At 45.2% G+C, this 208786-nt stretch overlaps 1 protein-coding gene and 1 non-coding gene across 2 annotated transcripts; one reads left to right on the top strand and one right to left on the bottom strand.

Moving 5' to 3' along the window:
* Positions 1-14240: 14240 nt before the first annotated feature.
* On the bottom strand, positions 14241-159908 carry BEGAIN (brain enriched guanylate kinase associated). The gene is made up of 7 exons (XM_060277359.1): positions 159806-159908; positions 96227-96316; positions 86077-86238; positions 82314-82380; positions 25867-25974; positions 21494-21577; positions 14241-16233 (listed from the first exon to the last, which is right to left on the bottom strand). The coding sequence occupies exons 1-7, from the start codon at positions 159817-159819 to the stop codon at positions 14860-14862; spliced, it is 1899 nt and encodes a 632-aa protein (XP_060133342.1). The 5' UTR covers positions 159820-159908; the 3' UTR covers positions 14241-14859.
* On the top strand, positions 125548-125617 carry TRNAI-GAU (transfer RNA isoleucine (anticodon GAU)). The gene has a single exon. It is a non-coding gene; the product is annotated as a tRNA-Ile (tRNA).
* Positions 159909-208786: the final 48878 nt, after the last annotated feature.

The raw sequence follows: 208786 nt of genomic DNA, 5'->3' as shown, positions 1-208786 counted from the left end.
AGGTGGAATCTTCTTTCTTTCTTCAGATGTCTTCTAAAAGTAAAATAGTTATTTATCTGTTTGACATCTGATGGGAGGGTGTTCCACAGGGTGGGCACCACTACTGAGAAGATCCTCTGCCGGATTCGCTGTAGCTTCACATCTCGCAGTGAGGGAACCACCAGAAGGCCCTCGGAGCAGGACCTCGGTATCTGGGCTGGACCTTGGAGGTGGAGATGCTCCTTCAAATATACAGGGCTGAAGCCATTTAGGGCTTTAAAGGTCAGCACCAACACTTTGAATTGTGCTCGGAAATGTACTATATGTGACAGCGGCCGCCCGGATATTGTTAGCCCAACATTGGAAAGAGGAAGAAGTCCCCACCAAAGGAGATTGGCAAACTAAGCCAATGGAGTATGCTGAAATGGCTAAATTAACTGGGAAACTTAGAAATCAAGATGACTACAAATATAAAAAAGAATGGGAAATGTTTATTGCACATTGACAAAAGCAATGTACACAAGTTAATACACCAGCAGGATTTTTTTTAATTAAAAAAACCCCTTGTAGTATTATAGACAGTGTACAAAAATTGGAAGTAATCAGAGATAAAGACTTTATTGACATGCATGAATGAAAAATATTATAAAGGAACCAGGGGAAGGGGTGGAGAGAAGTCAGGGGATTCAAGTACTCCCATACTGTGGATTCAATACTGATTTTGTATATAGTTGTTTTAAATGTTTTATTTTATGGTGTTTTTTAATGAAATGTTCTTGCTTTTGTGAAAATTAATAAAAATATTATACCAAAAAGAAATCATGTTTCCCAGGCAATACCATATTTACCATTGCAACATTCTTGGCAACATCGAGAGCCACAGAACCTGAAACTATTCACAACAGCTTAATGTTGGAAGGTTCAGAACAGACAAAAGGGAGTATATATTCACACAACATATAGTTAAACTGGAATCTGCTGCCACAGGAAGTGGCAAATGCAACTCACCTCCATGGCTTATCCTCCATGGCTACTGGCCATGATGGCTAAGCACTACCTCCAGTTCAGAGATGGCATGAATCTGAACACCAGTTGCTGGGATACGCAACTTGGGCAGATGTTGCCATGCTTATGTCTGCTTATGGGCTTTTCATGGGCTTCTGGTTGGCTACTGGGAAAGCAGGATGCTGCCCTAAATGAGCCTTGGGTTAGATACAGTAGACCAGGCATAGGCAAACTCGGCCCTCCAGACGTTTTGAGACTACAGTTCCCATCATCCCTGACCACTGGTCCTGTTAGCTAGGGATGATGGGAGTTGTAGTCCCAAAACATCTGGAGGGCTGAGTTTGCCTATGCCTGCAGTAGACCAGTGTTGTTTATCCAGACACCCCTGGACTGCAACTTTCATCTGCCCAAACCATGCTGGCTGGGGCTGATGGGAATTGTAGTCCCAGCAACATCTGGAAAGAACTACATTGACTTCTGCCTGATCTAACATCCTACCAGGAAGGGGCAGGACCAGCAATAAGGATTGGAGCCTCTCAGTTTGTCCTGAGCTCTTACTGAGATGAGCCTCTTTCCCCAGCTTCCTGGTCGTGTTTGGCAAGGCAGTTATTTCATCCAGCTACTGGCCCGGTCCAGATTCACAATGTTTGTTGGAAACCTAGAAATTTCAGTCACTCTCGTGTTGGAATGCAGTCTTGGTACTTAAGGAGGGCAGCAGAAGATCTCAGGATTATTAGTGAATGTTCATCTTCTTGCAAGATGTATTTTTGGAATCATCTGTTCAGGTTTTGGTAAACACTTGCTTTCTATTTGTAGTGCTTGCAGCCCTAGAAGTGTGCCTTGTTTACTGAAACAGCAGGTGTTAATGACACTATCACAGCAGCAGCAATACAGCTTTCCTTCTCTTCCGTTCACCCAGCCTCAAAGGCTTTCAAGATAGTAAGCGCTTTTGGGTTCCCCTTAATAAAAAGAGAGTCTCGTCAAGGACAAACAGGCATGAAAACAAACAGATTGACTAACCTGGCACCTAAAACAGATTGACTAACCTGGCACTTCTTCTTCTTCTTCTTCTTCTTCTTCTTCTTCTTCTTCTTCTTCTTCTTCTTCTTCTTCTTCTTCTTCTTCTTCTTCTTCTTCTTCTTCTTCTTCTTCTTCTTCTTCTTCCTTGTCTACATATCTGGTAAGGAAGCCAGCACAGGTGAGTAGTCCTAATTATTGAACTTTCACAGCACAGCCAAATGAATCCATCTCTCTGGGATATTTCCCTGTGTAAAAGTCATGGGCTACTCTTAGAAGTATACAAAGATAGATTTGATTAAAGTGACCCACTGTGCAACGTCAGCCAAGCCAATTGCTATGGCATGTCAGCTGGGTGGTCAGTCAGTGAATGTGTCCAGGAGTCCGAGTCTGTGTTATGTCTTGAATTGCTGGAGCAAGAGAAATACTGTGTTGTTGTTTTTTATATATACTAGGTTCAGCCTAGATCTGCTATTAGGATTTCAGATATACCATTACTCGTTAGATATTGTGTGGCAATACCCCGATCCCTCCCAGAATAAATAAAGACACAGGACACATTGCATAAGGTTAACACGCAGGAAGCAAGGCAGCCGGGGTGATGGTGTAAGCGCACGGCGGCAGTGGCGACGAGGGCACTGATCCCAAGGTGCGGCCGAAGGCGAGAAGCGCAGCTGGTGAAAAAAAAGGAGGCTGGGGGACAGGGAAGAAAGGCTGAACCCCTGGCCGCACGCGCGCTTAAATCGGCGAGACACGCCCCCTTGGAGCATCCGGATTGGACGCGCCAAGGGAGCGCCGCGTCCGGGAGCCAGCCAATGGGCTGGGAGGATGGCAACCATCCCCCCAGCACGTGCTCGGGCTCGTGGTGCCCACAATCTCCCCTCCTTCTACGGTGGAAGGGACTTTCTTTAAACATCCTCCATTCCTTCTGTGTTTTTTGTATGTATATATAAACATCCAGAACTGTGTTACTGAATGAAGCCTAATCATCTACAGCAGTCAACTATTTTGGACCTTTAAAAAAAGTCATAGGCTACAGTGCACAATCTGGAGTGGGAGAAGCTGCCCGTGAGCCATATCTTCAGTGTGTTTTGCTTACAATGTGAGTGACTTGGGCAGGGGGAAGACATCAGCAGCTGTTGCAACGCATGGTTTCATTTCAGATCATTACACTTCTTCACCTATGGCTTTGTCCCCCAGCAGAAAGCCATTTCTTCAGAGAGATATTCTTCCAATTAGCCCAGCTCAGTCTTGGGGCAATTTACTTTTCTAGTTCCAATGGCAAACCACGTCATTTTGATCAAAGGCAAATGCCGTCCTCAGAGAAGGCATTGTTCCATGATATTCCTACCCCTGCTCCCTCCATCCAGGTTTGTGCTCGCACAAAGAGACAAAGGCAAACTGGTGTTTGTGTTGCTAAAAGCTTTCTCTCCCAGAGACATGCCTTGAACACGATTTAAAGATCAGGGCAACATAATAAATGTTTTGACTCGAACGTCTTCTTACCGCGAGGCTGTGCTCCAGCTCCCATTATCAAGCCCTGGAACATGTCAGTGGGAAACGACAGACACCAAAAAAACCCTACATAATCAGGCAGGTTCGGAACAATAACTTGCAAGATCTTAGCTAAGGGAGCAATTATTTTTGGCCCCAAATGCACACTTCAAAACAGACCAAGTGGAGCATCTAAAGGGGGGAAGGGAAGAGGAATCTATGGCGTCCCATGATGAGGGATTAGGCTGGGATTGGAGCACAGTCTGCTAAAACTAAGGCTGGCACCTGGTTCCATATACAGTGGTACCTCGGTTTACAAACACAATTGGTTCCGGAAGTCTGTACTTAACCTGAAGCGTACTTAACCTGAAGCGAACTTTCCCATTGAAAGTAATGGAAAGTGGATTAATCCGTTCCAGACGGGTCCGCGGAGTACTTGAACTGAAAGTACTCAAACCGAGGCGTACTTAAACCGAGGTATGACTGTATATTGTGGTGAATTAATTTAGGGATTAAATCTGTGTAAATTTGCATACATCCCGTAGCTTTGATGAAGAAGATGCATAGCTGCTCTGAAGTACTCCTCACTGATTTTAGTGGTGCCCATTTATTCAGGGATACATTTCATTGTTCAACGATTGCCCAAATATTACTTGGTTTGGTTTGTCCAGCGATGGGAACCCCCTAGCCTTCCAGGTGTTGCCAGAATCTATCAGCTGCACCAGCACGGTCCACGATGATCTGAGTTGCTGTTCAACAACATCTGGTGAAAAGCACTGTTTCCCCATTCCTGGATTAGTTGATTAAACACTGCAGCCCTGGTTAAAGCAGTTTTAATACCAGCGATGATAGCTGTGCACCTTCTCCAGTACAGCATGCCTCTAATGAATATGAGTTGCTGGGAATGCTTATTGCACTCAGGTCCTGCTTGCGTGCTTCATATAGGCTTTTGGTTGACTGTTGCACGGACAAAATGCTGGGCTAGATTAGCTTTGGTCTGATGCAGCGAAGTCTTCATAAGAGAAATGATGATAATATAAGGGAAGGAATAGTACCACCGTATTCTGCTCTGGTCAGACCTCACCTGGAGTACTGTGTCTCTCCACCCCACTCACCTCACAGAGTGTTTGTTGTGGGAGAGGAAGGGAAAGGAGAATGTTAGCTGCTTTGAGACTCCTTAGGGTAGTGATAAAGCGGGATATCGAATCCAAACTCTTCTTCTTCTTCTTCTTCTTCTTCTTCTTCTTCTTCTTCTTCTTCTTCTTCTTCTTCTTCTTCTTCTTCTTCTTCTTCTTCTTCTTCTTCCTCCTCCTCCTCCTCCTCCTCCTCCTCCTCTTCTTCCTCACCCACTGCAGTTCTGACATCTTCCCCCTCCCAACTCTGGTATTGGTGTTTGTTTGTTTTTGCTAATTGGCTAGAGCTCAGGGCGGGGTCTCTCCCATCTGTGCCCGACAGAGAGTCTTTTGCCTTTGATGGGTTAATGACTGGCCATCATGTTCTTTTGTCCGCAGCTAGCGAGCTCTGCCAACCTGGCCTGGCTCGTTAGAATAAGTGGAGCTCAGGGATTTCCGTGTTTGACCCAGTTTAGTCAAACCTTGATGAATTATACCTCTCGCTGAATCCAAGCATTATGGGTGACTTGCAGCCACGTAATCTGGCACCCAGAACCTATGGCCTGGAAGCACTCCATATAGACTGGATGATCTCTGCTTTCAAATACAGGGAAGTGGCTTTTCAGCATTAGCCACATGACTGTGGGAGTCAGAAATCACAGGTACTGGTATCAGTTGTTTTTTTCAAATATTGATGTCTCAGCTTTGAAAGGGCTGTAGCTCAGTGGCAGAGCACCTGCTTTGCATGCAGAAGGTCCCAGGTTCAATCCCCAGCATCTCCAGGTAGGGCTGGGAAGGACTCTGTCTGAAATCCTGTAGAGCTGCTGCTAGTCACTTTGGACAATGCATGCACCAGTGGCATAAGACAGCTTCCTATATTGACTAGAATATATCAAACAATCCATTACTGTTATTATTATTTATTAAATTGGTATAGCACCTTTCCTCTGAAGATCTCAGACTACATAGAGACTAGGACTCTTCTTCCTTGGAGGTTTTTAAGCAAAGCTTGGATGGCCACCAGTCATGGATGCTTTAGTTGAGATTCTTGCACGGCAGGGGGTTGGACTAGAGGACGCTTGGGGACCCTTCCAGCTCTATGATTCTATGATTTTTTTGAGCTAGATGGACCAGTGGTCTGGCTGAATACATGGCAGCTTCCTAAGTTCCTAGGTTACTGTGAAATATCAGTCCCTTTGAGCCATGAACATAGGAACCTTCCTTATAGAGCAGGCATCCCCAAACTTTGGCCCTCCAGATGTTTTGGCCTACAACTCCCATGATCCCTAGCTAACAGCACCAGTGGTCGGGGAAGATGGGGATTGTAGCCCAAAACATCTGGAGGGCCAAAGTTTGGGGATGCCTGTTATAGAGAGTCGGATTTCTTTTTGTTGACTATCTCCCTTTCTCCAGCATCCTGGGAGAGATCTTCCCCAGCCCTGCAGCCTGTGATTAATTGGGGGTTACAAGCACCATCCCTCTGGGACTTTTAAACATGCAAAGCACACACTTTTCCACTGAGTTAGGGACCATGTCGCTCATTTCCATGCATTTATTCAGGGCTAAGGAATTTTCAAGTCTCCAAGTGTTCGCTCTTGAGCTTTTTTTTGGAAACCAACTAATTAAAAAAAATGCACCAGGTTTCAGACTGGTTTCAAACTGGCCAAGCAGCAACCCTTGGGTTTAATTATAGAGACCCTTGTCTCCTACCCTGCTTTGCTCACTGCTTTGGCTCCAGGTTGGTCCTGTTAAACTGATTCCATGCAAGTTTTAAATTCTAGCCATGCATGAGGTGTGAAACAGTTGCTCTGGGTTTTGGATCCGTGCGGAGTGCTCTCTGTGTTGCTATGAAACACCCTGTGGGGAAGATAAAACGATGCAGACAACTATTGATGCTGGAAACCGAGGAGAGTAATTAATGGAGGACCTGCTGCTGTTTCTATTTTTAGACCACAGAGCTGTTGCGAGCATTAAGCTAGGCTTTACTTGTGACAAGCGCACACACGCACACACACACATCCCGTCATCTTAGTTGCTAATTTACATCTGCTGTAGGTACAAATCAGAGGTGTGCAGTCAGCGGTCTAGGGGGACTAGGCTGTTCCCCTAAATGTTCCCTAGCACCTCTTTCCCAAAGCCCAGGAAGCTTTTGCCTGGCTTAGGGAGGGACGTGCGATGCTCCAATGCAGGGGTCAGCAAACTTTTTCAGCAGGGGGCCGGTCCACTGTCCCTCAGACATTGTGGGGGGCCGGACTATATTTTGAAAAAATAATAATAACGATTTCCTATGCCCTACAAATAACTCATAGATGCATTTTAAATAAAAGGACACATTCTACTTATGTAAAAACACACCGATTCCTGGACCGTCCGCGGGCTGGATTTAGAAGGCAATTGGGCTGGATCCAGCCGCCAGGCCTTAGTGTGCCTACTCATGCTCCCTGCTTTGGGAAGGAGTCAGGAGGGCTCCAGCATCCTTTCAGGGGCCTGGCGCCTCATTTCCAAAGCCCAGGAAGCTTCTACCCACGTTAGAGAGTGAGGCCCGATGTTCACCTGTGTGCATGAACTTGCTGCTAGAGAAAACAGCAGACGAAAGTGCATTGTTTTAGGGCACTTTGTTTACAAAAATGTGTACATTTGTAAAAAAAAAACCACATACAAAAATGTGGGCACATTTCAAAACTTCGGAGGGGTTGGGAACACCAGTCACAAAGTTGCTGCTATAGGAGGGTTGGCATAATGCAAAATGGCTGCCAGAGGAGTACAGCATAACACAAAGTTAGAATTAGACAGACTACCATTCTGACTGGACCCAGGTAGCGCTGTGGGTTAAACCATAGCTGCCAAGTTATCCCTTTTTTTAAGGGAAATTCCCTAATGCTGAATAGGCTTCCTCGCGAGAAAAGGGAAAACTTGGCAGCTATGGGTTAAACTACAGAGTCTAGGGCTTGCTGATCAGAAGGTCAGCGGTTCGAATCCCTGCAACGGGGTGAGCTCCCGTTGCTCGGTCCCAGCTCCTGCCCACCTAGCAGTTTGAAAGCACATGAAACTGCAAGTAGATAAATAGGGACCGCTCCGGCGGGAAGGTACAACGGCATTTCCGTGCGCTGCTCTGGTTTCCCAGAAGCAGCTTTGTCATGCTGGCCACATGACCCGGAAGCTGTCTGCGGACAAACGCCGGCTCCCTCGGCCTATAGAGTGAGATGAGCACCGCAACCCCAGAGTCGGACACGAATGGACCTGATGGTCAGGGGTCCCTTTACCTTTACCTTTACCATTCTGACATACTTATGTCTTGCAAGTTAGCTGAGTCCTGCTGCTCCTAATTGTGGTGATCGCACAATATTTTTACACACACACACACACACACACACACACACACACACACACACACGATGTCTAACAGCAACAGGGAGCATTCCTCAGTATCAGAAAAAATACACAAACTGGCCACACCAAACTCATCACAGAGATTGCTTAGTACCTGCACATTTTGCTCCAAAGCTTTCATTCTAGGAGGGCTAGAGACTTTTAATTTTTTTTTTAAAAGAAAGCTCAGAGTCTGGGACATAGTAATATCAAGGATTTCAGTTTGTTGCAGGTCCCTCAATAATATATTGATGGGAAATAGAAGCCCTTTAAAGGCATTTCGAAACAAACTCTGGCAGCGCTAGGCATCCTTCCATCGTGCAGAGACAGGCCACATTCTATATCACACTCCTTTAATTTTTCATGCTGCCTTCAACTTTCTAAAAGAAGGCCACTTCTTGTTGTCAATCCGTGTTGCCAAGCTGCCAAGCAAAACCTGTCACCCGCATGGATGCTTTCTGAGTAGAAACGAAGGAAGTAAATGGAGAAACCCACAAGGCATTCTGCCCGCACTAAGTGAGGAAATGATGGAAAGCCTACAGCGATCCATCCGTCCTACTCATCACCCCCCCCCCCGGCAGCAATGTACAAACGGTCATCATCTGAAGGCAGCCTGCAAAATGTACGTGGAAGTGCTTTTATCTTCCCAGGAATCAACACAGTTGTGACATTGACTGTTCCATTAAGCGATCATGCCCCAAACCCTAACTATCTTTTGTAAACTCATGCTAGTAAGTTGTTTCAGTACAAGTAATTACCATGCCTCACCTCCTTCCAGGGAGGGTTTTTGGGAAACCAGTTCTTATGAGGGTCAAATTCAGATGTGCTGGGTCCCTTCTTGACATACCTGCCAAGTTCCTGCCTGAAAAATAAGGGATCGGACCGGAAGTAGCAGACCGGAAGTAGCGCTGCCGCCATTTTGGAACTGGGCGGAGCATGCTCAGAAGTGACTTTTGATGCTGCTCTGCCCAGTTCCAAAATGGCTGCCGCACCAGAACTCACGCTGCAGCCATTTTGGAACTGGGCAGAGCAGCATCAAAAGTCGCTTCTGAGCATGCTCTGCCCAGTTCCAAAATGGCCGCCGCACCAGAATAAACCGGGGAAAAAACAAAAAAATCCGTTTTTCGGCTGGGAACAGCAGGAAAAACGGGGTTTCCCAGGGAATACGGGAGACTTGGCAGCTATGCTTCTTGACAGTCACTGCCATGCCCCTTTCTCAGATTTTATACTATCTAAGATTTCATAACAATAAGAATTAGGAGTGCATTGTATCAATGCAGTCCATCATGTGTTGCCTTTCAGCTTGATCTACTCTCTTCTATGCAAATTGAAACATAAAAGGTAAAGGTAAAGGGACCCCTGACCATTTGGTACAGTCGTAACTGACTCTGGGGTTGCGGCGCTCATCTCGCTTTATTGGCCGAGGGAGCCGGCGTACAGCTTCCAAGTCATGTGGCCAGCATGACAAAGCCGCTTCTGGAGAACCAGAGCAGTGCACGGAAACGCTGTTGACCTTCCTGCCAGAGCGGTACCTATTTATCTACTTGCACTTCGTGCTTTCAAACTGCTAGGTGGGTAGGAGCAGGGATCCGAACCGCTGACCTTGACACTGAGGGTCATCCAGTCCAACCCCTGCAATGCAGAAATTAAAGCATTCATGACAGATGGCCATCCATCCTCTGCTCCAAGGAAGGAGAGTCCACCACCTCCTAAGAGAGTTTGCTCAGCTCCTACTATCAGAAAGATAGGCAAATGACTTGGAGTGCTCTAATACCTTGTTTCAGAGTGATTTCCATGAAGTTCCAATGTACGTTACAGAACTTGTACATCATCCTCTTGAAAGAGAAGCATCTTGTGTTTTCACTGTTCCTAAATGCTTAGCTTTGGAGCATGCAGAACAAGTCCTCCTTGGAGGTCTTCCTGCATGGCCTCTCCAGAACGACCCTATGAGGCAACAACAACAACAACAACAACAACAACAACAACAACAACAACAACAACAATAACAACTCTGAGTTAGTGGAATACAACTCAATATATAATGCCAGGCGTAAAAGGAGAGCATGTCACATGCTATATTTGAATTAATTTGCTTGATAATGGGTCAGAAAATGTTCCTCTGCCCCAGACTCAAGGATCCTCCAAGTGTAATATTGTGTGCAATATGGATAGTTTTTTTGTGTGAGGATGGAGTCACTATGGAAGCTGCTGATCAGCTGGCCTAGGAGAATGGAGAGAAAACTAACCTTTTGGAGACCATGAAAAGTATATTGATCTCACAGAAGTGCATTTCCCCCCACCCACTTCCAATCAGATGCTTCTTAACTTCTTTGAAACTTGTTTTTTGGCAAGAAATAACTTACTGAGCTGAATGACTGCTCAAAGCCCGCAGATGGCTTGGGAATTGCAGCCAATCTGAAGATTTATTGATCTGGGAATAAAATATTGACCTAGACAAACTCAAAGTTACTTCTAATCTGTCAGGTTCTTTAAGCAGGAGGCTTTCAAAGGCAAAAGGGGCAGCTACAAACCGAATCGTGTGGAATATTGGATAAAATCCTTGGCTTGATGGAACCGCAAGTCTAGTCAAACTGCCCTCAAGAGGCTGTGCTTCTGGATTTGGCTGGTACAGGATTGATGCTGTAGGAGAAGCTGTACAGAATCTTCGGGGTGATGTGGACACATAACCAAAGTACATTTTAAGTTCAGAATGGCAAATTTTATATATCCTAAAGCTGTGCAAAATAGGGCCTCCCACATTGGTCCTTCCAGCATGAGACTGTGCATACGAGGTAGATGCTCACCTGCTTTCCGTTCTCTCTCCCCCTGTCCTTTTGGATTGTCCTGTCCATCTTGCACAATGAATTCTACATTCAATTTTGGTGGTGTCACTGTGAGCATAGCTGCCAAGTCTCCCGTGTTCCCCGGGAAACCCCCGTTTCCCCCCGGTTTACTTACCGGCTGGGGGAGGCTCCTTCTGCGCATGTCTGGAGTCTCTGGACATGCACAGAAGCGATTTCTGGCACGGCGGCCATTTTGGAACTGGGCGGAGCATGCTCAGAAGTGACTTTCGATGCTGCTCTGCGCAGTTCCAAAATGGCCGCAGCGCGACTTCCGGTGCGATGGCCATTTTGGAACTGGGCAGAGCAGCATCGAAAGTCACTTCTGAGCATGCTCTGCCCAGTTCCAAAATGGCGGCAGTGCTACTTCCAGCCTGCCAATCCCTTATTTTTCCGGCAGAAACTTGGCAGGTATGCACTGTGAGAAATGTTTAAACAGCTCACGCTGGCAGAGCGTAACATTTGCGTACCATGAACCCCAGTTTCAGTCCCTAGGCCTTCTTGTCCAAAAAGGATCTGGTGCTGGGAAAGACCTATGGTGCGGTGTAGTGGTTAAGGTGCTGGACTAGAACTTGGGAGACCTGGGTTCAAATCCCCTCTCACGCATGAAGCTCACTGAGTGGCCTTCAGCTAGTCGCTGTCTCTCAGCCTAACCTACCACATACAATGTTTTTGTGAGGATAAAATGGAGGAGGGGGAAGACACCTCGCATTCACAGCAGATCTGGGGAGATGGTTTGGCTTAGTAGAGTTCAACAGGGAGGGTTTGCACCCCGACTCCATATCCTTTGCACCCACTTGTGGAGTGGGGAGCATGGGAATTCCACTCGGACCGCATTTCCCTGGCCACTGCAGCGTGCTCTCTGCCCCTGGTGGCCGTTCTCAAGCCTTCTAGTGATGAATTAATTGTTTGTCTTTCACCTACTGTAATTTTCTAGTATTCTGAGACAAAGTCACTCTTCTTCTTCTTCTTCTTCTGAGACTTCTTTCACTCTTTCCATACTATCAGAGCTGGGTCCACCACTAGGCAGAGTAAGATGGATGTTTCAGGCAACAGAAGCTTATTATTATTATTATTATTATTATTATTATTATTATTATTATTATTAATATTTGTACCCCGCCCATCTGGCCGGGTCCCCCCCCCCGCCACGCTGGGCGGCTTCCAACACACATTAAAATACATTAAAATATCACAGATTAAAAACTTCCCTAAACAGGGCTGCCTTTAGGTATTTTCTAAATGTCAGGTAGTTGTTTCTAAATGTCAGGTCTCTCTGACCTCTGATGGGAGGGTGTTCCACAGGGCGGGCGCCACTCCCGAGAAGGCCCTCTGTCTGATTCCACAGGGCGGGTGCCACTACCGAGAAGGCCCTCTGTCTACGAGACTTGGCTTCTCATAGCGAGGGAACCGCCAGAAGGCCCTAGGCGCTGGATCTCAGTGTCCGGGCTGAACGATGCGGGTGGAGGCGCTCCTTCAGGTATACAGGACCGAGGCTGTTTAGGGCTTTAAAGGTCAGCACCAACACTTTGAATTGTGCTCGGAAACGTACTGGGAGCCAATGTAGATCACTAGTAGGGGCAGGGAGTGAGCAGAAGCGAGGTGTTGGAGGACAGGGTATTTTTGTCCCCCAAGCTACCTTCTCCTATGGTGGAGGATGGTATCTCCTCCACCATAGGTGGTGTTGAACAAAGATACAGCTGCCAGTCTGGTTAGTTTTGGTGCACTGAATTGGATGAGTGTGGGGAGGACGTTGTCTTTCACTTTAGGCAACAACATAGGTCACACTATCTCTCTTGCCCAGTATTGTCTGCTCTGATTTCCTCAGTTTTTTTGAACTCGTGAAGCCAGAGATTGAACCTAGGACTTTGTGCGTGCAAAACACGTGTTCTCTGGTGAAGCTTCGCGCCCTCCCTGAAGACCCGCCAAGCACAGAAAGTCTTGTTTCAAAGTGTGAAGTGCTTCTTCTTGAAACAGACTAAGAGACAGTGGTGCATAAAATATGCCATTGACCTAATTTATTTAGCTTATGATAACTTTATTGTGCTGGAGCCAGAACACATAGGCTGCCCTTGGATTGAGCAGGCCGTAAAGTGGTAGGTGGACCAGTGGTCAGATGTACTTCGGGAAGAGCAAATGTTTCAATTCAGATTTCTCATTTGTCCAACATTAAGATGAGGTCTCCAAATTTCCACATTGCTTTGCAATTTTTTTAAAACTCAAGCATTTAAGTGCAAATTTCTCTTATTCACTTTTGCTTTTTTTTTTTGCAAAGCAACTTTCCCATATATAATGCATTTTTGTATGCTGTTTTCATTAATACAGTCATACCTTGGAAGTCGAACGGAATCCATTCCTGAAGTCCATTCAACTTCCAAAACATTTGGGAACCAAGGCGTGGAATCTGATTGGCTGCAGGAAGCTCCTGCAGCCAACCAGAAGCCACGGAAGCCCTGTCGGACATTCGGCTTCCAAAAATAGTTCGCAAATCCGGAAATGTCACCTCCGGGTTTGCAGTGTTTGGGAGTCAAAACGTTTGAGAACTAAGCTGTTCGAAAACCAAAGTATGACTGTATATGAATTGCACACTTTACCATAGTACAGTATTTGCATTTTTCTACACATTACTTGGCTGGAGGACTGAAATACAAAATTCAGATACGTGCAAATTTCATGGGATGGCTGTGTTTCAGTTCACATCTTGTTCCAGAACTTGAATAAAATATTGGGGTGGGGGTGGGCAAGTAAGCCCCACCCTGCATAATTGATTGCTGGTGGGACACACCTAGACCACTTGAACAGCATTGCCCATCTACTTTGGAGGGGCCCACTTTTATGGGGTGGGGCGAAGGGACTTCAGCCCCAGGAGTTGGCTCCTATGTTCCGGAAAATGTGAATTAGGTCGGTTCACCTTTAAATGCAAATGGAATTGTCTCCCCCCGTACCTAGTTGTGACTCCCTCTTAATTGCTCATCTTGATTTGAATCTTTGGGCAGAACCAAAGGTAGAATGGGGGAGTCCATAGGGATAATGAATCAAATTCCTCCTCCATCGCTAGATGAAGTATTAGCAATTTCACGTGACTATAAACATTACATCGGTACCAAATTGACCCTGCTGAACACAATACTCATTAACCGCATTCTCTTAGAACATCTTTTAATAACCAAAAAAATAAAAAATCAAATAAAAAAAATCAAAACATTTCCACTGGTGTCTTTTATTAAGTAATGCAAAATACAGTACTAATTATGACACTCCATGCATTTGAGACAATATAAATGCAAGCCTACAGAAAAATAAGTGACAAAGAAACCCTCAATTAATTTTGAGGTAGTGTACAGGGCAGAAAAGTAGAAACACAATGGGACAGACCAACCAAAATATCTGTATCGTTTTGTGCATTTGTCCCCCCCCCCAATTGTTCATACTCCGAAATACATTTGTATTAAAGAACTTAGTGGGTCATTTTTGTTTCCATTGCATTTTAAAAAATATACTTCTTTATAACATCACCATTCTTGTACATCCTGCAACACACACAACCCAAACTTTTAAAGAATCATATAGAGATTTGATTTGTCCTCGTGATAAGGATTCTCTCTTTCTCTCGCCCCCCTCCCCCCTCTCTTTTTAAACCCTTCTCCTCCAAGAATTCAGGCACATGTGGCCTCATGCACAAAAAATAAATAAGAAACCTACTTGAAGGGGACAAAAAAGTGTCACTCAAAGCGCTTGAGAGTACTAAGGACAGTCTAATAAATACTGATTTGTTTATAAAAATATCTCAGGATATAAAAGTGGGCAAAGGGTTGGTATCCAAGATGGAAAAGTCATCGTGTGAAAAGTGCCGCGTAGTGTTTTTTTTCTCTTTTTAAATAATCAGATTTGGGTTTCCCCCATCCCTTTAAAACAGTACTATTGTGAATATGAATATATATTTCGTAATACTGTTGCTCAGAAGCCTACCGTATGCTAGAAGTATCAAATGTCACCTTTTGCCATTGCGATGTTTGTCTCCTTATTGCAACTTTGGAAGATGTTTAATTGAGGAGGGTTCCGTACAATTGTGCTTTCGTGAGGCTGTCCTTCCGACTCAAGCCTGTGCTTCCAGTCCGTTGAAACTGTTGCTGCTTGCTATGGAGGCTCGAATGGCTTCCTTGCTCGATGGAAGACTGGTGGATCTCTGAAGCCTCCATAGAACTCTGGTTGAGGGACTCGGCCGAGCTGTTCGGACTGACGTCAACGTATTCCCTTTTCAACACCGGGCTTCCGTCGATGCTTTTACTACTGCACACCTGGACTGTGATCCTTTCGTTCATTTTGTCCCTCGGCTCTTTCGTTTTGTAAGAGGAGGCCAGCTTGTCCTGTTTGCAGCTAGCGCTGATGTCGATGTTCAGGCCACTGTCTGTCCTCAGGAAGCAAGAATCCACAAGCCTGCCCTGGCAGATGTCGTCTCCCTCTGAGAAGCTATCGCCTTTGTAACTGGCGTAAATGGGACTCGACCGGCTGTCGGCTTTCTTGATGGGGCTTCTGTAGTACTGCTCCGAGAAGCTGCAGGGCGAAAGCCTGCCACTGTTCCTGTAAGGATACGCACCGATATCCTCAACGCTCAGCTGCCTCCAACGTCCCGGGAGGTCCTCTTCAGACAAGTTGGTGTTCCTGCACTCGCTGTGCATCTTCTGCGATGCTAAAGCTTGTTGGGTAGTTATGGCCGAGAAATGATAAGGCTCACTTGCATAAGGCGACATAGTCCTAGCGAAGGTCGGGGAGTTGTTGTCGTCAGCCAGCTCCATGTGCTGGATGGACTTGGACTTTGCAAACCTCGGGCTCCCCTGGTGGTCATAACCTGAAGATGGCTTCCTTTCAAACATCTCATCCCGGCTGCTCAGGTAGATTGCTTGCTGAGAGGCGGTCAGCGTGCTAGCCTGGGCATTTTCCTTCTCCTCGGACGTCACGCTGAAGCTGGAGTAGGAGCTAGAAGTTGGCAGAGAGGTAACATATTCTGGGAAAGCTTCGTGGGAGAAGCTGGAATGGAAGCCGTCTTCTTCGACGGTGCTGTCCGTGGAGTTCTGGGACCTCAGGAACCCAACATCTTTGACTTGCATGTCAACACTCTGCCTCCTCTCTCTGCGTCTTTCATCAGGGCAGTAAAGAGCTGTATCGCTGCAGTAGATGTCGGACTTGTACTGAGGCCTCTGGGCAAGCTTTCCGACGGAGTCCTGGAAGGCGAGATCTCTGTTCGATGAGCTTGACAAGTGCGAAGAAAGGCTGTTTGGGTCAGGCTTTTCCAGGACCTTAGCAATGACGCAAGTCGGTATGTTGTCTGCAAAGGATGTGTGACACAGAGGTACTGAGAGGCTGCACCCGTGCTTCTCCAGGTGGATGCTGACGCGTTCCTGAAATTCAGATGGCAGCTGTAATAAACAGGAGGTGGGAGGAGAAAGGTGGGTGAAAGGTGGTCAAATCAGGAGCTCACTAAGGCAGTGGTAGCCAGCATGGCGCTGTTCAGCTGTTGTGGAGTAAAATTCCCATCATCTCTGGGGCTAAATGGGAGTTGTAGTCCACAACATATAGAGGACACCAGGTTGGCGACTACCGTCTTAAGGCATAGTTTGTGACCCAGAAGTCCTAGCTACTGAAGGCCACAAATCTGACTTGTTTTTTTTAAAAGGAATGATGGAAACAATATAGTTGCATTCACCCGTGAAATATTAATTCAGGCACACAAACATGGTTAATTGCCCTGCCTAGTTAAGGATTCTATCTACTTATTGAATTATCAGTAATTTGCAATATTTCAATATTTCTGCCCTCCCTTGCTTCCCCTCTTCTGAACTCACACACTCTGCTGAGCCTTCACTGTTGAACACAGAAATGCACTTGCAAATTGCCAACCCAGAATCGCAAGCTTCTGTTTTCATTTGTTTTCATTGGGAATGTAAAGCTTGTAGCTCTCATGGCTTGGAACAACACCCCAAGGACACAATTGCACTCAATTTTTTATAAGTGTCGGACTCAGCAATGGCCCCCGACTACAGTGTGGGGAGGAAGGCAGGGAAGAGAAGCACTCACGTTGCTTGTGGGTTTATGGCGTTACAGTAGCGGATTTTGTGGCATCCCTGCACAACAAAATGCCGAAAGTAGCTTTCAGGAAAAGGGTCTGTTGCCATGACAAAACATTTGCAAGAGAGGAGCTGTCCATGGCAGCAAGATTTACTTTTTAAAAATGAAGTGTTTTGCAGGAGCAATGCACTGATCTTAATTTGAATTTTAGGAAAGCGCTCAGCTTGCCAGGAAGCCACTACTAGTGTTAAGGCACCAAATTCATTGCAGGGTGTGTGTTAAACTACACAAAATGCTTTTCTCTCTCTCTAGAAAAATAGGTGTCGGTATTCACCATGAAGTTGTTACAGTATGTGCCATACTTTTTATCAACAAAAAAGAGGTGCCAGTACCCTTGAGTGCTCCCTGGGAAAAAAGCACTGACTACACATTAGGTAAAGGTAAAGGGGCCCCTGACCATCAGGTCCAGTCGTATTCGACTCTGGGGTTGCGGCGCTCATCTCGCTCTATAGGCCGAGGAAGCTGGCGTTTGTCTGCAGACAGCTTCTGGGTCATGTGGCCAGCATGACAAAGCTGCTTCTGGCGAACCAGAGCAGCGCACAGAAACACCGTTTACCTTCCCGCCGGAGCGGTCCCTATTTATCTACTTGCACTTTGATGTGCTTTCGAACTGCTAGGTGGGCAGGAGCTGGGACCGAGCAACGGGAGCTCACCCCGTTGCAGGGATTCGAACCGCCAACCTTCTGATCGGCAAGCCCTAGGCTCTGTGGTTTAACCCACAGTGCCACCTGGGTCCCTTAACACTAATGTGTGTGTGCGTTTAATTACATAATTGTGCGGGTTGCCCTTGAGTGGAAAATCTTTCTTTCACAAACAGCCAGCGTGGGTCCCCAGTCCAGATCTTGGTACATGTGAGGTGATGTACCCCCATCTACCCAATACAATGGGGGGGGAAGAGAGAGAGAATCTGCCATGTGCATGGGGGACGAAGCTCTCAAGGGGTGCTTTGCTCCCTATGCAAAATGTGAGGTGCCTGATCCAGTTTCATACTGCAGCAGGAGACAAAGAGATAAAGCCACCATTAACACACACCTGCTGCCAGGGTCCTGAGCAATATATGCATGCACAATCCCATGCACTGAAGGGACGCGGGTGGCGCTGTGGTCTAAACCACAGAGCCTAGGGCTTGCCGATCAGAAGGTCAGCAGTTTGAATCCCCGTGACGGGGTAAGCTCCTGTTGCTCAGTCCCTGCTTCTGCCAACCTAGCAGTTCGAAAGCACAAAGTGCAAGTAGATAAATAGGTACCGCTCCGGCGGGAAGGTAAACGGCATTTCCGTGCGCTGCTCTGGTTTTCCAGAAGCAGCTTAGTCATGCTGGCCACACGACCCGGAAGCTGTACGCCGACTCCCTCGGCCAGTAAAGCGAGATGAGCGCAGCAACCTCAGAGTTGTCCGCGACTGGACCTAACGGTCAGGGGTCCCTTTACCTTTATCTGTAGGGTAGGACAGGTGCAATGGACCCCACCTATGAAGGTAGTGGTGGGCTTGTGGCTACAAGACTGCCCTAGCCTTCTGCTGCCTTCTCCTCTTGTTCAGCTCCTTCCTCTGGACCAGAGCTTTCCATACTTCCATGTTGGGGCCACACTTTTTAGACACGCATCATTTCGCGACACAGTGATTCAGTTTTACTAGCAAACAGGAGGTTAAACGAACCCCTTTTCAACCCTGGGAAGGTGCATGGGGAGAGTCTGCACGGCACACCTACACACCGCAGCTGATACACTCACGTGTTGCGACACACAGTTTGTGACCCAGAAGTCCTAGCTACTGAAGGCCACAAATCTGACTTGTTTTTTTAAAAGGAATGATGGAAACAATATAGTTGCATTCACCCGTGAAATATTAATTCAGGCACACAAACATGGTTAATTGCCCTGCCTAGTTAAGGATTCTATCTACTTATTGAATTATCAGTAATTTGCAATATTTCAATATTTCTGCCCTCCCTTGCTTCCCCTCTTCTGAACTCACACACTCTGCTGAGCCTTCACTGTTGAACACAGAAATGCACTTGCAAATTGCCAACCCAGAATCGCAAGCTTCTGTTTTCATTTGTTTTCATTGGGAATGTAAAGCTTGTAGCTCTCATGGCTTGGAACAACACCCCAAGGACACAATTGCACTCAATTTTTTATAAGTGTCGGACTCAGCAATGGCCCCCGACTACAGTGTGGGGAGGAAGGCAGGGAAGAGAAGCACTCACGTTGCTTGTGGGTTTATGGCGTTACAGTAGCGGATTTTGTGGCATCCCTGCACAACAAAATGCCGAAAGTAGCTTTCAGGAAAAGGGTCTGTTGCCATGACAAAACATTTGCAAGAGAGGAGCTGTCCATGGCAGCAAGATTTACTTTTTAAAAATGAAGTGTTTTGCAGGAGCAATGCACTGATCTTAATTTGAATTTTAGGAAAGCGCTCAGCTTGCCAGGAAGCCACTACTAGTGTTAAGGCACCAAATTCATTGCAGGGTGTGTGTTAAACTACACAAAATGCTTTTCTCTCTCTCTAGAAAAATAGGTGTCGGTATTCACCATGAAGTTGTTACAGTATGTGCCATACTTTTTATCAACAAAAAAGAGGTGCCAGTACCCTTGAGTGCTCCCTGGGAAAAAAGCACTGACTACACATTAGGTAAAGGTAAAGGGGCCCCTGACCATCAGGTCCAGTCGTATTCGACTCTGGGGTTGCGGCGCTCATCTCGCTCTATAGGCCGAGGAAGCTGGCGTTTGTCTGCAGACAGCTTCTGGGTCATGTGGCCAGCATGACAAAGCTGCTTCTGGCGAACCAGAGCAGCGCACAGAAACACCGTTTACCTTCCCGCCGGAGCGGTCCCTATTTATCTACTTGCACTTTGATGTGCTTTCGAACTGCTAGGTGGGCAGGAGCTGGGACCGAGCAACGGGAGCTCACCCCGTTGCAGGGATTCGAACCGCCAACCTTCTGATCGGCAAGCCCTAGGCTCTGTGGTTTAACCCACAGTGCCACCTGGGTCCCTTAACACTAATGTGTGTGTGCGTTTAATTACATAATTGTGCGGGTTGCCCTTGAGTGGAAAATCTTTCTTTCACAAACAGCCAGCGTGGGTCCCCAGTCCAGATCTTGGTACATGTGAGGTGATGTACCCCCATCTACCCAATACAATGGGGGGGGAAGAGAGAGAGAATCTGCCATGTGCATGGGGGACGAAGCTCTCAAGGGGTGCTTTGCTCCCTATGCAAAATGTGAGGTGCCTGATCCAGTTTCATACTGCAGCAGGAGACAAAGAGATAAAGCCACCATTAACACACACCTGCTGCCAGGGTCCTGAGCAATATATGCATGCACAATCCCATGCACTGAAGGGACGCGGGTGGCGCTGTGGTCTAAACCACAGAGCCTAGGGCTTGCCGATCAGAAGGTCAGCAGTTTGAATCCCCGTGACGGGGTAAGCTCCTGTTGCTCAGTCCCTGCTTCTGCCAACCTAGCAGTTCGAAAGCACAAAGTGCAAGTAGATAAATAGGTACCGCTCCGGCGGGAAGGTAAACGGCATTTCCGTGCGCTGCTCTGGTTTTCCAGAAGCAGCTTAGTCATGCTGGCCACACGACCCGGAAGCTGTACGCCGACTCCCTCGGCCAGTAAAGCGAGATGAGCGCAGCAACCTCAGAGTTGTCCGCGACTGGACCTAACAGTCAGGGGTCCCTTTACCTTTATCTGTAGGGTAGGACAGGTGCAATGGACCCCACCTATGAAGGTAGTGGTGGGCTTGTGGCTACAAGACTGCCCTAGCCTTCTGCTGCCTTCTCCTCTTGTTCAGCTCCTTCCTCTGGACCAGAGCTTTCCATACTTCCATGTTGGGGCCACACTTTTTAGACACGCATCATTTCGCGACACAGTGATTCAGTTTTACTAGCAAACAGGAGGTTAAACGAACCCCTTTTCAACCCTGGGAAGGTGCATGGGGAGAGTCTGCACGGCACACCTACACACCGCAGCTGATACACTCACGTGTTGCGACACACAGTTTGGAAAGCTCTGCTCTGGACCCTGAACTGACTCCTGGACCTGTGGTAGCTACTGAGCCTGTACCACTGCTAGCTCTGAAGTAAGTGCTGCTGTGTTCTGGGATGGGAGCCTGACAATAAGTACATTAGAACTGTTCATGCTACGTCAGACTAAAGGTCCATGGAATTCAGCCCTGTGTCTCTAAGCAGCCAACTAGACACCACCAGGAAGTTCACAAGAAAGATAATGATTACTTTGGCCATCCCATTCAGGGAGAGAATGTTGGGTGGGGTTGAACTTAATTTCTTTTGGTCCAACAAGCATCACTGGGCTGTTCAGTCTTCCAGTTTGGCCTTGCAGTCCTTGAGTTACGAAAATAGTTCCTTTACTTCCCCCCTATTCCTGCTGCCTTGCCACCCAATAATTCCAATCCCAGGAATCCTCTTCCCCTCTAGGACTTTTAATGAGTGGTACATAATACCCCATGGACTACAATGCACTCTTGAGGAGCAGAAGCAAGTCACAGCAGCAGCTGCTTGAGTGATTTTCAGAGATGCGTTGAGTTTACATTACCTCGGAAAGCTTATGCGCCCTGTCATAGTTCTTGCTACACTGGAGCAGCTGAGCAGCTAAATTGCAATCCTTCCTATAGAGCTCCTGTAAAAAAAATAAATAAAAATGATATGGAAACAGAAATACAGTATAGACATTGAACAGCCTGATTCCTACAGTCGGCAATGAAATGCATGTATCTATAGATGTCATGCCCCATGGGAAATACACTTATGGGTTTATAGTTCAATATAGTGTGCATGGAATGGTAGAAAACTATTTTCAGGAACCTCATGGTCTGAGGATGCATTAGAGAGCTTCACTGGACTGCTGTGTGTGCTTTTGGGCTTCCCCATTTTAACCTGGCAACTGACAGACACATCCTTCCTTGTCCATGTGGGCAGGAAGAAACAAGGATGACATCAAGGAGTTTATTGTGATCATGACCAAGTGCAATGGTTGCCATGGCTATCTAGTAGCCTTGTTTATTTTCGTGATTCGATGGAGTGTTGTAAAACATGCCAGCCGCCCACTGTTACCATGCACAGCAATTTCCATTTCCAAAACGAGAACGGCAAACAAAACACTGTGCATTACTTTGCTACAACAATACTCAACTTATTTGATTTTTTTAAAAAACACACACCACACAAAACAAAACAATTTGTTGTCTCCAGAGGCTCTTATTTTCCTCCTTTAATGCTTTGTTTGGGGAAAAATGAAAGCCACGCTGATTGAAGGACGCTTGGACGCACACAAGTCTGCTACCACAGAAAATAGGGGCAAACTGGGTTCATGACCAATTTCCTTTTCTACTTATTCTGGACCAGAAGAGGCTGGGGTGGTGTGGCAGTGCTACGGAATCCAGCGGCTTACAAAGATGGCACTGGTGCCCTAACCTCACTAACACCCTGCAGCAAAGCAGCAAGGATGCTGCTGTTGGGAGGGTGGTTCCATGGCACCGTCTCAACATGCTGGTGACTCCCCATATGGACAGCTCTCTCAAAATTATGAATAGGTGACAATATAGAAACGAGATAGGTTCCGATGGTAACAGGTAGTCTAAAGTCTCAGCATCTATTTGGCTGGCGTGACCACCCAAACCCCTATCTTGGGGGCAGCCAATGCGGTGGCCTCCACATGCTTTGGACTACAACTCCCACGTCAGTCCCAGCCAGCCAGCCAGCCAGCATGGCTAGTGGTCAGGAATGATGCTGTCGTCTCTTCTTTACTCTCCATTGCCCATCTGAATATTTTGTTAAAGTAAGTGATAAATTCCAGACACTGAATTCCAGGTCTTCAGGGGTTGGGGGTTGAAAGAATATGTGATGGAGGGAACAGAAAAATTCAGGGGTGATCAAGCTATCAATCAATTCTGGTCATGACTGTTGCATGCAAGTCTTGCTTGTGGGCTTCCCATGGCCACTGCGAGGGCAGGCTGATGGAGTAAATAGGCCTTTGGGCTGATCCAAAGCCAGTGAGGTGTAGTGTTAAGAGCAGTAGATTCATAATCTAGGGAACCGGGTTCGCCTCTCCGCTCCTCCACATGCAGCTGCTGGGTGACCTTGGGCTAGTCACACTTCTCTGAAGTCTCTCAGCCCCACTCACCTCACAGAGTGTTTGTTGTGGGGAAGGAAGGGAAAGGAGAATGTTAGCCGCTTTGAGACTCCTTAGGGTAGTGATAAAGCGGGATATCAAATCCAAACTCTTCTTCATCATCATTCAGTTGAGTTTTTCTTCTATATTTTGCTTTTCTGTTTTAGACTCCAGTTCCCACCCTCCCTGACCACTGGCCATGCTGGTTGGGGCTGATGGGAGTTTAAGTCCAACAACATCTGGAGGGCACAGGGTTGGGGAATGCTGTGTTAACTTCAGGAAGTTCGTGGCAGGGAAGTTTCCTATCTTGTCCTGTCCCAGGTGGTGGTGGTGGTGGTGATGCGGTGAAAGAGGGAAGAAGGGATGGGAGACTTTTCCTCTATTTTGTTCCTTAATCTAACTTACTTTTAGGATCCAGAGAGAAAACAGGAGAAGCCTCAAGGACTGAACATGTTCCACATGCCCCTCAAAGGGCAGAGCGATGCTGTTTACTTCAACCAGTATAGCTGCTGGGATTCTTTCTTGAGTAACAATGAGAACAATGATTTTGAATCGAACGAGCACATGCTTTGTGGCCTGAAGAACTGCTCTTCTATCACTTCCATCTTTCAGCTTGATTCACACATGTAATTAGCATTGTGATTGAAAATTCAGCTTGGGGACAATGGAGAGACTAGCCCCCCCCCTTGTTACTAAAAACCTACTCCTTGCATGGTATTCAACATGGCCAGGAGTGTTTTTGTTTCAATGAGGCTAACTGTGCCAGTTTGCATAAATTCAATTGCCATCCTTGTGTATCCTGGGTGTGTATGGGTGAGGCAAGCAGCTAACAATGGTGTGACCCAGGGGTGCCAATTTGAATAAAATATTGGGTGGGAGGGGGGGGCAGGCAAGCCCTGCCCTGCAATCACAAGATGCGGTGTACACACACCAGTTGAATGGCAATGCCCATGAACTTTGAGGAAGGACTGGCCCCCTCAAATATTTTATTGGGCCCCCCCAAAGGGACTTCGACCCCTAGGAGTTGGCTCCTATGGTGTGACCACCATGCTTCGACTGGAGAATGCAACAGGGTGTCCCTGCTGTGTGGTCAGTGATAGGACCACGAAGAAATATTGTACAGGGAGGGAACACACCCAGAAGAGATCAGATGCATTTCTGGGGTGGGTAAGGCTTGTCCCACATGTTATATTTCTGAAATAGAGATAACAGTACAGTACATTGATGGGCTGGGACGCGGGTGGCTCTGTGGGTTAAACCACAGAGCCAAGGGCTTGCCGATCAGAAGGTCGGCGGTTCAAATCCCCGTGACGGGGTGAGCTCCCTCCTGCTGCTTGGTCTCTGCTCCTGCCAACCTAGCAGTTCGAAAGCACGTCAAAGTACAAGTAGATAAATAGGTACCACTCTGGCGGAAAGGTAAACGTCGTTTCCGTGTGCTGCTCTGGTTCACCAGAAGTGGCTTAGTCATGCTGGCCACATGACCCAGAAGCTGTATGCCGGCTCCCTCGGCCAGTAAAGTGAGATGAGTGCCGCAACCCCAGAGTCGTCCGTGACTGGACCTAACGGTCAGGGGTCCCTTTACCTTTACCTTTTACATTGATGGGGGAGGGAGGGTATGTTTAGCTCCCATAGTAAAGATTTCCCCTGAAGCAAGTCCTCTTGATCCATCCTTAGGACTGCAGCTCAGCACTGTCTTATTTCAATTTCCAATATATAGCTCAGTTTATTATTTGCCTATGCAGAGTGACCACGAGGATAAAGAAAGAAAAAAGAGAGAGGTAGAGGATAGAGAGAGGTGAGTTATATCTTGGGGAGGGCCACCTCCTTCCTCTGGTGCTACCTATGTGTGTGGACTTTTCTCATGGATAAAAGATTTTTGGCAGCAGCCGACTGGGGGTGGGGTGGGTGGGGGAGAAGTAACACCAAAATTAGTCCTGGATTAGTTCTGGTGATTTTCACCACAGCATCACACACGCAACAAATAGAACAGGGAAGGGGGACATGCGGACCTCCCTATGTTGCTGTATTCCAGCTCCCAGAAGCTAGCATGGCCAATGGTTAGGGATTTAATTAATTAATTTATGAATCACTTTCCTGCGGAGCAATTTTCAAAGCAATTTTCACAATAGAGGATAAGGGCCATAAAAGCTTTGACAATGAAGCATATAATGTAAAATGATTTCATATATATATATATATATATATATATATATATATATATATATATATATGGTAAAGGTAAAGGGACCCCTTACCATTAGGTCCAGTCGTGATGGACTCTGGGGTTGCGGTGCTCATCTCGCTCTATAGGCCGAGGGAGCCAGCGTTTGTCCGCAGACAGCTTCCGGGTCATGTGGCCAGCATGACAAAGCCGCTTCTGGCAAACCAGAGCAGTGCACGGAAACACTGTTTACCTTCCCGCTATAGCGGCTCCTATTTATCTACTTGCATGTTGATGTGCTTTCGAACTGCTAGGTTGGCAGAAGCTGGGACCGAGCAACGGGAGCTCACCCTGTCACAGGGATTCGAACCGCCGACCTTCTGATCAGCAAGCCCTAGGCTCAGTGGTTTAGCCCACAGCGCCACCTGGGTCCCTATATATATGGATGAGATGAGGATGATGGAGTTTGGAGTCCAACAACATCTGGAGAGCCACATGTTATCCACCCCTGAACTAATAGAGAAAACCTCTTAAAGCAGCCACACTGATACAGGTAAGTATCCAGCAACCCACAATCTCAGATAACATGTATTTCCATACGTGATCGTGACAAATAGCCACTATTCAAAGTACTTACATTATCTTCTGACAATTTATCAATTGTCACCTTGGCTTCTATCAAATGGTTATTGAGGGCTATTATTTCGTGGCTTAAAGCTCTTTTTTCTTCTTCGTAATGTTGGCCCTGCGTACAAAGACAATTCAATCAACATCTTTCCCCTCACAACACGAGCTGTCAAATGCTGTTTCCCCAAGCTAAAGAGCAATTGTATGAAACGCCACCCCCCCTTCTGAATATTTCCTTTCCTATGCTGTGTTCTCTTCCTTACTAAACAGCATATGACGACAGAGAACTGAAAGCATACTCGTTTTGCTTTTTAAAAGACACGGGGCATTTTCACTCATCGGTTCAGTCTGATTCCAAAGCTAGACATGTGGAATTGGTCTGTAATTCATAGGTAGAAGCTTCATTGACAAGAAAGTATACAGGCGACGCTCAACTTATGCTAGGTTGCCTTTCTTGGGATAGTGCATAAAGCCAAAATCGTGTACAGGTATTGTGGGTTCAATGGTGGGTGGGCTTACCAAAATACTTTATCCTGGATGCCCGTCTCCTTTCTTTTCTTTTCTTTTAAAAAAACCCTCTTTTTTTTGCCAAGTGTGTAAAGCTAAATGCGTACAAGTTAAATGCATGTAAGTTGCAACTGTACCTAATTTCTCTCCCATTCATGGCAGACACATTACAAGCCATTATTTCAGCCTCTGATCCAAAGTGCAGTTTTACTTTCCTACTGGAAACTAATGTACTCTGTGGAAGCTCTTAAACCACCAGAGTCAAATGGCAGTTGACCTACACAGCTGGATTAAAAGTATCCCAAGACTCCTGAAACAAAGTTCTCAGTCTATGAAACAGGTGGAAGCTGAGCGACATGGCTGCTGAATAACATGAGACAGCTCTTGATTGGACTGTACCATTTCAGGCTGCAGGGTTCCAGACAAGCCTTCTCCTAACACCCTAATTTTCTATGTCTAGAATTAGATAGGAAAGGCAACAGATTGACTGCCAGCATTAGCCTGACCCAGTCAGCCATTGGCACTGTAAAAGGAGACTCCTTTGCTAAGCTGAAATTTTGATAGTATACAATAGATAACAAACTGGGAATTTAGTAAATAACACCTGGCTTGGTGACCACCTCTTATCAGTAGATGCCAGCGGACATGGAGCAATGGATTCAAGCTACAAGAAAGAAGATTCCACCTAAACATTAGGAAGAACTTCCTGACGGTAAGAGCTGTTCGGCAGTGGAATTTGCTGCCAAGGAGTGTGGTGGAGTCTCCTTCTTTGGAGGTCTTTAAGCGGAGGCTTGACAGCCATCTGTCAGGAATGCTTTGATGGTGTTTCCTGCTTGGAAGGGGGTTTGACTGGATGGCCCTTGTGGTCTCTTCCAACTCTATGATTCTATGATCCTCAGGATGAAGAACGTTTAAGCCCATTGCTTAAGGTTCCCGTTCGAATCAGTTGTTTCCCAGTCAACTAATTCATTTACACACTTTTCTTTTCTTTTTAAAAAGTGTGTAAGAGTTATTGTGAAAATAGGCTGGACTGGTTCTCTACAGTCAGCCATTTGCTAAGTCTGGGAGCCTGCAAAGACAAAATTAGGTTATCCATTCCGCACATTTGCTTTCAATATGGATGGCTTGTTTGCTGAAACGTGCTAATTCTGCAAAGCAGGGTATTCATCTGAAGTGTCCTGGGATCTGAAATATCTATTCTGTCTGCTGACACACACATCTATACACTCCATAATTCTCCAGAGGACGTTTTCGGATTTGGGGGTGGAAAAGAAAGAAATAGAAATTGAGGGAAGAGGCACATGCAAAATTCAGCAAGGTTATAGTCCGAATACAAAAAAAGAAGAAGGGTGTCTATTTAAGGCCATTTGCTGTGACTTTCTTTTGCATACATTACAATGTCTATATTAGCATTAGAAGCAAATAATCCACCCTTTCTTTCCCCACCCCATTCTCTTTATTGCTATCTTCATCACTCAATAGATGCACCAAGGATACCATCCCTAATGTAAAGCAAAAGAAATAAAAGGAACTATACATTAAAAAGATAAACACAGTAATGGAAACACAATTCACAGTCTGTTGAAACAGAAACTGGCTTGCAATGTTCACCCAATAATCCATGTGGATTTCTGTTCTCTCGTACTTTACTGCACTGGTACTGTAGCCAATTTTTCCAAGCGTCCCACCTGCTTTCTTTAAAGGAAAATGAATGGATGCTAGTGCAAGTCTAGATAGTACAATTACTCTTCAGCCTAGAAGTCCATTGAGGACAGGGGCTGAGGTCTCCATTCTACACTGCGTTTCACATTATGGAGGGTTTTTTTGAAAAGAAGAAGAAGAAGAAGCCTAAATCCTCTAGGTGAGGAAACACTTTTGTTATCTCACTAAAGAAGAATCCCCAATTGGAAGGCACACCATAATTGAAAGCCTGATTCCCCAAGGCAGCACTGTAGGCAGAGCATTTAATTATGTAGGGCAATTCTAACCTATCTATCTATGCCGCCCAAACTCAGAAAAAGACTTTCTCATTTCCATCTGCATGAGAGTGTCATTTTTTGCAGTTGTTTCTTTCCTGTCTCCCTTTTCCTTTTTTTTTAAGCCTCCCTCCCCCCTCCCACAACTCTTCACATGTACTTATATTCCTACGGGCGACAACTCTGGTCTCTTCAGGGAAACGTTCCTTAAACTTTGTGAGCTCTGTGGAATTTGTAGTAATATTTATTCTTGATTAAGTATATCGTGAGTTTTATCTGAAATTCACCAGTGTCCTTTCTCCCCTGCATCCATCTGAGATAAGCATGGCTGAAGATGTGGTTTTATGTAATTGATTTCTTCCATTTTTGTTGTGCCTTTCCTCCCTCCAAGGAGACCAAGGTAAGCACAAGCGTTCCCCTGAACCCTGCATTTTTATCCCAACAGCCCTGTGAGATAAGTTAGGCTGAGAGATAGTAACCAGCTCAAGAGCACCAAGTGAGCTTCATGACTGAGCAGGGACACAAACCTGGGTTTCCCCACTGCTGGTCCATCACTCAGACCACTGTACCATACTGCTTCTTTCCTACATGGCATAAAAGGAGAAGCCATGAATATACTGTGGGTGGTATTCATAGAATCATAGCATTGTAGAGCTGGAAGGGACCCCAAGGGTCATCTAGTCCAACCCCCTGCAATGCAGGAACCTCAGCTAAAGCATGCATGACAGATGGCCATCCAACCTCTGCTTAATAACCTCCAAGGAAGGAGAGCCCACCACCTCCCGAAGGAGTCCGTTTGACTGTCAAACTGCTCTTACCGTCAGAAAGTTTTTTTCTGATGTTTAGTCAGAATCTCCTTTCTTGTAACTTAAAGCCAGTGGTTCATGTTCTACCCTCCAGAGCAGGAGAAAAGAAGCTTGCTCCATCTTCCATGTGACAGCCCTTGAGATATTTGAAGATGGCTATCGTATCTCCTCTCAGTCTCCTCTTATTCAATGCCATTCTACTCAGTAACGCTGAAGTTACTGGACATGACTGAATTAGGTTCACTCATTTCAGTGGGCCTACTCTGAGTAGGGTTTAGTTGAATATACAACCCTCTGGTTAGAAGCCCTGGAGTCGAGGCGCTTCTATTTATTACATATCTATCCTGACATTCTTCCATGGGGATTATCTCCCATTTTATCTTCCCAGCAACCTAACATCTGCATTTAACCCAACAGGGTTGTTGAGAGGATTAAATGCTGGAGGGAGAACTATGTTTGCCACCTTGAGCATCCTTGGAGTAAAGTTAGGGCATGAATGTGATAAATAAATAAAACCATTGCCCTTTAGCAACCAACTGAGTTTGCCAAAAAAACCAATCGCCTCTTCAGCCTTCACTTGCGACACTAACATTTTCATTGCCGCATGCTGACTATTCCCATTCTTTCTTTGAAGAAGCTTTCTTGCTTCGAGAAGTTCAGGGCCCCACTCCCTCCAATATTTACTATTAAAATGAAACATGAAAGATTAGGTATGATAAGCAAACCAGAGTCTTCTCCCCAACGTCTTGCTTTGTATCAATATGACACAACCCTTCCATCATCACCTTCTGTATCACTGATAACTGACAGTGTGGGGGAATTATTTGTACTGTGGGCCCTGAACAAATATCAAGGTTAATTATCCGCGTGTGTGGAACACAGGGCTATGATATAAAGGAGATTATTAAAATCGGAAAGTGGCAAACTGCTCACACTAAGCAGCTCCTGGGTGATTTCAAAGCACGCCAGAGAGTGATTTCTGCTTCGTTCCCACCTACCCACCCACCCACAGATTGAATTAGCTTTGTCCTGATCAACAGAAGAGGGACAATTATGGCAATGACAGGTCATGTCGCTCCAAACAAATTCATAGTATATGGATCATAAAACCTGTGATGTTAGTTCGGCTTGATGTTTTCCACACACACACACAAAAAGGGAGGCCCGGCCTTGTTTCAAGCAGAGCAATTCCAAGGGGAGAAGGCAAAAGAATAGGAGTGTAATTGGCAGGTTATTAGCTCTGCAGACTGGCTCAGAATTCACTCTGCCTATAAAGAAGCCGTCTCAGAGTGAGCAAACAGTGGTTTCTAATGTTCCCCTGGATGTTAATTTTTGAGAGGTTATAAGATCCGGAAGCCACAAGTGAGTACTGTACATGCAACAGATATAAATGTGTACGTTAATGAGAGCCGAGGAACTGACCCAGATAAGAAGAAATTGGTTTTAGTGGCTTGTTCTTAGAACATAGGGGTAACTTGGACTTGGAGGAGAAATTCAGTCTGGCTCATGTATGCCTAATCTGTGCTTTCTGAAACAGTACATGAATTGATAAACAGCTAGACCTAGAAATCTGAACTTTTCTGAATTTTGTAATTTCATTATTATTATTTAGTTATTACCGTGTTTCTCATAAAATAAGACGTACCTATAAAATAAGCCATGGCAGGGTTTTCATGCATTGAAAAAATATAATACATACCCTGAAAATAAGCCGTAGTGCTAACGGTAGGTGCAGTTCTGGAGGGCGCCAAGGAAGAGGAAGAGGCCTGTTGGGTTGGGGCCCAGAACTGCTGCAGCCCCGCCAAAACACCCAGCAGTGCGTGCCGACAAAGCGCCCAGCAGCGCCGCGCAGAGCACCCCGAGCCGCAACAGGAGGAGGGGGATTCAAAGTGCTACAGAGCACTGCTGGGTCCCGCTGGCTTGGGGCTCCATGCGGTGCGTGCTGTGGGCCCCGCTGAAGTGCCCAGAAGCGCCATGCGGAGTGCCCCGAGCCAGCGGGACCCAGCAGTGCTCTGTAGCACTTTGAATCCCCCTCCTCCTGTTGCGGCTTGGGGCGCTCTGCACGGCGCTGCTGGGCGCTTTGTCGGCGCTTCAGCTGCAGCAGCAGCAACTTACCGGTAATTAAAAAAAATAAAATAAGACACCCCGCCCCAAAATAAGCCATAGGGTTATTTTCTTGAGTAGAATAAATATAAGATAGTGTCTTATGTTATGAGAAACACGGTACATCTAAAACCCACATTTCTCTCTCTAAGGTGGCATACATGGCTCTCCCCCTCCTTATTTAATCCTCACAGCAAATAACACGGCCGACTGGGGATTTGAACCCTGCACTCCCAGGTCCTGGTCCAACACTCTAACCAGTTGGCTCGAATTTAGTTCTCTGCAATGTAGCTCTCCAACCCAAATGTGCATGGCAATCCATATGTTACAGGAAAATATGTGTGGAAATGCCTTTACTGGTTTGAATGCAAACCTGCCAATTATTTGCAATCCCTGAAACAATAGGCAAACTGTAACACAGCTATCCTAAGAAATTCACACTTCTCTGAATTTTTGTAATTTAGTTCTCCAACCAAAAATATGCAGAAAAATCCACATAGTTGGGGAAAGTGTGTGTGAAAGTGCCTGCAGTGGTGAAAGTAGATACAAAAATGCATTATATTATAAATAATGTGCATATTAGGCAAAATGGGATTTTAAATGTAAACTTTAGTGTGCTGACAAATTTTTACAATTTTTTTTTGTTTTATTTTAAGCAAAGTGATGTGGAAATATGGCAAACTAGGGTTGACATAGTTCAAAAAGTGAAAATCTGGACACAAAAGTTGTTGAGCTATTTTTCAGGAAATTCGTCAAAAAAATCAATGCTTCCGATGTGGGCTGCCATACGCCTGGATGCCATTTCCGGTGGACGAATCCCAGCATACCTCTGGGGTGTATGGCGGCCCTAGGCAAACTGAACTTAAGATGGGAAAAATAAGAACCAGGAGAAATGAAAAATGAGAGATTTGCTCATTCCTGGTCAGAGCCCTCGTATGAGGATGACGGGTGCTGCGCCACTAGCACCACACTACCCAGGTACTTACCACGAGGAAAGGCCATAGCAGAAGGTCCCAGTCTCATTCCCTGGTATATTGAGGTATGGTCGGAAGAGACTCCTCGAGAGAGCCACTGCCAGAAAATACTGTGCTTGATGGACCAATGGTCTGACTCGGAAGAAGGCAGCTTCCTCTGCTGTTATGATATATATGAATCATAGAATTGCAGGGTTCTGATTGCATTCCCATCTATTTTGGATGCGTTACAGTGTGGAGAGTATTTGGTAGTTTGATAGGATGGATTGCATCAAGTTTGTTAAAATGCCCCTACAGTGGTAGATTGGCTGGCTAAACGAAGAGCTTGAACCTTGTGGAATAAAGATTTTGTTCCATTTGCTCATGTTGTTTAGAGACACCCTCATAAATATTTGCATAGCTTCTGTAAAATAATTGAAGATTGCTGAACAAATCCTAATCATGTTAATTTCTGTTAGCAAACAGAGCAAAGCAACAAAAGCAATGTTTTCACTTTGTAGCTCTGATCTGGAATTGCTAATGTTTAAGTGTCTATTAAGGTGGCAGAACAAGCTAAGATTTATGACACAGAATTATAAACCCAATCACTCATATTTCCGTTTTCATCCTCTCACCTCATCCACAAAGCTTACACAGGTAGTCTTAGGAACACAATTCTCTCTCTCTCTCTCTCTCTCTCTCTCTCTCTCTCTCTCTCTCTCTCTCTCTCTCTCTCTCTCTCTCTCTCTCTCTTACACACACACACACACACACACACACACACACACACACACACACACAGAGCTGCTGCTGCTGCAATCCTGTCTGTAATATGGGGGAAATAATAATGATATACTTTTCCAGATTTTTTGCAAGGATCGCAGAGAAAATGCATGGGAAGCTCTTAAATTGAATACCTACTATATAGCAAACCACATAGCCTCCTCTTTGGCAATCAGTATTGTACAATATCAGCAATTCAATGATGTCACTTCCAAGAACATCCTGATTTTGACTCTGGCAAAATTGGATTTTGAGGCTACTAAGTAAAAGCATTCTCTTTAAGCCAAAATCCCAGAGACATCTAAAACCATTCAGAGCTTTTGCCATTGCAGTTAGCTCAACACCAGTTGTAACTGGGAATCCTATGGAACTCAGACAGAACCTGCTTATTATAGCTGTACACTTAGTGACTTATGTCTACAGGTTTGGCTAAGAAAGGTACCGTAATATAATACAAGGCACTAACTTCTCTCTATTTTTTTTATATGCATTCCTTTAAAAGGCACATCCCACATGGCAGTTGAACCCTGTGTAATTTGTATTTCTCCTTTACCTAAACTTATGATTACCCAAGTGATTTAAGCATCCTCCGGGCTATTTGGATAAATGGGGTCATGGTGTTCTGGCCTTTTCTCTTTATGCTAATGGAAAGATACCATGAAAGACATTCTGAAGCTTGCAAATTGCTTCCACTGAAGCACTTAAGTGAGGAAGACTCATAACCTTCACAAGTCAGCTTCTTGATTGGAAGAAGACCGGAACCCTGGCACAGTCTCTGAAACCCGAAGAGTTGAGAAAGTTAAAAGTGTACAAAAGACAAAACACACAGTTTTGAAGGTCCATTCATCTCCTGCAATCACCTGGGTGGGGATGAATGAATGTAACAATTTCAGTTTCTTTCAGTCTTGCATTTCCCCAATTTTGAGTTCTGTTTGCCACATTTCCTTAATCAGCTTGCGATTTATTTATTTTTAAGTCCTCAAGAAAATTTGTCAGTATGCCAGAGTATCTTTCTCCTAACATACACATTTATGTATGGAATTTTGCCGAATATAAACAATTTGGGCAGGCTATTTCCTCTAATATAATTAATCTTTACTTGTCATTTTCAAAAAATATGTATATTTTAAAGCCTGCTTCACCCTATTACAAACATTTTGGGTTGGAAAACGTCCTGGAATGGAGATAGAAAACACGTAGTGTTTGGCAATAGCTAAACTAAATAAGTAAACTATCCATGTCATCCAAAATTACCCTAAATATGCAACTCAGAGCAAAAATGCATGATAGCTCACTTGGTAGAGCATGAGACTCGTAATCTGAGGGTTGTGGGTTTGAGCTCTGGGTTGAGCAAAAGATTCCTGTATTGCAGGGCATTGGACTAGATGACACTTGGGGTCCCTTCCAACTCTACAATTCTATGATTCTATGTACCTGTCATTGAGCGTTTGGGAGGCATTCAATTCAATGCTAAGAACACCAAGATTGCAGGTTCAGTCCCTATATGGTGTGGCTGCAAATTCATGCATTGCAAGGGGGTTGGACTAGATCAGTGGTGTCATAGAATCATAGAGTTGGAAGAGACCACAAGGGCCATCCAGTCCAACCCCCTGCCAAGCAGGAAACACCATCAAACCATTCTTAACATATGCCTGTCAAGCCTCTGCTTAAAGACCTCCAAAGAAGGAGACTCCACCACACTCCTTGGTAGCAAATTCCACTGCCGAACAGCAGTGTCCAAACTTTTTTCAAAGAGGACCAGATTTGATGAAGTGAAGGGCCAACCAAAGTTGTTGACCTTTTTTTTAAGGTTGAAGGATCTTTTTAGGATTTTACCCCAGGAAGTAAACTGCCACACGGGCCGGATTAAACCGAATTAGGCCCCCGAAACGGACTTTGGACATGCCTGGACTAGATGATTCGTTAAAGGTAAAGGTAAAGGACCCCTGACCATTAGGTCCAGTCATGGACGACTCTGGGGTTGTGGTGCTCATCTCGCTCTGTAGGCTGAGGGAGCCGGCATTTGTCCGCAGACAGCTTCTGGGTCATGTGGCCAGTGTAACTAAGCAGTGCACGGAAACACCGTTTACCTTCCTGCTGTAGCGGTACCTATTTATCTACTCGCATTGGTGTGCTTTCGAACTGCTAGGTTGGCAGGAGCTGGGACTGAGCAATGGGAGCTCACCCCGTCGCGGGGATTCAAACCGCCGACCTTCCAATCAGCAAGCCCTAGGCTCTGTGGTTTAGACCACAGTGCCACCCATGTGATGATCTAGAATTCTATGATTCAACCTTCATTTTACTCAGATCCCCAATCTGTTTTTATTGTGGATTATAGTAAATAAATCTTGATATTTAAACAGTGTGCATTCACTGCCACATTTATAGGGCAAGCCTGTCATGCCCATACAGATCTATGCCCCACTGTGTTCAAGGGGGCTTACTCCCAGGTAAATGGATATAAGATTGCAGCCTAAAAATCAGTCCAAACCTGTGTGAACCTGAAAGGCAATGTGGTGTAGTGGTTAGAGTGTTAGAGATTAGGACTTGGGAGACCAGCCTTCAAATCCCCAAGAAGCTCGTTGGGTGACTTTGGGGCCAGTCACTATCTCTTAGGGTTGCTGTGAAGACAAAAGACAAGAGAGGAAGAACTACGCATGTTACCTTGTGCTCCTTGCGTAGCTTGGCCCTTGTTGTTAAACTGTTTTGATTGTTGCGACCCACCCTGGGAAGGGTGGGCAAATAAATATATAAATAACTTGGAAGAAAGTCATAGGCTTGTCGAGCTGTAGAGTCCGAAGGGACACCCCCCCCCCCCGGGCACCTGGCTCAACCCCCCACAACACAAGTCCCATGGAGGGAGATGAGACTCACACTTGTATATCTTATTGGGGAAACAAAATAAAAAAATTCCTTCAGTAGCACCTTAAAGACCAACTAAGTTTTTATTTTGGTATGAGCTTTCGTGTGCATGCACACTTCTTCAGATACACTGAAACAGAAGAGCCACCTGGGATGAACAAAGACATAGGATTCTTATCTCATTATGCATGATCAAGCTTTCTTTAGCACCTCAGCCCTTGCTTTCCCCCCGCAGCACCTATTGCAGTCATCAGCAGTCGTTAACAGCCATCAACAGGTTTACCACTCGTACCAGCCCATCACCCATTCCCACCCCCACCACCCTCTGAATATACATAAGGGTCTGGCTCTTCTGTTTCAGCTACCTACCTGTAACTAGAATTATTGGGTAAAGTGTGTTGTGAGCTTAAACAACACAGAGATAGTTTGTAAATTAACAGTAGCTATAGACCTCATAAGCAGAAGTAGCGCTTTTACGCTTGGGAGGATAACACGAGCTCCTTCTCTAATCTGTTGTAGTCCGGTTGATTATAGCAGCTAAAATAGCCTCTTTGATGAATAGTGGTTATTTTTGTATTTTTAATTCTATAGAAAGAAGCTCTATTTTCAGTTTGACAAAATGATGGAGAGCCCTAGATTTGCTGCACGACTACTTTGCTGATTGCTCAAAGCTGGCAATTTTGTTGCAATCTCAGCTTTTAACGGTGATGGGTTAATAGAAAGCTGATAGCTCACAGGGAGATTGTAACAGCAATGTAAAAACAGTCAGGTCGCTTTTCTCTTCCCCTTTTGTAAAGCAAGAGGGCTCATCCCCTATTTTAAGGATTGCCCCGGATTTTAAGCCTTCTGCTGTTACAGAATAGCATCCCCATAGAACATTTTTTGCTTCCCTTCATTTCTACATGCTCATTGGCTTATTATATTCACCGTTCTTAGTTCTTTGGATGATTTATAAACTACCCTTTACACAAGCCATGGGGTGGTCAAATAAGATACAAAGAGCCCATCAAATAACACCATCCTTAAAATGCACAACAACTCGTAACAGCTCACTAAATACCAATTTACAAATAACAGCAGCTAATCCATTTATCAAAAAGAAGCCATCTCAACCATTTGCCTGAAACTATAAAGAGAAGAGGCCAGATGCATCATAAAGGTAAAGGGTAAAGGGACCCCTGACCATTAGGTCCAGTCGTGACCGACTCTGGGGTTGCGCGCTCATCTCGCATTATTGGCCGAGGGAGCCGGCGTATAGCTTCCAGGTCATGTGGCCAGCATGACAAAGCCGCTTCTGGCAAACCAGAGCAGCACATGGAAACACCGTTTACCTTCCCGCTGTAGCGGTTCCTATTTATCTACTTGCATTTTGACATGCTTTCGAACTGCTAGGTTGGCAGGAGCTGGGACCAAGCAACGGGAGCTCACCCCGTCACAGGGATTCGAACCGCCGACCTTCTGATCAGCAAGCCCTAGGCTCAGTGGTTTAACCACAGCACCACCTGGGTCCCTCATCCCCTATTTTAAGGATTGCCCCGGATTTTAAGCCTTCTGCTGTTACAGAATAGCATCCCCATAGAACATTTTTTGCTTCCCTTCATTTCTACATGCTCATTGGCTTATTATATTCACCGTTATTAGTTCTTTGGATGATTTATAAACTACCCTTTACACAAGCCATGGGGTGGTCAAATAAGATACAAAGAGCCCATCAAATAACACCATCCTTAAAATGCACAACAATTCGTAACAGCTCACTAAATACCAATTTACAAATAACAGCAGCTAATCCATTTATAAAAAAGAATCCATCTCAACCATTTGCCTGAAACTATAAAGAGAAGAGGCCAGATGCATCATAGCAGGTTTTAAATCAGAGGTTGGATGGCCATTTGTCATGGATGCTTTAGTTGAGATTCCTGTCTTGCAGTGGGTTGGACTAGATGGCCCTTGGGGTCCCTTAGAGAAGATTCTACGATTCTATGATCAGCCAGGGGACTCAAAGTTGCCATGGCCTTCAACATAAGCTTCACATTACCCCCAGAAACAGAAAATATCCATGCTGGCATTTTGCGTTTGGAAAAGGCAGAAATCCAAATATCAGCTGAAGATTCCTTGTCATCTTCAGTCATCTTTGCACAGCTATGATCTCAGCTGATCAAGAGATACCAGGAACCTGTGCTTCTTATTAGCATAACAATGCACATTCCTTGAGTATTGCACCGTTGCCCAACTCCGTCTATAAAAGATATGCATGTCTTGTGATTTTAAAATTACTTCTTTTTATATGAATTGATTGAAGGCTACTTTCTCTATCTAAGGAAGCCCTGACATGAGTTCTATAGATTGGAATCAAAGACCACTATGGGCCCAACTGCACCATATGTTAAGTGCATGGTTTATAGCTTTGCCTCCTAATTCTTTTTAACTTCTAAATACGTGAGGGGTGGCAGTTTGTTGCTGCTGCAGGAGTCACAGCATGCGGTAAGGGGACATAAGAAGATTGTTGTTGTTTAGTCGTTTAGTCGTGTCCGACTCTTTGTGACCCATGGACCAGAGCATGCCAGGCACTCCTGTCTTGCACTGCCTCCCGCAGTTTGGTCAGACTCATGTTGGTGGCTTCGAGAACACTGTCCAACCATCTCGTCCTCTGTTGTCCCCTTCTCCTTGTGCCCTCCATCTTTCCCAGCATCAGGGTCTTTTCCAGGGAGTCTTCTCTCTTCTGGAGAGCCAGTGTGGTGTAGTGGTTAAGAGCGGTAGACTCGTAATCTAGGGAACCGGGTTCGCGTCTCTGCTCCTCCACATGCAGCTGCTGGGTGACCTTGGGCTAGTCACACTTCTTTGAAGTCTCTCAGCCCCACCCACCTCACAGGGTGTCTGTTGTGGGGGAGGAGGGGAAAGGAGATTGTTAGCCGCTTTGAGACTCCTTTGGGTAGTGATAAAGCGGGATATCAAATCCAAACTCTTCTTCTCTTCTTCTCTTCCTATGAGGTGGCCAAAGTATTGGAGCCTCAGCTTCAGGATCTGTCCTTCCGGTGAGCAGTCAGGGCTGATTTCCTTCAGAATGGATAGGTTTGATCTTCTTGCAGTCCATGGGACTCTCAAGAGTCTCCTCCAGCACCACCATAATTCAAAAGCATCAATTCTTCGGCGATCGGCCTTCTTTATGGTCCAGCTCTCACTTCCATACATCACTACTGGGAAAACCATAGCTTTATCTATAACATGAGAAGAGCCAAAGGTCTAGTTCAGTGCTCTCTTCTCCCAATGGCCAGTCAGGTGCGTCTGGGAATTCCCACAAATTGGATCTGAGCACAATAACACCATCTCCACTTGTGAGTCTCAGCAACTGGGTTCCAAAGGCAGAATACTTCCAGCTGTGGAGGTTGTTGTTGTTTAGTCGTTTAGTCGTGTCCGACTCTTCATGACCCCATGGACCATAGAACACCAGGCACTCCTGTCTTGCACTGCCTCCCGCAGTTTGGTCAAACTAATGTTCGTAGCTTCGAGAACACTGTCCAACCATCTCGTCCTCTGTCGCCCCCTTCTCCTAGTGCCCTCAATCTTTCCCAACATCAGGGTCTTTTCCAGGGAGTCTTCTCTTCTCATGAGGTGGCCAAAGTATTGGAGCCTCAGCTTCACGATCTGTCCTTCCAGTGAGCACTCAGGGCTGATTTCCTTCAGAATGGATAGGTTTGATCTTCTTGCAGTCCATGGGACTGTGGAGCTGTGGAGGTAGCACATAGCAACTAGGTGTATTGATAACCTTGCCCTCCATAAATGTGATCAGTCTAATCCTTTTTAAGAATCTTCCAAGTTAGTCACCATAACTCTCGCTTGTGGAAACGAATTCCTGTAGACATGGAGGTAGGCGAATTTAATTTTCATTATATATTTTTGCATTTGACAATATTATTTAAGATCACATGAGAACTCTAAGACATTATCTGACAGGAAAAGCACTGTGCACCTCTGAACAAACCTTTATCTCCCCCTTTTATATTAGCACAAGAAAAAAGAAATGGTTTCTTGAAGTTTGATGCATGACAGGTTAGGTAACTTTGGGGAATTCTGCTGGGTAAGCTAAACTCTATCTGGAACCAAATATAGGAAACTCTCTTGTGATGTATTTATCATGGCCATCATTAGACCCTTAAAAGTTGTCTCTACCATTCCTATAAGAAGGAAGAACACAGAATTTCATCCCTAGCTAGCTCCCCCACCCCTGCTATATGCGATTTGCAGCCAGAAGAATATTAGTGTTTGAACCATTGTGGAGCGTATTATTCGGTGATCTGTCCAGCAGTTGTCAGTGCTTGTCATAGCTCTGGTAAGGAGCACATCACGGCGATCTTTAGCACGGACAATATCATAGTCTAAGAGGTGCCAGTGGTTTGACCAAGGATGCCTCCATGAAGTTTTAAATTTATTTTTCTGTCAAAAGAGTGTGTTGGTAATAACAGGGTTGTGTGCTGCACATATCGTCAAAAGTAAGATTCCGTTCTGGTTGCTGTTGCCAACTCCTTCTTTCCCAATAGTCCCAGGCCACAGATCTAAATCTCACCCAACTCTTGCATTAAAAGATCCAGAATTGGCCTCCACAGACACTTACAGACCCATTGTTAAAACCGTGTTTATGGAATCTTACTCGGATACGAGTGATCGCCGAGAAGAAGAAGAAGAAGAAGAAGAAGAAGAAGAAGAAGAAGAAGAAGAAGAAGTGTTTGAGCATTTTTCAGGATGTCTATATGTAGACATCTATTCACTGTGGGAGAATGACAGGGAAAAGTCATCAGACGACAACTTTTTTTTATTTTCATTGCCAGCTGTTATTGTAGACGAGCTCTTTGTACAGTTTCTAGAGGAGGAGAGAGCAGAATAGCACAAGGAAAAAGTAAATGCAACAGTCTCGAACTGCTGCTCACCAGTGGACCCAGAATGTCCTTTTAGGGGGGTAGCAGACCAATTAGAAAGTGTTTTTCTTGACAGCTCTTTAGAGCTGACAGAAGCTGAAACGTGCTGAAAAGGGCACCAGTATTATAAGTTTCATGCTTTTGTCAGTTACTTGCTTTTACAGCCCTTTCCCTGATTTTACAACCGAATGATTTGAGGTGCTGTGGGCACATTTGAAATTCTGAGAGAGTGCCACAGGTGCCAGCCACAAACTGGTTGCCATGGGGGCGGGCGGGGCATGGCATAACCCCAAACGGCTGCTATCGAGGTGTGGCACAACACAAAATGGTTGCCACATCTGGAATCATAGAATTGCAGAGTTGGAAGGGACACCAAGGGACATCTAGTCCAACCCCCGGCAATGCAGTAATCGCAGCTGAAGCGTAAAGCTTGTTCAGGGTAGGAGCTGCAGAGTCAACGCAAACAGGAATGGAGCAGGAAGAGCAAACTTGTGGATTTTTGAGGGGATATTTTACTGAGACCTTTTGTGGGTGCCACAGCAGGCACCAATGGGTGCTCAGGCACTTCTAGGCACTCCTGCCTTATAGGGTGACATGAGACGTATCATCAAGCGACAACTATGCTCCTTATCTCTCTGTTGTGGAGATCTTCCGAAGGGGCACCTCTGGTGGTTCCTTGTGCATTCAATGTTTGGTTCCTATTCACTAGGGACTGAGCCTTTAGGGTAGCAGGCCCTGCCCCACGGAATTCCCTCTGAGTAGAAGTTCAGCAGGAGCCAGAGGCTGCCTCTTGTAGCATTAAAGCATGTGCAGAGTTCAAAGAAAGAGACACACACAAGAGCCTTGACCAGCAAAAGCTGAGAGAGAGAGAGAAGAACAGAAGTGGAGTGAAGTTCCTCTCTCAATCCTCCCAGGGGTTTTTTTTTAATTACAGAAAAGAATTTGTGTCATATAATTCAAACAAGCCAATGAAATTTCTACAACACATCCCAGGACAAACCCACAAAGTTTCCACCCATCTTCCCCGTGGATGGTCAAGCATCAAGGAAGACTCTGAATTGCAATAAACAAACTCAAACCACTTCAGTACAGGAAACCCTGCTTACCTAGTTCTGGCCATCCCTTATCTACCAGAACACCTCAAAGCACTCTAAACAGGAAAACAGGTGTTATGTACTGAGCTGAATCATAGAACAATAGGATCCAGAAACAGCAGTCTGATTGGTCCGCAGGAGCCACCCAATCCAACTCCAGGTGGAAGTGAATGCGCAACCTGATTGGCCTGCAGGAGCAGCCAATCAGGCGGCTGGCAGAAGTGAATCCGCAACCTGATTGGCCTGCAGGAGCAGCCAATCAGGCTGCTGGCAGAAGTCAATCCACAAACTGATTGGCCCACAGGTGTAGCCCTGAAGTAGCCAATCACGCAAAGCCCATTGTGTAAATAATGTATATAAGCAGATGGTTTTGGGAAAAGGGCATTCTCCTTCTCTTCTTCTCCTTGATGACTACGAGCTGAATAAAGAGCATGAAATTCACTCTCGACTCCGAGTATATTTCAACAGGAGAGCAGGAAGAGAGAAGGAATTTACAGCTACCTAAATCCTGAGAGCAATCAAGGAAGGCAGGAAGAGAAAACAGGTCTATTTAGCATTTCTATGCTAGAGATAGAAATCAACTACAAAGGGACAAAAAGGCCCTTCTGGCAAAAGAGAGAAATGGGTCAAATGGTCAGAGAATCATTTCAGAGCCTCCACAAGCTTTCCATATCACAGTATGGCGAATGCAATGATATGAACATATCTTATACAGAACAATGGTATCCTAGGTCACTTAGAATCATAGAATCATAGAGTTGGAAGAGACCACAAGGGCCATCCAGTCCAACCCCCTGCCAAGAAGGAAACACCATCAACACCATCAAAGCATTCTGGACATATGGCTGTCAAGCCTCTGCTTAAAGACCTCCAAAGAAGGAGACTCCGCCACACTTTTTGACAGCAAATTCCACTGTCAAACAGCTCTTACTGCACAGAAAGTGCTACCCCACAATGCTCCACGGCCGCGGAGCATTGTGGGGCAGCACTTTCTGTGCTGTGCTTGCTGTGAGTGTGGGCTGAAGTTAGCCCAGGTCCAGGTCCAGGTTTTTTTCAACGGAGGCAGCTTCGCTGCTGCTGCTGTTTCGCTTCAGCCAAGCAGGCTGAGGCGGAGCACAGCAGGCAGTGTCCCTGCCTGTCGTCTCCAGCTGCCCTGCTTCTGGGGGGCAGCTGCCCCCCTGCCCCATGCTGGGTACACCCATGCAGGTGTCTACTCCAAATGGTATTGTTTGGACAGGCCTTTGCAATATTATTTTCTGTTTATAACAAAACTGCATTAATTGATGAGATTTTTTTATTTTAAAAAGCAGTGTTAATATGGATGTGCCTGATGATTTCATTATAACATTGTATGCTGTATACCACCTTGTTATACTTTTATGAAAAGCAAGAATGATAAGAGGCAAACAAACAATCTATAATACGGCACACAAAACAGGTCATCCTATTTTGTGGTCTCCGTTTTGCTTTTTCCGCATTCTCCCGCCGCAAAGGTCCTGAAGTTGTGCATCCCGTTTTCAGCATCTCTTCCTCATGCTAATTCCACCTTGGCTCTCAGGAAGACATTTAGGGATCTCATCAAGGGTAATTAGCAATGCATTCTATTTATTCTGTAGCATACCAGCTATTTGCTTAAAGAGCTTTCCTGTTTTGCTGTAACTGCCAGAGCCCAAGACATGTAGCCTGTGGAGACAATTTCTGGGCACAGAAGATGCTATGATACACACTTTTCTTTTTGCAAGGGTCAGGGAAAACAAGTTGTTGATCTGTATTCAATCTACCTCGGGGCATTTATCTATTATAGAAATCTGTTTCCTGACAGGAGCAAAAATCAGATGAAAAGGAAGCAGAGAGAAGCTCTTGGGCAGAGTTCCAAAACGGATTCTCTTCCTTAAACCCAAGTGAAGATATTAAAGCAGGAGCGGGGGATTTTTTTCCAGTCCATGGGCCCCAGTCTCTTCTGGACCACCTTCCGGGGGGGGGCATAGGTCAATTGTGGGCGGGACCACAGGCAAAAGTGGGCGGAGCAGTAGATGTGACTCAAATCTTTCTAAAGCAGGCTTTCTTCACATTGACACATCCTTCTCTATCCAGGGAAGCAGCAGGCATGATGAGATTTCAAAGACATAGTCTAGCCAGGCAAAAAAAGATTCAAGGATGGCCTGCTAGGGATATGGCCAAGGAAGAACACCAAGACCCAGATAGAGAGGTCAGGAGAGATGCATTTGGTCCCCATGAGCTTCTTCATTCCTGTGTTACAGAAATGTCATGCTACCAATCCACCACGGCTGCTATTTGCCAGGCTTTAAAGTAAAATGCCTATTGGTTCAGGAGCCACAGAAAATCCAGACACAAAAGTTGAGCTTTTTTTTTTTTTTGGAGCTGTTTTTAAGGAAGTTCATCAAAATCTAGACTTCCGACAGGGGTTGCCATACACCTGGATTTTCCTGGACTTTTCACTGATTTCCGCCAAGACACTGATTCAGACTGCTGTATTCTGGCTATGTTTTCTGCTGCTCCAGAGAAGCGGACATGGAGCAATGGATTCAAACTACAAGAAAAAAGATTCCACCTAAATATTAGGAAGAACTTCCTGACAGTAAGAGCAGTTCGACAGTGGAATTTGCTGCCAAGGAGTGTGGTGGAGTCTCCTTCTTTGGAGGTCTTTAAGCAGAGGCTTGACAGCCATCTGTCAGGAATGCTTTGATGGTGTTTCCTGCTTAGCAAGGGGTTGGACTGGATGACCCTTGTGGTCTCTTCCAACTCTATGATTCTATGATTCCCAATGTCGTCATGGATATACAGAACCCAATTTATCTGAGCTTTTACTGATCAAAGCATTTTTATACATGGTTAGTTTAGGGGCTGTATTGGGTAATCAGCCTATTGCAATTTTTGCCTGTGCAGCAAACTGAGCTTTTCTGTTGTTTTTATTATTCATAATTTCTGCAGAGCTTTCCTGTGGACTATTTCTGTATCTCATTAGTCCTCCTAATCAGGGGTGCCATTTCAGTAGGAAGAGGAGCAGCATTCAGCAATGTCCAAGGAGCAGCTTGTAGATGCATTCAAGGTTAAATTGTGAAAAACTGCAGCAATCTATTTTAGGAGCATCCGTTTCCCCCATACCTCATAGGAAATCAATAAAGAAGACAGAAATTTGGTTTAGAACAGATTGGCTTGCAATTGGATTCTGGGTGCATGAAGAGTCTTAGCGATTGTATCCAGGCTCTGGAACATTTTCCTCTGGGGAGAACTGCCTGGTGTCCTTGTTCTTTGGCTTCTCCAAACTCTTCTATTACTACATTCATACCTCAATTTCCCTCAAATTAGCTCAAGGTGGCAGACATGGTTCTTCTCCCTCTGCATTTGAACCTCACGATCGTTCCCAGGTTGGTTCAACAGTGAATCACAGAGAACTCTGGGAATTGTAGCTCTGTGAGGAGAACTAGGGCCTCCAAACAACTCTCTCAGCATCTCTTGTAAATGACAGCTCCCATAATTCTTGGGGGGGGGAGAGAGCCATGATTATTTAAAGGACTACAGCCTTGCTTTAGATATGTGGTGCAAATGCGGCTTAAATCAGGGATGGGAAATCTGCGCCCTTCTTGATGTTACTGAAGTACTACTCCTTCATGCTCTTAGAATCATAGAATCATAGAGTTGGAAGAGACCACACGGGCCATCCAGTCCAACCCCCTGCCGAACAGGAAACACCATCAAAGCATTCTTGACATATGCCTGTCAAGCCTCTGCTTAAAGAACTCTCCATCACTTTGAAGCCAAAATATGAGAAACCATCTTCCCAGACACAACGTTCCCATTTTTATTGCAATTTTATGCCATGGTTCCCACCAAAAAGCACTTTTATGGGGGCATGGTGCCCCAAAATTTGGGGGTGTTGCACGAGATCACAGACCGGGGGAAATGCTTTTTCGGAGGGAAACCGATCACAGCAACCAAGATGGCTGCTGTCCTCTCACCATAACAAATGGAATGTCCCTGTTTTTCCGGGACACCCATTGGATATAATCCCTGCATCCCTGAACCTTGACTATGCTGGCTAGGGCTCATGGAAGCTGGAGTTCAATAGCGTCAGGAAGGACATCTCTGCATTAAAACACATTATGAAGATTCATGACCATACCATGAAAGTTATTTGCTGTAAATAAGCATAACAAAATGTTTTTAGATTTGCACCCAGATTCACAGTTCACACCTGCTTCTGAACAGAATTGGAAGTGCATGCAAATTCTTCATGCAACGTCTTCATGTAAATTCCTCACCCCAAACAGCTTTTGGTATAAGGAGTGTCTGGAGTTCTGAAGTCTATCTTATATGTAAATCGGTCTCTGTGGTCTTATAAAAATAATAACAAAATCTCCATTATTCTTTTCAAAGAGCTTCAATCCAGATGATGATATTTAAGTTTTTAAGATTTAGGTGCCCCCGCCCCAATCATGTGGAGCTCTCTAGGATACAGAGAAAAATAACTTCATAAACATTTTTCACTACCCAAGAGAGAGAGAGAGAAATTCATTAATATAAATTGCTCCGTTCCGTTCTTCTCTCCCCAATCCTCTTAATTTGAATCGTGTTTTTAAAGCCAATGTGTCAAATAAATGAAACCTCTTTAACCCAAGCGTAATAACTATATTAAATAACTTATATTGAAAAAAATGTAAGTGTTAAAGCGGGGTTTGTGTGTGGAATTATGTAAATTGCAATCCTGGGAAAGGAAGGAAGAAACAGCTTTGGCTTCCGAAACCTCTTTAATATGTTACTCAAGTTCCTTTTGCCTCTGTTTGGTTTCCCCAGAGCAGCCTGTGATCCCAGCTGCTCGTAATAATTGTTCCATGATGCTCGTATTAATGGTTAGTTAACACACAGAAGAAGACCAATAATTCAGCTCCTTCAGAGGTGTGGACCGCAGAGTGATATACATCATTATATAAGACAGGAGACTGCCAACCTTTTGGGGGGGGGGCATAAGGACATTTGTAAACAGGGGGAACTATTGTGGGCACCTCTCCTCCTTTTCTGTTGGCTACAATGGGATGCTTCTTTCAAGCCAAATTTCAACAGGGACAGAGGTCCTAATGGGCACTAGGGAATGACTTGGTGGGCAGATGCGAAGACAGCACATTGGCAACTTCTGACGTAGGCCATGAAATTGCTACTGAGGAATCTCTGTGTGGCAAATCACTGAATTGAAGGACCTCCTAGACTGAGTCTGCCCACCCAGGCTGATCACTGGGTAGGTTGATGAATGTAAACTTCTGCACGAACCGGAATTCTGGAGAAGGTAGATCTTGGTTTGACCTTGTGAGGAAATTCATACACACCACCAGGGGCGTAGCACGGGAGGGGCGTTGGGGGTGCTCCGCCCCGGGCAGCGCATGATCCCGAGGGTGCCCCAGAAGGCGCGCCTCACCCCGCGGGTGACGTGCCCCGCTCCAAAACACACGCCTCGCCCCCAGAATGCGCGCCAGCCCCACCCCGCCTGCTCTCCGCCCCTGGTGGCAGAGCATGAAGCTACGCCAGTGCACACCACCAAGTCCTCTCAATTGACTTCACTGCCGCATATGCACCAACATTTCACAAAAAGGAATCAAGGCATTTCTTGCCCAATAATGCTGCCAATGCCAATGTTTGCCAGCTTGCACCCCACCCACAATCATGCTAACAATGCTTTCTGACTTGCACCCTCCCCACAACTATACCGTCTATGCTTACCTGCTCACACCCACAGCCACATACAACCACGCTATTGATGCCATCCCTTGCCCACCACCTTACCGGCTCGTGCATGTGTGTGCCCGCCAGTGTGCGCCACTCTGAACGGCCACTCACCCGCACACAACCAGCAGCCTCCCACTCGCTGCTACACATGAAGAGTTTGGATTTGATATCCCGCTTTATCACTACCCAAAGGAGTCTCAAAGCGGCTAACAATCTCCTTTCCCTTCCTCCCCCACAACAAACACTCTGTGAGGTGAGTGAAGCTAAGAGACTTCAAAGAAGTGTGACTGGCCCAAGGTCACCCAGCAGCTGCATGTGGAGGAGCGGAGACACGAACCCGGTTCACCAGATTACGAGTCTACCGCTCTTAACCATTACACCACACTGGCTCTCACATGCACGAGGAAGGCCACAGCGATGTACTTCTGGAAGCTGCACCCCTCCTTGTGCGTTTGTGGCAGGTGGTGACCAGCTGGACAGGAAGCAAAGAGTGTGTGGGACCAAGAGAGAGTGAAACCAAAACACATGTGTATTTCGGTTCAGTGCACTTTTGGTGCCCCTTAACTGAAATCCTGGGACATCCTGAGATGGAATCAGAAGCCGGTTCAGCTTCTGTAATTCCAGGATGTGCTGGTAAAAACAGGACAGTTGGAGGGGCTGTTGTCTTGCTAGTGGGCTTCCCAGAGGCATCTGGTTTGTCACTGTGGGAAATAGGTTATTGGACTAGATAGGCCTTTGGTTTGATCCAACTTGGCCCTTTGTATGTTCTTATGCCATGTCATCAGAAACTTGGGAAGCTTCTTCAGTTGGGTTATTGGTCCATCTAACACGGGTGGCGTTGTGGTCTAAACCACTGAGCCTAGGGCTTGCCGATCAGAAGGTCAGCGGTTCAAATCCCCACAACGGGGTAAGCTCCTATTGCTCGGTCCCAGCTCCTGCCCACCTAGCAGTTTGAAAGCACGTCAAAGTGCAAGTAGATAAATAGGTACCACTCCAGCGGGAAGGTAAACGGCGTTTCCGTGTGCTGCTCTGGTTCGCCAGAAGCAGCTCAGTCATGCTGGCCACATGACCCGGAAGCTGTACGCCGGATCCCTCAGCCAGTAAAGCGAGATGAGCGCCGCAACCCCAGAGTTGTCCGTGACTGGACCTAACAGTTAGGGGTCTCTTTACCTTTACCTTTAACCTTCTAGCACAGATGGAAAGCAGCTCTCCAGAATTTCAGACAGGATATCTTAGCCCTACATGGAGGTGCCAGGGATTGAACCTAAGACCTTCTGCATGCAAATCATGTGATCTGCCACTGAGCCACAGCCCCTTCCCTTCTCCTAAGACCATTCAACAGTCAAGGAACCAAGTAATTACAGAGTCGTGTACCTTCTCCATCTGCCTCACGCCATGCTAAATGAAATTGTTTTGGCTTGTTTTTAAGCCGGCATGAAGGCGGTTTCTAAGGACGGGTCTTGGCTTAGAAAGAACAAAGAGGCATTTGCCTGACAGCTGAGGCAAATGAGCTGCCCGCTTTTCATCTTTCTTTCAAGGCTGGTTCAATGTGCAGGTCGTGTTCATGCCTCATTAGCAAATGAGTGCAACTCGCAGAGGCCGTTTCAACTGTTTCTTTGTGCAGCTGTGATGGAGGAAGATGCTTTCAAACATTTCAGGGCAGGGGGAGAGGTTGGGGGCGGGACAGCGCAGGGGGAATGTAAAGCAACACAGAACAAATGAGGTTGAGAGACAAGAAAATGAGAACAAAATGAAGCAAGCTCTAATGAGCCTTGGTGGTGGAGAGACGTTGTCAATGAACTGTCCGTTTTTCTGAAAATGTATTGGAAGTTGTTGAATGAGGGAATGGGGATTTTGCCAGCCCCCAAATCTAGCATTTAGTGTGAACCAAACCACTTGAACTCACTTTAAAAATCCATCTAAAGGATTGCTAAGCTTTGTATCTTAATAAATTAAGGAAGGCCAAATCTATGTGCAGGAATCTGGAAACGAAGGCACTCTCATTGGGTAATAAGACCCTGATGCCTGCAAATTATTTATTTGATGCATTTATCCCTCAATTTATAAACTGCTTGTCAACTAAAAGTTACCAAAGCGATGCACACTAAAACCAAATAAGGTACAAAATGAGATACAAAGGCTCACAAGCTCAGTAAATCAAAGGTGACAAAACCATTTCTGCAGTTGTGTGATTGTGGTTCCATATGTATGTGAGACACCATATTCTCTTTCTCATCTACTGAATCATGGGGCAGAAGTTATAGGCAGATGTTTTAGAAGGTGCTTTGGGTCCCTATCTGATTAAATTCACTTGTTTTGAAACCACTAATGGTACAGGAACCATGTCCTCCTTTGCATCTGGTCACCCAACCAGACTGGTGTCCTTTGAACACCAATGGCAACAGGATGGGTGATTCTCTGTTTTATGAACCAGATCCTTCTACTATATTGTTACAGCTGCTGCTGGACCTTCCCTTTCTAAGGCAGATTGCTAGCTAATAAGTCCAGGTTGGTCAGCTGCTGCTACATCTATAGGAGCTAATGGTCAGGTGATGGTCTCCTGGTAGCCGAGGGCTTCTTTGTCTCTTGGAATAAGGGATCCATCACAGCTCGCAGAAGCTGACAACCCTCCAACCAGGGGGAGGTGACAGGTGTTTGTGCATTTGAGAAATAGTAGTTGGCAGTTTGGAAGAGGTAATGAGAGAGAAGCTCTGTCTGTTTCAAATTAGCTGGACCTTGGAGGTGCTGCTGGGGGTAAGTGCTGCCCATGTTGCCCTCTAAGGTATCTTCTGCCTTGTAGGAAAGCCTGCTTGCTTCCAATTATGTTCTGCTTATACGTTTGTAAACAAGACAGCGACTTAGCCTGTAACTAAGCCCTGAAGCACATGTAACTGAAATAGCTGTATGATGTTTCCTTGCTTGCCCCTTGCCATCAGTTCTCGCCATCCTTGGTGTCCTCTGTATCTATTTTTAGAATATAATCTCCTTGGCAGGAACATAAGGAACTGCCTTATACAGAGTCAAGCCATCGCTCCATCTCTTGCTTAGGACTGACGGCAACGTCAAGCAGTGGCTTTCCAAGGTTTCAGGCAAAGGTCTCGCCAACCCTTACCTGGAGATGCTGGAGAAGGATCCTGCGACCTTCAGCACACAAGGCAGATACTGTGCCACTGAGCTATTGTCCTTCTCCCTGATCCAAGAGTTTCAGATGTGTGGTCTTTCTCAGCTCAGCTGGAGTTGCCTGGGACAGAACTTAAGACTTTCTGCATACAACATGTGTGTATGTATGTTTGTACCCTGTAAAGCAGACTTCCTCAGACTCGGCCCTCCAGATGTTTTGAGTCTACAGTTCCCATCATTCCTGACCACTGGTCCTGCTAGCTAGGGATCATGAGAGTTGTAGGCCAAAAACATCTGGAGGGCCGAGTTTGAGGAAGCCTGCTGTAAAGTACTATGAATGCTGATGACATATTATTATGATATGCCTGGTGCCTTCATTATATATTTTTAGGTGCCAGGCAAACATTCGTCTTCAACCAGGCCTTTGGCTGATTAATATTCTATAGCCTTTTAAATGGGTCTGTGGGGTTATTGCTTTGTTGTTTTGTTTTTAATCATTTGCTTGTTTTTATGCTGTATTTTATTCTTTTTGCCCTGAGATCTTTTGATGGAGGGCGGTATATTAGTATAGAATCATAGAGTTGGAAGGTCCATCCAGTCCAACCCCCTGCCAAGCAGGAAACACCACCAAAGCATTCTTGACATATGGCTGTCAAGCCTCCGCTTAAAGACCTCCAAAGAAGGAGACTCCACCACACTCCTTGGTAGCAAATTCCACTGCCCAACAGCTCTTACTGTCAGGAAGTTCTTCCTAATATTTAGGTGGAATCTTCTTTCTTGTAATTTGAATCCATTGCTCCGTGTCTGCTTCTCTGGAGCAGCAGAAAACAACCTTTCTCCCTCCTCTATATGACATCCTTTTATATATTTGAACATGGCTATCATATCACCCCTTAACCTTCTCTTCTGCAGGCTAAACATACCCAGCTCCTTAAGCCGTTCCTCATAAGGCATCGTTTCCAGGCCTTTGACCATTTTGGTTGCCCTCCTCTGGACACGTTCCAGCTTGTCAATATCCTTCTTGAACTGTGGTGCCCAGAACTGGACACAGTACTCCAGGTGAGGTCTGACTAGAGCAGAATACAGTGGTACTATTACTTCCCTTGATCTAGATGCTATACTCCTATTGATGCAGCCCAGAATTGCATTGGCTTTTTTAGCTGCTGCATCATCACACTGTTGACTCATGTCAAGTTTGTGGTCTACCAAGACTCCTAGATCCTTTTCACATGTACTGCTCTCATGCCAGGTGTCACCCATCCTGTATTTGTGCCTTTCATTCCCCCACCCCCAAGTGTAGTACTTTACATTTCTCCCTGTTAAAATTCATCTTGTTTGCTTTGGCCCAGTTGTCTAATCTGTATTATTATTATTATTATTATTATTATTATTATTATTATTACAGTGGAACCTCAATTTTCGAACATAATCTGTTCTGGAAGGCCTTTCGACTTCCGAAATGTTCAAAAACCAAGGAGCAACGGGCAGTTGGCAAAATCCATTGAGAAAAAAAAGAAAAACATGCAGTGGAAGCCGTTCGACTTCCGAGGTGTGTTCGAAAACAGAAGCAATTACTTCCAGGTTTCCGGCATTTGGCTTCTGAAATGTTCAGCTTCCGAGATGCTTGAAAACCGAGGTTCCACTATATTATTATTATTATTATTATTATTATTATTATTATTATTATTATTCTGCCATAAGTGAACAACAACCACAACCACAACAACAACAACAACGTGTTAATAATTACTATTAGAAAGCTGCTTTAAGTGTCTACTCCATTTCATCCAAAGGAAATGATGAGTGCACCCCCCCAGCATGTCTACTCAGAAGTAAGACCCACTGACTCCAATGCTCCTGACTCCCAGGTAAGTATGTGTAGAGTATTGCATGGTTCAGCTGTCAATGGAAATTCTTACAGCATGGGAAGCATTTAACAATCCTGTCTATCCGATAGCAGTCTTTGAGCAGAGTATTTGCTCTCCTCCCTTCATATGGCTGCCCTTTGCCTTCCCGTGATTTAGGCACTGGCGTACACTATTATTATTTTTACTACTATGACTAACACTTTAACACATATACACTGTCAACAGCAATGCATTACCAAAATTGCGAGCCATTTGCCTCTGTTATTTCTTTGCTCCAAGACCTGATATTTAACACTTAGATTCCATCACTGCACCAAATAACAATGATAACAATAATTTAGACACCATTCCCTCCTTCACCCCAGCTATTCCCTCCCATTATTCTGGCAAATAGGGCCACACTCTTGCCAAGAATGGAACATTAACTCCAATACGAGGGTTGCTCTCAGAAAATAAGTAGAGCTGCTGCCCTTAAACACCAGAGGCAGCTTGGGATGTTTGCAAGCCTATCCATCCATCACAGGAAGCTGCCTTGCACTGAGTCAGACCGTTGGTCCATCTAGCTCAGTATTGTCTACACTGACTGGCAACATCTCTCCAGGGCTTCAAGGCATGAATCCTTCCCAGCCCTACCTGGAGATGCCAAGGACTGAACCTGGGACTTTCTGCTTAAATATTTGTGTGGCGATACCCCGATCCCTCCCGGGATAAATGAAGACACAGGACGTAAAAGGCCACAACTTTATTGATTAGGCATTGGCTCTAACCGTCTATATCCGACTCCAGCCCGCTCTGCTGGCAGTCTTTGAAGGGTTAACCACCATTGGGTGAGCCCTGCGATGCAGATCAACTAGGAACTCACCCTGGGGCCACCACTAGGGGGCGTGCCTTAGGGTTAGGGTTAGGCTGGGGGGTCCGGGAAAGAGAGGCAGACTCCCGGCTGCGCTCGCTTAAATCAGCGAGCCACGCCCCCCTGGAACGTCCGGATTGGATGCGCCAAGGGAGCGCCCGTCCGGGAGCTAGCCAATGGCCTGGGGGGGGGATGGCAACCATCCCCCCAGCACGTGAGGGCCTTGTAACGCCCACAAACCCCCCTTCTTCTATGGCGGAAGGGGCTTTATCTGCATCCAACCTGCTCCCCGTGGGTCTTTCCCTTTCCGATGGCTGCAATGGTTATGCTCTATCATTACAGTTGGAGGCAGAATACCCCCGAATACCAGTGGTGTAGTTTGTTGAGGGCCATAGGGGCAGTTGCCCCAGGTGCAAAATGGTTAGGGGTGCAAAATTGCAACAGCTGGCGCTGCCTCAAAACAGCTGCACACCATAGCTGCCAAGTTTTCCCTTTTCTCGCGAGGAAGCCTATTCAGCATAAGGGAAAATCCCTTTAAAAAAGGGATAACTTGGCAGCTATGCTGCACACTTCCATCACTCGGCCAATAACGCGAGATGAGCGCCACAACCCCAGAGTCGGTCACGACTGGACCTAATGGCCAGGGGTCCCTTTACCCTTTAGGTCTTCAAGTGAGCTGGAAAGCTCAAGTCACTAGAGCAGGAGACTCTTCATCTCATGGTTGTAAGTTTGAGCCTCACGTTGGGCAAAAGATTCCTGCATTGCAGGGGGTTGGACTACTAGATGATCCTCATGGCCCCTTCCAACTCTGTGATTCTGTAAAAGATGGAGCAACTTCTTGGAAGGTTCTTCACATCACATGTCAAGGAAATAAACAACTACCAGACTTTTAGAAGACATCTGAAGGCAGCCCTGTTTAGGGAAGTTTTTAATGTCTGGTGTTTTATTGTATTTTTAATATTTTGTTGGAATGAGGTATAAATAATAAATATATTATTATTATTATTATTATTATTATTATTATTATTACTACTACTACTACTACTACTACTACTGCAATTTAAGGTGAGGGGCTCCTAGCCAGCCAACCAGCTAGCAGACAATGGAACGGCTGCAATCTCCTGGGTGATGTGGATGCTGTTGGACAGTTGAATGCGCATGTGTAGTACTCTTATCTGTTTCCCTCCCTCTAGTCCGTTCTGCGTGGCCCTGGGTGCAGGCAACTCATGGTTTGCTGGGGATCACAGGTGGGGAGAGTGCTACGGTTTTTATTGAGGGCTTCCCATGGCATGGGGTTGGCCACTATGAGAACAGGACCTTGGACTAGATAGGACTTTGGCCATATGCAGCAGGACATTTCTTGTGTCCTCCATGCCATCTGGACCACAGCTGCCCCAAGGACTACTTTAAAAGGGGAGCAGAAACTTTCCTGGACAAAAAAAAGCTATCAATGGTTATGGAGATTAATGGCATAAGTGGCAAGATAAGCTGATTTCGTCTCCCCACCCCATCCCTCTGCCTTATCTCCTCAAGTACATGGGGACAGACAGATTTGCACTTTATAATGGGTTAATCCAGGGGCCAGCAAACTTTTTCAGCAGGGGGCCGGTCCACTGTCCCTCAGAGCTTGTGGGAGGCCGGACTATATATATATTTTTTTAAAAAAATATTCCCCACAAATAACCCAGAAATGCATTTTAAATAAAAGGACACATTCTACTCATGTAAAACATGCTGATTCCTGGACCGTCCGTGGGCCAGATTTAGAAGGTTGAAGGGTAGTGGTATACATTGGTTACATGTTAAGCAAATTCCCCTCCTTATTAGGGAACCAAAGATACAGGCAAGAGGTACACACTCTCTGAAAATATTTGAAAATTTTATTTCATCTTGGGACTCTGAAAATGGTCTCACCTCCATTTTAAATTGTATAATCCTAGACTCACAGTTCTCCCCATTTGAGAATTCATGAGTGGTCTGGGGAATGGACCTTGGAATGGAAATCAATCCCTCAAAATGGGCAAAAATTGGTCATCTAAATCCTTTACCTTGGAGTCTGCTAACGTGCATGAAAATTCATTAAAAGCACTTCATAGGCGGTTTCTGATTCTGGCCCATTTGAATAATATCTCAAAGTCCCCTCCTTTGGTGGCGGGGGTAAAATTCCAGAGGAACCTGCCATCATATGTGGTGGGACTGCACCCCTGTAAGTTCTGGGGTTTGATAATATCAGAAATTGGGACCATCACTGGACTGGATCAGTCTGGGGTGGAAGGATCCCATCATCATATCCTATGACAAACTGGCTCCATGAGGCTTTGTAAATTGCAACTTCTGGAAAAAGTCACTGGACTTTACAGCAAAGTGGTGGCTCTTTGTAACCAATTTGTCATAAGAAACACTTGGTCATCAGATCCCTTTAAAATGTGATTTTATCGGGAAATGCTTACGACTTGGATCTGTACAGGTTTTCCCTCTGCTTTATATTTTATGTTATGGATTCATGCACTACTCTTTCTTGCTGGTTAGCACAAGTGTTTATTTTCCGGCCCATCTTTTCTCAAGTCAACAAATAACTGAAAAACAAAACCCAGTTGCTCTCATTTTCTCCGATGAGAGAAGATATGCAAGGCTGTGTACAAGGAGGCAGTAATTGATCTCTAAATCTGAAATCAACCAGAATATGGAGTTTAGGTAATCAGCCCTGCCTCAAATCCCTGTTGCCTTTTGTTTACTGTGGAAATGAGCCTGGTAAGACCTTGATCCTCACTAAAGCCTATGTGCAAAAGCCAGCGCTGATGTGAAGGTTTTGCAGATAAGCTTCTGCTTGGGGAAGACTGCTTGTCGACGGCTATATAGTTAATCTCAGAACAAGCATGCATATTTAACTCTTCTTAATGTGAACTTGCCTTGATGCTAAATGATTATTTGGAACATTAAACCAAAAGGGGAACATTTGGAATAGCTCTGCAGCAATAATGCCCAAACCTGGCCATCAGTGATAGCTGATTCCAGCTGGAACCGGTAGGATGGAAGGCAGGGTGACCAAGACTAGATGGAGCCAAAGCTAATGACAAGCCAAGGCAAGCCAACTATAGGTAATTCCGGTTTTATCTCCATCCTCCTCTAATTCCCACAAAGGCAACAGTAAGGAAGAGGAAGCCAACTGCCCTGGACTGGCTATACAGTCATACCTCAGTTTAAGTACGCTTCGGTTTGAGTACTTTCAGTTTTAGTACTCCACGGACCCATCTGGAACGGATTAATCCACTTTCCATTACTTTCAATTGGAAAGTTCGCTTCAGGTTAAGTACGCTTCAGGTTAAGTACAGACTTCCGGAACCAATTACAGTCATACCTCGGGTTAAGTACACTTCAGGTTGAGTACTCTGCGGGCCCGCCTGGAACGGATTTATCCACTTTCCATTACTTTCAATGGGAAAATTCGCTTCGGGTTAAGTATGCTTCAAGTTAAGTACTCTGTGAACGTGTCTGGAACGGATTAATCCACTTTCCATTACTTTCAGTGGGAAAGTTCGCTTCAGGTTAAGTACACTTCAGGTTAAGTACAGACTTCCGGAACCAATTGTGTACTTAAACCGAGGTACCACTATATGTCAAAAGGTAGGCAAGTGGGGGCTAGCTGAGTCCAGTCTGAGGTTGGAGGGTCGGTGCCCCACTTGGCTGAATGGACCAGCTATCGTTACTGACCACCTTCAGCAAGCTGTAACACTGAAGGGAGGGCATATATAGTGTTCTTCCCACTTACTGTCATTGGTACACATGCTCCCTGCTTCTCTCTGGCGCTGCTTCCTCATAAGGAGCCAAGGAAATTGGCTTGTGCTGGCTCAGGTCATTAGGTCTAGCCCAGGATTGTCTCCTCTAACTGGGATCAGAGCTCCAATATCTCAGGGGGAGGTATTTGCAACCCTGACCCTGGAGACCTGCACCACGCAAAGCACCATGCCATTCCACTGCAGGCCTTTTCTCAGTGCTTTCTACCGAAGAGATGCTGGAGTGAGGTCAGGAAGCATCATTCCCTGCTCCTGGACAACTGGTGCTCAGTGGCCTGCTGCCTCTGAACTTAGAGCTTGCCAAGTTAGGTTTTGGATGTAGAACATCTCAAGCATCCCTAGTTGGAAGAGGTGGGAGACACTTGGGGGAACAGGATGTGAGCCTATTCATGATGGGGGAATCACAATCTAGTTTGAGTATTAATTTGGTCAGCAGAGAATACTCTGAGGCTGAGATTTTGGACATGAAGTTTCTCAGGGCACCTAATGAAGTTTCCAAGGCATTTGCCCCTGTAGCAGCATCTCGAGAATCAGGGAGGGAGAGAACGAGAGGAAGGTGGAACCCTTCCCTGCTCTCTCCATCACTGCTGCATCAGCTGCTGCAACAATGATGATAATGATGCAGGTGGACTTTGGAAGGGAGGAGGTGTTGGGAGGTTATGAGATTGGGGGAGGGATTCAGATCTGAGCATGCTCATTGACTTCCTGCATTTACAGCAAGGTTAGGGTGAACTGTAATATAATACCTGTGCACTGATGCCACCAGAAGCATGCTCAGAGGCGCCAACTTCTGGAAAAGATTGTGGGACCCTGATGCAATGTCTTGACTTCATGTGCATGATGTCACAAGAGCCAGTGTGGTGTAGTGGCTAAGAGCAGTAGACTCATAATCTGGGGAACGGGGTTCGCGTCTCCGCTCCTCCACATGCAGCTGCTGGGTGACCTTGGGCTAGTCACACTTCTTTGAAGTCTCTCAGCCCCAGTCACCTCACAGAGTGTTTGTTGTGGAGGAGGAAGGGAAAGGAGAATGTTAGCCGCTTTGAGACTCCTTAGGGCAGTGATAAAGCGGGATATCAATCCAAACTCTTCTTCTTCACAAGGATCCAGGGGATGGAGCTGAACATGGCAGCAACACAGGCCCAGCAACCGGTGGACCCCATTCCCCCTGTTATGCAAGGGAAAGACGGGAGAAGACACCCCTGGCCAAGGGCGACAGCATCAGCAGGAGAAGCCACTGGCCACCAAACCATGCTGAGCCCGGTTCCATGTTTGCTCCCCTCCACCCTGTGAAAAATGGAGGGCCCTAGCCCCTTCAAAGAAACATTGGGAGACCCCAAAGTGCCTCAGCTCTTAGGAGTTGGTGCCTATGAGCATGGGAGAGACTGAAGTAGACCTGAATTGAAATTAACTGAGCTCCTTTTCAAGTTTTGAGGGAGTGAGGAAGCTTGGGTTGCTGAGGCTAATTCTATACAAGGGGTGGCTGTTTAGGATTACAACTTCCCTCCTCCATAACCATTGACTGGCAAAATTTGCAGTTCAAAACATTTGGAAGGCACCAGATTGGGGGCGGCAGCCCTATACACTGACTTTTATGCAGTTAGGAATGAAGATGGTGGGGAGAGAGTTAAGGGAGGGCCTAAAAGATTAAAATGAGCAAGCTCACAACTTCCAGGTGTTCTTATTGCGCTGGTACACTATGAATCTCCCCTTTTTATCTCCTACAGAGCCTGCTTGGTAGGACATAATTTTTTTAATCAAAGGCAGCATTTACAAGTTCCTTTTCCTGGTGAATTTCAGCTAGATAGCCAGCGAAGAAAGCAGCTCTGCTAATGTTTGAAGCAAAGCTCTTAGATCCAGCATTAAAGGTGTCAAGACAAATGAGTTTACGTTGAAACCCAATGCAAGAGGGGAGAGAGCCGCTCCCGAAAACGAGAACTCATTGTTTCCTGTTTCTGCACCAGATGGAAGCAGGGAGGGGAAAAGAGACTGCACAACACCCAGGGGCCACATTGGGCTTCTGATTATAATGTGAGGCAGAAATCATTCCATCGCTGCAGCCGCCGAGCCCAGTCTAATTTTCAGCTTTTGGCGGGGAAGGGGGGGGGAGGAATGGCAAATGAAACCAACCAATAACAAGTGGATATCTTTGAAACCCTTTTTGTTTTTGGTTTCTCCATTATCTGTTCTATGTTTGGTCCATCTCCTTAGTGTTACCTAGGATGCTGGTTGTTAGTTTCAGGGATAGCAGGCATGTATCTGCCTGAAACAATAGCAACAGCAGCAGCAGCAAGTTACATTATTACTTGTACCCTGCCCATCTAATTCAGTTGCCCCAGCCACTCTGGGCAGCTATAGCATGTTGGTGGGGTAGGATCAGGTATGATTGGCAGGATTGGGAAAGTAAGAACTTAAGAAGAACCTGTGGTTTCTAGAAACTGGTATTCAGAAGCATTACTGCCTGGGACAGAGCAACAAGAGCTCACTCCATCGCAGGCATTCGAACCACCAACCTTCTGATCAGCAAGCCCACGAGGCTCAGTGGTGTCAGCTTTTTGCAACCACCCACAGATTTCCCGAACTGCAGCCCAGAGAATTCATGCATCGACACTGGTGATGTGTTATAAGGCTGCCTGCCACTGTTTCTCCCATTCCTTATTTCCTTTGCCACATCATAGGCTCTGCTGCATGGCAAACCAGGAGTCCTGTTCACGGGTCAGGGAAGAAAGAAAGAAGGAAAGGAGCATGGCAAGAGGCCATAGGCCAGAAGCAAAGCATATGCCTTGCATGCAGGGGGTCCCGAGTTCAATTCCAGGTATGCCCACTTGAAAGGAACCGAGAGAGCAAAATCTCTGCATTGACTGCTGTTCGTCAGAATTGACAACACTGGGGAATGTATGTGCTGGGCTGTGGGGAGTCATTTATATGCCAGGTCACCACCCAGAGATCTAAGACAGATTCTTTAGTATGCTTTCAGGCAATCCAAGTTATCCACAGCATTGGGCTTCCGTTGAGGGATCTATTTCCTCCTCCCTCCCCAGTACCTGCATTCTGTTCCATTCTGCTTTTGATATTCCACCCCTTTCCCATCTCGCTGTACTGTGCTACGTTAAAGCAGGGTGGGGAAGCCACCCAGGTTTATAGGCAATGCCACTGGAAGCAAATATTTATCATTAGCTCCGTCAACTAAGGAACGGTCTCTTTCATCCTGTTGGCAGGGAGAGAAAATATTGCCGCTCAGCTGATTTCACACATCTCTTAATTAGGCCACTTAATCAGAGTGCTTTTTGATCTGAGCATTATTGTTCCGCATTGCAATCTATGGGGGATTTGTTGGGTTAAGATTGAACCTATGGAAACCCAGCTGTATTTGCTTTGAGGCTAATAAAAAAGGGATGATCCTTAAAAAACAACAACCCACCCTACCTGTAGAAATTATTCCCATAGGTGCTGCCTCACAACTACAGTGGATCACATAATTCAGATCTATTCAAACTGTTTAACTCTTTGTTCACCGTGTTGGGAAATAGGCTTTTTTTTGTTTGTTCTACGTGTTGTTTGCTATCATGGTGAAACTAGATGTTTCTGAAAACACAGGGTCTGCTACCCAGACAGCACCCCCATGATAAATCCCCACACAGAGTAATGTTTCTCTTGTTCAGTTTCTGTTAATTGGTTCTCATGGGAAACTTACAGATTCTTGCTTCACACAATTAACTCAATGCAGTGTCAATTTACTCTTGGCAGGAAGCCAAGGTCTGCCTGGCCTGGAAACTGCTCTCTGATTGGTTATTGACCAGCACTGAACTCTGTTATCTAGGAATGCTAGCACAGTTGTTTCTTGTTGTGTGTTAGGAGTAGGAGTGCTGCGTGTGGTTGGAGAGAGACAGACAGAAATGATTTATTTTGCTTTGCTTTGTATGCAGAAACTCTGCTGCTTTTATTTTCTTTTAATAAATCCTGTAAATAGTTATTCTGCATCTAGCCGACTAGTCATTTCCACCTCAACTAGCTTCTGTGCTGTGCAGGAAAACTCTGCTACATTTGGGCTAAAGCCACTAGAGCTATGCCTGACACTTCAAAATTCTAAGATCTCTTTCTCTTCACTGGTTCTCCCAGCAGCCAATGTAGTGGTGAGAGATGGGGAAAGGCATTAATAATAATAATAATAATTAATAATAATAATTATTATTAATAATAATAATAATTATTATTTATACCCCGCCCATCTGGCTGGGTTTCCCCAGCCACTCTGGGCGGCTTCCAACAGAAATATTAAAATACAATAATTTATTAAACATTAAAAGCTTCCCTAAACAGGGCTGCCTTCAGATGTCAGTAATAACCAATGCAGTAATAAGCTAGAAACTCAAGTTAATTGAGCAAATATTTATGTTTCTTTCACTTAAGATGCTGAAATGTGCATGAATTGATGAGATGAGAATGCAACGACATTGAGTACAATTCTGGTCACCGCATCTTAAAATGGATATCGTAGAGCTAGAAAGTATAAAGAACAGGGCAACTAAAATGATCAGTTTCGGGGGCTAGAGAACCCCCACTACAGGGAACAGCGACAACAATAGGAGCTTCTCCTTTTTAGTTTTAAAAAAGCCAAGTAAGCAGGGGGACATGGCAGGGGCATATAAAATTATGCTCGGGGCAAAGGCAGTGGATGAATAATAAATAATAATAAATTTTATGTATACCCCGCCCTCCACAGCCAAGACCGGACTCAGGGCGGCTAACACCAAATATAAAACAATTAATTAAAATACAGCTTAAAAACAAGATTTAATACAACATTAAAATTAAAATGCAGCCTCATCAAAAAAAGGAAAAAGGGGGAGGGGATCAAGCTGATCCCAGGCCAAAGGCCAGGCAGAACAACTCTGTCTTACAGGCTCTGCGGAAAGAAATCAAATCCCGAGGGAATGCTTTTCCTCCCTTGCTGATCATTCTAAAGCAAGGTTTCCCAAACTTGGGTTTCCAGCTGTTACTGGACTACAATTCCCATCATCCCTGACCACAGGTCCTACTAGCTAGGGATGATGGGAGTTGTAGTCCAAAAACTGCTGGAGACCCAAGTTTGGGAAACCCTGTTCTAGAGCCTGCTGTCATCCAGTCAAACTGAAGACTTCAAGATTCAGACCAGACAAAAGGCTGTACTTCTTTGTACAGCACATAGCTAAACTACGAAATTCTTGAAAACAAGATGTAGCAATGGACACCAGTGTAGAACCCAGAAGGATATGGATCACCAAGGTTGGAGACAAACTATTGGGCTGAACAGGCATTTGAATAGACATTTGGTTTGATCCAGCAGGGTTTTATTTTTTTAAATTATATAAGCACTTCCAAAAAAGTTTACCCCTGCTGCAGGTGGCAGAGGAGCTACGGTGAGCAACCCATCTGTGACTTCTATAGAATGCCCAAAATGAGAATGGCAATACTCTAGGTAGTTTCAAAGGGCATTCTGGGGCAGCCTGAAATATGTAGCTCCGATTTTGGCCCAGCACTAATCAAGTCATGTCCTAAGATTATACTTTTAAATGGGTAGAGCTGTTTATATTGTTTGCAACAATGAATGCACTTTGCATTTTGTCTGTTATTAGCTCATTATGCATCCTGCCTGTGCCAAATCATAATTCCGATGCCTGTGATTAGTGGCTGTATTCTATGTTTTTTCTTGCATTGTCTGGTCTCTAGTTCATCAGGCTTCCCTCTTCTGTGTGTCACACTGAAAATCTTAGTCAGCAACTTCTCCGGCTTCTGAGATAACCAGCAGGCATGGAACACAGTGTTTCAAGGATATTTTGCCAGTAAATGGCTGTAAATGTTGCTGTCTTAAGAATGATATCAACCCTATTGAAATGGGACTTTATGCCCCTTGCCACACTTTTTTTTTATGTTTTCAGTACCTTGGAGAAACTGTGGCATACACACAATGAGGGATGGGGGAGAAAATTGATCCAGTGCGTATTTAAAGGCAAACCTACCCAATTCACTCTTCCTGAAGAACAGGTGAACGTAAACACAACCATCTTTCAAAAATTGCACTTCTCCGAATTTTGCAGTTGAATTATACAGAAAGGTGGTATGCTCAAACAAACAAACCTGGGTAAAACAAACAAATATAAATACTTGGCTAATAAAATGTGGGCATATAGTAGTTGTTGGAGGATGAGTAGCTTTGAGGCCTTAAGCAGACCTTAGTGAAACCATGGTAGATCCTTCAGGGCAAAACAGAAAAACACAACTCTCTCAATGCTAAAGTAAAGAATGGCATATTTTTGTGCAGTCCAATGAACCTTTTGTGTACTCTGAGATAAGCATCTCTTTGATCCAAGTTAAGCGCAAGGGAATGTGTGCAAGGTTTATCTGAGTTTTAGGCACATTAGTGGGGTCAATGCTGTGATGCACTTGGACCTTGGCGCATGGCAGTGAAGTCTACCAGCTAATCTTCTGCTCACCTAAGTGATATATCCCATTGGAATTCCGCCCCAGAACAGAAATCTGAAGAGAGGCTGCAAAACTATCACACCCCAATTAATTGGAATGAGCTTAATTAGGATCTCTGCTTTTCTGGCAAATCTCCCAGGGGACCCGGACTAATGAGAATGGATGCTGGCTGACTACTGATTAACTAGAAGAAGGTTAGTACTGTATGTGTTTAGCTTAATGAACCTGGATTGGCCAGCATCTCTGTTCTAATGTGCACCTTGGAAACCAGGGTGCCTGGCCCTAGTTTAACTGTTCTGCTGTGCAAGGCAGCCTCACTTATCTGAATAGTCTAGGAGACATTAAAACTGTCCAATAAAATGGGGAGACAGTAGTCAGTGGTGCTAAAGCACATACTTTGCAGATTAAACCAATCTACAGGCAACGTTTTCCTGACTACAATGACTTGGCTTCTGCTTCCATTTCTACTCCTGCACATCCATTTCCCTACCTACCCAGGTCTGGTCACTGCATTTGGGTCTACACAAGCAGGAAAATGAGGTGGTGGAATCAATTGTGCTATTTCAGGCTGCAGGCACGGAATGTTGTTTTGAATGTTCCTCATGTAAAACAAATCCCTGGAAGAACACCTGGCTTGAGAGCAGTACATGTGAAAAGGATCTAGGAGTCTTGGTAGACCACAAACTTGACATGAGTCAGCAGTGTGATGCAGCAGCTAAAAAAGCCAATGCAATTCTGGGCTGCATCAATAGGAGTATAGCATCTAGATCAAGGGAAGTAATAGTACCACTGTATTCTGCTCTGGTCAGACCTCACCTGGAGTACTGTGTCCAGTTCTGGGCACCACAGTTCAAGAAGGATACTGACAAGCTGGAACGTGTCCAGAAGAGGCCAACCAAAATGGTCAAAGGCCTGGAAACGATGCCTTATGAGGAACGGCTTAGGAAGCTGGGTATGTTTAGCCTGGAGAAGAGAAGGTTAAGGAGTGATATGATAGCCATGTTCAAATATATAAAAGGATGTCATATAGAGGAGGGAGAAAGGTTGTTTTCTGCTGCTCCAGAGAAGCGGACACGGAGCAATGGATTCAAACTACAAGAAAGAAGATTCCACCTAAACATTAGGAAGAACTTCCTGACAGTAAGAGCTGTTCGGCAGTGGAATTTGCTACCAAGGAGTGTGGTGGAGTCTCCTTCTTTGGAGGTCTTTAAGCAGAGGCTTGACAGGCACATGTCAAGAATGCTTTGATGGTGTTTCCTGTTCAGCAGGGGGTTGGACTGGATGGCCCTTGTGGTCTTTCCCAACTCTACGATTCTATGATTCTAAGAAAAACAAAGCCTTGTTTTTCTTAGAATCAAAACGAGATTCTTGCTTAGTATATTCCTCCCTGTGCTGGTTTTCTGCTTGCATGGAATTCACCTCCAGGAGCTGTCAAAAATGTGGGATCTGCTCCCCTGTTGCTCCCCTGTAATCCTACTTCACAAACACAGAAGCATATGTATGTTGCCTTGAGTTCTACAAGAGAAATGCAGACTATAAAGGCAATAACTAAAATAAAGTGCATCATTAAGATCCTTGATATTCTTTTAGACTTTCCATATTTGGAGTGCTGTAGATTTTTTTTAAAAAATAAAAAATATATCTTATGCTTTCCAGCAAACTTTTGTTTTTACAGGTACATAAGCAGGATCACTATAGGTTAGTGAAAGTGAACTCAAGACTCCAAATTCATCATCATAGCAATGAAGACGAGCCTGCAAAGGCTTCCATTTAAGTCTTTTCTCTTTAATTTGGCACATACTTAAAGATTGGTGCTGTTGCATTGTGACATGCCTTGCAATCCCTTGCATGAAAGCACAGTAACAATGTAGTCTGAATGATTGATGGCGGCTGTTAAAACACCAGTCCAATGTTACCGTTTGATTCCAAATGCTGGCATCATCTATAAAGTTGTCCAGCAGGCCTGCTTAGGATCATATAGAATAATCCTGGATTTTACAGTGCTATGACCAACCATGGTAATTAGGGGAATTAGAATAAGCTCTGCCTCTTCCCTTAGGAAGAGAGGGTTTCACTGGAATAGAAGAAGCTTCTTTGTACCGGGATAGAATAGCTGCTGGCAGCAACAGTGTGAGCCGTAGTGGGCAGCTGATAGCTGTCCAATGTTGTACAAGATACCTTGTACTGAGTAAGACCATTGGTCCCTCTAACTCAGTAATGTCTACACTAACTGGCAGAAGCTCTCTAAGGACTCAGACAGGGAGTCTTTTCCACCCGTACCTAGAAGAGAGTGCTATTCATGGAGGAAAAGGCTATCAATGGCTGCCAGCCATGCTAGTTATGCTCTGCTTCCACAGCTGGAGGCAGCAACGCTTCTGGATATCAGTTGCTGGAACCATACACTCATGGTATAACAGAATTGTAGAGTTGGAAGGGACCCCCAATGGTCATCTAGTCCAACCCCCTGCAATGCTGCAGTCTCAGCTGAAGTATCCATGGCAGGTGGCCACCCAACCTCTGCTTAGAAGCGCCCAAGGAAGGAGAGTCCACCACCTCCCGAGGGGCAGCTGTTCCACTGTGAGACAGCTTTTACTGTCAGAAAGTTTTTCCTGATGTTCAGTCGGAATCTCCTTTCTTGTGATTTGAATCCATTGCTTCGAGTCCTACCCGCCAGAGCAGGAGAAAACAGGCTTGCTCCATCTTCCTTGTTGACAGCCCTTGAGATATTTGAAGATGGCTGTCACATCTCCTCTCAATCTCCTCTTTTACTTCTCTTGATCTGGACACTATACTTCCGTTGACACAGCGTAGAAGAGCATTGATTTTTTTGCTGCTGCTGCTGCATCACACTGCTGACTCATGTTAAGCCTGTGGCCCACCAAGACCCCTAGATCCTTTTCACATGTTCTGCCAGTAAGCCAGTTGTTTCCCCATACTACCACAGGAAGGAGGAACCACAGGAGGGAGAGGCTTCTTGTGCTTGAATCCTGCTTGCTTGTTTCCCATAGGCATCTGGTTGGCCAATGTGAGAATAGGATGCTGCTCTATCTCGGCCATTGGCCTGATCCAGCAAAGGCTCTTGCAGCCTTCCGCATGCAAAGCAGATGGTCTGCTGCTGAGCTATGGCCTTTCACTATTGCTGACCATTGGTCCAGTCAGCTCAGTATTGTCTATGCTGCTTGGCAGGAGTTTCCCAGGGGCTCTGACAAGAAGTCTTTCCCAGTCCTACCTGGAGATGCCAGAATTGGACCTGGGACCCTCTGCATGCGGGTGCATTACTCACAACACCTCAGTGTAGCATTGCTCACCAATCTGATGCACTCCACATTTTAGGCTGCAGCTCTCTCCAGCCCTGAATATTGGCCATGCTGAATGGAAGTGATTGGGAGTTGTAGTGCAGAATATCTGGACGGCGCCAGCTTGAAGACTGATTCTAGGGCATTGTAGGCAATATGAAAGGGTGGCTTCCCAAATGCTTGCCTCTGCTGCCTGGATCAGCCTTCACTGGGTGGGAAGCAGCTCTGCATTCTGGTCAGACCTCACCTGGAGTACTGTGTCCAGTTCTGGGCACCACAGTTCAAGAAGGATATTGACAAGCTGGAATGAGGAGGGCAACCAAAATGGTCAAAGACCTGGAAACAATGCCTTATGAGGAATGCCTTAGGAAGCTTATGTTTAGCCTGGAGAAGAGAAGGTTAAGGGGTGATATGATTGTTGTTGTTTAGTCGTTTAGTCGTGTCCGACTCTTCGTGACTCCATGGACCATAGCACGCCAGGTGATATGATAGTCATGTTCAAATATATAAAAGGATGTCATATAGAGGAGGGAGAAAGGTTGTTTTCTGCTGCTCCAGAGAAGCGGACACGGAGCAATGGATTCAAGCTACAAGAAAGAAGATTCCACCTAAACATTAGGAAGAACTTCCTGACAGTAAGAGCTGCTCGACAGTGGAATTTGCTGCCAAGGAGTGTGGTGGAGTCTCCTTCTTTGGAGGTCTTTAAGTGGAGGCTTGACAGCCATCTGTCAGGAATGCTTTGATGGTGGTTTCCTGCTTGGCATGGGGTTGGACTGGACGGCCCTTGTGGTCTCTTCCAACTCTATGATTCTATGAGACTGCTCTCCACAATAGTTTTACTTTTCTGCACCAGCCAAGGTTTTACAAACAGGGCACTGATCCCAACACCATCAGTTCCATATTTATCTTGTATTTACAAAGAAAGGTCCCGGCCTGGTGGAACGCCCTGCCGCAGGAGATCAGGGCCCTGCGGGACATCTTTCCACAGGGCCTGCAAGACGGAGTTATTCCGCCAGGCCTTTGGTCAGGGCTCAGCCTGGCTCCTCTTCTCTTTTTCTATAAGAACTATTATGAAAGAGGCCTCCCAGCATTCTCACAGGCCCATATAAGAACAGCGTAAAGAGTTGGGTCTGATGAGCATCTACTGTTCCCAATTCTAATCCTGCGGAAAGCCCTCTAATTAGATTTTAATTTGATCGTGATTTGTTTTTAGGAGGTAATTTAATTATTGCTTGACTTTATATCAATGTTTCGGTTTCGGCCGGGATACAAATAAAAGTTGTTTATTATTATTGCTATTGCTATTGCTATTATTATTAGTAGTATCCATTTAGACACCGTCTCTCCAACATTTCACATTAGGAAATATTAGGATATTGGGATGTGGAGGTACAAGGATTTCGTGCCCTCAAACCTCCATTTTCTTTACTACAGTTCGTTGGTGTCACTTCAGCTAATATTCCCCCACCCCAGTTGAGAAATCTGTTCCCATTTTTAGCAATCCGCTCAGTTAAGTTCTGCCAAAGCTCTATGCAGTTTGAGTCAAGTCTGATCTCTCGTTTAATAATGCATCAAAAAATAAAATAAAAAAATCTTGCCATCACAGCCCAGAGCTAGCCAAAGAACACGGGGGATGAAAAAGAACTTGCAGATATAACCGGAAAGCGCTACACCAGGAGGAGGCAAAATATGGCTTTTTGTAGCATGCTATGTTCAAAAACAACTTTTCACACATCAGAGAGCCAGCAACATCTCAGCACTAAATTTTCCATGCCATATTTTCTGCTGGTCAGTGGGAACTCTTTTTATCTAAGGATATAATTCCCTTGGGACAAAGATATATATTTACAGATGGAGTATTCCTAAAAGTGAAAGTTATGGGCCAAGGTACCACCAGCAGACATCAATAGCACCTGCAATGGCTTCTGTAAATATATGCTCAAAAATGCAAAATGCACAAGAGTTTGCTTCTCTTGCTCAGTTCTTGTTTACACTAGCTTCTCCTACACTGAACACACACACACACACACACACACACCTTAAACTTGTTGGCCTTTTATTGGATGCCTGGACTGAACACCCAGCCTTACTTCCATTTCTGGACAGAGGAGAGCTGCAAAAGCGCTTCCCTGAGAGTGAATGCAGCAGTAGCTGTCTCCACTACTGATGGAGGAAAGCACATTTCTTTGAATACCAGCAAAACGACAGCAGGCATAACAAAGAGTCCTATGAGATCAAAGCAAAGTTCCATCTGGTTCCTCACATTGACAAGCCAGATGATTCCAGCAGGCTTAGAAACACGAATGCAACAGCATCGCCACACTGCTCCCCCCTGCAGCAACTGATATCCAACTGCACCCTACCTCTGCATCCCTTGTTCTTGTAAAACTCTTTTTTCATTTCCCCTCTCCTCCAGGATGGACAAACGAAGCCTTCAAAATGTCAGCAAATCTCAGCATCGTATTTTGTTTACAAAGTGCCTAAGGTGTATTACGAGCATGCATACAATTCTATCCCACGTAAGTAAGTAACCCACCATCTAGATGCATCTATTGTACCATTGTCACTTGCATGTGACAAAGAAGCAAAGTGGATTCATTGCTTTGAAAAAAAGATTCTTGCCCACAAGCTGGTGGGAGAAAAATGAATTGCTTGCCCCACCCTATGATTTGTCATTTTCATTCCCAGTACCCAAACATACTCACCCTGTCCCTGTCTTTTTCATTTTTTCACCAATCAGTCTGTCTGTCTGTCTGTCTGTCTGTCTGTCTGTCTGTCTGTCTATCTATCTATCTATCTATCTATCTATCTATCTATCTATCTATCTATCTATCTATCTATCTATCATCTACAGTGGAATCTCGGTTTATGAACACCTCGGTTTATGAATTTTCGGTTTACGAACGCTGTGGACCCATCTGGAATGGATTAATTCACTTTCCATTACTTTCAATGGGAAAGTTCGCTTCAGTTTATGAACGCTTCAGTTTATGAACAGACTTCTGGAAGCAATTACACCCATGCTTCGGGTTAAGTACGCTTCAGGTTGAGTGCTCCGCGGACCCGTCTGGAACAGATTAATCCACTTTCCATGACTTTCAATGGGAAAGTTCGCTTCAGTTTATGAACACTTCAGTTTATGAACAGACTTCTGGAACCAACTGTGTTCATAAACCGAGGTACCACTGTATCTATCATCTATCTATCTATCTATCTATCTATCTATCTATCTATCTATCTATCTATCTATCATCTATCTATCTATCTATCATCTATCTATCTAATCTATCTATCATCTATCTATCTATCCCCCCCCTCTCTCTCTCACACACACAATCAGATTCAGGGGAGATTGCTTGCTCGCTCAGTGACATAGTTTCATAATGGCATTGCTGCTGCCATACCCATTTCTTTGTCGGCACATCTCAGATTCATTCATGCAATCACGGTTCAACCTGCTTTTCCATCTGTGTAGAATTGCCTTTAGGGTGTGCTTCTGGCTTTCTAACATTTGGATTGACAGCAGACAGCAAGATCTCCCCCCCCCCCACATTTGCTAGCAAGATGGCCAGCAAGTTAGATAGTGGATAGCACCAGAACTGTCTGTTCAGCACCTCCAGTAGGGACAGCGTCCAGAATGATCGTCACAATCATCTAATGTACAGGTAGGTAGCCGTGTTGGTCTGGGTCGAAGTAAAATAAAAAAAATTCCTTCAGTAGCACCTTAAAGACCAACTAAGTATCTAATGTACAGTTTGGCTCTGGTCCAGCTAGACATTCATTGCATTGGAATTGTCAGTGGTGCTCAGTTATTTGAGGAGCTGGAGCTATCAGGTTTGGGGCTGTAAATAGGCAGGTGCCTGAATTCCATGCAATCTTATTGATAGAGATGTTTAAAGAGCATAATTTCCTCTCTTCGTTTTTGGAGACATTAAAGCCACGAGTAATTGAGTTTGAGACACTTCATTGAAGAGCTTGGCAATGGCTCAAATGCTCTTTGTTTCTGTTATAATGGTACTAAATCAGCACTAAACAGAGTTAATTATAGAAAATGTGTATGAGGATAAAATGTCACCAGCAGAAACAGCTGGTATATCTACCTCCCATTCTACTTTCTCATCGTGCTATAGCTCTTCTTTTCCTTCCTTTTCTGTGTTTAGATGTCTTGAATTTCATTCCTTCTGACAACATAGGGGGAATAATAATTTTAAAAACCTAAAGAAATTAAGGAGTGAAGACAAAGGTGGATGAAAGACAGCACGACTTGGGTTAAAATCTAATTTGAAGAACTAGCCAATGTTTTCACTGCCATAAAACAACAACGGAAAACCCCAACTTATGATAAACAATTAATCTTTTTTAATTGCTCAAGAAGACTGGGGAGGGTAGCAATGTCAATAATCCTGCCCTGGTAGGCTTGTTGCTCAGATCCAGCACACAAATCTTAAATTCAAGAATGAACTTGTTACTGATAGATAGACACACACACACACACACACACACACACACACACACACACACACATGTACGGTGCCTTAGCACCTCATTTTAAGCAGGACATGCGGGAATGTGTCCAGAGGATGGTAACCAGGATGGTGAAGGGTTTTGGAAATCCAATCCTGTGAGGCCCAGTTGAAAGAGCTGTGTATGTTTAGCATGGGGAAGAGAAGGTTAAGCCCAGATATGCTAGCAGTCTTCATGAAGAAGATTGAGCAGGCTTGTTCTCTATTGGTCCGAAGGATCCTAGATGCTGTTTCTGCAAGCTAGAAGCCAGGGAAATATAGTTTCCATGGTTCCTGACACCACGAGCATGCATGACAACAACCAGATTCAGGAACCATGGGGAAATATAATTCCTGTGGATCCTGATGTGCTCACAGAATCATATTCTAAGAACATGAACCACTTCACATAATTACTGACACCCGTCTATTCTGAGCATGGCTTCTTCAAGGATTAGTCCTGTTTACTGAGGCTACTTGGGCCTGAAAAGAGTATTGCTTTGACAGCAGAAATGGTACCTAGCTAACGCCCCCCCCCCCAAAAGGAAAGGTCACAGCATTTGTGACTTACTAGTTTAAAGAATGATAGAGGTGACACAGTAGAAGTTTATAAAATTATGCAAGACATAGAGAAAGTGAATTCTGAAAAGTCTTTCTCCTTCTCTCGCAGCAGCACTACAACTTGTGGAAATGCAATGAAACTGAACACTGGATGATTCAGCACAGTTTTTTGCTTTGTTTCAGCACTTCTCCATGCAGTGCATAGTTAAACTATGGAACCCAGTCCCACAGGAGACAATGACAGCCTCCGACTTTGGACAGATTTAAAATATGATTGGACAAATTCATGAGGATAATGCTGTCAATGGCTACGAGCCTCGATGGCCTGGCTTTGCTTCAGAAGGAATGTTTCTGAACACCCATTGCTGTAGACCACAGGAGGGGGAAAGGCATTTGTGACTGTGTAGCTGTTAGCTGGTTCCATAGCAAAGAGCCATATTTCTAAAATATGATGCCAATTTTATGCTGCTTTTGTTCTCAATGGTTATGTGCAGCTAAGGGGTTGTCTGTGCACCTGAATGTGAACACACGCACAAAGCCAGAACCCACCCCTCCAATCCCCTGAAGCTACATCTCTGGAACAGACAGACATAATTTAATAATGAGCAAGAAGAAAAAGAAAAAGAATTTTGAACAGCAGAGTTCCAACGAGTATTTTACAAATAGAGAATATTGAACCGTGTATCCAACACACAGGGAGACACCACAGACACCTGCAGCTCAACATAACCTGGGGCTATCTGCGTGTGTCAAGAGGTGGGTGGAGGGGATGAAAGAGAGGCAGACAGAAGTCTCTACAAAGAGCAGTACGGGGCTCTTTGCAAGAGGGCTTTCAAATAGCCCCTTATTGCACTTCGGCTTCATTTTCATGTTCCCTACAGGAACAGCCATGAGTATACAGCCAAAATGAGCAAGATTGAACCTTCTGCTCACTGAGGTGTCCTGGATTGAATCTGGGGGCATGCACTGCCTTAGCAGTTAGCACCCAAGCTTTGGGCTTGAGTCATCAGCACCCTGTTTTCCAGTTTATGGTGGTGAAAACGATGTGTTGTAGAAAACAGGAGGTCTATGCTTTCCTCCCATATCCCCACCCAGCCCATCTTCTCTTTACTCTCTTAGTTATGTGTGCACTGGAGCCATTCTGAAGTATTATCTCTATTTTAAAAAATTAAATGAATTGAGCAGGGTCTGATGAATTTATGGAGGCTGCTGCTGTGTTTATGCTTCTGGAGATTGGTAAATTAGCAAAGCCACGGTTACCTTTGCAAGACTCAGTCTGGTTTTAACACTGATGTGTACTTTCAAGGTGCTCATTTCAGAAGCATGTACAAGCACCTACTGATTAGCGGCTCCTTATTGTATTGTGTACTGATTAACTAGGCATAATAGAAATGAGATTTCCTGGCTGCAGAACAGCCAACCATTAGTTAAATGGCAAGTGATAAGGAGAAGACCTGCTGATTGGTACATATGAATGATGACTAACTTGGTGTTATTTAGCCTTAGTTTGCTAGATGTGGAACCTTCAAGTATTTCTCCCTCTCCCATAATACTATAATTTGCGGCTATCCAATGAAGCTGAATTTTGGAAGATTGAGGACTTTTTCACATGGTGCACAGTTCAACCATGGATTTTTGCTGCTGGCGGTCACCAACTTGGGTGGCTTAAAAGAGGATTAGACAGACTCAGGGAGGAGACGACTATCAATGGCTGCTAGCCACAATGGCTATGCTCAACCTCCACAGTTAGATACCAGTTGCTCCAGGCTGCAAGTGGTGATAGCACTGTTGCACCCAGGTTCTGCTTGTAGTTTTCCTACAGGCATGTGGTTGACTGCTCTGAAAACAGGGTGCTTTACTACATGGACCAATGCCTTGAGCCAGGAGTGGGCATACAGCTAAAGGTAAAGGTAAAGGTATGGGACACGAGTGGCACTGTGGTCTAAACCACTGAGCCTCTTGGGCTTGCCGATCAGAAGGTTGGCGGCTCAAATCCCTGCGACAGAGTGAGCTCCCATTGCCCTGTCCCAGCTCCTGCCAACCTAGCAGTTTGAAAGCACACAAGTGCAAGTAGATAAAGAGGTACCACTGTGGCCAGAAGGTAAACCATGTTTCTGTGCGCTCTGGCTCCCGTCACGGTGTTCTGTTGTGCCGGAAGCGATTTAGTCATGCTGGCCACATGACCCGGAAAGCTGTCTGTGGACAAATGCTGGCTCCCTCAGCCTGAAAGCGAGATGAGCGCCACAGCCCCATAGTCGCCTTTGAATGGACTTAACTGTCCAGGGGTTCTTTACCTATATAGTTAAAATATCAAAATTACAGCTCTCAGAAGAACCTAAATTTCCTGCATCTGATGGCTCAGCCCTAATGCAGCGATATGTAATTTTAGACTCTGGCCTTAATAGTCTTATTAGACTACTAATTGTCTAAAGAGGCACCCTGCTTTAAATGGGGAACACATATTACTTCTCCTATTTCTGCTCATTCTGCAGAGGGGAGTCTTCTGTCCCTAAGTCCTAACCTGACGGCACCATCCCTGCCGTTATATGAATGTGTTATCATGAGATTAGCCATATTTCCCATTCCACCCAAAGTCTAAGCCATGGCATGGTGAACGGGAAGGTGATCAAGCAATGGTACGTTCCAGCTGCATCATGCAGAGTCATGGATGTTTGTTCTCCGGGTGAAATTGTGCATCTATTGCACAGCATGCATGAATAACGTGGCACAGCACTGTAAAGCAGGAAATGGTCTATAACAATGCATTATACAAGATATTTCTAGCTGGAGGGAAGAGAGGGAACTAATTCACGGTTAATTCCCTTGAGTCCCTAATGTGATCTTCGGAGATGAGATTGCATTGACAGTAACTTGTACAAGGGAAAGGGCTGCTTCCCCCAAATGCAGCAAATAATTAAATCGATAAGTAACTAGAGGTGAACTAATAACACTGCTGACAGTAGATGTCATAACATTACGGATTCTATTTGCTCCAAATACTGTTGTAGGAGCGTGGAGAGCCCAATTATAAAAAATCCATATCCATGCAAGCCGTCTAGCCACACAAACAGCAATACTCATATCTTGATTAATGGCATGCCTTCCTCTAGGCCTCCCAAGCTCTAGACTGTCTTATCTAAGCAGGGAGATATCCCTCACCCACCTTTCTAGGCTGAGAAAACAAAAAAGATTTAAGGAAAGATTGGCAATGTCTTAGGAGCCAGAGACACATTGCATATGAATTGGTCCACAAGAGCTCTGATTCCTCTTGAGAGGGGGCTCATTTGAGTGAAAGTGTGGGGTGGGGAGGTGCTTAACTGTCCCTCTGCCAGGAAGAAGCATTTTGCCTGGTGGAAGCAGGAGCCGCCATGCTAGTTCCTCAGCAACAGCATTGCTGCACCTTAGTGGGAGCAAAAGGAGGAAGGGTGATGCTGTGAGGAGTTTGGCTCTATGTGGCGCAGGTGGTCCAAACCACTGAGCCTCTTGGCCTTGCTGATCAGAAGGTCAGCAGTTCGAATCCCCATAACGGGGTGCGCTCCCATTGCTCTGTCCCAGCTCCTGCCAACCTAGCAGTTCGAAAGCACATCGGAGTGCAAGTAGATAAATAGGTACCACTGCGGCGGGAAGGTAAACAGCGTTTCCGTGTGCTGCGGCAGTTTAGTCATGCTGGCCACATGACCCAGAAGCCGTACGCCGGCTCCCTCGGCCAATAATGCGAGATGAGCGCCTCAACCCCAGAGTCGGTCATGACTGGACCTAATGATTCGAACCGCCGACCCTCTGATCAGCAAACCCTAGGCTCTGTGGTTTAATCCACAGCGCCATAGACTCCTGATGCAGGCGCAGCTGCCCTGTTAAGCCTTGCTACTCCCTGGTGAGCATTCGGATCTCGAAGAACTGGTCCATGTTTGCTTCCCCAAGTGCCTTGGCATCTCTGCCCATGATCCTGTAGATTCCGATTGCACTTGAAATCTATGTCTTATCCCTGGGATTTTAGCAACAGTTTCACTCCTGGGAGGAGGAAAGTTGGCCAGACTTTTGCAGTGTCAAGTTGGCAGACCTCATGCATTTTTGTTCTTTTATAAAGGGCGACGACTTTGAAGATGACTTTGAGCAGTTGAAGTGATTTAAAGCATCTCGCTTACTATTTCTTTTCTGAGAACAGCTTTTTTTCTTTTTTTAGTATGCCCTGTGAAAGTTAAGCGTGGATGACCTAAATATAGGCTCTATAGAGGAGTTGCAACTCAAAAGACAATCAAAGTTTAGAGCCAGCCTGACAAGCTCATTTTTCTGGGCATTTGGTGATGATGGCCCTGAATTTTCTGATAACATCCAGAGTAAAGTCAATAATTTGAAGTGGGACTCTGGGATACTTTGCCCTTAGTGGATAATATTCTAGATTAAATTTCTCCCCATCCCAAAGCATTTTTTGAATAGCTTTTCTTCCGTGAAAGACTGGGGTTTCTTTTCTCTGATGGATGTAGATGATGACCACAATATGTGATTTCATATTTGAGTGGAAGTACACATTATAACAGGCTGGCATGGGGTCATTTTTTTTTACTTTCAGGAGAATTTTAAAAACATTCTGGTGTGCATAGGCATTGATAGATCTTGGGCATGGCAAATGTGAAATTAATAACTGTGGGGGATGTTTACATTTAAATGTTTTCAAATGTTCTTAGTACTTTTAGATGGTTTTAAAATGTTTTAAATGTTTTTACTTTATTTGAAATTGTAACATTAACCTTATAAGAACACAAGAAGGGCCTGCAGAATCATGCCAATGGCCCATCTAAATAAATAAATTGTTGTATGTCTTTGCTGAAACCTGCCCTCCAGTTTCTTGAAAGCCCCCCCCCCCCCGGTCCAATCCGGCTCCCGCCTTATTATCCATAGACCCAAAATCAAACGATAATCCCTTAAATGCAGAGATTAAGGTTTTTAGCTCCATTTCCAATATCCTTCTATTGGAAACAACTTGTTGAAATTCCCAATGAAATCTGATTAAATAATATTTGGAATGTGACTGTATTGGAACGCCTCAGTCGCCACAAGAGAGGAATTAAAGATACTTCAAGGAGGGATATTTTGGGTGAGATTAGCTCCTTTCTTTACCTTTATAAGTCGGATGGAAAACACTGCTATTCCACCCTCAACACAATAATCTTTAACAAGAGATAATTTGAAGTTATAAATGCGTAAATAAATCTATTGGTTGTGTGCTTTGTACTGAATATGAAACTTTATAAGAATGGCTACTCTTGAGTAACAACCCTCCACATCTGCTTGTCTTTCAGATGTTTTTATTGGTGCATATTACTTACAGTGCAAAGTGTCCATAAAACATGTCTGCCTCAGTCTGGGTCAGATTCTCGCAATGTTTGCTTTCTGTTTCGCGCCCAACATAACAGCCTGGGAACTGCGAAGCGCCTCCCCCTGCTCCGACGGGGAGCCGTTCGCCTCAATTCTGGCGTGGGGGGGAATGGCCTTCCGGCTGACTGTCTGCCGGTCCCTTCTTCCCCTGCTCTCTCTCCCTCCCCTTGGAGCAAGGGCTCTCTGATGCTGTCAGAGCCTTGGTTCTCCCTTTCTGTTTCCTGGCTCTTGTAATCTGATCCTGTGCTTGACTTACTGCTTGGCGAGGAACTCGACCTGATGAAGGGGGGGGGTTGTTCCCTATAAGCCTTCCCCCTTACAGATAACAATATGAAAGAGTAAAATTAAGATTGAATAGTTTAAGAACGACAGAATGTTTTGGTTCGAAACATACGAACGTTGTGTGAAATGCGGTGGAAGTCTTTGATCTTACAACGTCTTCTTTCTTGTTTCCTCTCTCTTTTTCTTCTCTTTTTCTTTTTTACTTTTTTGTTCTTTTCTTCTTTCCTTTCTTTTGTCTTTAGCATTATTTCAAAGATAACTGTAATGTGTTGATAAGAATGGAAAACAAAGCTTATAGGCACAGAGTTAATTTTTTTAACTTTTTTAATGGTGGTGTGCCTCGTGATTTTTTTCATGGAACAAGTGTGCCGTGGCCCAAAAAAGGTTGCGAAACACTGTTCTATGTTATATGTCTAGTTTTAAATTTGCTATATTTAATAAAGTATTTAACAAAAAAAGAATGTACTGCTGGACAAGTTACTGCTATTGTACACTGTTCTTGAATTTCAATGAAAAATAATAAAAAATTATTTGGGGGGGGGGGAAGAGAATTAACCCGAGTTAATTTGGGCTTTGGTAGAATACCGTGCACATCGCTAATAAAAAAGAACTCTGCACCCTGCTTATGAGAATTTCTCTGCCATTTTTCCTCCCCTTTGATAATTTTTGAATGCATTTCCCCCCTCTCATTAATTGATGGTGAATGGTTGGCAGGGAATGCCACTAGCATTTGATGATTCTTCATTGCAGCATGATTTGATCAGTCCCAGGACATTTGAGCTGAAGTATGTCTATTGATGAAGAGAGCTTAAAAACAAACTCATAAGAATAGTTTATGCCTGTTATATGTGGGTAAAGGTTGTGCCATAAAACATTGCATAATAGAACCCTCCAGGGATTTGTCACAAAGATAAACCTGTCACGCCCTTGGACAAGGTAATTCAAGATGCTGTTATTAAGCCTCAGAAACAGAATGCAGAACATGGAGAAAGTGAGTGATATATAAAATTCCTATGGCAGCCAGGATGTTTGACATTAATCTATAGGGGGGGGGGGAAACAATCCGCTCAACATCTAATACTAAGATGGTGGCTGAGCAGAACATTGGGAAGACAAATTCCTCAAAGGGCCAAAGCAACCTTTGTAAAACTTAAGAATTGTAACCAGCATGGCTTTGAAAATCTGCGGATTTTCAAATCATAATAATCATTGTTAGCACAATAAATCTCAAATATTTTAAAATGTGTTCCTGCATGGAAGTCACACAAGGAACATTCATTCACAGTTAGATCCAACCCTTATCATTAACATGACTGAACGCCCCATTCAAATACTGTATAGTGAGCCATCTAATAATAGACGTTCTCCTAATTGCTGTTGCTGCCACAGTTTCTTCCATGCCATGCAGAGGATGCCTTAAAAGCTCTCTTGCCCTGGGTTGCTGCTAGTTGTGTTAGCGATTAGATAGGGCAAGGGGCTTGGGAGGCCATTTTCTGCCTGAGTGCCACATTCCCTTTTAGGCAGCCTTCTGGAGGTTACACGCCTATGGTTGGGTGGGCCTTGAGGTGAAAGCGGGCAGAGAAACAGATGTTAATTTTCCCATTATACAGTGGTCATGTGTCAGGGACTGACTGGCTGGATGAGGAGGAGTGGTGGGAGTCTCTGCCTGGGAGCCCCTCTCCAGGAGAACAAGAAAGATGAGGACTTGTGGTGGTGGGGCACTGGGGAAGAGGCTGGGGAAGGGACGAGCTGTTAGGTTCTGGAAGCAGGAGGTTGGAGCAATCAGGGCGGGTCTGAAGAAGAAGACTTGCCTTCCAGAACAGTGGCTGGAGGCTGAACATCTCAGTGTGAGCGCAGACGCAGACAGGAAGAATCAGAGGGTACATCTGCCATCCCACGGCAAGACAGTCTCAGTCCTGCTGGCTCTTCTCTCACACCCTGCTCCAGGAGAGTCCTGCATGGTGCAGAGCAGAGGGCCAGCCGCCAGACAGGCCCAGAGGAGGAGCTCACCCCTATGTCACGGTATCTGTCTGTTGGAGAGGGCTCCAGAGTGAGAGGCCAGAGGAGAAAGGTGAAGCTGGAGGTCAGTTTCCAGCAAACTTCTCAAGCTGAAGGAGTCGAGCCAGGGAGACACTGCTGTGTTACTTTTTGGTGAATGAAAGTCAATTGCACGCCAAGCCTCTAGCTTTTTCCTGACCTGTAGAGAACCAGCATTTCCCTGCCAGCCTCATGACATCCTGTTTCTAGACCTACTCACAAATCCTTCTCTGTCCTCCTTCCAGGCAAGCAAGAAGCGCTCGCTGCCAGAGCTCAACGACAAGTTCCACTCAGGTAAAAACACTGAAGAAAGGTACAAAGCAGAGCTGGTGAGGGGTGTGGCTCAGGAGGGTGTGTCACCTGGGGAGAGTCTGAAGGACCAGTTAGAGTGGTCTACAGAGTCTTATTTGGCCCCCAGGCTTGAGGGCCTGCATCCCTGAGATATGGGTGTGGGCCTGACAGAGATACAGAGGGTCCTACTATGGCCCCACATTCACACTATACCTTTAAAACCTCTTTTAAACTTTAAGCAAGTTCAAACTCTTAAACTAAAAGGAAGAATTGCATGGTGTCCTCCTTAGATGGTCCCAATTAAGAGTTGTTTTGATAAAAATCTCAAGGTTCTCCTTCGCACCAGCTGGAGATCTCACACAATGGGGTGAAGGGTCTACTGTTTCGTATGATCCTGTTTGACGGCACAGCAGGGGACGCAGTTGTGTCAGGCATCTAAATCTGGCAATGGCTTGTGATAAATTAGCAAAAATAATTTCTCGTGGGGAGGGGAAGTTTCCATTAAACAGCAGCACTCTGAAGTCTCTTCCTTGCATTTTGAACCATTTTACAGGTGCCTTGTGCTTTATAAGTATATGCCTACGCAACAATCCTGCAGGATAAGTCACTGCGGTTCCCATGCAGAAGTGCAATGTCACCCTTGAGTAAAAGATAGCCCCTTGTTTAAGGGTATGCAGTGAATTTTATTGCAGAGCAAGGAGTCTGAACCTTGGGGTCTAAACCCTCACTCAGTGCTTCCCAGGTGTTGCTGGACTACAACTCCCATCTGGCCCTGCCAGCATGACCAATGGCCAGGGATGATGGGTATTATAGTTGCAAGCACTTGGAGGGCAACAGGTAGAGATGGGGAAGGGAAACCTGATTCTGTTCACATTGAAAGCCCCACCTACAGTCACACTTACTGAAACAATATAGGAACCGAAACACAGCCAATCCTTTGAATCCTTCAAAGTTCACACTTCCGCAAATTTCGGAGCTGGGCAAAAGTGTCAAGCCACCTGAGGTTCAGTTTGTTTCAAGATAGATATTGCGAGAGATGGGGGACCATGTGGATTGATTCGGCGTTTCAATGTGCGCTGGATTGATTTTTTGCATAATATGTCTGTTGTGATCCATTCCTGTGATGGTTCTAGGCCAAAGGACAATATATCAACCCCCCCCCTCCCATAAATAAAGAATAAAATAAAATAATAAAATAAAATAGCAGGTTGCAGCACTGGCAAAAAACAAAACAAAACAAAAGTTGAGTTGGGAGTTAGATGTACAGATTGAATGACTCTTGCCTCCTCAATCTGTAGCCCTGCAGTATTCCCAAAGCTTATTCTTCATTAAATCTGTAGCCTGAAAGGAAGGATATTGCTCTGTTGACTAGGTAAGGACAAGAAGCCCCAATGTTTATACCAGGTCTAGCCAAAGTTATACACCCCCTGATTATAATCGTTGAATTTTTCCCAATCTTTATCAACTTTGTGTTGAGATATCCCTTTGATTTCTCCTATTTTCCTTGCCATAGAGAAGAAGAAGAAGAAATTTTTGGAAAACGCCAACCTCTTAGCAGACAGGTGAAGGGTTCAAGCAATATAAATAATCAAGAGATAAAATATCCAAAAAGGTATACAAAAATTCTTTTGGGAAAACCAATGTCGAAATAGAGAATAGGCTGGAAGTCACACAGGGGGTGGGTGGGTGGGTGGGTGGGGGTGTAGGATGAAGGGTGAGAGGGAACTATTTATCTTGATTTGTTTGGTAGCTTTTTCTTTGTATTTGTTGTATTATTATTTGTATATTTATTATCAATGTTGTTTTGGAAGTATATTTTTTCTTTTTTTCTTTTTTTCTGTTGTATTATGAAGATTCAAAATAAAAAATTTAAAACAACAGCAACAAAGTTATACGCCCCCTTCCAGCTTGAAAAAGGCTTAATGATATAAAAAGACAAGCCAATGGCCCACAGAACCAATGCAGTTAAAATATATGAAGTCTTTGCCACCGCAACCTCTGCTATCCTCTACCATCTGAATGTCTCCTGCTCCCTAAAACGAAACCCAGGTCATTTCTTCTTTGCTGGCTCTTTCCCTTCCCTGGACACTTGAATGCCAAGGCTGCAGTCTAACATGTGGACCACAACTCTCACCGCAGGCTATCCATTCCGGTCCTACAGTGATACAGTTTGGATCAAAGCTTAAAGGCAAGTTTCCTCAGTGCCACCTCTCTGTCAATATGTTATATGCCTGAAGAATCATAAAGATATATAGAATAGTAATATAACAACCCCCTGTACTTACCATCCTGTACAATTTGTCTTCTAGGTCTTGATTAATTCTTTGTAAGGCTAGGTAATTGTTTTGTATCCTAAAACAAAGATGAAACCATATAATTAACAAACCTCTGCACATTCGGCACCACACTGTTTAACGTCAATTTTTGCAACTTACTTTCCCCACTAACGGTTCTTAGCTTATTTGATCCTTGCTTTCTTCCACTTAGCAAAGCCTTTTTGATTAACAGAAAGCTAAGATTTGCAGACTTCAAAATCCCACCCATTCTTTGTAACAAGGTGCTTCAAGGTTTCAATCCTGGCTCAGTGGTAGAGCACCCACTTTGCTCGCAGCCTGGGTTCAATCCCTGGCCTCTCCAGGCAGGGCTGGGAACATTCTCTGTCTGAAACCATGGAGAGCAGATGCTGGACAGTGTAGAAAATACTAAGCTAGACAGAGCAATTGTCTGTCTTAGTATAAGGCTGCTTCCTATGATTATGGGTCTATTTACACATAAATCATTCTGGAGGTTGTTTTTCGGGTGTGTGTGTGTGTAAAATGCAGAAGCCATTTCTCATATATTGATAAACTTACCACGGTGCCAACGCAAAAGGCTGCCATGGACAGCAAAAATGTACAATTATTCTGTACTGGTGAGTACTCTTACAATTTTTTAAAATAGGTATACACCTAATATATTTTCAGTTTACCCCTCTCATGCCAATGCAGAGACTGATGCAGAGCTAGTCCTGCCATTCGGCAAAGTGAGGCCACAGCTAATTATTAGTTATTTAATTAATTGCTATTGTATTTTTTACTTCCAGGGAGCAGAAGAGATTATTGTGGGATTTTCTGCTTCAGGTGCCACAATAATTTGGCTGGGTTTGGCTTTAGTTTGGGGTGCGTGTGGGGGTGGGTGGGGGGTATTTACTGCTTTGCTTCAGGCCCTGAGTGAATGTGCCATGTAGATGCTAGGAAATAGACATATTATAGGTATACATTGGTAAATGGGAGAGCCAGCTGGGGTATACTTAGACTAGTTAGCGTCTCTCAGCCCAACCTACCACATAGACATGTGGGGGGTAAAGGAAGTGAGAGAACTGTGTATTATGCCGAGAGTTCATTGGAGCAAAGGTGAGATAAAAATGGACTCCATAATATTTCACCCATCGGAGAGCTCAAATTGTGTGTAGCTACCCAGATTTGCTTTTTTAAATGAAATGTCCCTGAAGAAAAAAAAGTAGTACCCTGGTGCTCTGGCATTGGCAAAATCCACCTTTTTGAAGCATTTTCACATCATTTAGCTTCACCAAGTCAAAATTGTGTGCGGCGACCTTTTCTGAGAACAGTTTCAGCCCTCTGCAGAACCTGGCCCCTTTTTGTGGTGAGGTAACAATGTTCTCAGAGGGACCCAGGTGGCGCTGTGGGTTAAACCACTGAGCCTAGGGCTTGCTGATCAGAAGGTCGGCGGTTCGAATCCCTGCGATGGGGTGAGCTCCCGTTGTTTGGTTCCAGCTCCTGCCAACCTAGCAGTTCGAAAGCATGTCAAAATGCAAGTAGATAAATAGAAACCACTATAGCGGGAAGGTAAACGACATTTCCATGTGCTGCTCTGGTTCAGCAGAAGCGGCTTTGTCATGCTGGCCACATGACCTGGAAGCTGTATGCCGGCTCCCTCGGCCAATAATGCGAGATGAGCGTGCAACCCCAGAGTCGGTCACGACTGGACCTAATGGTCAGGGGTCCCTTTACCTTTTTAACAATGTTCTCAGCAGAGCTCCATGCTGACAACCTTTCAGAATGAGGATTGCCCAGTTGGCAATTACGAGAGGAAAACATCTTTCCAACATATGTCAAAGAAATTGTCCTAAGCCTAGACCCAGCATTCCACTGAAAAGATGCAGCACGGCAAATCTTATGATCAGTTCCCATTGCTCATCGCTGTGAAGTTCATTTTCTAGTAACATGGCAAAAATGGTCTCTTAGAAGACGGCAGGGGATTGTAAAATGTGTCCTCTCTTGATGTTCTGAGCCTCCAAAGGAGTCTTATTGAGGCGATGCAGAACTCAAGTAGAAGCATAAGAAATGTTGCCCATGGTGGAAGATATTGTGAGGGAAAAGAAAGTTTTGCAAGTGAAATCCCCTGAATGCCCATGTGAGACAGGGTTGGTGCTTGGTCTTTGCTCAGAACCGAGTTTTTTACTTCAGAGTTTCACTTCTATTCTGATTCTGAAGCAAAAAATAAATAAATAAAAATCAACCACACCCTTTGCTAGAGATCCTTGAGGGAATTCAATCCTTGCAAATCCCGCTACTGACAAGATCTGCGCCTCCCAGATGAATGTGCAGATCAGAACATGGCTAGCCGCATTGGATATTTCCACTTCCCCAACCAAATGTTGCAATGCAGTTCTAAATGCAGCAATAGATTTCAAGGCAAAATATGTTAAAAAATGTGCAATTGGGTGTCAATTTTTTTGTTAGGATCTCTTTAAAATTGCAGATTTCAAAGCAGAAACGAAACAGAATGAACAAATGCAAAAGTGACGTGGGCCAGAAAGAGACGGATCTGTCCATCTTATCCACTTTTGAAAATGGACAGAAGATCTGCCAAGGAAGGTGGAAACCATCTTCTGGGCAAAAGAGGCCTTGCTGCAGGGTCTTCTTGCTTGCTACTCCTGAGCTGTAGAATGCACACCCATGGGATGCATATTTAGCACATTTCCTTCCAGAATTCCACACGTCTTCTACTCTTTTACTACTCACTTTTTTGGTGTTCTATTGGATTGTTCTAAACTTGTTTTCCTGTCTGTCTGTATTCATTTGACAGTTAACTGCTTTTAAACTATTTGGGGGAGGTAGAATAAAAATATTGTGATACACTGAAACAGAAGTCATCAGACCCTTATGTATAGTCAGAGGGTGGGGGGTGGGGGGTATTACTCAGAAGGGTTGTGGGAATTACCACTCCTATCAGCTAATCACCCATTCCCACCACCCTTCTGAGCAATACCCCTCCCCACCCTCTGACTATACATAAGGGTCTGGTGACTTCTGTTTCAGTGTATCTGAAGAAGTGTGCATGCACACGAAAGCTCATACCTATGACAAACTTAGTTGGTCTCTAAGGTGCTGCTGGAAGGATTTTTTTATATATATATTTAAAGGGTTTAGCCACAGAACCTTTTCCACCACTGGTCTTGAGCGTTATTCACAACACAGTGACCTCTGAAAACATTACTGATAGTAGTTACTAATGATTTGGAGACTCAAGGTATGATTATGGGGATCCTCATAATAAGCCACTCTTGATGGGACAGAATATGCTACATGGAGGCTATTTTTCTTCCTGTCTTGGTAAATGTTGGTACTTACTGGTCAATGAGCAAAATTAAAGTGTGATATTTATTGGCGTGTCTTAAAATTAGCCAGTAGGGCTGCAGTGCTCTGTTAAGTAACTTGAGAATCAGCCACATGAAGTTGGATGGGGCTCATTTTTGAGCAGACATATGTATGATTGTGTTGTTAATTTCAAAAACGGGTCAAAGACTCACTTTTGGTCTTTGCACATGTTGCCATGTTGAAGGTCCAAAATAGGATTAAATATGGCCATTTACTGAAGGAAGTTGCATAGAAATTTGAAAGTGCTTGCTTAGAATTTTGCCAGTTAATGTTAGCATTTCCTGATGGCCTCCTTCAGCATTTCCAGCAGATGTCAACAGTTCCCAAATTCCCTAAAGTAAAATATGACATTTCTTTTGCGGAAATGTCAGCGAATTCAACAACTAACCGTCTCAGCTTTTCAGTCACTTTTTCAAGTTCTTCCTGAGCACGTCTGAGTTCTACTTCAAGATATTGGCGTGTAGAATCAAATTCTGTTTCAAGCATTTCCAGTTTGTGAGTTGTGTAGGAGAGACGCTTGCGAAGTTCCCCCTTCTGTTCCTGCAACGTGCTGGAAAGACAAAAGATTTGCATCTGATTAACAGCTTGACGGAGGTCCTAGTGACAGAAGTGGTCACAGTCTTCGTAAATTATACTACTTTAATGTAATATAATGAATCATAGTACTTAATTGTTCACATTCAGAACTGCTGTCATTATAGCTGTCCTGTGGATCAAGATTACAGGCTTGCTGCTATATGACATTTGGAAAATGTAAATCACCGCCAACGTTTGTTTTTTTTTGGAATTTTCTCAGGAACATACAAAACTGACTTATCCCAACTCAGAATGTTGGCCTAACCAGCTCAGAACTGTCTATTTTGGCTAGCAGTGGCTCTCCATTCTGTCAGCCACAATGATTTATCCATTTGTTTATTTATTCAATTCATTCCTCACCCCCCCCCCCGCTTCCTCCAAGAAGTAAAATGACCAAAACATTTAAAAACAATTCCTGTACATATGCAGATCGGTAAAGATCTTCACTTTAAAAGTATTGTTGAAAGATAAAGGTCTTCAGTAGAAATCAGAATGACAACAGAGATGGTGCCTGTCTAACATTGAACAGGAGGGAATTCAGAAGGGTAGGTGCCACAACACTATTCCTGTGCGGAGAGAAATTTCTGATAAAATGGTACCTGCAGGAGGCTCTTTTCGGCAGAATGCACTGATCACTTGGGTATATCCTGGATATAGGAGTCTTTTTCCAGTCTGGTTACTTGATAGCAAATGCCAGTGCATGGATCTGGGACATTTTGCACACAAAATGCATGGGGCTGGATAAAACGGAACCCTTCTTTTCATGGAAAGAGAGCTTCCATAAATGGGAAGCTCTTCGATGAAATGGAGACTCCCACCAACGGAAAGGGGTGTGTGATTTTTACAGATTCTCCCTCCCCACCTTGCTAACCGAGGCCCAAAGAATCCTCAACTTCAGCAAACTTTAGTGAACAGCAGCCATGAAGGACTAAAATGAATGAAAAGGATGGAAAAATAAATAAATCCTAGGTCCCTTTGTGCAGGCGGCTTCGAACTTTTTGCTAGCTCTCAGTTACGGTCAGATGAGACACTGGCTTCTTGAGTGATAAGTACGTGTATGATAAGGTTGAAAAAATAATTATACCCAATAACATGCTAAGGAAAGGGTGGGGCCAAACCAGGCCTCCCAGGACTCTCCATATGCCACACCCCTTCTCAGCCACACCCCTTCTCAGTCCTGTTTCATATCCTTCTCCAGTGTTTTCTCCTGACTGGAATGTTTTCTGGGTAGAGAGCAGTGTGGAAGTGTGTGTAGAAGCTGGCCAATGGCACAAAGGTAAAATTGATATTTTCTGCCCCGCCCACTATTGTCTCTAGCCCCGCCCAACCACCGCTAGCATGGCGCTCCCAGAAAGTTGCATAGCTGCCAACTCTCCCGTATTCCCTGGGAAACCCCCATTTTCCCAGCTGCCCCCAGCCGAAAAAACGGATTTTTTTGTTTTCCCCCGGTTTATTCTGGCGCAGTGGCCATTTTGGAACTGGGCGGAGCATGCTCAGAAGCGACTTTTGATGCTGCTTTGCCCAGTTCCAAAATGGCTGCAGCGCGACTTCTGATGCGGTGGCCATTTTGGAACTGGGCAGAGCAGCATCAAAAGTCGCTTCTGAGCATGCTCCGCCCAGTTCCAAAATGGCAGCAGCGCTACTTCCGGTCCAGTCCCTTATTTCTTAGGCCGGAACTTGGCAGGTATGAAGTTGCTCAGAAGGAACTGAGGCCATTGGTCTGAAATAAAAAGGTTCTCCACCCCTGTGATAAAAAGGATAACAACAACAACAGTGTCACAATGGAAGTGGGATTATAAAGACAATTGGATTTTTTTTGAAGAAAATACTGTACTCGAAGGTGCCAAAGAGACGATGACTTTAAGAAGGAAATGCCGGAAAAGCAATACTTTCCCTTGGTTAGATATGAACATCCACAATCTACAGCTTACATGAGCTACAGTTTAAATTTATATCCCACCATTGCTCCCAAAGAAGTCTAGGACGGCAAACACACAAGCAGTAAAAAACAGTTACCGTACTTATTGATATGCAGACTGGGAAAGATCCCTACTTTAAAAAACTTGTTGAAAGTGGAAGGCCTTCGGTACGATTAAAGATTGATGTTTTTATTATGTTTCTAGATATGTTGTAAGCTGCCCAGAGTGTCTGGGGAAACCCAGCCAGATGGGCGGGGTATAAATAATAAATTTATTATTATTATTATTATTATTATTATTATTATTATTATTAGGCAGCAAAAAGACAACAGGGATGGTACTTCTCTAATGTTTAATGGGAGGGAATTCTGATGTGTACTGTAGGTGCCACTACATGAAAATGGTTTCTTTTCTTCCACACAGTTCATTTGAACAAATGGTCCTTTCTCTCCCTCCCCTCCCCTGAGGAGGGTTTGGGCATATTAACATGGTGCAAAGAAAGCTGAACCTCAGGCACTGAGGGGCTTACCTTCCAAGTCCCGGACTGCAGAATCCGGGACCGGCAGCTGTGTGACACCGGAAGTTGCGTCGACGTAACTTCCGGTGTCGCTTTGCCCTTCTATGGGCACCAAAATGGCTGCCGGCGGCTTCGAAGGTCGCTTGTATGCATGTCAGGAAGTGCGTCGACGCAACTTCCGGTGTCGCTCCGCCCATCTATGGGCACCAAAAATGGCCGCCGCCGACACCGGAAGTCTCATCTATGCACTTCCAGACATGCGTAGATGCGACTTTTGAAGCCGGCGGTGGCCATTTTTGGTGCCCATAGAAGGGCGAATCGGAAAGAAAAAAAAAAGGTCGCCGGCAGGAGAAAATAACGGAGAAAAATGGGAGACGAAGTGATACGGGGGACCACCGGGAAAAGGTAAGTAAAAGTGGGGGGTTTCCCGGGGAAAATGGGGTACTTGGCAGCTATGCTGAGGGGTCATAGCGCAGTTGTATGTTCACTTGCAGTTGGCTTCTTGGTTGATGCTCTGCACCCCAGACATAGGATCGCAGAAAGCGAAAGAGCCCTGCCTAAGAGTCAGTGCCAGTCAGATAAGAACCTGGATCTGGCTGAAATCGGGCACTTATTCAAATGGGAGCAAAGAGGCATAGGACTGAAGGGGGACACAAATTACTTCCCCCACTCTGTATAGCTCCATATATGCACAACCATGTGGAAGAACTGTGGTGCAAACCGGACAGATACACAGTGACTCAATGAACAGGACAGCACTTTCACAATCGCATTTTTTTTTAAAAAAATATGAAATAATTTTCTCATATTTCCAATCTTAAGTTCAATACTACACATTTCCACATTAGGTTGCAAATCACCAGCAATTCTGGGAGAATTTCTTTTACACATTTTTGCATATATTCTTTCCCATTATGTACACATTTTGTAAAACAAGTTCCTATTATTATTATTATTATTATTATTATTATTATTATTATTGCAATTTATTACCCGCCCATCGCCCTAAGGTCTCAGGGCAGGTTACAACAATTGAAACACAACAATAATATTAAAATGCAATGTCATCAACAGTTTTAGACAACTTAAAATTACAGAGATATGGTGGGTCCCGGAAATATGCACCGAAAGTGTCAAAAGCCAGGGTAAAGAATTCACGAAAAGCTATATAAGGAAGGTGCAAGAATGCACCTCTGTGGGAAGTGTGCTTCACAACTTAGGAGCTGCCACAGGGGAGCTGATCCACCCTTCCTGAGCTTCTGGTGGCTCCCTCCACTGATCTTAGCTCTCAATAGGATGTGTAGGGAGGGAGAAGGGTCTTTCAGGTATTTGGGGACTGAGTCATATTGGGCTTTAAACACTAATGTGAGTGCCTTGAATTGAGCCTGGAAATGAACCAGTGAAGCCCCAAATGGCCTTGGCCCAGGATATCTGAACGAGCGTCTGGCAGTTCCCTCAATGCAAGAAGCGAAGTTACAGGGAACCAGGAAGAGGGCCTTCTCGGTAGTAGCACCCACCCTGTGGAATGCCCTCCCATCAGATGTCAAAGAAATAAACAACTATCTGCTGTTTAGGAGACATCTGAAGGCAGCCCTGTTTAGGGAAGTTTTTAAGGTCTGGTGTTTTAATGTATTTTTATTTTTTGTTGGAAGCCGCTCAGAGTGGCTGGGGAAACCCAGCCAGATGGGTGGGGTATAAATAAATAAATATAACACTAATAATGCACCATTGCATTATATTTCCCCTAATATATGCATTCAAACATACGTTTTACCCTGGTAGATTCATTTTTGTAGACCTCTCTTGACTGAAGAATAGCATTGCAAAATTTGGAGAACTGCAGATTTTGAAGGATGGCTGTGTTTCAGACAACAACAACAACAACAACAACAACAACAACAACAACAACAACAACAATTTATTATTTATACCCCGCCCATCTGGCCGGGTTCCCCTAGCCACTCTGGGCGGCTTCCAACAAAACACTAAAATACAGAAATCCATCAAACATTAAAAGCTTCCCTAAACAGGGCTATCACACATATCACACAGATCACACATATCGTTTAAAAAGGAGTGAATTAGATGAGATCTGAGATCTGGTGGCCTGAGTCAGTATGAGGCACCTTCCTGTGTTCCTATAGCAGGGAATGGGCAAAATGGTTCTCACTTCTTTGAGCAAAAAAAGGGACAGCATTTAGCTAAGGCTGCTAAGTTTCCAGCCAGCTCCCATAGCTGGGATTTTAATAGCAGCTTCTCCTGGAAACATTTGGAGGTGAAAATGCTTATCTCTGTGCCCGTTTCTGATTGGGGCAGACTTCCGCCAGGGTCAGGCTTCCTGCATGTAATTTAGCCGCAAGTCATAACTAACGAGAATAGCAGTTCGACCTCCTGGTTTCCTCAACTCCAGCTGCTATTTATGACACAAGAGCAGGTCACGGTGAGCTCTTCCACCCTGCTGCCCCCTGGCCAGCTGGCAATGCTACAGCCAGTTTGCTTCTAATAGGTAATTTCGTTAAGTAAAGCAGAGGTGAAATGTAGTCAAGTACATATATAAGAGTCGGACACGACTAAACGACTAAACAACAACAATTGTTGGCCTGTATTCACACATGTGCTTTTACATTTATTGATTCCTTTGCTGCTCTTTTTTTTTTTAAAAAAAAGGAGATTCAGAAAATGCATTTTAAAAATAACCTTAAAATGAATAGCAAATGGCACACAGCGAAAAGATTCCTCCTAAAAAGAATGCATAGCAACACAGTGAAAACAATCAAAGGTTGGCTTTCTGCAGGTAATGTTCCTCTTGAGCATAGAGGAGCTACAGCTTGGTCTCCGCTCACTTCACAAGAGACTTCTAAGGACATAAGTGCCTAAGAAGAGCCTGCTGGATCAGGTCAATGGCCATCTAGTTCACATAGCTGCCAACTCCCGGATTGAAGCGACTTCCGGTGCCGGGCTGCCTGTGTCTGCATGTCTGGGCACCAGAAATCACTTCTGCACATGTACAGACATGCACAGACAGCTGGGAGCCGGGACATGGATATAAATCCATTCGGGATAACAGCGGGAAATGGTAACAAAATATGGGGGTTTCCTGCAAAAAAACAGGAGACTTGGCAGCTATGTCTAGTCCAGCATCCTGTTCTCACAGTGGCCAACCAGTTGCCTGTGGGAAATGCAAAAGCAGGGCCTGAGCTCAAGAGCACTCTCCCCTCTTGTGCTTTCCAGCACCTTGTATTTCAGAAGCAACTGTGGAGGCAGAGCATGGCCATCTTGACTAGTAGCCATCGATAGCCTTGTCCTCCATGAATTTGTCCAATCCTCTGTTATGTATTCCAGTGGTCAGCATTTGCCTGAGCTTGAGTCTGGACTAAGGATTCTGAGCCCCTGTGTTCTGATTCAATACATGATATCCAATCACAGAACATTTCAGGATTTGGGCCACTGCCATTGGTCCTTAAACTCAGCGTTATGATTCGCAGCTTGGGAGTTCAGACAGCCAATCATGTTGAGAGTGGGAGTGGCCCAGGCCTTCCGAAATGTATATAAGCAGTTGCTTTGGCTCTGTTGTCCAGTTCTGTTAGTTCAAATAAAGGTTCTTGCTGTTATCACTGTGTATTGCTTCGTGAGAACACACTTACACTTCAAGAACCATCCCAGCTTTTGACCACCATTGCATCCTGTGGGAGTGACTTCCTTTTATCTGACCTAAATCTTCCAATATTCAGCTTCACCATATGTCCACGAGTTCTAGTGTTACGAGAGAGGGAGAAAAGCCTCTCTCCAGCCACATTTTCGATGCCATGCATAATTTTGTGTTCTATCATGTCACCTCTCGCTTGCAAACTTTCCTCACAGTGGAGCCACTCCATCCCCTTGGCTTCCCTTTTCTGAACCTAAAAATACTTCCCGGAGACATTAGGTTGGCCACTGAGAACAAGATTCTGGGCCTTTTGGCCTGACCCAGGAGTTTCTTGTGTGCCTTCATGGCATGGAAAGGAGTCATGTTCCCCCGGAAATAAAACATTGTGAGAAGAAAGCCTGGAGCGCTACAGGCTTCTAAACAGAGAGAACGCCATTGCTAACCTGACCTGGAGTCTTCATAATGCATTGCTAGTTTTTATTAACAAGATATCTGGTTTTGCTGAAGAGACAGTTCTGAGGGTAATATATCTGGGGGAGGTGAAGCTGCATGCTGGAGGAAGATAAATTACTCTGCTCAGACCAAGACATACAGGGGAGTTGCTGCCAAATTCAACAATGACTAAGGGAATCTAAAGTAGGCTGGACACGTAAGGAAGCTAGGGTTGTCAAACATCAGCCTTCTGAGCCTCTGTAGTGTGCATTTCAATTCAAATTATACTAGATGATGCAGGCTGCCTAATTCTGGTAATCTGATAGAAAAAGGAGGAGAGTGGCATCATCACCATCATTATTCTTTTTTTTAATTTTAAAATGACCTTTATTGAATTTAAAATAATTATAAAACAAAACAGTCAACTAAAATTCCAACAGAAAATACGCAACAACCAAAAAATATAGAAATAAACAATCATAAACATTCAAATAAAACTTATCCTATCTTCTGCCATATTTATCGGTCTAGCTTCTATATCTTCATTTCAATATCCCTATTCATGTCATCTTATCCCGATTGACTTCCCCTTCTCTTCCTCCCTGGCTTCAAAGTTTTTAACTTCCCCACTGCATCCATTTACTTTCCTCCTGGGAATTCTACAATATATTCGTTTTAAACCCAAGTTCTTTCAAATATATTCCGAATTTTTCCCAATTGTTATTAAACTTTTTATTTGAACCACCCCTTATCGAATTTGTCAATTTGGCAAGATCAATATAACTAATTAATTTCTCTTGCCAATCTCATCATCATTATTCTTATTTGGATTTCTTACTTGTCCTTCACCATAAGTTCCCAGGATGGGTAACAACAATACAATCTTACACCCAAATTATCCCCTTCCTCAGTAACTCCCTAACCTTTTTGCCCTGCTGGAGTATTGTATTTCTGAAAGACCAGTTTCAGTACATAAAAACAGAAATTCTCTTTCTCAGTGAAATGCTCAGGTGCCTTTGATGTGTGTATACAAACTTCCTTGCTCCCACCAAAAAAATAAATGTATGTCCATGTCTGAACCTAAGGAGAACAATAACAATAAAACACAACGTTAAAATCGGTTAAAGCATTTTACATTCAGAAGAATAAGGCATATCTCTTGCCATAGACATACAAAAGTAAGGCGCCATCATGCTCTGCGGTTTGTGAGTTCCGGGGGTAAGGTAGGGGGGTGGGTCAAGCAGTGCAAGAATAGGCAAAGGGTGCATGTGGTGTAAACGGAGGTAGGTTTGGTTGAATATGGGGGAAGGGCAAAGGGTGGCAACAGTCTCTCTCTCTCTCTCTCTCTCTCTCTCTCTCTCTCTCTCTCTCTCTCTCTCTCTCTCTCTCTCTCTCTCTCACACACTCACACATACACACGGGTAAAGATGTGCCTTCTCAGAATATGATGGGAGCTATACAGTGAAGAGGACCCAGGTGGCACTGTGGGTTAAACCACTGAGCCTAGGGCTTGCTGATCAGAAGGTCAGCGGTTCGAATCCCTGTGACGGGGTGAGCTCCCGTTGCTTGGTCCCAGCTCCTGCCAACCTAGCAGTTTGAAAGCACATCAAAATGCAAGTAGATAAATAGGAACCGCTACAGCGGAAAGGTAAACGGCATTTCCATGTGCTGCTCTGGTTTGCCAGAAGCGGCTTTGTCATGCTGGCCACATGACCTGGAAGCTGTACGCCGGCTCCCTCGGCCAATAACGCGAGATGAGCGCGCAACCCCAGAGTTGGTCACGACTGGACGTAATGGTCAGGGGTCCCTTTACCTTTATACAGTGAAGAGGTGCATGTTTAACTTTCCTCCATCCCATTTTCTGATTCTGAATTGTACCTCCAAAGCTTTTTACCAGAAAATGAAAACTAGATAGATAGATAGATAGACACATGTTAAACGGCCATAGCTTTCAACACTGATGACGAGCACCAGAAACAGGGAGTGTGTCATCATCCACCTCATCTGCCCAAGGAAACGAATTATTGCATAAGCTCCCTGAGAATGGAATCCTAGAAGGAACCAAGGAGCTATTCTGTTGCTACTTTTTCCACACGGGAGAAGCAAATTTCTGGGAGGTAAACACTAAAAAAAAAAAAAAGCAGACAGCAAAAAAGAATAAAGCAAGCCACCCAACCAACCAACCTCTGGCTATGAAGGGATGGCTTGAGTCCAACAGCAGTGATACTGAAAAGTGCTTATTTTCAATGCTACAGCCAAGAGTGGTTTAACAACCAATCCCTTTCCCCAGGAAACTCTGCGAGTTATTATTTATTATGACGTATTACCTTTATATCCCTTCCTTCCTCCGTGGGACTTGAGGTGCTATACATACTTCCCTTCCTCCCCATTTTATTCTCACGACAACCCTGTGAGGTAGGTTAGGGCTGAGAGGCAGTGACAGATCCAAGGTGATCCATTGAGCTTCACAGCTGAGCAGTAGGTCGATCCTCGGTCTCCCAGGTCACAGTCCAGCACTCTAACCACTAGGCCACAATGCCTGTCCCACAGAATTGCAACTGTGAAGGGAATGGGGCTTTCTCTAGGCACCCAGAATTCTTCGAGGGAAGCCATGACTAAAGTGCTACCGTAGTGTTTTAAATGTATGGTGTGAATGTGGCCCTAATCTCAATATTGCCCTGGTTGGAAGCAGGGAGGAAGACAAATGTAGAATAGTGGGTAAGAAGGATGAAGACACAGCTCTCAAAACAACCAGCTCTTTATTCTAGCTCTGAGTCCAGACTGAACAGTAGCTTAGCCAACTGGCTTATATAGTACTCAGTAACTTGCAACAGTAACAAACTTCCCCTAGCTACCCAATCCATGAACAGCAGTCTCAATCCTTCATTTGCATGTTGTGGACCTGAGTGAGAACTGCAGCCACAGTGGGCAGGGTAAGAACTGCAGCCACGGTGGCCAGAAGGAGTACTGCAGTTAACTTAATACATAACAACAAGGCTAGACTGAGCTGGCTTTGGCTGCCTCTACTGCTAGGCCTCCTGCTTCCATCATCCTACTAGACTCACTGAGCACCAGCCACAACTGCATGGAGGTCGTCTTTCGCAAGAGGAACCAAAACATGGAGCTGGAGGAGCTGTCCATTGTGATCTCGCAGATTAAAGAAGCTGCACTCCCCCCCCCCCAAGCAACATTCTTGCCAACACGTATTGTGTGCTGGTATTAATTACTGCAATGTTCTGCCATGAAATCTGTGGCACATACATTCAAGCGGAGCTGCTGTCAGGTCCCTAATTTCTAAAATGCTGCATCTTCTATCTGAGCGGCTGGCAAATGGCTGGCAGGGGAAGAGAGGGTTTTTCTTTTTTTAAAAAAACAACAACAACAACAAGCAACAGCAGAAAGTTATAAAAGAAAACATCAACTTGACAAAACATCTCTGTTTAATTACCTGTCCCAGAGGGTAGGTGAAGATTTTGCGAGCCTGCCCTGGAGAATTCTAGGTTGCCATAGGCAGGTTGGCACCCAGGAATTTCGTACCCTGCAGTATGAATAGAGGACAAACCATGGCTAGGAAATGGGTCAAAACAGACATCTGCGTGGTCAGCTAGCTAAAAGGCCTGCACATAAGCAGGCAGCAAGCGGGCGGTATCCATATATTTGGATATATCAGTATATAGGATTCGCTAGTATGACTTGGATTAGGGATGGGTGAATCTGTCAGTTTGGGTTTCTCATCCTTCTTATCTTAAGTTCAGTTCTCCACATTTCCTCATCATTTTGCGAAGTTTTATATTTTTAGAAGTCCTCACGAAAATTCACCAGCATTTTAATGCTGAATTTCTCCCGATATGCTCATTTTTGTATGCAGCTTTGCCTCATGCACACTTTTTTTCTTGCAAAGCAATGCATTTTCATTTTTTCATTTTTACTTATATATATGCATTTTCCTGCACACTTTACCCTAGTACACGAAGTTTCAGATACATCACTTAGAGAACTGCAATTCTGCGAATTTTCAAGGCTGGCTATGTTTTTGCTCACAAATTGCATCATTTAGGTAGGTTTGCGTTTAGGTTGAATTTCTCTCCCATCCCTAGTTTGGATACATACAAGATGCAAAATTAGCCAGTGATTTATTCAAGCATTTTAACTTCCAACAAGATCTGCTGTCTATATCACAAAGCAGAAGTCCACAGTGCAATCCAACGCAGGCCTTCTTTGATGCAAGATTCATTGAGTTCCCAGGCAAGTGAGTTTAGGATTGCAGCCTGAAGGCCTCATGCAGTTTGGAGAGCATCTCTCCTCCTCAGTCCTGTCTCTTTGCTCCCCAACCCCAGGCAGCAATTAGGCTAAGAAATAAGGTCTCATCTCAGAATACATACAGCATTTCTTCCCATTGATTTGAACAGACCATTTTCCACACCCACCCACAATTATGGGGTGGAGGAGTGTGGCTTTTGGAGCTGGTGGTGGTGGCAGATGGTGGATTGCACTGTATAGGACTGCAGTGTTAAGGTTAAGATAAGGGATGGGCTTATGCAACCTTTGAGCTTCTGGTGGACACCTTCCCCACCTCCCCCACCTGCCAATAATCAACCAGAGGGGTCGTAATGGACCACTGGGATACCTCTAGGTACAGCCTGGTTTGTTTTTTTGAAGTCATTTCACATGATCCACAAGAAAGGAGACTGGTTCTGTTACTTCAGGTCCTTGGTTGGTTAGCTGGGTCCTGAAATTCTCTTATTTCCAAAATTAGTACTTTGGGTTGGATTCAGACAATTGTTTTCTAGTACCTAATGTTTTGTCTTGCATGTTACTCATGGGAACCAAGTAAAACTACGATTCCGAATCTGTTCAATACACGATGGACAGTACAGATAATACAGTGGAACCTCGGTTTACGAACACCTCGGTTTATGAATTTTCGGTTTACGAATGCCGCGGAACCACCTGGAACAGATTAATTCACTTTCCATTACTTTCAATGGGAAAGTTCGCTTCAGTTTATGAACGCTTCAGTTTATGAACAGACTTCCGGAACCAATTGTGTTCATAAACCGAGGTACCACTGTAATGACTCTTTTTGCCTTTGGGTCGGATTCTTCCCAGGCCCTCATTTAAGCCCTTGAACGCCTTAATCTTAAATGTGCATATATGTAAACAAATGAATGTGTGAAACTGAGTGATGGCTGTATTTTATTTATATATACGGATTTTTCCTTCCTCACTGGAATGGTGTCAGGCCTGCCAAGAGAACATCAAGGCAAACACACTGATGTATTGCAGTCTTCACCAACCTGGTGCCCTCCAGGCATCAGCTGGGGCTGATGGGAGTTGTAGTCCAAAACATCTGGAGGGCACCAGGTTGGCAAAGGCTGGTGCACTGTGTCCACTGCTCCAAAGGTTTGGGGAAGGTAACCTCAAAACTTGGGAGAATCAAATTCTGCATATATCACCAACTGAGCACATCCAGCAGCGGCGGCAGAACAAGAGCTGTGAAATGTCTAAGCAGAGGAAAAAGAAGAAGAAAACGAAGGCACAATGGGGATCAAACCCGGAAGAAGCAAAATATCTATTAAGGCAGAGCTGAAGCAGGTTGGAAACGTAACAGAACAACAACAGGTAAGCGTACACGTAACAGGAGGTACTGTATGAAAATCACAGCGGCACAGCATCAATATCAGGCACTGGTCCTAGCGTTGAAGGCAGCTTAACAATCTCTCCTTGTATTTTCACTAAAACCCTTCTGCACAGAAGTGAGGAAAACAGATTCCCCCTTTTAAAGTTTTACATATAATCTCCACATTTTTCCCCCTTTATGGCTGACATTTGTATCCCATCTAACGGCTTTGCAAAAGCATACAAAAACAAACAAACAAAAATGAAACATAACCTGGGGTGGGTGGGGGTGTTTAAAGAATGGATACCGTTCTATTGCTAAAGGTTAAAGCAAAAACAACATCGTTATAATAAGGAAAACCCACAAGCATTTGGTGGATAGCACAACTGTATGTGTTAATCACTAGGTGGCACTAGACTTATGTAGTTGCATGGGGGAGGGGGACGGAGAGTCAAGAGTTTTCCTGTTCCTGTCCTGCTCATGTTGGAGAAAGGCAACAAACTTCCTGTATGGCTTCCTGACCCGTGTGCCCTCTAAGTCAGGGGTCAGCAAACTTTTTCAGCAGGGGGCTGGTCCACTGTCCCTCAGATCTTGGGGGGGGGGGGCAGACTATATATATTTTGGGGGGGGGGTGAATTCCAATGCCCCACAAATAACCCAGAGATGCATTTTAAATAAAAGCACACATTCTACTCATGTAGAAACACGCTGATTCCCAGATCATCCGTGGGCCGGATTTAGAAGGCGATTGAGCCGGATCCGGGACTTAGTTTGCCTACCCATGCTCTAAGCCTTCCATGATAGCCACCATGTTTCCCCATCAAAACACAGTGGATGGGATTCACCTGACAAACCCCATCAACACAACCTGTGCAACAGGAATTTCCTCCGCGTGCCCTCTGCACCCCTAAAATTGGCTCGAGGGAGGGTGTTGGGAGAACTCCCACTAAAGTGCATGGGAGGGGGAGAGGGGGATCATTCTGTCTGCCAAACTTATACATGCAATGGGAATGTTTCTAATGGTGTGATGTTGAATTCCGCCTTCTGAGACTGAAATAATATTTACATGACCAATAAACTAAACATCCATGCACTGGGGGGAAAAGTGACTTTCACTACTTTCCCAAAGATCACAATAGGGTGGGCCTGCTGAATTTCGCTGTGGGGTGGGGTGTTCCAACACTAAGGCACCATCACTGCGGAGAAGGTCCTGCGCCATAGGCCAGCCAACCTTGGTTCAGTATAGTGGCCAGGTGAAGAAGAGGACCAGTCTCCCGCACCTTTCATAGTTTTGTGGAAGAGGCAATGTGAACAAGTCTAGCTTGCCATGCCAATTGCATTGCAACCATGCTTAGCAATCTAGTTAGTTTGCATGTAAAGCAACACCTGCGGGCGTTTCCTCTTCTACGTAACTATGAAAGGTACAAGAGCCTGCTTTAATGTTTCACCTGGCTACCCTAAAATTCAGGTCATGCTGGTGCTTGGAGCACAATCCCACTGACGGCCTTTGCACATGGGGAAGCACTTATTAAAAGAAGCATTCCTTGAACTGCCATGTGGGAAGCGATCCAATCATGTGGAGTCCCACCTCAAGTCAAGGGCTGTTCCAAGACATTTTGCTGCCTGAGGCAGGCCAGCATATGCTGTCCAGAGAGTGCTCCTTCCTCCAGCCTCGATGTGCAGCCATTCTGCTCATCTAATGCCCTGAAAAAGGATCTGGGGGAAGGACTGAACCCTGCTGATCACTTTGCTGCTGCAGCAAATTCTGTTTAAATATTGTTTGCATCCACAGTGTAGCAGAGGTAGTACAGGTGCCCAAGTAAATCTCTGATGAAGGACCCTACGTCACGTTGTCCACAGGCCTCTGACAAGCCCACAAGCAATATCCCTCCCATGTGGTTGTTCCTCAGTAACTTCTATCCACTGAGCTTCTAGATATAAGAAAATAAGAAGAGGGTTGCTTAGTGAAGCCAAAGGACCATCTAGGCCAGTATCCTGTTCTTACAGTGGCTTGTGGGAAGCCTGCAAGCAGGACCTGGGTGCAACAGTGCTATCACAACTACAACCTGGAGCAAATGGTAACCGACAGTGGAGGTTGAGAATAGCCATAACAGTCATTGAGAGCCTTCTCCTCCCTTAATTTGCCTAATCCTCTTTTAAAGCCACCCAGGTAGGAGACCATCACCAGCGAATTCCATGGTTTAACTCTGTACTGTGTGGGAAAGTCCTTCCTTTTGTCTGTCCAGAATCTTCCAACAGTCAGCTTCACTGGATGGCCCCAAGTTCTAGGATTATGGGAGAGGAAGAAATACTTGAAGGTTCCACATCTAGCAAACTAGGGCTAAATAAGACCAAGTTGATCATTATTCATATTTAACAGTCAGCAGGTCTTCTCCTATCACTTGCCCTTTAGCGAATGCTTGGCTGTTCTGCAGCCAGGAAATCTTATTTCTATTATGCCTAGTTAATCAGTACGCAATACAATAAGGAGCCGCTAATCAGTAGGTGCTTGTACATGCTTCTGAAATGAGCACCTTGAAAGTACACATCAGTGTTAAAACCAGACTGAGTCTTGCAAAGGTAACCATGGCTTAGCTAATTTACCAGTTTCCAGAAGCATAAACACAGCTGCCGCCAATAAATTCATCAGACCCTGTTCAATTCATTAAAAAATTTAAAATAGAGATGATACTTCAGAATGGCTCCAGAGCACACATAAGCAGCACCGTAAAGAGAAGATGGGCTGGGTGGGGATATGGGAGGAAAGCATAGACCTCCTGTTTTCTACAACACATCGTTTTCACCACCATAAACTGGAAAACAGGGTGCTGATGATTCAAGCCCTAAAGCTTGGGTGCTAACTGCTAAGGCAGTGCATGCCCCCAAATCCAATCCAGGACACCCCTGTGAGCAGAAGGTTCAATCTTGCTCATTTTGGCTGTATACTCATGGCTGTTCCTGTAGGGAACATGAAAATGAAGCCGAAGTGCAACAAGGGGCTATTTGAAAGCCCTCTTGCAAAGAGTCCCGTACTGCTCTTTATAGAGGCTGCTGCCTGCTTCTCCTCCCCCCCTCCACCAGCCATCACCCTACCTTTTGACACACCCAGATTATGTTGAGCTGCAGGTGTCTGTGGTGTCTCTCTGTGTGGGAGGATACATGATTTAATATTCCCTATATGTAAAGTTGTCTTTGTCCATGGAGAAAAGCAATGACAAACCTAGACAGCATCTTAAAAAGCAGAGACATCACCTTACCGACAAAGGTCCGTATAGTTAAAGCTATGGTTTTTCCCAGTAGTGATGTATGGAAGTGAGAGCTGGACCATAAAGAAGGCTGATCGCCAAAGAATTGATGCTTTTGAATTATGGTGCTGGAGGAGACTCTTGAGAGTCCCATGGACTGCAAGAAGATCAAACCTATCCATTCTTAAGGAAATCAGCCCTGAGTGCCCACTGGAAAGACAGATCGTGAAGCTGAGGCTCCAATACTTTGGCCACCTCATGAGAAGAGAAGACTCCTTGTAAAATACCCTGATGTTGGGAAAGATTGAGGGCACTAGGAGAAGGGGACGATAGAGGGCGAGATGGTTGGACAGTGTTCTCGAAGCTACGAACATGAGTTTGACCAAACTGCGGGAGGCAGTGCAAGACAGGAGTGCCTGACGTGCTATGGTCCATGGGGTCACGAAGAGTCGGACACGACTAAACGACTAAACAACAACAACATATGTAAAGTACTTGTTGGAACTCTGCTGTTCAAAATTCTTTTTCTTTTTCCTCTTGCTCATTATTAAATTATGTCTGTCTATTCCAGAGATGTAGCTTCGGGGGATTTTTGGGGGTGGGTGGGGGGTTGTTCTGGCTTTGTGCATGTTTTCACATGCAGGTGCACAGACAACCCCTTAGCTGCACATAACCATTGAGAACAAAAGCAGCATAAAATGGGCATCATATTTTAGAAATACGGCTCTTTGCTATGGAACCCGCTAACAGCTACACAGTCCTAAATGACTGCAACTGTTAGCGGGTTCCATTGCAAAAAGGAGAAGAAGAAGAGACAATTGCCTAGAAAATGCCCAGAAAAGGCATTTAGTACAGACAAATTACTGAGTAGGTAAGCAATAATAATCTCGAAATATCTGCAGCTACCAAAGGCAAAATGTAACTTAATAACGGGGATGAATAAACAAAGCAATTTATTATAAAGCCAAGATCCTGTTCTCAGTCTGGCTTTAGAAGACAAGGCTGCAATTTCAAAGGCCTCGCACGGCATTCCGTGAGTGTGCCAGACAGTTTGACTCTTAATGGAAAGCGAATAGTGAGAGGCAACTTCAACAAATACTAAATATCTTATGTGAAACACTCACATGCAAGGGGTCTCTAATGTGTTGGGTTTGGGGGCTGGGTTTATCTGCTCAGTGCCCTCTTCTGTCTTGATTGTGTGTGTGTGTGTGTGTGTGTGTGCGCGCGCGCGCGCGCAGGACTGCAGGAGTGATCAACTGTAGCCCCTTCATATTACTATGAGTTCCATCAGGGATGAAGACCCTTTATTGCTGCCTGTTTGCTTCCTGGTTCATGCACAGAAACCAGATGAATCTTAGTTCAGCATCGAAAGCAGGGCTACAACCACCCTATAAATCACTTTAAACATTCATGGCGTCCCCCAAAGGATTATGGGAAGTGTATTTTGTTAAGGGTGCTGAGAGTTGTTAGGAGGCCTGTCTTCCCCTCACAGAGCTACAATTCTCTGAGGGGTCTAATTCACAATCCCTTTTCAGAACTCTTGAAATTATAGCTCTGGGAGGGGAATAACAGCTCTCAGCACTCAATGAGGGTGTGAAGCAGGAGCAGTGATAGTATTATTATTATTATTATTATTATTATTATTATTATTATTATTATTTTATACCCTGCCCATCTGGCTGGGTTTTCCCCGCCACTCTGGGCAGCTTCCAACAAATACAAAAATACATTAAAATATCACAGATTAAAAACTTCCCTAAACAGGGCTGCCTTTAGGTGTTTTCTAAATGTCAGGTAGTTGTTTATCTCCCTGACCTCCGATGGAAGGGCGTTCCACAGGGCGGGCGCCACTACCGAGAAGGCCCTCTGCCTGGTTCCCTGTAGCTTTGCTTCTCGCAGTGAGGGAACCGCCAGAAGGCCCTCAGCGCTGGACCTCAATGTCCGGCAGAATGATGGGGGTGGAGATGCTCCTTCAGGTATATAACCGAGGCTGTTTAGGGCTTTAAAGGTCTTGATAGAGTGTGGCCTAAGGAAAGTCTTCAGGGTGGACCTTAGAGGCTATGTTTGACCTCTGAGCCTGAGATTCCTGTCCCCTTTTCAAGCATTATGGCAACTCCAGATCCAAGTACGGGATGGGGAGCCTCCCACCCCTCATGGGGAAATTTGACGTGCAGCTTGACAGTCACTTGATATCACAATAACATCAGGGAATGGGCCGAGCTCCGTCAAGGAGTTGGTCATACAGCCATTCCAGGCATACCTGCACCGTACAATGTCAGGTGTGGGGGATTGGTAGGCATAGTCTGGGGCAGGCATCCCCAAACTGCGGCCCTCCAGATGTTTTGGCCTACAACTCCCATGATCCCTAGCTAACAGGACCAGTGGCTGGGGAAGATGGGAATTGTAGTCCAAAACATATGGAGGGCCGAAGTTTGGGGATGCCTGGTCTGGGGAAAACGGCCTTGCAAGCCAATTTGGGACCCAGATTTGGCTCATAGGCCAGTGGTTCCCAACCCCTGCTTTACAGATAACCCAAAGTTTATTTATGCCTCTCTTCTGCATCTCAGCGGTACTAGTGACATGCTTTGCTAAATGAGACTTTAAATAATTGCTCCTAAGTGAACCAATGCTGAGAGATGCACTGTGCTGTAATAAATGTGGCGTAATTTTTTTTAAATCCCAAAGGGATTAAATAACTTCCTGTCAGAGATAATCAGTGTCAGTTGTACCCACACTAATCCAATTCAAAAGTGTAAGGTTGAGAGATAATGAGCAATTATATGACTTATTTATTTGCCTGGCATATTAGAAATATGAAAATGAAGCTACCAACGTTGCAAAATTACACTGGAAATGGTTCCATCTCCAGCAAAAGTGGGTTTGGAGGGGGGGAAGAATCTGACACAATCCGGAATTAATTCTCATCTGGAAGAAGTTGTTTCCTTGAAAAGCCAACTGGGTGGGGGAATTGCACTTTGACGAGAACCCCGTTTAGAAATCAGCACCTGCTGAATCACTGTAGGCACCTATTTCTATATGAGCAATATTTTTATTTTGTCTTTAGTATGAAGCTGGTGAGATTTCCCGCAGGGAAAGGGCTTCCTTCTATAAATAGATCTGCCAAGTGCTGAATATACTGTATTTCAGATTAGAAATAAGGGAGCTTTTTTATTACACTGAGGCACGGTAATGCAATTTGTCTTCCCCCCTCCCTTCCTCAACCTCATTATTGATTCACTTTTAGTATTTTTCTATGCTGCGATGTGTGCTTGGGATTTTCTCAACCCACCCTGCTGGCAGATGAGATAACCAAGGGAAGTTCCAGAGTCAAGCGAGGCCTTGATCAATGCGATGGCTGTGTGACATTTTGCTGTGACATCCATAATAGGGTAGTTCATCATCTTTGGGGGTGTTCCTGGGCCACATGTGCGCAGCCCAGCCCCCGTGTGTGGTCATCAGGGCGGTCGCTTATGCATCGTCAGGAAGGGAAATTAGCTAGCATAAAACAAGGCGGAAATCTGCATCAAATTTACATCTGATTATTTGTATATATACATGTGCATTTAGAAATAATTCCTGGGGGAAAGGGCCTTAGCTTGGCGGTACAGCGTTTGCTTTGTATGCAGAAGGTATACATCTAGATCAAGGGAAGTAATAGTACCACTGTATTCTGCTCTGGTCAGACCTCACCTGGAGTACTGTGTCCAGTTCTGGGCACCACAGTTCAAGAAGGATACAGACAAGCTGGAACGTGTCCAGAGGAGGGCAACCAAAATGGTCAAAGGCCTGGAAACGATGCCTTATGAGGAACGGCTTAGGGAGCTGGGTATGTTTAGCCTGGAGAAGAGAAGGTTAAGGGGTGATATGATAGCCACGTTCAAATGTATTAAAGGATGTCATATAGAGGAGGGAGAAAGATTGTTTTCTGCTGCTCCAGAGAAGCGGACACGGAGCAATGGATTCAAACTACAAGAAAGAAGATTCCACCTAAACATTAGGAAGAACTTCCTGACAGTAAGAGCTGTTTGGCAGTGGAATTTGCTACCAAGGAGTGTGGTGGAGTCTCCTTCTTTGGAGGTCTTTAAGCAGAGGCTTGACAGCCATATGTCCAGAATGCTTTGATGGTGTTTCCTGCTTGGCAGGGGGTTGGACTGGATGGCCCTTGTGGTCTCTTCCAACTCTATCATTCTATGAGAAGGTCTCAGGTTCAATTCCTGGCACTTCCAAGTGAGGCTGGGAGAGAAGCTTAACCTTCTGAAGTGGCTCCACACTTGTGGAATGCTCTCCCCAGGGAGGCTCGCCTGGCACCTTCATTATGTATCTTTAGGAGCCAGGCAAAAACATTCCTCTTCTCCCAGGTCTTTGGCTAATTAAACCATCCATGGCCTTTTAAACTGTGGGCAGGAGGGGAAGATTATTGCCTTTGTTTGTGCTTTTATATTGTAAAAAGCCCTATGATCCTCCGATGAAGGGTGGTATAGAAATTTAATAAATCATCATAAATAAAAATGTAAATCCTATTAAGCCCATTGATCTCCAAGCGGGGCTGGCTGACAGTGTCCCCTGCTTGAGGCCCTGGACAGAAGTTACCAGTCAGTGTGGATAATATTGAGCAACATGGACCAAGGGTCTGAATCAGTGTAAGGTAGCCTCCTAGATTCCTATTTGAATAGAAATACCATATATCTCAACATATGTCATGGATTGGCTGAATGCAGAGGACTAGGGGGAGGCACCAGCTGGGTAAACCCCCCAGGACACCCGGTCTTCCTTCTGTAATGGCAACACTGAGGCCAAGGAAGAGTTTGGAGGTGGAAGGTGACAGCCAAGACCACCCCTTCAACTGGATGCAAGCAAGAAGGTTGACAGGTGAGGGTTCATAGAATTGTAAAGGGATCCTGAGGATTATCTAGTCCAGGCATCCCCAAACTCAGCCCTCCAGATGTTTTGAGACTGCAATTTCCATCACCCCTGACCACTGGTCCTGTTAGCTAGGGATGATGGGAGTTGTAGTCCCAAAACATCTGGAGGGCTGAGTTTGGGGATCCCTGATCTAGTCCAACTCCTGCAATGCAGGAGTATGCAGCTGTCCCATAGAGGGATCAAACCTGCAACCTTGGTGTTATCAGCACTACACTCTAACCAACGGAGCTATCCAGGCTGTTAGTGAAGGTCAGACTGAAGTTGGTGTCAAGCTAGCTGCCAAGGGGTTGTCAGGAAAATGCAGGTCATCTACAAGTCAGGAAAAGGGACTTGAGGAGGCGCTTCCTCTCTGGGCCTGTCTGGCTTTTTGCTCAGCAATGTGCAGGACTCTTCATGTTCTGGGGGTTAGTGGAGGAGGAGAGCTAGCTGGAATGGAACTGTCCAGTTGCTGAGCAATAAAAGCAGCTTCTGCCAGAATCTGAACCAGGCATCCCCAAACTTCGGCCCTCCAGATGTTTTGGACTACAATTCCCATCTTCCCAGACCACTGGTCCTGTTAGCTAGGGATCATGGGAATTGTAGGCCAAAACATCTGGAGGGCCACGGTTTGGGGATGCCTGATCTGTACTCACATTGAGACTCAGCATCCTGCCCTGTCCCGGAATGCCTCCCTTCTTCTGCCCACCGCCCATCCCTGTGTTCACTCAAACCTCCTGCTTCTAGCATCTCCCAGCTTGTCTTTTCTACAAACTGGTCCCCCGTATCACACCACCACTGTCCTGGGTCTAAGTCTTCTTCCTCTGTGTCATCCATGGGGTGGGCAGTGCCAACCACTCCTCCTTATCCAGCCAGTCCCTGACACTAGCCCTAACAGACCAGTCTCCACTGCAGTTAGGTGATTCTGGACTTAATAGTCTCATTCCAAACACACACACTGGTCTAACTCTGTATAAGACAGTTACTTATGTTCCTAGCGATTATAAATGCCAACTCAAGAGACTCTCCTAGAGCTGCCTTGGCACCCTTAAAGTTCAGTTGTTGCCTTGGAGTAAAGCCGAAAATCTGTGTTCAGTTAAACATGCAGAATGCATTCATTCCCACCCCCCTCCAGGGATTATATCTACCCACTTCCTCTGAGTACTGAATGTGGAAGTCGGCGGCTCCTTTTATGACTGGGATGGGTTCCTAGAGTTGCTTTTGTTGCGAGGGTGTATTTTTGGAATAATATTCAAAGGGGGAGTGGAAGCAATGTAAGAAGGAAAGACAAAGGAGAGGGAACAAATACCACCAGTGTGAACAACAAGCCCTGAATATGGGTAGAAGCCAAGGCAACTCAAGGCATTCAGTAACCAAGGCATTGGCTTGGCTGAGAGGTTTTTCCTCTACAGATGTGATTTCCTTTTTTTATTATTATTAAAAAAGTAACAAATAGTAATTAAGTATTACAGAGCTAAACAGAGAGAAAAAGAGCGTGGTGTTCAAGTATTTTCAGTAACAGTGCTTGACATGAGTATATCACTTTGGGTGGTCTCCAACTGACATGTTCCATCGTCACCAGGATTTATCCTCGGGCAACAGAATTTACCCCCTCCTGCCTCTGTGTTCCTTCTAAATCTGTTCTAGCGGTTCCTCCAACTTGCACCGTGAACATATATGGGGAGGGATCAGGGCGTGTGTGTGTGTGTTGTGTTTGTGAGAGGAGAGTTCCATTGCTTAAGTGTAAATCCTTACACCTGGGATAGCTCAGTTGGTAGAGAATGAGATTCTTAATCTCAGGGTTGTGGGTTCAAGCCCCACATTGGGCAAAAGATTCCTGCCTTGCAGGGGGGGGGGTTGGACTAGATCAGGCACCCCCAAACTTCGGCCCTTCAGATTTTTTGGACTACAATTCCCATCTTCCCCAACCATTGGTCCTGTTAGTTAGGGATCATGGGAGTTGTAGGCCAAAACATCTGGAGGGCCGCAGTTTGGGGATGCCTGGACTAGATGATCCTCGTCAAGGCTCCCCCCCCAACCAGTACTCCCTGGAACTAATTTATGGCACCTCTCAGGTGGGCACCATTGCCATTATAAGAGAACAAGGGAGGTGATCATGGTGAGTTCAGGCACCTCTTTTTCTATCACTGATTCTCGTGGTCTCTTCCAGCTCTACAATTCCATGAGGATATGATGGAATGCGTTAGTTGGATGCTGCCATTTGTAGTCAAAGTGCTTTCCGTGTTCAAAACGTGCCACATGTGTTACCTAGCTGCAGTCCTTATAATGATCCTGCAGGGAAGTCAGTGTTACTATTCTTCCTCACAGGCCCTTTAATCCCACTCCATCTCCTCAAAGCTCCTTCAACTCACCTGGTCCCCTCACCTGGCCTTCAACTCCGCATCCCTGTCCACCCACCCTACCACCCCATTCTCAAGTTCCTTGCCTACATTTTTGGGGCCCTTAAACTGCTATTGGGCCCCTTTGCATCCAGCAACGAGGTCTGGGTAACCACTGTTATCTTCTTCAATGGGATTGTTCCACAGCAGATCTTCACAGCTTTTCTACATCTGTGCTACTGACTCTCAGACTTTGGGATTGTTGAAATTTATACAAAATAATAATAATAATAATAATAATAATAATAATAATAATAATAATATTGTGTATTGTGACTAGACCCCCCAAATTAAAGCAATGTGGACTAAAGTAACTTCTGGGGCGCCTCCGGGATTAGTGGTCCTGAAACTTAAGCTTCATTAGTTTCATAGTAGATGTGCTCTGCCCTACAGTTGGTCCCAAACTCCCCCATTCCCCACTCCTATTCCCTCACAGCTTGTCCCAGTTCCAAGGTTCTGCTTCCGCTGCTGTTCTCAGATGAGAAAGGAATAAAAAGGGGAAAGTCTTTCCCCACTTTGCCTAATTTTCTACCGTCAACAAAAGAAAAAGCTTCTGTCATGTGAAGGGGGGAGATACTTTCTCCTCTTCATTCCCACCTACTCCTCAAGCATCCTTTTTTACATGTCTAAAGAGTTGGCCAAGTACTGATGTGCTGTCATAGGAACAACTGATCAGTGATGCCTCTAGAACAGGCACCCCCAAACTTCGGCCCTCCAGATGTTTTGGACTACAATTCCCATCATCCCCGACCACTGGTCCTGTTAGCTAGGGATCATGAGAGTTGTAGGCCAAAACATCTGGAGGGCCGCAGTTTGGGGATGCCTGCTCTAGAAGAAGGGGTAAGACTTTCTCCTCTCACCTGGCTGGAAGCCACATCATCCCAGAGGTAGGAGAACAATAGGCTAGTCTGCGTTAGTTGCTGAGATCTAGGAAAATACAGAGTCTGGACTTGCTCTCTGTGCTGAGTCCAAAGCCTGGAAACCCAGTGAAGGAGCAAGATCTGTTAATGCTGTGAACCCTGCTATCTTCTGCTCAGCTTGTATATACATGTGTGCATAAATAAAATCATTTATTAAAAAGATACCATGGTCTTCTGTGACCTGCATTCCAAGGAAACTGAACCTAAGGTCTCTCACTGTTCAGAGATTGGAGTGTGTGTAACAAATGTATTTTTTTTAGATTAGACTAGACTTAATTTGTCACATAACACAGAAAAATGCCCCTAGGTGACTTACAATTTAGAAATAATAATAATAATAATAATAATAATAATAATAATAATAATAATAGAGCTAAAAAACTTTTAAAACAGAGTAATGAGTATGTTTCCGAGCACAATTCAAAGTGTTGGTGCTGACCTTTAAAGCCCTAAATGGCCTTGGTCCAGTATACCTGAAGGAGCATCTCCATCTCCATCATTCTGCCCGGACACTGAGGTCCAGCACCGAGGGCCTTCTGGCGGTTCCCTCATTGTGAGAAGCCAAGTTTCAGGGAACTAGGCAGAGGGCCTTCTCAGTGGTGGCGCCTGCCCTGTGGAATGCCCTCCCAACAGATGTCAAAAAGGAAAACAACTACCAGACTTTTAGAAGACATCTGAAGGCAGCCCTGTTTAGGGAGGCTTTTGATGTTTAATAGATTATTGTGTTGTATTTTTCTGTTGGAAGCCACCCAGAGTGGCTAGGGAGACCTGGCCAGATGGGCGGGGTATAAATAAAATAATAATAATAATAATAATAATAATAATAATAATAATAATGACAAACTCTGAAATATTCAAGCTGTTTCCCCTGCAGTTACCATTGTCACTAAAACTTTTTGAAATCTAAAATGCCTTGGTGAGAATGAAAGCCTGAAAGCTGCACCACAAAATTCAAAGAAGTGTGTATTCTGAAAGCTATCCGCCTTCTGATCTTACGCAATAGTCCAGGTGGTACGAATTAGGCAGCTTCCTTTAAAAATGCAGATGGAACAAAATTCTCCTCCATCTGGGCCACCTGATAGATAGCAGGAGATGGAGAAGATGGTGGTTCACTTCATATTTTAACCTACCTAATTTGCACTTCCGAAGACAATTTGCGAACTGACGCACAGCCTTCCTTCAAAAGTCACGCTTCTCTGAATTTTACAATGCCAAAACAATGTGTAAAAAAATAAAGACTATGGAGCTGGAAAGGGTGAACAAAAATGCATGTATTCATGAAAGTAAAATCGCACAATAGTACCATATTCATTATACCTCTTACCCTCTGCAATGATCCGGAAATCCTGAGTTGTTCTAGAGTGTGTGTGTGGATGGGGGTGGGTGGGAATGATGGTCAACCTCAAGAAATATTTGGAGACAATTTTTGCAAAGTAGCCTTCCTCTTCTGCGTGTGTATGTGCGGTGGGGGTTGGGGAAGCAAAATCTCAGAAAGCTTTTCAGAGAAATGTTTTGGTTCGGCTTGGAAAGATCTGCTCTGTTGCTACTGCAGCAATTCTGTGCAGTTATCTAATGCAATACCATAGCTTTGCCAAGAAATTAATCAAACGAAAGTGCACTAGTCCATCAGAAATTCTGAAAACCTGTTCATTGCATGTCCTTGACATTTGTCAAAGGGTATAACATGCAAATACTCTTAGCGAACGTTAGTTATTCTTTTTAGATTTATTTTATTTTATTTTAAAAGATGACGTCTGAAAAAGAAAGAAAGTATCCCACCAGGTGTGAGCAATCACTGTACAATTAATTCCATTATGAACTAACCGAATTATCTTCCCTTCCATCCTTTAAGCCCACTGTTGTCGAACATGTCACATTTAATAATTAAAAACCCTGTAAATTCAGGTGAGGTTTAAAGCCACCTGGCTACGTCCTGTCAGCTGCTCCTTTGTGCTTTCTGCTCAAATTCAAAGGCGGCTTTGCAGCGAAAGAGAAGCATCAATCCCTTTCCTTTCTCATGCATATAAAATCTGGCGGGCGTGGAGGCTTTGATGTACATTATAAAATAAAATAAAAAACTTAAAACGACTATATTAGAGCAACATTTAAATTTAAATGTATTTAAATTTAATGCAATGACACACAGCCTTCCCACATTTGATAGAGAGCTTCTCGGAAAGTTCTGACTGGTTACAGAAAAGACGGAGCGGGTTAAAGGCAGAGTTTCTATTGTGGCATCTTGCTGATAGTTTTCACCAGGCATCCCCAAACTTCAGCCCTCCAGATGTTTTGGACTACAATTCCCATCTTCCCCAACCACTGGTCCTGTTAGCTAGGGATCATGGGAGTTGTAGGCCAAAACATCTGGAGGGCCGCAGTTTGGGGATGCCTGGCTTTCACCTACCTGCTGGTTTCAGGTAAAACAACTGTTTGTCTCAGTCCTGGGACCAAATGTGGCTCTCTAGGTCTTTTTCTTGGGAGTTTCCCTAGTTCACATCCCTTACTGTCCTTGCTCCACAATCCTGGCTGGGATGTCAAGCCCTGCTAGCTGCTTTAGGACTTTAGATGACTCGAAGCCGTTGCTGAGACAACGCCTCCCCAAATTCAGCTAGCAGGGTCCACTGAGAGCTCTCCAGGGTCCTGCTTTTTGACTGGTCTTGGACCTTATCTGACAGAGGCTCTGGTACTCAGTGGCCAGTTCCCCTGTGGTCTCCAAGCAACGGGAGAAAGAGGACAACTGATATCCCTGCTCTCCCTTCCCAACTGAATATGGACATACTCAGGCGGACACTGATGCAGTGAAGCCTTCTCTAGCAACTACTGGTGGCGTGTTCACTAGAAATGATTCAGAGTCCAAGAGAAGTTCAGCATATGCCCTTCTCTTCAAAACACGGGGTTGGAATCAGAGGTTGAATGAGACGGAGGATGCTCTTCCACCCAGATACCTCCTGCATCCCCTGAAAAACTTCTCTGGAGAGCTGCAGATCTTCTTGAATGGTGTGGAGTTAGTTACGGGGAATGTCTGGGAGAAGACCAATTGGCCAGAGTCAGGTAGAGGAACTTTGAGTGAGTTGTTTAGTCATTTAGTCGTGTCCGACTCCTCGTGACCCCATGGACCATAGCACACCAGGCACTCCTGTCTTGCACTGCCTCCCGCAGTTTGGTCAAACTCATGTTCGTAGCTTCGAGAACACTGTGCATCCATCTCGTCCTCTGTCGTCCCCTTCTCCTAGTGCCCTCAATCTTTTCCAATATCAGTCTCTTTTCCAAGGATTCTTCTCTTCTCATGAGGTGGCCAAAGTATTGGAGCCTCAGCTTCATGATCTGTCCTTCCAGTGAGCATTGAGGGCTGATTTCCTTCAGAATGGATAGGTTTGATCTTCTTGCAGTCCATGGGACTCTCAAGAGTCTCCTCCAGCACCATAATTCAAAAGCATCAATTCTCTGGCGATCAGCCTTCTTTATTGTCCAGCTCTCACTTCCATGCATCACTACTGGGAAAACCATAGCTTTAACTATACGGACCTTTGTAGGCAAGGTGATGTCTCTGCTTTTTAAGATGCTGTCTAGGTTTGCTAGGTTTGAGCGAGTAGGACTCCACTAATGCAATATTCCTCTGCCTGACTTTCATAGTTCCTCCATACCACTGCTATCTCTGACACAGCCCACACCATTCAGGAGGGGTGTGTGTGCAGGGAGTGCTTGGGGGGAGGGCTGTAAGTGGCCTACTGTTTCTGCAACCTTGGAATTCAGCCCTCCTCAAAACACTGCCAGAGACATGTTGGTGAAGAAGACAGAAAATCAAAATGGTGGTAAAAATAGAACAGCAAAACTAAGCAAGCAACAATTAGCTATACTGTAATGCACCCCCACACCCTGGGGTGTTATGGTACCCCCTATGATAGAGGGCAACATGTAGACCAGGTCTATGTGCATTGCAGTTCATACCGGCAGACTGGGGTGGGGTGGGGGGTTAACATATAGGTCTGAGCAGCTGATAGCCTCCAAAGTAGCTCTGTACTAACTACCCACACCCTTCAGCAATTCCCGGTTATTTTATGCTTTTTTTTCTCAATAGGAATATCTGAATTGTTTCCACAGATGTCACAGAACAGGGTATTTTGCTATCTTTCAAAGGGTGAAACAAAACAGAGGGCATTAATCCTGAGCAGTGCTTTGCACTCGTCTCAGAGAATCATCTGGTGGTAGATTTAGAGATGAGAGGGAGGAAATTGAAAGATTAAAAGTTGGGAGAATAAAATAACAATTAATAAAGTAACTGGCTGATTATAAGCTGCAGACATTTCTGGCTTAGAATGTGCATTTTAAAGATTTTAATAAATGTTATGTGTGTTACTGATAAAGCAATCTTCAACAGTTCAGATTTAATATATATTAATTCCCAAGGATTAAAATAGTGATAGAATTTATCCTTTCCATCCCTTTAATCTTCAATTTATTGTTTTCTTTCACATATATATATATATGGCTGCCATCTGCCAAGAAAGTTCTGCCTGAGTTGCTGTCAGCTTGGTTACTGTTAACTTAGCATATGCTTTCCTCTCAGAGAGCTGGGTGGTAATCTATGAAAGGAACTCATAGGCTGAAAAACCATCTGAGTTATTGCTGTGATTTTCTAAACTAAAGAGTTGATGATACTACCTCATTGGCAGTTTCACTGCATGGTCTCCGCTGGTCTCCTGTTCATTCTGACCTGACAAGTTAAATAAGAATGAAAACTGAAACCCAAATGTGTGGCAAATTGTAATCTTCCAGAGTTACGGAGTAAACCCTATAGAACCAGTGGTGTAGGGTGGAGTGCATGAAATGGTGCAGGGTGGAGTGGTCCTGATCAGTGTCCTAGTCAGATAGCCAACCATGCCCTCTTACAAAATCCTCCTTTCATTCCTCCACCTCTTCTGTACCCCTATCCAAAAAACACTCAAAACTGCATGGTCACCAAATCTCTCTTTGGACTGTTTTAGCTGTCCCTCACCCCTTACATCCCCCCTTCAATGTGCAAAACTGTTCTCTATCCAGAGCATAAAACTGATCAAATTCCATGTATGTTGAGTCCTCTTATAGTTCTTACTTAATGTTCCAGCTGTAGGATTGCTTTTGATTCAGTATTCTGGGGTCCCCAACCTGATTCAATATTCTTGGGTCCCCAATATTCTCAGTTCCGAGGAATATCTAGTTTTTAAATATGTACTGTACACGTGTTTTTCCCCCGAACAACCAGCCACTTGCTTTAGTATTTTCCATTAATTTCATGGAAACTCGGCTCTTGCCAGAAGTTCACGATTCAAATTATTGAGTTCCCTTACTTGAGAGCAGTCATGGAAACAAGCCCAGAAAGAGTGGGATCTCTTACAATGTTTATCCATAGATCATGAGGGAATTGTGGGAAAGTCAGTGCCTCTTGAATGGGCAACTATATTTACTGCAAAGAAACTTGGGAGTGAAGCATTAATATGAGTGAGAACTCACTGGTTTTAGAGACCCACGGCACTCCGCATGTTTGACCATGTTCACACTTTGCAAAGTGTGTGTGTGTGTTGGGGTAGGGAATTGGCACTGGGCCAACTCCGTGTTACACCAACTCTGTGTTACAAAGATGTTTACAAATCTGACAGTCCCTTGCAGATGACAGTCAGTCAACTTGTGCCTGACTGTGGCAGTGTAGCAGTGACCAGAGGAGGAATGACCGCTGGGAGGAACACAGAGAGAAGAAACGCCCTGTTGCATCTGCAGCAGCACAAATGGATGCCTCCGTCTGTCCCAGCTGCAACAAAACATGTCTCTCCTACACTTACCTTCCAAGTCCTGGACTGCAGAATCTGGGACCGGCAGCCGTGTGACACCGGAAGTTGCATCGACGTAACTTCCGGTGTCGCTTTGCCCTTCTATGGGCACCAAAATGGCTGCCGCCGGCTTCGAAAGTTGCTTGTATGCATGTCAGGAAGTGCGTCGACGCAACTTCTGGTGTCGCTCCGCCCATCTATGGGCACCAAAAATGGCCGCCACCGACACCGGAAGTTGCATCTATGCACTTCCGGACATGCGTAGATGCGACTTTTGAAGCCGCCGGCGGCCATTTTTTGTGCCCATAGAAGGGCAAATCGGAAAGAAAAAAATGGCCATTGGCAGGAGAAAATAACGGAGAAAAACGGGAGATGAAGTGATACGGGGGACCACCGGGAAAAGATAAGTATAAATGGGGGTTTCCCGGGGAAAACGGGGTACTTGGCAGCTATGCTCCTACATCGGTCTCTACAACCACAGCAAGCGCTGCAACCTCCCAACACTTTGACTTCACCCCCAAAAGCACATTCCTCCATTGTATTCAAAGACAGACGGATGCCATCTTGCTGGCTGGAGCTGTTGGAGTCCAACAACATTTGGGCGACCTCAAGCTCCCCATCCCTGATGCAAACCCTTTGTGAAACACATATAGTCCTCTCTTTTTAGCAGGCCTTGATGAACCCGCATGCTACTCTGTTAAGTTGTCTTGGAGAAAGGATGTCTCGTTGCCAACTGATGGAATCATGGCACTTTCATTGCTGCTAATAGCTGTTAGGCGCATGTAGTGCTTGAGAGGAATCAGCCTCTGTGTCTAACAAGACTGATATAGTACCTGTGCTCCCTTAATGTGCCCCTTAAGTGCATTAGGAGCATGTAAATGTTGGATAAACTAAATGAGCCAAGCTCAAATACCCATCGCAGAGAACGCACTATGAATGCAAGTGAGCTACTGACACTATGTCATCTGCCATCGTCCCAAGTTGAGGCTGTGAAACGCTGAATATTCAGAACCACGGGCTTCTTTCCTGTTTAAGAGACCCACACAGAGGCACACACCCCATTCCTCAACCATAGAAGCATCCAGTTATGGTTAGTTGCTTTAGAAGGGACACCTGTAGCTTCCAACAGCATCGAACCATGTTCGGAGCAGCATTGGCAGTAGCAGTTTGCTAAGTTAGTTAACAGAGCTCCCAAGATTCTACTTCTGCACATTGTAGAACATAGGAAGCTGCCTTAGGACAAGCTGAACTATGAGATCATCTGGCCCTGTATTGTCCAATCGGGCTTAGAATGGCTGTTCAGAGTCTTGGGCAGAGGTTCTTCCCATTACCTGCTCTCTACCCATAGCAAGGGTGCCATCTCACCCTCAGGATTGTGGGGGCCCATCACCATAACACAGACGTGTGACATCAAATGCACATGCCTGTACAGGTGATGTCACATCCACTATGTGCAGGCATGTGACGCCGCATGTCTGTGTTGTGGTGGCCAACAGCAGCTCCACTTCCTCCTCTTTCCCCCAGGGATTGAGGCACCCTTTCTGCTGGGAGGGGTTCGGACTCAAGACTCTGATTGCACATCCATACCCCCCCCCCTCCAGAAAAGGATGCCTTGCTCGCTGGTTGTGGAGGGCGGAGCTGAACTGCTTCTATCTCGGAGGCAGTGCTGTCACTGCCTGCTGGCTTTGCTCATTGACTTTGTGGGTGTCCGGCTCCCATGATTATATTATTGTGTGTGCCCAAGCACCCACGGCCCCCTGGAGTTGGCTCCTATGCCCCATAGTAACAGGAGATTTCAGGCAGCAAACTTGGGATCTGCTGCAGGCAAAAACATGTTCTCTCGTCTACATCAGCAGGAAGGAACAATGATTGCAATGTGAAGGGTACCTAGTTATCAAGTGTGACTTTTCTTTTGCTATAAACTATTGCAAAAAGTTTATCAGCCCTGAGTGCTCACTGGAAGGACAGGTGCTGAAGCTGAGGCTCCAATACTTTGGCCACCTCATGAGAAGAGAAGACTCCCTGGAAAAGACCCTGATGTTGGGAAAGATTGAGGGCACTAGGAGAAGGGGACGACAGAGGACGAGATGGTTGGACAGTGTTCTCGAAGCTATGAACATGAATTTGACCAAACTGCGGGAGGCAGTGCAAGACATGAGTGCCTGGCGTGCTATGGTCCATGGGGTCACGAAGAGTTGGACACGACTAAACGACTAAACAACAAATTGCAAAAATGGCTCATCTAGTCCAGCATCCTGGTCTCACAGTGGCTAACCAGATGCTTGTAGGAAACCCTCAAGTAGCAGCCGATCATGAGAGCACTCTCCTGTCCTGTGGTTTGCTGCAATTCAGTAGTGTAAGACCTCTGACTGTGTGTGGCCAGTAGCCTCTGATAGGCTTACCCTCCGTGAATTTCTCCAATCCCCTTTTAAAGCCATCCAAGTTGGTGGTCGCCACTACATCTTGCAAAGCGAATTCCATAGTTGTTGTATTCTGTGCTATGTGAAGAGGTACTTCCTCTTATGTCTCCTGAATAGCCCAGGACTTTTTTCTCTTGCTTTCATAGTGTTATGAAAGTGAAAGTGTAACATCTCTCAGTCTGCTCTCTCCATGTCAAGCTTAATTTTGATAACCCACTGCTGCCATGTTCACAGTCGTGCATGGAGATGTCAAGAACTCAACCCAAGACCTACTTAGGGTGTCCGTGCATCCTATTTTACAGAGGACAATCTCAGTGTGAAGATTTCTCAGAGGACAGATCTCTATTTGTAGGAGCCCTCTGTGTGAAAAGCTGTCTGATCTTGGTTGGGTTTAAAGATAAAGGACCACAAGGGAGAGCAGAAGCCTTGACCAGTAAGTAGTAGTTGAACAGCAGATAGAGCAGGCACACAACTCACTTACTCACAGTCTCTTCCATTATGGCAGAAGGCACTCCAGTTCTTTTTAAATGATAGTAATGATCTCCAAATTTCCACCTGTGCAAATACATTAGCATATGCAAATGATATGCAAATCTATGCCCCATATTTTGTTATCTATTGCTGGTAGTTACAGATGGGGGAGGAATTTGTTTCAGCTTGCATGTAAAGCCGAATCTATCCCATTTGCACTTTCCAGAACAACATGAAAAGCAAAATACCGCCATCCTTCAAAATTTGCACTTAACTGAGGTTTGCAATGCATGTCTCAGGGGAAAGTGTGCATATAAAAAATTAAGGAAAAGAACATACAAAAATGCATTATGTTAGGAGAAATTGTGTGTGTGTGTGTGCATGCCAAAACTGCATACGAAAATGTATGCAGGAGAAATTCACACTAAATTGCTTACGAATTTTCATAAAGATTAAAAACAACAACCACCCCCAAGTCCAACAAATTGCAGCAGAGATGCAGAGAACTGAATTTAGGATCAGGAAAAATAATGAGAAATTGAGATAACTGAATCTGACAGATCCATCCAGCCAGGCCTATTGGCAATTTCCTTTCATCATAATGTATGCAAGACCACCCTAAACCTTCTCCATGCAAAGGTCTGCACCACTGACCTTTCAAAAGGTGGGCTCTTTCAGTAAGAAGCTCCAGGGAAGGAAAGTTCACACGGAACTTGAAAGTTCACACCTATGCCTGTCTTTTACTCTACACCAACTTCTAGAAAGCTACTTTCTCCTTGGCATTATTTAACCTCCGCAATTACCATTTGGAAGGGGAGGGGGATTGTTCCCCTGCATTTCATGTGCAATTTCAACTTCTCTGTACCCAGGTCCAGCTTAAAATTGTGGAATTGCAGAGCTGGAAGGGGCCCTGAGTTTCATCTGCTCCAATCCCCTGTTGCTGTGTCTTTCGTTGCTTGCTAGAAATTCTCAGAGTTTGGTCGGAGGCTCTGTCCGCTATGGAGAGTGGCGAGGATTTGTCCTACATGGTTTCATTCATTGACCGCTTGTCTCGTGAACTGGAGAGACTTGCTGGTTGTTGACTGCCTTTTATTTTTAGACTGATCTTTGACCCTCAAGGGGACGGGGAGCATATTCTTGGCAGTGCACACATCTCACAGCAATTTTTAAACAGAGGTTGGTAGTAAAACTCCTGCAGTGCCAAGCTCTTGTTATTGACCTCACTCAGACAATAAGAACACCACAATTATGTTCCTTTGAGGCAATGTGCAAAAAAATACTTCTCATTGCTCAAGCAACAGGAGTTTTTGCAGAAAGAAATGGAACCGTTCAGACTCTGTGATGAAACAAAAGAGTAGAACAAGCATTTAGCATTTTAAACTGGTAGTTTCTGAAGCCACTGCATTTTAGATCTGCATATTTTTAGGGCTGCAGAATATTGTTCTGTACTGCTTTACTCTCTGATGATGACATCTTTATGTCAGTGAAGGTCCTGTGTGAGTGCCTGGAGGCAGTTGGAGGATGGATGGCAGCTAACAGATTGAGGCTGAATCCTGACAAGACAGAAGTACTGTTTGTGGGGGACAGGAGGAAGGCAGGTGTGGAGGACTCTCTGGTCCTGAATTGGGTAACTGTGCCCCTGACGGACCAGGTATGCAGCCTGGGAGTCATTTTGGACTCACAGCTGCCCATGGAGGTGCAGGTCAATTCTGTGTCCAGGGCAGCTGTCTATCAGCTCCATCTGGTACGCAGGCTGAGACCCTACCTGCCTGCAGACTGTCTCGCCAGAGTGGTGCATGCTCTAATTATCTCCTGCTTGGACTACTGCAATGTGCTCTACGTGGGGCTACCTTTGAAGGTGACCTGGAAACTACAACTAATCCAGAATGCGGCAGCTAGACTGGTGACTGTGAGCGGCCGCCGAGACCACATAACACAGGTCTTGAAAGATCTACATTGGCTCCCAGTACGTTTCTGAGCACAGTTCAAAGTGTTGGTGCTGAACCTTTAAAGCCCTAAACGGCCTCGGTCCTATATACCTGAAGGAGCGTCTCCACCCCCATCGTTCTGCCCGGACAATGAGGTCCAGTACCAAGGGCCTTCTGGCGGTTCCCTCATTGCAAGAAGCCAAGTTGCAGGGAACCAGGCGGAGGGCCTTCTCAGTGTTGGCGCCCGCCCTGTGGAACGCCCTCCCATCAGATGCCAAAGAGAAAAACAGCTACCAGATTTTTAGAAGACATCTGAAGGCAGCCCTGTTTAGGGTGGCTTTTATGTGTTTAATAGATTATTTTATTTCCTTTTTCTGTTGGAAGCCGCCCAGAGTGGCTGGGGAAACCCAGCCAGATGCGCGGGGTATAAATTATTATTATTATTATTATTATTATTATTATTATTATTATTATTATTATTATTATGCTGAAATCTGTACACTGATTTTATTGTTTTGTGGTTTATTGACTTTAATATTTCAATTGCTGTAAGTCCCCCAGAGCTTATGCTAATCAACATCACCATCATCGATGGTGGCTGACAAAGTCAATCTCAGAGTAGGCTGACTGAAAATCCTCAAAAATAAGTTAAGTCATGATTTAATAAATAAATAAATATAAACAACATCTCTGGTGTGTTGAAGATTAACATTGTATGTTTGGGGCACATCTCCTAAAAACAAATATGAGGACTGAAATTTCCGATTTGTTAGTTTTCAAATTAGTTCAGTTCCTAGCATTAGTCTGCATTGCTTCCTGTCCCTTTAAAGGCAATGAGGCCTTTTAAATTTATCTATATTTATATTTTTTTTGCAGAAGCGCATATGAGCATGTCCTTTTTTAAAAGGGAAAAAAAACACCTCAGAAAACTATTCTGGATAAGGAGAAAAATGGCACCCTTGTGCATGATTCTATATTTAAAACCAGCCTGCTATGCTCAACTGGTTCCCTATTGAACCCCTTAACTGGGTGCTTATCAGAAGATGTTATTAAAAGCACTGGAGGGATGCTATTGTGCAGAGTGAGGAGCTGGGGTTCGGTGGACCAAGCTTAATTTCGTAACACCAAGTGCAACGAGCCATTGCTTCCCCCCCCCTTTGTGTGTGTGGAAATCATCCAAAATTGCTTGGAACACATTGGTTTTCTTCACAGTACTTTTAGGTACACACCTACTGTAAGTGTTTATTATTATTATTAAAGGTGAAGGTACCCCTGACCATTAGGTCCAGTCGTGACTGACTCTGGGGTTGTGGCGCTCATCTCACGTTATTGGCCGAGGGAGCCGGCGTACAGCTTCCAGGTCATGTGGCCAGCATGACAAAGCCGCTTCTGGCAAACCAGAGCAGCACACGGAGACGCCATTTACCTTCCTGCTGTAGCTGTAACTATTTATCTACTTGCACTTTGATGTGCTTTCGAACTGCTAGGTTGGCAGGAGCTGGGACCGAGCAATGGGAGCTCACCCCATCGCGGGGATTCGAACCGCCGACCTTCTGATCAGCAAGCCCTAGGCCAGGCATCCCCAAACTGCGGCCCTCCAGATGTTTTGGCCTACAACTCCCATGATCCCTAGCTAACAGGACCAGTGGTTGGGGAGATGGGAATTGTAGTCCAAAACATCTGGAGGGCCGAAGTTTGGGGATGCCTGCCCTAGGCTCTGTGGTTTAACCCACAGCACCACCCATGTCCCGAATAATAATAATAATAATAATAATAATAATAATAATAATAATAATAATAATAATCCAAGAAGGTAGACACACATTTCTCGCTTATGCATCATAGAAGTATATTTTTCAGAAAGTCAGGTTTGGCTACAGCTCCCTTGTGATCATATACTCCACATGTACTGATGAACCTGAATGGCTTTAAAATGTGTTTCGACAAATTTAAGGGATAATAAAGCTATCAATGACTGCTGGTCCTTATGGCTATCTGGTATCAAAGCTGCTATACATCTGAGAAAGCCAGTGTGGTGCAACAGTAAGAGTGTTGGGCTCTGACCTGGAAGACCTGGGTTCGAATCCCCACTTAGCCACATGAAGTGCACTGGGCAACTTTGGGCCAGTCATTGTCTCTGAGACTAACCCACCCCACAGGGTTGTTGTGGGGATTAAAAGAGCAGAGGGAGAACCACGTACACCACCTTGAGCTCCTTTTAGGAAAAGGTGGAATTTAAATTCAACAAATAATGATAATAATAATCCAAACACCAGTGGCTGGGAAACACAAGTGGGGAAAGTGCTATTGCACCCAGGTCTTCTTTGTGGGCTTCTCGTAAGCACCTGGTTGGCCACTGTGAGAACAGAATGCTGGCCTAGATTCCCTGATCTAGCCGGGGTCTCTTACGTTGATACCTGTTTGCAGCCGTACATATGCGGCTTTCACTCCCATAGCAAAAGTTCATGAGTAGTCAATGCTTCCATATTAAAAACTAAAGCAAAACTGCAGTTATGTATTCTAGAACAGGAGTGGGAGACCTGCGTTGCTCAATGCACAGTTGGACTATAACTCCCAACACCCCTGGCTATTGTCTATGCTGGCTAGTGCAGATGGGAGTTGAAGTCCAACAGGATCTGAAGGCCTACAGCAGTGTTTCCCAACCTTGTGCCTCCAGATGTTTTGGGACTACAACTCCCATCATCCCTAGCTAGCAAGACCAGTGGTCAGGAATGATGGTAATTGTAGTCCGAAAACATCTGGAGGCACAAGGTTGGGAAACACTGGCCTACAGGTTTCCCATGCTTGTTCTATAGGATGGGATTCACCTAGCGAGCTCCATCAATGGAAGCCCTGCATAAGGACTGCATGCGCAATGCGGCTTCCCCCACCTGTTACTTCTGGGGAGGTTTGGGAGAATTGTGCACAGAGAAAAAAGATGGGAGATCATTCCATTTGTTGTCTTTCAGCTAGATCTACTATTTTCTGTGTAAAAAAATTCATTCAGTAGCACCTTAAAGACCAACTAAGTTTTTATTTTGGTATGAGCTTTCGTGTGCATGCACACTTCGTCAGATACACTGAAACAGAAGCCACCAGACCCTTATGTATATTCAGAGGGTGGGGGTGGGGGTGACGGGAATGGGTGATGGGCTGATAGGAGTGGTAAACCTGTTGATGACTGTTAACGACTGCAATTGGTCTTGCGGGGGGGGGGAGCAAGGGCTGAGGTGATAAGGAAAGCTTGATCATGTATAATGAGATAAGAATCCTATGTCTTTGTTCATTCCAGGTGGCTCCATGGTTTTAAGCTTGCTAATGAGTTGCAATTCAGCAACTTCTCTTTCCAGTCTGTTTCTGAAAATTTTCTGTAATAAAACAGCTGCTTTGAGATCTTGTATAGAATGTCCTGGGAGATTGAAGTGTTCTCCTACTGGTTTCTCTGTCTTGTGGTTCCTGATGTCAGATTTGTGTCCATTTATCCTTTGGCGTAGGGTTTGGCCTGTTTGTCCAATATAGAGAGCTGAAGGGCACTGTTGGCATTTGATGGCATACACAATGTTAGAAGATGAGCAATTAAATAGTCCTGAGATGGTATGTTGGATGTTGTTGGGGCCAGTAATGGTGTTGTCTGGGTGTATGTGGCAGCAAAGTTGGCATCTGGGTTTATTGCAGGCTCTGGTACCAGTGTCCATGTTAAGTCTGGTGGTTGTATTATTGTGGGTGAGGAGTTGTTTAAGATTGGGTGGCTGTCTGTAGGCAATGAAATGTCTTTTCTGTGTGTGTACATGGGCAAATGATTTGGAGCGCTCCAATATATTCTAACCACACACACCCCACGACCACAGACAACCACACCACCGATTCCTAGCACAAAGGTAAGCCATGCTCACTGAAGGACAAAACTAGTTTACAAGCCACTGAACTGGCTCACAGTTTTTGTCCCACAGGTTTGGGGTTTTATTTCTGCTAGGAAGATATGCAAAAGAATAATCACACAATGGAGCACACCAGCCCCTCATAAAATTGGTTCTTTTTGCAGGAGGTGGTGGAGGAAAGACTGGGTGAGTTATCATTAGGTGTAGACAGTTTTGACATTCTGGAAAGATGGATGACAGGTGCCTGAGTTTTGATTCCAGCTGCTCCACTGACATGTAGTTTTGAAACTATAGTGTCAGCTTCCTACAATGGAATAATTAACGCAGGCTTAATGCAACAAAGGCATTGCCCATTAAAGACACTGCTAGCAATTAACTTGGCAGTTTTACTCTAAGCACTCTTTTGCAAGAGCTCTTCTCATGTCCTCACCCTGAAGCCATTCAGCGATTATATGTCTGATTAAGATGGGTGGGGATGGAATTTGTAATAGCTGCTTGGGAGAACCCAACAGGAATAGCCTTGGACAGCATCAAAAGAGTTATCAAATAAGAAAACGTTCAGTCAATGCCAACATGGTGAAGACAGCATCAGGGCAAATAACAGAAGGCTGAGCTAATTGGGCGGAGAAACTTCAAGAGAGGAAGAAAGCAGGTGAAACTCGGAAAATTAGAATATTGTTGAAAAGTGCATTTATATCAGTAACACAACTTAAAAGGTGAAACCAATATATGAGATAGATGCATGACATGCAAAGCAAAGATATGTCAAGCCTATATTTGTTGTAATTGTAATTATTTGTCGTTAGGCAGGTCAATTATAAATGGAATGTAATTAATGAAATGTAACAGTGATGTTTATTTTTGTATTATTGTAACTATTTGTTTTACTACTGTGGAATTTCCAAAAGAAAGCATTTGTAAAAATTAAAATAAAAATTAAAAAATAAAAAGTTGCATTATTGAAATAAATGCACTTTTCGAAGATATTCTAATTTTCCAAGTTTCACCTGAAGAAAGGTATGACATTTGTCAGGTCCTTTAATCTAGATCTGTGCACGGTGCTGTATACATATAGGGAAGAGCCATAGCTCAGTGGTAGAGCAATTGCTTTGTATGCAGAAGGTCCCAGGTTCAATCCTTGGCATCTTAAGGTAGGACTGAGAATGGCCCCTGTCTGAAACCATAGTTTAGCTCAGTTGGTTAGAGTGTGGTGCTGATAATGCCAAGGTTGCAGGTTCAATCCCTGTATGGAACAACTGCATATTCCTGCATTACAGGGGGTTGGACTAGATGATCCTCAGGGTCCCTTCCAACTCTACAATCCTATGTTTATGCAATGTTCCATATACCAAGGGGTGTCTACACAAGTATGGTGCACTCCCCACTGCAGACATTCAGACCCCAATATATGGAGAGGAGTAGGGACAGACCGTAAGGTATGCTGGAGTATTTGGGGGCCAACAGACTTGTCCTCACTGCCCCCCTCATGGCAGTCCAGATTGTGTATAGGATTGTGTAACAGGGCTTAAGTTCCTTTCATATTTGTGCCAATGTCTCCCTATCAACAATTTCAGAGCCCCAGCTCCTTTGGAACATGGTTTGGATTGCCCTTCCTTGCCAAATGGTAGCAGTGGTTTGGTTATTAGGAACAGAAGAAGCTGCCTGATTCTGAATCAGTCCATTGACACACCCTCCAACATTCCTCAGAAAGTTAGGACATTCTATCGGTCCAACTTGTTTAGTATTGTCTACTCTCACCAGCAGGGACTTGCTAGTGTTTCGGGTAGGAGATTTCTGCAGCCCTACCTGGAGACACCATGGATTGAACCTTGGAGATCTGAAGGCAGCATTAGAAAGCTTCTAATGTCTTAGACAGGGACCCAGGTGGCGCTGTGGGTTAAACCACTGAGCCTAGGGCTTGCTGATCAGAAGGTCGGCGGTTCGAATCCCTGTGACAGGGTGAGCTCCCGTTGCTCGGTCCCAGCTCCTGCCAACCTAGCAGTTCGAAAGCACATCAAAGTGCAAGTAGATAAATAGGTACCACTCCGGCGGGAAGGTAAACGGCATTTCCGTGTGCTGCTCTGGTTTGCCAGAAGCGGCTTTGTCATGCTGGCCACATGACCTGGAAGCTATACGCCGGCTCCCTCGGCCAATAATGCGAGATGAGCGCGCAACCCCAGAGTCGATCACGACTGGACCTAATGGTCAGGGGTCCCTTTACCTTTACCTTAATGTCTTAGACATCGTGTGTTGGAAGCCGTTGTCTGGGGCAACCCAGTCAGATGGGCAGGGTACAAGCAATGAATTATTATTATTATTATTATTATTATTATTATTATTATTATTATTATTAATTAACCTTCTGCATGCAAGGCAGATGTGGTAAAGCTGAGCTATGGTTTTGAGCTATGCTCACTGAATTCGATTTGAATATAAATGTTAAAAACATGTTTTTATTTAAAGGAAGGACTTGAAAGGATGCACTTAACTCACTTGTGAAATAATGCGTATTCCAAGAGCTGAAGTAGCTGAAGTTAAAGTGGTGTTCAGAATGATGTGCTGCTGTGATTCCAGGGGTGTCATTATACCCCACAAAGCTTGTTGCATACACTTTCTTGTGTTCTGTCACTTTAAGCATCCTTACAGCTAAATCTTGTGGATTCAGAACACACCAGGACACAGAGCCACAGGGATTCCACTTCTCCTAGAAAGGTGCAGGCACAAATCCATTCATACTTAGTTCTTCGGAATCATGGTATGGCTTTTCCTAATTGACTGTGGCACAAAGTAATTGCTGTACAGTGGAACCTCGGTTTATGAACACCTTGGTTTATGAATTTTCGGTTTACGAACGCCACGGACCCATCTGGAACGGATTAATTCACTTTCCATTACTTTCAGTGGGAAAGTTCTCTTCAGTTTATGAACGCTTCAGTTTATGAACAGACTTCCGGAACCAATTACACCCATGCTTCGGGTTAAGTACGCTTCAGGTTGAGTGCTCCGCGGACCCGTCTGGAACGGATTAATCCACTTTCCATTACTTTCAATGGGAAAGTTCGCTTCAGTTTATGAATGCTTCAGTTTATGAACAGACTTCCAGAACCAATTGTGTTCATAAACCGAGGTACCACTGTATGCATCTCTATCATGTCCCAGCTTACTCTCTTTTGAATGATAAAACAACCCCAGTGTTGTAATGTTTCCCCATAGAGGAGTAGCTCCAGATCCCCTGGTCATTGTGGCCATCCCCTTTCCGCACCTTTTCCAATTATCCAATATCCCCCCCCCCATTTCACATATTGACCATAATTGCAGTATTCCAAGCTGCCCGTTATTCGCTAAAGAATTCAGCTGACTTGCTAATTACAGTAGTTACATTGCTGCTTAATTGTTCTTAGACAATATTAAGGCCTTATTGGCTTTTTTAAAAGGCTGTTTTCACATTCTATGAGTATCCTGGGCTTACAGTTGCCAGGATACAATGCAGCAACTCACATATTTCTTTTTAAACTTCCCACAATGCAGTGGGTGAAAAGGTCTGCACAGACAAACACTGAATTGGTTGCTATACAAACCCTGGTGATCGGCTGTGCACTTTGCAAGCCTGATTCTATATCAGCTGACCAGGGCTTGCAAAGCACCATGTATGATTTTCTTTTAAAAATAAATATTTTTATTAGTTTTCCAATATGCACCGTGTATGATTTTCATGGGGGGGGGGGCATGCATAGCGAGAGATTCCCCGTCTCCACCACATGCAGAACTCCCTGCCCCAAGAGGCAAGAGTAATTTGTCTTCCGTGTTCCACTAGTGACTCAAGCCATTTAAAGGAGCCATTGATTCTATACCACTAAATTCATTTACTGTTGGCTCTGGCTACCTGCGTCCCAAATAGGGTTGCCAGACTCAATAGAGGACAGGACTTCTGTGCCTTTAATTGCCCTGCTCTCTTTTTGAGTCTGGAAACCTTAGATTTTAAGGTTTTAAACTTTAATTTCCAAGCAAAGGTTTGCTGGTTTCTCTTTAAGGTTTCCAGACTCAAGAGAGCAGGGCAATTAAAGGCACAGAAGTCCTGTCCTCTATTGAGTCTGGCAACCCTAGTCCCAAATGTTCTTTTTTTGTCCTCTGTTCTTGTTCAATGATGAGGTGATCATTATAAGTAAGTAAGTAAGTAAGTAAATTTTTATTTATACCCCGCCCTCCCCGGCCAAGACCGGGCTCAGGGCGTCTAACATCAAATTTGTATGTATGTGTGTGTGTGGCTGTGATTGTGTTTTTATTTTGTTTTTTTATGGGATGGCATTCAATTTCGTTGTACTATGTACAATGACAATAAAGTATTCTATTCTATTCTATATCAAATACATTAAAATACAATCAAACAATTGATTAAAAGACAGCTTAAAAATTAGAATCAGGATAAAATTAAATGACTGCCCACGAATTACAACCATAAGGGTCGGGGACCTCAAGTATTCATCAGGGCCAGCTATCCATGTTGGTCCCACATGAGCTGATAAAAGGGCTAAAGAGGTAACTTACAGGGTCCCATAGAGGGGGGGGGAGGTCAAACTGGGCCCAGACTGAAGGCCAGGCGGAACAGCTCCCGCAGGGCCCTGATCTCCCTTGATAGTGTGTTCCACCAGGCTGGGGCCAAAGCTGAAAAGGCCTTGGCCCTGGTTGAGGCCAGTTTAACCTCCTTGAGGCCCAGGACCTCCAAGATATTATTATTTGCGGATCATAAGGTTCGCGGGGCATACCAGGGGAGGCGGTCCCATAAGCACGAGGGTCCTAGGCTGTATAGGGCTTTAAAGGTTAAAACCAGCACCTTAAACCTGACCCTGTACTCCACCGGGAGCTAGTGCAGCAGGTATAGCGCTGGATGAATGTGGTCCCACGGCAAGGACCCCGTAAGGATCCTCGCAGCGGTATTCTGCACCCGCTGGAGTCTCTGGGTCAGCTTCAAGGGCAGCCCCGCATAGAGCGAGTTACAATAATCGAGTCTGGAGGTGACCGTCGCATGGATCACTGTGGCCAGATCAGGGCTTAGCATGGTGAAGGTGGAAAAATGCCACCTTCGCTATAGCTGACAACCTGCGCCTCCACAGAGAGGGAAGTATCAAAGGTTACTCCCAAACTCCTGACGGAAGGTGCTGGCACTAATTGAGTCCCCGCAAGAGATGGGAGTTGGCGCCCCAACCCCATGTCGTCCTGATCCAGCCAGAGGACCTCTGTCTTCAAAGGATTTAACTTCAACCTGCTCCCATGCAGCCATCCAGCCACAGCTTCCAAGCATCCGCCCAGTGTGTCCGGGGCCGAGTCAGGATGGCTGTGCATCAACAGATAAAGCTGGGTGTCATCAGCATATTGATGACAACCCAGCCCAAAATTCCAGACAAGCTGGGCAAGGGGGCGCATAAAAATGTTTAAAAGCATCAGGGAGAGGATTGCGCCCTGCGGTACTCCACACACCAAGGAGTGTCGCTACGGCAACTCCTCCCCACTTCTTTTGAGCGTTTATATTTTGTTAACCAACTCCTTTGGGGAGGAATCTAAATTGGTGTGTAAAAAATATGAGTGTAGGTCAATAGCACCTAAGGCGAGTCATGCTATCCTGGCACATGAAACAGAAAATCCTACAAGCACCTTTTCCATCCCGTCCCTGGCAGCAAAAGTATGAACAATAAACAACAACAATAAATGAAATAAGTAGCAATTTGCTGCCCTTTCATGACACCCCAAATTGGCTGCCCGAGGCAGGTTCCCCATTCTGACTAACGGCAGGACCAGCTCTGCATTTTCTTGTACGCTGGAGATTTCTTTTCTCTTTTGAAAATGTGCATTTGCTTTGAACTTCCTTAAAGGATAGAAACGTAGAATATAATTATGGCAGTCAGGCAGCTGGAGGAATTTAAGGGCAACAATTTGGATCTTCAGCTTGGTAAACCTGCTTGTGCTGTTCCTGAAGAAAGCCTTTCATTCTGAGGCAGAGGTGCACATCCTGTGGCCCTCCAGACGATATTGGACTCCAACTTTCATCAGCCCCGGCCAGTTTGGCCAGTAGTCAGGGATTATGAGAGCTGCAATCCAGCAACAACTGAGGGGCCAGAGGTCTCCACCCCCATTTTGAAGGCATGACAACATAGTGCTGATTAGGGGAGCCAAATTAACTTCTGGGTAGGTGAGCTGTTTATCACTCAGTGACTGCAGCAATGTGATGTTCTGCATTGATGAAACAGGAATCAGATCAGTCAGCAAAGGCATCTCCGACAACTGATTGAGGCAGTTCATGCCAATGGAAATTGAGTAAGTTAATTGGTTTTGATTCCCACAGCCACAGGCCTTGATACAGCTCTATGGGTGACTGTGCACAGTCCTATCAAATAAATGGTGATTTGTCCTCATCCTGAACAGCTGATGTGTATGAATGTACCTTATTTGAAAGGTTTTCCGATGGCCAGGCATGCACAGGAAAGGTAGTAGCTAGAATTTGCCAACTTTCTCAGCTGTAAAATTCCTTGAAACTGCACGAAGATCAGAAAACACTTCTGATCTCTCTCTCTCTCTCTCTCTCTCTCTCTCTCTCTCTCTCTCTCTCTCTCTCTCTCTCACACACACACACACACACACACACCCACACACACACACCCACCATAATCATAGCCATTGTGTACACAAGACGGGTACATTTTTTGCACTAGGTATATATGTGCTAAAGGTGTACTATGATGGCTGGTTTGCAGATGAAATAATTTTTGGTCTAAAAATCCTCTCCAAATCTATCATCACAATACAGTGGTGCCTCGCAAGACGAATTTAATTCATTCCGCGAGTCGCTTCGTATTGCGAAAAATTTGTTTTGCGAAGCGGCTCCCATAGGAACGCATTGAAGTGCGGTTTCCCATAGGGTGCCTCGCAAGACGGGGGAAAAAATCATCTTGCGAGGCACCCTATGGGATGAAAAAAATTCATCTTGTGAAGCGTGCCATAGGAAACTTCGTATCCATTGAAATCGCAAAACGCTTTCGTTTTGCGAGATTTTCGTCTTGTGAGGCATTCGTCTAGCGAGGTACCACTGTATTATCTTGAGATATGGGTCACTCACTTGCTGAACCACTGCAAAATGAAATTAGCCCTGGATTATTGACCCTGTATTAGTGGAGCTTAATTTCTTCCATAATATGTGAAGAGCTTGTTGGTTTCAACATTCCATGGGTCATTTCTTTATAATGAATTCCTGCTCTAGCTTGAGGCATTGACTTGCTGAGCAGCAGCATTAGACATTAGATCGCCAGTCTCAGCTTTCCACAACTGGCATGCTGCTGTCAGAGTTTTCTCTCCTGGTCAGTACTGAACTAATCACCCCATTAATATTCATTCTTATTACCAACTGAAATTTGACCTGAAAATCAGTTAAATTGGTGCCTGGAATAGAAAGATCACTTGGGCAGAAACGGCAGGAGTATTTCCTATCCCTTATTTGAAATTAGCATTTAAAAATACATTCACCTAACTAAAGTGAAGTGTCAAAGTTTAGTGGAAGAATGTGTGCTTTATATGCAGGAAATCCCGGGGTCAATTCCTAACACCACATTCACTGCCAGTGTGGTATAGTGGTAAGAGTACTAGACTGGGGCCTGGGGAGACCTGAGCTCAAGTCCATCTTTGCTGTGACTCCTGCAAAACCTGGTCTATTTCCACCTGGCCTAGGAGGGCGGGACCCTGGCTAGCTCCAGGTATGAAACTTGCACCTTAGCTGTGAGTCCTGCAAGAATTGCTACTTCGGATGCCTAGAGAGACTACTGTATTGGGGTGGGGCATTGTTTAAGAGTTTGTCTTGGGGTTAAGATTTAATTTGGGAGATGCTTAATTTTTGCTGTTATCGATGGACTGCATTTATATTCCACCTTTTCCCTCCAAGGAGGTTGAGGTGGTGTACATGGCACACCTTCTCTTCATGTGTTCTGAACGTGTCCAGAAGAGGGCAACCAAAATGGTCAAAGGCCTGGAAACGATGCCTTATGAGGAACGGCTTAGGGAGCTGGGTATGTTTAGCCTGGAGAAGAGAAGGTTAAGGGGTGATATGATAGCCATGTTCAAATATATAAAATGATGTCATATAGTGGAGGGAGAAAGGTTGTTTTCTGCTGCTCCAGAGAAGCAGACACGGAGCAATGGATTCAAACTTCAAGAAAGAAGATTCCACCTAAACATTAGGAAGAACTTCTTGACAGTAAGAGCTGTTCGGCAGTGGAATTTGCTACCAAGGAGTGTGGTGGAGTCTCCTTCTTTGGAGGTCTTTAAGCAGAGGCTTGACAGCCATATGTCAAGAATGCTTTGATGGTGTTTCCTGCTTGGCAGGGGGTTGGACTGGATGGCCCTTGTGGTCTCTTCCAACTCTATGATTCTATGATTCATTCAACCCCTGTAACTACCCTGCGAGGTAGGCTAGGCTGAGATGCAGCAACTGGCTTAGTGAGCTTCATGGCTGAGCGAGGATTTGATCCCTTGTCTCGCAGGTTTGAATCCGGCACTGTGACCACTTTACCACCACTGGGTCTCTAAATAATAAAGTTTTAGATAGAAGTGCAGCACATCCAACAACAGATGGGCCTATGGGCACAGCCAAGGGGGCCCAACATTGTGAAGATCCATAACTGAGGAGATCAATTTGGGGGCGCCAGATTTTGGCCTGCATTACAGGGGGTTGGACTAGATGATCCTCAGGGTCCCTTCCAACTCTACAACTCTACAATCCTATGTTTATGCAATGTTCCATATACCAAGGGGTGTCTACACAAGTATGGTGCACTCCCCACTGCAGACATTCAGTATATGGAGAGGAGTAGGGACAGACCGTAAGGTATGCTGGAGTATATGGGGGCCAACAGACTTGTCCTCACTGCCCCCCTCATGGCAGTCCAGATTGTGTATAGGATTGTGTAACAGGGCTTAAGTTCCTTTCATATTTGTGCCAATGTCTCCCTATCAACAATTTCAGAGCCCCAGCTCCTTTGGAACATGGTTTGGATTGCCCTTCCTTGCCAAATGGTAGCAGTGGTTTGGTTATTAGGAACAGAAGAAGCTGCCTGATTCTGAATCAGTCCATTGACACACCCTCCAACATTCCTCAGAAAGTTAGGACATTCTATCGGTCCAACTTGTTTAGTATTGTCTACTCTCACCAGCAGGGACTTGCTAGTGTTTCGGGTAGGAGATTTCTGCAGCCCTACCTGGAGACACCATGGATTGAACCTTGGAGATCTGATGGCAGCATTAGAAAGCTTCTAATGTCTTAGACAGGGACCCAGGTGGCGCTGTGGGTTAAACCACTGAGCCTAGGGCTTGCTGATCAGAAGGTCGGCGGTTCGAATCCCTGTGACAGGGTGAGCTCCCGTTGCTCGGTCCCAGCTCCTGCCAACCTAGCAGTTCGAAAGCACATCAAAGTGCAAGTAGATAAATAGGTACCACTCCAGCGGGAAGGTAAACGGCGTTTCCGTGTGCTGCTCTGGTTTGCCAGAGGTGCCATGTTATGAAAGAATAAGACTAAAGTCTGCTCCTGCTGCTCAGTCTGCTGTCCAGGTGTGGGTGGACTGTCTCCCCTTCTCCTCCACTTGTATGCTCCCCTAAATTTCCCTAGTGCAGTGTTTCTCAACCAGTGTGCCTCCAGATGTTTTGGGACTACAACTCCCATCATTCCTGACCACTGGTCTTGCTAGCTAGGGATGATGGGAGTTGTAGTCCCAAAACATCTGGAGGCACACTGGTTGAGAAACACTGCCCTAGTGGTCCCCCTTATCCCCCTGGAGCAGATTTGAGCAGGGTGTGGGACACACAGAAGGGGAGGAATGAGTCCAATTGCACATGTGGAAATCCTTCAGCTGATGGGACTTGTTAGCCGAACCTGTCCAGATATAATAACTCTCAACATCCCAACCGTTGATTATGGTGGCTGATGGGAGTTTGTGTCCAAGGACATCTGGAAGGGGCACCGGCTCTCAATATCTGCTTTTGACAAGCAGCACAGATGCTTTAAACGGTAATAATAATCCCTGTGTTGTCGTTTTGCCAGCCTGGGAAAATGGCAGAAGGTTCGTGTGTAAACCAGCCCGTCTATGACAGCCTGGGAGCAGACATGCCACCGGAAGGCTCGGCACCATAGCATGCTGATTTCAGATTACTTCTGCGTGGGTTCGTTTAAGTATATGTCTTGTTCATTTTAGATTAGCTGAGTGGAATGATCACCGATAGCCCTCTATGAGGACTTGTCATTCGAGGAAAATGTTGGCAAAGTCATCCGGGAACAGGGGACAGCGCTGTGACTCATTCAGAGAGGATCTTGTGTATGCAGCAGGCACAACATTTTAATGACGAGAAATAGGAAGCAGGGGCAGCCCGTGGAATCACAAAGGATTTTGAGTCACAGGTGACAGGTCCCCTCTGCCTTAATTATTATAGTCTCACAGTTTACAGGGGAATGCAAGCTGGAAAAGGCTGACAGGCCTCCAGTATTGTGCCATTGTTTTTGTTTCCTCTAGCAGAAGGATTGGCAGTCTGAGACAGGAGCAAAGTGTTCCTAGGATGGGTCTCCTCCATGGTGTGCATGTGGTTTGTTTGTTTGTTTGTTTGTTTGTTTGTTTGTTTTAAGGCCACAGACAATTGCTTTGCATCCAGAAGGTCCCAGATTCAACTCCCAGCATCTTCAAGGTAGGACTGGGATAGACTCCTTGTCTGCAATCCTAGAGACCTGCTGGTGTAGACAATACTGAGCTAGATGGACCAACGGCCTGACTCTGTATAAGGCAGCTTCCTGTGTTCCTTTGTTGACTGGTATCCGTCTGTCTCGGGAGACAATAGAAGACTGCACTTTCTGGGGTGAAGTCAAACTGTTGGAGAGTTACAATGCCTGCTGTGGCTGTAAAGACCAATTCAGGAGAGACATGTTTTGTTGCAGCTGGGGCAGATGAAGGCGTCTAGCTGTGCTGCTACAGATGCACCATGATGTTTCTTCTCACTGTTCTCCTCCCAGCGGTCATTTCTCCTCTGGTCACTGCTATGGATGCTCAACCTATCTTGTCTGTCTCCAGGCAGTGTGGGGTCACCTGCAAGGGATTCCCACACGGTGGGGTTGAGGTCACCAGGCTTCATCCCATGTTTGCAGACGTCTTCATAACGCAGAGTTGGTCCGCCAATGGGCCTGTTCTCCCTGTAGATCCTTGGGGATCTTGCCATCTTCCGTTCTGTGGACATGACCAAGCCACTGTAGACGTCGTTGAGACAGGAGTGTGAACGTGCTGAGAATGCGGGCTTGGGAGAGCACATCTTTGAGACTCTGTCCTGCCATATGATGTTCTTGTGTAGATCCTATTAGACCAAGGGTGCAGAACCTAAGGAACAAATGCAACTCTCTAGGCCCATCTTGGCCAGACTCTCCTTAGATCACACCCCCTCCATAAGTCACCTTCTCAATAGCTTTGCTTCATGCTCTCATTGGATGTTTTTCCCTCGGTAAAATGTCCTTGAACTGTGATCATGCTGCTTGCCTGCCTGAATGGAGAGTGGCATGTCTCTTTAGGCAGGAACCCCCCCCTTTTTTTTGCATGGCTGGAATGTAGCCTACTCCAGAAAGGGAGGAGCCATATCAGTCGCTCTGCCCCACTTTTGCCTTTGGCTCAGCCAACTACCAGCATACATGCTCCCCCCCCCAGTTGCCTATGATAGAAGTGCTGAAAAAGACCCCCCAAAGCATTCAAATGGTTGCTCCCGGAAAAAGAGACCGCAAGCCCCTATCCATAGGGTTAAGTGAGTAATTGCGTCTGCTGCCCGTCCTTGCAGTGGCCTTTTAATTGTGGCTTGTCAGCACAATTTGCAGGCTTCGAGTAATTGCGGAGCTATTTTCTTCCCGAGAGATTATTTTTATATGCATACGCTCTAATTTCGGTTTCCAAATTGGGAAGCTCTAAGAATGGAAGTACTCATCTTTCCCCCAAAGATGCACAATAAAAAAAACAATAATGGGAAAAGGAAAGAGGATAGGGTGGGTGGGGAGAGAGTGTGAATGGGCAAGTCTTGGGGAAAAAAGGACGTAGGGCTGTGCCAATACACTCAGAGCCAATTAGCAGGAGTTAAGCGGCACTCTGCTTCAGTAAACAGAGAAGGAGGGGCTTGGAAAGGGAGCAGCGCAAGGAAGAAGCTGCTCCCTGGAGTTTGTGCATTGTTACCGGCTCTGTTGCAAGTGCCACGTAATATGCATTTGGCACCTGTAAGAAATCAATCTTTCAGGGCAGTGGCAGCTAGACTTTGGAACTCCCCGCCTATTGACATCAGGCAGTCACCTTCACTGTACCTGCTCAGAGCTTTTTGTTTGCTTCTTTAAGAGCCTACCCAGATACATAAAACAAGCTATAGCTTAGGGCCCCATTCTCTTGGGCTCCCCAAAAAACGTAAAGAAAAAAAAACCCTGGGTGTACATTCCCAAAATATAAGATAAAAAACAAAATAAAACCTACATACTGCAATAGTGTTTTGTGTTGTGTAGGCTCCTATGATGTAAGTCATGGGCCCCGCCTGCTAGCCTGCTTCCTAAAATATCACTGGTCTGCTCATTTCCATAGAGCATATGTTGAGCACAAAAAACAGTGACAACTTGTTGTTGACAAAGGGAAGCTAGACATATAAAGGGCCCCATTACCTCCAGTAGCTTAGGGCCTCAATCCGGCCTGCTCAGAGTAGTCCAACAATCAACCTCTCTTCCAAGGGAGCTCTGAGAATTGTAGCTCTGAGAGGGGTCTGGGCGGGGGGGGGGTCTCCTCACAACTCTCACCCCGCTGAACAAACTACAGCTCCTGGAGATCCCTGGGGGAAGGCGGGACTGTTTAAAGTGGCATCATCAGTGCTTTAAATGGATGGTGTAAAATGTGGCCTTGATCCTTGCCCAATTTGTAGCAGACATAGTCACAGTAGCTGGAACAAAATGAAACTGTTCAGACTTGTTCTTTTTACTGTTGCCAGGAGGTGTAATGTTGCCACGTTTATAACACTGAGTATTTTTTTATTTTTTATTTTGCATGCTGTTGTATTTGCCATATGTTGCTGTTTTGTTATTGCTGTTATAATGAGATGATTCTTGCAACTGTTAGTTTTTACAATTATGATATACTAGCTCAGTGTTTCTCAACCAGTGTGCCTCCAGATATTTTGGGACTACAACTCCCATCATTCCTGACCCCTGGTCTTGCTAGCTAGGGATGATGGGAGTTGTAGTCCCAAAACACCTGGAGGCACACTGGTTGAGAAACACTGTACTAGCTGGCCCCACACGCGTTGCTGTGCATTAGTCTGTGAAATGGAGGGTAATAGCCCCCCTTCAGATCCCCCCGAGCCTCAGAGTCCCCCTGTTTTACAGGTGTTATGTTTAAGCAGGGGTATCCCTGTGAATCCCCCCACCCTGTTCTGATCTATTAGTTAACTCGTCCCTCTCGTGGCGGAGGCGGGGTTTGTGTGTGTGGCTTAGACTCCATGGGGAGGGAGGGGGTGTAGGAGGAGGAGCTGAGGGAATAACGCCACTTGAGGGCGCTGTTTTAGTTTTTGGAAAAGCAGGTTTGTACCTGCGCAGGTATGAGATGTGAGGCATCTGAGGTTCTGCAAACACTCGGGAAGTGGCATGGATCAGTGTGTCCAAATTTCAGGGCGATCGGTCAAGCGGTTACTGAGAAAAGTGGAGCCCACACTTTCACCATTTTTACATATATATATATATATATATATATATATATATATATATATATATTCCATCCAAGGCAGTTAGCTCTGTTGGTTAGAGTGTGGTGCTGATAATGCCAAGGTCATAGGTTCAATTGCAGCCACACATTCCTGCTTGAACTAAATGATCCTCCGGGTCCCTTACAATTCTACGATTCTCGTTGCCGTAAGTCACTTTTTAGGGGAAAGGTGGCATACAAATAAAGTAGTTGTCCTGACAAAATAAAGCTGGTTGAGCAGTGGCAATTGCCCAGGGAGGCTCTGTTTCCTATTCCTAGTATGAGAACATCGTCTTTAACCTTTGCATTCTCCTGCTCTACGAATGTAAGTAGCAAAGTCCCATTTAATGTTAGCAAAACAGGTTGCCCTGATGGAGCAGGTGGCTCAGTCCAAGCCAGGCATAGGCAAACTTGGCCCTCCAGATGTTTTGGGACTACAATTCCCATCATCCCTGACCACTGGTCCTGATAGCTAGGGATCATGGGAGTTGTAGTCCCAAAACATCTGGAGGGCCGAGTTTGCCTATGCCTGGTCTAAGCAATAACTTGGCAGGTACAAAAAGCCTTAGAGTGGCTAGATTGATGGAAGCAATACGAGTCATGTGGAGATGTTTGTGGATCTTGTAAATAATAATAATAAAGCTGCTAATAAGAAGTTGATAAATATATCCCTGGCCTGCAAATACCAAAGATTCATGGAACACATTCATACCTCCCCTTTCTCCTAACTTCCCAGGAGCTGTATAACTCAAACTATCTACACATCATCCAGGGTTCACCCACACGGTATCCTTCAGGTATTGTTGAACTACAACTTCCATCTGTTAGGATTTCATAGTAGATTCTGTTCCACCTTAAACAGGAACAGGCTTGGAAGAGGATGTTGAATGTGTCACATGATGTATACTTCAGTTTTTGTTGTGCTATTGTAATGTTAGTTACTTTGCTCTCGCTATGGAGAGAAGGAGGAAGACGTATCTGTACATGCTCTGATATGCTTCTAGAATGTTGTTGTTGTTTAGTCCAGTGTTTCTCAACCAGTGTGCCTCCAGATGTTTTGGGACTACAACTCCCATCATTCCTGACCACTGGTCTTGCTAGCTAGGGATGATGGGAGTTGTAGTCCCAAAACATCTGGAGGCACACTGGTTGAGAAACACTGGTTTAGTCGTTTAGCCATGTCCGACTCTTCGTGACCCCATGGACCATAGCATGCCAGGCACTCCTGTCTTCCACTGCCTCCCGCAGTTTGGTCAAACTCATGTCCGTAGCTTCGAGAACACTGTCCAACCATCTCGTCCTCTGTCGTCCCCTTCTCCTAGAATAAACTTCTAGAATAAACGCTTGTAAATATGCAAGAACTTATCTCTGAGTCTCTTCTTGCTGCTGCTGCTGCCAAACCACGCTAACGCTGGATGGACTCTGCAGATTACGTGTTCAGGTTCGCACAGAGCTTGGATTGTGTTCCAGTTGGCTATCGGAGGGAGAAGACACCCGGCAGATGCTAACCGGGGGGGGGGGCTTGGAGCCCAGGTCTTCTGCGTGTATGCCAACACCATCATCCTTGGCTACTGGCCATACTGACTGGGGCTGATGGGATCCGGAGTCCAACAGCATCGGGAGAGCACACCCCCCCACTTTGTTCATATGCCATAAAAACAACCATAGGTGCCAGATGCTGAGCCTGTGAACTTGTACATGCTGTGGCATGAAATCTCCTCCTGAGAAAATTTAAAGAGGCCCAGTGAATTTACATTTCAAAAATGAACCTAAGAAGACTTCTTCTTTTTAGTCTGGAATGTGCTATATCTTTTTTTTAGTAACAATGTATGACAGAAAATAGAAGAAAGCCAACATTGAGTTAGTTTTGTGTATTCTATGAAATTATGGACTTCAGAAATGCGAAAAAGGAAAAGAAAGCGATATGCAATTCAATGCTGTACATGTCTACCTAGAAGCAATTCCCATTGGGTTCAACAAGGCTTGTTTCGGTTCTGGGGTTGCACCAAACCGGTCTTTCAAAACTTATCCACTTGAGGTGGAAATCAGAAAAGAAAAAGTAAAGAAAAAGCCTAATTTCAAAGGCAACGAGATACTTGTGTGAGATAAACTTTCACTTTGTGTTTTGACAGCTAAGGGAAATGCTTTCAAATTCTGGTCTGGAGAAAACGTAATTGGCTTCACTTGTTAGTCTTCAAAGCACTTTGATGGTAACATGGCCTGCTGCAATGAACAGGGCTCACGTGCACACAGAATGGCTTATGGATTGCAGCTCAGGTCTCTGAAGTTGAGCATGGAGTGGGGTTTAACAAGCTATCAGAGGCAGCAGAAACCTGCAGTAATCAAAGTGATATTGATTGGAGGGAAACAGAAGACTGTTCCGAGGCTGTACAGTATTTCTTAACTTGGGTTGCTGACAAAAATAGAACAATAGATATAGGGTGGGGGGGCATGTGGACAGTACCAAATAAAGAAAATGTTGTGGTGGGTTATTTTTGGTTCTAGGATATTCCACCCCATCTCTCTCACACACGTTTCACTGGTGTATTGTTGAGTCACCCGGATACTTCAAGTCATTGGTATACTTAGATGATGCAATTCAGGTCTGGTTCCAGCACACGGCACTCATAGACAGCTGAGGCATTGTGGGAAATTAAAAATGGCCACCATTTGGAGCCTTGCGGAAACTGCCACCAGCAGGTAGAAGAAGAGGAGGAGTTTGGATTTGATATCCTGCTTTATCACTACCCGAAGGAGTCTCAAAGCAGCTAACAATCTCCTTTTCCCTCCTCCCCCACAACAGACACCCTGCGAGGTGGGTGGGGCTGAGAGACTTCAGAGAAGTGTGACTAGCCCAAGGTCACCCAGCAGCTGCATGTGGAGGAGTGGAGACACGAACCCGGTTCCCCAGATTACGAGTCTACCGCTCTTAACCACTACACCACACTGGCTAAGTTTACCAGAAGTAACTGACATAGAAGTGGGCTCACCAGAGGATACTTTATCACTTCCCCACTCAATGAGGAGGCAGTCCTGACTTAATTAGGTCAAGTCCTGATTTAATTGCGGCCTCTCCACCAATTTTGCTGCCCTCAGAGTAGCTTGACTTCAGGGGATAAGCAAGGATTCATTGGAGCTTTGGAGGCCATGTCAGGCTCAAAAGCTCTACCGTAGGTCAGGACTGGGCAATCTGTGGGCCTCCCCGGTGCAGCTAGACTGCAACACCCACCATTCTTGGCCAGGCTTGATGTGGCTGATGGGAGTTGGAGTCCAACAACATCTGGAGGGTCACAGGTTCCCCAACTCTGCCCCAGAAACTCTAAACCTGCTGCAGCCTGCATTGCAATGCAGTGACTTCTCAACAACATAAAAAAGAATTTGCTGGATTTGACCAACAGCCTATCTGGACCAGCATCCCACTCTCACAGGGGCCAACCAGAAGCCCACAAGCAAAACCTGAGTGTAGCTGGACCTTCTGAACCAGGTGATTCCCAGCACCTGGCATTCAGAGGTTTACTGCCATTGATAGCCTTCCCACAACACAAGACAATTCTCTATGAAGAGAGAAAGAGTCTCGAAGCACACACTTGTTTTACCAGCTAAGGTGACTTTCCAAATAGCTGGCCCTTGCTCACTTCAATGGCAACTGTCACCAAGTGGCACTTAAATAGGTTGAGTATTTCCTGCCAGTTCCTAATGTTATCGTTCTGATCTACATTATACTTGTGCAAAGGTTAATGATTCTTCCATTCGTCCTCCTTGTGTGAGACATTTGGCAGTAAAAACCTTTGACACCAATTGGCTGAGCTGGTCTAGTGGCTCCGAATGTTCAGCAAAGCAGTCTGCATAGCAAGGGGAGGGGAAAGAGAAATGGTCATTTGGGATTGCGTTAAAACCCAGAGGTGGACCTTGGCAATATGGCACCTTGTGCGAGACCAAATTTGATGCCGCCCACCCTCATGCCGCCTTCCCAAAGCCGGCTAAGTGAGATGCTGGGCTTTGGGAAGGGTGAGGGCTCTGGCCAGGGTCCTAGAGACCTCCTGTCTCCTTCCCAAATCTGGGTAAGCGTTAACTAAGTTTTGGGAAGAGGCAGGAGGACTCTAGGATCCTGCCAGATCCCTCATGACCAGGACTGTCTCTAGGCTCGGGCCAGATGGTGCAAGGCGCTATGGCGCCTGGCCACCAGGGCCGCAGAAGGGGCGCCGAATGGCTGGTGTCTGGGAGCAGCTGCTGCCGGCGCCCCCCCACCCCCATGGTGGCAGTAGCGCGTGGCCATTGACCTTCCTCCATGGAGCAGAATCAGCGAGACTCCTGCCTAGAGTGGCACCACGCACCTGCTGCCACTCTAGGCAGGAGTCTCGCTGATTCTGCTTCATGGAGGAAGCTCAATGGCTGCGTGCCACCACCGTGTCCCGGAGCGGCCGCTGAAGGGAGGTGCCAAGGAGGGGCCGGTCCAGGGCGGGAGCCCGAGCAGCCCCCTCTGTGGGAGGTGGGCTCTGCACCCAGGCCAGCCCCATGCAAGGTGGTGTGTGCCGTCCAGGCTCTGCCATCCTCCATCTCTGCCCATCAGCTGCACGCTACTGCCACCAGGGGGGGCATGCCGGAGGATTCTTGAACCATGGCACTGGGTACCCTTAAGACGTTACTGCTCATGACGCCTTCCCAAAGCAAGTGCTTACTAGGCCTTGGGAAGGAGGCAGAAAGGTGCCCCCACAGCTCGGTGCCATGTGAGGGTGAGCCAGTGCCGTCGGAAGCCGCTTGGGCACCCAGAGTGGCAAACATCACACGCTCCTGGGGGCAGGGCATCACTACATAGCACACACGTGCAGCGTCGCTACGTACGATGCATGCATCGCTATGTAGCGATGCTGCATATGCGCGCTACATAGCGGGGTGCCGCCGCCACTCGCACTGCCCCCCAAAATGCGGAGCTGGGAGTGGCCTGCTCCCCCCTCGCTATGCCCCTGGGGTGAGCCAGTTACGCTGCCCTAAGTGTGCCTCTGTAAAACTTCACACAGAGGAGCACGCTGACTGGGAAGAGTTCCTGGGACATAGTCTAGAAACTGGTGCACTGTTAGTCCAAGTGGGGGGGGGGTTAAGGCAGATTGTCCTGCCTGCTGGAAGGATTTGCTGAAGCTTGTCTTTTGGTCTCCCTAACTCTGTGATTCTATCATGACACACAGCTACACATTCAATATTTCTAGCATTATTCATTGGATTTGTGCTCTACCCTTCAAGCCAACGGTCCCCAGATGTAAGCAAGTGATAATATTTATCTTCTGGCTGTGAGGAGTTTTCACTTGCTGACTTCTGCAAATCAAGAGGCTGTTAGAAGTACAAGAGCAGATCCCTCCACACACATACACACCCTGACCCCCATCACTTGGCACCATAACAGAACTTTGCCCACGATGGCTAAACCAAAAATTAAATATCACACTAGTTAACAGTGCCAGCATTCAGTGCCAATGCATAATGTAATGCCGAAGCCCTTAGAGGCTGACCACCTCCCCCCCCAAAAAAATCCAGCTTCATCCAGCTTTGTTTTGTAGGCACTAGGTAATTAAAGTGCAGCTGGTTTTTATTTATTGTAAATGCCTCGCCTGACTTGGCTAGGAAAGCAAAGTGTCTGTACCTCTGAATTATCCATCTGTACGGCTGCGTTCTGCATCTTAAAAATGGTCTCTTATTGCAGATCCGAACATTAAATATTTAGAGGCCTAGAAGTTCTTGCATTTGTTATACTTTGGGCTGGGTTTTGGAGGGTGGAACAGGCATGGTTCAATAGATGCTTGAGAAGCCTCTCTCTCCCCGCCCTTTGCATATTTTCAGTCCCGGGCAGGCATCAAAGAATAGGATGTTCATCCATTCCTTTGTGGGCCATACTCACTTGGGTGGATATAGGCTTGATTTTTAACGCAGCTATGAAAAGCGTTGTTGCAGATCAAAGTGAGCAAGAACAATTCCAGGAATAAATATGTATAGGGTACAAGGCAGGGAAAACCCAGCTGCCTTCTCACTTCAGTAGTTAAGGACCTTATTAGAGTGAAACATAACGTATGCCTCAGCCTGTACTTTCATTGCACTCAAAGGACTAGGTTTTGTTTTGGTTTTGCACTTGTTTGGGCTGTGCGCTTTCGAGTCAGCTGTAATTAGCAGAGGGGGGGATTTATTTATTTATCAATCAGTATGCGGATGATACCCAGCTCTACCTACCACTCTTTCAAATCGGAACCAGTGAAGGCAGTGAAGGTCCTGTGTGAGTGCCTGGAGGCGGTTGGAGGATGGATGGCAGCTAACAGATTGAGATTGAATCCTGACAAGACAGTCCTGGGGGACAGGAGGCGGGCAGGTGTGGAGGACTCCCTGGTCCTGAATGGGGTAACTGTGCCCCTGAAGGACCAGGTGCGCAGCCTGGGAGACATTTTGGACTCACAGCTGTCCATGGAGGCACAGGTCAATTCTGTGTCCAGGGCAGCTGTTTATCAGCTCCATCTGGTACGCAGGCTGAGACCCTACCTGCCCGCAGACTGTCTTGCCAGAGTGGTGCATGCTCTAGTTATCTCTCGCTTGGACTACTGCAATGTGCTCTATGTGGGGCTACCTTTGAAGGTGACCTGGAAACTACAATTAATCCAGAATGCGGCAGCTAGACTGGTGACTGGGAGCGGCTGCCGAGACCACATAACACCGGTCTTGAAAGATCCACATTGGCTCCCAGTACGTTTCTGAGCACAGTTCAAAGTGTTGGTGCTGACCTTTAAAGCCCTAAACGGCCTCGGTCCAGTATACCTGAAGGAGCGTCTCCACCCCCATTGTTCTACCCGGACACTGAGGTCCAGCGCCGAGGGCCTTCTGGCGGTTCCCTCCCTACGAGAAGCCAAGTTACAGGAAACCAGGCAGAGGGCCTTTTCGGTAGTGGCACCCACCCTGTGGAACACTCTCCCACCAGAGGTCAAAGAGAACAACAATTACCAGACCTTTAGAAGGCATCTTAAGGCAGCCCTGTTTAGGGAAGCTTTTAATGTTTGATGGATTTTTGTATTTTAATGTTTTGTTGGAAGCCGCCCAGAGTGGCTGGGGGAACCCAGCCAGATGGGCAGGGTATAAATAAATTATTATTATTATTATTATTATTATTATTATTATTATTATTTATAAAGCATCATCAATGCAAACATACACAGCCAAGCTACATAAATGCAGATCCTTTTTTTTAAAAAAAGAAGTTTGTGATTAAGAAGTTTAGCCTCACTCCCAAGCTCCGAGAATGCAAACTCAGTCTTGTAAACACAACTCTGCAGCCTGGCAAGTCTCTAATAATTAGGCACAGTCTGCTTCAGCAGGTATTCTGGCAGTTGGGGAGGAAAACAGCGCATTGGCATTTCAACAAGGAGTTTCCCCTGCACTCGTGGCTTATTTCTGAGGATTTCCCAATTCTCTCCCCACCAAAGTTATCTTTAGGGCTGCAATTCAAAAGGATCAGGTGTGACACAGGAGGTCTGCATACAGTGGTACCTCGGTTTATGAACACAATTGGTTCCGGAAGTCTGTTCATAAACTGAAGCGTTCATAAACTGAAGCGAACTTTCCCATTGAAAGTAATGGAAAGTGGATTAATCCATTCCAGACGGTCCGCGGAGTAACCGTTCATAAACTGAAGCAAACTTTCCCATTGAAAGTAATGGAAAGTGGATTAATCCGTTCCAGACAGGTCCGCGGAGTACTTAAACTGAAGCGTTCATAAACTGAAACATGGGTGTAATTGGTTCCGGAAGTCTGTTCATAAACTGAAGCGTTCATAAACTGAAGCGAACTTTCCCATTAAAAGTAATGGAAAGTGAATTAATCCGTTCCAGATGGGTCCGCGGTGTTCATAAACCGAAAATTCATAAACCGAGGTGTTCATAAACCGAGGTTCCACTGTACTTCCTCCTCCAACAAGCAGAATTGTTGCACAGAGATGTACATGCCTCTGTGTCTGTTCATAGAATCCTCTTACACCAGTTTCTGAGTTTCGCCCACACACTGCTGATTTCATTCTTTCTTTCCCCTAACACCATTGGACAAAAGCAAATGGAGAAGAATTCCAGTTTTCAAAATGAGGGAGCTCAGCAGACCCCTGTGATGTCATTTGCTTAAAGAATTTTGCTTTGCTTTTCTTTTTAATTCCAGTATGAGCTGACCTGATCCCTGCTTCCTGGACTAATGTGCTGATTTTTCTTCTCTCTGAATTTCACAACACAGTTATTGGCATCGAAAAATAACAGACATACATATTAAATGCGCTTTTGAGATCAAATAAAAACATTTATTCTTTTATTAATTTCATAACATTTATATACCTCGTGGTTTGCTTAAAAAACCTCAAAGCTGTTTACAAGTAAGTAAACATAATTAAAAACCTGATTAAAACACATGTCAATATTCTACATATCTACGTAGGCTTGGTGGAAGAAAACCTGATTAAAACACTAAGCTAAAAACCTGATTAAAACACATGTCAATATTCTACATATCTAGGTAGGCTCGCTGGAAGAAAAATGTTTGTAGCAGGTGCTGAAAAGAGTACAAGGACCTGTCTGATGTCATGAGGCAGGGAGTTTCAACGTATGTGGGCTGCCACAATAAAATATCAATTTCCTACAAATGTGGAACTCAGAGAAGTATCATGATTGAGAAGGCCAGGGGCAGAAGCCACACCTTCAGAGAACCTTGCAAATACCAATTGTACGGGAGATTCCTACAAGAGGGGAGTCCCAAAAGCTAGTACTGGCAGTATCTACTTTCCCTGGAGACACCACCCAGAAACAGTGAATAGCTTTTTAAAAAATTAGTTTTCATTGAAGTGTTTTTAGTGTCAGAAAACAAACAGATAAACAGGGGAAGGTACATCTATTGTCTCCACTTTCAATTCATATTCTTTTTCACAGTTTGTTTATATTTAGTGAGAGACGCTTTTGTCATAGACATCTTGCGGTTGGCTTCCATCAAAGCGAGGACGCTTGGCTGCAGGACTGTTTGAGTTCACAGTGGCTTCCAGGGAATTGCTACCGTATTGCTAGGAATGCCTTGTGTGTTCTACAGGGATCTGTCCAGGGTCCTGAACTACTGCAAACTAGCCTGCTCTGCAGCTGTTGGTAGCACTCCTGCAGGTCCCCAGCCTGGAAGCCAACAGTGGTAGATTGGGGGGGGGGTTAGCCTTCCAAAGATCCATTTTGGACCAAACTCAAGACTTACCAGGGTCTGCTGTTGGTTTTAAAAGTGTTTCAAGACTGGGAATTTCTAGGAAGGTTGCCAAACTGAGTGCAGTCATTGATCTATAATGAATGTCCTTCTTCAGAGAAGGGCTTGAACAATCCACAGGTAGGGTTGCCAACAACTTGACATGAAAAATTATAGCACCTGGAAGGTACCAAGGCTGTCGATGGAGACAGGGGAAAGAGACTATGATTTCTGGCAGAACGAAGACCAGACACTGGTGCAAAATCTGCCTAATTATCAGAGGTATATGTTTTGGACTCCAGCTCCTATCAGCCTTGGTCATGGGGTCCAAGCTGGCTGGGGCTGGTGGAAGCTGTAGTTCAAACTACCTGAAGGACGCCAGGTTGGGAAAGGATTAAAGCCAACAATTCCATTATTCTTAGGAGATATCAAAGACAGAAGAAAATAACAACTCGAATTTCAGATTTAAGTGTGCTATAAACATTTATGAAGTCTCGTATTTGGTTCAAGCTTCAATGGCTTATAGAACTTAAATATATATCATGTGGTCAATACTGAAGCTAGCATTCCAATCTAATATGGACAGCTGTGTGTATGTTTTATTTTAAGAAATATACCAAGAGATACGAAACAGCTTTGGTGGTAAATTGCACAATAATTTCTGTTGGTGGAAAATCATGCAAAATGTAACAGTAATCCATTAACTTTTATCTGCATTTTTCTATAAGTATGACTGTACCCCTGTGTACAAAAATATTTTTTGAGTTTGTATTCAAATACAATGGTACCTGGGGTTGCGGACCTGATCCGTTCTGGGGTGCCATTCACACCCTGGAAAGTCCGCAACCTGAGCGGTGCTTTCGCGCATGTGTGAAAGCACGATAGAGTGCTTCTGTGCATGCGCGAAGCACGCAGGACGATTCTGTGCATGTGCGCGATGAAACCCGGAAGTAAACACTTTCGGGTCTGACATGTTCGTAACCTGGAAAAACGCAACCCGCAGCAGACGCAATATGAGGTATGGCTGAAACTTTCACTTGGAGTAGACTCATTGAAATTAATGGCCGTGGCTAACTTGGGTCTATTCATTTCAATGGGTCTACTCTGAGTAAAAGTTGTGTGAATATATCCCATGATAACCACAAATATAATATTGTTATCTGTGGAATAAATGACCTTATGCTTATGCTGCAAACTTTGTATACAATTGATCTCTGGAGAGAGTATTATTTTTTATTTTATTTAAGACATTTTAATATCACTTAATTATTCAAATTTCTAAGTACAATGGAAGCTAATTCATTAGGGCAAATGAGGCTGTGCTACACCAACCTCAGTCTGTCCTCTGCCAGCCCCTGACCTGCCAACCTTCTAATTTCAATAAGTCCAAGGAATTGCCCTGTCTGTCTGCTTCCTCCTCCTCCTCCTCCTCCTTTGTGTCAATGTTGTCCCTTATAAAACTCATCAGGGAGGAGGATGGGAACAAATTTAGAACAGGTGGGCTCCATCCATCATTTGCTCTGGCTCCACTCACTATTTGGCCTCCCTACTTTCTGCCCCACACATCCCAACAGGCACCAGCCACCCCTGCCTGAGTGGTGTACATGAAATCAATCCACAATAAATGGGCCAATAAAACAACAGAAATGCATCATAAAATCCTATTTCATGCTGCAGAGTCAGCAAGAGCCCAAGTTAACCATTGAAGCCTGTTTGCATCATATATATGCACAAATCTATTTAAGTATTCTTAGGCAAGACACAGCCTTTTACACACTTCCTGATAAGTGCTACTCAACCTCTGCTGAGAAACTAGTGTCCTTCCGATTCTTCACACAATGATGAGTCTCTTCTATGTCTATTTTAGAATGGCAAATGGAATGCTTCTGATTGACTCTCTACTATACATCAAGCCCATGGTACCATCTGACTCTTAATAGCAAGCAATCCTGTTTTGCATATACCAAGGACTACTTGCATACCTGAGCAACTGTTACAATAGACACCAAGCACAAGAAATGAACTTTGATTCCAGCATGCATTGGTGATATTCTAACTCCTTGTAACTTCAAAAAACCCTTCCTGATTTTTTAAAATGTCTAAAGATAAATCAGTACACAGTGAATCTAGAATGATTTGTAATATATCTTTTATTTTCCTGCAGTCATGCCCTGCTTTTTCTGGATAAACTTCCCCCTACATTCCAGAATCTCGCCTTGGGTATAATGAAGTTCTAGCTTCAACCTTACTGACTCTGCTCCTTAAATAATATTTTTCAGAGCGCTGAATGGTTAAGCTAGGAAGTAATCGTCACTTGTATGAAATAAGGAATGTATTTGCCATCGTGGCAAATTCACCTCTTGTTTTACCCTATTAATCTGGTATCTTTACCTACTGGGATATAAATATCCCAGAAAAGTGATCAGATAATACTTCTAATCTGAGTGAAGCACCCATGTGAAATTTAGTTAGCCTAGTCCAGTTCCTTCATGATGAAAGTCATCGCCAAGAGCCTCAGATATGTTGACTCAAATAGATCACCCCACTCATCTTTATCATCTATACAGCACCTTTAGATTTTTATCCATCATTTGGACTGGCAGCAGAAATCCACCAGAAGTGGGGAGAAGAATGACATATCCTAGCCTTCCCCGAGATATGGAGGTCTCGTACACCCCAGGTAGTGTGGTTGCTGACCTTGAGCCAGACATCTTGGAGAGTGAAGTCAAACGGGCCTTAGAAAGCACTGCTAATAACAAGGCCAGTGGAAGTGATGATATTCAAGCTGAACTATTTAAAATTTTAAAAGATGATGCTGTTAAGGTGCTACACCCAATATGCCAGCAAGTTTGGAAAACTCAGCAATGGCCAGAGGATTGGAGAAGATCAGTCTACATCCCAATTCCAAAGAAGGGCAGTGCCAAAGAATGCTCCAACTACCGCACAATTGCGCTCATTTCACACACTAGCAAGGTTATGCTTAAAATTCTACAAGGCAGGCTTAGGCAGTATGTGGACCGAGAACTCCCAGAAGTGCAAGCTGGATTTCGAAAGGGCAGAGGAACCAGAGACCAAATAGCAAACATGCGCTGGATTATGGAGAAAGCTAGAGAGTTCCAGAAAAACGTCTACTTCTGCTTCATTGACTATGCAAAAGCCTTTGACTGTGTCGACCACAGCAAACTATGGCAAGTTCTTAAAGAAATGGGAGTGCCTGATCACCTCATCTGTCTCCTGAGAAATCTCTATGTGGGACAAGAAGCTACAGTTAGAACTGGATATGGAACAACTGATTGGTTCAAAATTGGGAAAGGAGTACGACAAGGTTGTATATTGTCTCCCTGCTTATTTAACTTATATGCAGAATTCATCATGCGAAAGGCTGGACTAGATGAATCCCAAGCCGGAATTAAGATTGCCGGAAGAAATATCAACAACCTCAGATATGCAGATGACACAACCTTGATGGCAGAAAGCGAGGAGGAATTAAAGAACCTTTTAATGAGGGTGAAAGAGGAGAGCGCAAAATATGGTCTGAAGCTCAACATCAAAAAAACCAAGAACATGGCCACTGGTCCCATCACCTCCTGGCAAATAGAAGGGGAAGAAATGGAGGCAGTGAGAGATTTTACTTTCTTGGGCTCCTTGATCACTGCAGATGGTGACAGCAGTCACGAAATTAAAAGACGCCTGCTTCTTGGGAGAAAAGCAATGACAAACCTAGACAGCATCTTAAAAAGCAGAGACATCACCTTGCCGACAAAGGTCCGTATAGTTAAAGCTATGGTTTTCCCAGTAGTGATGTATGGAAGTGAGAGCTGGACCATAAAGAAGGCTGATCGCCGAAGAATTGATGCTTTTGAATTATGGTGCTGGAGGAGACTCTTGAGAGTCCCATGGACTGCTAGAAGATCAAACCTATCCATTCTTAAGGAAATCAGCCCTGAGTGCTCCCTGGAAGGACAGATCATGAAGCTGAGGCTCCAATACTTTGGCCACCTCATGAGAAAAGAAGAATCCTTGGAAAAGACCCTAATGTTGGGAAAGATTGAGGGCACTAGGAGAAGGGGACGACAGAGGACAAGATGGTTGGACAGTGTTCTCGAAGCTACGAACATGAGTTTGACCAAACTGCGGGAGGCAGTGGAAGACAGGAGTGCCTGGCGTGCTATGGTCCATGGGGTCACGAAGAGTCGGACACGACTAAACGACTAAACAACAAAAGCCTTCCCCAACCTGGTTCCCCCAACTTGTTTTGGATTCCCATCAATCTTTACCCTAACCTCTGTCCTTGACCTTGGACAATTTCTTCTTACTTGGAATCTCCTAGTCTCTAGGCTCATCTAGACTTCCTTATGTGCAGCGCTTTTGAGATACAGGTCCATGCTTTAAAACTGTGTTTCCGAATGGGTTTTCTTTGTCCCAATGCTATCTCCATGGAAAACCTGGTTGCTGTTTGCTCTGATTCAGTGGTAAAACACAGCTTTTCCTGGGGAATGCGCTTTGGTGGTGGTGGAGAAACAGCTTGGAAACATGGAATAAAGGTAAGTTTCGATGAGCCCTGTGTTCATGCAAAGGAAAATGGAAGGAAGCACTTAAAAAAATAAACTGATGCAGCATAAAACATCAAGCTTCATTTAAGTCAATGTTATTCTTTCTACTGCACCATCAGTGCACATAGAACAGGGGTCAGCAACCTTTTTCAGCCGTGGGCCGGTCCACCGTCCCTCAGATCATGTGGTGGGCCGTACTATATTTTTTTTTTTGGGGGGGGGAGAATGAATTCCTATGCCCCACAAATAACCCAGAGATGCATTTTAAATAAAAGGACACATTCTACTCATGTAAAAACATGCTGATTCCCAGACCGTCCATGGGCTGGATTTAGAAGGCAATTGGGCTGCATCCGGCCCACACACCTTATGTTGCCTACCCCTGACATAGAACTTGATATTGTTATTTGTAACACAGGACATTAGTCAATGAAAAAGTTGTGTGCAAAGAAGGATTAGTGTTAGGAAAACAAGACTTTCCCCTTCTCTCCTCCCACCATGTGTCCCCACACTGTTCCCACATCTGCTCCAGAGGGTTGTGGGGGAACCCCAGAATGGATTTAGGGGATATACAGGGAAAGCTAAGGAGAATATTCCATTGTGCAAGCCTTAGTGCTATGTTGAATACAACCCATAAGAAGCAAAAGGTAAGTCCCAGCTCCAAGAAATATACAGCCTAAATCAGCCTTTGCCAACCTTAAGGCCCCCCAGATGGTGTTGGACTCCAACAAACGTAACATGAAGCATGTTAGGGCAAAAATGTTTAATTCCCCCTATATACTCATAGGGCCTGAACTGACAGTGATGGACCAGGAATGAGAACTTGGGGTCACTAGGATAACTTGACAAAGATGTTGACCCAGTATGTGGCAGTTGTGAAAAAAGGCAAAATCCATCATTAGGAAAGGAATTGAAACTAAAACTGCTAATATCATAATCTATGGTGGGACTGCATTTGGGATATTGTCTACAGTTCTGGTGACCTCACCTCAAAAAGGATATTGCAGAGTTGGAAAAGGGGCAGAAAAGCGCAGCCAACATTATAATAATAATAATTTATTATTTATACCCCGCCACACATGATCAAGAGGGTGTCATGGCTCCCCTATGGGGAAAGCTTGCAGTACTTGTGACTCTTTATAATTGTGCACAACATAGAGAAAGCAGATAGAGAAAGGTTTTTCTCCCTCTCTCGTGACATTAGAACTCGTGGACATCATCCCTGACCACTGGCTATGCTGCCACTGGCTGATGGGAGCTGAGAGTCCAAAACTACCTATTGAGGGCGCCAACTTGGTGAAATCAGTCCATCCTAAACTGAAACAAAGTAAAATTTCAACATGATTTGTTATGGCACGGGGCTCACCATCCCCCCGAGTTTGTGGCATAAACCAGATTTAAAATGTAAAGCGGGTTTTTTTTTTTTTAAAAAAAGAGAGAAATAGTTATGAATAACTAAAATACCCAGAACAGTAAGGAATAAGAAAATGTGGTACTGACAAAGAAAATATCAAGGCTTCCTCTCTGTGGTGCTGCTCAGTTCTTCTATCTGTACCAATCTTTGATGGCATATAATAATTCTCCTGACCCACTCTCCAGCAAAGAGATTATGATATACAGGATTGCATCACAGTATCGAAGCACTGCTTCTTGCTGAGAAGGTTTGATGTGAAGAAGAATTCTGACCCAGCAGTTGTTCTGGCTGCCATGGAAGCAGACAATAGAACTCTGCCCCATTCACTGGGCGAGTGCTGAGATCACACATTTTGCTTCTTCAGAAGAAGAACCAAGCTCATATGACTCAGGCTGAATTCATCCCTGAGCGCATTTCTCTGGGAGTGAGTCCTACTAAATTCAACATCACTAGAGTTTCCTGAATAGACATACTTGTTGGGATTATGGTGTTTGCTTGCTTTCTAGACTATTTGCTACTTGCTCGTTCATTTGCACTGTTCGTTCATCTTATTCTCTGAATTGCCTTCACTTTCCCACAGCAACATCATGGCATAACAACATCTGTTTGGCTATGTAGTTTTTTGCAAAATCATTCCATGCAGGGCAAGAGTGGGATCACTCTTGCAACTAATCCAGGAAGAAGAAAGTAGCAGCCAAGTGAAACAAGGTGACTGTTGAAGATTGGAAAAGAGATGAATCTCAGTATCCATGGGACTTACTTCTGAGTAGACAGGTTTGTGAATGTGCTGTAAAACTGCTACAGTAAACCTCAACATTGAAACCAAAGAATATTAATCAGAGCTCTACTATTTCGTGTTCCCATCTGGCTTCTCCCCATCTCCACATCTTTACAAAGATCTCTCTAGGAGTTCATGGTCCATCATCTATCTTCCAATTTTCTACAGTGGGAGCACCTTTCCAGTATTACTACCTTTTAGTAAATATAAATGGAGAGGTAGAGAGTTTAAATGAAGCCCTGTTAATGAACACTTAACAACCCACTCACAACTAGATCATCTAGATCAAGGGAAGTAATAGTACCACTGTATTCCGCTCTGGTCAGACCTCACCTGGAATACTCTGTCCAGTTCTGGGCACCACAGTTCAAGAAGGATATTGACAAGCTGGAACGTGTCCAGAGGAGGGCAACCAAAATGGTCAAAGGCCTGGAAACGATGCCTTATGAAGAACGGCTTAGGGAGCTGGGTATGTTTAGCCTGGAGAAGAGAAGGTTAAGGAGTGATATGATAGCCATGTTCAAATATATAAAAGGATGTCGTATAGAGGAGGGAGAAAGGTTGTTTTCTGCTGCTCCAGAGAAGCCGACACGGAGCAATGGATTCAAACTACAAGAAAGAAGATTCCACCTACATTAGGAAGAACTTCCTGACAGTAAGAGCTGTTCAACAGTGGAATTTGCTGCCAAGGAGTGTGGTGGAGTCTCCTTCTTTGGAGATCTTTAAGCGGAGGCTTGACAGCCATTTGTCAGGAATGCTTTGATGGTGTTTCCTGCATGGCAGGGGGTTGGACTGGATGCCCCTTGTGGTCTCTTCCAACTCTATGATTCTATGATTCTATCTGCATGCACTCTCTGTTTTCTTTTTAAAGCTGGGAATCTGTATAGTTGTCGTTGAAACTCTCTCACGATGGGAGGAAATTATATCAATTTTTATTTGTGATGATTTTGTGGGTAGCTGAGATATAGCAGGGACAGTCAGCGTGGAGTCCTCCAGAAATTGTTGCTGAACTATGGCTCCCACAATCTCTGGCTGAGCTGATTGGAATTTTAGTCTGGCAGTTTCTGAAGGCCACCACGTTGGCAAACCTCCTGAGCTACAGGAGAATGATGTGATTCACACAGGTGGTTGTGATGTTGTGATGTATATGTAAATGATATTGTGTAAATATCAGAGTAATTACAGTAAACTAGTATGTGACAGCATGTATTATGTTAAATGTGGAGGTAAGTATATCAGGTAAATTAGAATAAGTGTTAGGCTGGGGTGATAGCATTGAGAGGGGTTGGACGATTGTGGCAGGGTTAGTGAGATCATAGAATCATATAGTTGGAAGGCACCATGAGGAACATCTCTAGTCCCGTGGTTCCTGATTAGCTACTACTGCGGACCCTCTGTTTTTCAAAAGCCAAGCCATGGACCCCCTACTTTTGAAAATGTTGTTATCTCTATGGTTGGTGGTTTTTTTTAATGTGAATGGTGTCACAGACCCCTTGGGTGGGTTATGTGGACCCCCTTGGGTCTGAGGACCATCAACTGGGGACCACTAATCGAGTCCAATTTCCTGCAATGCAGGAATCTTTCAACCAAGATGTGGCTCAAACTCTGAGATTAAGAGTCTCATGCTCTACCAACTGAGCTATCCCATCAATATTGAAGACTGTGGGGCTCTCGGGCCCACCACCAGTGGTAAGGTGGATGTTGACTCTGAGTAGCCTGCCCAGGCACCATTTGTGAGGAACTCACTGACGTCACTCTTGATCATTAGGAGGTCCATTTCTACCGAAGGAAGCCCAAGATGAACCTGTCCCTCTGGAGTGGCGAGTCATGGCTGCATTGACATGAGGAAAATCAACACATCCATGTTCAGGATGCCCCCACCTGCCAACACCCTCAGCTTCATGCCTTCCTTGTGCGGTGGCCTGAGCACTGAAAGCTCATCCAGGCCAACAGGATCCTGCTGAGGCTCCTTCAGCATCTTTGTGGTAGCCTCTCCTTCTTGCCTGGTGGGCTTGGCTGGCTGCCCCAGCTGGGGAGGCTGGGGTGGCTGCTGGTGGATGGGCTGTGGCATGGCCAGAGCATCCTGAATATGAAGGCACTGCTGGGTCTCCTGGTTGGCCTCTGCACCAAGTGCAGCCATGGCTCATTGCTCATCTCGGACTTCCTCAAGTGGAAATGGACCTCCTGATTATTAAGAATGATGTGGGTGAGCGTTATAAATGGAAATGCGTTGCTTAAAACAATATATTAGAAGAGCACCATGCAACCCAGATGTGATAACTCCAGTTTGTGCTCGTGTCCCTACTGTCTGTTGGGACAGCACCAGAGGCAAAGAAGGCCAAGTATCTATATACAAAACAGCCTTTTAAGCCAAGATGGCAAAAATAAAGAGAGAGCTGGTTACATATCTAGAAGCAGGATGCTCTTTCAGATTTTCAGAAGACAGAGAAGCCTGTCCCCTGCTCCAGCAAGGTTTTAAAAGCCCAGCCCTTGCATACACTCAAGATGAAATGGCCCCAAAAAGGGGGGGGGGAAGCATATTTTTTGGGGAGTGTATGGCATTTACTTATGAGTGTATTGCTTCATAAAAATATAGCTATTTGCACCGGATGTCAGACAGCCTGTTTTCTGCTGGAAAGGGAATCTGTGCCTTTGGCATGTATACTGGTCCACTTTATTACTTTAAGAACAGAATGCAATTGTCTCCTTCTTGCTGCTATGATGCTACCCTGATGTATTGCTGTTGTGGTTTGGTTTTTTGGTTGTTGTTTTTAAAAATGTTTTATCATGTAGTATATATTTCCATGTTGTGTCCTGCTCTAGGGTTGAGTTTAATGATGAGTAGAAGATGCCCAAATAAATAAAAATGGAGAACCAGTCAGTTGATCAGAAAAAGAGGTACCTTTGACTAATTAAAGCAGCAGTAGCCAACAAGGTGCTCTCTAGTCATTGTTGGACTACAACTCCCAGCATTCATAGCTATTGGCTATGTTGGCTGGGGCTTGGAATCTGTGTTGGCTGCTCCTGAAATCAGTGCTTGAAGCTCTGGGGCTATGAAGCCTGCTTAGCTTTCCGTGGTGCTGCTTTGCCCCAGAATACCTTCTGTTGTGATGTTACTGCTTTGTTTGGGGGAAACTCATTTTCTTTCAACCCCACTTTCCCATTTGTGAAAGGGACAGATCAGTGATCATATCTTATGGTATGTGATTGCAGAAAAATGTACAGCTATGAAAATTTGGGCCCTTCTTGAGACAGAGTCTTTGAAAAAAAAGTTGACTGACAAACTCATTCAGCTGTGGCAGAAGCAAGAATTAACTTACATTGAATTCACAATTCAGCGGCTTTTCTGGCTGAATGATGAGGACTGGAGCATAATTCTGTTGACAATATTTCCCTTCGCTTGAAAAGGCCTGGCCAGCCCATCTCTTCCCATTCCTTCAACCTCCTCAGTCGAGGGAGTTCCGAATATTGCCAGACCACTGACTCCCATAATCCCTGAGCATTGGTCATGCTGGCTGGGGCTGGTGGGAGTTGGAATCCAACAACATTGCAGGCTGCGGGTTAGCCAACCCCGTTCTGTATGGTATGGAAATATTGAAAGGAAGTTAGGCATGCCTAGAGGCAGTAGCCTATACGTGGGATTTGATTCAGTGTTGTTCGTTCCCTGACTGGTGGAATTTGGTAACTAGAAGGCAACGTGCATAATGTGAGCCACTAATGATGGGTGAATAATGCAACCCTTCCCCAACATGGTGCCACCCAGATGTTGTTGGACTACAACTCCCATCATCCTCATAGAATCACAGAGTTGGAAGAGACCACAAGGACCATCCAGTCCAACCCCCTGCCAAGCAGGAAACACCATCAAAGCATTCTTGACATATGCCTATCAACCATTGGCCATGCTGGTTGGAGCTGAAGGGCCACAGGTTGCCTTAAATCAAAGGGGAACATAGAGGACCCATTGCTCAAAGCAGTAGCAAAGCTCTTCACAGGAAGGAAAGTACTGTAAATACTTTTGGACTACACAGACTCTTCCCATTACCATGTATTTGTAGACCACTAATGAACCATAACGAACCTCCAGGCTAGTCCCTGATGGCCATGAGGCCAAGCAGTAATGAATGAGAAATGAAATAAAGCTACCAGTGTCAAGGGTGTGTTCAGAAGCAGTGTCTTCGTGAATACTAATCCTGCCTGCACTTCCCCCAGCTAAGATCCAGCTAAAGGAACCCGTTCAGTTTTCCTCTTTCCCCCGTTTGTGTTCGTCTACCTTTTCGTCAGAATCCACAGAGCTTTGCAACTTTCTGACACTTTTTAATAACTTTGTGGCCGCCCTTTTGACATCACCGCGTTTGAAAGCTGTATTCTGTTGGTTCTACCAAAGGCAATGGCTCAATGGAAACTGTAGGAAAGATTCTTGATAAACCCCAGATCTTTAAACAGAAATGGAGAACCTGTTGGACTCAGAATCCCATCAGCACTGCAAATGGTCAGGAATGCTAGGTGCCATAGTCCAACAACAGTTGGAGAGCCACAGGTTCTCCATCGCTGGCTCAGAAAACATTTGGATGGTAATATAAACCTTGTCAAAACACAGGGAGGATGTAACATAGCTCCAAATCCCACTGTATCGCTTACAATCCAAATCCTATGCATATTTACTCTGAAGAAAGTCCCATGGACTTCAGTGAAGCTTATTTCCAAGCGTGGACAAGATCATTCACACTTAATTGCGCACTGTACAAAAACAAGTAGTAATTGGTTCAATAAGAATCTATGGCTTTTCCTTTTTTTTAAAAAAAAATGCCTTGCAACGACATACAGAAACGAAACCTCCAAAGCAACACTCAAAACATGAGCTCGGAAACTTGCACATTTTCCAAATGCCATCTCCCCTTTGATTGAAAAGCAGGGGGTTAATGCTAAGAAGAAACTTCTACAGGCAGACAACATTTTGAACACAGAAGAAATGACTAAAAACAAAACCCCAGCTAGAAAATAAATGTAAAACAACAATAACAAAAAACAAACCAAACACCAATATTACACCATTTACACTGAAACAAACAACAGGCAATTGGATGCTTTGATGCAAAGTTGATTCCCACCCAGCCCCTCAACTGACAGCTCTCTCTTCCTCTCCTTTCCCTGTGAACTATTTGATCTGGCTTGTTCTCACTGAGCAGAGGAAGCATGCTCTGCCAATAGACCCAAGTGGTGGCTACTGCATTTGTTTAATCGACTGTATCGCCTCCTATTTTATCTGGCAATGGAAACATGGCATTGTGCAGACAGAGCCTCCTTCTGAAATAGACATCTTTGCCAAAGGCTCTCAACAACCACCCACCACCCCAGTTTCCTCTAGACCCCTGGGCATTTCCAAAACCAGGCAATCGAATCTACTTCCAGATAGCCAAAGCATCCCAAATAAATAAATAAATAAATGGTCTTCAATCAGAGAGCCTTCAGTATAAGACCCAGCAGATCGCCTGCCTTGTAAGGAGCAGGGCAGGAGGGCAGGTGGGAAGGGAGGGGAGGGGAAGAAGAAAGAAAAAGAAAGAGAGAAAGAAGAAGAAGAAGAAGAAGAAGAAGAAGAAGAAGAAGAAGAAGAAGAAGAAGAAGAAGAAGAAGAAGAAGAAGAAGAAGAAGAAGAAGAAGAAGAAGAAGAAGAAGAAGAAGAAGAAGAACCCAAAATTGGTTGACTTACCTTATTTTCTCCATCTCTGCCGCAGAGGCCTACAAGAAATCAAACAAACAAGGTGCAAATGAATGGAAAGGGAGCAGCAGCGATCACTCGGCAGATTTATGCATAGTTCAGGCTATCCAAAAAGGCTGGCTGGCAGGCTTGGCTGGCTGCTGCCGCCGGCTCCCGTCTACCGAGCCCCGGCCAGACCCGGACCCCAGATCTGCATGGGAGCAGCAGGGGTGCACGTTGACTGGTGAACTCCCGAAGAACGCAGCAGCGGCGGCGGCAGCAGCAGCAGCGAGCACGCTGCAGAAAGGCTGGCGAGATCCCCAGGAGACATGGGCAACACGGAATGACTCAGTTTGTAGCGCCCAGGCGAAGAAGGCAGAGGAGGAGGAGGAGGAGGAGGAGGAGGAGGAGGAAGAAGGTGGAAGGAGAATCAGTAACAGGTTACTGTGCCGAGCGGGTTCCGCAGGAGAGAAAGTTGAAATCGAGGGGTGGCCCCGTCCAACAGGAGCCGAGGGAGGCAGGCAGGCAGGCGCGCACCAACGTGGCACATAGACGCTGCCACGATCTCCAGTTTCTCTCCTCCCTCGCCCTCCCCTCCCAAACCCCCCACCTTGGAGTTTTTAATTCATCACGTTTCGCCGAGATCTCGGCAGATGGAGCGCGCACAGGCAGCTCCAACGAGAGTTTCAGGGATCGCGTTAGGGTTGGGTGTTTTTTTTTTTGTCACCCACCCACCCTGTAATTCATGGTCTTAATTCATCTCTCTCGCATTCCGCCTTGCCCTTTAAGATCCACGCCGGGGTCCCTTTGATCCGCACCGGCAAGAGGGTGGGGGGAAAGTTACAGGCGGACTCCTTTTTTTAACCCCTGTTCCGCCAGACCCGGACAAGGAAGGCACCCTTCTCCAACACCGCTTGACTCTTTGGGAGCCTGCTTAAACCTTTGCTTCCTGAGATCTGCCCAGATGAAGCGGGAGGAGGACGGATTCTGTTGCAGCTTTTACCATACTAGGGTGTCCTTCCTTCCTTCCTATCGTCTATCTATCTATCTCTATCTATCTATCTCTGCATCGTTTCATTTTTTTGGAATTCTTTCCCTTCTCAGTGTATGGCATACAACCATTTTATTCACCCTCGACACAATTATCGCCAATATTTTGAGCTGTCAGGCTTCTTTTGGCTCCGCCTGCCCTTCACACACATCTAGAGTAGGTGGGCGGGCTCTTCTGCTTTCCCCCTTCCATCCCAGTTTTGTGAATTAGAGGATGGAAGCGCCAGGGCGAGTCTGGGAACCTGACATTTCAAAAGTATATTCCCATCGCTTTTTTAGTCCCAGAAGACAAGAAAACCTGTCCTTTCAAAGCCTCTTGTTTTAGATAGTCCTAAAGCCCATTTCTCCCCCACCAAACATAAAAAATAAACTGTGAAATGCTGTTTTAAGGTGCTAGGAATTATAGCTCTGTTGGGGGGGGGGATTCTTGGCGGAATGTGTGCTTTAAATGTTATGGTATGTACTTAGCCTGTGCAACAGATGGTGGCTAGGTAAGAAAAGGAAAAAAGAAGGCATGATCAGAACAGCGAAAATGGAAATCTACACAGCGGCGTTTTTGTGTTCTTCAATTGCCAACAGATCCCCATTTCTCTCTCCCCCCCCCCCGCGCTCCCCCCTGCGTTCTTCCTGCTTTTTTTTCTGGCCCAGTCACTTATGATCTCATGATGTGGAAGTCCTTTCCTCACGTCCATTGTTGCCTTGGCAATGCCTTGCAAAATGCACCGAGAGGCAAACCGAGCCCAGTGTTTGAACGGTTCCCCCACACCAGTTCATTAACATACAATATTGCAGCAGCGCACAAGATCAGACGACTTTTCTGAACGCCACCCTGTTGGTTCCGATCCTGGGAGTCCTAAATGCCAAATGATAATTGCCAGTGTCCACTCTATGCAAGTGGAACCCCCAAAAAATGGATGGGCTGGGGAAGGAGGGTGCCCTTCTGTGCTCCACAAAAAACAACCCTCCTGTGCTGATGACGCAGCGCAACCCTGAATTCTCATCCTTTCACTAACGTAGAAGACAGAATAATTGCCCCACTCTGCACTAGCAAACATATTCCCTAAGCTGCTGTGTAGAGCTAAAAGGAGGAGGGCAATGAGGAAGGGGAGGAGCTTCATATTGGGGTAGCGCATAGTTAGAGTATGGAATTTGCTCCCACAGGAGGCAATGCTGTCCACCAACTTGGAGAAGATTAGACAAATTAATGGAGGGTAAAGCTCTCAGTGGCTAACAGCCATGATAGCTATGCTCTACCTTTAGAGGCAGCAATGGTTCTAAATACCAGTTGCTGGAAAATGGGGGAGAGGAATTTGATACCCTAAATTTGGGTATCAAACTGTTTTCGGAGGACAATTCCCATCACCCCTGACCACTGGTCCTTCTAATTAGGGATGAAAGGGGTTGTAGTCCGAAAACAGCTGGGGACCCAAGTTTGGGAAACACTGCTCTAGATGTTGTAGTCCAAATCCCAGCATCTGGAGGGCCACGGGTTCCCCATCCCTGGGATCAGTCGGTTCCAGGCTGGTGCTGGAGCAACATTAGTAGCTTCTTGGTGAGTCTGGTATCTGGCTTGTTTTTCCTAAGATAGCTCCATGGGTATGCAGCTTGTCATTCCTGACTAGAGTGTACCTCCTTGGTCTCAGGGCAGTTGTCCAGAACAGGAGAACCCAGCTGGCAACAAGACCAGGAGATTTTGCAAGTTTCTGCTGCACCGGCATACATGGTTGGTGGGTTGCTCTTACCATGGTATGGTCTGGCTGGAATGCCAGTTGCTGGATCACGACAGCCTGACTACAGTGGTCCAGGCACTGGTAACCTCAAGACTTGATTACTGTCGTGCATTTTAGGTGGGTCTGCCCTCACAAATGGCCCGGAAGCTGCAGGTAGCACAGAATGCCATGGCCAAACTGCTCACAGGGACAGGTTACTGGAACCATGCTTCTCTGCTATTGAGAGAAAGCTATGCTACTGGGCCAGGTTCAAGTTACTTGGATTAATTCACAAAGCTCTAAATAACGTGGGCCCAAAGTAAATTAAGGAGCTTCTCATCCCTTATGTTCCATTTATGTCAACTGAGATCCTCTGATAGAGCACTTCTGGTGTTTCCTGCATGTACCTGAGGTTCAGTTCGCTTTCAAGTGGCAGGTCCTGTGCCAAACAGGTAGACGTTTGGCAGGAACCACAGAATCTTAGAACCATAGAAATTGTAGTGTTCCCTCCCTCCCTCCCGACCTCTTTTGAAAACTTTTTTGTTCAGATAGGCCTTTTGCAACATGATCTTTTTTTCCTTTTAACCAATCAGTATTTATTGATGTTATTAATTCTTATAATGGGTGCTTTGTATCAGGGCCGGGTCTAGGTATAGCCCCAGTGGCGCGGGGTGCCAGGGCGCTGGGCCGGGAGGTGGGGTGCTGCACGGCGAAGCCGCACGGAAGCCATGCTGCGCGCTGCGAGGGCGGGGGCACCGGAGCAATCTCCGCGCCTCAGCGCCAGGGCGCCCAACCTGCTCAAGACTGCCCTGCTTTGTATGTTGTATGTCAACCTTGATATACTTTATGAAAGTGTGGATTATAAATATTTCACTAAAAATAAAAGAAAGGTGTGTCACAGCTTGTGCAGGCGTTTTCTAGCTTGTTGCTCTATACATTTTGGACTAAAGGTAAAGGTACCTCTGACCATTAGGTCCAGTTGTGAATGACTCTGGAGTTGTGGCACGCATCTCGCTTTACTGGCCGAGGGAGCCGGTGTACAGCTTCCGGGTCATGTGGCCAGCATGACTAAGCCGCTTCTGGCAAACCAGAAAAGCACACGGAAACACCATTTACCTTTCCACCAGAATGGTACCTATTTATCTACTTGCACTTTGACATGCTTTCGAACTGCTAGGTTGGCAGGAGCAGGGACTGAGCAATGGGAGCTCACCCCTTTGTGGGGATTTGAACTGCCGACCTTCCGATCGGCAAGCCCTAGGTTCAGTGGTTTAGACCACAGCGCCACCCACGTCCTTACATTTTGGAGTAGGCAGCTGTTAATGCCATGTCATCTTGCTTTATCATACAGCAGTACAGATGATAGGTGTTAAAAAACTATGTCCAAATGCATACTTACAGATTGCTGCAATGGGTTTCCCATACAGGCAGGGAGGGAAAGGCTTTTAGTGTTGTGCTAACATTCCAAAAGGCTTTTATGTTTCATTTGGCTTTAGCTTTTGCAAAGATGTCTGCATCAATTTTTTATTGTGTTCAGATGCATTGTTCCATAAGTAAGCCAACTCTAGTAGTACAGAAGGTTAGAAGCAAAGTTGTTTGTGAACAAAAGTTATTGGGAAGATTGTGTGTGTGTGATATATGAGAGAGATAGATTTTGTAAAAGCATTGGTGATATCAAGTGGATACCCTTTTCTGGTTAGATATTCTGTTAAATGACTCAGACAAGAACTTTGATTGAACCAACAGCATCGATGGAGGAGAACACTGAGCTTTGCAATTGTGTAATAGTCGTGTAATAATACCTTTTAATGGATTGACTGCAAGAGTTTGAAAGCTTCTGAGATCACCAGCTATTTCCCATGCAGAAATAAGTAAAGGGACTGAGTTTACTCATACAACCAATCCCTTGCTGTACTCTCTATAAATACCCAGCACTTATATCTCAATGCATTAGATGAATCTACCCTTAGTTCCAGTTTCTCATCGTTGGCTATTAAATGAGAGCCTGCTTGATGTCACGAGTAGCGTTGGGCGATAACTGCTTTCCAACGTCTTAATATACCGCCAGCTAAACTTTGTGATGTGGCAGTATATTAAGATGTCAGAAAGGAGGCAGAAAGGAGGAAGAAGGCAGTTGCCAGCCATGGAGACAATTAGCATCACTGTGCACAACTTCTGCCGCTTCCTGTCAAGGCCAAGAGGGCGGCGCTGCTTTAGATGGAGGACATCAGCCCAGGGCACCACAATACCAGGGCACCGTGGAGCTGCCTGCCCCAGCCTCCTGGCTCCTCCTCCAGCACCTGGCGCATGGAGGAAGGAGCCCCGGCCTCAAGAGGCATGGGGTGAAGCCACTTCCTCCTCCAGTGCCCGATGCATAGGGGAAGGAACCCCTAGGGTGAAATTGTTCTCAGGTGTGCTGTTTTGGAGGTCGGTGACATGTGTGGGGTGCTGATTGGGAGAGGACAGCATTAATCCCATGCATTAATCCACCTCTAGTCCTTCCGAGTTTAAAGCAGCTGGCCTGAAACTGAGAGGCGATATACTGCCAGGTCTAAAGTCAGGTAAATGCACAATAATAATATTTAATAATAATAATAATTTATACTCTGTCCATCCAGCTGGGCTTCCCCAGCCACTCTGGGTGACTCCAAACAGAATATTAATAATAGAAAAGCAGTAAAACATCAAACATTAAAAACTTCCCTAAACAGGGCTGCCTTCAGATGTCTTATAAACGTCAGATAGTTGTTTATTCCCTTGACATCTGATGGCAGGGCGTTCCACAGGGCGGGTGCCACCACCAAGAAGGCCCTCTGCCTGGTTCCCTGTAACCTCACTTCTCACAGTGAGGGAACCGCCAGAAGGCCCTCGGTGCTGGATCTCAGTGTCCGGGCTGAATGGTGGGGGTGGAGACGCTCCTTCAGGTATACAGGGCCGAGGCCATTTAGGGCTTTAAAGGTCAGCACCAACACTTTTAATTGTGCTCAGAAACGTACTGGGAGCCATTGCAATTACAGCCATTACAACCAGCCATTACAAACTCTGATCCTGGAAGAATACACCACCCAGATCTAGTCATGAGGATAAAACGGAGAGCCAGGGATTGTGAACACCACCCTGAGCTCTTTGAAGAAGAGGTGGGACATAAATGAAGTAATAAGTAATAATAAATAATAAAGCCGGCAGTTGAGAACTTCTGGCCCTCCAGCTGTTGCTGAATTCCACCAGCCCCAGTGTTGCAGCAAGCATTAAGGAGGCCTGGGTTCAAAATCTCAGCCAGCCATGTCACTTGCAAGGTGACCTTTGGCCAATCTCTCACAACCTTACAAGGTTGTTGTGAGTATAGTAACATAGGAAGCTGCCTTATACTGAATCAGACCTTGGGTCCATCTTAATCAGTATTGTCTACACTGACTGGCAGTAGCTCTCCAGCATTTTAGTCAAGGGGCCTCTCCCATACCGGGGATCGAACTTGGGACTTTCTGCATGCAAGGCAAGTGCTCTGCCACTGAGCTATGGCCCTTCCCCAGATAAAACCACTGAATGAGACAAGAGGAAGAGAGTGGTCCTCCCCCGCCTTCCTTTCCTTATTGCCAAGCTTATATTTTGAAAATATTAATCCATGATGACCTTTGATTAGAATGGCTTCTTCTTAAAATACGCAGAGGTTTAAATAAAGACGGGACAGTACTACATACCGCTCTCTGTATATGTAGTTCACCTTGGGGGGAAGCTTAACTTAGCATGACCTCACAAGGAACAATGATCTAAGAATAACATTAACCGAGAAAGTACCAGAAACCAGGAGAGTGTGAAATCAAATACCCGAAGGACTGTGGCTCTCTCTCTCTTGGGTGAGTGCACTGCTCTTTTTTGGTATGTACCATACCTTGCTTAATAACTTGTGTGGGTGGGTGTTGAAACATAGCACAGAGAAGCAGTTTGCTGGGATGTTTATAATTACACCAAGCAATATAGGCACAGAGGTTGCTGTTCAGGAAATCAGGGCATTTTGTCGCTGTTAAATCACAGCAGTATTTGGGATATGGTTAAACTTCTGTGGGCATCCTGGATCTGTCCTTTCAAAAGCCCTTAGCTGATGGCACCTTTGCGATTTGACCTCCTGGGCACCCCATCTTGACTCTGGCAAAAGAACTGTTTGCTTTTGAGAAACTGGGCAGGTTGGTAGGTATTGAACTGGTGGGACTTAACAAAGCTGATGATCAGCAGTCTGGAAACCAAGCCTTACGAGGAAAGGTTGAAGGAGCTAGGTATGTTTAGCCTGGAAAAGAGGAGACTGAGAGGATATATTATAGCCATCTTCAAATAGCTTTAGGGCTGTGAAATATACTCGGAGCCGAGAGTGAATTTAATGCTCTTTATTCAGCTTGTAGTAGCAATAGAGAAAGAAGAGAAGAATGGTTCTTTCCCCCAAAATGTCTGCTTATATATATTATTTACACAATGGGCCTTGCATGATTGGCTACTTCAGGGCTGCACCTGTGGGCAAAGCAGGTTGCGGATTGACTTCTGCCAGCAGCCTGATTGGCTGCTCCTGCAGGCCAATCAGGTTGCTGATTCACTTCCATCTGGAGCTGGATTGGGTGGCTCCTGAGGACCAATCAGACTGCTGAATTCTGGATCCTATTGTTCTAGGATTCAGCTCAGTACATAACAGGCTGTCACATGGAAGAGGGAACAAGTTTGTTTTCTCCTGCTCTGGAGGGTAGTACTTGAACCAATGGCTTCAAATTACAAGAAAGGAGATTCCGACTAAACATCAGGAAAAACTTTCTGACAAGAGCTGTTTGATAGGGGGGTTGTGGACTCTCCTTCCTTGGAGGTTTTTAAGCAGAGCTTGGATGGCCATCTGCCGTGGATGCTTTAGCTGAGATTCCTGCATTGCAGGGGGTGGAATTGGATGACCTTTGGCGTCCCTTCCAACTCTTACAATTCTATGATTCTATGATGGAAAAAGCAGGTGGGTTTTTATTAGTATTTCTATATCCCAATTTTCCTCCTAGGTGGCATGCATGGTTTTCTCCTCATTTTATTCTCAGAAAGCGCTCTGATGTTGGTTTAAACATAGGCCATTCACATCATACGTTTAAAACACTATGACACCACTTTAAACAGTCATGGCTTCCTCTCAAAAATCAGCTTGTTAAGCATGCTGAGAGTTGCCAGGAGACCCCTGTTCTCCGCACAGAACTACAATTTACTGAGTGGTGCAACAGTCAATCCCTATTCTGGGAACTCTGGGAATTGTGAGGAATAGGGCTGGCCAGAGCTTTGGCTGAGATCTAGAACTTGTTTTCATATCAAAGCTCAGTAAGTGAAATAACAAGGATGATGGAAAAGGCACTGGCTTTTGTACAGACTGCTATTCCTTCAAAGCTGTTGTCAACATCCCCCACTCTTCCCCAGTCAAGGTCATAGTTCTCAAGGCTGATTAAGTTATTTTGTCTCACAAATACCTCACCCTCGCAGTAAAACAACAACAACAACAACAAACAATGAACTAACTAGTGATTTCCTGCTCTTTCTTAATACCCAGCACTACCGTGTTTCTCCAAAAATAAGACACCATATTATATTTATTTTTCCTCAAAAAAACACATGGTGGCTTATTTTCAGGGGAGGTCTTTTTTAAAATTAAATATGGTACAGTTTAACCTACAAGGTTAAACTGCCTATCACTATGGCTTATTTTCGGGGTATGGCTTATTTTTTTTGAGAAACACGGTAGTTGCCTGAGGCAGCTACTTCACTCTGCCAAGAGCCCTGGCAAAACAGGACATCATATTTTTTCATGCAAGATCTCAGAGGCCATTTTGGGTGCGACAATATTGCATGCTCAGGGCCATGCTCTCGACCCAAAAAGCATTTGGGGGTGCCCTAGAGCGTGGTGTGGGTCACATGACTCTTCCCAGAAGACACGCATCCTGGTTTTGGATCTGAAAAAGTTGGATGGTATGCTAATGGTAGGGCCGGACCAGTTTCTTGATAAGCAATGCATAGGATTAAGAAATTGCAATGAGTAGAATGAGTACTGCATATTCAATAATACCTTGAGCTTTGACTAGCAATATAGCCAAGCTCCTTGTATTATAACAAAGAGGAGCTAATAGGGTTGGGTAGGGTAGAAAGGTGCTGTGTGTATGAAAAAGCAGATGAAAATAAAAGTCAATAATACATTAATACAAAAGAAATGAGTTAGCAGATGTGGAGCAGCATTCAGAGTCATTTGGGCCTGATCCAACAAGGCAATTATTATGTTCTTTAGCACCCGTGAGGTCCTCCCCCTCTCAACCCCTCCCCCATATATTGAATTAAATGAATGTGTCAATATCTTTGAAATAGGAGGGTTAATCTTATCTGCTTCTTTGAATATATCTCTATCTCTATGTCTGCCTGCCTGTCTACCTACCAATCTCAGTTGGTAGAGCATGAGACTCTTAATCTCAGAGTTATGGGTTCGAGCCCCACGTTGGGCAAAAGATTCCTCCTGCATTACAGAGGGTTGGACAAGATGACCCTTCTAACTCTACAATTCTATGAATCTATCTATCATCTGCACACATTTCCCCTGAATGTTCTCTCAGCTCTCCAAATGTTCATTTTCGATCTTTTCCAAGCTGTGGGTTTGTGTGTTGCCTGGAAGATACAGGCTCTGTTTAGCTTATTATAGAAAGAGCGGAGTCCTATATGACACCTCTACACACAAAAAAGGCTGGAGTGAAGCCTGTACTGGACTGGGATGCTATTTTAATAGCTGAAAGGACACCAGAAGTCTCTCCGTGGTCCCTCGATACCCTCTCTTGCGCTGCGCATTAGCATTCCTCTCTGCAGGCCCCTTTCTACTAGTTTGAAAGAGTCGGCTCTCAACTCCTACACAAAATGTGGAGTTGTTAGGATTTGCAGAGGAGACATTAAATCAGCCTCTGGAGATTCCTTTGTCAAAAGGAAGCCATATTTATTAAAAGTGCAGTTGGCTCTTCACATGTGTCATATTCCCTCCCGCTCCCCTTGGCCTTTATCCTCCTTCCGGCACATCCACCCCCTGCCCAGGGTGGGGGAAAAGCCCTCTGAAGGAACATCCAGTGAATATTATCTAGTGGCTCGTGCTTGTCATTCTGTCCTGTGTGATACTATTTTTAGAAAGGGATTTTCATCCAATTGCCGTTCAGTAGACTAGTTGTCAAGGCAAACACCGAGAAGGTGGGTTGAGGTTGAATTTGTCAATGATTCAGCAGTGCGGGCTGTTGTTAGCAAGCCAGGCTCGCTTCTCTGATAATAATGCGTGCTCTGGCATTTCTGAGAGCCAGTGTAATGTTGCAGGTAGTGTGTTTGGCCCTGAAAGTCAAGGGCCTGGCCAGCTCTAAGAACTCCCCAGGGATGAAGCTTACATCTTAGCGGTCCCTGGACCGATAACAATGCATAGCATCTGTAGCAATGCTTTTAGAGCACTTAGTGCAAGGATGGGCAGTGGGGTTTTGGGACTATGACATATCCTCCAACATTTCTCCAATGAAAATAGGGATGTCCTAAGGAAAAGTGGGACATTCTGGGATCAAATCAGAAATTGGGACAGTTTCTGTAAATCCAGGACTGTCGCTAGGAAATAGGGACACCTGGAGGGTCTGCTATGACTCCCATCACACCAAGACAGCATGACCAATAGTCAAGGATGATGGGAATTGCAGTCCAAAACATCTGGAAGGCTACAGGGTCCTCACTAGGGGGGGGGGTTAAATCTGTAAATTTTGGTTTTTCATTGCCCCTCAATCTTCTTCAGATTTCCACACCCCTTTGCATTTCCCCCCACATTCTTCATTAAAATTGTTCAGCATTTTATTGCAAATTTCTCCTAATAGACACTTCTTCTTTTTTTGGAAACCAGCATCCTGTAACGTAATGCACTTTCACATGAATTTCAGCAGTATATGCATTTTGTACGCATCACTTGGCATGTTTCAGAAGATGGCTGCACATCCATTTACAGTTTTGGGGAAGCTTGAATTAGGTAAGATCGCCTTGAAATGCAAACAGAAGCGAATTTTGTTTGCTATCCCTATTTCCCACCGCGCCCGAGTAGACATTACTGAGATAGATGGACCAATAGCCTGATTTTGTATAATGCAGTTTATGACAATCAAGTCATAAGCTGGACTAGGTTATCATCTGTACTGTGTTGTACAAGGGACTGCCTTTCAAGAACATTCAGAAACTTCTGTGTCATAGAATCGTAGGGATGGAAGGCATCCCAAACGGTGACATAGCCCAACCCTTTGCAATTCAGGACTCTCAGCTAAAGAATCCCAGACAGATAGCCAACCAACCTCTATTTAAAAACTTTAAATGAAGTTTTCCATTACTTTCTGAGGTACTCCACTCCACTGTTGCAACTGCTTCTGCCATCACAAAGCTCCTCCTAAAGTTTAGATGGAATTTCCTTTCTTGTAATTTGAACCCATTGGTTTGAGTCCAACCTTCTGGAGCATCTGACAGCCCTTTGGCTATCTGAATCTGGCTATCATATCTCCTGTCAGTCTTCTCTTCTCCAGGTCAAACATACCCAACTCCCTCAACTGCTGATGGAACTATTAAGAAGGAGTCACCGAAATGAACACATCTGCAGTTCATTTAGAGAAGTGAAATTCAAAGTGGTGCGTTTGTTTCAGAAGGTCCAAAATGAGCCAGGACTAGGACGATGGTGTCTGAGGGACCATCTTCGCCTGTATGGACTTGCCTATTCACAAAGATCACCATTACAGGCCTGCTAATTCCACCTACAGGGTTCAGTCTTTTAAAAATGTCTAGCTCACATTTTAGAGCAAGGCCCTCACAAAACGGCAGCCATAAAAACATATTCTATCTATCATCTATCTATCTATCTATCTATCTATCTATCTATCTATCTATCTATCTATCTATCTATCATCTATCTATCTATCTATCATCTATCTATAGCTATAGAATCAGAAACTTTTAAAAAACATTGGAACAATATATCTCCCAATTATATAAAAAAAATCAGTAGCACAAAATATTATTATGATATATACTCTCTTATTCTTGCTTCTGGCATTGTCAGATTGGTATTCCACTGATCATATATATACTATGATATGTAACAATACTGACTAGACTGTGGTGCCCACTGTTAAAAGAGAGACACTGTAAGGCACAAACCAAGAATTCTTACAGGGCCGTCTTAAACGCCCTTGCCGCTGTGGTGCGCCGGATCTCTCCGGCGCCCTCCCGCCCCGTTTCCCAGCGCGGTGGGCGGGTGGGCGCAGCTGCGCGGCGGACTGGCGGATCGGCCGGCCAGCGGGCGGGCGCAGCTCGCGGCGCCTTTCTGGCGGGCCAGCGCCATGGTGCCCTGCGCCACCGGGGGTCTACCTAGAGCCGGGCCTGAATTCTTACATGGGCTAGGATCATATTCCTGGGAACTGAGAAACATCAACGCACTAACAAATGGCTGGGTTTTCAAATGTGAAAATGGAACTGAGCAATTAAGCAAATTATAGACATTTAAGGCCAAGGAAAATCATCCATTGACTACCTCCCAGCCCCTGCCTATGGAAGCCATAGTTACCAGTAAAGGATGGTAACTGCGGAATAAAGCCAGCAAACAGAGACATCACCAGAAAGAGTTACGTTACATTCAGAAGATCTGAGTTTAACTCTATCCCTTCCCATAGTTAGAAAACCAAGATTGTCGGGACACATTCAACACAGTCAATCAAAGGCATGTAACAAAATGAATTTCAACAGGGGCAAATGTAAGGTTCTATACTTCTCAGGAAGAACCAGCTGCACAAATATAAGATGGGAGACACCTGGCTTACTAGTAGTACATGTGAAAAGGATCTTACCCCAAGCTTAACAAGAGTCAACAGTGTGAGCAGCTGCAAAAATATATATACTGTAATACTATTTCAGGCTGCATCAACAGAAGTATAGTGTCCAGATCAAGGAACTAACAGTACCACTCTATTCTGCTTTGGTCAGACAACACCTGGAGTATTTGTCATGATATTGACAAGCTGTAACATGAGCAGAGGAGGCCAAGATTATCAAGGGCTGGAAACCAAGCCTTTTGAGGAACAGTTGAGGGAGTTGGGTATGTTTTGCTTGGAGAAGAAGAAACTGAGTGGAGATATGATAGTCATCTTCAAATATCTCAATGGCTGTCACCTGGAAGATGGAGCATGCTCATTTTCTCCTGCTCTGGAGGGTAAGACCATAGCAAACAGATTCAAGTTACAAGAAAGGAATTTCCGAATCAACATCAGTAAGAACTTTCTGGCAGTAAGAGCTGTTTGGCAGTGAAATGGTCTTGCTTGGGAGTTTGTGGACTCTCCTTCCTTGGAGGTTTATAAGCAGAGGCCAGATGTCCATCTGTCATGGATGCTTTAGTTGAGATTCCTGCATTGCAGGTGTCCCTTCCAACTCTACAATTCTATGATTCATTTGGGAAAACACCATTATTTTTAAGTCAGGGATGAGGAGCCTTTTTCAGCCAGAGGGCACATTCCCTTCTGAGCAGTCTTCCGGGGGGGGGGGGCACATGCTACTGGCACATGCCAGTGGTGGGTGGGGCAGGAGGCACAACTGGGAGGAGCAACAAATGCTTTGTATGGTAGGCTAGTTTCAACCCTTTCAATCCTCTGTCCAGTTTTGGATTGAGCATCCTCAGATGTCAACGACACATTCCAGACAGAAAAAAACCACTCAGCAAAGGTGTGAATGGTTAGACTGTTGAACAATAATCTGGGAGATCGCAGTTTGAATCCCCATGCAGCCATGAAGCTCACTGAGTGGCATTGGGCCAGTCTCTCAGCCTAGCCAACCTCACAGGGCTGTTGTAAAGACAAAATGGCAAGGAAAGAACCATGTATACCACCTTGAGGTTTTTGGAGGAGGAAAGTTGAGATCTAAATATAATAATAAACAAACTGCTGCTTGTAAGAGAAACCCAACTGGTTGAGTTTCCCTCTAGAATGGATATTTTGGAGAGACAATGTGGTGTAGTATTTAATTAAAGTGTTGGACTAGAACAGGCATCCCCAAACTGCAGCCCTCCAGATGTTTTGGCCTACAACTCCCATGATCCCTAGCTAACAGGACCAGTGGTCGGGGAAGATGGGAGTTGTAGTCCAAAACATCTGGAGTTTGGGAATGCCTGGACTAGAACCTGGGGAGACCAGGAGTCAAGTCCCAACTCAGCCACGAAGCTTGCTGAGTTACTTTGGGCCAACTGCGGGCACAATGTGCATCTGGCTGTTAACAAGAAGGATTCTGGCATTGGGGCAGGATTCCGGCATTGCAGGGGGTTGGACTAGATGACTCTTGGGATCCCTTCCAACTCTACAATTTTATGACTCTATGCTCTCTCTCAGGGCTCATCCAGACTTCCTTTCACACTGCACTTTCCAGGCACAGGTCTGTGCTTCAAAACTCTGTGTCAGAGTGGTCTCCCCCACCCCGAATTGGAGCAAATGACAATCCACAGAAAACTTGAATGCTTTTGTTCTGGTTCAATGGCAAAACATGCATTTTCCTGGGGAAAGCAATGGAACAACAACAAATAAATCAAAACTGCTTGGACACATAGCTTTGAAGTCCAGAGGGAACCCCAAGTCTCACCTACCTCCCAGGGTGGTTGTGAGCATAAAATGGGGGAGGGGGAGAACCACCTTGAGCTCCTTGGAGGAAAAGGTAGCATATAAATGTAAGAGATATAAACAAACCTTTGATTTAAGGAATACAACAAGAAAAGTAAGATTCCCATCGGAAGGTAGGTGGTTCGAATCCCCACAACGGGGTGAGCTCCCGTTGCTCTGTCCCTGCTCCTGCCAACCTAGCAGTTTGAAAGCACATCAAAGTGCAAGTAGATAAATAAGTACCACTCCGGTGGGAAGGTAAATGGCATTTCCGTGCGCTGCTCTGGTTTCACCAAAAGCGGCTTTGTCATGCTGGCTACATGACCCGGAAAAACTGTCTGCGGACAAATGTTGGCTCCCTCGGCCAGTAAAGCAAGATGAGTGCTGCAACCCCAGAGTTGTCCGCGACTGGACTTAACTGTCAGGGGTCCTTTACCTTTACTTTATGCTCCCCTTCATCCTGCATTTCCATTGCATGGACATTTTGTGAAACTGCACCTTTCTGTCATTCCTACCAAACAGAGAATGTGCTGGGGTGCCTTCCAAATGGGGCACTGAGCTACCATTCCCACCTGCTGCCTTCTTACTTATACCCAGTCCAGGAGGTGACCTCCTCCTCCTTTGACTCAGTGTTGCCATTGCAGAACTCAGCAAGGAGGAAGACAGGGGGCAGGTCAGCATTAGTTGCCTCTGCAGGTCCTGGGTTCTGGCTCCACCTATCGTTGAGCTCTCTGCTTTCCGCCCCATCAGTCCCAATGGCTTCCAACCCATCATGAGGTCTGGAAAACTGGGGAGGCTGTAGCATACATGTCAAAGTGATAGAATGCAGACGTCACTTCTGTCTCCTCCACCTCCTCTGTAAAAGCTTCTTAGCAGGAATTTAGCAAGCCTCCTCTTTAAGCCCAGCAGCGAGAACCATTTGTTTGCTTAGAGATTATTGAGGGTCCCTGAAGAGTGAGGTTGACCAATATTGAATTTGTTAATGCAGATAAAACAACTTACAAGACGCTGGTTTCTAATAATACCAAGGTGTTGCTTTAAAGATTAATTAAACTCTAACATATTGAGCCAGCCTAGTAGACTCGTGAATAAATTCCCGGTGACATACTGGGTTTCATTTGCTCCCAGGGTTCGTTGGAGCTTGATGCATGGCAGAAATGGCAAACCTCTGCTGATTATGCTCCCGACTTGTTTGCTACGGCTTTCACATTCCAAAGCAGTTGCTGCGTCCCAGCGGACTCTTGATTCAATAGGCTTAATTACAAAGTTGAAAAATTGAGTCATGCGCACAGGTCAAATTAGAATGTACTTAATATCCCTCCAAAGGAGAATTTGGACCAGTTTATCTACAGGGCTCCCAACTCCTGGGAAAATGAAAGCACAATCCGGATCAATACTGCTATTAAGGGCTGAATTAGAAATGAGTTCAAACAGGAATCCCAAGGGGATCATGTTGGGCCACATGCTGGTTTGAATGGAAAGAGCTACAGTAAAATAGACTTTGTGACACCAATGTATGGACTACTTAGGAACATAGGACGAGGCCTTATATGGAGTCAGACCATTGGTCCACCTAGCTTAGTATTGGCTACACTGACTGGCAGCAGCTCTCCAGGGTTACAGGGAGGGGTTTCTCCCAGCCCTGCCTGGAGATGCCAGGGACCTTCTGCATGCAAAATCCAGGCTGTGCCACCAAATTATCACATTTCCCAACACCACCCACAGTATGTGCATAATTTCTCATCTCCTTTTCCCTACCTTAAAACTAACTCTAACTCTTTGCTTGACATCCTCCGTTATTTACAGGCATACCTTGGGTTACGGCCGCTTCAGGTTGCGCCTTTTCGGGTTGTGCACCGCACCAAACCCGAAAGTCCCAGAATGGGTTACTCCTGGGTTTTGGCGCTCGTGCATGTGCAGAAGCACTAAATCGTGCTTTGTGCATGCGCAGAAGCATGAATCATGACCTGTGCATGTGCAGATGAGGCGCTGCGGGTTGCGAACGCTGCGGGTTGCGAACGTGCCTCCCACACAGATCACGTTCGCAATCCGAGCGTCCACTGTATTTGTGGCTCTCATCAGATGCCATCGCTTTACAACTCTGAAGATCCAGACCCATCAGTTGAAAAGCAACTTGAGAGTACAATACAGCGACACTGGATTTGTATAATGTTGACACTGAGGCAATTCTACTGTACAACGATCTGTACCATTAAACTCAAGAAACATATTCCTTGCAAAGGGAGAAGGGGGAGAGGAACCCCCTCCCCAATCTATGCTTTCTAAGGCTGCTAGACAACAATTTTTGATGCAAGATAATGTGTGCAGCATGGGAAGATTTGCACAACTGAGGCAACAGTTTCCTAGCAACCATAGATCCTCTACGAATCCTTTCACTGATAACCATTAAAATGTATGTTAAATAGCATTAGGCACTGGAAAAAAAGAGAGAAAAGAAATGGAATCATGAGGAGATTCACATCTTACAGACTGGGAACTGTTTAAGCAGTGCAATGTTCAAGTTTTTGATGTAAACTATATCCATGCCCCCAAATAATGACGCCACTCTCAAAATAGCACTACTAACTTCATATCAGGCTCATTCTCTTATCACTGTTTTTATTATTACATTTATTTCCTGCCCTTCACCAGCAGGTCCCAGAATGGGTTGCAGCAATTTGAAATTGCGACCAACCCTAAATTAGGCTGCCATTTAGTAGTGGGTCCTGACCTACCAGTTGAAGATCAATGTCACAGAGGACCAGAGATGTGCATTCTGCTTCCCTCCCAGACCAGTGCTTTGAAATAGCCAGGTAGAAAGACCTATGTTCTCATTTACAAGAGATGCCAATGAAGGTCTTGACCCAGGCTCAGAGGAGAACTACAACACCTGGCCTCAAAGCAAGCTCTACAAGGTCTGAATTTCTTCTCCAGCTCAGATCAAAATCTGAGCTAGAGAAGAATCCCTATCTTCTATGCCAGCTTTCTCTAACCCAGTTCCCCTCCAGACATCTTGTATTTGTATTTGCATTAGCCTCACCAGTGTCGCAGAAGCCTGCACCACACTCTTCCTTTCCTTAACTTGGTGACAATGGGAGCAGCAGCAAGCCACATGGGGAGGAAGAGAAAGAGAGGGGAGATTTTTCTTTCTCCTTCTTCTACCAACTGCCCATTGCATTGATCATGCTTTGCAAGAGGGCATGGGGAACATTGGGAGATGTCGTTCCCACAAAGGCTCGCACAATTGCATTATACTTTTAATTAAGAATGATGAGGAAGTTTGTCTGGGGGCCACCTGCAGTGACAAACTCCGGGGTCTCAAAATTGCAATTGCATCAGTCTTTGGGGGAACTACATCTCCCATGAGTCACGGGGATCCGATGCCAGGCACAATACACCAGAGCACCTGAGAAGGGAGTGAGGAAGTGAGGAAAAACCCTTTCCCTGGGGAGAAAGGGTGGTAGGCTGGCAGGGACCACTTCTGGAGATGGGGAGTTTTCCTGAGCTCCTTGAACTGGCTCACATTCAGAACATTTATTTGAGCTCTCCAACCCCCCCCCACCCTCCATGGATAATTAACAAGGTAATCTGAAATACGTTTTAGAGAGTTCACACATCCCCAAATTTTATTGGACAAACAGCTTCACAAAATTGAAAAGTTTATGTTTGGTTGAAGTCAGCCTATCAGGGAAATATTCCCCCCCCCCCGAAGGTCTATCTAGCCATTCCCTTCATGGGGCAAGTTTTTAATATTCTAGGAAGTGGGACTGGTGTTTCTTCCTGCTGTCCATGATATCCAATCCAAAGACCTTCAGCGTACAGATCAGGTGAGTGTTTCATGTGTCTTGAATAATATGCTAAAATGGCTTTCACTATTGGGGATCTGTTTCTTTCGATGACACCTAAGCCACTGCCCATATGCCGAGCCCCATGGCTGAGAGAGGTCATCCTTCCATCCTTCTGGATGCCATATGGTGGCAATTGAGAAGTCTCAAACAGAAGGATGAAACTTAAGCAGGGTGCTTGAGAGAAGTCTCGGGATATTGAACAAATAGACTCTTCATACTGTAAGATCATGTATCAGATTATGCGTTCTTCCCACGCTTATGAGATAATTATGAAAAAAGCAATCAATATGACACCAACGTTTTTCAATGGTTATTTTTTAACCAAATACCAAACTATACAAAACAATGAATGTCTGTGAATTGATCTCCTGCTGCATCTCTTTAAAGTTTGGTAAAAAGGGACGTGGATGGCTCTGTGGGTTAAACCACAGAGCCTAAGGCTTGCTGACCGGAAGGTCGGCGGTTCGAATCCCCGCGACGGGGTGAGCTCCCGTTGCTCGGTCCCAGCTCCTGCCAACCTAGCAGTTTGAAAGCACGCAGTGCAAGTAGATAAATAGGTACCGCTCCAGCGGGAAGGTACAACGGCATTTCCGTGCACTGCTCTGGTTCATCAGAAGCGGCTTAGTCATGACATGACCCGGAAGCTGTACGCCGGCTCCCTCGGCCAATTAAGCGAGATGAGCGCCGCAACCCCAGAGTCGTCCGCGACTGGACCTAATGGTCAGGGGTCCCTTTACCTTTAAAAAGAGGCAATGAAAGAGGGAATTCATATTGGGAATGGAAATTCCAAGATAGGTGAGTTCACACACCAAATGCCAAACCCAATCATGAAGCTTTTGAGCATTACCCATTTTAACTGGCACCTCCTGAACTCCTGGCTGACAGACAAATAGCTACTTCCCACAGAGCCGATGAAGTAGCAACCCATATGGAGGAGAACTGTCCCAACATTGGCATTGTTCCACCTTGCCTGAATGGGGATGGAGGAAGCCAGGGTGGCAGAGAAGTCAAAGATGCAGGGATGTACTAAGGAAGTCAATCCAGTGCTCCCCCCTGGGCAGCCCCAACTGCACATCCCTATCTGCCCCCCACCTCAGCCCCACAACAAAGGCTGCTACTGAACCTGCTGTGATATGTGTGCCCACATTTATCCCCATCACTATTATTATTATTATTATTATTATTATTATTATTATTATTATTATTATTATTATTTACCCACCCTAAGGTCCCAGGGAGGGCTACAAGATTACAATACAATATTCAAAACAATTCAAAACAACCTACAATAGGTTTCAGTCTCTGTCAAATTGGGGGGGGGGTATTATTATTATTATTTTGCTGAATTTTGTACAACTGCAGAAATACCAACCTAGTTAGTGTAACTATAATGAGAACAGAGACCCACTGAAAATAATAAAAAACATGACTAACATGGACCCATAATTTTAATGAGTAAAAAAACTAATTGGATACAGCTCAATGTGACAGATATGATTGTGGGTCAAAGGAATTGGGCAGAGAAATGTTTCCAGCTGATGGGCCACAATGGCTCTCTCATACCAACTCTCGCAAAAATTATTGCTTGTCTGTTGCCCTTATCTAAAGGCAAACTCCTGGGAATGATCAGAAATGGTATTTTAAAATAAAATTGATAGGCACCAGTGCTTTATTTCCCTCAATATTCCCCATGACATATAGAGATAGCACCGTTTCTCAATAAGGCCAAAGAGCGGAAGTCGGTGAGATGAATTATCGGCTGCTAACAGTTACACCGCTTGAGAAGGGAGAAAACTTATAATGCAGAGTCGTGGCATTTCCACTGGGAAGGTTAGACTAGATGTAAAATCAATATGCTGTTATCTGTTTCTCGTTGTACTTTTTTTGGAAAGGAACCATAACCTGAAATGGGGTTAACTATCCTTGCTAACTACCATGATGTCTGAGGGATGGGATAGGAGAATGTGGGGGGCTTCTTTATTCAAAAAATTGGCCAATCATGGGGTGGCTGGGGATAAAACATAGGCCTCCTAAAAAAACATGGAAGGGGGAGGGGGTTATTTCTGGAATTTTTTTGTGAGGCGTTGCAATGTATAGTGCCCCATTTGCACCATGCATTTTAGACTGTATCTTAGAATCATAGAACGGTATAGTTGGAAGGGACCCTGAGGATCATCTAGTCCAACCCCCTGCAATGCAGGAATCTTTTACCCAATGAGAGGCTCAAACCCACAACTGTGAGATTAAGAGTCTCATGCTCTACTGGCTGAGCTATCCCCACCCACACACACATGCATGCCTTTCCCCAAAGAATCATGGGAACTGCAATTTGTTAGGGGCGATGAGAAGGACATTATGCTTTCTGCGGAAGGGGGAGGGTCAGTGGATGCTGGTCGTGGATGCTTTTGAGCTCTAAATACAGTATGGTTTCATACCCTCCAACACATTGTGGTGAAAAACTGGACATGTGTCTTCTCCAGCCGTGCTCCTGCACGAATTATATGATGCACTCAAGATCACGGCCCCCAAAGATGCACCTTTTTCGGGGCCATTCTTTTGCTGCACCCCAAAATGTGCATTTTTGGGGTGCCATGCTCTTGGGTGAAAAAAGGGATGTCCCAATTTTATCAGGACAGTTCAGAGCTATGTGGTTTTATTCTGGTTTTTTTTTTTGTGTTCTGAAAACAAGCACAAACACCCTCTCCCTCCCTCCCTATGGCAATATATATATATATATATATATATATATATATATATATATATATATATATATGAGTCCCTAAGACGGTTGGGGTGGCACCTTGTATGCCTCTTTCCAGCTACTCCTGCAGCCAAGCTACTGCCAAATGTATTTCTCTGCTCTCCTTTGGACCACATCAACAAGGTCAAAAGCACAGGACCTCCACAAAACACTGCCCAGGTTTGCACCCTGGGAGGACACTTCAGTCCTTCCAATGCAGCTAAAAAAATGGGAGGCAGCAGTTATGAATTGCCAGTCTCTGTAGCCATAGCAGGCACTGTGAGTCTCCTAAGCATAGCTGCCAAGTTATCCCTTTTTTTAAGGGATTTTCCCTTATGCTGAATAGGCTTCCTCGCGAGAAAATGGAAAACTTGGCAGCTATGCTCCTAACATAGGAGCATAGGACAGGAGTGCCTGGCGTGCTATGGTCCATGGGGTCACGAAGAGTCGGACACGACTAAACGACTAAACAACAACATGCTCCTAACAAACAAAATTTCTGGTCTATTGTAGCAAGGGATGAAAGGGAACAAGTAATTGGAGCAACATGAAATGCGCAGAGGAGTCAGTGCTCTCCCCTATGTTGCGGCGAAATGGTGTGTGTGAACAGACGCTCTCCAGAGCCAGCCCAATCCCCACACAGTTCGATAACCCTGATGTTCCCCAGATCCCCAGACGGGGGCTGGGAGGGATAAACGGCCAATGCCTAAGCCAAGGTCTCCCTGCATCTGAAAGTTTAATAAAGTTGTGGCCAATTTTAATCCCATAACACGTCATGAGTCACCTGGGGTCAGAGGGGGGGTCTCTGCCTGGCCACGCAAAGAAGAGCATGCCAACAAACAATGGCTGCTTGGGGAACGCACACTAGAATGACGGCAATAGTAACCAAAATATGAATAAGTGTTGTTTGTTTTGTAGCAGAACTCTGAGGCTAAGTCATGGCAGAAGTGCTGTTGCACTCAAGTCCTGCTAACTGGGCTTCTCACTGGCCACTGTGAGAACCCTGTGTACTTCAGAGAAGGTTATCACCCATCCTTAACTGGAGATAGCAAGGGTGGAACCTAAGACCTTCTGTATGCAAAACAGATGCCTACCACTGAGCTGGGGCCATAGCTGCCAAGTCTCCCATTTTTCGCGGGAAACCCCCGTATTTTAAACCGTTTCCCGCTAGCAGCCCAGATTGGAAAAAATCCCGTAAACCCCCCGGATTTCCTACCTGCCAGGGAGGCTCCATTTTGGGTCCTGGTGCCGCCCGATTTCCCGTGTCCAGACATGGGTGGCGCGGCACCGGAAGTCGCTTCTACGCATGTCGGACATGCCTGGGCACCGAAAATCAGGCGGCGGCGGCGGCACCGGAAGTTGCTTCCAGACATGCCTAGAAGCGACTTTCAGTGCCACGCCGCTACTGATCCCGCATTTTTCAGTGGGAGACTTGGCAGCTATGGCTAGGGGCCCTTCCCCAACATGAGGCTGGCACCTTCCCAGCCAGATTTGACTGGGTGGACAGCCCTTGTTATGCTCACTCACAGAAAGAAGCTATTTGTACCCCGTCTCTGTTCAGAACAGAAGTGAGGGAAGGTGTCCAGTTCTGGCATCCAATGAAATGTAGGCATGTTTAAGGGGGCATGTTCAAGGTAGGAGATGCTGAGCCAGTGCAAACAGGAACTGAGCAGGAAGAGCAACTGGGCTCTTGTGAGCTGTGGATTTTTGAGGGGATGTTTATGGAGACCTTTTGTCAATCCTGTAGGAGATAAAGGCACACAGGGACACGTGGGCCTCAGACTGGTGGTCCTTGCATGGTTATACTCACCCTATTATTATTGTAAGCAAGAAGAGACACAAGTAAACACTTGGCCACTGCCCAAAGCCCCCACTCAGATATCATATGTGGAATTGGGGTAGGCTTTATTCCCTAAGCAGGGGAGGAGAAATCTATTTGCAAGTGTTTCCCCCTCATTGTCCCTTCCCTTTGATGAATGCTTATGAGCATTCTCTCTCCTGCTGAGCAGGTCTTGCTGCCCATAGCTGTGCTTTTGCTTCTCCTCGATCATCACACACCACTTTGCAGGCTGCTCTCCAGCTTCCTGGCTGCCTGTGACTGTGATTCAGAGCGCTCGTTTCCTGAAATAGGATTTGTCTCGAACATTGTGTGAGTTGCTCCACAGATCGCTCTTCCCTGCAACGAATGCTGAATTCAACCGGCTAGCGGCTGCAGACCTGTGATGCGCATAAGAACGGCTTGAAGGAAAGCCTTGGATAATGTCCACCCAGACTATTTTTTTAATGCTAGACATATTTATGGAGAGGCTATTCAAGGGGCAGCTTTTAAGTCCACTTGTAAGACTGTGCTAGAGACATAGAGGGGAAACTGTTCTGCAAGAAAGCCACACAAACACACAGTAAGCAACATGAGTCCCAAATAGGCTTTTTGAGACTCCAGCATCTGTAAACTTGAGATCCAAGAATGATGTCACATGGCCTGGCGATGCCTCAAAGTGATGGTATGAAGTGGGGCCTGGTGATGTCACAGAGCTGTCAGCCCAGCAATAAAGGGGTGGAGTCTAGCAACAAAAAGGGGAAGCCAAAGGTATGAGATCCCCCTGTAATGGAAGATGGGAATGATATTGAAAATGACTTTGAGGAGGCAACGTAACTGGTGCCATGCCTCCATGAGTCCTTGCAGGAGGCACCAATGGCAATAAAGCAAGGTCAACCTGGAGGGCATGCCTCCACTCTCAATGTACAAAGATAAAGTACAAAGAGAAGCGGGAGAGGTGATTTGATAGCCATCTTCAGATATCTGAAGAGCTATCAGATGGAAGATGGAGCAAGCTGGTTTTCTCCTGCTGCAGGGGTAGGACCTGAACCAATGGATTCAAGGTAATAATAATAATAATAATAATAATAATAATAATAATAATAATAATAATATATTATTACTATTATTATTACTATTATTCTTTATTAACAATAATAATAATAATACCCTGTCCATCTGGCTGAGTTTCCCCAGCCACTCTGGGCAACTTCAACCAGAAATATTAAAATACAATAATTTATAGAACATTAAAAGCTTCCCTAAACAGGGCTGCCTTCAGATGTCCTCTAAAAGTCTGGTAGTTGTTTTTCTCTTTGGCATCTGGTGGGAGGGCGTTCCACAGGGTGGGTGCCACTACCGAGAAGGCCCTCTGCCTGGTTCCCTGTAACTTGGCTTCTCGCAGCGAGGGAACCACCAGAAGGCCCTTGGCGCTGGACCTCAGTGTCCGGGCAGAGTGATAGAGGTGGAGACGCTCCTTCAGGTATACTGGACCGAGGTACAAGGAGCAGTGGCGGAGGAAGCCACTCGGGCACCCGGAGTGGCAAACATGACGTGCACCTGGGGGCGGGGTGTCACTATTCAGTCTTCCGCAATTTGGGGGTGCCAGCATCGTCTTTGTCCATTCACTCTGTTTTTTTATATCTTGCATGCATGGATCTCTTTTGCTCTGGGAACAAGCCTTTTGCAGGCGTGTTAGGGACAAAAATATATTTCCCAAAGCATTGGAAGCACATGACTGTCAGACCCTTTCCAACTTCCAGGAATTAATTAATTAATTAATTAATTAATTAATTAATTGCAGGCATCCCCTTCAGGTAGGCTGATCCCTAGTTGCTGAGAACTTCATTAATCATGATTTAAAAAAAAAAACAAAAACCTTAAACCTGCCCTGGTAGCAAACTGATCCCATGATGCATGGCAGAGAAAGAGAAAGTGAGTGCAAATTTGCACACTGCCACATCATTGTCAGCTGCACGCTTCATCAGTCCCTGGCAGCTATCTCTCCCTGCCACCCAGGAAGTAACCTGAAACTTGTCCTCATCTGCATCCATTACTGAGCACTGTAAGGTCCCTGGGTTGTGGGTCATGACCCAGCCTTGCTCAGAATTACCCCCTGGAGCTACTATTGGCGCAGAGAGGGGAGCTTCTAATTGGAGCCTTCTCCCTGGAGCTAATAGCAGTTTCAGCAAGAGAGGAATTATTTTGATGTGATCACAACATACAGGGAAAGTATTGACCCCTCTCCTCCCTGTGCGCACCGATTATCATTATCATTATCATTATTATTATTATTAATTTTAACGTGCACATTAGATATTTGCGTGCATTTAACATCATGTGTAGTTTGGTACATGCAGATTCCCTCCACAGTGCAGAGATGGGTTGCTTTGTGGGGGGGAGCAGAGTCACAATGCTAGCTTTCCAGCAGGTGTGTCACTGCTGCTGTCCAGGAAGGGGATGGGTGAGACAGCAGGGAGGTCCGCAGGATGCAGCTGACCAATCTGAAGCTCTATTTGGCTTTTGGAAGGGAACTGCAATAGCAAGGGACCCTTGTGTTGTAAGACTAGTTATGTGAGGACTTGCCACCCCACCCCTTTCAGAATTTATCTTTGAGGAGGGGGTGGTAAATGAAGGACTAATTTAATGAGGGGGTTGTTGGATGTCTGATCCATCTGATACTTTTGGTTTCAGATTATTCCAAATGGTAAAACCTATATGTTCCAGAACATCCCAGGTGATACCAGTGAGTTCTCTGCAGTCTGTGCCCATCCCGGTCTAGATCCCCATTGCTGCCTCCTCCCATTTAGCCTGGTTTGTCTGAGGCACTTAGGTCAATGGGAAGGGAACTGTAACTGTCATAATACCCAGATGATTCAGATATACGTGATCAGGAGCAGGCACCTTCATGCAAACTTTGAAACAGGACTGAAAATCACGATGGAGAAGTTAGACCCTTAGCTGCACATACCACAGAAAACACAGAATTATAAAACTGGCAACATGGAGGCCATCTACTCCCTGATCAATGAGGAATTTACTAAGCAGGATGCAACCACAGCATGCCAGTCAGTCCTCAATCAGATGTTTTGGACTACAACTCCCATCAACCATAGGTAGCATGGCCAATGGTCAAGGGCAGTCAATGACGATTGGTTATGCTGGCTAGGGCTGATGGAAGTTGCAGTCCAAAACACCTGGAGAACACCAGGTTGGTGAGGACTGATTGTATCCTGTTTTGTAGACGTTACGTTGAACAGGAGTAGATGGACCCAGCATGGCCAATGGTCAAGGATGGTTAAGGATAGTCAATGGTCCCAGCTTTATAAGTCTGTGTTTCTATAGTATATTAAACTAAGGCTATATACTTCTTCAAAGGGATTAAATGTGAAAACATGTGCACAGACATGAAAGGCACACACATTCCTTTGTAGGTGCTTATTGCCCAAGGATACAAGTATCTCCAGCAAATGAAACATCAGCACCTCCCAAGGTAGACTGTTCCATTTTTTAATAGCTCTTACTATTAGCAAGCTTCTCTTAAATTTTAGCCAAAACCCACTTCCATACAATTTTCATCAACTGGTTCTTGTCCTTTCCTCCGAACAACAGAGAACAAGTTTGTGAAGGCGCAGTGCAAAATTAATCAGAGAATGGTTCTCAGGAGGCCATGATGTAAATCCATATCTTTGACAAAGTGCTGAAAATGCTAGAATTGTTCGCAAACTCTGAAAGGTTCCATTCATTTTGGATCCCAGATTAATGAAGTATATGAAAGCATATCTATTTGTTATTACAATAGATTTAAGTGCATTTCTCTTGAAATCCATCAGCAGTTCCACTCCTATTGCATCTGCAATATTTGATACATGCATACAGAAACAGAGCAAGATCTTAAACCCAGCACGTTGGCTGAAAAAAATGTATATAAGTGGAAAGTGATTATTTAAAATCCATCCTTATGGGCGGATTATGGGAGGTACGCTATTCATGAAAGAAAACCAGAGTACTGAGCAGAAGAAGGGAATAAGCTAATGCAAACAAATGTGATCTTTCACAAGTACGCTCTGTCTTCCTTTTTCTATAATTAACTGTTCTTTTAGTTTGCAAGAGACTCATTTTGTTAATCTAAAAGGGTAATTGCTTTTTACCCAAGGAATGTAGGTTTCAATCGCCACAATCTTGCACCCTCCCTCCCTGCATGTATGGAAAGCATGGAGCTTATCACAAGAAAAAGGTAGTAGGATCTTGCTTGTCCCAAGAGTTAGGACTGTGTCAGGGGCAGCATTCTAGAACAGTTAAGGAGTCAGGCACCCAGGGCCAGGCTCTAAGAGCAATCAGGATAATAGCTCAGTGATTAGAGCACCTGCCTTGCACACAGGAGGTCCCTGGTTCGATCCCCAGCATCTCCAGTTAGAGCTGGGAAAATCCAAGATCAGAGAACAAGTCAGAAGCATAAGAACCTATGGAGTGCGAGTAGACTTTGTTGCTCAAGCACAGTTCCTCCAAGACAGGAAGCTCTCTTATACTCCTTCCTGTCCTGTAGGAGCCAATGACCATTCTGGGTGGAGTCACTATGGAAAGTTATTCCCTGAGAAGCTGCAAGGCTCACCATATGTGGTAGTGCTCAACAGTTCCTGACATCAGCACATGGAATATAAAGGGGCATGAGGACGAATGACCCGCGAGGAATCCTAAGTGAGGTGCATAAGGGTTTCAGCTTGATGTAATTTCCTCCTTTCGTCAAAGCACTCCTAGTATAGCTGTACAGCCAGCACAATATCACTCTGGCAGTAAAGTCATATCCAAGTTAGTAAACCAAGGTTAAAGGTAAAGGTAAAGGGACCCCTGACCATTAGGTCCAGTCATGACCGACTCTGGGGTTGCGCGCTCATCTCGCATTATTGGCCGAGGGAGCCGGCGTATAGCTTCCAGGTCATGTGGCCAGCATGACAAAGCCGTTTCTGGCAAACCAGAGCAGCACATGGAAACACCGTTTACCTTCCCGCTGTAGCGGTTCCTATTTATCTACTTGCATTTTGACGTGCTTTCGAACTGCTAGGTTGGCAGGAGCTGGGACCAAGCAACAGGAGCTCACCCCGTCACAGGGATTCGAACCGCTGACCTTCTGATCAGCAAGCCCTAGGCTCAGTGGTTTAACCACAGCGCCACCTGGGTCCCCATAACCAAGGTTAAGTCACAGTTATCCCTGTTTGGATATAATGGGAGACTGTGGTTTAAGCAAACCACTCTAGAAGTGCCCAAGTATATCCGTGAGGAGAAGAGGAGAGATGGCTGCAAGGGTGGGATGGGTGGAAGGAAAGCAAACAGGCCACTCTCTGACTGTCCTCACCGGCAGAATGAAGCACCACTGATGAGGGAGGGCTCACCATGCTTTCTCTTGACTTGATAACCATGGTTTATTAAGCTAATATTGCTACCTCTGAGCTCAGTCTATGTGTGAATAAACAGAGACAAATCTGACATCACCACAGGAAGGTCTATAGGTCACAGATACAGCAGAGGGTTCCTTGTGCATCTCCAGGTGGAACTGGGAATGTCCCATGTCTAAAAATCCTGGGCAGCCGCTGAACTAGATGGACCAATGTTATAATGTTGTTTCCTATGTCCTTAAGTTCAGCATTCAGAAAGTTGTGTTACAACTTTTCAGTCTCCCCAGACAATTTGCTGCAGACCTCCAAGTTGCCATAAGCCCAACAATAACAAAAAGACTTCAGAGGGGCGCTCCTGTGAGAAACTGCTGAACTTGAATTTATTAGCAAATGTTATTCCGTTGAATCTGGGCTCAAGTGAGGAAGATAGCAATATAATCTTATCACCCATGACTGCTGTTGTGAATGAGTCATTCCATTCATATCGTTTATGCATTTGGCCTATGCATAGAAACGTGGTGTAACCACTGCCTGCCCTTTGCATTTCTTGGCCCCTTTTGTTTGCTCCACTTTTGACAAACTTTTATATCTCTGCATGTATGAATTGCATCCAGAATTCGGGTGCAACCCGAACTCCTTGATGTTGTTGCCTGGGGAGGTTAGAAAACCAAAGGGAGGGGGGCTTCACCATGCTGGAGGTCCCATGGCAGGTATAAAGTTACCACTTGTGGTAGCCAGCAGAAAGCCTGAAAACTGAGAATTTGGGAGTCGGGTGACAGAGGCTTTGGCTCTGTTGGAGCCAAAATCTGGCATATCCCATAAGGGACAGGGATTTGTATCTCTCACTATGTTCCATGACTCCTCAGCCTCTCTTAAGCTTTTGTAGTTGGAGTCAGTCAGGGCCCCACCCTCCCAGGCCAGGTGGGAAAGGGCCTGCAGGACAGGGAGGAGGTCTTCCAAGACTCATAGCCATAATCCCTTGCTATGAAATTGATTCAAGATGCTTTATGGGAATATTTCATACACACCTACACACCAAATGAGGATAGCACAGCTTATGCCACAATAAATTTGATAGGCTTTAAAATGCCACAGGGTTTTTTTCCTGGCTGCATTGCTCCAATAATAATAATAATAATAATAATAATAATAATAATTTCTTATTTGTACCCCGCCCATCTGGCTGGGTTTCTCCAGCCACTCTGGGCAGCTTCCAACAAAGATTTAAAATACATTAACATGTCATGCATTAAAAAACGTCCCTGAACAAGGCTGGAGTCATGCATGCAAGATCCCAGAAGTACCTGGGATCCCTTGCACCCTTGGCAAGGAGCTGTATTGATGCCCCACCCCTGCCAATTAAAAAATATCCATTCACTGCAATAGTCACATTATAAATTCCTACATTTTATGTGACCCAGGTTCTCAAATGTTCAGAGTGAGGGCGAGGCAAGGTGGAAGGGCAAAAACATTCACACACCTTTGTGCCGTGGCGCAGGAAGGATGGATAGCTTCTCCTGCGTTTGATCTCACTGCAGCAGCGGTGGTGCAGCACCACAAACATATGTGTCATATGCTCCATAATCTGTTTTTGCACATCACCGCCCCCCGGGTCTGCATCTCCAGAGGGTGCCAGTTTCCACGAATGCTGAAGACTCCCCCAATCACATGACAACGTTGCTTGTATGTCTCTGAACCATTGTCACAACTGAGCTCATGCAGGTTATGTAAGGTTGCCTGAAATTGGAATGTTCTGCAGGACTATGTGTTATTAGTTATATTATGAAACACCAAATACAATACAGCCATGGCAAAGTTGAGCTTCCTGCATAGTAGCTTTAGCCTGAGTTTATTGAAGACCTTGGAAATGTAAGCTTCAGGCAAGCTGCTAAGACCTTTTTATTTTGTCAGGCTTGTAGTGTGGGTTAAAGTTCTGCCTCCTGGTTTTTATCGCTGAGTTGCTCTTGGCTTTACTGTATGAAATTGATTTTAGAAATATGAACTGTTTTCAGTGCAGCTTCCCAAATGTTATACTTATGTTTGCGAACTGTTTTATCGTATACTCATTTATTTTACATGTTTTCTTTAATAAACTGCTTCGGGTTTATTTTGGAATACACATGGTTCAAAATAAATACATTGTCACAGTTTCCACAATACGCATTGCATTGTTAAATTTCACATAGTAATCACCATTATTAGAATCAAAGAAGAGAATATTTAATATATATTTTGGAAAGTGGTTTGTCTATCTGTCCCTGTTCTCCATAGGTTCCGCTGCCTCTCAAGATATTGTCACCAAACTCAGCTAAAGAGTTCCTGATGTGAAGAAGAAGAACAACAACAACAACAACAAATCAATATAAAAAAATTCCTTCAGTAGCACCTTAAAGACCAACTAAGTTTTTATTTTGGTATGAGCTTTCGTGTGCATGCACACTTCATCAGATACACTGAAACAGAAGAAATACACAGATACACTGAAACAAATCAATATATTTTGGAGCTCTGGTTTTCATTTCCCAACACTTTTTGAGAAATGAAATTCCCATGGGGAGCTCCAGGAAGGGGCCAAGTTGGAATTCTTGACCAAAGAGAAGAGGATCTACATTGTGCGAATAAGTCCAGAGGTTCAGGGGCTGGAATTCCAAAGGAAACCCGCATTTATCTATTCATAAAATACTACAGCACTGAAGCAGTCAGAATTCAGTAGAGAAATGTTTCTATTACAACTGTCTTCTGGATTCAGCACAGAGAACTGAGGCAGAAAATGATCAGGGAGGGAATTTAGTCCAAGTTGAACATTCAGCAACCCCATGAAATCGCCCGTGAGAGAAGGAAGGTCGCTGCTGGACTTGTAAACATGGTAGAGAGGGACTTTTACCATGTTAAAAGCAAAGTGGTTAAAGTTAATACGCAGGATGCAGCCGCCTGTCAGCTGCTGCCCATCCCAGATGTATGCTATAGAGCTCACACACACACACCCCAATTCTAATGGCAGCCCTTTCAACTGTGAGGAGGGGTCAGCTTTGTTCATTTCTTATTGCAGGACCTTCCATTTGCTATTCAGGGTGCTGACCTGTAATGGAGCATAGAGATTTTCAGACGGAATTGCCTTCCATCCAGAACCTTGCCTTAAGGCCATCTTTGACATGGCACAGACAGCCAAGGACACCTTGCAAAATTGCAGCAACATGGATGCCTGGTGCTTTTATTAAATGACTGCATTTATAAATGAGAAAAGGAGAAGAGGAGATGTTACTAACAGATCTTCTGCCCTCTCTTGTGGCAGACTCCACACACACACACCTTTTTAAAAAAACCCTGTAAGGCTTCTCTTGACTTCAAGGTGACTTAACATTTTTCTTCCCCTAAGGGCTCAGCTTGAGGTCATCAGTTTGTGAATGGGCCAGGATTATGCAACCAGAAAGCCAGTTTGCTTGTGCCTCCCATGGGCTAAGTTCTTAAGGTCTCAGTTTAGCACCAGCTGATGGGAGACAGGGGCAAGGGGAGGAAGCTGGCAATTGCCTACATTATTTTGAAAATGAATTTTTAAAAGGGGAGTGCGAAGGTTTTCTCTCATGTTAATTGGCACCCCAGGGGGAAAGTAGCATGTGGGTGATGCTATGCAAGTGAAACTGTTTTTGCTGTCTCCAGAAAGTGAACCCTACATATATGAGGTGTCTTCTGAACACAGGAAGCTGCCTTATACTAAGGCAGACTGCCAGTCCAAAGAGCCCAGTGCTTTTTACACAAATAGGTGTAGAGGTGGATTTCTCCTCACTTATATTGCATGAATTTCTTTGCACTGAGATGCCAAGGACTGAAATTAGGATTTTGTGCATGTAAAGTCTGTGTATACTTCCTCCACCCTTGCTGGCTCCCGGCACTCAGGAAAAGGGGATTTGAACCCATAGCTTCACGAGCACAGGTGGAGGGGAACGGAACCAAACTGAACCATGGCACAAAGAGATTTTTCCAAGGAATTTGCTGAGGACTTTATTTCCCTCGCCCCTCTGCAAAAAGAGAAGCAGTTTGCCAAATGCACTCCAAATATTGTCAACCAGTGTACATTTGTGTGTCACCGTTTTGCTCCTCATAATGCCCCAGGTATGATGCTAAGTCCAGGGCATTGTGGAAAACTGCAAAATGGCAGCCAGGTCAACAGATGCCACTGCTGTTACTTCCAACAACAACAGGGTGATGGTGAAACTCTTAAGAAAAGGAAGAAAGAAGCTCTCCTATTGCTGAAAGTGAGCTCTGCCCTTATGCCCTACTTTTGGCTCAGCTGCAGAACATAGAAAGCTGCCTTCCACCAAGTCAGGCCATGGGTCCATCTAGCTCTGCATTGTCTACACTGACTGGCAGTAACCCCTCCAGGTTTTCAGGCAGGGGTCTTTTCCAAATGATACTTGGATCAAACCTGTGACCTACTGCAGACCCTCTAAAGTGTTCCTATTTTACAGAGATGGTCCCAGATTTACAGAAGCCGTCCTTGTTTCTGATTTGATCCCGGATTGTCCTGCTTTTCCCTATGATGTCTGCATTTTAATAATAATAATAATAATAATAATAATAATAATAATAATAATAATAATAATAGTATTTATTTATTTATACCCCAAGCATCTGGCTGGGTTTCCCCAGCCACTCTGGGCGGCTCCCAACAGAATATTAAAAACACAATAAAACATCAGACATAAAAAACTTCCCTAAACAGGGCCGCCTTCAGATGTCTTCTAAAAGTCAGATAGTTTTTTATTTCCTTGACATCTGCTGGGAGGGTGTTCTACAGGGTCACTACTGAGAAGGCCCTCTGCCTGGTTCCCTGTAGCCTCACTTCTCGCAGTGAGGGAACCGCCAAAAGGCCCTCAGAGCTGGACCTTTGTGTCTCCTGAACGATGGGGGTGGCTCCTTCAGGTATACTCAAGGAATTGTTGGAGGGTATGGAGTTATGCAACCCCCATGTCAAGGAGATAAGTAACTATGCAACCTTTAGAAGACATCTGAAGGCAGCCCTGTATAGGGAAAATTATGTAATGTTTTTAAAAATGTTTTTTTATATATATACTGAAAACTGCCCAGAGTGGTGGTGGTGGTGAGGTTGATAATGATAGAATACAAAGTCCCTATTTTCATTGGAGAAATGTTGGAGGGTATCCTATTGCAGATGCTCCACCACTGAACTACAGCCCCTCCCCCAAACCCATGAGAAACATGCCAAATAAAGTGGTTTTGGATTGGCTCACCATGCTTGAACTTCGAGGCAAGGAGGCAGATTTCCTAGCAGGCATTCCATCCCTTTGCAAAATGATGGTTTCTCCCGGCAGGACAGGCCTGACTTCGCATGCAATCCCATCGCCGTATCTCTCATGGGGTGGTGGGCCTGTATCCAAAGACAAGGACTTCTCCAGCTTGCGCAACCGCGCTCCAGCCACGAGGTCATCGCTCCTCAAGCTCTCCAGGTCCGTCTCTCGGTGTGACTTCCGGGCCACGGCATCGGCTTTCCAGCCCTCGGGGGTCTTCTTCTTCATCCGCAAGTCATCCAGGCTTCTACCGCCCGATCCCAGGCTACTCTTCAGCTTGGCGGCCCGGAAAGCTCTCAGGCTCACAGGGTCGAGCACCCTGAACGTGACCTCGTTCAGGAACTGTGAGAACTTGAGCTTGGCCTCGATCTTCTCTTCCACGACAGACACAGAGCTTGAGGACCCTTGGCTCAGCACGCTGAGGTCAGAGGCCGACGAGCTGCTTCTCTTCTGCACCTTCCGCCTCTGCAGCTTCTGACTGGTGCTCCCTGCTTTGGCTGGGTAGAGTGAAGCGTGCTCCAGACCATGAATATTTTCACCCCATTTCTGGTTGCGTTTCAATCGATGGGATTGATAGCCTTCATCCTTATTTTTGCTTTTAACAAAGCTTTTAGCCTCTGGCCTTCCGCCACTTTGGAGCTCAAAGCTGTCCTCGCTGGAGCTGCAGGGTTTGGAATAGTTCGCCATACCCAACATGCTCAAATGTCTTCTCTCTAGGCTGCTTCCAGCTTCAGAGGCGCGTAGATAGGCAGCAGCACCGCAACATGGTCGTTCTTCAGCCATCCCTCTAGGCCCTTCTGGCTTGTGGAGTCTCCCGTGTGCCCCACTCTCCGCCTTGATGTGTGTTGGAGATCCTTTGGACAACGGCTCCATGGGATCTTTTCTTTTACGTATCGGAATGTTAACCTATGGCCAGCAAAATGGCATCTCCCTCTTTTTCTTCATCCATGCAAAACGGCCGTTTCCTTGGCAAAATACACCCCTGGTCCAGCTGCCGCAGTTCACAATCCCTAGTCACACATATCCACCAAAATGAGATCAATAGCAAATTTGCATCATTTTAATTAGTTGTACCAATCAACTAAATCCATAGTACATGCAATCTCCCACCTCCTGCCCCGGTCCCCGTTGCTGAGAAACGTGGGTTTCCATCGATCAAGACAAGCATCTGATATATTCCTGCCTGTTGAACTGTGAACTCATCTACATTGATGTGAATCAATTCACACTAAGTAAGCTCTGGGGCAGTAACATTGCAGGGCTTTTTTTTTTAAAAAAAAAAGTCAGATACTAAAGAAGGTCATATGATGGTATGAAATGCCCTGCTCTTTGTTAATGCACTCTGTTCTGTTATAAAATACACACACACACACACACACACACACACACACACACATCTATGAGGATCCATCAGGCCATGGAATAAGATGCTTAGGAGAATGATTTGGTTCCCCCCCCCCCACTGCAGCAGTGTCCATGCACAGAGGATTCCCCTTCAATGTACTGTACATGCAATGGGGGACATGCAAAGACACTGTTACCCACAATATTACGTGGAATGGGAAGTCACATCCAGTCAGCCCATCCTCTCCACCCAATGGTCTGGTGCTCTAGGGAAGCTGTAACTTGTACTGAGTGGAGGAAGAGGTCTGATCACATGGGAGGCCCACAAAGACCTCACATCCCCTCTGGTGTGTTGACTTTGTGTTTTCTTATCCCATAGGATCTACTGATCTTATGGGAATCTTCCATATGTGGACACTGAACCCTGGGTGGGGCTTCGTTTTGCCTTTAGTTTCTGTGCGGTTGTTCATCATTTTTGTTGAAAACATTGAGAATTACGATTATATTCACTGAAATGATTCTTATTGCATTGGTTTAGAAACTCAAATGATGATCAGCTGTGAGTCGGACCAGAATTGCCCTTCCTGGACAGAGATAACCTGCTCACATCTTGCAAAAGTGAAAAAGCAAACTCTGTGGCACAATGTTACCTACAGATCCAAAAATCTTGAGAATTGCCAGTCAATGACAACATCTGCTGATTATATATATATATATATATATATATATATATATATATATATATATGTCAATGCCAACATCTGCTGATTTAATATATATATATATATATATATATATATATATATATATATATATATATGTGAGAACAGGTGGTATCGAACAGCTCTGAATCTCAAATCAGTCAATTCACCTTTCTCATTTACCACTTTTCTTGAAATTACAGTGTGGTCTTTATGCTATTGAATTGCCTCTCTTTCTCACCCCTCACTGATGACTTCCTGGCATTGCCTATAACATGGTCAGGGTTCCTTTCCTTTCTAAACACCATCACACAGAAGAAGAAGAAGAAGAAGAAGAAGAAGAAGAAGAAGAAGAAGAAGAAGAAGAAGAAGAAGAAGAAGAAGAAGAAGAAGAAGAAGAAGAAGAAATGCTGTACAACTTCACAGGGGTCTGGGGAAGTTCACCACTCTGCATCAAAACGGTCTTGTGAAGGCTCTTTGGAATTTCTTACAAACTGCGTGCGACACTCACTCTCGTTGAGTGAAGGCATCTCCCTTGGCAAATCAGCATTCCACCTGCATAGCTGGGCACCTTGGAGGACTAAGAACGATGCATTCTGAGGCACTTATTGGGAATACATTGCCAGCTTGATCACGGAGGGTATATAAAGAATTTGGGCAAAGGTTAATTGAAGCTTATTTAGGTGCCAAATGACATTTGAGAGAGCTTTTCTGAACACCTCCAGGTCTGAGCAAAAGGCAGAACAAGACCGAAGGATCCCACCACCACCAAGATTAATTGATTCAGTGGGATGACTCTGCAAACCATAGATCAGAGATTTTCAAATGGGTGCCCCTGCACTGTGAAAAGAAATCAAGACTTTTGTGCTTGGGAGGTAGGGGCAAAGATTTGTCCTTTTCCTTACGTTTAATATTTTTTTTAAAAGGGCTTTGTTTTCCTGGGAATAGTAGCCTATCACGAGCAAATGAAATCTCCTGTAGCAAAAGGAGGAGAACTGCCGCCAAGGTTGTTATGACAACTGGAAGTTTCCTAAAGAAGAGCTCAGAAAGATGTTTTCGTTTTGTGGCAAGAACTGTTAACCACCGCTTGCAAATACCCTGTAAAAAATATTTTCCCTCCTGGTCCTGCAAAAGTGCTGGTGGCAGCATTTGCAGGTTAAATCAATCAGCACCCTGCTCTTATGAGTTTTGAAGATACGATACCCATAGCTATCACTGCAGCTCACTGGGCACCTGACAGCTGGGCCTGTCACATGGGTAGTTTTAATCTCATTTGGCCATTATTTTTTACTAGCAAAAAATTGGTCACTGTTATGATGTGTGTGGTGTATTTGCAGAAAGCGTTGGTATACTTCAAGATTCTGCATTGCCCTTGTCAATTTATTTATATGTGCTGCATTTTCCACAGTAAATCTGTGCTCAGAGTGGCTCCAAATCAAAATCTCAATACAGCAATACAATGGCAATACACAAGAGGACTGCAACAGAACAATAAGATGTTAACAATCAATAGCTGCTCATTTGTTTAACATTTAACCAAGCATAGAGATTACTGATATGTCAAGTCAAAATACCTATGAAGCAACTCCCTTAGGAAGGACTCTTGGGATGGAGGGTAGAGCAAAAAAAGAAAGAAAAGGAAAAAGCTAATGGTAAAGGACACCTGGATGGTTAAGTCCAGACAAAGGTGACTATGGGGTTGCTGTGCTCACCTCGCTTTCAGCCCGAGGGAGCCGGTATTTGCCCACAGCTAGATAGATAGATAGATAGATAGGTCCTGCCAACCTAGCAGTTCGAAAGCACGTCAAAATGCAAGTAGATAAATAGGAACCGCTACAGCGGGAAGGTAAACGGCGTTCCATGTGCTGCTCTGGTTTGCCAGAAGCGGCTTTGTCATGCTGGCCACATGACCTGGAAGCTATACGCCGGCTCCCTCGGCCAATAATGCGAGATGAGCGCGCAACCCCAGAGTCGGTCACGACTGGACCTAATGGTCAGGGGTCTCTTTACCTTTTACCTTAGATAGATAGATAGTTTATTACGGCCATAGGCCCATATTCAATACCAATATACATTGTACAACAAAGCAAATATGACAAAATAAAATTTAAAAATAAAATAAAATACATATCTAAAATCATAAATTTCCAAATTCCATTAAAATAAGAGCAATACAGCACTTAAAATATAAGATTATCACTATAAATCAATATTATTTAAGCGAGATCAATAATCATAAAGTAATCCATTTTTCCTCTTATAAGCTAAGACTGTAATCAGAAACCTGGCAACAAAAAGGGACCTACTCGGATCAGAATCTTGCAGTAAATGTGTTAACTGTGTTTCCAAGGAGTCTAGCTTTCTGGGTCATGTGGCCAGCATGACTAAACCGCTTCTGGCACAACGGGACACTGTGATGAGTGCCAGAGCGCATGGAAATGCCATTTATCTCCCCACCTCAGTGGTACCTATTTATCTACTTGCACAGGTGTGCTTTCGAACTACTAAGTTGGCAGAAGTTGGGACAGAGCAACGGGAGCTCACCCCATCGTGCAGATTCGAACTGCGGACTTTCCGATTGGCAAGCCCAAGAAGCTCAGTAGTTTAGACCACAGCGCCACCCTCTGTGAGGGTGGAGCAGCACAGATGAAACCAACCATCCTCTGGTGGCAACCAGAGAGTCTCTTTCCCATCCCATCCCATCTGGAAATAGCTCCCTTATGAGGGTTCTCATCCCTCACAGAAGCTCCCTTTCAGAGGTTCCTAGGGCTGGAGGGGAGGGCAGTGTCAGGGACTGGCTGAATGAAGAAGAGTGGTGGGCCATAAGGAGAAGCTTCATTCATTTCATAGTAGATCCCCAAGGAGGACATAGAAGAAGAAGACATGGACTCCAGATTGTGGTGGTGTCACATTGGGGAGCAGTCTGGGGAAGGGCAGAGTTAGAAGCAGGAGAAGTGAGTGATCAATGAGAGTCAGAAGAAGGAGGCCCTTCCAGGACAGGGCTGGAATCTGGGAGTCTGAATATCAGCACAGACTAAGACAGAGAGGGGTCAGAGATTGACCCTTCTACCCAGCAGCTGGACCGTCCCAGTCCTGCTGGCTCTCCTCCCCTTCTGACACCCCGTTCAAGGAGAGTCCTGAACAGACAGGCCCAGAGGAGGAGCCCACCCCCTCGGCGCAGTTTCCATCTGCTTGGGGGAGGGATCCAGATTGAGAGACTAGACGGGGAAGGGTGGGGCCAGTGGTTAGTTTCAGAAATAAAGGTAAAGGTAAAGGGGCCCCTGACCATCAGGTCCAGTCGTGTCCGACTCTGGGGTTGTGGTGCTCATCTCGCTCTATAGGCCGAGGGAGCCGGCGTTTGTCCACAGACAGCTTCCGGGTCATGTGGCCAGCATGACAAAGCCGCTTCTGGCAAACCAGAGCAGCACATGGAAACGCCGTTTACCTTCCCGCCGGAGCGGTCCCTATTTATCTACTTGCACTTTGATGTGCTTTCAAACTGCTACGGTAGGTTGGCAGGAGCTGGGACCGAGCAACGGGAGCTCACCCCGTTGCAGGGATTCGAACCGCCAACCTTCTGATCAGCAAGCCCTAGACTCTGTGCATTAAAACACAGCGCCACCTGGGTCCCTAGTTTCAGAAATGCCTTAAGCTAAATGAGACGAGACAGAGGAACTCTGCTATGCTGTTGCTTTCCGTGAGCAAAAGCTAATTGCATTTTATGCCTCACCTTCTTTCCTGTCCTGTGGATGACCTGTGCTCACTTGACAGCTCCTTGACAGGCAGGGCAGGTGGAAAAAGCCACTGGCTGGTGGCCAATGCAGAATCTCTCACCTCCAGGGATAGCAAGCATGTCCTGGTTTGCCACCTGTGGCTAAATGGGAAAGTGCTGCCCTGCCACTGGCAGAGCCTCCCATATCTGGGTTGCGTGTCGGTGCCAGCAAGTGGCAGCAAGATCTCGTGAGATCTCATGGAGTGCTTCTGCTTCTTAAGGCGGCTGCCTCAACCCACCTCACAGGCTCACCCCTTTCTCCATATTGCTAATTCCAGTAAAACAGAAATGTCCCTTCCATTGCCGCCATTTTGTAACTGGCACCTCCAGCATTCAAAATTCACACTGTGCCAACTAGTCCAAAAAGGTGGGTGACCGCTGTTTTAGCAGCGGTTCAGACCATGGGGATCCAAATTTCAGCCCCAAAATCAGTCTCCTGGGGGGTGGGGTGGGGGGAATTAAACCTAAACATGAAAGGGGAAGAAAGGAAACCTAAAAAATTATGGGAAATAGGAAATGAAAAAGAACTGTCCTGCTCTTCCGATTGGCCAATATGGTGGGAAAGCGAGTGGAAATAATGTACTGTATTTAATTAAATACAGTTAAATATGGCAAAGAGATGTAAAATATGGCAGAGAGAGTGCTGTTGGAGAAAATAAAAATTGCTAAACAGAGAGGGCTGGAAATGGCTCTACTGCTAAATAGGGAAATCATCTAGACTAGAATTAGCTAGGTTATTTCCATTTGGAAATTATGGTTAATTGTTCACACTCCTTTAAAATTACCTTTCGCTTCTAAAAAATATCTCCATAAAAACCATGAATGTACTGCTTGTAGGAAAAATCAATTTAATTCTGGTTTTAACTACTTTTATCAATTTAATTCCCATATTTATATAGGAATTATATAGTAAGTCTTCAACTTTTTCAGATCCAGGGCCCACCTGTAATCCAAACAAGCATTTGGGGGCCTTTTTTTATTAATGCTTTACCACACATTTGTTATGCTGGCAATATTACTGTTGCAACTCACCTTAGTTGAGTCTGCAATACAGCAGTGGCTTCTTTCCCACTAGCTGAAGACCAATGGTTTAAGCAGTTTATCTGAAAACCTGTTAGTCTTCCCACCCGCCATTTCCTTACCACAGTCCCCAGAGAGTTGGCTGGGCCAGGAATCAAGTTCCAGAGGTTCGAGGGCAGAGGAGTAAAGATATTCACTTGGTGGTAGCAGTGAAGACCAAAGTAGGGGGGGGGGCTGGGTTAGCAGGTTTGCTAGCCTCCCCTCTTATGGGGCAGGCTACTGTCTTAGACAGATATGATTCATCAAGGTGGATCGCTCAGTTGGTTAAAGCGTGGTGCTAATAACACCAAGGTTACAGGGTCGGGATAGCTGCATATTCCTGCATTGCAGGGGGTTGGACTAGAGGATCCTCAAGGTCCCTTCCAACTCTATGATTCTATGATTTCAAATACTGATATCAAGAAATACTTTCCAATTGAAGTGTATTTTACAATGAAGACAGATTGATGTCTGCCAAATGAAAAATCAGCTATTATATATTCTAATCATTTTTGGATCTCTTACACTGCACAGAGTTGCTTTTTTGGGTGGGTCTCTGTCACGGTCCGGTCAGTGGGCGAGTGAAGCCCTGACTGAGGACGTCAGGACCAGAGGCAAGATGGTGATGTAGAAGCAGGAACAGGTGCAGGGCTGAGGGTCCAGCAGCAGGCAGTCGCAGGGTCAAGGAACAAGGCAGAGGCAAAGGTCTGGGAGTCAAGGAGCAAGGCATCAGCAAGGCAAAGGTCCAAGGGTCGAGGATCAAGGCGTCAGCAAGGCGAGGGTCCAAGGAGCAAGAGGCCAGAGGCAACCGGGCAGGGAAAGCGTTGCTGTGGCAAAGAGCTGAAGGGAAATGCTGAGCTTTTATCCCTCCCAGCTCCTGCCACCAGGTGCAGTGAGGTATCAAGTGGCCTCACCTGAGTGACCACTCCTTGTCTCTCTAGCACAAGCTGAGGTCTTCACCTGTGTGGCCACTCCTTGCTTCTCCAGCACAAGCTGAGGCAGGCCCCAGTCCTGCAAAGCACTACAGGCCCCAGAGCCTGACTCCTGCCCATACTCCTGACAGTCTCTCCCCTCCTAGTGTTACTGTTCTTTTCATGCAGAAGGAGCTCATGGGGTAGAGAGGAACTGTTACACTAGCTTCCTGGCAGCTGGGCCATGGTTGCTCACTGGAAGAGAGCGTGGTGAGGTCAGTGCAGTGCAAACACACTGGCAGGAACCGTGGATTGGCTCCTCCAATGTGTTTGTTCTTTCTGGCCTCCACATTGCCGTACTCTCTCCTTTTGTGGTTAGCAACAGTCAACAGTGACCCATCTGCCAGGAAGCTAGCCTATGGTTCTGCCCCAGCCAGTGAGCCGCTTCTTTTTTTGTGTGTTATTAATGGGAGAACTGAGGTTGCAATTTTAACTTATCCAATGATTAAGATCCCATCTCCCATCTCCCAAAAAATGACGCTGTCAACTAGGCTAAATGGCTCTTGTTAATACTGAATGGTAAGGGGTGGGTGGGTTGATTGGATGAATGAATGAATGTTTGGAATAGTGAAATCGTCGCTTCAAATATCTGCCGAGCGATTCTACAGAAATAGCAGAAGGAGAGCCAATTTGAATGAAACTGGCTCTGCTTGCAAATAGCCAAGATGGGAGGGTTCACCAGGCTATCAAAGGCAGCATGGAAGTCCCCAACAGGAAAGAGTAATTCCACCTGCCAATGGGAATGTCACATTGACGGGAAGAAACATTCGAAAGGCAAGCTGAACATCGCGGTGTTGCTTTTCCCCTGTTGCTTTTGGCTTGGCTCTCCTCCTTGAGTCACTTGCAGCCGGTTGGACTTCTGATTGTTCTCCTGAGTGGGGTAAAAATGTCAGAGCTCACTGTACGAGAGCATGTTAGAAATAAATAGCAACCATGGGGAAAATGGTAGGTAAATGTCATTTTTGATTACTTGATTGTCTTGAGAAAGAAAGAAATGCATGGAGGGAAAACAACACTTGACAAGCTTCTGAAAAGAAGTGATGTGGAATTTGCTTCAAGACTCCCTCTAGCACAAGCAGTCGTCCACAGAGCAGTGAAGCACAGTTTCAGCCACAGGGCAATGTGTTTTGAGCAAAGGTCCAGACCGTGGCATTCAGGCTGTCCACCAGTCCTAAGAACCAATAAATAAGACTGTAATATGCAGACACAGTGCTGTTATACTCATCTATGGTGTGACCACATTTGGAATATTGTGTACAGTTCTGGTCGCCTCACTTCAGAAAGGATATTTCAGAGTTAGAATAGGGCAACCAAAATGATCAAGGGGATGGAGCAACTCTTCTAAGAGGAAAGGCTGCAGCGTTTTGGACTTTCAAGTTTAAAAGGCAAGTAAGAGGTGACACGGTCCATAAAACTATGCATGGCATGAAGGAAGAGGATACAGAAATGTTGTTCTCCCTCTCTCATAACACTAGATATTGTGGGCACACAATGAAGCTGAATGATGGAGGAAGAAGGAGAAGAAGGAGAAGGAGAAGGAGAAGGAGAGGAAGAGGAAGAGGAAGAGGAAGAGGAAGAGGAAGAGGAAGAGGAAGAGGAAGAAGAAGAAGAAGAAGAAGAAGAAGAAGAAGAAGAAGAAGAAGAAGAAGAGTTTGGATTTGATATCCCGCATTATCACTACCCGAAGGAGTCTCAAAGCAGCTAACATTCTCCTTTCCCTTCCTCCCCCACAACAAACACTCTGTGAGGTGAGTGAAGCTAAGAGACTTCAGAGAAGTATGACTAGCCCAAGGTCACCCAGCAGCAGTATGCGGAGGAGCAGAGACACAAACCCGGTTCCCCAGATTATGAGTCTACCGCTCTTAACCACTACACCACACCGGCTCTCACACTGGATAGACAAAAGTAAGTGGATAGTTAGACTGTGGAACCACAGAACTTGTTCCCACAGGAGGCAGCGATGATGACCAACCTGGATGGCTCTAAAAGAGGATTGGGCAAATTCACGGAGCATAAAGCTATCAGTGGCTACTAGCCATGATGGCTATACTCTGCCTCCACCGTCGGAGGCAGTAATGCTGCGGAGTACCAGGGCTGAAAACTGCAGGAGGGCAGATTGCTTTTGTACCCAGGTCTTGCTTGAGGGTTTCCACAGGCATCTGGCTGGCCACTGTAGGAACAGGATGCAGGACCAGTGGTGTAGCGTGGGTTGCCAGAGTCTGGGGCAGTCTGGGAGTATACATGCACATTCAACTGCCTAATGGTGTCTGCGTCACCCAGAAAATCGTAGCTGCAGAGATAAGAAAAGAAGAGTTGTTCTGTTGTCTGGGGAGGTCACTTCCTGGTTCACAAGGAGTGACCAGTGGTTTTCAATGGAGCCCAGTGACGGAACACAGCTGTATTGAGGCAGCACTGGGTGTTGAAATTTTGCTCCCCTAACCATTTTGTGCCTGGGGCAACTGCTCCTGTGGGCTCCCCCATTGTGGGCTATGCCATTGTGCAGGACTAGATGGGCTTCACCCAACGGGGCTGTTTCAGAACTGTTTATGAATTTTGAAAAACACTGAGATTTACATGATGCCTACCTTATTCTGTTTTCTGCTCAGGGCAAAGCCCTTGTTTTTATTTTGTGAGCCTTTTATTGTATAATTTTAAACACGCTGACAGTTTTATGCTGCTTTGTGATCTTCTGGCCTTTTAGTTTACTATGTTTTGCTTATACTTACATTTTAATTGCTTTATTCTTTTTTTGTAAACCACCCTGGGAATATGGCATAAAAATACCTAGAATGGATAAATAAGAAAAATAATTTGGCAAGATATTTCATCTCACTGGTCCCAGTTAGTTCAATTACTGAATTGAAGCTTCCCAAATGTCTTTAGAAGAGGTATAGGCAAACTCAGCCCTCCAGATGTTTTGGGACTACAACTCCCATCATCCCTAGCTAACAGGACCAGTGGTCAGGGATGATGGGAGTTGTAGTCCCAAAACATCTGGAGGGCCGAGTTTGCCTATGCCAGCTTTAGAGGCAGCCCTACAAGAACCTTCTTCTAAGTTGGGAGTTCGCATTGCTTAATCTTTGCCAAAGGTTCTGTGGCCACATGTGTGCACCCCATGCAACAAATCATAGCAGTGGAAGGCAATCAAAGGTCTGACTTTTCCACACTGCCTTAATTATAGTAATATGAGCCCAAATTGCAGGTTCTGGGGAAACAGAAGGCCTGGCTTGCTTATTCACTCTGCAGCATGCAGGTGGTGGGTTTGCATGCTGTCCTCAATTTCCCGTGACTACCCCAGTCATTGCCTCTGTAGTGTGTGTGCCATTTGCAGTATAGGAATTAGGAAGTATAGTATATGGATGGAAAGAGAGAGAGAGAGAGAGAGAGAGAGAGAGAGAGAAATCAGGATTAGGTTACATTATCTCCTTCCACGTTCAAGCACCTTTTCACAGGCATTGGTGCTGGCTTCAATTGCCCAGGAGCACTTGCCAGTTTCCATCAGCAAAATGGAAGGGAAAAGGTCAATTTGTGAAGACTCGACTCTAATGAATATTACAGGAAAGAAGAGATGTCAGGTGGAATGGTGGAATTGGCATCACCTGAGTGGACATTTCAGGATGGGATGGTGCCATTGACATGAGCTCTACTCCTGCTTTACAACATTGCTCTCCTGCTTTGCGTGTGTGTGTAGGGGGGCATGGTACAGTCATTTTCCTGTGCCTGCCAGCAGCAGCACACATCATCATGGCCCAGTGGAAAGTGACAGAATGCAGGGTGGCTGCCTGCCACCTCCATTTGGTACAGCGGTTGAGACCCTACCTGCCTGCGCACTGTCTCGCCAGAGTGGTACATGTGCTAGTTATCTCCCGCTTGGACTACTGCAATGCGCTCTACATGGGGCTACCTTAGAAGGTGACTCAGAAACTACAACTAATCCAGAATGGAGCAGCTAGAATGGCGTCTGGGAGTGGCCACCGGAACCATAAAGCACTGGTCCTAAAGGATCTACACTGGCTCGCAGTACATTTCCGAGCACAATTCAAAGTGTTGGTGCTGACCTTTAAAGTCCTAAACAGCCCCAGCCCTGTATACCTGAAGTAGTATCTCCATCCCCATCATTCAGCCCAGACACCAAGGGCCTTCTGGCAGTTCCCTCAAGATACTGGGAACCAGGTAGAGAGCCTTTTTGGTAGTGGCGCCCTCCCTGTTGAACGCCTTCCCATCAGATGTCAAGGAGATAAATAACTATAAAACTTTTAGAAGCATAGCTGTCAAGTTTTCCCTTTTCTCGCGAGGAAGCCTATTCAGCATAAGGGAATTTCCCTTTAAAAAAAGGGAGAACTTGACAGCTATGTTTAGAAGACATCTGAAGGCAACCCCGTATAGGGAAGCTTTTGATCTTTGAAGTTTTATTATGTTTTTTATCTGTTGGAAGTGACCCAAAGTGGCTAGGGCAACCCAGTTAGATGGGTGGGATACAATTATATTATTATTATTATTATTATTATTATTATTATTATTATTATTATTATCTGCATGCAAAGGCAGATGTTCTATCACTGAGCTGCAACCCCCTTCCCCTAACATTTGCCTATCAGGACTGAAATCTGCACAGGCCTGTCTCTTTTAGCCATGTGTTCAAATAATATATTTAAATAAACAAACAAACATTATTGACCCTGTGAATAAAACTAATTTAATAATGAATAACACAGCTTCTTTTGTAGGAGGCATCCGGCACCGATTCCAAGCACGGAATGCTAAAGGCTCTCTAAACAATAAATAAACTAAATGATTAAATCCTGCCAGGAAACAGTGATGGAAGATGCTTTCATATGGTGGAACTGAATCTCAAGTGAGTGTCACATTTTGTGGGGACCAGTTGTTTCCTTGCCTGAAGCAAAAGAAAGTTTTTGATGTGTATAAATTTTCACGGATCCTCAAAAAGCTTTTTTTTTTAAAGGAGAAGAAGAAGATAGGTCTGAGTGAAAAACAAATTCTGGTTGCTTAACAAACATAGCACACCTTTCCCGTACCTCTTTCACCCAGGGAATTTCAACGCATCATCGTTTGCTGATGCATAAACACTATTTGCCTTGCACTCTTTCTCACATCAAGGTATTCCCACTTCACACGACCAAATTTTGTGGATTGAAGGAATCTGTGCAGACTCTTAACACTTCTCTGACTCTCTGCAACATCATCATAACTGCCACTTCCAAGGACCCACATTTTGACCATGCCACCACAGTGGTGTTTGGTGCCCATTGGAACTAGCAGGTATGTCTGAATTTCCCCGACATACTTGGAATACTGCACTTGGAAGCAGAGCCTTGGCTAGGTGATCTTCCACCCCTGGCAGAACTGTCCAGATTGCGCTCCCTAGCCACGGACAAATTAGCTCTTCTTCCCACCTCTCCTCCACCCCCACCCCCTTCCACCAATTCAATTCACCCTCTATTTAAAACCATTTCTTATGAGGCAATGATCAATATATTTATGGACATATTTTTAGTTGATTTTGCAGGGGGAGGGGGGCAATTGCATGCGCCCCTGGCAGGGTCCCACCTTACCACCCACCAGCTACGGCCCTCCTCGGAAGCAGTACTCAGGAGAAAACTGGGGAAATGTCTGGGAAAATCTGGACGTATGGCAACCCATGTCGGCAGTGTCGATTTTGTGATTTTGGAAAAAGAAAACCTTTTCAAAATATGGAAGGGACCCTCTGCAATGCAGGAATCACAGCTAAATCCTCATCCTCTTTCCTGATGGAATCTACAAAGGCAACACTGAAGCCAGGGGAGAGGAAGTTGACAACAATAATTTTTATTACTGGCACCCCGCCCATCTGACATAATAAAACATTACACATTCAAAAGCTCCCCTATACAGGGAAGCAGCAGCAGCAGCCCTCGGACTTGTTATGAGTAAGAAGGCAGATATGTGGGGGAAAACTGTGGGGGCAAACTGAGGTTGGTGTGTGGTTTTCTCATTCACCCAAATAGAACAGCCTCTGCTGCTACTACTATGTGCTATTGAACATAGCTGCCAAGTCTCCCGTTTTCCCCGGGAAACCCCCGTTTTCCCGGCTGTCCCCAGCCGAAAAAATGGATTTTTTAGTTTCTCCCCGGTTTATTCTGGCGCGGCAGCCATTTTGGAACTGGGCGGAGCATGCTCAGAAGTGACTTTTGCTGCTGCTGTGCCCAGTTCCAAAATGGCTGCAGCGCGACTTCTGGCCCGGCAGCCATTTTGGAACTGGGCACAGCAGCAGCAAAAGTCACTTCTGTGCATGCTCCGCCCAGTTCCAAAATGGCCACCGCGCTACTTCCGGTATGCTAATTTCGGTCCGGTCCCTTATTTTTCAGAGAGGAACTTGGCAGGTATGCTATCGAAAGGGAGTTGATCATGGGTTTATTGTCAGACTGGGTGCCTTGCAAGGTTGCTTTGCCACTATTCCAGACTTCTTCCACTCAGTTTACCGACTCGCAGTCAGCTAAGTCCTCCTCAGAGTAGAGCCACTGAAATTCATGAATCTTAAGTTAGTTGTGTCCATTAAGTTCAGTTGGTCTACTCTACTTCAGTTGGGCTAGCACTGAATGCCACACTCTTAATGCCCACGTAATGGGGATTCCTGGCTGCATCACACACCCCGGCCGGCCAATCAATTTAGCGTATGTCATAGGGCTCCCCTTGCTGGTGGTTTACCCTTAGTGTGACCCTTAGTTGTTCTTATCACACTGCCTCCTTGCTTAAATGTCATACTTCAAGACTTACAGACCTGAAAAGAACAGGGAATAGAGATACTGTCCCTAAATGAGGTGTCCTCTTCTCACTCCATCATTATGCCCCCGTAACAGCTGTTTGAATATCCTACAGAACAACAACAAAAATCTTTGGCAATCTTGCAAACCAAGTTGTGCTTATGTAGTTGCACGGTTATTTTATACTGTAAACCGCCCTGTGATCCTCAAATGAAGGATGGTATATAAATTTAATAAGTAAATAAAATAATGTCATCTATGCATCAATCACAACAAACGTTGGGGGAGCTGTCAGCGATGAGCGACTAATGGCTTGCGTATTTAAGCAAACAATCCGCTATGGAAATGTTCCTCATGTGTTTAATCCAAATAGCTGAACTTTGTTTTTATCATGCAATTGCCAGCTCTCTAATTAATAAATTGGAGAGGGATGTCTGCCTGTGATTCCCCCCACAATTCACCTCCCCCGTCAAAAAATGACAGGGCTGGTTTCACTCTTGACAGCCCATAGTGCGTTCGCAATGCACATCCCTTTTAAGATGAGATGGAACAGGTTTGCTTCATGACATGCATTATGCAAATGATCGAAGGACAACTCAATTTTCTCCCCCACCCCACCCCACCCCGCACACACAAACATTACCCTGACACTCAGTTATAAATCATTACACCATTTAGTTTCCTCTCGCCTTGGCTGTGGCAAGCCATGCCCTTCTAATTTGCCGTCTTTTGTACCCTAATGCATTAAAAAGATTCCTTTATTTTGGAGGCAGCAACCTCCGCCGAACGCAGCGATCGAGCATGTTAAATCACATTAAGGCAAGGCAATTCAGATGCCGTATTGCAGCGCC

The sequence above is a fragment of the Zootoca vivipara genome, chromosome 1 (genome assembly GCF_963506605.1).
Source record: "Zootoca vivipara chromosome 1, rZooViv1.1, whole genome shotgun sequence".
In the NCBI taxonomy this organism is placed as follows: domain Eukaryota; kingdom Metazoa; phylum Chordata; class Lepidosauria; order Squamata; family Lacertidae; genus Zootoca; species Zootoca vivipara.
This window is presented reverse-complemented; position numbering and strand designations above follow the sequence as displayed.

Bases quoted from the DNA above. Each gene is read 5' to 3' on its own strand.
- BEGAIN (XM_060277359.1), bottom strand. The intron at 86,239-96,226 runs GTAATTAAACAG...TTGTCTTTCCAG, and splicing joins TCACCTACCCTCTGGGACAG to CACGTTGCAGGAACAGAAGG. The intron at 25,975-82,313 runs GTAAGTACAGGG...CTTTGTACGCAG, and splicing joins AAGACAAATTGTACAGGATG to GGCCAACATTACGAAGAAGA.